The 288,358-nt window shown below is 43.3% G+C and overlaps 7 protein-coding genes and 1 long non-coding RNA gene across 24 annotated transcripts; 4 read left to right on the forward strand and 4 right to left on the reverse strand.

Moving 5' to 3' along the window:
- The first annotated feature begins 28,834 nt into the window (after positions 1-28,834).
- CREB1 (cAMP responsive element binding protein 1) lies at positions 28,835-68,624 on the forward strand. Its single transcript, XM_063162355.1, has 8 exons — positions 28,835-29,020; positions 47,601-47,722; positions 51,065-51,211; positions 53,038-53,138; positions 55,917-56,059; positions 57,465-57,647; positions 59,067-59,217; positions 62,056-68,624. The coding sequence occupies exons 2-8, from the start codon at positions 47,609-47,611 to the stop codon at positions 62,198-62,200; spliced, it is 984 nt and encodes a 327-aa protein (XP_063018425.1). The 5' UTR covers positions 28,835-29,020; positions 47,601-47,608; the 3' UTR covers positions 62,201-68,624.
- A 3,950-nt stretch (positions 68,625-72,574) lies between these two features.
- Positions 72,575-75,572, reverse strand: METTL21A (methyltransferase 21A, HSPA lysine). Its single transcript, XM_063162354.1, has 3 exons — positions 75,381-75,572; positions 74,080-74,191; positions 72,575-73,054 (listed from the first exon to the last, which is right to left on the reverse strand). The coding sequence occupies exons 1-3, from the start codon at positions 75,525-75,527 to the stop codon at positions 72,657-72,659; spliced, it is 657 nt and encodes a 218-aa protein (XP_063018424.1). The 5' UTR covers positions 75,528-75,572; the 3' UTR covers positions 72,575-72,656.
- Positions 75,573-79,706: 4,134 nt separating this feature from the next.
- LOC134421422 (uncharacterized) lies at positions 79,707-84,638 on the forward strand. The gene is made up of 3 exons (XR_010028593.1): positions 79,707-80,443; positions 82,725-82,809; positions 84,043-84,638. It is a non-coding gene; the product is annotated as an uncharacterized LOC134421422 (long non-coding RNA).
- Positions 84,639-85,639: 1,001 nt separating this feature from the next.
- On the forward strand, positions 85,640-119,757 carry CCNYL1 (cyclin Y like 1). Its single transcript, XM_063162362.1, has 10 exons — positions 85,640-85,883; positions 98,233-98,307; positions 100,568-100,602; positions 102,229-102,329; positions 104,410-104,445; positions 105,175-105,226; positions 108,601-108,720; positions 110,510-110,676; positions 115,068-115,230; positions 118,021-119,757. The coding sequence occupies exons 1-10, from the start codon at positions 85,640-85,642 to the stop codon at positions 118,135-118,137; spliced, it is 1,110 nt and encodes a 369-aa protein (XP_063018432.1). The 3' UTR covers positions 118,138-119,757.
- On the reverse strand, positions 106,254-221,576 carry PLEKHM3 (pleckstrin homology domain containing M3). 4 transcript variants are annotated; one of them, XM_063162357.1, is made up of 15 exons: positions 221,508-221,576; positions 215,283-215,508; positions 212,385-213,234; positions 204,539-205,474; positions 192,372-192,517; positions 187,506-187,699; positions 176,051-176,114; positions 159,096-159,253; positions 151,006-151,095; positions 149,189-149,251; positions 147,513-147,667; positions 141,890-142,018; positions 129,791-129,971; positions 118,876-119,099; positions 106,254-108,825 (listed from the first exon to the last, which is right to left on the reverse strand). In XM_063162357.1, the coding sequence occupies exons 3-12, from the start codon at positions 213,046-213,048 to the stop codon at positions 141,972-141,974; spliced, it is 2,517 nt and encodes an 838-aa protein (XP_063018427.1). In that variant the 5' UTR covers positions 213,049-213,234; positions 215,283-215,508; positions 221,508-221,576; the 3' UTR covers positions 106,254-108,825; positions 118,876-119,099; positions 129,791-129,971; positions 141,890-141,971. The 4 variants fall into 4 exon arrangements, with proteins under 4 accessions (XP_063018427.1, XP_063018429.1, XP_063018431.1 ...); XM_063162359.1 differs by lacking the exons at positions 106,254-108,825; positions 151,006-151,095 and having other exon boundaries at positions 118,961-119,099; XM_063162361.1 differs by lacking the exons at positions 106,254-108,825; positions 147,513-147,667; positions 149,189-149,251; positions 151,006-151,095 and having other exon boundaries at positions 118,961-119,099.
- FZD5 (frizzled class receptor 5) lies at positions 122,794-127,253 on the reverse strand. Its single transcript, XM_063162356.1, has one exon. It carries the CDS (start codon positions 127,251-127,253, stop codon positions 125,520-125,522), a length of 1,734 nt encoding a protein of 577 aa, XP_063018426.1. The 3' UTR covers positions 122,794-125,519.
- A 12,344-nt stretch (positions 221,577-233,920) lies between the features above and the next one.
- Positions 233,921-267,022, reverse strand: CARF (calcium responsive transcription factor). 14 transcript variants are annotated; one of them, XM_063162367.1, is made up of 21 exons: positions 266,983-267,022; positions 262,961-263,082; positions 261,221-261,460; positions 260,092-260,212; positions 257,904-258,033; positions 257,434-257,518; positions 253,635-253,824; positions 251,323-251,443; positions 250,282-250,425; positions 249,619-249,852; positions 249,063-249,225; positions 248,057-248,132; positions 246,331-246,461; positions 244,974-245,337; positions 243,796-244,500; positions 240,064-240,163; positions 239,404-239,446; positions 237,934-238,097; positions 237,502-237,555; positions 237,047-237,210; positions 233,921-236,930 (listed from the first exon to the last, which is right to left on the reverse strand). In XM_063162367.1, exons 3-15 carry the CDS (start codon positions 261,401-261,403, stop codon positions 244,382-244,384), a joined length of 2,061 nt encoding a protein of 686 aa, XP_063018437.1. In that variant the 5' UTR covers positions 261,404-261,460; positions 262,961-263,082; positions 266,983-267,022; the 3' UTR covers positions 233,921-236,930; positions 237,047-237,210; positions 237,502-237,555; positions 237,934-238,097; positions 239,404-239,446; positions 240,064-240,163; positions 243,796-244,381. The 14 variants fall into 14 exon arrangements, with proteins under 14 accessions (XP_063018437.1, XP_063018445.1, XP_063018433.1 ...); XM_063162375.1 differs by lacking the exon at positions 266,983-267,022 and adding an exon at positions 266,315-266,564 and having other exon boundaries at positions 244,974-245,091; XM_063162363.1 differs by lacking the exon at positions 266,983-267,022 and adding an exon at positions 266,315-266,562.
- Positions 267,023-267,147: 125 nt separating this feature from the next.
- On the forward strand, positions 267,148-275,070 carry WDR12 (WD repeat domain 12). The gene is made up of 13 exons (XM_063162378.1): positions 267,148-267,247; positions 267,329-267,423; positions 268,452-268,546; positions 269,199-269,305; positions 270,123-270,238; positions 270,633-270,787; positions 271,458-271,503; positions 271,693-271,778; positions 271,945-272,085; positions 272,196-272,301; positions 273,199-273,331; positions 273,847-273,919; positions 274,636-275,070. Exons 1-13 carry the CDS (start codon positions 267,207-267,209, stop codon positions 274,711-274,713), a joined length of 1,272 nt encoding a protein of 423 aa, XP_063018448.1. The 5' UTR covers positions 267,148-267,206; the 3' UTR covers positions 274,714-275,070.
- Positions 275,071-288,358: the final 13,288 nt, after the last annotated feature.

Here is a 288,358-nt window from a genome sequence, read left to right on the forward strand (position 1 = left end):
CCTTGGCAGAGGATGCAGTCAATTATCTAATAGGCCCTTCCCGCAGCGGAGCGTCAGGTTGCCTCCGTGCTGCCAGGGCTGGGGGGATGAAAACAGGGCTCTGCTGTAGCCTCCCCAGGTGTGATGGAAAGGGGGGCTGTGTCAGGGGTCCTGCAGGGTGCTGCTCCCCCCAGCACTGCTGTTTCCAAGATCGAGTTTTGAAGCGAGCACTGGGAACCAGCTGCAGGCGGGAGCACCTGACACTGGGGTTTCCTGAAAAACAAGTGGCGAATGCCCAGCTCCCAGCAAGGGGTTTGGCTTTGACTGGTTTTAGAGTCCTCACACAGCTTTTGGTTAGAGAAAAGACCTTTATTCTTCATCTGTTGTTCTGTGTTTCCTCTCCTCATCATGCCAGACACCTGCTTACCATTTTTTGCAGACTTGTTCCTAACACGCATTTGCTGCTTCAGTCTAGGTCGGGTGTCTCCCACAGATGCAGAGCAGAAACCTCCACTCCTGGCCTTGATTTTCCCTCTGCATAGGTTCTCATCTCCCTGGGAAAGAGATGGTGTCTTTCACATCTCTACAGATCAGGACCAGCATATGATTAATAATGGAAAACAACACCATGACCATTCCTTGGATGTCACTTACCCTGACATGGGAAGCACATGAGGGCTGCGAATCAGCAGCACTTGCTGTGGAGAGTGCTCCTTCAATACATTGATTTCATGTTGCACAGCTCCCTAAAGAGTGTGTGGGGTTTGCTCACAAAGCTTTGATTTGGCTAATCAGCAGGATTATCTGCTGTGGCGTGTCTCGGGGGTCTTGGAAATGAAAGGAATTATAAAAGTATATTAATATATATTACAACCTCTACTTGCCAGTGGCTCCTGCCCAGCACAGGCCCTGGCACCCGCCACAGGGGAAGCTGGCAGAGCTCCCAGCACTTCCAGCATCTCCCTCCTTCCCTGAAGAGTCCCTGTCCACACTCTGCCCTGGGGTGAGACTGCTGCTGTAATTCCATTTATTGTCATTCTAAGTGCTACCTGCACTGTTTCTCTTCCCAGCTATAGGAGGAAGGAATGTCCCTTCCTTGAAGGGCCTGGTGTCAATGCCAGCAAACAATAGGATAATCCAGGTATTGAGAAGGAATATCCAGAATTCTGGTTCTGTTGTTTTGGTTTTGTTTTTTTTTATGTGACTTGAACTTCTGCAGCACCCCCATAGGGCACATCAGAATGCCACCATCCCAGTTTGCATGACACTGACATCATTGAGTTTTCCCTGTCCAGCTGATAATCACTATCAGCCAGTGTTCTTTTTAAAGGAAGCTCCAGTCTGGGCTCCAGCACATGGTTTAATGCATTTTAAATTGTCTGGTACTTGCAGCTGGTGTCTGTGTCCTCCAGCAAGAAGGTTTCCAGAGCACATGTCACCCACTGAAGCAACGTGTCTTTTCTACCCCAATGTGTGGCTCTGGTGTTGTGGAGTAACTAATCCCTTCCCCAAGGAGTCAAATGGCTCTTGAGGCAAAGCACACATGACATGGTTTCTGTATGATTTTTAAAACCTGCTTGTGGAAACCTTGAATTTCTACTAGACCGAGATGCTCTGGAGGGGAGCTGCATGGCAATTAAAATGCTACCGTTGTTCTGTTTCAATTAGAGGTCCTATTAATTGCCAAGTCTTCAAGGTTTTTCAAGTAGCCTCTGGTGAAAGGCTGCAGCAGCGTGTGGAGATAGATTGTGTTCACATGTCATCTCACGCCAGCAGCCATCGCAACAGCTACTCCACTGCAACCACACTGGGCTATCACGGCTTGCTTCTTTATTTCTTTTGTCACTGCTGTTCATTACCAAAGAGCTCGGCTGCTGTTCAACAAAGCACTTAAGGCCTTGCTTCATTTGCAGTGAAGTCAATTCCCTTTTGCGGTGCTGCAGCATGTCCACATTGAGGGTTAGTGTGGAAAGAACACCAGATTGCTGCTCTGTCACTGCTCCCAGTCTGGGAGTGATGCCTCACCTCACAGACAGTGGGACTGCCTGAGAAAAAGTGTGTGTATTCCACACATATTCTCCAAAATACACCTGTTTATTTGAATTTGTTCCTATTCAGAATTAAGATGAAGGTTTCCATACAGATTCTCCTGTTAAATTGACTGGGTAAGGAACAGTATTGTAGTCTCTTCCCAAAACTGTTGTCCTTCCTTTTTGGGCCACTGCCCTCAGCACACCATTTCTAAAGGGACATGCATCTTCAAGGGATGCACTGTGGGATGAAAAGGAGCTGGACTGCCATGTCTGGTTAGAGGAAAATTGTTTCCATGTGCACAGAGGGAATGTGCATATCCTGGGAAGGGGATATGGAAAGGAATCAGCACAGAGATCCTTAAAGCTTACGGCACGCAGAGGGAAACAGTGTGGGAGGAAGAGGAAGGAAGTTTGCAGAGATGAATTTGGGGAGGCTGATTTAAATAAATCCCACAGAAGGGTTTTCTCACAGGAAATACATTTATTGGATCAAGAAGGCAATAAACCAAGCAGATGATCCTTATTGAGGCTTCTGTGCTGGGGGAGCGGGGCCAAAGGCAGCCACGACGATAACAGGGATGACCTCAGTGACGATTTGCTGTGAGTGACACGCTGAAGTTTTACACGCTTCTCAGAAGCCCTGTCATTCAGCCACTCTCCTTGCTATAAAAAAGGTTAATTGATGCAAACCACATTTTTTCCACCAGCATGTGCCAAAGCAGCCAGTGTATTGTACACACACAAAACAACAACCAGGCTTTCACATGGCTTGAATTAGGTGGATGACAAGAGCTACCAGGGGGAGTCAATTAAGCCGCAACCTTGGAGTCAAACTTGCAGATTTTATAACAGTGCCTAGTAAATAATGGGTACTTGCACATCTCCTTTCACTAAGAGGCACTAGCATATGTCTTTGAATATGTTCTCCTGGTAATTGCACAGGGAGCATACACATTTGGTCCTGTTGTCTACCATGAATAATGCATAGCGAAGAGGGGGGAGCCGAAAGTGCCGAGCTGCTCGGTTTTAGATGGACTTTTTTATCATTGTTATTTAGATGTCACAGCCGTTCTCCTAAAAAATTGCTTGCCTCCTTTGTCACTGCAAAAGTGGGCTTATTTAGGGGAGAAACAAAAACATGAACCACGGACTAAAGCTAATCTGAGATTATCCATGCAAATTGGCAGCTGAGATTCAGATGTGAAAATCTACCCCTGATAAAAATGACTAAGAGGATTTCTGCTGAATTTTGTTTTTCTCCTGACTCACTAATCCATGCTGGGGGGAAATCCTCCTGTCCAGTCTTGTTTAGGTGAAATCACATTAATAATGTTGAGCTGAGGACGGCAGGTATCGGGATCCATTTTAAGTGCGTGCTGCACTGCTGTTGTGCTGCTCACAAAGCACAGGCTTTGCTTCTCCCCTCAGTATTCCCCACATTTGCCTTAAATCAAAAAGGTTAGTCAGCACAGCCAGCTCCTTTGCTTTCAACCTGCTGGGGTTTTTTTTTCTTAAAACTCCCACTCAAAAGGCAGAGTCAATTCAAAACCCAGGAAGCCTAAGGGCTAAGCAAGCTGCCCGGGGAAAATAGAAAGAGTGTGTGTTTGCAGGCTGAGGTTTGAATATCTTGTAGGAGCCAGAGCTCCAGCTGTGTCTGGGTTGTACCTTCGCAGTGTTAGCACGCATCGGGAGCATCTTTTGGAGACGTCGCCATGCTGGCTCTGCCTGGCGCCGGTAGCCACGGCAGCGAGGAAGCAGCAATGCTCCCAGCCATGCAGGCAGCTTGGGTTGCCATTTCCGAGGAAAATTTGTTTAAAATCCAGCTTGCCAGTGAGGTATTTACTGCACAGCAGTTTTCATCGTTCACAATGCAGTGTGAGAGCTGCCTCCTGCAGCGGTGGCCAAACCTGTGCGAGCGCATTTCCAGCAGCCAAGGCGGCGGCTGCACGTGCTGACACTGCTGCCTGCAGCCTGGGATTGCTCGTCCTTTGTAAGCACCTTTAGCTGCTTTGTTACAGCACATGCCGTACAAATTGCTTGCTTCACTTCAGTTAAGCCAGACTGTTACTTATTAATATCAAGAGCTGTGTTTTTTCCCTGTGACAAACATGCCTGAAGCCCTCTGGGGATCCTGAGCAGCGTGCGCTGAGGTGCAGCTCCCGCTGGGGTTTCACTCAGGGCTTAGGATAAATACACACCAGCAGCTGCAACTCCTGAAATGTTGCTTAAGCCAGCTCAGCACACAGGGGTGCTGGACATTCTCTTGGAACACGATTGAGGATGCCATGCAGTTCTTGGTGTGGGCAGGACTGTCACATAAATATAGTACAGTCCTTATCCCAGGACCTGGTGGCAGAGCACGGAGGGAGGGGAAGATGCTCTCACCAAACACCACAATATCACCCAGGTAGGGTGGCCATGCAATGCCATGGCTCCAGGATAGCTTGGGGCTGGGAACAAGGGCCAGGGCAGCTTCCCTAGATCACCACCAAACCTCCCTGGATATCCATCCCAGCCTTATGGTATGGGGGCTGGAGAGGAAGGAAACAGAAATTTGTGTACAGTTTGTTGCATTTTTGAAGGGATTTTGGGTCCGCTTGCTTTTAATTTCATTAAAATCCCAGATATTTGGACGCGTTCCATGGCTGACTGAAAAATGAGGGGGCTGGAAAGGATTATGTGAAAAAGTTGTCAACATATTCCTCTTCCCACACTCTACGCTTCCCCAAAGTGCCCCAAAAACTCCAGAAATGTCAATCAATAATAATTAGCCCATCAGACACAAGTGAGAAATGCAGGCCCGTGCGCCGGCACGTCCCCTCCCCGCGAGCGGGTACCGTGCCAGCCTCGCAGCCTCGCCGGGGGCGTGGGAGGATTTGGACGCGGCTGCAGCCTCCGTGCCAGCTCTGGGCACCAGCAGCTCTGGCAGTGACAGCCATTGCTTCAGATTCAGGGATGCGGAGGCTGCAGGGCACGCAGAGCCGGCCCCAGGGACCCTCTCCGGGGACAGACAGGAGTGGCCTTGAGGCTGGAGCGGGTGACAGCTCCCCAGCCCGCAGCTCGTCCCCGGCGTGCCTGGGGGATGCGGGGATGCGGCCGGGCAGGCACCGTTAGCATCCCGGCAAAGCTCCAGTCAGGAACTGTCCTGCCTGGATAACCTGGAAATGTCACTGCTGTGTCTCACCTGCTCCCGTGAGCAGAGCTAGTGATGCAGCAGCATTGTTTGATCCCACAAGTGAGCTACATTTCAGGAAAAGCTTAGAAAGAGCTGCTGAGGCTTGTGCCAAAGACACTTGGGAAGAGATTTCTATCCCCCCATGCTCGCCTGCTCAGCTGACGAGCACAGACCCCACCCCTTGCTATTAATCACACGTTGGTAGCACCTGGCTCCAGTACAGGGCTTTTTAGTCTAAAGAAATTCCTCTGAACTAATGAATGCCATTTAGCTAGAGCGTGTCAGAGGCCTGAATTCGCCCAGGAAAGCTCCCTGGGCAGAGGGGCTTTCTTTCAGGGTTCAAAGTGTGCTTGATGTGTTTTAACCCTTAGATGCCTGGAAAAGGTCTGTGTCTTCTGTAGGAAAACTGCCATCACTAGCTTTATGAACACATAAAAATAGACCCATGTTACAAGTTCAGCTCTTAGAATGGTCACTTTTAACCTGGCAGTAAGATGCCTTCAGCCTTCCTCTGTCATGGGGGGATTTCACTTTGTGCTCCCACAGTGACTCTGTTCAGGTCGAGTGGGGGCTCTACTTGGCTGCGCTTGCTTTACTTGGGGACCCAGAGCTTGCAGTTTCTGGTGGATGTTAGCAGCTAAAACCGCCCTGTTTGCCATCCAAAAGCTGGCATGCCACACACATGAGCACATCCCCACACTGCACGCAGCCACGCTGCAAATGATGCAACCACGGCTGGAAATGCATCAGGGCCCAGGAGGGAGCCACTGGTGCTCCTGGAGGCTGTCAGCTCCTGCTCTCCACAACAGCGAGAAACTGTGGTCAGATCACCATGTGTGGGGGATGTCACAAAATCAGGACAAGCAACGTAGCTAGTGGAAAACCGATATATTTCACTTTGAAGACTCAGAGAAGGTTTTTATGAGATTTTAATTACCCCGTGTTTTAATTATTGATTGATTGGTCCCCCAGTGAAGTGAGATTGCCAAAAAGGAGGCTTCAGGACAGAGCAAAGCCCATCTGTGTCTCTCTGGGTGTTAGTTGCTCGAGGCACATTAGCAGGGCTGTTCTCTGTGCGCTAAAATACAGGCAGTATGGAAGGAGCCTGGCTCTCCACTAAATACACTGCAGGCATCAGTCCCTCAGGAGTGGTGCCTTTAGCGTTCAGCCCGTTTTCCATCACGACAGAGGCTGCTGCTGCTGCTGACCCACGGCCGGCAGTGCCCTCCCCTTGGAGAGCTCGCACTGAGCCCCAGCGCACACGGACGCACAGGAACAGCATCCCAAAATGTGTGTCCTGCAGCCGTGGGTGCAGCGGGAGGGCTCGTGCTCTGGCAAGGGAAAGAGTGTCCTATAACAGCCCGTTTTGGCCATCTTGTGGAAAGGTGGGAGGCGCTGGTTAATTTATTCCCAATGCCCTCCCACAGCCCCTGCCCTCCCTGCCCTGGGGGCAGCCGTGCCCAGCAGAGTCTGTGCCAGGCTGTGCCCGTGCCCTGAGGGTGCTGGGCCACCCCCTGCCCTGCAGCTCTCCCCTGCACACAGGGAGGCATGTGCTTCATTTTAGTGGCATCAGGAGTCCCACAGGGGCTAATTATAACTCCTAGGATTTTATCAACAATTAGCTCAGCACGGATGGTCACATATCTGCACAGTGCCAGCTGTTATTATCGGCTGGGCTGGTAGTAATGCTGGCTCCTCATTTTCCCAAGTATTCCCCATCTTGAAGCCTTGCTTTTGGTTACTCACAAGGCTGCTGAACTCTTAACCATTTAGACAGACATTCTCCATCCCAAGAATCTGCCTACAAGGAGGTTTTATTTATGTCTGGAAAGATTCAGGCTAAGACAAAGAAATAGCTTTGCTCGTGGAAAGCACTTTCTAGTTTTAGGTAGCTCTGGGCTTTCCCTGCTTTGGCAATTGGATACTTTGCAAATGTGATTTTTGGAGTACATAGCCCATGTAACTCACTGCTGAGCAATCTCAGGAGTCAGAGGAGCTTTGTGACAGGGCAGGAGGTAGTCACAGCATCGTGGCTTGCTGCTTCTCTGTGAAGCCACCAGCACTGGAGGTTTGCTGCCATTAATCTCTAATGTCTGGCTGCTTTTTTACCCAGCCCAGTCTATACTGAGAGAAACCCAGCCCGGCAGTTCAGTGTTCATCTCTGGGGGGTCTCGTGCAGGAGGAAATGCTGGCAAGGAAGCAGTGGCATGGGCACCACAGGAGATGTGCTGCAAAGCCCAGTGCTGCTGGGGCAGAGTGACTCCAACTGAGGGGTCTGCAGTGATCCCTGGGTGATGGGACTGGACAGACCGTGAGGATGAGGGGAGCTTGAGCAGGGATGGCAGATTGAGTATCCCTAGGGAAACTGCCTCCCCTGAAAGGTGTCAGGAGTATTTGGACTGAGCAGAGATGAAGGGCAGCACATTTCTTGGCACTACATCACTGCAAGCACCTCCAGGGAGCAAAGGGGTGAAGATGCAGAGAAAATTGGGAAAGAAAGGGGAAGAACTGGTGGGGAGGGCTAGCAAGGAATGAAAGGACAGGGTGGAGACATAGGGCTGGCAGGATGATTAGCACCAGATGGCAGGTATCAATTATTTACCATTTATGTACAATAAAAAAATACAATTTGACGATGGGAAGAGCATGAAACAAGCTCAATAGCAATTCAAAAGCATATGGAAATAAAATGCAGCAAATTAAGGGGTTGTAATAAATGTGCATCGCTGTTTGTAATGCCCCTGCAAGAATTATAAATGTGAAGCCTTTGTGAATAACACTTAAAAATAAATGTAACATAAAAAAGAAATTAGGTACACAAATAACTTTACATTCAGGCATTTATAAAATAAAATCTGTTTGCAGCAGCTAATTAAGAAAAGGGCTCTAATGAGCCTCACTGTTCTTTACCTTAGAGACAAGGCTGAAATGTTAAAAGTGGATATAGGTATGGTGGGTGCCATTAAAAACTCAACTTCCCTAACTTTCCAGCCATTTCAGAGATGAGATATTTCCTTTCCAAAGACAGGAGCTGGGATTGCGGTGCCGTTAAGCCTCCGCCGTGCCTGGAGATGCCATCTGCACCTCCCTGCGGATGCCCCGATGCTGGCACCGCCCTCCTTCCTATTGCCACTATGACTCAGTTGCTGGATCAATAAATTAACATTGACTAGTGGGAAAAGACATGACTACGCTGAGCTTGAAATGTGCAACTCCCAGAGAAGATCCTGTGTTGCTGTGATTGGTATTTTCTGGTTTAGCACAGGACGGTACTGCTGGAGCTGGCAGAATAATCTTAGCACAGTGAGCAGGGCCAGTGCCACCTGAGCCACACACCTTGTGTAAAACACTATGTCACACACAAAACAAGGTCAAAGCAGATTACTTCTTTCTAGTAGATTAGAAATCTTCCATCAAAATATCATTAAGCTGATCACTTCCCACAGAGCATTTGCTTTGTACCAGTAAGTGCTTTCCAACAGCTGTACAATGAAGGAAAATCAGCAGTGTTCTTTGCTTTGCTCCCCTCCCACCCCAAATTATTGGCAACCACTTTGAAGTTCTCCAAATAATGTTTCACTGGGCAGAAGCCTGGAGGAGGTTTGTTCAGCACTTAAATTGCATTTTTCACCTTTCTTTTCTAAAGAGCACTGGTAGCAAAGGAAGCAGCTGCCAAAAGGGGCCGGCTGCATGTCCTGAAGTTTTTGGTGTGGAAAATCATTTGGAGAGAGTGGTTGTCCCACAGAGGCTGTGGGCAGCGATGCTGATGGGCAGGATGAGGGGCAGAGTGGCTGCTCCCAGCCTGGAGAAGCCTTGCCAGGTGAGATGGCAGCAGCTGGGCTGCAGGACAATGGCACGGGCCGCGACCCATCCACGTGGATGGAACAGAGAGATACCACTTGCCCTGAAGTTCTTGCATTCGCCTCACACAACAGCATCACTTCCATATTTTTAAATATTTAATCTATGCAGCCTGGTTGCCATGGGAACCCTCATGTAGAAATCTGGACTTTGGGTTAATCAGAAGGATCCTTCCCATGGCTGGGCAGGAGCTGGGCTTCCCCGCCGTGCAGTGCCAGCACCGTTCCCTTCAAAGGGGTTTGCTCTGTCCTGCCAGAGGGTGTTTGAGTGTCTGACTCTAATACACTGCCACCTAAGCTTTGGGAAATCCTCTCCCCAGCACTCAGGTGATTCCTACTGGAAGTCCTGGGCTGCCCCAGAGTACGCCTTGTGGAGAAAGCTCTTTTCCACAAGCAATCTAGGAAATGTCTGTGCCACCTGGTCAGACACCACAGGGCGCCTCTGGTTCCCACTGCACACAGTGCCAAGCAAGAGAACAGAGACCATGAGCAGCCTGCTGGGAGAAAAGGGCTCTGAATTCTCATGATGGGTTGAAGACAATCATTCCCTTGCTCATTTCAACACCTCTGTAAGAAGCAGGGACTTGGGCTGAGGACACAGAGTAAAGCACACAGGTTATCAGCAGAGCTCAGCCTCTCCAATTTGGCCAATATACACCAGTGTGTGTAAAGGACAAGCCCACTTAGGAATTTCATAATCCTTTCACAGACCACCTTTTTGTCTTTATGTTCTGGTTTGTGAAGTGCTCAGTGTGCTGCACAGCACAAGCAGCACAATGGCAATGAGATGCTTCCCTCAGCTTGGCCCCCTCCAAGCAGCAGACTCCTGCTCCCACATGACTCCCACAGTTCATCCTCCAGCCGAGCTACTGGGAACCACAGTCTGACCAAAGTACAGACTTCTCATCCCATGCCGTTGTCCCAGCTACCCCCCAAAAGGTCCATCAGCCACAGGAGGTGTCCAAGAGTAGGAGATGCTAGTGGAAGCCCAGCACTGACCATGGCCACAGTGCCTGGGCACAGAGTTTCACAGAACAGAAACCAGTGGTACACAGTGCTTTACTGCTCATGATGACCGGGATGTGTTAGCCAGCTCATCCTTACGACCTCATCCAAAGCTTTTCATCTGGCATGGAGGATTTTACATTACTAACCTTTAAGTGGGAGCAAACTGGTGGCTCTTGGTCTGCTTTCCTGGCCACTTTTCCCTTGTGTCACCCAGGGAAGACAAGGTGTGACTGGTCACCCCTGTGCCCAACCCCTGACAGAGGTGAGGAGGAGAGGGGTCCCTCTGCACAACCAGCACTTCTCTTCCTTCCTTTTCATTTTTAGATGTCTCCTCCCACTCTTGTTTAAATATATCACCTAGATCCCTAATATTTGCCAGCTGGGGGTAGTAACACTGGCTCCCAAGGTGCCTGCGGCATTTGCATGAAATTAGGCAATGGAAGAAAACCATCTCAGCAATTACGTGAGAGATGATGGTGAGCCAAAAAGAAAAATGTATGCAAAAGGTGTGTTCTCCTGCCAACAAATTAGGGTTAAATTACAGAGCTCAAGAGCCTTCAAATAACTTAAACATTGTATTACAAATTTAGTTTCAATTAACGAATTAAATAGGAAAACGAGATTATTGCCTAGCAGCTACCATAGGAGGTAAACAGCAATGACCTTCTCTGCTGTCACCAAATGACTCAGTTAATAAAAAACCCAAATTAAGACAATTTCCTCCGTGCTTGCCCTCTGCAGCCCTCCTCCGCCCCGAATCCGCCCGGGGGCTGGGGCCGGCCGGGTGGGTGGGTGCCCACAAGCCTCTCCCGGCTCCTCTGCAGCCCTGCCCGAGCTTGGCACAGGCTGTGGTTATTCTGTAACCTCTGTGCCCCCCGAGCAGGGCCCAGGCCCGGCCGTGCTCAGCTCTGCTGCGGCCGCTTGCCAGCCCGGTGGGTGCAGGGGCCCAGCGCATCCCCCAGGTGGGTGCTGTGAGCAGCGGGAGCAGGTCTGCCCCACCACATCCCCTACGACAGCGTCTCAGCAAACAACTCGCTGCCGACTGCCCTTTTTTATTACTTTACAGCACAGTTTTTCCTCAAATTTTATGGCATTTCATTAGAGCCGCCAGAAGGTGATACTGCCCCCTTTCCAGAAGTGAAATAAATTCAAGTTTTATCGCTTCTGGAAATGCTGGAACAGCTGTCAGGACGTTTGATGGATTTTCTCAATTACAGGACTTGTGGAGCATTTTATACTTACATCCGCACCCAAGTCTAATATACTGTACTAGATGTTTGTTCCCCCCGTTATCTCTTTGCATCTCCCTCCCTAATAATGGTCAACTTGTTATTTTCCCTTAATTCCTTTTTTACTGTAACCTTTTTTTTCTCCACAGTGATCATTGAGGTTGTCCTTCTCTACTTCCCATAACGTGTAAGTGCTCCATGCAAGCAGGCAGTGACCCCGCAGCTGGCGAGTGTCCCTGTGGCAGCTGAATCCAAGAGCACTTCCCCCGTCCCGGCAGCTTTTGGGCTGGATGTCATGGGTCAGACTGAGCAAGGAGGACTGACTCCTCTGTGCTGCCCTGTGCCTTCTGGGCACAATTTCCTTGGAAATCAAGCCCCTCTACCTCCTCACTGATTTTGGAGCTTCCCAGTGCAGGCAACGCCCCACACGCAGGGACCCATCACCATTCCCGTGCCTGGGCCAGGGAGCACAGGAGGAGGCCCAGAGCCATCTCCACCTCCTGAAGACATCCCTGACAGATGAACACTCATTTCCCAGTGCTCCCAAGGGAGCCCTTCTCATCTGGGCTGCTCCAGGGACTGTTTTCCAAGTGATCTATGAGAAATAATTTCTCAGGCTCTTCTCCACCCTGTCATGTACCTGACAGGCTGTATCAGCTCACACGCCACCGTGATCAGATCCCGTACTGATGGAGGCATTATCTCCTTGTTGCATCTTTCAGTGAGGATACCTCCCCTAGGTCTAGGGATTGATGGAGATATGTTTTTTTGTCAGGGTAAAATTAGCTCACCAATGAAATGCACAAGCATGCCAGGTTACACCTTTCCCTTTTTTCTATCTGTGATCCAAAGGGGAGCAACAGCTCAAGGTCTGCAGGTTCCCAAGGCAATGAGCAGCACAGGGTTCAGACAGGAACATCCCCTAGGAGCATCCTTACTCCAAAATGAGGAGAGCGTTGGGGGCAACAGAGCTAAGCACTGTTGAAAAGGCCACTACTGCTTTGTGTCACTTAATAAGCACTTTATATCCATGCCTTCCTCTGAGGCACAGAGAGAGGAAATCCTGCAGAAACGAGTGCCCCAGCACTGCACATACTGCTGGAAGAAACTGCAACAGTAAAAAAGCCCGTGTATTTTGACGTTTGCCTAATTTAACCCAAAACTTCATCTCTTTGAGAAGATAGGGGCGGCCAGGGAGCAGGATGAGGTCTCCACTCGCTGTAGGAGCAGGAGCGAAATAGGGTTGAGATGAAGATGTAGCCCAGCCTAGAGGAGCACTTGTACCCTCTCATTGCCAAGATCAGGCATCACCTGAGTTCTCCACCTTCCCCCCATCCTCAAGAGAACTGACAGAGAAATATGAAGGAGTGGCTCCATGCAGAACACCGTAGATCTGCAGGAAATTTCCACAAGCCAAGGTGTGATCCCAGATTTATTCAAATTAGAACAATTAAGGCAATTAAAGGCAAAGAAGTGCTTGGGGAAGGGGGGAATCTACTACCAAACAGACTTGCTATTACAGTCTATCAAATTGACACAAAAAGATTAAAAAGCTGATTTACATTAAAAAAAAAAAAAGGAATAACAAAAAGACTAACATTCCCTAAAATAGATAACACATCCTGCTGAGAAAATCACTCCACACATAAAAGAGAAGCAAAGGTGATTACATATAACAAAACTAATCTTCTCTATTGCTTTAATCACCTCAGACCATTTCACCTGCTTATTTGGAAACTGTTAACCCAAGGAAAAAATTATTGTGAGGACGTCCTCATTTCCAGAGCTATGCTCGAATGGGCTTGTTTTCCTAGACATCCATCCCCAGTGTCTTTAACAACAGCCTTTGCTCCGCAAGATAAACGTTTGCCTAAGACTATTCTGTAGTTAATACATATATTCATGACTCAAGCATAATGCAGCAAGGAGAGAGGGTACCAGGAAGCTGTGAATGACCCAGCAGGGTCATGGCAGGAGTCTGTCTGTCCTACTACTGCACAGCCAGCAGTAAATTTTGCCCAAATTTGATGGATGTGTAGTGTGGGGGCCTGAAAAGTGGCCTGGGCACAGGGTGCACAACAGTAGCTTTGTGTGTTTTCTTCCTAAAATCCTGAGTGGCAAGGTCAGGACAGAGCTTACCTGAGGCTGTTCACAGAGCTAGTGACATGAGTGTCTGTGGGATGAGCAAGGTGAGGGATAATCACCTCTCCTTCCATGGGGTGCCTTCCACCCCAGCAGCTCCAGGGTCAACTTGCGTGCCAAAATCATCATTGCTGGGACCCACAGCTGTCAGCAGCTCATCCTCACACCTGTCACAGCACAAGAGAGGGAGAGCACTGCATGTGGTGAGCAGGAAGAGAGGTTTTCCATTGGCAGTGTGCATTTACTGTGCCAGTGCTGCCAGCTGTGGTCAGTTTGGAGCAGCAGTGCTTGCGTGCACCCGTGGGCACACGTGTAGGGGTGTGGGGCACACAGCAGTGCCCAGGTGAGTGCAGAGCCCATGGCTGGTCCCTGCCCTGCACACCACACCAGCCCACAGCCTGCAAGCAGCTGTGGCACAGCTGGTGCTGACCTGGTGGCTGGGAGCCAGGGGCTCGCTGCTGCTCTCCAGGGGCAGGAAATTGCAGTGGCCAGCGGGGGCACAGGGCAAGAAGTGATGTCAAAGCAAATGGATTTCATACAGTGACGCTCTGGACTCTAGTTGGGGTGAGCTGCAAAGAGCCCCAGCTTTCAGATGCATGTGGTGTTTCACAGCTTTGATCCCACTGAAGCCCATGGAAACTCACCAGTGTGGCAGGATTTGTGTCAGAGCTCAGAGAGTAAATAAACACGCAGAGGAGGCTCCCAGCAGCAGTGGCCTGGCGTGGCTCTGGGTGCTGCTGCTGTCACTGGCAGCTCCGTGCTGTGGCAGTAAATTCTTGCAGGTCTCCATAACTCACCCCAAACACCTCATTCATTTTTCTTACAAATGCAGTTTCGCCATAATCTCCAAATTCAGGACTGGCATGAGTGATACGTGTTATCCTGGGATGTCAGCGAGGACAGGTAAAAAAATTCTCTCTCCCAGTTTCTGCTTTAACAATCAGTTCAGGCTGGACGCACATGCACTGCCCTTTCAGACACTCATTACCTCCAAAAGCCAGGATATTCAGAAGAGGAGAAGGCATCAAGCCTGGGTGCATGGAGGGAATAGGGGAACAGCAAAATCCTCCTCCCAGCCATAAATCACAGAAATCGAATTAAATCATGTCAAATTGAGGGACAAAAAGCCAGTTATAGATCCATTTTGCTATGCCAGCCGACATGGCTTCCATTTGTGACTCGTTGAGTGACATTACTTATCCTGAGTGCTCCTCTGACAATATAAGCTCTTAATGTGAAGACATCTGTAAAATTACAGTAAAATGAATGAAACCCAGAAAATTATGTAAAGTTTACAGGGTTGCTATTTTTTTCTTTTTTTCTTTTCTTTATTTTCCCTTCCTTTTCTGAGGCCTCCTCTCAATTTCTGCCTTCTAAATGAGGATTTGGGCAATGCTTCAGCTGACAGTGCCTGCCTGGAGCAATGGACTCTTCTGCTTTTGATGCATCTGAGCAACCTGAAACTAATACCAGCATGCACTGTACAGTGAATAGACCTTCATGTTGATGAGGCAAATCCTGCAGCACTTAAAAGCAATCTGTGCTGAAGTGTCCCATGTATCTTCGTCTTCAAAGTGCAACACACTTATGAAAATTGCAGATGCTGCGGTGCTATTTGTCTGGAAGGAGACATTACAGGTGACATATGAACCTGATTTCTCAAACAGATGAGGTCTGTGAGAGGATTAAGGAAACATCAATAAATTAAGATGTAGAATAAAGCTCCTGCTGTTTTCCTTGGCCTCTCTCTTGCTGGCTTGACAGTCAAGTGCTCACAACTGCAAACTTGGCAGAGCACCAGGCATCCCTCCTCTGCCTACTGCTGGAATATAAGCAGATCTTATGCTGTGATTGCCCCTTGGCAGAGAAGGCAAAGCCCCAGTCCCCAGTTCCCCTGGCAGTGCCCCCTCCCCAGGCACCTGCCTCCAGCCCCTCGGCCAGCAGCCCTGTGGGCATGCAGGGCACCCAGCAGGCACATGCAGATTTGTCTGGATTTTTTTTTTCTTCTTTTTCTAGCTGTGCACTGCAAACCCACGTGGTGCTCTCAGTGACCCCAGGAACAATGTCATTACACCCATATCACAGCCCCATTTGCAGCAGCTCTGCGCTGCGCTTCCCAAGGAGACAAAATACAGGAAGAGAAACCAAATTCCTGCTGCCATCTTCAGCTCTGCCCTGATAATGCACTGCAGCAGGCCTGTGCAGGGGCAGCACACTGGGCAACCCACAGCCCCCCAGGCTCCCACAGGCAGACAGATCCCTGTCCTGGCTGCTCATGGGAAGAGCACTTGGTGCTGCCAGGAGTGGGTGCTGGCTGCACTGGATGGACACCACCCCAAAATCAACGCTCCATAGATAAATCATCTGAAATCCCAAGAAGTGTGTCCTTCATAAAGCATTCACTGTGACAGAGCAAGGCATCAAAATATTTTGCTTTTTCTTTAAAACAGATTTTTTTTGCTGTTGCATTGGATAGAAATGGATTTTTTTAGAAAGGGTGAAATAACTCCATGAGAGTCTGTACCAGCTAAACAATCTAGACTGATCTGAACTACATCTTTTTCCTGATTTGGTTAGAAATTGTGTGACTCCCCAGACTGCATGGAAAAAAAAACACACAGTGAGAAATTACTGTTTTCTTTATGAGCACAAATCCAGGTGGAGAAGGTCAAAGATAGGAAGGCAGATAAAGGGAACAGATATGACCTGGTCTGACCAAGGTTACAGCAGATGCCTTCACCAGCACCCACATTCGGTTGAAGCAGCTGGCCAGTGTTATCCCCTTGGGACAGGATTGTTCACACAAGGAATTAGGAAGGACCAAGGGGTGAAGGAGCTTGGCTCTGTCTTTCCCACCTGCAATGGGAGCAGGGCAGCAGAATGCAGGCCCCAGAGAGCAGTCGGGGAACGTGCAGGCTGCACTAGCAGCAGGACTCCCACACTGAAGACGGCTGCCAGCCATTCTCCTTTTTGTCAGCACAGTCTGCTTCACGGGAACAAGGGAAATCTCCAAACCTGGGACATAAAAAAGGCATCAAGCAAAGACACAGAAGTCTTTCCATTGTTTCATTGCAGATAATGGGTGGCAGCTACCACTCTGAGATCAAGTCTTCCACTGCTGAAGACCTCCAGCTGAAACATCACCAGTCATTTACAACCTGCCATTAAACATATATGGTTATTATATCTCCTTTCTCTGCTATTTGCAGCCTCAGGACTTTTTGCTCAGGCTGCGCATAAGTTCTTGTGCAGAAAGATTTAAAAGGAGAAAAAAAAAAAATAACAATCTTGATCTCCCAGAAGCTGTCTCAGGCTGGGGAAAGAAATCATGCTGTTGTCCCAGCAGGGTGGCACACTCAAAGAGAATTATCAGAGTAACTCAAGGTACACATATAGCTTCTCATGGTGGTGTTCCAAACCCCAGATACTTATATTAACCTACATACCTCTGGGCATGGCACTCCAATATTTCTTGCATTAAGCCCATCTTAAACAGGACTCCAAGAGTTTGATTTTACTTGCAGGTAGTCACAGGAAAATCTAATGATTAACCAAACCTTTTTCTTCCCTGTAGCAGTAACACCTGTGTCTCTGTAGCTATTAAATGTGTAATCCCAGAGGCACTACCAGCCTTTGCTGATGGGTTCAGCTTTGGGCAGAGGCACAGGCATCATAGAACCAGCTGGTATTGTTTCCATCAGACCCAAGGGAAGCTTCTGGCAGCTTCCCAGAGAAGTCACCCTTGTATCCCCTCGCTACCAAGACTTTGCCACACAAACCCTGTCTTCCATCCCCAAAGCAAGACCAGATCTGCAGGGAAAGGTGATATCCTCTGTTAGACCCTCTGCTGTGGCAAAAGCTGATGGAGGAGTTTTGGAACCGCTGGTATCCCACAGACCACTTGGCAGCCACCCCTGCACAGCAGCATGGAGGAAGGCCTCACCAAAATCTGCCCAAGAATTCTTTGTTCAGATCAGAAAGACCACCTCTTCCTACAAACCTTCCATCACCTGAGATACCTCCCCACAGAGATGACATGAGAGAAATGATGGGAAAAGGAATGATCAAAGAACACTCTTATCAGGATTTTTGGCAGCTTGCTATCATTCCAAATGTAGGCATGGCAGGTACTGCTCTGGAGCACTGATGGACCCATGGCTGCACAGCTGTTCATGCTAAGGGAGATGTCCTTAACAAGCAGGAATGCTGCACAAAGAAATCAGCGCTGGGAAAAACCAGACTTCCTCCCCAGTGGTGTCTGACCTGGGGTAGTTCACGTGAGCATGCCTAACAGAGCAGACACCATCACCCAAATTTAACTTGTTCAAGTAACTGGCACCCAGCCCACTGCTCTCTGCAATGAAGCCAACCCCAGGTTATCTGGCCTGTGCAGCTGTTCAACCTGAGGTTATTCCTCATGGACTGTGGTTGGCACTCCCTAATGCAGCTTTGGCATTGTGCTTACAGAAACAGCTTGTTTCTGTTCACTAGGAGTCAGTGCTGTAGTTTGATGCTTTCTCTTGCATTTTCAGGTTCCCATGGCTCCCACATTCTGCCTTGCTGTGATGTTTGTGTCAGCCAGCTCATGGAAATTTGGCACTGAAATGGTGCAGAGTTGCATTGTTTTCTCACTCTGCAGTTCATGATCCCTCCCGTTCCTCTCAAATCACAGTTACAATGAGGGTGGCCAAGCCTCAAAGACAAAAGCATCTCTGGGATGCTTGGACACATAGTTCATGTAGCCACGACCAAAGTGACAGTGACGGCAAGCCCAGAGAATGAGAGGAGGGTGAAATTCAGAGCTTAGAAACACAAAAACTGCTGTAACTCAGGGCAGGTCTCATGTCCACCACGGGAATCAGTGGATCAGTGGTGGGAGACATCAGGAGCAAGATCAGACCTGACTACAGCTTTGCAAACTACAAAGCTCTTACTGTATTTCCCTTTTGCAGAAATCAAGACTCATCCAGATGAGGTTCAGCAGAAACTCCAAACTGAAACCTGGACAGGTAGCATCCAGTTTGTTCCTCCTCTGCTAAAGCATCCATAAATTAAAACAAACTGGATCTCTCAATTGGTTTTGCTTGTGTACTTATGTTCCAAAAAGAGCTAAATGTGTTTGGCAGATTGAGACAGGTATGATGGGCATAGGGCTAGAGATCACCCATGCCCCAGAGCTAAATAAAAGTGAGGAAATATTCTCTGCTAAGGAACATCAGCTCTCCATGTGCTGCATCCAGATACAGCAGCATCCTTCCCACTTTTCTTTTTACTCTCTTCCTACTGGTAGAAATGGTCAGGAGAGCTCCTCTCCCAGAATGACTTACTCTTCATTCAGAGCAGAATCTTTCCAAGGTGAAGCTATTCAAATTAAACCACAAATCTTCTCATCTAGAGATAACACTGCTGCCTTCCCAAACCTGTTCTCATTTTCTTTTGCCATTTTGACACCATTAGCCCTCCACAAGCACTAGCACACACAGAGATAATTCTGTTAATTTTATCGTGCTTGGAAAGGCACAGAACAGCTTAAACTCAGCCAAATGCTTGGCTCTGCCTTTTCCCCACCGTATAATATCCTTTTGTATATAGCTCTGCATGGCAACTCATTTATATCAAACCTTACCAGTTAAGGGAGGAGGAAAGGGGGGCAATCAATAGTTATCTTGCCAAGGGGATCTGCAGTCAGTAGCCTCCACTTTTCCTGCAGGCAGAGCCAGCTCCCACTCGCTGCTCCCCAGCCAGGCTGGTGCTGTGAATCCCATGGCTCCACACCCACAGCTGGGCAGCAGGTACCACCCATGGCTGGACACCCATGGAGCTCATCACAGCCAGCCATTGGCTGTGGCTGGGGGCTTGGGAACACAAAACCTTTGTACCCTTGGGCTTTGGGGGAACTGCAGGACGTGAGGGAAACAAGCATTAACAAGAATTTCCACAGCTGTATGATATCAGCAGGGCCAGTCAAAAAAAAAAAAAAAAAAAAAAAAAAAAAAAAAAAAAAAAAACCTAAAAAAAAAAAAAGGATGCTTTGTGTATAAATTGAGGTGAGGAGCTGCTTTTGGGGTGCTGATTTCTGGTGCAGATTTTCAGGCAGACAGCCCAGGGCCGTCTCCCTGGCTCTCTCTGGGGCTGCCAGGGAGCAGCAGACAAGGCAGGTGCAGCATCAGGAGCCCTGGGCAGAGCTGGAAATGCTGCTGAGTGTGCTCCCAGCAGTGGCATGTGAGGGTCACTTCAGTGGCACTGAGGGTCATCGTCTCAAAGAGGGGACACCAGGGCAGACAGGGCCTGGGGGAGGGCTAGAGCCCTCCACTTCCCAGCACAGCCCTCACCTACACCCAGGGAGATCACCCCCAGAGGGACAGACAGAGGTAGAAAGCAAACATTTGTACCCCAATTAACTGACTAAGATTTTCTAAATTAGTATATTCCTCTCTACACAGTTTTTGCTTCAAGCACAGAGTAGAAAAAAATCGATTTGCTTCTCTCAGCCCAATTCCCTTTTGTCTAATGGGGCTGTTGTAAATGCCAATTTTACTGTCATTTACACTGTGCCCATCTGAGCTATTTTATCAATACTTAAATAAGAATACTTTAAAGTAATGTGTATTTTTATTTGAATTGCAATTTATGTTCAGATGCTTTGACACAAATCTAGTAAGAAAGGCTCACTATTTTCATAGAACAAATTAAATTGTATGTTATATAGCCACACAAGTAAATATGTTATATCATTGGATAAATAAATACTTGTGATTAGATACAGTATCTCATTCTTACCTACATATAATAGGGAGGCTAATGGAAGTATTGTACAAATCACTGTGCTTTAATAGTTAGCAGTCCATAAAAATCAACCTGAAAGACAATAGGCAAGAATAAGCACACACACAAAAAAAAGGCTAAACTCAGTTTTCTGGACCAAGACTTCCTGCTTGCCTGTTTCTGACTCAAAGCAGCTTAGACTCATTTTCACTTAAGCCAGTGCCTCTGGGCAGAGAGGCCGAAGCGTAATTAGTTCTGCAGAAGATGTGGGAGGTGGATGAAAGGTGATGATGGACCCTGCTGGTGGGATGGATGATGGGGACGCACAATGGTGATGGGCTGCCAGAAACGGGGCAGAGTTAAAGCTGCAGAGCCAGAATCAGTATTGGATAAACCAATAGCCCAAACTGCCCATTTGCAGGGAGTTTGGGGAGAGCATTGGTCTTGGTTCATGTTGTCAGACAACGCTTTCCTTCTGACTGTGGAAGAGAAAATCAGTTCTTTTTAAGCTGATAAACACATCCCAGCTGGGACCCAATTTGTTGTTTGGATATTACAGGCTGAGAGACAGACTGGAGTCCTGGCATGTTTTAAAGAAATTGTGGCTCTCTCGTCAGCTAAATTAGTAATAGATAGCACACGCCTGTTATGGAAACCAAAGAGGGCTAATGGTAATCATTATTTTCTTCCACCCACCCTCTTTATTGCCTGCATTTCATTTCAGATCAACCTGCACTACTTTTTAAATGTTTCCACTATATTTTTCCTTTTTAAACAACCTCTCCCTCCTTTCTCTAAATCCTGCAACCTGAGTTTAAACTAATTGGACATGCTAAGAAATGGAGCTGCTGAATGTACATGGAATTTTGTGTAACCAAGACTGTGAGATAGTGATACTGAAACCAAACACTACACACCAGCTCTTTTCTTTCTTCCAGAACCACAATTATTCACCAAACTAGTGTTTGCTGGCTTCTTGAGGGGCACGATTTATTTTTTTCAAATTGTGCAGTCAGTCTAAGCAATATTTTCTATATGGTAGGAACAGGCTCAAAACCAGCAGGCTGTGCAGATGGAAATGGGGTATTTAACATCAGAGTGATGTAGAATATACCAGTTTCAACATCCGTCTCTGAGTTAAAATGTAGGCCAAAGCTGGGGGCAGCATTTCCAGGAATTATTCCCTAATTTCCCCTTCTCTTCCCTTTTCACCTGACAGAATTTACTGTGTTTGGTTTGGTTCTCATTTTGGCTCTCACTTCCACTGTGTCTCATCCAGCAGCTTTTTCTCCATGTGCTGTACATGAAATCCCATTCTTCTTTGAAAGGAAAAGCTTCCCATCTCCAACTGGTGTGTTACTGAGAAGCCCCAACTCCTTCTCCCTCGTGTGTAGGGCCAATGTGGCCTCATGACAGCAATTGCTTCATGGCATGCAGGATCCCAGGCATACTGCAGTGCCAGGTCAGTAACCTATTCATGTTATATTTGCCATGCCTGGTACCTTATTGAGTGCTAATTATACCAACCATAGCTTTTTCCAGCTCTTGAAGCAATATAAAGTTTTTGAGCACACTCAGGCTCACCAGCCATGAAGTATGTGATAAAAGGGCTAAATAGACAAGAAAACAGTCACCATTGTTTGGAGAGGTACCAGGTATTTCCAGCATGTCTAAGCCCCTCCCTGGTCACCAATTCATTGCAGTTCTCCCTTCTGTGTGACAGTCTGTCACAGGAAAACACAAGATGCTCTTTAAAGCTTATGTGACCTTTAGAGGTTGAGCCCAAAGCAGTTTTGCTGACATCTGGCACACGAGGGACTTGCCATAAGATGGGATAACAACAACAACAACCACGGCTCTGCAGGGCCAGCATCTGTCGGTCCCAAGGCACAGGGAAAGCAGCACAGAAGAGGGAGGCCAACAGTACCTGAGCTGGCCCTGCAGTGCTGAGCCTAAGTCACATCTTCCCTAAGTCAGAGGGGACAGAGATACCAGCAAAGGAGGCAGCCTGGTGACAAGGGGGTTTAGTGAGAACACACATCATCATTTATCTTTGGATAAGGAGAGGGGGTCCTCAGAAGCCTGGGTCATATAAGCTAGCATGTCTCTGCAATGAGAAGACTGTGTGAAGAATCTGGTCTAAATTCTCAGAACAAAGTAACCAAAATGAGAAATCGTTAAACAGGCCTCAAGCAAAGTGAGAAGAAATTCAGCTTAATGAGGAAGACAGAGAGAAGTGAATCTATAAGGGGAATAAAATATTCAGGTGGCATTTTTCATGGATTGAAGGGAGAGTCTAGACTTTTTCCTAATCTGCATGGAGTTCTGACAGTGGGTTGGGCTGGGCTTTCTGCAGTGTGCTCAAAAAGCCAGATTTATTTTTCTGGCTACCCTTAGAAACCACAGCACACTGTCAAAGTGTCAAAAAGCTGCTTGTGCTTATCTGTTCCCACACTCCTGCCCTTGAAACATCGCCTCTGCTTCTGGGAGAGGTGATATTTGATAATTCAGAAATGGGCTGTTATTTAGCACAGAATGTAACCAAAGCACTCAGAGCTCCTTAAGTAATGGCTGTGCTGGCCCTGCTGCAGCAGCCTGAGAGCTGGGCAGGTCCTCTGCTCCACACAAGGAGATGTGGTGGGGAACAGCTGAATCGCCCACTCAGAGCAGAGGATTTCCCCTCCCCAGCTGCTCCATCAGTGGAAGAGACGTGATGCTGCTCCCGCAGGATGGTGAAGCACGGGGACTCCATATTTCAAACAGCAGAGGTTAAGCAAAGTGACCAATTTCCTTGGGCTAATTGAGCAAGCAATCTGCCTGCTTGTAAAGCCTGTATTTGGCCAGGAAGATTTATTACTATTAGTAATGATGAATGTCCTGGAGCAGTAAGGGCAGGCCTGAGCTGCAGATCGTTAACTTTAAGTGGTATGATGTTGACGAACCATTTCTATTATCGGTTACTTTGTTCTGAGTTAACTGTGAATTCAGACCTAGTTCTGTAATAAAGTGCTCAGGGAGTCCAGTGAATCTTGTTCTCTGTGGCAGATACTAAACCTGTAGGGTTTTGTCCATATCCTGATGAGTAAGCAGTTCTAGCTCATCCTGAGAGGCTGTGAAATGATGTATGAGAGTTTGGAGTCAAGCCTCCATCTATCTCAGAAGCAGAGGCTGAAATGGAGGACTGGCATGCCTTTGTCATTGGATTTCAGAATAACACCTCTTTATTATCTTCATTGTCCTCAGAAAGTCAGCACCAGTTCAGAAGTTTTGTCTGTGCTACAGAATGGTCATGTCCATCACAGGGGTGTGGATGTAGCCCTACCTTCTCTTACATCTGCTTTAAAATCAGTTGGTCAGTTTGTATAGGCTGGAAATTGCAATGTAATAGTCTGTACAGTGAAAAGTGCTGGATGTTTTACTGCCTAATGTAATATCTGTCACCCTCCACATTCATTTTTTGCAAATACTCTCCATTTCCTTGGGTGAATATCCATTAGTGTATACAGCTGCAAAGCCCCAGAGCACATCTCACCTTCTCAGCCTTCTTTCCTCCCCAGCACTACTTGTGCTTAATGTCATATTTGTACAAAACACTCTCTGTTTCTGCACTGGCAGAGCACAGTGGTCCTCTAGAAATTGTCAGTGAGTGCTTGATACCAAGAGATTATTTTGTTATAAATCAGTCTCAAAGATCCCTGTGACCTGCAAAAAATACTTTTGTGTTGCTGTCTTTACAGCTGTATGTAGACTAAAACCAGATGTGCTTCTGTGTTTCCACAGTAATTATTGTCTTTCATGCTGCCAGTGCAGCAGCACTGACTGCTCCAGACGACATTGTGTGCATTGTGACTGGCACACCACAGAGCCAAGCACAAACCTTTCTGGATCTCCATGTCACTCGTTGGCCTCTGTGGACCCTGGGCCATGGGCCATCAATTGCAATGCTGCAAGGAGTGCAAGGAGTCTGCTGCCCAGGGTAACTAACCTGGAAGCTGAAAACTAATGAATTTGCCTCTGAGGCCTAATTGTAAGGAAAGTAATTAATCTTGCTGGGTTTCACTCATCGTCGAGCAAACTTTTGCTGATGAAGAAGAAAACTGCTGAGCATTCCAATTCACTCTCCAAGTCAGCCTCTCCCTGTTGGACTCTGTAGGTAATTGGCACATCGTTCCTGTCCTATTTTCTGCACATTCCCCAGGAGGCATCCCTGAAAGGAAGGTGTCAATGTCAGTGAGAGAGGGGCTTTTGCAACTCAGACTTTTGTTCCCTCTCCCAAAGAAGTTCCAAGTTTGCTTAGTGCCCCGATTTTGCTCAGAAGGGAAGGAGGAATGTGCAAAACAGCTGTGAGAAGGCTCCACAGCAGCTGTGTGTGAGATCACACAGCCCTGCCACTGAGCCAGTATGAAGCAAGCGTGAATCCAGCTCACATCCATCCATGGTTTAAGCCTCTGTGACGGTGCAAGAGATGGAGATACAAAACACTGGGTGTAATCTTAACACCCTTCAGGCATCCGGCCTATCGGAGGCATTTGTTTTAGTTGGACTCAACTGCTCTGTCGAGCTGTTCTATGGGGAGCCTACACTGGCTGGCAGAGACGTAGCCACTGCTCAAGATGCCCTGTGCAAACTCCTCCGTGAGCTGGCAGACTCGCAGGAAAGTGCAGAGGAGCTGCCAGGGGGCTGTGAGAGCAGGACTGGCAGAGTCAGCAGGGTGTCAAAGGGGCAGCAGGATCAGGGGCACTCAAGGAGCTGTGCAGCTGCACAAAGGCAGCCCTGCCTGGTCTGGAGGAACACCAGCAGCACTCCCATCGCTCAGGCTGGGAGTGTTGCCCAGGTTTTATGGGAGCCTTACGCTGAGATCTGGTTATTTCACTTTATTCGCCTTTATACACTTTATTCTGGCCTTTCAAGGACCAGAATTTATTCACTTAAATTCCGATTGCTGTGATTCTTTAGGCTTGCTGCACAGGGGCAAGCAATTCAGTTTCTGGGGAACATGTATGGGTGGTACATGCATATGATTTTTGTCACTCGTGTGAGAAAAAAACCCTGATAAAATACAAACATTAACATAAAGGGCAAAGAGAAGGATGAGAAAACCGTTAGAGAAATCCATGAGTCAAACAAGAGACACTCAGATGGCTACATTTGTTCTGCTCATAATAAATATTTTCTCACACAAAGTACTTTATTACTAAAAAGAACACAAAGGCTGAATCCTTATGCTTTGATCTTGGAACCACTTCTGGAAATGCAGAAGTTCTAGCAACATGTAAAAATGTTCATGTTTTAGACAAATTAAAACAGATTTTTAATTACCTAGTTTAATTTACATCTGTACATGATAACAAAATGCAGAGAAGGTACTTTATTAAACACATTAAAATACTAAAACTGAACAATGGGGCTAGAGTTCAAATGTCAAAACACTCAAAAAGAACCCTCTGCCTCAGTATCCTGTGAAATGAGAAGGATGTGATGGTAAGACAAGCCTTTTTCACCTCTACTGGTGATTCGGAGTGAGAAGCATTTCCATTCACTGCCAATGAATGGACCAAATCAAGACCATTGAGATTAGATTTCTTGCTTGTCTCAAAAGCTTTAAGTGGAAGAAACATTCTGCTCCCAAAAGGAGTTGTAAAAGACCTATTTAGTGCATGGAGATTTTCATATCTTAGCAGACTCTAAAAAGGAAAAATAATTTTCAAAAGTTATGTCAGCCATACACTGCAGACAGGAACGGGTATGAGCCAAAGGCACGGCAGAGATTCACAACAGCTGGAGCAAAAACTGGTGACAGCCAAGGCTACACTGTCCTGCAGCCTTGGAGCTCCTGTCCGCAGGCAGGGCAGAGGGGAAAAGTGCAGCAGAAACAGAAAATGACCTGTGGCCCAAGCCATGGTACGTGTTTGCAATGAAACAATGTTTTAGCTGTTTAACCTGAGATGCCTTTTTTTTGTTTTTAAACATCAACGGTTTATTTTAGAATAACTGTAATCAACAAAATCTAAGGCAAAGTACAGCTGTTTTCGCTACTTGCACCATCTCTTGCAATTTTAGGGGGAATGAGATGGAACTCAGCATAAGTAAAATCAGTTCAACCTTTTAGAGAAAACAAGACTGGAGATGAGCTGAACTAAATGCACAGCAATGCCATGTCACACAGTGCACCTGGCAGCGGTGTCGTGCTGGGCCAGCTGCAAAAATGAACCGGCTTTGGAGCTTCAAATCTTGTTATGTAGTGCCATCTTGAGGTCTCGGGAAAGGAAAAGCAGCTTTTCTGAGTACAGACAGTTTTTATCTGGTTGTAGTTGGAGCAGTCCATTCTTCAGGGTGTATGATTGAGCACATTCAGATGGATTTGTGAACAGAAGACAGGAGCTCACCTGGCTGGAGCACCACTGGCTCTTTCCCTGCTCCCTGGTGGCAGCAGCTCTTTGAAACACCTTTCCCAGAAACATTTCACCTATCCAGCATTTAAAACCCCCAGTGACAGACATCACACTGTGACTGCAGGTGTGATTGAGGACCACAGCACATGGCTGCTCCTCTTTGGCAAGGCACAAACACACAGCTGCTCCTCTGCCCTGTGCTGCCAACTTCTGTCCCTCCTGGGGGAGAGCTGGCAATGCAGAGAGCTGGAGCCATGTGTGTAAACCCCACCTTGCCCCCAGTTACTGTAAACATAGTGGTTTGATAGCTTGGGTCCTGGTGGCCACACCTCAGCCACTTCCAGCACCAGTGGCTCAGGGCTGGGGTTTTCCATGGGGATATTGTGTCATGGTGGAGCAGCAGTCACCCTGTGCCTGGCTTTGGGCTGCAAGGGCTGGCCACAGGGCCAGAGGGCAGCAGGATGGGAGTCACAGGCTGGAGTAAGAACAAGGCAGCAGAGGAAAGTTTAGAGGAATAACCTGAAGGGCCACACGGGGAGGGCACAGTAGGGACATCAGAAAGCCAAGGTGCATTGAAGGGCAGCATGGCTTGGCTATGGCACCTCACCTGCCAGATGGTGCCTGAAAAGGGAGGGGGTGGTTGGGTCTTGGGGTGGCACTGGGGGCTGAAGAAGGGGGTCTGGGCAGTGGCCCCAGCAGTGGAGCACAAAGGGAGGGGGTGCCCATGGAGGGATACAGTCCTACAGAGCTGAGGGTAGCATTCCCCCCATGGCACCAATGTGTGTGTGGGGACATGCCTGGTCCTTTGACACCATCTCCCATGGCATACTCCTGGAAGAGGTGGCAGCCCATGATGGGGACAGGTGCATCCTCTCTGGGCTAACAAATGGCTGGATGGGTGGGCCCAGAGTGGTGGTGAACGGTGCTGCATCCCCCTGGGATCCAGTCACCAGTGGTGTCCCCCAAGGATAGAATAGGCCCCAGTTCAATTCAATATCCCTACTTATGATCTGAGTGAGGGCTTGAGTCTACCATTAGCAAATTAGCAGACAACACCAAGCTGGGTGAGAGTGCTGATCTGCTGAAGTGCTGGAAGGCTTTGCAGAGTGATCTGGGCAGGGTGAAACAGTGGTGACAAGTGGCATGAGGTTCAACAAGACCAAGTGCCAGGTCCTGCACTTGGGTCACAACAAAGCCATGCAGCTCTACACGCTGGGGCAGAGTGGCTGGAAAGCAGCTCAGCACAAAAGTACCCAGGACACTGGTTGACAGCAGCTGAGCATGAGCCAGAGTGTCCCCAGGTGGCCAGAGAGGCCAGTGGCATCCTGACCTGTATCTGGAATTGTGTGCCCAGCAGGACCAGACCCTGTACTTGGCACAGATAAGGCCACTCCTTGAAAGCTGTGTGCGGTTCTGGGCCCTTCTGCTCGGGAAAGGCTTTGAGGTGCTGGAGTGTCCAGAGAAGGGCAATGGAGCTGGTGGAGAGGCTGGAGCACCATTCCTGTGAGGAGGGGCTGAGGGAGGGGGGTCTAGCCTGGAGAGAAGGAGGCTCGGGGGGACCTTCCCGCTCTCAGCACAGCCTGAACGGAGCGTGTAGCCACAGGAGGGTCAGTTTCTTTCCCAGGAAAGCAGCCAGCAACAGGACAAAGGGACACAGTCTTAAGCTGAGCCCGGGGAGGTTTAGGCTGGACATCAGGGAGTAGTTTCCCAGAGAGAGATTAGATACTGAAATGGGCTGCCCAGGGGGGTGGTGGAGCCGCCGTTCCGGGAGGTGTTCAAGAACTTAAACATTCAGTGCCATGATCTAGTTGGCACGGTGCTGTTCAGTCACAGGCGAGACCCGACGATCTCGCAGGTCCGTTCCAGCCCGATGGATTCGGTGACTCCGCGCTGAGGCCTCCGCGGCCCTCGGCCGCTTCCGTGAGCGCTCGCGAGTTTCCGGCCGCCTCGGCCGCGCGCACGGCGGGGCGGGGGTAGCGGGGGGGTGAGCGCGCGCTCCCCCTCCCCCCCCGGCAGCCCCTCTCGGTGCTTCCCGCGCGGGCCGCCCCGGGGCGGAAACGCCGCTCGCGCCTTCCCGCCGCCCGCTCGGCTCTTTCCGCCTCCCCCTCCGGGGCGCTTCGTTCGTTTCCGCGGTCGCTCGGCTCTTTCCGCGGGGGCCGGCGGCGCGCTCGGCCGTTCCCGCCGCCTGGCGGGCGCTCGGCGCTTTCCGTGAGTGCTCGGCGGTTTCCGTGCGGGGCCGGGCGCGCTCGGCGCTTGCTCCCTGGCTGGCGCTCCTCAGTCGGCCGCTGCCTGCCTGTCGCCGGGCTGGGAGCGCCTGTGTGTGTGAGTGACGCGGCGGAGGTGTAGTTTGACGCGGTGTGTTACGTGGGGGAGAGAATAAAACTGCGGCGAGATCCCAGGCGCGAACGAAAGCAGTGACGGAGCAGCCTGGTAACCGGTAAGAGGAGGACGGCGCCCAGCAAACAGGGGCGGGGGGGAGGGAAGGAAATGGAGCCCGGCGGGGACCAGGGGAGCCGCCGGGCGGCAGGACGCGGGGGCCCGGCCGCGCACCGCCCGCGGGAGGGGCGCCCGCCTTAAAGATGGAGCCGAGCCCTGCAACATCCCCGCCGCCGCCGCGCCGCGAACAAAGGATAATGGCGGATGGGAGCCGGCCCGGCGGCGGCCGCCACGGCCGGGCGGCGGCGGCTCTGTCGGCAGCCAGCGGCGGCGCTCAGCGCGGCGGGGAAGGGGCGCCGCGCCCCCTGGCCCCCGGAGGAGGCGGCGGAGGACGACGACGAGGGGGAGCGGCGGCGGCGGGGGGCGGCCGCGCTCCCGCCCGCGCCCCCTCCCCGCCGTGTGCGCTCCGGCTCTCGCTCCCCCGCTGCCGCCCCCGGCGCCGCCGGGCTCCCGGGTCCCTCCCGCGGGGCCGCCGCGGCCCCCGCGCCCGCCGGAGTTCCGCTTCCCCGGCGCCCCGAGCGCGCCGCACGGATAAACAAACAGACTCCCGCCGTGATGGACACGAGTGCGTGGGGCGCTCCCCGGCTCTATAACGAGAAGCTTTTAATAAAATCTGTGCTCGGAAGCCGGGGCAGCGCTCGGTCCGGCGGCTCGCTGTTACTCCGTCTCCGGGAGGCCGCGCCGGGCAGAGGTGCCGGTCACCCAACACCGCGCTCCGGGCGGCACCGCGGGCGCAGCCCGAGCCGGCGCGCAGGTCACGTAACAGGGATACGGTTCCCTCCTGCCGCGCTGCTGCTCCCCGGTAGTATTTTTAACCCAAAGTGAATTTGAGCCAGGCTGCGGCTGGTAAATCTCGGTTTGGGATTTGCTTTTGCCAGTTTTCCACAGACCTGGGTGCTGCACAGCGAACAGGATTTGACCTCTCTCCCAGCTTTAGTAGCAAATGTCAGCTCAAATGCCTTTTTCCACTTTACACCAGCCTTGCCTTGCTGCAGCTGGGGGACTTTTTTCTCTCTTTTTTTTGCTAGAATAGAAGACAGTGTTTTGACTTTTTTCTACTTTCAAATCCTGGATATCTGCAGTTTTTTTGTTTTACAGTATTAAGCAAAAACAACCTGGCAGACTTTTTAAGCAAAGGTCGTTACACCTTTTAAATGCATACAGGGATAAAAAGTTTTAAATGGTCATATGTTTTTTTTTTCATGAAACATTTTTAAAATTTTTGTTTCTTTCTCTTGAATATTGGAATGCTGGCTCACAGTCTGCTTCTGGAATAACACCTGTCTTTTTCTTTTCTTTTTTTTTTTTTTTTTTTTCTTTTTTCCCCCCTGGGGTTAGAAACATGTTTCCTATTTCTTAAATAAAAGACCAGAGACTTCTTAGAAATATCATGTATCCCTGTTTAGTCCCATGCTGACCACCACTAAACACGATTTTAGAATACAGGAATTTTGAGACTCTGCTTGCATCCTTTCTTCCTTGTATCAACAAATGTGGATTTATACAGTAAAATATGAAGTCACTGAAATAGGTTTTGTTCAAAATGAATATTTGTAATTCTCACGTATACTTCCTTGTATGTGAATTTCTGTTTTCTCTCACTTCCACCACCTCTTTTGAAATGAAGGCCAAAGATGCTCTACATCACTTCAGTGTGTAATACCAACATGAGAAGAGAGTTTCTAAACTTTAAAGTGGTTAATAGACGTCTGAGGACTTCAGTAAGCAATGTAGCTGTCGATAGTGATTAAAGAGAGTGTAATTGTTGGTGTATTTCATTCATTCTTGGTTTGATGGAATACGCACTACATTGTAAATACAGAAATGGGACAGAAAATCCTTGCTTGTTGTTTTTTGTAGTTTTAGAAAAAATTTAATTTTATTCTATTTCATAATAGAGTGGAGGACTCTCAGATCCATGTTTTCAAACACAGATCTCTGCATTTCCTCACCAGCTTTGTCCCCTCACAGGTCAGGGAGAAAAGGGAACAGGGAGGTGGTTGTGTATTTGCTAAGCATCACTTACATGTGACCTAAAATGAAATTGTTGCATGTAGTAAAGAAGAGTGTAATCATTTTTAATGCTTTAATTGAGAGAACACCAGTATTCAGATTGGTGCTCTCAATATGGTCTTTGGATCTGCACTGAACAGTCTGCATCTAATTTATTTTTTTCTCATATGTTTGGTGATATGTGTGTCTACTACTCTGGGTAAAAAAAGTAAAAAACCAGTCAAACAAAAAATCCAACACAAAAAACACCCCAAAGGTCTGAAAAGGGTAGAGGGGTTTGCTGATACAGAACATTTAGAAACATCTCATTTAGACTGTCACATCATTTCCCTGTCTGTTTCTTGGAAACCTGCACCAGCACAGCGCTTGCTGTACAAACTGTCCTGTAGATGTTACTCTGCAGAGTAGCTGTTCTGCTGCAGTGAGAAGCAGCCTCTTCTTGCCTAAGTGCAGCTACAGCTCTGTAGGTGCACATTTTGATAGGAGACAAGGCCCCAACTGGGAATTTCTGTTGGCACCGTTTTGTAACAAATGGGATATTCACACTTCACCTCTATTTTTGGATCTCTGGAAGCAAGGGGAGATCAGTTACTCATGCCACACCTCTCAAGGCTTTTGTGCAGTGAGAAGGCCGTGTTAGCTTTCTGCCACTAATCTGACTAAAGTTAGTTTTATGGGACATGACAGCAATCCTCATCTACAGAAACAACCCTACCCAATTTCCTTTGAGCTCTCTCTGCTTCCTACCTGCATACAGCTGAAGTTCGTGAAAAAGCAGTGATTTTTTTTTTTTTTTACTGAACCAAAAATTGTGTTGCCTCATCTGCAGTCTGAGGTCATATTTCATAGTGATTGTGAAAACCTGAGCAGCCTGCCATTAATCATCTATGTACATCTCCCAGATTGAAGGCATTGATACCTATTTTGTTCTTCAAAGCTTTTAGATCACTGCAATTAAAAGAGGTGAGTGAGAACAAATACAACACCTTCCAGCTTTCCGTATTTTTGAAACAGCCTTGTCAGCTGCACAGGAGGTGAAAATGTGCCAAGCTCTAGTTGGCTTTCAGGTAAAAGGAGCCCTCAAAAACAGCCAAGAATTCTCTGCTGCTGTTTTTGTCTGGCAGTGCTGGATTTATAGTATTAGGTGTCAAGTGGAAAGAATAGAAAACTCGGTGTTGGAAGAGCCACTTTAAGGTGACAGGATAAAGAATTTAGAGGATGCATCCAAACATCCTGTTCCTGTTTGGATGCATGTATGTGTTTACCTACCATGTACATACACACAAGTTTAAAGCAGCACTGATACTTGTTAGTTACTTGCAGTAATTCTTGATTAGAGTGCATGCAGAGAGGTACAGGATATTATCCTAAGATAATAAGCAATCCTATTTTTGTCCTAAGAATATTGTGAGAGTTGATATTTTGTTAAAAAAAAAAGACCATTAGGTGAAACATGGAAAAATAGTTCTGAAGATAGGAGTGTCCTGCCAATTGCTTTTCTAGATTTTGTTACATTTCAGTTGTTCTCTGACAGACTACACTGGCTACTTGGAACACAGTTGCAGGAAGCCTTACAGTGAACTATTTTGAATCCACCTTGGTTCAGGAAACTAGAATAAAAATCTCTGGTTTTGATGCTTTCACACTTTTTGGAGGGCAGAGTTAAAGTGATTTGTAAAAATCTCTGATCTTCTAAGTGTTCAGTGATAGCCTGTTAGTCAGTGAGGTTATCATGAAAACTCCTTTTCCCCGCACATGGCAGAACTAAAGCTGGGTTGTATTTTCCTCTTTAGGCAGAAACTTTTTCAGATAGATTTCGAAACTTACAAAAGAGCAGATAGCCTAAGAAATGTGGGAATTCTTGGAGCTTATCTCCTGGCTGATGAACTGAAACCATAGTTCCTCATAGCATTTTTTGGTAATAATTCTGGCCAAAGCATCTTCCATGTCTTTTCCATTGCACTCTCACAAATCCTTGGGCTACTGCGTGGGGAAATGGTTCAGCTGTTTGAGAGGTGTGGATCCATTTTCACCTGGATCCTCCCTTCCCCTGGCTGCTGCATGGCTGCACAGGAGCTGTACCAGCATAATCAGGGGAAGGGATGGGGCTGGAATGAGCAGGGAGATAAGGGCAGCTCAGTCAGCTCTGCTGCTAAAGGAGAAAATGCAGCCTTTGTAAAAATTTTTAAATTATCGCTGTGTTTATAACTAAGCTGATGACACAGATCCTGCTGGGGTTCTTGCCACAGAGCTAGATCATTCAGCTAAGTTATTACATGTGCTAACCATGAGCAAATGAACGTGGGCAACAGCTGTTCCCAAACTTCAATATCACGTATTAAACTAATTTGTTCTGCTGCTTATTTACTTGTCTGAAACACCTTTTGTGTGTGTGTTTTTTAGCAAGTTCTCTGTGCACTTCCTTTACTTCCTTTTTTTTTATTCTTCACATTTTAAGTTCACCTGTTGCTGTTCACTGCAGCTCTTTGCTGCAATATTTTAATCATCTCTTCAGAAACTTCACAACCTCCTGTGACATTTTGGGCCCAGTATTACATGCACTTTTCTTATAGGTGCTACCCTAAATTTCTCATTCTCTATGCCATTCCAGTGTCAATTGGATTTTACTTCCCCTTGCACCTTTTCTTGGGCTTGAATGTTAAAATCTCTTCTCATCTGTAAAATCTCTCTCATCATCTTTTACACCCCATTAAATAATGGATGGGAAGCATTATTTTCTTGCCTTTTTTTCCCTGATGACACAGCATCTGGCTGTGTGTAGCTGGCCTGGTCGCAAAATCCACTGCTGCCTGTCCATTTCTGCAAGTAGCATACAGTATGAGCAGGCTTTGTAAATTTACACCTTTCTGAATTGTAGAGAGCTTTCCTTCTCTTGAAAAAAAAAAGCCCAGGGCGTTACTGTAGGTGTAGGACGCCTGCCCTCTTTGTGAAACTCGTCCAGTTTTTCCCTTTGCACGGATAGGAAAATTCTGGGAGATAAAAGACAGGGAAGGTGTGAGAAAGGGTACTGGGTACTAATGCCACAGTATAACCAACAAAAGTAATGTGTTGCTGTGGTGTTGTCTGAGCTGATACAACTTTATGTGGCTCTCAGGAGACCAAGTCTTGCTCTCTTCCTCCTGCTCCTGGCTGTGTGGTGTTGGACCATCCCTTTACATTGTCCGTAGCGTTGATTGTATACAAAACCTAATAACCCAGTTCAGATCACTAACCCAGGAGAGAACTGTGCTTTCTTAGTAGATAATTTTCTCCTGCATGAGTGAGCTGAATTGGTTTGTGATTGAGATCTGTTTGTGCTGGTAGCACAAACGCCAGTGCAGGTTTGCAGTGACGGTAGGGGAAGGAAGGAGGGAAGGGTACACAGCAGCTAAGAGCTGTGCCAGCAGACCCATCTTGGGGAATGACAGCATATCCATGACTTGGAGAAAAGAAGGAAGAGTTGCACTCTGTCCATAGTGATCAGAGCCGCATGAGTTTGTCTTTGCAGCTAGGAAAACTAAGAACACAGTAAGCCGAAAAATAAACAGCAACAACAAAAAGAACCAAAGGAGGAAAGTTTCCTTGTTTTAAAAGCTTGGTGATACCTGTGTGATTGAATTAACTGCTCCTTATCAGAGGCAGATTTCAGTCTTCTCAAGAGGTTAGATCAGTGTACCTCTTAGGTACTTCTCATTATGAGAAGCCCATTCAGCAGGGGAGAATTATGTGTAACACCTCTGTAGTGAAGCCTAAGTTGAGATGCAAAGCTCCAGAAGGGTCCAGGTCCAGCCCTTGGGTGCACATCCTGTCAGTGAGCCCAAGGCACTTGGCAGAGAGCTCTCTGTAGTGCCACTGCTGCTACAAACTGATAACTGCCTTGGCCTGTCTTCCAGATTGTAAAACAATTCATGGTGGCTGAAACTACTGGCCTGGAAGTTGTAGTGTAAAGTTAATGTGGATGTGTAACCAGTGCACATTACCCTGGACTGGGGAGAGGAAGAAGTGTGTTACCTGCTGCAAATAGCTGCTTTGTCAGCAGCATGGCTGTTTGAAAAAATGCATCTCTGCCCAATCCTCACAAAGCTAATGTTGATTATAAATAAAAAATACTCATCCTGTTTCCAGCCTCCCACTCCTAACCAGAGTCATCACAACAGTAATCAAGTTACAGAATAGAGGTATTTTTTTCAGCATCTTTCTTGGCTTCCCACAATCTTGTGACACCTATACCCATGACTTGATTTCCTTTGCTTTCATGGACAGGCCTGGCTGCAGCAGGGTAGAGTTGGCTCCACCTTCCCTGTTCCTGCTTCTGTTCCCAGTATGACTGCCTGTGAACTGGATCAGAGAACTGGTCCAGACTAGGAATTAGTTGTGTTTCCTTGTCTGTAGTGCAAATTGGTTGCCTTGTCCCATTTACTAGGCAGCTTCACAGACAAGTGTAAAGGTGTAAATAAGAAAGAATTTAGAGGAAACCAGAGCCCAAGCTGGCCGTACTGCCAGCAGAAGTGCTTGCAAAACTGGAGTTGCAGAAAGCAAAATGGAGATTTTCTTTTGTGTGCAACACATTGATGTGAAACATGGATTTTCTTTCTTTCTCTTGTCTTTTCTGGTTCATCATTGGCTCCCATTGCTTATCAGGGTCATTGCAGACCTTCAGCATTACCAGCAAATCACACCCCTGTTCTATGGGGACAGTCATGTTGCTCACAGGTAATGGAGGTCTTAAACTCCAGTAAAGTATTTCAAAAACATTATTCTTTCTTTGGAGATGGTGCTTTTGCAGAGTAGATCTGCCTGGCAGGCATGTGAGTGATCTTTCTCCTTTAAAAGGCTCTCCTGCACTGCCTAGGCAAATTTTAGAGATACATGAAAAATAAACTAGAATCCACTTGCTTGATAATGTTAGTCAGAATTATTTTACTACAGAGTTTGATCACTGTTGCATTTCAGTTGGATTTTAGGGAGAGGCTGGGTCATAGATTTAATTTTGGTGCATTAAGCAACATAGTCTGATGATCCTTCAAGCAACAATGTTTTCAATAAAACTAATAAAGCCAGAGCAATTTTAGGATTTAAAAGCATTTCCAAGTCTAAGCTGTGGTTTAAGATGTAGATATTTTGGTTTTAATGTTGCAGTTAATTTTGTGACTAGGATGCATTCAGAAATTTGACAAGGGCAAGGTTTGTAAGGAAGTGCTGTTTTTCTTGTACATACTGGGGCATACTCTAATCTAGCACTCCAACCTCAGAAAGAATGCAAGGGTTTTCACTTCCTGGAGGGCATTAAAGCAAAAAACATTCTATACTGCCTGTTAAAAATTAAACAAAGGTATTTAATAATAATAATAACGATAATAAAAAACAAATAATATTGCTTTGCAGGGTTTTTTGGGTTTTTTTTTCAGAGACTTGATATTTGGTAATTATCAGTGTTGTGTGAATAACTCAGTCTTACTTTCAGGTGACCGATTCTAAAGATACTTATTAATAAAACTGTTAAAGCATTGGTCTGAAACATCCATTTTGTTGTGTTTTCTTTCTGAACTCATAAGAGGTGTTCTTTTTTTTTTTAAACAAGACTTTCCAATATTTACCAAGTTAAAAAATTTCATGGTTTTATACTATAGGTTGAACTCTAGAAATATCACATACGTTCCAAGCATCAATCAGAATGAGTACTGTTTGTTTATATAGTTCATGTCTGTCAAGCTTGCAGCGTAAATATCTCAGGTGATACTTTTTATGAATTGATGCTTTAGCCACTGACATTCAGGAGTGGGTTAGAAACATTAGCCATGGAGCTGTCCCTTCTCACCAGCAGACAAAATATCAACGCACACAACAAATTCTACCTGAAATCCTCATGTCGAGTTTAAGTGTGCAGCTTATAAATACCTGAAACTCCATGCCTGCCCTAAGTTCCCCAACTGATTTGATAGTCCTCTGCAACAGAAGAATGATGTGAAAGGAAGTGTGATATGTGTCACTTTGGGATTCTGGTGTCTGACCCTTTTCTGTGTACAGTATTTTGCTGAAGTGACCTATGCTATTTGTACCTCAGGCTTATTGTTATTATCATTATTATATTATTGCAAATGGATGATAAAATTCAGGTTACTAATTTAACATTTGAGACCATAAAAAGATCTTTAAATACTGAGAGTTGCTCTCCTTCATTATAGGGTGGAAAAGGAAACATTTACTTTATTCATGGGAAAGTCCCCTGAATGTCTGGGACTTCCCAGAAGATTTGGTTTCAGAATCAAACAGAATCACATTTACATTCATATTACTTTAGCATGTCATATTTATTCAGTGTAATCTTTTAAGAGATTTTTAATCAGTGTAATCTCTTAAGAACCTTCGGACCAGTCTTATAGTACTCTATTCTGATAAATTACATGTGTCTATTAATATTTTCACACTGTAAAAGTAACAGAGATTCTGAAAACATGTATTTGGAATAGAAAGATTTCAGGTAATAATAAACATGTTTATTGGTTCTCTGGCTCTATCACATTATTCCATTAAATCATACCTGATATGTAATTTAAATTAATAGAATTAAGGAAACACTTATATAGATGTGATTCCTTTTTCTGTTACAGGTCTGAGATTACTACATGTTGTGTTTTTGTCCCTTGGGCTTGGAGCACTCAGGTTAACCATGGGTGTATGCCTTTGTAATGCTCTGGGTTTTATTTGTATCTTTCTATAAGTTGTTCCTGATCTGCTCTGAGCACCAGAAGAGAGCTGGGTCATCTGTATGGATTCAAAGTAGCTTTAGCTTTGCTCACATAAGCATTTGTCACAGACCCAGTGACGGAGCCTGTGGATTTCCCTAGCACATCTACGGAGTGCAGCCTGTGCAGGAGGCTGTCATATATTAAATATCCTTGTCCTAACAACATTTAGTTCTTCACTTCAGGAGGGTGACTCTGCTGAGCAGTCACTCCTCACTCCTGTAGTTGTTGGCTAAGAAGTTTCAGTAGCTCCCTCACCTCAGAGATAACCCTTTATTTGATAAAAATTTTTAGAGGCTCTCCCTACAGAGTTCCAGGCTGCCCCAGGCTTGGAATTGCAACAGTTCTTCCAGCCAGTGCCTCAGACCTGGAATGTGTAAAGGTTGCTTGGCAAGTGGACAAAGATCCTTACAACATGTCACAAGGTTGTCAAAATATGTCATGCAGCATTTAGGTGGTTCTTACTCTGCCAGAATGAATGGCGAGGCAGTAAAAGACCATAAAACATAGAAGTGCATATGGAGGAGAGCAAATGTAATATTCATCTGAATTACTCTGGCAGGTCAGGTGGAAATCTCAAGTTCTGACAGCTCTACTCAGTGGAAGAAAGGAACACATGCACCTTCTTTTAGATGCATCTTAGCCTTGCTAACTTGGCATCATTTTCTGCTCTGAATACTCCTTTAATTATTGTAGTGACAGTCCTCTTTTCTCCCTGTCAGTGGGAAAGGAGACGGTCTCTGACCCTTGCAGAATTGTCTCTCCTTTCTGTCACTGGGCTGCCTTGGGTCTTCTGCTGGAACACCTCCACGTGTCAGTGTTTGAGGGGAAAGGAAGTGGCTCAAAATGTTCTGCTGGTTGACCAGTACAGCAGGGTGAATGATTTATTTGGCATATCTAGATATCTGGCTGGTAGGAGAGAACTGTTTCTGAACTCTCACTCCAGGAAGAGCCTGCCTCCTCACGAGGGCTGGTGGAGCTGCTCCGGTGGGCGCTGAGCCCAGGCCAGCTGAGAGCAGGGTGTTCCACCCGGGCACAGGGCCTCCTTAGCAGAAAGGGGTTACTTTATTGCACCCATCTCTACTCCCCTTGCCTGGGGTCAGGCTGCATTGACAGCTCTTAGATGGCTGCTGTTTGCATCCCCCAAGCTTTCCCCCTGGCTGGGCAGAACTCCCTCACTTGTCATGGTACAGATGTAATCATGTTATCCTTTTAACATTGCCTGATGTGCTGTCACAGTTCAACTCTGCAGTGAGAAGAGCAAATAAGAGAAGTGGCTGTCTTCAGGTAGCTGCCCCCATCTGGGCTGAGGTCAGCTTCAATCCCATGGAATCATGGATCCCTCACTTCCCTACCCACAGCTGTTTCAGTCAAAGGTAAAGTGAGAATTTGATTAGGCCAGAAATTAAAGCTCATCACAAGTGGCTGTGCTGGTTATTGACTTGCTGGGCCTGTACCAATTGCAGAGCCTGTTCCTGGAGTTGTGGTGTATTCAGCAGGAGCCTTAGCTCTCCAACAGCATGATAAAAAATCATTTGGTGCCTATATTTTATATTGCAGTAAAGATACCTGCCTACAAAGGATACCATTCAGATACAATGTTGTGATGGATTTTATTAAGTAGCCAGCAGCTACATGTGGTGAGGTGAGCCACAGTACTTTCAGCAGTCCCAGGGAGAAAAGAGGCATGTATTTTGGCAATTTTATATGGTTTCACTTTTGAGAAAAGAAAGTTTCTACACTTGGTAACAATTGCAAGAAATCTGCCTAGATTGAAAATTAGGTGAGTTTTATGCCCTAAAAATAATGTCAGAGAACAGATGGTAAACTGTAGTAAAGTGCAGTCAGTAACTGAAATGCATAAATATGATATTGGCAATGAATGTGTTAAGAACGACAAAATGGGCAGAGTTCTTAGAAGTGTCTCTGAATAGATTGGATATGTTGGCCAGAACATTCTTGAAAATGTCTTGGTTCTCTAAAATTAAGTTTGCAGATCTCTTCTGGTGGGTTTTGGTTATTTTTACTGTGCTAATAAAGGTGTTTAGAAATAGTTACCACAGTTCTGTTCTGCATGTTGAGGACCACAGACTTAAAGCATGTGAATTAGTATTTTAATACCCTAAGTGTCTTCAATAGGAGCACAGAGCATTTATAAATAGAACATATTTATGGATTATGTTTTCAATAATAATGTTACCTAATGCCTTTGTAACCTTCCTGGAATTTGTTTTGACATTTTGTTTCGTCTGAGTGAACTCTGGCAGTATTTTGGGGGCATTTTGGAAAGGGGAGGGAATAAGACAGTGGAGAGTCATTTGTTTGCTTTTCACTGTTAATGCCTTGGGAAATGCTTGCTCTGGTGTCTCCCCTTGGCTGCTTTACTGGGCTCTGCTCGTGTATTCACATAAGGCCTAGCCCAGCTATTAGATAAGATTGGTAAAAAGAGGTGGCTGGTTTGTTTGTTTGTTATTTATTTATATTGAACAAAAAAGGCAGTATAGGTTAAACTTGAATTAAATCTTGTGTACCAAATACTTGCTGTATGCTTTTGTATTTATTAGTGTAATTTGTGGTATAAGGAACTAATTGCAGTTAATAGCTGTCAGAGCCTTTTTTCCTTTGAAAAAACTTGAAGGCAGAAATACTAGATACTAGTACAATGCCAGGAGTATGGAGTCAGATCAGGAGGATAGAGCAGTGGAGAGGGTTCAAGCAACTTTCACTCATACACCTTAACTGTGCCTACTGATTCACCATCTGCCTGGTAAATATCAGCTTGCTTGAGCTATGCCAACAGAGAACAAAATCTAGAGGAGATTGCTGGTGTGGGTGCTCACCACTGTAGCTCTGAGATTACATTTTTGGTCTTCTGCCCTTGTTTTAAAATCTGCCATGGCATTTTCTTTAGTAAAACAGAAGTTGAGTGTTCAACACAAATAATTTCCAGTGCTTTCATCGCTCATATATTTAAATCTGGTGTGAGAAATTTTCACTGACTGTAGTAGTGTAAGTTTTGTTGAAAAAGTCATGATCCAGAAAAGTTGGTTAATTTTAATTAAGGGTCCTGGTTGCATTTCTTCTGTGTCCTGTATGAATATATTACCTTGTTCCCATCTCTTGCAGTGGCTGTTACAGGCTGCATTCAGTCAGCAGAGAGTTTTTAGACACTGCTCTCAGTGTCACATTGATGGAGACAGAGGGTGGAACTACAGATATCACATTCTGTTGATGGAATGATTCTGCTTTGTGTGAGATATTTTTACAGTGAGATTAAATTTTTCTTGTATGTTCAAGATGAAATATTTTAACTTCAGTGACAAGAAGAATTTTTCCAGCTTTTTATTCTTCATTTTGCCTGGCAGATTGCTTTATTGCAGATTATTTGCAGAACACAATCTGAAGACTGTTCTTCATTTTTGGCATTTTTAGTGGCATTGGTTGTTGCACCCATTCTTTTATTTGCACTTCCACTTGGTTTTCCTGACCTCTGGGCTTCCCTCACCCAGAAGCTGATGTGATCGTTGAATGGCTTTGTGGAGAACCCATTCTGTGGAGTGCTAAAAGGTGGATTTCAGATGAAGCAGCAAACATGGTTGTGTTCACAGTGTGACACACAGACTGCTCACCCAAGGCAGAGGACACAAGGAGCAAATACCCAGGAGCAATGGCAGTGCCAGCTTGGGATGACAAAGAAGCTGTGGTATAAATTGCAATTCTTGTGCCAAGCCACTTTGTCATTAGTGACAAAGAGAGATAATTATGGGCCCATCTTGTCCTGTTAAGCATTTATTACTGGTTATTTGAAGTCCCATGTGTTAGCTGTAAATAAAATTATTTTTCTCTGAACACTTTCAGTCTGGCAGCCACTGAATGGAGTTCATAAAGTGGCTGTTGAGCTGTGGCTAAAAGAGCTGCTGCTCTGCAAGGTGACAGTGGAAATGTTTGCAGATTGCAGGTCAGGGTTCTCAGTGCTTTGTGCTGGAACCATGAAAACAGTTGTGTACCAGAGTGGTGTTTGATGGTCTTCTCAGTGCTTTCATGGTGGATCTGTGGCTTTATAAAGCCACATGCATTAAATACAGAGTGAGTCAAATTCCTGAGCTTTGGGTACCGGAGCTGTGCTTGCTTCTTGAACAACTGTACTGGCACACCTGCTGTGAATACAGGGCTTGAGAAACAGGCATTGCCTCAATTCCCTTCCCTCAGCTGCTCTGGTCCTTCACTGCCAGGAGCAGCTGGGCGAGTGGATATTGCCCTGGATCAGGAGCCTCATGTGGCGGTAGAGTGACCTGAAGGTGATGGGTGAGCAGATGAGAGGGTGTGGTACAAGTCAGGCTCAGAATGGGCATGAGTCTCTTGGGTCTCTGCTCTGCACTGTTTCTGGAGACTTGTTTTTCTTCCTAATCTGTGTGTATACTTGAATAAAATAAATGTAGAAGTCAGAGCAGGACTCTTCCCAGCGTGTCCCTTGGTGAAGCTGTGCTTGCTGGGCAGCAGGTGGGACAGTGCCTCCCAGTGTTTCCTGGAGGTGCAGTAATGTCAGCTGGGCACTAACTTCAGTGTAAGCTTGAGCTTCTGGCAGTGAATTGCCACCACAGTGCTAATAAAGAGAGAAAATAAAGGCTTGCAGGGAAAAATGCTCTGTTTTACTGTGCCAGCTGTCCACTGAAAAACATAGAAGGCTTTGGGGTATTAAGGACTTTTGCTTATGAAAGTGCATGGGAAGTTTTATCTGCACTAACAGCCCCAATGTGGTTTGATTCTTGGATTTGATAGTGTTTGGGAAAGGATCTCCACCTTTCTTTTCTCCAGTCTGCCTTGGGAGATGAAAAGCAGCCTGTCTGCAGAGCAGGAACGCTCCACGGCTTGTGTGAGCAAGGGGAAACCAAAGAGCAGAGCCTGATCTTTAGGACACATGCTAAAATTCATGGGGGTAAATCAGACAGGAGATACAAGAAGATGTAGGGAAGCAAAATAGGGCAGACAGACCAGACATCCCAAGAGAAGGATACTGAAGAGTGAAGAAGATGAGATGAGAGCTGTTGGAAGACAATTGTATTTTATCCTGACTCTAGGCAGGTAGGAGAGGAGGTAACTAACAGCTCATGCTCTGGATGCACAGCATTGATGATCACTTTAATTAACTGGGATTACAGGAGTTAGCATTACCTGTAGCACCCTGGTCAGCATCCTGTCTCCAAGATAGTGAAGATCAGTAGGTACCTCAAAAGACTACTACAACCTGCAAAAATTACTTGGGATGTAATCTTCCCCACTCGTAAAAGCATTTATTTGAATTTTTAAAGATTAGAAATCAATTTAAATCCTGACTCATTAGGTTTTTATCTTCCTTTTGGTTCAGCACTTTTTTTGGCATGAAAAAAAGTACTAATTCAACATATTCTTGATTATTCTTTTTACCCAAGTGCCTAACTCATGTTTAAGCCTTAATAAATTTCTTATCAGTAGCATCATTGCTCCATTTATGCAGTACATGAAGTATCCATTTTCATAATTTTAATATATTTTTTTATTTCTCATTTTTATACATTAAAATTTGGCATCTTTAAGCTTTGCTGGTTTTATAATCAGGCAATGCATGTTTCTAATTTACTTACTCTGTTAATAGTTTAAATATATATATTTTCTGGATGATTCTGAAACATTTTTCTCCTTTCTGGGATAAATAATAAAAATCCATCTAGTCTCTTCACAAAACAGGTTTTCATTGCCTTGTTTTCTCTGAATACCCAAATTTCACAGAACCCATTTTTGATACAGGCTCCCAGTCTCTGCATTGTAATCCAGGTGATGTGTAGGGTCCAGCTACACAAATATAGTAGTTCAAGATTACCCTGTTTTTTATTATTGGTGCAGTCTGACTGTATCTTTTCTCATAAATGCACATCAAGGGGAAATCTGAAGTGATCTCTATGCAGCAGTCCTTAGCTAAGTGCCCCTTCCAGCCTTGTGCAACTAAGGAGACAGGTTTATTTGGATTTTTCTGCAGTGTGTGTAGTTCAGTTGCATTCTGCAACTGTTTGTTTTAGTAGAATCTGTCTTCTTTGGTCATGGTGTAAATTCAGCTGGGACAGTTCTGCTCTGCTGAACTCCTTTCTCCCAGTCTTGGTTTAGCTAAAATAAATCCCCATCTTCAGCTGAATGTTTCACTGTTTGGCTCTTTGCTTCCAGAGTTTGAGATCATTAGTAAGTAAGTTATTAGGAAAAAGCATTAGTAAATATAATACTGCTGCCACTTTTGAACTGAAGAAGAAAGCTGTGCACTGCAAAAGTCATGAGTTAACCATCTCTAACCAGGTAGTCTCCTCAGCTTTCTGGTGTTCAGAATTCATACCCAAGATGTTTTAGGCAGGCAGTCTCTGTTTTTCCAACTGTGGTTGTTAATAGCTATTATTTTCAGTTAGTTTCATTTAGAATACTTGGTGCAATACTGCAGTTACTAATGTTTCCTCAAAGTATGTGCATGTGGGTGTCTTCTCCTGACAAGCTGGAAAGTAGCCTGGAAGCAAGGAAAAATGAGAAGTGTACTCCCTTGGCTCCCATATCTGTCCCTGCCTGGAGATTTGTCCCCACTAGGACACTTTTCAGATCCCTCTCTTCATTTGAGAAGTGCTGGTGTGCCTGCCAGGGAAATCAGTGCCAGGGAGCAGGGTGGGCCTCTGTGAACAGAGGAATAAAAGGAGGAGGTGGCACCCATAAGAACAGAAAGATGCTGGGATACATGTCAGCAAAGCTTGTCTAGACTAGGGGTTTGAAAGCTCAGAAAGATGTACAGATTGGCATTCATTTATATGTGTTGGGAGGTTAAGTTTTCAAACCAAGAGTATTTTCACTGTAAATTGCAAGAATAGGAATTGGCAACCTTAATTTCAGCTGTCCTGGCCTTACCCATACATGCAACTTAGTAAGTGTTTGTGTTCTGTGTGCATGGTCCTGGTCATCTGGGCAATCTGGATCATACCCAAACATGGAGCAATGCAGTGGCCAGTGTCTCTGGAATATGATGCCTTAATGCTCAAAAATCTGATTCCTCTTTTTTTCCCACAAATTAATGTAAAAGATAGTAGTAAAGCTGTTAGAATTCAAATACTGTGATGTATAAGTACAAGTTAAATTGAACCAGAGTCCTTAGAATCTGTAAACAACATGAGACTGAGCTTGTCAAAAAGCTGCAGGTTGTTGGAAACTCACTTCAACTGCATGTGTCAATATGTAAATCTTGCAGCTAGCTTTCTGCACTGCTTGGTTCTTACATTGCAAAATGAGGAAGTTCCTCTTAGGTGTTTGCAATTCGTGTTAAGAATTTGATTTCTGAAATGTTGGTGTTGCAGAAGAGGGAGTATCTCAAACAGTTAATCCTTTTGCTGATTACATATGCAAAAGATGATGCAAGTGGAAGACAAGCCTGTAAAGACAGAGGACCTTTGCTGAATGGTGTATGAGAGGATTGGAAATTCTTCCTAGGAAAACATTGCATTTATCAGCAGGAATTTGGCAACACATTTACCTCTGTGATCATTGCTAAATACCTGATACTTGCACATTTCATCCATTTCTAATCCAAATTCACTCCATGCTGGAGTCACAATTTCTGTCAGCAAACAAAAGCATTATTAGTTTTGCAATATACTTGGATTTGTAGCTGGCAAGTTGTGTTCAAAAGTTCTTTGGAGAGACTTGGCTGGGAGATGTTGCTGATGTGAAAGATCTGCTTCTGAAATGGTTCCAGTGAGGTAGTCCTTTGACTGGAGTCACCATGATACATGCATGGAATTGGGGGAAAGTTGTTGATTTGCTTACTTGGAGAAATATTTAAAATAATGGTAAAAATCAAAGGGAAACCTATGGTAATCTGTTTTGTAGTTTTCAAAATACAGAATACTCAAAAGAAAAATGGGCATATAGCATGGAGGACTAAGTGTTAAAATGTGACTTGTGTATTAAAGTTGGGATAGAAAACCATGTAAACTGTTGTAATTAAGTCTTTAAAAGCTGTTTGGATAAATGTGTTGCAGATACTAATAGTGCATGGGTTTTCTTGTGTGCTTTTTGAAATATGAAATGCAACATGGGAAAGACTCGGTTTGTCGTACAGAAATCTTGGCTAGAGAAAGAGGCATAACAAAATTCCACTGCTTAGAATAGTTTAATTTGCTTTTTAAAAAAATTCTATATTTTCTTTTATTGTTAATTTTCAAGGAAAATCAGGTTTAATTATTTTTCTCCTTTACTGATGTTAGAACAAAATATTGGATACTTTACATTTCAGTGTTGACACACACACAAGCTCATTTGAATGGTCACTTTCAATAGTAAATATACAGATTTTGATTTATATACACTGTCTTGGTTTCTTTCGATGTAGGATGCAGTTACTACTGTGAAAAGCTGGTTTATCTTTCTTGATGATCAATTGCTTACTGTAAGACATTGCATATTCAGGGTTGAAGTGTGACTCTGCTATTTTAGGCAGCATAAAAGGTATTCCCTTTCCTGTAACACTGAGGTATAGTTTGCTTCCCTGCCTTTGTGTTTAAAATGGAATGTCTGGAGTGTGGATGTGGTACCACCACCTGTCTTAATGCTTCTAAATCTTTTCCTCAGGGGGCCAGGGAAGGAGAGGGGCTGTTTTGCATCTTTCCACCTTTCTTCTGCTCTGAGCATCCTCTGCCTCCAGGCCCCTTCCCAAAGCAGAAATGCTCTAATGGTTGTTTTGGACCAGCTCTGAAGAGAGGTGTGCTGCCCTGGGGTAGCCAGAGGCCAGAATAGATTGGGCAGCACGAGGTGGTACACAGAATAAGTGTTGTGGCTATGGAGGTAATACCCATTCTTAATATTAATTCTTAATATTTGGTATTTGGAGTTCTGTATAATACAGTAGCATTGCTATATAATTTCCTTGTATTTTGAAGTTCTTTTTAATATCAAGTATTTTCATATCAGTACTTAGAGAAGAGCTGAAAAGTGATTTTCTCAGATCGGTGCAGAATTTAACAGGCATTGCACTCTGCCTACGTGCATGGGTTTGGAAGTTATGCAACCTCTTTTTATAGAGTTGTATGTTCTGGTGATCTAGGTTTGCTCAGTTAGTGTTTAGAAATATTAGTGTATTAGAAGCTGTATACCATAAAAAACTTAAGTTATGGCAAACTAATGTGTACCTCTAAATATAAAAACATTTGTGGTAAGGTTCAAGTAGAAACAGCTTCCATCATTTTGTATACTGGCTTTAAACTCACTGGGTGGAAGAGGCCAAGTTGCTGTGATGTAGAGCCACACCCAGCATGGGGATGGAAAGAACTTGCATGGAGATGTTGCATATTTAGTTGAGGCAGAGACAACTGAGAACTGAGTGCCCAGCACAGGAACAATTGCTGTTGGATATCTGCAGCTGGGGGGAGAGGGAGGGCTGTAGCAGGGCATGTTGTCACCTTGGCACTGAGGGAGTGCCCTTCCTGACATACTGACAGGTCTTTATTCCAAATTGCAGAGGTACTAGGTAATCAGAGTGCAATTGCTCAGGTTTTTTAGAATGAGCAAAATGCATTTTTTCCTGTTCTCATTGTTGGAGGAGACTGGACTTGTTTTTCAGAAACATTACACGCAGAAAAATCAACCTGAGGCAAACACCTGGCATGAAAAGAATTTGCCTGAATACTAATAATTTGGCAACATTTAATAAGCAAATTAAAACAGTATGTAGTAATGGGAATGCAGCTGCAGTGATTACTGCCAGATTCGCCAAGAGTAATGGACTTGCATACCAACCCAGACTTACAACAAATATTGTGATTGTAGGTAACTAAATGACCATGGAATCTGGAGCAGAGAACCAGCAGAGTGGAGATGCAGCCGGTACAGAGGCAGAAACCCAACAGATGACAGTACAGGCACAACCACAGATTGCAACGTTAGCCCAGGTATAAAAATCATATGGTGTAATAGTTTTACTTATGGTTAATGTTTTTAAGAGGGATAATGTCTGCTCACGGGGCTGAGAGAAGATTTTGTTGATAACATTCTGAAACACATGTGATGTATAGTTCTTATCATACTTGTCTTCACATTTTTAAAGCAGTACAGTAGAGTAGTAGGCTGTGTTAGTTCTGGAGAACTGTGTGTGTGTAAATTGTGTAATGTTAACACAGTAATGAATAAAAATATTTCTAGCATTCTTTACCACAACCATACCACTGAAAGGTATTCATTTCAATACGTGTAATCTGCTGTCTTGCTGTTGTGTTTTCTGTTAAAAACTTGTCTGTAGTAGTCAGTTTAATTCTGAAGAAAGCAAACCTAATATGTAGATAAATAATGCTGCAAATAAAATATTTTATCAGATGGGATTAATATTATGAGCATTACAATCAAGTGGAACAATCTGGCACTTGACAGCTCGTGTTACCCTGTTGTCTCCAGAGTTTCACAGAATTTTTGGCAAGTTAGAGAGACAGAAGTAGATAATTTGTTTTCCCCAAATTATTTTGGAGAGACAAGAAACACAATCCCAGCTCTATCTCTGATTTTGGGATTGGGTTTAATTTTTGTAATACACTGATGGTTGGCAGAAGCAATCCCATTGTATGAATGGCTACAGAATATGTTTAGCTCTCTTCTATAACCATTTAATTTGAAAACTAATTGTAGTCTGCAAAGACCAAACAGGTGATTTTGATCTCATAGTTTATGGAATTGAGTGTCTTTTAAGTGGCACAGTTAAATCACTTAGTTTCTATAAATGATTAGTGTCTTTTTAAAGTCATTGCACCTTTTGGTACTCCAGAGACTACCAAACAAGGACAAACATGTCCTGCCTTCTGTAGTTGGTACATTTCCATTCAGTGATAGTGTAGGGATTGGAGCTGTTTAAATGCACGGGATGATTTTGTTGGGTGAAGCTCTAGTGTGAATTTACAAGCCACCAGCTGCCCTGCACCAGCTTGCCTCTTTGGGCAGTTTTCTCACTGTCTAACTTAGGCACAGGATGTAGGTGGTGTGAATAACACTTCAATGTGAACTGAGTGGAAGTAGTTTATTTCTCCTGCAAAACCAGCTAACTGCTGCTCACTTGATGTGCTTTGAGGTTTAGTCCAGAGAATCAAGAGTGTTTTACATTTATGTGTTAACATACTAACCTCCAGGGAGCTGAACTTAAAAGTATGTAGTGGGTAGCATGCACTTTACTTGGACATAATTACCCCAGTGCTTGAATGAGACTTTTTTTTCCAAGTAAGAAAACACTATACAAGTATGGTTAAAATCCACATGAACCACCATGTTGTCATTCACTATATTATCTGCACCTTGGCTTTTCCCCAGCCTGTGCAGAGTTTGTGGAGGTGATAAAACAGTCTAAACATAATTCCTTGTGTTGTTCACATCAGTGTGATGTTACTATGATATTTTTAATAAGTGAAGTGGCAGTAATTGGCATTAGGGAGTGCCCTCAGAGGCCTAGCCAAATCTAAATAACTAATTATACCAATTTAATTCTTCCATTATCTCTTGTAAGGTCACCCCTCTTGCAAGCTTAGTTTAATTGCTGATTTTTTAGTGAGTTCAGGGTAGCTTTCAGAGGCAAAAGGAAACTCGTCCCAGTTCCACAAGGTATGAGTCAGAGACATGTGCGGAAGTTACACTCTGCTGTGGGCTTAATCCAACCACAGTGGCCTCCAGTTGATCAGCTTTGCTGTCATTGCCAAGGACTGTTTAGTCAGACATGCATTATTGAGAAAGGTCACTTGGCAAAGGAATATAATTTGTCAGAGGAAAGGGCTCTTATGTTAATCTCAGCCCAGTTTCTCTCAGATGCAAGTTAAGTAGCACCATGTAATGCTGCATCTGCTTTCCTGAAAAAGGAAGGTAAAAGCAAATGCAAATTGTTGGATTAGGGAGAGACAGCTGTGGAGGAGAGAGGTCTGCATGTAATTCCCTTTAATTTTGTTGTTAAACAAGATTTCATTGTAAGTGATGGATGTTTATGAAAATTCAGAGATGAGCTATTGCAGCTTTTTGAGAATCACATGTTCACAGGGACAACAGAGGATTTCCTTCTGCATCCTGTGCATAGCAGCGCTTTGAGATGAGGTGGGACAGCAGTGCAGCCCTTTCTTGCACTGCAGCTATGTGGATTGAGTATTTTTTAAATGCTCTTGAACCCTGGAGCATTGTTAGGTTTTCCAGACTTGGGTGACCAGAAGAGAGCTGGCTGAGGTCTGCCAGAGCAGCTCAGGCTTGCCTGCAGTCCTTCCCTGAGGCCAGGGGGTGTGGGAGGGACACTCACTGGGGCAGGGTGTGCTGCACCCTGCAGCCCCTCAGGAGCCCCCAGCCCCTAAGCCCGGCATCCTGTCAGCAGACAGCTGGAAGTTCTGGGTGTGCTGGGCGTGTGCCCAGCCATGGAGCAGCCTTGGTGCATGGCATTCAGCTACCCAGAGTAGTTCCTGTGGCCTGCCAGGGTGAGACTGTGGCATGAGCAGCTGTGTGTGGTTACTGCTGTCCCCAGAGCCCGAGCCACAGTGTGCCATGCTGAGCTTATCAGCGTATCCCTGCTGGCATGGCTGCCGTGCCTGCAGGTCTGCCTGGGGAAACAGTTGGGTTTAAAACATGGGCAGTTGTTCCTCATAGAAATAACTCTTGAAAGCAGAGTTTGTGTTGACCTGTTACACAGTAATCACAGTGACTGCCTGCAAAATACTTACTTCCGCTGCAAACTCATGGGGTTTTTCTGTCTGAACACATGGTCAGTTTTCATCATTTACATGCACTTTGCCAGCTACTCATATGGCTTTATCTGTAGAAAGTGAAAGGTATGATTGCCTAAAAATGTTAAGTTCTTACATCTGGCAAATTCTTTGCATTCTCCTGAGTGAGAACAAAAATAGCTCCGCTCTCATATGTTTCTGCCTCTGACTCAGCAGTGTCTGTAGGAGTACACCCGAGTCTGGGCAGTATCCAAGTGAAGTAAGTGAAAGGTAATGATGTATTTGTATCAGGTTACCTCAAAATAGAGGTAGTTGTGTTTTTCTTCTTCTTGTCAGTGATTTTACAAATTATGTTTGAGCCTGCAGAAATTCTGCATTAGATTATTTTGTGAAGTAGGTCAGGTGTTGGGCTCAGGCAGTTCAGGGGGTTTTATATTACGCTGAAACATTTGGGTCATCTGACTGGGGTCTAGAAAAGGCATAGTTCTTTCACAAAAACAAACACTGAACTAAGGAGATTTTGCAATAACCTAATTTATGCTCACTGTCTCTTCTTTGCAGGTATCTATGCCAGCAGCTCATGCAACATCTTCTGCCCCCACGGTGACCTTAGTTCAGCTGCCCAATGGGCAGACGGTTCAAGTGCATGGAGTGATTCAGGCTGCCCAGCCATCAGTTATTCAGTCTCCACAGGTCCAGACAGTTCAGGTACTGACTGAAGAAATTCCTAAAATGTAAATTGGGCCTTTGAAATAGGCCTGTTGTTGCCCTGTATTTGTGTCCTGGGTTGTGTTTTTGCAAATTTGTACAGTATTTGCTACTCTGACTTTTTTCTCTTCTGGCTTAACCACTTTTCATTTTCAAACATTGCTGAGTTTCATTTCCCTCTAGAATTTGTTTGGTGAGTTTAGCAGCTTTATGGTTTTCCTACAGTATTACTCTGCTTTTTCTCTATACTGTATTTCCATATATTTTTATTGAGTAAGAGTTCATACTATTCTCAAGTGAACAAAAAGATGATTTTTTTTTTAATACTGTAATTTTCATAATTAACAAGACCAGTATCCTAGAATGAGAGCCTTTGCTCAGTAAGAAATATTTGCATTGGTTTACAGTAAAGGTCTCTGTATGTTACTGGTTCTTTTAAATAAAACTAATGGTCCTTACATAGAAGTAGTTTTAAAATGTGCAGGTTGAGTGTTGTGTGCTTTGTGAAGCCTTAGCATTTTCTCTTCTCTGAAGCAAGACAGGTAATGCAATATGGTGAGGTAGCCTGAAGATAGGAGACAAGTAGTCTGAAATCTGTGCAGCTTCTAACTTGCTTTTTATCCACTTGAAGTTCGGTGTTACTGAATGCAGAAATTCTTTGGTGTACAGCAGCTACACCACAGGACAAGGACTGCACATTATTCATTTGCTGTTAGAACAATTAGCTCAAAAATGTTTCATTTCAAAAAGGTAATGTGACTTTTTGATAGAGATATTCAACTGGGCATTATTTTTAAAAATAAGGCATGTGTAAATTAAAACTAGACCATTGTGATAATAATCATTATTTTTTCCTTCTCAGCTTCAGTGCTGAGTTTGTGGCTGGCTCTACCATCCTCAGCCATTGCAGTCAAAAGTTCAGAGTTTTAATCTATCAGAGGTGAGCAGTTTTGAGATGAGTGCACAAGTTGCTACCCTGGAGGTAGAAGATAAGGGACTGACAATGAAGCCATTCTTGGAATTCACCTGGTTCAATGCAGATCCATCATGTTTTGATATTCAGAGCCCAGTAGTTCACAGTCAGCCTTGGACTTGTTCAGGCCCTCTATCTGACAGTTATGAGATGTGGGTGCCAGAAAGATTTTTGAGCCTTTAAGAATCTTCTCTACGGTGCATAAATTATCAGGATATGAGCTCTGTTTCTCACATAAACATAATTAGCTTTTATATATTTTGTCATGCACATTTTGAATTTAAAATAATATTAAAATAATTTCAATAATTTTATTTTATCTTTCCTGCATAAGCATTCTGCTTTTTTAGCACTGATACTCAGAATTACAGCACTGCATTATTTTTTAATATCTTCATGTATGACATTTTCCTGGCAATTTCCCCCATAAAAGACAATGGCTCTTTAACAAATCTACCTCGTTATTTATAAATTGATGTTTTTTCACTGTTATATTGTTTGTTTCCAAATGTTTCTGCTACCTTAATTTCGTTTACTTATTCTCTCCCTAAATTTTACTAAAAAATCTTTATTTCCTTGCAATGGATGAGAACAAAACATCACAGAAGGCAAAAACTGTATGATATTAATGTTTAGGGTTTCTTACTGGAGTATTGAAATTGTAAAGATCATTCTGATGGGTAGATCACTGACTGTGGTCATTCTTTGTGGATCTATTACTAGGCAGTAACTTTCTGTTCATTATCTAGATAGAGCACTTGCATTGTAGTGTTTTTCACAGGATATCAACATTTCCTTAAAATGAAGGCATTGGAAGTGTCTTGTTAAATTTGACTGCTGTTCTTATTTACAGATCTCCACTATAGCAGAAAGTGAAGATTCACAGGAATCAGTAGACAGTGTCACAGACTCACAGAAACGAAGAGAAATCCTGTCCAGACGACCCTCCTACAGGTATGGAGCTTAAAGCAGAAGCATTTCTTGATGGATGGGTGTGTTGACATGGAGATACAAACAGTGGGATTGTATTTTTATTATTTTTAGATTTACCATTTAACTGAAATCTCTCTTCTATCGTGTCTTGCAATTTTAGTATGGAAAATATCTGTGGAATAGGATGCAAAGAGATAAGCAGGAGAAGGAAGAAAATTCAGCAGTTACACTCAATTGAAGTGTAACTGAGAAGTGAGCTGAGAATATGCTAATTTCCACATTTCAGAAAATTGAGATATCATTGTGATTGATGCCTTAGAAATAGCTTTAATGAATACTTAATATACAAAATACACTGAATCTTTGCAAAAAGGGACTTCTGTGTAATCTGTAGTCTACAAAAAATCAATTCTACTGGTTTTCATTATTGCTGAAATGCTAGCAGCAATCAAACTTAATTCCTTTCTCCCATGAGACTTAAGGAAGCTGTGATGTTCCATAGCTCAGAGAAAATTTCTGCTTGAGCAAAATAGTTTGTGTTTAAAGTTAAGTCAGTATATGAGTAGAATATAGTGAAAGGTATCTAGTGTCTCTTTCTCATGGCAAAACCAGCTGAGGTTCTCCTTCACGTGGTGTGTCATGTTACTTTATTCATTAAGCTTTTGTACAGCTTTTTGTGTCTGTACTAAATCCCACTTTCTTTCTTAAAATACGCTAAATAGCATTAAGGAACAGCTCTAGAGTTCAGTAGGTTTTAAATGACCTGTGAGTTGCTGGTGCTTTAGAAAATTCAGATGCTCCTTTTTTCTTTATGAGCATAGCCTTGGAAATAGAAGTTGGGCTGTGGGCCTGAGCATATCTCAACCATGATACTTTTTTAGCACTTGGGAGATTGTCTGCCTTGTCCAGCAGCCTTCAAGGCTGTTCTGCCAAAGATAGTGAAAATCATTGCTGAAGATTTCTAGCCATAATAGATCTGGAAAAATATTTTTATTTGTGAGTAGCAGTGTTAACTCCAAGGCTGCCACAGATTCCCTTCAGTCTGCTTCTGCAGCAAGACACTTGATTTTACTATATATGGAAGAGTGGCTGTGTATGGTGAGAAAACAGAGCTAAGTAAACAAGCAGCAGAACTGAGAAGAGGGTGCTTGTGCATGCTGACTTCTCATTGAGATGGACTCTCTTGCATGCACTGGTGCCACAGCACAGCCTCTGTCTTCAAACCAGATCCTGGTGACACAGCAACATTTGTTAGCTGCAAAACTTGTATATGCAGCTCAGACTCCAGGCTGGTGGTGGTTAGGTCAGAAAGGCTGAGCCAGACCACTGCTGTCTTTAGAGACTTCCCATCTGGCATTACTCAACCTGCTGTAACTGGCCCAAAACAAGATAGGGGCAGAAATGTCCACAGCATTGAAAGCCATACCTCTTCCACAAAAACTCCTCTGTGATTCTGCCACTCAAGTACATCATGTATTCCATCAGTTCATAGCTCCTGTATTTGTAAAGCTGCCACCTTATCCTTTACCTTAAATCCATTTTTATGATGACAAAGGTAGGTTTTAACCACGATTTAATAATGACATGAGGTTAAAAGTGACTTTTTTTAATCTCCTTGGATTTTGTTGTTCATCATCCCGGCTCTCTCCATATTTTTTCATCTGTTTCATTCACTAGTTTCTGATCTAACACCTAGACTGCAAACTCTTTGGATGGGAATTTTTTATTTGTGCAAGTGGTTATTCATACAGTGTTGCCCAGTGCTGGGGTTTCTTGCATGCACACAAAGTCAAAACAGCAACAGCAAAGCTCTGTTTGTCAGGTGCTGAGCAGAATGAGTGCTCTTCCCCCCAGATAGCTTCATACAGCTGTTCTGGCCCACACAGCATTAGGAGGCTTGTCTGAGTTATGTTGTCTTGGAACTTGGGGTCTACAGCTGTGTTTGCTTTGCCACCGAGTTCCTTTGCCAGTCCACTGGAAAACATAGGAGGAGAGTTACAAAAAATATTGCCTTTTACCTAAGGGCATTTACTGCATTTTGCTATGACATAATAGAATATGCCAGCAGTGAAAGGAGCCTGACAGTCCTCTGAGGAAGGACATGTTTGATCTCAGTGATGCAAATTGCAGTGACTGCTGTGGTCAGTCTACAGTCATGTTCAGTGGGACCTGTAGCAGTGATGTTTTAAAAGTTTTGACTTTGTATAATTAGTTCATGGAAATAATGAAACAATCTGTTCTTTCCTTTACCCATGAACTTTCTCAGGCAGAGCACCTGTGAACATAACTGTGAGACTGTTCTCAAACACTGGATATTGTCTCCCAGCCAGGTGTTAAATTATGAACTGCTGGCTGTCTGCAAGTATTCCTGCTAACTCCCTTGGTACTCAGCTCTCTGGCTGAGGTGTTTGTAGTCTTTGAAATGGAGCAGTTCACCCAGTGTAAGTGAGGAGACAGGTTCTGACTTATTTTTCCAAATATTTATATATCTGAAAGCAGGAAACAAATAAAAATGGATGAGAGAAACATGCTCTGAAGAGAAAGGAAGGGTTGTAATAGCTGTATCATGGGTTTTGACAATCACAGCTGTTCTGTGCTGGCTCCCTTGCTCATCAGTGCTTGGCATTTTGAACAATCCTCTCCAATAAGAGTTTGGAGATAGTCTGTGGTTTTCATTCTCCACTCATATTTTCCTTGCTGGCTTGCTGCACTTCAGTTTTCCCCAGCCTTGTGTATCAGATAGACTATTTTTCTCTCCCAATTTTTATTAAAATCTCTACAACACACTGTCTTTGCCAGAAAAATTTTGAATGACTTGTCCTCAGACGCCCCAGGAGTGCCAAGGATCGAAGAAGAAAAGTCAGAAGAGGAAACAGCAGCACCTGCCATCGCCACTGTCACGGTGCCAACTCCCATTTACCAAACCAGCAGTGGGCAGTACAGTATGTAGTCTGAATTTCTCAGTGGTGCTAGTAAGTGGGGATGAGAAGATGAAGAGCTATTATTTCTGTAACTGTTGTTTGGACTAGGACAAAGCAGGAGGTGAAAAAAAGATCACTTTATTTTGACTGTTAACCAGGCCTTTTGAACACATTTCTATTGTAAGTGTTTGAAAGGCTCCATTAACATTCTGGGACTGCTTGCCCCTTGGTGCAGCTCATGCATCCTGAGGGAAAACAGGAACTAACTATAACGCTATTATAAACTTCTTCACTTCAGGAACTAGATGGGGGAATTCAGAAGTTTCTTTTTTTTTTTCTTGGCAGATCATTAACACTTGTTCACAAAGCTGTAACCTCATCCTTAGAAAAAAACATTATGGTCTGCAGTTACATTTTTAGAAAAAAACAATATATGTCATAAGTATATATTTCTGTGTTTTCTGTGTTAGATTTTATAGATACAGTGTTTTGACTTGAAGAATGATTGAGGATATGGCCTTAGAGATAAGACACATGCTGTCTCACACTAACCGTAGAGCAGGAGACATACAACACAGACAAAAGGGAAAAAGAACTACTTGTTTATATCTGTCTCTTAAAATCTCCTTAAAATTTTGTATCTCTGTTTACTCCTTAACCCCTTTGCTTTGTACCCTGCTTAATTTTATTGAAATGGATGTGGTTAATTCTGATTCCTGTTATAACTGTACAGTAACTGTGTGTGCAGACACTTGAGGTTTTGGTGTGTCTGTATATAGGAACACAGTGGAACTCTGTGACTCAAAAGGGGTGATGTCCCAGTATACCTGCATGACAGGTCTTGGGGAAAGAAACGAAAAAAAACAGCAAAGTTAAGACTGCCTGCACCAAACTGTACCTTTATGAATGATAAAAAGGCTAGTAAGGGTCTGAGGAAGTTGTGGAGAAGGGGGGACACAATCAGAAGGGAAAAAAATGCCAAATTAAAAAAGAAAGTGAAGGACAAGATGGATAGCACGAGCAGCAGAGGAGACTGAAGGGCATAAAGCGCAGAAGATGAGAGGAATTTCAGATGACAAGAAAAACTAAGGACTGAGAAAAATACCTAAACCAACCAAGAAGAAAATCTTTACAAATTAAAAAGTATTCCCTGGGGGTGGGTTGTAGCTCTTCCATGTAATTCTGTTTTGTTAGAGAAACTAATCTGTATTTTAGCTGTGGGTTTTGGCCCTCACAAACATTTGAAAACTTACCTTTCAAAGGATGATTTCTTTCACGTACATTGAAGCCATGTGTCTAATTTGGGGGTGTGTAAGGGTTCAAAGGATTTAGCTTAGATCAGTATTCTTCCATACCTAGGTTTAATACTGTAAGTTAATGAGTGAATTAGTGTCTTAAATGCTGGGTTGATTTTTTTGGTCTGCAGTTGCCATCACCCAAGGAGGAGCAATCCAGTTGTCTAACAATGGCACAGATGGAGTACAAGGTCTCCAGACATTGACAATGACCAATGCAGCTGCAACCCAGCCTGGCACCACCATTTTACAATATGCACAGACCACAGACGGACAGCAGATACTTGTACCCAGCAACCAAGTTGTTGTACAAGGTGAGAAACCTCACAGCCACTCATTCTGTGTAACATTTGCTCTGTGCAGGTATAAGTTGCCAGCCTGACTCCTTCAAATGTGTCTGGAAACAGAATTAACAGCTTTGGCACAGATAAGTCCATAAAATTACTGAAATTCTGGACAAAGCTGTTTGTCATATATTTTTGAGCCTTTCCCTTTAGATTGGTAAAACTGTGGATATTTGAGGTTTAATATATTTATTTTTGCTTTTCCATGCCTGCATTTTGTCCATGCAATTTTTTTATATGTTCTGCAAAAACTAATACCACTTTAGAGTTCTGAGTTCTCCCATATGTGTAACAATAGGAAATCTCAAGCAAACATTAAAGACAGGAGGGAAGGATGTTTGATTGTTTCTAAAGGGACACTTTAATTTATTAGTAATTTTCCCCTTTTTTCATAATTTCTTCTTACTGTGACTTTTGTAAGTAGTCACTGAGTGAGTGACTCAATCAGTGAGTCTTGGAATCGCAGAACAATTTAGGAGAGTGCCTTAAGTGATCATTTGGTCTAGCCCTCAACTTGGCAGAGCTACTTTCACTTAGAGTAAGTTATGGGGACCTGTTGTATCAAAATACATACTTTGGTTTATTAAAAATTGAGGATTATTACAAAATTTTCATTGAAAATAGCAGAAGTGAACCCCTGCTTCTGTGACTGTGAAGTAGTTGATTTGAAAGCTATCCAGTGAAGAGTTTACCAGGCATCAGTAAAAATGCATAGCAGAGAAGGGTACTGTTGTTGAATTGATCTTTGAGTTTTTGTGTTCTTAAGGACATATGATTTTTTTAGGTGGTATTGTGGGTTTTTGTGAGCTCAGGCAAAATTAACATATTCCTAAGATTAAAATTATTAAAGTAAAAAAAAGCCAAGGCCTTGCTCATTCTAGAGAAGCAACAGAGTGCACTGTTCATCTCTTGTGGGACTAAATGCTGCATTTTTACACCTTTTTTATGTTAGATACTTACACCTGCCTTCCTCCTTTTCCAGGCAGATGTTTGGAGCATAGCTAGAAATAATGACCCCCATCCTCCTCTAGAAAAATGCTAGAATTGCCCAAAAACCAGAGCAGTACAAAAAATGTAATAAGGGAGAAAGAAGCACAGCTAAACTGCAACACTAATCAAGTTACCAAGCACAAGTGAAGACTTCTCCAGCAGGAATGCCCAAAACCTTGCATATATGAATAAAGGGAGCCTGAGGTGGCAGTGGTGACCCAGATGATGGCTGTCCCTGCTGAGCTGTGGCCTAGGCTGCATGCTTAGCGAGATGGCTGGGTCGCAGAGGGATGGCTGTGTCAGGGAGAGGACAGGCTAGAGAGGTGAGTAGGCGCTCTCCACAGCACGTGTGACAGCGCTGTCACCACACTGATGTCCCATTCCTGTGTGTCCCTGCAGCTGCCTCAGGAGACGTGCAGACCTACCAGATCCGCACGGCCCCGACCAGCACCATTGCTCCAGGAGTGGTCATGGCGTCCTCACCCGCGCTGCCCACCCAGCCGGCAGAGGAGGCCGCGCGCAAGAGGGAAGTGCGTCTGATGAAGAACAGGCACGTACCTTCACAGCTCTGCACTGGCCTACAGTGTCGAGTGCTGGTCTTTCTTAGCCATGCTATGAGATGCTTTATGAAGAATTTGCCTTTTTTAAAAAATGCAAAGCAGAAATGCACATCTACTAATGCTGTGTGTTGCGACTGTGAAACCTTGAGTGAAGTGTCAGACTCGTTCTGTGAGGTGTGTGAATTTGGTTGTTGCGGTAAGGAGAAAAGCACTCAGTGAGATACTTGTATGACTGCAGATATATTCTTACAAACACTAAGATGAGTTGCTTTTTTTGAGTTACTACATTCATGTGGTTACTTCGCTGGATTCTCTCCCTTAGCCTTGCTGCTAGCCCACGTGTGCTCCTTGTGAGTACTTTCTTGATTGTCTCACTTGTTCTTTTAGCCGCTTTGAGTTTTCTCCTCCAGGGGCTGAAAGACTCAAGCAAAGGCTAAATGAGCAGCTATTCCCTTTGATTGAAGTCCTGTGGAGCCAGTAGTGGCAGCAGAGGGGCTAAAAGAAAGGTAAAGACTTGGTCCTGTAGGATCCAGTGTAAGCTTAGAGGTGGGAGTGGGTGAAGGCAGCAAAGGAAGGGAGCTGTAGGGAGAAGTTGAGCTCCTGAAGTCTGTTGCTGTGGGAATGGGAAGGGGTGTGCCTGAACTGGCCCATCACAACAAGCTTGAACTCTTACATGGGCCACAGATTGCAGCCTGTGTGTTCCATTGTGACACTGAGAACCCAGTGCTTCCCGCCCTTCTGAGCAGGGGAAGCCCCCTGAAAACCTTATTAACTTCATCTGTCAGTCTGAAAAAAATGATGTTGTGCAGGTTCATTCCTCTTCTGTAGGTTGCTGTGCTGTGAACATAATGAAAACCTATTTGAGCAGACGCAGTGCTTATACAAGGGGTTTTAATGAAATAAATAACGCTGAACAGCAGAGGTCACTTTTTTAAAAGGTTTTTGTACAGAATGTCACCCATCTCCCTTTTTATATCGTTTTCTCATACCAGTGAATAGTGGATATCACTCTTTCAGGCTCTGCATTTGAAAAAAAAATTAATTAGAATCACAGAATACCCTCATTTAGTCATCAGTCTTATTTCAGTAAAAGAAAGCTTTTGTGTTTGTGAAAGCCAAGAAAAACAATGGGGAATTACCCCACTTGAGTTAAATTGACAGCTTTTGCAACAGTATCATGTTGCATGTGGTGCTTTTAGCCTGTCTGCTTAATAGATATTTGCAAATCTAAGCTCCATAGCAAAGTGGGGAAAAAAGGATAGCGAGGCAGATGGTAAGGTGGTACTTACTGGAGGATTATAGTGTAAATATTCATAGATATTATTGTGCAAATTTTCTGTATAAATTTTACATTTTTAAAGCTGTGTTGTAATTCAGTAAAATTCTGGCTGTTCATAATAAACAACTAGCACACACAGACTTGAGGTGGCTTAATATGCACAGGCTAAAGGGGAAAAAAATCACAGAAAGAAAATGTTGTCACTCATAGAGACTTGTTAGTAGTTTGCACTGGGAGGCACTTCCTGATCCCCTAGTACTTAATCTTTTGCTAACAGCCCAAAATTACTTAAATTCTAAATGTTACACATGGTTTACTGAAGCACTGCAGGCATGTGAAATTGTATTTGTGGGAGTGACAAATGGATACCTGAGTCCTTCCAGGGCTTACAGGCTATGTTTTCTTCATCCTGTCTCATTTGTGGAGCTGAATTTCAGAAGTTACTTTTAGAGGCTTCTTATCAGTTAGGTCCTGGAATGCATTCTGTTTTTACAGCTCCTATTTATCTAATAAGGGGGGGAACTGGGTTCTGATTTGTCCTCTCATTTCCCAGAACACTGACTGTCTCACCAGTCTGTGCAGTATTTGCAATGAAGGGGCACACACTCTTCTTTTTGGAGCTGTTGTGCTTTGCACCTAAAGGTTCAGGGCAAATAAGTGTTTATTTCCCTGTGTCTGCAGGGTGCTGCTTGGACAAGGGGCACTGCAGGAGCAGAGCCCTCTGCCTGGGCTCCCATCTGCCCATGGCATTTAGCCTTGTGCTTGCTTTGCACATTGGTGCCACTATATTGCTGTGCAGGGTAGTTCCTGCCTTGCTGTTCCTGCTTCAGGATGCTCAGCAGCACATTAATACCTTCTGGTATTTTTCACTGGTGGTCTTGGTATGTTACCAAGTTACCTACAGGCAGCTCACTCTTTACAAGCAAGACTTAAAAGTTTGACTGTCTTGAGGTCTGTTTTTGGCATAGCTGACAGGGACTAAAGAATGATTTTTTTTTTGGTTTTTATTTGAGTCATTAATAGTATCATTGCAGTGATGCAGACATAATTATTAAAATGAAAGCATTGCTCAAGAGCAAATACATGAATGCTCTAAATACAGAACTTTTTTACACTAGTTGATCCATCTTGTTGGACTGCTCACAGGGAAAAGTTAAAGACTGTAAAAGAATAATAGATTATAATAAAGTCAAATTATTGCAGCAGCATTTTACTCAGCCTAAAGGTTCCAAAATTTTATCCCTGATTAGGATCCTATGCTAATAACAATAATAATAATAATAATAATAATGGTTATTAATATTATTATTATCTTACTGGTGCTGTCTTACTGGGATCTGTGTGTTGAAATGATGCGTGGATCTTGTGTGTGTGTGATTTGTGAGGAGCAGTTGCTATGAACTCAGTGTTTTTTCCTCACTTGCATTTCTTAGCAATACCACCATATTCTGAAAATGGCAGTACTAGTAAAGGTTTGCCTGAAAGCAGTTAGGTAGCCCATGTGTGCAATTGATTGTTCTGGATTTGAATGGCCTTTTTTGCTTTGCAGAGAGGCAGCACGTGAATGTCGCAGGAAGAAAAAGGAGTATGTGAAATGTCTAGAAAATCGAGTGGCTGTGCTTGAAAACCAAAACAAGACACTGATTGAGGAGTTGAAAGCACTTAAGGACCTTTACTGCCACAAATCAGATTAATTTTGGATTCTCATTTTCACTTGTCCAGGTGGGATAGAGACTGGTTCTGGTTATACCCAGGACAAAGTAAACTTTTTATTTTCTAAACATTTCTTTTTTTCTATGCGCAAAACTGCCTGAAGCAACTACAGGATATACTTCATCTGTGCTTTGCATCAAACTGTGAATGTTCAAGTACTTGCCTCCACTTCTCCCCTTACAAGATGAATTTCATCATCAGTCTCAGCATGAAGAAGAACAGGCTTCTCTCTCGTCTCCCAATCCTCTTCAAGGAATAACAGTGGTCACTTGGGAAGTTACTGTGGGGAGGGTCCTTTTGTAAAATGTCAAGGATTTGTGCTGAGCTCTTTCCATTGCCTTAGAGACAGAGCCACCCCAGCCTCTTGGTCCAGAGAGCAGTGGCCACACAGGTGGAGCATGCCTGGTGCAATGAAGAAGCAGTGGTTGCCACACTGGTTTGACACGTTCCTGCTGAGCTGTGCCAATACACGGCTGAGCAGCACGCCAGACCAAGGGCACCTCACTGCCACGTTCTTGGTGTGCAGAGAACACACCTTCTTCAGACTAGCCCAGGAGGGGCTTTGATCTGCAATTATTATCTGTATTAAGCCCTCCTGGACTAGTAAAACATTCTCCATACTTGAGAAACAAATGCATTGAAATGAGCTTCACTGGTCAGTTGTTGATTCTCATAGCTTATGTGTGCAAGTGCGTTCAGCATTCTGAATGCACGGAAAACAGACACCAACTTCATAGGATATGGGTTGGGGAATTATATTTGGATGGGAAAGAAAATTTTAAAAAAGGTGCAGTTGTGATGTTCTGTAAACAGGGGTAGCACATTACAGCACTACCTATTTGTATGCACAACAACTAAGCAGTTGAAGCATAGCCAACTCCACTTAAGTACTCCCTGAAGACAGTATGGTCTGTGTCCCAAGTCCTCTCAAGCAATGAGGTTGTTTTTATTTCCCTACCACTGTCTTATGCAATGGAAATTATTGTGCTCAATAGAAATATCAGCCTGGTTTGCAAAATTCTTTTTTGAACTTTGAGGCTGCCTTCTATACATAAATTAAATTTCAGTATAACTACTAGGACAACCTCAAATATTCAATAGGACTTCAAACACGAATATTCCAACTCCTGCTTTGAAAGGGAAAATACTTTATTTGAACCTGGCCAGATTAGCTAAACTTTTAATTTGTTTGGGATATTTTTTCATGGAAAGGGTCAGATTTACTGAGTAATCTATTCCTGCCACTGAAATTACTTACGTGCCTCAGATGTTTGCAAGATCAGGTTTTTTTTTCTGTGCACTGAGGAACTGTGGTCTTTCCCACATTTATGGTGTTAAAAAAGGTAGTTCATATTTAAATAAACCTCTGTACTAAGCATTAGGACTTCAAAAGAATCATGCTCAAAAAGAACCAAAAAAGATCATCAAGAAGTTGTCAAAAAGAATGTGTCCAAAAGAATCATGTGCTGTTTGTGTACTGGCCCTCTGAAGCCAGTCTCTCACTGTGTTAACTCGGGTCATTTGATGGAGTAAGTTTACTTTGTGCTTCTGGTCAAACTTCTATGTATAGAAACGTATGGATGAGGCTCTGGTCTATACCAATGCCTTGCCTAGCAGAGTATTAGCTAATATTTTTTCCCATTCACTCTATATCTATTTAAGATAAATTTCATACACAGGCTTCTAAAAGGTTGTACAATCAGTGTGACGTTACAAGGAAAATACTTGGAAGACTCTGGGCAGTTGAGTCTCAAACACCTAAGCAGTATTAAAAGTTCTAGATTTCTCATTTGAGGGGCATTCAGTTTCCAAGAGACTTAATTTAAAAGGGGCAGGGTTAAACTTACAGCATTATTGTTACATCTAGAGTTATCAAGAATTTCAAATTACACTTGCATTTCAAGAAAAAAATGTAAGCATCAGAAATATGAAATATTCACTTTCACAAGTTTTGTGGGTGTTTATAAATGGTCTATTTTTATCTGGCATAGAGAGTTGATTTTTTTTGTTTTTATTTAATGGGAGATGAATCTGTTAGTTTAGCAGTGCAAATTTAAAGAAGACCCTAAGTTCTCAGCAGTGCTTTTATAAAAAACTGTTTCTTAAAATCAGTGAATACAAATACATAAAACAGTTACATTTTCCACAACGAGTACTGAAGTAGAAATGTTGTAATACAGGAGTCATTCTTGTAAAGCATGAAGCTCATGGTGGCCTCATTTGCAGTTACATGGAATGGTTCCTGCAGCTTTGAGGAACACAGAAAAAGCTGTATATGCCCACATTAAGGCTGTTCTGTTTGCAAAAACTGTGAGGTTTTGCTCTGAGAGCTGTGTCTAGTGGGTAATGAACGCTGTTCAGAGCTTGCAGGTAATCACTGGGCACAAAGCCTGGGGGCTGGACAGGCATGGGAGCCTAAAACAGTGCCCAGGTGGGGTTCTCCTAACACACAGTTTGTGCAAACATGTGTGTCAGCGAGAGGAGAACTGTGTTACCCGTTTGTCTGTGTGTGGTCTGCAAGTGGCCTGTCGTGGTTTTAGCCTAGACTTCATTAGCAAGTAAAGTTCCACTCAGAAAAGGAATGTAATTCAAAGTAAATAGGGGTCTGCAAGAATCTTTATTTTTATTTATGCTGCACTGAGGATTATGGGACACAAATTTATTTAATGAAAATTATAGATTACAATAATAAAAAATGTATTAGACCAAGTGCAGGGCTGGCTAGGCTACCCATACATGCTTTACTATTCATATTGACCCAAAAAGGGAAAGAATATGACACAGGAATCAGTTCCTATGTTATTTACCAAGTAGTGAGGTTGGGGTGATAAGCTTCTATAGACTAAGGCTGATTGGAAGTAGGATGGAAATGATGCTGACAAGGGGGAGGGAGGATTAGTTTTATATCTCACGGTTGTGAGTTTTCAAGAACTGATAGACTCTTTTACCTGAAGAGAGGGTTAGAAAGGGCTAGATCCGTTATGTTCATAATAAACTAGAATTGGTTTGAAATATAATTTTTGTAATGTCATTATTTTGCAAAACAACAGCACCAATCAGGCAGTTAAGATATTGTCAAAGGTGCTCTTTTAATTTAGATATTCTTGGAAAATACATATGTATAATATATGTACATATATATATATACACACAGTATATAATCTACAGCTCTGAGAGCTTTTAAGTCAGGAATGCTGAGTATTATAGTATATGGAGGTCAGAAAAAGAATTTTTACTTTTCTGTGTGTCTGTGTGTGTGTGGATGTGCGTGTGTGTGAAAGCTTCCCCTCACCCCAGTAGCTCTGGGCTGCGTTATTCTAGCTCTTAATTACTGATTTGTTTTGTGCTGTCTCTCAGTTACCCATTTTCAATAATTTTATTTCATCTTTTGTGGCTTTTGTGAAGTTTGTTTTTTATTGATGAAGATTTTTGAAATTATGTAAACAGTTTGTTTTACAACCACCACCACCCAGAGTAATTCACTTCTGTGCTTTTTTTCTCTTTGGCAGCTATATATCAAAGGCAAAACATTTGGAAAGGTTGTTAAGGTGTTATTTTCTAAAGGAACCACTGGTAAGACTTCTGTTTTCCTCCTGAGGTAGTGGTGATGCATTCTTCCTTAGACAGCAATTTCACCAGCACTGGGTAATTGCCGGCACCGTTGCTTGTATTTGAAAGCACAATTTTTGCCTGTTGTGCTCATCAGGACTGCTCAGACACCTGTAGTTCTGGCTAGCCTGGAGCTGGCATTTGCATTGAGATCACTGTCTTCTCTGGTACTTGTACATTGGTCAGAAAATTGGTGGGGTGTTTGGAATCATTAAGAGGCTCAGGAAAAAAAAAAGATTTAATAAGGAAAAACAGCCCTGATAGTTTCTGACCTAAATTTGTACCACAGGTTGCTTTTTTTAAATCTGGGCTTCCAGTAAACTGCAGCAGCAACTAGTCATCTGTTAGTGAAAACTGGCACCTGCTTTTTTATTTTGTTTTTTCATTTATGGCAGACAGTGCTTTTTGTGGTTTAAAGACAAATCCACCCATCAAAGCAAGTTCGATATCAGTGGTTGCAAATCTATGATAGTTCATAGAGGATTTAATTGATTTTCTAAGACCTTGTTTTTATTGTAATTTTTTTACCCTGAAGCCTAGTTAGTGATGTAACATTTGCCAATGATCCAACCAAAAGGTCATGTATTTATTTTTGTTACACTGTGTTCTTTGTAAATGTTTAATTAAAATGTGCACTTTTAAAGAAAAAAAAAAAAAAAAAAAACAACAAACAAAACACAGAGAAAGAAAAATTAGGGTAAATTTGGTTTGCCTGAGAAGATTTCTGGCAAAATTGTTGTGACCCTGCTGCCTGCACACAATTCACTCCTCCACAGCAGTTGGCTCCTTGGCTAATTGAAGTTGCAGATCAGCACCTGGTGCCCAGCAGGCATTGCTGCTGAAGGGCAGGAGAGCAGAGGGGCAGGAATCAGGCGTGTGGTGTCTGGAGCAGTATGTAGAGGATGGATGTGAAATTATTTTTAGAGTAGAACTAGTTCAGTGATCCCATATGGGAAAGGGAGGTTAATTTGGAAGGAGAGCTGAATTATTTTTCAGCCACTTTATTCCCCTTTTCTTAATTTGAGATTTGTCTGCAGATTTTACAAGCTGCATTCCAAGAAAATAAATCGAAAGGCTTTCCAGTAATTTAACACCAGGAAGTAAAGGTACATTGACAATGTGTCACCTTGCTTGAAAAGAAAAGCACAGCACAACCAGCTTTCTTTAGCAGGAATGATCATAATTTAACCCTGAAGTCTGTCATTGTGAGCAGGTTTTAAAAAGCATACAGTACATCGATGGTTCTCTGTTGTCTGCTGGGAACTCTTTTGTCTGAGCTAATTTGCAAGCTGATTTTACAAAAGCCTGAATGTATCCTGAAGCTCAGTTGGTTTGGAAGGAGCCAGACTGGTGAAGAGAGGGTGCTGAAATCCACCTTCTGTGTGCTTGTGGCAGGTTCAGGTCTGTGGATAGATAGACTTAAGTGTGTGAATCTTTGGGGAAAAGGGACCAGATCCAGGTGGTGTAAAGAGGGTTTGCATTTCAAGTGTTTTGCCTTGGAATGTGTTTTTAAAATGTATTTAAGCTGTGGCCTGCAGAGAGATGTGCTTGGGCTAGCTGGCATAGCACAAATTGAAGGGAGTGACCTGTTTGCTTTCTGGCCCTGCAGTGCAGGTTTGTGGCTTGCTCTGTGCTGAGTTCAGCAGGAGGAGCAGGAGCAGGCAGCTGTCCTCGGGAGCTGTGTGCTGGCAGGAAAAGGGCCAGGGGCAGGCTGGAATGACCCATGGCTGGCACAGTCCATAAGCTGAGCATTCACTGCACTCAGGACTCGAGCAGTTCACTCAGCCTCAGCTGCATATTCCTCTAAATTAGGGGATAGCTGAGAGAGAGCATGGGGATGGCAGGCCTTGAGCCAGTTGCTTATCTGGAAATGGCCACTCTTAACAACTAAGGATGTTTGGGTGCTCTCCACAAGTTGTGTTTTATCCAGGTGCCACTCCATTTTTTGTGTGTTGAATTACATTTATTTATATTAAAACTTTAATTTTAAAATGTTCTACAACTTCAAGTTTAAATGAGATTTGAAACTGTGCTGCTTATAATGGACTTCTTGGGATGGGAACAGGACAAGAAGAGGTGCTAGTTGGCAGCCAGCCCCTCCACAGACTTTTTTCCACAGATTGGTTGTTCACTTCAGAAATTAGTTGTTTCTACTCTGGATTTATAATTTGAAATTGTTTTGAAACAATGTTTTTCAGGGAAGCTTCCAGAGCGAGGGTATTATTCTCCCTTTGTAGTGTAAGCTGGAAAGAGTATGTTCACCTCATCTGCATTTCTGATTCTTTACCCAAACCATGTCAGCACAGAACAGGGTATTTGAGCTTGACTCCCACATACTTGTGGAAGTTAAAAAGACTAAATGAAAATCCATCACTGGGGGAAAATACAGGCTTTTTTACATGTCCCCAAAAATCTAGAAACATCCCTGTTGTGTTTTTTTTCTTTTTTTTTTTTTTTCTTTTTTTTTTTTTGTTTTTTTTTTTTTTTTGTTGTTGTTTTTTTTTTTTTTTGTTTTCTTTTTTTCTTTTTTTTTTTTTTTTGCTTTATCTGTGTTTAAAAGGAATTGTACTGGGTTATAATGCATTTTATTAACACTATGTACATATTAGCTGCTTTGTGTTTCAGAATGGTAGTAATTGCTTTGTATATTAAAGTGATTCTTGTGAATTTGTGAATTATTGTCATAAAGAAGTGCTTTTTCTTACTGTAACCTTTGTGGTATAAACTGTCATAACTCCCTTTTTACACAAACATTTATGTGCAGTCACATAAACATGCTTTAAAAAACTCTACAAAGTCTCTTTTTTGAGCAGGGTATTCCATTTACACTAATTTAATTTAGTGTAATGCAGCTAGAAGAATATGGGAAAAGGGATATTTTGAGCAGTCTATGGTATCATCTCAATCTGTGCTCTGCCCTAAGTATTCATAAAGTATTCTCCCCAAAGAGAAGGCTGTTTTTAATCTTAATTGAATTAGATTAGTTAGAGGTTAAGTCCTGAAAAACGAAGTTTCTCTTCCTCCTGATATTTTTAAACCTGTTTTCCAGTACCCATTCTGGTGGCAGTTCTGTTGTTTAACAATGTTTGAAAAGCTTATGCCTTTCACAGTTTAAATATGCTGCATGTCTCACTTTTAGGCATTCCTGTAAACCATGTACTACTGGTCTTCAGAACAGAACAGAAACAGAAGGCAGCAAACACTGCAAGGATCACAGCCCTATTATGTAATTGCTAGGCTGGATCCAAACACTGGGATGGAAGCCAGGAGAACAAATTCAGCACTGAGGTAAACGCACCTCCAGTGCAGTCAAGGGGAAGCAGTAAGGTCAGCTCATTACAGCTGGGATTTCTAGTTTTTATAATGCCATTCACATTCTTGCTCAGAAAAACCTACAGTAATGAGAGAATCCCAAACAGGGTTAGTCCCTGAGATAAAAATGCACTTTGGCTTGAATTTTGCACTGAAAAGAACTGGGTAACACAGATCCCTGTGTAGTCAGCTATGTATCTTAATATCAGTCGAACATTACCTTGGCTGCAATGGCATTTCAGAAAAGCTTGTTCTCTTGCACATGTTTCAGGGATGGTTTCTCAGTGTCACAGCATGGTTGTGTCTTACTTGGTCGCTCCCCTGTGGCTTGGACCCACTCCCTAGAGCGAGTGAATTTCTCAGGAGACTATTAGTGCATTGCCCCACTCCTCAGGGATGCATGCCAAACACATCCTTCTACAGATGAGCTCAGATCACCTGTTACAGAACAGGATCAGTGCAATGGAGCCACCCAAAGGAGTGGGATTCTCTAGTGCTGGGATGAACAGGGTGACCGAAAGTGCTTGGGCAGGGTGTTGGTATCATTGCCAAACAGCTGCTGGCAACAGCTGTGGTCACACATCATCTCATAGTAGAGCAGGAGCTCCCTGGGACCCGTGGGCTGGGAGTTTGCAGGTGTCACCGCCGAGGGCTGCTCCCTCACCAGCACTCACACTCTGCTGCTCGTCCTGCACGCCTGGCGACATTCACTTGCAGCCTGACTCACTGCTGACCTCTCCCTGAAGGTAAGTGGGGAACACGCAGCACTTGTGAAGCCAGCCTGGGACAACAGAAGGCAGCATTCCCTGCCTGGTGCACGTGGGTGTCAGCACTGCCCGGGAGGATGGACTGGGCTTTCAGCTGAGCTACATTCTCACTGCTGATGCCTGCCCCTAAACACTGTAGCTTTAAATGCAGCCACAACTGACATGTACGTGGCTGTGGCCTAACTGCAGTATTCCTGGCTCTGGTCTCCTAAGTCTAATAGGACGTGTGCCCCAGTGGCAGTCAGAGGAGAAGGTGTCCCCTTGAGGGATGTCACTTGCTGGGCTGGGGAGGGGCCACCAAGAGCTCTGCAGGTCAGGGGCAAGGCACTCACCTCAGCTGCCAGTGCCATCTCGTGCTTTTCCCCAGTTATTTATGGGCAGTAGCATCACTGCAGCCTTCAGACACCCCGCTGTGTAACAGCAGCACAGAGAAAGGAGCCAAGCCCAGTCTCCACTGGCACGTCCCTTCTCTGGCAGGATGGCTGTGGGCTGTAACACCACCAATGGGGTATCTGACACTGAAAACTTAACAATTAGATTGAATTAATCTGCACTGGTTTAAAAGTACAAAACTGTTTCCATCGCCAAAGCAAGGCCTGGGGCAAAACCCCCTTCTTAGAAGTGTGCAGGTTGCTGCACCAGCCTTTATTCTGTGCTTTATTCTGTGCTATTTAAGCAGAATTTTTAGCATGTTCCTGCTATGGCAACAGTGCAAGCTGCTATGGCTGTCAGTGCTGCAAGCTCCAGCCTCTTGCAAGGGCCCAGCACTGCCAGGCTCTTCCCACAGGAAAGTTCCCCCGGGCACTCACGAGCCCAGGCACCAGCACGCTGCTTTCTGCCAGCTCCAGCCCAAGGGGAGCCTGAGCCACACATGAGCCTAATGGCTACTCCCAGGTGAGTCTGGAGACAAGGATACACCAGTGGGGAGGAAAAGGAAAAGGAGAGGTGAGAACTTGCAGCCACACTTCCAAAACTAGAGCCGGAGAGAGGGAGGAGAGCTCATAATTCTTTTCAATCACTGCTCACCCAGCTGAGAGGACAGAAGGAGCTACACCTGAGACGTGAGAGCTCATCTCATGATCTCTTTTCAATTAAAGGTGCTGTCTTCCTTCCCCCAAACTGACTCCAACTCCAGTTTCAGGCTGTGAATTCCCAGCCAGCTGCCTAAGCACTGTTTTAGTGACACCATGTGGCTTCTGAGGATACTGTTACAGCAAGTGTTCCAGAACAGCAACTCCAGACGGGTCTGAAGCCAAGCAAGGAACTTCGCTGAAAACATGCAAGAGATGTGCCAGAGATAAAACTCAAACCTTAACGACAAATGTGTCATTTCCACATTACAGTCAGCACAGCACTTCTGGACCACCGACCAGGAAGTATGATGGAAGCAAAAGTGACAAAAACTTCCAAAATGCCCATGGCCCAAAGCTGCTTTGCTCTGCTGAGCCGTTTGCTGTTGCCAGTGTCAAATACCTACACATGCTCAAAGTCTGAGCCTGAACTGAAGCTTTTTGAGCTTAAGTTTAAAGCAAAAAAAGTTCCACATCCACACCCACAAAAAAGGGTACTAAAGCAATTCCTGCATTTAGAGCTGTAGCTGTTTTCTGTTAGCCATTGTTTTCATCAATTTCATTCTTCCACCACTAGAAAGAGAAGGAAGTCTGCTGCTGGTGCGAGATGCATTCCCAGATCTTGTGGGATAAACACACAGATGTGTTTTACAAGCTCAAGGTATGAAATCTGTTACTTGGAGCGGTGTCTTAACTACCACTGTGCACTGAAAGCACTCTGAAACCTAGACACTGCCCCAAGGTCCCAAGTAATTCAAGAGTAAGTACTTCCCCTGCTGCAAAGACTTTACAGAGCACCCTCCTGCCCTAAGTAACAGCCCTCAGAGACAGAGGGAGCACAAACAAAGGCACAAAGTAGAACATTACCTAGTGGTACTTTGAGAGTCAAGGGCTGATTTGATATTTTAAGAACAGCTTGAGTTTCCTTGTTGCACTTTCCCAGCAGCACATGTGCACGTGTATATCCTCCAAGGAGCCTTGATCTGTATGAGGCAGACTTGTTATGGACAACTCAGAAACCACAACTGCTTCAGTACTGCAGGTGTAGCCCACTCACTTGCAAATCAGGTAAAAATAACACTGATTTTTAAGCTGGCTTACTTGGCAACCCCTGTTCCCAGTGCCCCTCCGGATTTTGTTCTTTGTTTCACTGTGCCTCCTCAACACAGTAGTGACAGCAATAAAACAACTTTATAGCATCTGCCTTTGGTTCTTTTCTGCCTTTTAAGTGGTTTCTTTTACCACAACTTCTAAGATGCAGAAGTCCTGAAGAGTTAAAGCATTTAGAGCTGGAGCATTAGCTTTTATTTCATACTACTTTTTTTTTATCCTACTCTCCTACTTTTCTAGAGTTAAGGCAGCGATCAAGGGAAAAAACCCCATTGTAATCTCTTTAAGTTTCCCCCAGAAGTTAAATGTGATTTGATTTCAGACAACATACCTTTAGATATAACAATTTTGATGTTGGATATGACTCTATTCAGATATGAAGCAGAGGTTCAATATGCAGAACAGAAGTACAATCCTTGCTGTATCAGACCCAGTGATCAGACAAGACCATCAGAACAAGAAGCCAGTGAAATAACACAACTGCAACTTCATGCTCAGGAACAAGTGTATTGAGTAGAAACAAAGGGGAGAATTGAACAGCATCAGCGGCTTATTAACAAAGCAGAGAGTCACAAGTCATCCTTGCGACTACCCCTCTGTGCTTTGTAGATATGAACATCCTTGCTGGAGTCATAGTGGACCTCAGACACAGAGAAACGCTCTCTCAGCATCCTCAAGAATTTGAGGTCGCGCTCGTAGCGGATGCGGCAGGAGAGGAGAATCACCGTCCGCTCTGAGCACAGGTGCTCCAGCGTCTGCAGCAGTTCTGCAAATGTTTCTTCCAGATAAACGATGTCTGCACCCAGGATTAAGTCAAATGCTCCTGGAGAGAAGTTATCCAGGTCTTTTCCCCACGTCAGCTCCTTCACCACTGCTCTGGGATGGAGTTCAGGGGGTAAGTTGGCCTGCACGTTTGACTCCAGGAACTCCAGAGCAGCTGCTCTGTCTGTGATGGTAACTCGGGCACCTAAGGGGACAGGAGGGCATGGCTCACACTCACAATCCACATGCCTCAATGCAGCATGTGGAATACAATGCTTAACTCCAGCAGGCTCCTTAGGTCCTGTTAAACATTAACAGCTCCTTTGAGCTGCCTGATTGAAAACAAACAAATAAAAGAACAAAATAAGCAAAACCCCCCTGTCTAGAGACATCCTACCCTCCATCAGTCACTTAAGAATATTAAGTGTATGAAGATTAAGCTGGGTAGGGAAAAAACCAAATTTTCTGGTGCTTTTTCTTAATGCATGAAAGTCAAGGAGTTACTTTTGGCCTTTCTATATGTGACAAAAGAATAAATTACAGGGGATGTTACAATTAACCTGCTCCAATTCCATATTTTTCTATAGGAGAGAGGCAGCTAGAGAGCGTCTTTCACAGGTCAGACAAAAGTTATGCTTGTATGATTTTTCATGGCTTGACTGTATTTTGTCAAACTGTTTTGTTCCTATGATTTCAATAGGCACCTTTCACAGCCACTAGAGCTTTGAATTACAAAGTTAACCTGGGAAAGATTGCACAAATTTAACATAGTACCCAGTTCCTGCTTCATCCACAGACAGATCAGCAGCAAATTACTTCATTTCTCCATGCCCTGTGTGCAAGCCAGGCTAATGAAAGGCTTTTGCAAGCTCAGAGAGTGGTTTCTGTCTGTAGCTTTATCTGCATGGGAGGACAAGGGGAAGAGGGGAAGCACAGCTCTTGTCCCTGGGGGGAATAGCTGCAGAGCTGAATGCTGCTGAGCTGCCTGCCATGGCAACAGGCAGCAGCCTCAACAGGGTCCCGCCACAGAGCAAACTGCAGGGGCACCATGGCTGCAACAAATACCCTGCGGGCTCTGAGTCTACCCAGGAAGGAAGATGACCCACAGAACCATCACAGCTCACACGCGCAGCTTAGGTGCTCACTTCTACACCAGGCACGTACACGTTAAAGAGCTAGTTTTACTACAGTTGTGATTTGCTTTAAACCAGACAACAAAAAAGCCCTTACCTAGTAACGTGACCACTATTCCCAGCAATCCAGTTCCAGCTCCCAGCTCAATCACAGACCGATCCCTGAGATCAATGCCCTCCATCTCCAGATAAGCACACAGAACAACAGCCTAAGCCAAGAGAGAAGGATGATTAGGCACAGGGTTTCAGTCATACTGAACACAGGCTTTCTGGTTTAACCTGACGGAGAAGGTTATAGGAAGGGTCAGGTGCTTCAGGTCTGCAGCAAACTTTGTTCAGCACTTCTCCACCTCCTGTGTGCACCTGTAGTCTTTTTATGCTTTATGGAAATTTTTATAGAGTTTTATGGAAGACTCCTACTGGCAAAAGGAAAAAAGAACCACAGAGGTTACAACTTAGATGTGGTAACTGCTCCATGAATCCCCAAACATTAACAGGAGGTAGAAAGAATTGTATTTGGAAAGGAAAAGTTGTATTGGAAAGGAAATACAATAATTGTACCTGGAAAAAATTTCCTCAAAGGAAGTTTGAGGGGTTGTCAAATACTAGCAAATGAACCCAGTACTGCAAAAGTCCAGAATAAGGTTTCATAGTATCTTGTATGATATTTCAAAAGGTTTCTGCACAACACTGGTATGCCCTCAGGAAGGACACAGGGAAAGTAAAGTAATGACACTTCTAGCTGGTTGTATATAGCATGTTATATGTTATATAGATCTTGAGAAGGACCTCTCCCGCAGCAAGTTCTGTCAAAGCTGATGTCCAGAAAGATCGGCAACCCTGTACACCAATTCATTTGGGAAGTTTGCTGAAAATGCTATACTTCTTCTTTTAAAAAGGTAAAAGTGCAATCTGTGTGGACTAAAATCCACCCCGATGGGAAGCCCTTGGATTCCTGCAGTGATGCTGTGAGCAACTGCGCTGTGGCCTTGGACCCATCGCAAACCTCTCTGTTTTGGACGGTTCCTATCCCTAAGATAAAGGCTATCGGCAGTCCTGCTTGGATCTGTGCTGTGCTCTGAAAGGTGCCAAGCTAACATCACCAGCCACTGTAAAGAAAGAGGTGAGAGTTATCCGGGATATTTTCTGCATTGGGCACTGGCTATGCAGGGTTTGGATGGTGCATCTCTCTTGCATTCCTGCAGGATCTCTTATGGGGGAAGAGGGAAAAGTAAAGCATAGTTTAACATATTCTTTCCTAACATGAAAAAAAAAAAATTAAAAGCTTTCCCTTTACAATTCTACGGTAATTAATTTCCTACGGTGAATCTGAAAGCTCGGCAAGAGCCACGGGAAGCCACCGAGTGCGGAAAGGCTGCGCTTGCCATGAACACCTACCGCGTCCCAGACCACGGCCGCCACCCCCAGGCGCCGCCAGTCCTGCTGGAGGCGGATGGTGCGGCTGGCGAAGTGGAAGGTGGCCCAAGGGCTGTGCAGCTGCCGCGCTGTCCAGCCGCCTCCCTCCTCGTAGGGCACCAAGGCCATCCTGCCGCCGGCTCAGCACGGCCCCGGCCGCCGGGCAGGCCCTGCCCGAGCCCCGCGCAGGAGATCCCCGGGGCCGCCGCGGGGACAGGCCCGGCCCCCGGCCCGCCCGCTCCGCCCGCGCCGCGGCCCCGCTACCGCCTCTGCGCAGCGCCCGAGCGGGAGCGGCAGCGCTCAGCCGCCGAGGCAGGGCGGTCACTGCTCGGGTACGCGGGGCTGGGCTGGGCTGGGCTGGAAGCGCCCCGGAGCGGTGCTGCCCCCGGCCGCGGCGGGAGCGGGGGCCAAGGCGGCGGGGAGGCTGTGCCGGGGCCCGCGGCGCGGGGAGGCCCCGGGGCGGCCCGAGGGGAGCAGCGCCGCGCTGCCTGCAGAGGGAGGCCGGGCCCGCAGGGGCTCCTCGCCTGCTCACGGCCGCTGCCACGCGGAAAGGTCCGGGGGAAAGGCCCCATGGCCGTGGGACATTATCAGCTGTCCCCGCTGCCTCCCTGCCGTTCCAGCCTTGGGCTTTTGCTTCGGGGATTGGAAGGCAGTGCCCGGGAAAGGCTTTTGTGCATCGCAGCAAGCCCCGTCCTCCATTGCCGGCACGGTATCTCGGCAGGGACTCGTCCCAGCCTGGGAGCGCTCCCTCAGGCGCTGGGTACCCAGCCCAGGCACAGCAGTGCTGATCTCAGTCGAGCTCCGACCAGGGCAGCACAGCCAGGGCTGCTCTCGGCTGGCCGTGTGGCTTAAGCGCTCCCCGGCGCTGTTTGTGCAGCGGCGTTTCTTCACCTTTGGCTCCATTTAATCTCTTGTTTGGCAAAACAACACAGTGCTCCTCTCCTGTGTTACTTGAACTAGCTCCAAAGACTGCTAAAGGCCCTGGGAGAGCCGGGGAAGTGTCCTGGCAGCTCTCATGCTCCGGCTGCCTGGAGGCACAGCCCCACAGAAAGGCGCAGTGCCTGCAGCCGCCTCCTGAGCCCCGAGAGGAGCACGGGGCGGCAGAGGCAGGGGACGCCGCTTCTCTGCCCCATCTCCAGTGGCTCTGTGCCCTGACAGCTCCCGGTAACAGCACCCATGAGGCAAGGCCGGCCCCTCGAAGGTGGGGACTGTAACCAGCTCCAGAAAACATCTCCTCTCTTTCCCACAGGGACCAGCAAATCTGTCTGGCAGTCAAAGGCAAGTGTGGTTACATCTAAAAACTGTCGAGTGGCTCAGGATTCATGAAAACCTCTGTGGAGGATCATTGCAGGTAGCACAGGGGTAACAGTGAGTAAAGCCTGTTTTTAGGGTTCTGCTCCTGTAGGAGAATGGAACCCAAAATTTCACTTGCCCCAAACCAGTCCATACTTGTCTTACGGCAACTCAGACTTCTCCCTATAAACATGCCAGAACAGGTGTGATGATTCAGTTTTCTGTGGTTTTATGTCCTAAAGTGCTGGTCCCTTGCCACTATTCCTGCTTTTGAGAGTTTGAAATTGCTTGTGCTATTATCTTGATTTTTTTTTTTATTATTTATATAGGCAGTGTGGGAAAAAAAGCAACGAGAGTCATTACATTTGAAACAAGAACTCTGAATGACTTTTTGTGTCACCTACATTCTGCCTAAACTACATCAGCAGGCAAATAGAAGGAAACTCCCAAATGGCACAAAGCTTCCACCTCCCGCACCATATGCCAGCCCTGGGATCTCCAACCAGAATACGAGGAGTGAGGCAGGGCTCCAGTGCTCCCACTGCCTCCTTTCTGTCCCCAGATGAGTTTTCTTCACCTGCAGTATTTCATAAGAGCAAGTGTCTAGCTGAATAGCAACTAGAGTAAAAAAAGGCTGCATGTGAAAATGTATTGTTCCCAAAGATGACAATGCAGTGAGTGCTTTTATCCCAATAATGTGATTTTATTAGTCAGATATCCCTGACTATCTCAGGAGCGCAGCAGGTTCTCTACCAATCCTGCCCTGCTTCCCAGAAATATTTCCCCTTCTTCCCTACAATGTTGCTCTGCCACTGACTTCCATGAGCTTTAGACAGAAGATCAGAAATTACTTTCCAGATCATAACTGGGTAGTGAAGCTATTAAGAGTCCACTAGAAGTTCGGTAAGGGCCCTGGTTTCCCATATTCATTCTGAGCCTATGTTTACCTTCTCTTCATTTTACCACATCCATTTTCTAATAAAATGGAGTACTGGGTGTTACGGTGACAGAGAGACACACTTGGTTTCTTCTACCTTTCCTGACAGTAAAAGGATAAGAAGAACACAACAACACAGAATTGTGGCTAAAACAGATATCCAGAGCTGGAATGGCTTTCTCCCAGCAGGGCTAAAGCTCAGCACAGCAGTGCAGTGGTGAGAACGTAGCCTGGTTTGGCTTTTGAGCACTGCAGAGGGCTGTAAGGACACCTAAGCTGCAGGTAATCTTGTGAAGTAGGAAACAGCTGATTTTAAGGTAAGCAAGACTGATTTAAAGTATGAAGAAACACCGATTCAAGTCCATTCTCACCTCATTCAACCACTTGATAAAGCAGGCATAATGTAGCCAATTATGAGTAAATCCCACAACCTCGGATTTGGGTAAGCTGCTCGGGGTGATTAAGAAAAAGTGTTTAAGCGCAGTGGTCCTTGAAATACTTAAAAGATCAAAGAACATAGTAAGTAAGATAGAAATGAGTACAAATTATTTAGAATGTATACTAATATAACTCTTACTGCAATCTTCTCTTTGCTGCTTAGTATGTAAAATCCTCTCTTAGAAAAGAATGTGCCAGTTCTTGTGGTAGCTCTGCAGACACTGGGTGCACTGCATGTCTGCGCATGGATTTTGGAGACATCCATGATGGGAAAATACTGCATCCCTCACACAGTCTCTGGTTACCAAGGCAAAGGCAGATATAAATAGAAACAATCTGATTTTTTTTAAACTCTATGTAGAAACCTGTGTTGTTGATAACCCTGTGACAGCAACGCTTTATTCCAAATGGTTCTGTTCTGCATTTGTGTGGAAACTTCTGGCTTAATCCTTTCCTCCCGAAATAAACAGCAGCTACTTCTGGTTGTCATTCCACTGAAATATGAAAATTGTCTTGGAAGTAAAGTTTGGGAAAATATCTGTTTTGCTAAGAGCTTTCAACAACCAAGTGAACAAGAGCTAGCACAAAGCATGAAGGAGAACCCAGAAAAGAAAGCAGTCTTTCTCTTTCTTCTATGTATCACTGTAAGGAGCCATTCAAATGACTAGCACTGAAATGGTTTAACAAGTTTTACATTTTCATCTTCACCAGTAGAAGAATCTTCCAGATTCTCCACATCAGTAAAATAGATGGGGTGGTGAATCACTTGCTGTTAAATACAAAGGGAATAAAGCAGAGATTAATTTGGTTGATGACAGCTTGCGGTTGCAGAATCGAGACAGCTTCAGCTTGAAGTGATTTGGACCATCTTTGAAACTGATGGGGTGAATTAAAAATGAAAACTTTTTTTTTCTGCAGAAACTGGTGGGTTATCAGTAGACCTTAGAACCTGATGCTTCTGCAAGTTCCTTGCAAAAAAAGTGAAATCTTGAAATAAATGTACAATCCAATCTAGCATTTCATTTCCTTTACACACAGAATTACATTAAACAGTGGAAGTAATGATCAAAAATATGAAGATGTGTCATTTCATAAGTGCTTGAGCTGAAACACAGGAAGTTTCTGGAACCTCTGAAGAGGGAATTGTTCCTATCAGTAATAGTACATTTATGCCTTCAACCTTGCCTCTTGATAAACTGCCATATATAATCACCACGTTTATTTAAATGTCTTGTTGCAGAAGGATCACTTAGCTTTTATTAGAATTATGTGAGTGAGCTCTCGAAGGCCTTGCAGGTCTGAAAGCAGACATTGTTCTGAAGTTTCAGTTAAGGAACAAAAAGCAAACTGAGAAAGCTCTTCTTCACAACTAACCACTGGATTTCCAATTGCACTTCATTTGCTGGAAACCTCCCCCCACTTTCAGATGTTCACAGACCTACAGCCTTACCCACATCTCCAGCTGCTGAACCTCCAGGCCACAAGATGCCAGTGCTGGGTCTTGGGAGGGGAGAGGGGAGAGTCCATAACCATGGAGCAAGACTGACACGTGAGCAGACATGGGAAAGGCTGCTCCAGCAGCACTCCAGGGGCACAGGGCTGTGGTGGGGAAATGGAACAGACATGGAGCAGGGAAAATGCTTCCTTTTGTGGAGTCTGAGAATGGATCTAGAAGCTTAACATTAGGTGGAGAAATTTATAATATATTCTATAGGTGCAGTGTTTTGCAATTTGAGATGAAATTATAGTGCAAGCAATGCACTGTATTAATTTAAAACTAGTTAACAATTAATTTTAAACAATTTTAAAACAATTATACGAACACACAGACAACAGCTATAGCATTCATATAGATGCAAAAGCATTTCCCTCAGTGCAGCTGTTACCCTTTTAAAAGAAGGAAGAATCCAAGCATATGAAAGATGTGGGGGATTTAGTGTCATTTCTAATGGTATTGTCAGTGTTTCTCTTCTTGAGTCCTTAGAAAGAAAATCCATCAAACGATAAAGAAGATGGAAGAGTTGAGTCTAAACAATTTCAGGTACCTTAAAACTAACAAGGAGGGTCCCTTAGCACCGCTGTCCAGGCTTTGGTGGCCCAGAGTTGGAATTAGAACTGCAGAATGTTACCCTAAATAAGCTTGCTGCAGGACTTACACAAGCACAGTTAGACTTTTCTGAGAAAAGCTATTCATGTTAAAGTTTGTGTTAAAATACTGAAAAGCATTTTCCTTTTCCACAGAAGAAATCTGTCTCCCTGACCTGCAGCAACAGCTATTTCTAATACTTGATAAATCAGAGTGGTGGTTCTGCCAGCCCAAAGTACAGCTTTGCAGGCCTCCGTCTTGCCTCCAGCTCATCTCAAATTTTCTTCTCAGGTACTAAGCCTCCATTACCATGAACTTAGTCTTTGGTAACTGTCAAGCTGGTTTTATTTTACCTGAAGACAAAACAAAGGCAGGAGCAGAAGAGAGAAGCTAAGATAAAGACAGGTTTACTCCCACATGCCTGTGCTGTTGGTATCCCTGCAGCGATCCAGATGCTCGCATGCCAGCCAAGCAGCTTCTGCATTGCCTGTAATGACATCTTAGATTGCAGCAAAGGCAAAAGGAGGGATTTAATCAATGACAGCAGCACTGCAGTCTGTCCTTATGCTATCAAACACAGCTCCCCATCCCTGGTTTGCTTGTATTCACTGCAAGCCAAGGTAGTACAGGAGATTTAATAGTGCATGAAACATTAGGGCTACTAAAAATCCACCTTGGGTGTTCTGAATAACCTCCCTGGTTACTTTTTTCCCCCAAACATTGGAATATTCTATTTCCCTAACTACTGTTTTGCTCAGGGATTTTTCCCTTAAATGGCTGTAGTCTTAGGTTACTTGTCAGCTTCAAAAGACATCACATGTGCAACATTTTTGTCCTGTCAGCTGGTAGTGGTTTTCAAAACAGGATGCCTATTTTTCCCCTGATTATTTCCAAGTGAGACACAGAAGTCTGAGCTTTTGTTTTCAGTTGGTTATACAGGTTCAACCTGGTGATTCATTCTTCCTGCAGTTACATTTCCAGGAAAAGACAAAGCCCTGGCTCTTCTCCAAGTTATCCAAGTAAGATCAGAAAGCTCTCCTTCCCCAGCTGTGACACTTTCTAAGAAGGGAGAAATTGAACAAAACCCATCCCAGAGTTGGTGTCATCACCCTGCAGACAGGCAAGGAGGTGCGTGACCTTGGAAAGGCATGTGCAGTACCAAGTCAGGGTGAAGATAACAACAGAGTTTACTGGATTTAAGATTCTCGGCCCTGTGAAGCACAACCAAGTGTGTGCAACGAGCCATTCTCCATTTCTGGGACTGATGGTGACTGTGAAGCTGGATAGTTTACAGGAAATTCTGCAATTTCATTTCAAGCCTTTTAGAAGACTTTCATCTTCTTGTAGCAGTTGGTGTGGACAAGAACATATGCTTGGAGTTGGGAATTTTTCAATAGTTATTACTCATAAAGAAGCTGGTAACTTTGGCTTCAGACATCTCCTCTTAGGGATACTGCTGCTTGCAGATGAAGGGTAGCCTGGTTTTGCATAATGAGGCAAAGGACAACTGCTTGTGTGGTTGTGAATGCAAGTGCTGAGATTTCAGAGAGGGACTTAAAAACCTGCACCAATCTGCCTACAAGGAACCATTGCAAGAAATGTAAAGACTTGTCTGAGAAGTGCAAGCAGACAGCAGCTCCCATGTACTCAGCAAATGGGCCAAGTAAAGAGACAGAATTACCTCCCCCTGCAAGTCTACAAGCCAAAACACAGCTGGTAGCACTAATATTAATCGTGTCAAGCCTGGTAGTGTTCATTTATTATGCATCCTGCAAATAATTATACATATAGTTAAGTTTATAGCTCAGAAGCTGCATTTAGTGGTTGGCAGGGTGTGCTCCTCACTTGGAGTAGTTGGCAGGGTATTGCTCCTCTAACCTCATTAGACTAACATGAGGAGCAAGTCTGGTCCTTTGTATATTCAGAATAAACCACAGGTCTTTCTAATCTCTGCATATTAGTAGCAGAGGTCACTACTGCTTTGGCTGCCATCACAATCTGATTTAGGGTTTGTTTCAAGGTGCTGTCTGGCCTTCCTTAAAGGCTGTGTGGAGCTCTCCTGAAGTTTGCAGCAACTTCCTGAGAGGGCTTAAATTAGGATTCATTTCTCACATTTTTGAAAGTTACTTTCCTTTCCTTTTTGTGAAAATTGAAGCACAGGAGGGTTGCTGCCCAGTGGGTGCCCTGCTCAGAGACAAGGGGTGGTAATTGAGAGTCCCATGGCACACACATCTCTTTCTGGGGCAGGAGGAAAAGAGGTTGAATCCAAACAGTCCATAGTAAGCTATTTTCAGCTCAGGCATTCAGTATTGACACGATCCGCCATCCAAAATGCCTGCTTATGCAAAATGTGGATCTGCCCATTGAACATCAAAGTAACTGATTTTTTTTAATAATGGAAACTGTCTGATGATTCACTGGGGTAAATCAAGCAAAACAGTAGAAAGATGAGACAGAAAATAGGAAGAGAACCAGGACCAGTATCAAGTCATGATAAAGGGTATTCAGTGTATTGCTATAGCAGTAAGTCAATAGAATGTTAAGTAAAAGATAATGTGTTTCATTTCTGCAGGGCATTGTTCAGACTACACCTATTACCAGGATCACCTGGTTCTGCAGAAAATACATACAGCAACAGGTTTTGTCATATTATCCTGGTAAGTCAGATCTGAATTAAGACTTTAAGAGTTACTTTGCCAAAATGGAGCAGGAAATGAATATTCCTCATCACTGCAGCTAAATGAAAACATGCACAGATATGGAAAATTACTCTTTACTGGTGTACTGAGGTATGTGGAAGCGGAAGCTTAACTTCTGGAATGACAAGGAGGTGGAACAGTTTGCTGTTTCTGTGACATCCAGGGATTAAATTCAGCTTCCTCTTCTTAAGACCTACATGAATAAGTCCTCACAGGGAAACAGACTACTGATTTCTTTCCTCCCTCTGCAGGTTTGTATAAATCCTGATACTCCACAACAGCAGTAGCGCAGGGGAAGAGCAGCCTTCGTCTCTCCCCCTTTGCAGAATTACACACTGAGAACAAGTATGAAACCCACAGGAAACTTCAGCCTCTGTGAGGCAGAGGAACCAAAACCTTCACACCCAAGTAGCAGTGAGGCACATCACACACTCTGGCCACTCTTGAGTTCCCAGCATTTTTCACCTATAGGCACAAGTACGTGGGGTTTTGGCTCCTGGCCCCAAAGGCTGGGTCCTGGTGCTCAGCTGCCCAGTGAGCCACTCCTGCTCACTTCCTCACCCTTGAACAAGGATTTTCCACTGCCCAAACCGCAGCTTTGGCAAAGGATTTCCTCGAGGCTGCTCCAAAGCTGAGGGTCAGCAGAGGTCCCAGCTTGCTGCTGGGATGCCCTGAGGCACTTGCTCAGCTGCAGCGCCCTTTGCTGAAGCCAGGCAGCCCCAGAGCCCACGGCTGCAGCAGCAGACAGACTGGCTTTAGGCACGGACCCTGGGCATGGCTGCTGTCCTGCTGAGGTGAGCAGGTTTGCCTGTGCCTCTTAGCACTGCTCTGCATGGAGCAGCTCACCTCCAGCGGCATGGAGCCCCTGGAAGGGGCCCAGCAGTGCAGCAGGAGTGCAGCTTGCTCAGCCTCTCCAGAAAATAGTGAGCCAGGTGCAAAGAGTGAGGGAAGGTATTGCTCTTCTCGTGCAAGAGGAAATTGTGCCAGTTTTCATATTAAAGAGTGCAGATGCAAGCCAACTCTTATTCTTGCTTGAGAATTAATTACTTCAATAAGTTACAGCAACCCTCTAGCTTCTTCTTTTTCCCACCATGCTCACAAAAAATCAGTGAGTGCAATGCCAGAGGGAAGAAAATACCAATCTCTCAATGGCTATTTTGCATTAAAACCCTTTTTCTCTCCCTGGCCCAGGTCGGTCTCCTGTTCCACCCTGGCCCTTCCTAGAACTGGGAGCAGGACTGGCTGGCCTGCAGCTTTCCAAGCAGAGTGCAGAGGCTGCAGAAGGACTTCAGTTGGCCTGAAGTGGTTCAGGAAGAGCTGAAAGCAAATCTTCCCCAAGGCCCTGGTGTAATCCACAGCAAGGTCAGATTCCTCTGGAGTAACAAGGCTTTGCAAACTGTCAGTAGCATGCAGACAGGCTTAGCTAACACAGTTTAGAGAAATTGCTGGTAAGTGAAAAGGTATCATTCATCAGTCTGAGGGAATAATCCTCATATAAGACTATAAATCATTTGGTCTGTCATTTTATTGTGCCTGGGATTAAGTTGTACAAATTCTGGAAACACAGCATCTCTGACTTCCTCTCTTCAACGAAACTACACATGGTTTGCCCAAAAACTCCCGTGTTTGTCATCATATGGGAGAGCCAACATGGGGATTTTTCCTACAAAATGGAGTAAAACCCTGAGCCTGCTTATCTTTGGAATAACTGCCAGCATGATAGCAGAGTTTTGTAATACTTTTGTGTGTTCCTAAGTCTTCTGCAGAGCCATTCTTCTTATCGGGGGCCAGAGTTAAATTTTTGTAGCGATAGTGGGTTGTTTCATTGCAGAACAACGCATGTTTGCCTTTATCAGGGCCTCTGACTGCTGTGGGTATCTCGCCCTCTAATCCATCTTCCCTGGAGTGTATTTGAACATTCCAGTCCTCTGAGGAGCTCTCAGGTAGCTGAAACTCAGCAAGCGAATCCGCAGCTGCTGGGGACTTTGAGTGCTCCCTGGGGATGCGGGCGGCCCCGTGCAGTGTGGCATTCCCGGACGGATACGGCGCACGGCAGGAGCGGCTGCCCCGGCCCGGGAGCCCTTCAGCCCCTTAGAGGGAGGGGAGAGGCCGGCCACGGGCTGCTGCAGCTCGCGGGCCTGCGCCGGGGCTGCTGCCGGGGCAGCGCGGGCGCTGTGGCTCGTGCTCCTGCGAGTGGCTGTCCCCGGGCTGTCCCCCTCGCTGTCCCCGGGCTGTCCCCCTCGCTGTCCCCTCGCTGTCCCCCATTCCCGCACGGCCGTTCCCGGCGCGCCCGCGGCACGTGCACGCCGGGCCAACGCGAGCCCCCCGGGGGCGGGACCGAGCGCGCGGCGCCGAGCGGGCGTGGCCACGGGGGCGCGTCTGAGGCCTCGCGGCCGGCGGTGCGTGCGCGCGTGCGCGTGGGGAAGGCGCGGGGAGGGGAGGGCGGAGACGCGGGCCGGGGGAGGGCGCGGCGGCGGCCGCGTGACGAGCCCCGCGCCCATTGGCGGAGCGGCCGTCACGCGGCGCCGCGGCGGGAGGCGATTGGGTGGCGGCGGGGCGGGGCCCGGGCTCCCTCCGGCGGGCGCTCGCGCGAGGCCTGTGCTCGCCGCGTGCAGGAGGCGGCGGGGCGGTCGCGCGGCCGTGGGGGCGGGCGGGGCCGCGCGCGGCCGGGGCGGGGGCGGAGGCGCTGAGCCCGCCCCGCGCTCCGACCCGCCCTGCGCCCGCCTCCCCTCCCCCGGCCCAGCCCGGAGCCGCGCAGCCGGGGCCCGGCGGGGGAGCTCCGAGCTCCATGGGCAACACCGTCACCTGCTGCGTATCCCCGGACGCCAGCCCCAAGCTCAGCCGGGCTCGCGGCGGCGGCGGCGGGGCAGCGCCGGGGCCCGATCGCTGGGCGGACGCGTACCAGGCGGCGGCAGCGGGCGGCGGCGGCGGCGGCGGCTCGGGGTCGGCGGAGGCCGAGTCGGGGGACTCGGATCCCGGCGGCGGCGGCGGCCCCCACCTCCAGCACATCAGCGACCGGGAGTTCCCGGATGGTGAGCGGCGGGCGGGCGAGGAGCGCCGGGCACCGCATCCCTGTGCCCTCGGTGCCCCCGCTCCGCCCGGGCGGGCACCCGGGGGGCACCGGCGGCCCGAGGCGCGGCCCCTTTGTCCGGCGGCGGGGGCAGCGCGGTCCCGCCGGCCCCGCGGGGCTCGGCCCGCTCCGCGCCCCAGCCAAAGTTCCCCGCGGCTGTCACGGCGCCGGCACTGCCCCGGCGGGTCCGGCTGCGGGCCGGGACCTCCGCCCGCGGGACGAGCCTGGGGCCGCTCGGCGAGTCCCCGCCCGGGCCGGGAGCGCCTCCCCTGCCGGGTAGCGCCCGGCCCTGCCCGGATCCCGCAGAGGGGGTCGGGGAGCAAGAGGAGAACGTGGCAGAGCCCCCGGGTGCTCCTGGCTGAGGCGGAGAAGTCTTGCTGCTCCTTTCTCCCTAACTATGGATTCGTGACTCGGCCGTAGTGTTCGGGCAGATGGCAAAAGCTGCTGCATTTCCAGTCTCTGTTGAACAGGAGGAAGGAAGAGGGTGTGTGGGGAGTAAGGGAATTAAGAATTACAAAGATTGTGTGCATATGACATCACCGTGCTGGACGTGAGTAATTTATACTCTGGCTGTGCGGGGTTGTAACTGTGGACTCATGACACCGGCGCTCCTTGTCGCGTAGCTCTCGGTGTTCCCAGTTTGCTTTCCTTGGACTCATGGGAAGGTACGTGTGTGCTGCTCGGATGGCTCGCAGTGACACCCGGAGCGCTGGTGCCTCGCAGAGCCGCTCTGTGGGCATCTCCAGCGGGGCCGCGCTGCCCGAGGGGCTCCCCACGCGTGTAACAGGTTCGGGGTGCTCCTGCTGCCGCCGCAGCCGCGCGGTGCAGTCTAGCACCTCATGATATTCAAAACTTAGTTTAATTAACAAACATCTTGCTCGTCCTCTTTGCAATTATAACCACACCTATGCGAAAAAGATTCGCTTGGACAAAGATAGTCTGCCTGACATCTTTAATGTACAGTGCGTACAATAACAATAATCACTGTAATCCGTGCTCTTCTTGAACTTAAAAAACATTTTGCTATCAAGACTCGTTGCAGAAGAGTGTGAGGAGACCTTCAGAAATGGAGTTATTCAACTTGCAGGGTTCTGCACAGCACCATATGGTGCAGCTGTTCCAGAAATGAGATGGAACAGTCAGCCCCTTGGAGCTCCTCTGAGACAGCTGTGCAGTAGTAGAAATTATGTTTGCTGCCTAGGAGAAATAAACCTTCATTTTTGCAGGAAGATTATTACAGAACTCTCTCAACTCATTAGGGGAGGAGGAGCTAAACTCTCTCAAGATTCTAATAAGCCAAGCAAAAATGGCTAAGCTGAACAAATCTCCTCAGGAATAAGGGTTGTATTTGTTTGAATCTTTAGTACGTGATCATGTCAGCTGTGCTAAGTAACAGATTTAATTGTGAATTCATCCATGTTTCAGGACTGGCCTTGAAGTAGAGATGTATTAATTTTTTTTTAATTTGCAAGCCTGAATAAGAGTGTATTGTCCAAGAATAAAATACTAGCTGTCTATCACAAATTTTACTTTTGTGGCTATAGAAACTTGAGTCTTCAGGCAGGAGATAATCCTAGAATTAGAACTGCATAAACAGTATATGTTTAAGATGATTTTAAAGACTACTTTTACAGTGGTATGTGGTTCACTGTTGCCGTCCAAAGTTGATCTGCTGCAAGTGATAGATGATATTTGAGGTTTTCTGATTGATACAACTCTTTAGGGGTGCAGAAAATATCAAAGTTTGATACCTTTATTAAAATAAAATTCAGGATGGTCAATTTTAAAGTAAAACTTCTTGTATTGATTTTTGAATGTTACAAAGCACTCCCTGGATAGAGTTGAAGAAGTTAAGTTCAAAATGTAAAGCACTACTTATGAAGTCTGAAATCAAGTGCTATGATCCAGACTTTATGATGAAGTTAGAAGTGAGACAGCTATTTGTTTAATTTAATACCTCCTATGAAAGAATAAATCTGTAATAGACCAGATAGCAATGCTTATTCCTTTTAAACTGTAGGATGTAAAAGCTGTTGGCATACCCAGACCATGCAGACAGCCTGCATGTTTCTGTGCTCTTGACTACTAGAAAGCATTGTTTTCATTTGGGGGATAAAATGTATTTCTGTAGTTGATTATTGCATAAGATCATAGGCCAAGATGCAAACCTAGTCTATAATGGGAGGATGAGAACCTACTGACTGCCCTTGTCTTGAATCCTTTGGCAGGGAGAAAAGAGAAAGCTGCAAGGAAAAAAAGTCAAGATCATTTTGGCTATTTTTGTTCCATGCTGCTCAGTTCTAGTAGTTTCTAAGAAAACAGCTAAATATATCTGAAAGCTAGCATCCCAATGGGATGGAGATGCTTCATTCCTTAAGTTTCTACCTCTGTGTTGTTTGTTGTTCTAAAGTCTGTCTTAAGTACTTTTGCACTTGCTTTGCTAAAATTGAATGTTTTGGTTGTATCAGGAATGCAGAAGTTACCATCTGAGCTTTGGCCTTTTTGTTTTGTGTTGTTTTATAGCTTTGTGTTGCTCTTCCATAGCGAGTGGAATGTCTTCCTCGCAGGTCTGTGCTCTTAGTGAGGATTAATCTGTAGCTTCTCCAGCACTCTGTCCTTAACAGGCACTGCTTTCCAGTCAGCACTGCTTGGATTGTCTGTATCAGATCAGAAGGAAACAAGAAAATTCTCACTTTCTTAAAATGGACAAACTGCAATGTGGTATTTATGTATGACAAAAAAGCACTGGTAGGTGGAATGGAGGTAAAACACACAGTAAAACTGAAAGCCTCATGTTTCAGCAAAGGCTAATTCAAACAGGAAAGGTTTGTCAGATCCTCTACTAAGAGAATTTAAAGCATGACCTTGTATTTTATGGCTCTCAAGATCCTGAGCCATAACCTATTTGGTGCATGCTTTCTCCAAACAAAAAATAAGCCTGTATTTGTGGCTTGATATGCTAAGGCAAGTTGGATTAAGTAAACAGGGAATAAACACAACTTTGAAAACAGAAATTTCTTCCAAATAGTTTCATGCCTACTGCTAATATTAAATATCAAAGTCTACCATGAATCTAAAGCAGCTAGCTGACTTTTCAGCTGAGCATTAAGTGTTCCTTAAATGAACAGTTCAACACAGTTTGCATTGACCAGAAAGGCTTTCCTATCTAGTTTTAGTAATGGTAGCTCTTTCATCTTAGTGTGCCCTTTAGTGGGCTGTGGTGATTGGTATGGTGTTTAGTTTGATTGTTTGGGTTTGTTTGGTTGTTTGGGTTTTCCCCTCCAAATGAGTGTCTGCTGATCTTTATTTCGGGCTTCTTTTTTTTTGTTTTCTTTGAGATTTTTTTCTTGTTATGTAGGGGAAGAGCTTCTTACGGCTGACACTTTCTTGCTAGATTCCTATGTTTAAACATATATCTACTACTTCAAAAATTCTTTGATCCTTGGATAAAACTAGAACGAGACCTTGCTTGGCAGATGTTTCTCACTTGTACTTGAAATCATCTCCCTGCCATGCTGCTGTTCACTGAGTTTGAGCAGAGGTTTGAGTGCCTTGAACCAAGGGGAAGAGTGCTGCCCTGCTGAAGTGGTGGGACAAAGTGACCTGGTACCCTCACCTGAATAGCTGGAGATGGAAAATGACAAGACAGTCATTCTCCATTCCCATTTTCTGGGAAAGGACAGTCAAGGATGAGAGGGAACAGCAGATGGGATCAGGAGAGGAGCTGAGTGGGTTGTGATCATCTCACACAGGTTAGATGGGAAAGCAAATGGAAGAGGACTTTGAAGAGGGGTGTAGTAAGTGAGGTTTACCTGGCTAGTGCCTTGAGTAACTCTTGAAAGCTTCAGGTTGTCTGCATGCTGAAGTTATTAAACAGTGTTGAAGGTGAACAGATATTTGGATATATTGGTTGTCTGTGATCTGGTTGTCTATACCAGGTTGTCTGTAAATCTCCTTGCAGAAGGTCTAAATACTGTTCATTTGTTTCTCTTATATAATTTCATCTTATTTCAGGCATGTGGGTGGAGGTTTTTTCCTGGTTTTTTGTTTTTTTGTTTTTTTTTTTTTTTTAGTTTGGGGTTGGTTTGTTGTTGGGGTTTTTTTTAAATCCTAGTTAAAATGTTAGTTAAGTTAAAACATTTTGGTGCAAAGTATCAGCTTTTTAATGCCAGCAGTTTTGTCGCAGGGAAGACCTAACCATTTTATGTTGGATTTTGTACCTCTCTATTTGAAGATTTGTAGCTGCATAGGTTGACAAATACTGTTGTCTATTTGGACAGACATGAAGCCAGATCTAAAAACCAAATGATGCTCTGGTGCCTTTTCTTGGTATTCCCTCTCCTTTTTTCCTTGTAGTCACCAAGTTTTTCACCTAACTTAGACTCCCTCTTGGTTCCCCATAACTGTCAGTATCCCTTTCCAAAAACTGACTAGGCATTCATTACAGAGGTGTTTGTAGCAGTTGCAGATAGTCCAATACTTCATAATTGCCAAGATCACAGACTTTCTGTAAGCCTGAAACACCTTCCATGTTGTTACCTTACAAAGCTTGATGCCATGGCCTCTAGAAACAATCTGTGAAGTACCTGTAGTGGAAATCACTGAATCACAAAGTCATCAAGGAGCAGCAATGAAATTTATCTATAGAATTGGGAATTTGAAATAAAATAATTCCTTGCTGCAGCATAATATTTGTATTTCTGTTTTTATGCTTGCATGCTGCTGGCAACTAAGGAATCCTCTATCCTTTTTTTCTCTTCAGTAAGTCTTGGAGACTTTTGCAGCAAGCAAGTAAACCTTAGGTTTTTAAGAATAGTTGGTATAGAACACGTGTACATGAAGCTCATGTGGAGGGAGACTGATTTGTGTTTCTGGTGTGTTTTTCAGGCTTTCAGCATAACAGGTATTGAAAGGAAATATATAATCAGAGGGGTTTGATGAGACTTGCAGAGCTAAGGAAACTGAATTCATTTTAATCTGAACTTTTTTCTTTTTCTTTTTTTTTAACTGATTCTGTGTGACTTACCTCTAGCATCCTTATTCTCTGCTGGTTTTCTTTAGGAGATTTGCTGCTTTCCCTCCTACCTGCAGGGTAGATGTTGCAGAACTACAGAAGTTCAGTGGCTAGAAGTATGTGTTCTCTCAAGTGTCATCATTGTGGTGAGGTCATACCAAAAAGCTGACTAACAGGGAATGAACTCTTGCACAGCCAACAAAACACAAAACCCTACTCCTCCCAGATTCATATTGCACATTAAATTACATTTCTAGCCATGCTTCTTCCACATACAGGGAGAAGGAAGAAGTTACTGTGGGAGGCAGGAGGGAAATTCTACCAAACATGAAGAACCCAGACTTTGCATCTGTCTATCCTTGCCAGCAAGCTTATGTTGAGATTTTTAAACCTATCTGGGTTTTTTTTTCATTACATCTGGAGTTTGAATGTGCACTTTTATTTCACTCACTAGAAAAATAATGTTTTCAGAAGAAAACTCTGAATGTTTTGATTACAAGAGATAAGTGAGGATGGTACTGACTTAAAGAAACTTGGTGCTATGTATTTAAATCTGTAGTAAAGCCAGGTGAATAAAATTGAAGATCTTCCTTGGAGGTGATGTGAATATCAGGATTACCTGGACAGCTTACACAAAAATCCCCCTAACAGCCAAGCAGCATTCTACACTGTTTGACGAGCTGTGTCTGCATAGCACAGCTTTGCTTCTGTTTGTGGTTCTGAAAAGATCTCAAATCATTGCAGTAATCAAACATTGTTGATTTTTTTTCCAGTTTAGTGAAAACTAACACTGGCTTGTTATGAAATGTGTCAGTCAGGCTCAGATAATAAACTCCTGAATGCCAGTATATTTCAAAGACTAAAACAAGTTTTTCTGTAAAGCTCTTGGACATGTTTTGTTATGTGGGTAGTTATTTACAGAACAAACTGCAGGTAAGGTCCAGGCTTCATTTGAAGTTTGCAAATGCGAGCAATTGGAAGAGGTGAAAAATGTACCACGTGCCAGTCCTTCAGGTGGCATGTGACACCAGCAAACACTGCAGTGTCCCTTGCTTTGGTCACCTGCAGACACAACCTGAGACTGGAATTTCTGGTACTCACCTGTTCTGCTTTCTGAACCATGGCTTGGAAGCGAGGCAGAGAACATGTGAGAGTGTTATGGGAAGGCTTTCCTTATGCTTGCTGCTGTCAGCATGGATCTAAGAGTCTAAAATTTGGTTGCTCTATAACGTATACCAAAATTTGGTTTGGTATGGTATGGTTTGGTGGTTTGGGGTTGTTGTTGTTTTTGGTTTTTTGTTTGGTTTGGTTTTTTTGGGGGGTTGGTTTTTTGTTTTGGTTTGGTTTTGGGTTTTTTTTTTTGTTGTTTTGGCTTATCAGTTAGAAAATTAGAGCTGTGGACTTTGACTTTAACCTCTGGTGACAGAGAGTTGTGTTATGTGTGAAGGTCGGTGTGGGGAATAAAAAGTGACAGCATAGAACTAATTCTTTCTCTTTGTCCTTTAAATGGTCCTAAATTAAATGCAGTACAGGAACACATCCCTAACAAAACATTAGTTACTTCCACAATCTAGCTTATGAGCTACTATTTTCCTTCTAGTTCAGAGATAAAATCTTAGGGGCATCTTGTTTACCACTGTTTTAACTTGTCCTGCTTTTGCTGTGGAATTTGGGGCACTCCTGATACCCTGCCTTGGCTAAAATCTGTAGAAGTGCCTGTAACCCTGGCAGGTACATCAGGAAATATGTGGAAGCCTCCTGGCTCTGTTTGGTCCCAGAAAGGGAGGGTGGGTGTTGTGTTGTGTTGTGTTGTGTGGAACAGATCTCAGCCGTGTTTCCCCAGCTGGGTCTGTGAACAGGGTGCAATAGGAACATTTTGGGATGCCCTGGGGAGGCTGTACAGACTGGTGTGCATACTCCTGCACTTGGAGAAATGAAAGAACACGTATTAATATGGTATTGATTTTTTTTTTTAGTCCACAGAAATTAACAGATTACTTAAACTCTAGGTAGTCTCCATCCAGTGTTTAATATTTATCTGCACTTTTGCTTTCTAAAGTCTTCTGATTTTAATAGCAAATTTGAAATGTTTACTCTGTCAGTTTCTCCATTTCAGCTCTTGAGTGTGGTGTAAAAGAGCAAATAATTCCTTCCTAATTAAGAGTTTGTTTGTATTGTATATTGAAGTGATTTCTGCATCCTTCCAAAACAGCAGTGTGTACTTAGATATGTGCTGGGTATTGGTGATGATATTACTGCTTCTGTAGTAGTGCCATAAAAATTAACTGACATCTATTAAATAGCTATAAAATGTCCTTCTGTGTCTATTGTGTAAATTCACAATATTTAGAAATAATCTTCTAACAATCTTTCAACAGGGAGAGTTGCAAATAGAAAGTAGGCTATGCGTGCTGGCCTCTCTGGTGCATTTGGAGTGGCTGGGACAAATAAACAAAGCAGGTTAAATGTAGAAACCAGAGTTGTAACTTTTTCCTAAAAGGTTCTGGGAAAAAAATTAGAGTAACATAATTTGAAGGGGAAATAATTTTGTATAAAATTATTGTTAGGGATAACAGACTTTCTGAAATGGATTGGCAGATTTGCTAATCTAATTTGTTTTATTTTTTATATCTTTATTGGCAGTGTTAAGTGGCTTGCATCTTTATAGTATAAGGTAATGAAATATAGGGGGAACTCAAGCATTAGTCACAGCTAGTAAGTCATTGAGCAAGTGACAAAACACAATTTACAGCAAAGAATTTATTGTATTATTTAATGCTTTAAAGTTGTGCTGTATCAAAATGTTACTGCTGTCTAGCGAAGCAAAGGATGAGGCTAAAACTGTTAAAGGAAATGCAATAATTTGTTGTTCTGGAGTAGTGAAATTGTCAAAGGGCTGCTACTTAGTGTCGTCTTTGACTGTCAGCTTTATTCACGGGATAATACATGTAGCAGGATGCAATGTGTAAAATGTGTTTGTAATAATTAGAAGTCACCCGTGGATGTGTGTAAACCATAGATAAGTAGCTAGCATAATAAATTCCTAAAAGCTACACACATTCTTACATGGCATGGATAAAGTGTTGATGTGGATTTTGTGTTATGGAAAGGATGCAAGATGCTGAGCTAGGGCAGAGGATTGCCTTTCAGGTCGCTGTGATGTGCCCTGTGGGGACTGTGTGTGCACACAGCAGCAGCAGAGGTGGTGGGATTGTGTGGAGTGCAGGCCAGCTGCAAGGATTCCTCACAGCGGGAACGGTGGCAGGGGCAGCACGCTCAGGGTGATCTGACCAGCCTGGTAGTACACACGAGTAAATGGCTCTGAGGCATGCAGGGAAATAAGGGGGAAGGTTGTTTTTAACACACTGTTCTCGGACAGGTGCAGGGCCCTTGTGTAGCAGCATTATTATCCTGCTCTCATAGACCTAATTTCTGGTGGGAATCTTCCCTTCTCACCTCTTTATCAGTAAGCGTGAGGGTCTGATAGAAAGTGTTTTGATTTATATTGAGTTAATAGCCTCTAAAACAAAAATGTTCTGGGGCTGTTTTCTTGCTTTTTATATCATCCTTTCATTTCTCTTTCTTGTTTCTACATGTTTTAATTCCCATTATTCCTGTTTACCCTGTGTCATACATGCTTTCTTTTTCTGTTAGCTTACTGTGAAGCTTGAGGTTTCTGTCATACAACTTCTGATGCAGCTCCTACTCAGGACTTACCCTTCCCTTCAGGGCTAGTATCTTGGCTTTGGACTCATAAGTGCTGCCAGGATGAAGTATTAGGAGTTGTGCTTGGTTGTGAGTCAAATTGTTTGCAGACAGATTTATCTCTTCCTCTGCCTTTTCTTTTGCTGTTTCCCATTAAATTTTACCTCTGCTCATGCCCTTATCTGCCTCTTGCCTTATGTTTCCTTCAGCTGTATTGCTGTTGCTTTTTGGTACTTCATGAGCAACATTGGCAGTTCAGGACGAGCAAATCACATGCCTGCTTTTTTCCATTGCTTAGGAAAAAGCATTGTCCAGGGAAAATGGCACAGGCAGGATGGTTAAAGTTCTCTGGCAGCTTCTAAAGGGAAAGCTGCAGGAAGGTGGTCTGTTAAATGCATCTTTCTTTGCAGTCTCTTGCCAGACCAAAGCAGGTACACTGTGTCTGCTCGGGCCGTGTTATCCTGGAATAACAAACCCAGCTACAGTTGGTCTTGATCATTTCTGGTGGGATTTCATACTGGGAGCTGTGTGATGTGTCTTGGACTATTAGTACCTTAACTCTGGTTGTATAATCTGTGTTGTGGGTTTAATGTGCTGTGGCTGCTGACACACCTGCCTTCATCCAGCAGAAAGTGTCTGGCAGAGCCAGTATGGAACTGGAGCCAGTGAGGTCTGTGATCCTTTCAGTTCTGTTCCTCTCCTTAAATGTGTGGGTCTGCTTGGCTCAGGGGGTTGACTCATGTGGCCTTGTCAATCTTGTGTCACTTGGTGCATGTTGCAGTGCTGTGGATCTTGCCTCGAATGACAAGAGGACATTGCAGAGACCTCTTGTCTGGGATGAAAGTTGGTTATGTTCATTCCTGTGCTTTTAGTCCTAGACCTGATTTCTGGCATGTGAGGGGCATGGATATAGGGACTGGCAGAGCACAGAGAGAGGCAGAAGCAGTGTAAGAATTGAGCATTAACAAGTCACGTGGTTTCAAAGTAAATCAAAACCATAGGGAAGTCAAGATAGTAGTGTATTTCTTTGATGAGGCGAGGGAGGATGGGTGTTATCCTGTATTGTCTCTTCCCTGGGAAAAAAAGCATCTGTCCTGCTTAATGTTTATCAGTGACCTGGAGGAGGTGATGGAGGATGCCCCGATTGCAGATGGCAGCCAACAGGCAGTGTGCTGGAGGCTGCTTATTCAGAGGGACCTGGACACTGGGCCAACACCAACCCTTGAAATTCACCAAGGAGAAACACAGGGTCCTGTGTTAGGAGTTACTGACTTCAGTGCCCTTTTCCTTCAGTTTTCCTGTGCGTTTTCCTCCCCAGTTTCCCTTGCTGCCTTTCCCTAAATATGGCCCAAGACTTGTACAGTCCTACAAGCTCTTCCCTCCCATTCCATAGTGAGTCTCATAGCCCTGTAGACATTAGTCCCCAAATGGGAAAGGTGATCTAGGCTCTGTAGACCCTCATTGGAAGTTTTCAAGGCTCAGCTCAGTAAAACCTTGAGCAGCCTCATGTTCTACCAAAAGCTGATTCTGTTTTCAGCAAGAGGTTGAACTGGAGACCTCTGAGAACCATCCTAACTTGACTTACCCAGTTATTCTAAAAGTTGCTGCTGAACTGTAAATAAGTACGTTCTCAGTCATTTGCTCTGTTTGCATCATAACTTGCTGATAATAATCTGTATTTTAAGTCTGCATATTGCAGTCTTGATTGGCCTGTTGATGATACTTCAGTTACTTACAGGCTGACAAAATACTTCCACTTCTGAATCACTGTTTGTGTTGAGGTTGTTAATGCAGTGCTAGCATTAGAAGATGTATACTGTCTCTTAAATGTGATTTTGTTAAATCAATGTTAGAAACTTATCAGACTTGTGGACAAGTTTTAAACAAGTTATACTATTTTGTTAAGATGCTACAAGTGGTACTTAAAATGTGGCAATATGGCATGCTATTGCATGCTGGGTTTTTTATTTTTTCAGAGAATCAACTGTGTATCAGAAGTACTCGAGGTATGAGCTGTGAGGCAAATTCCACTCTAGGGCGTCTAAGCCAGGACATTTTACATTTTACTGCATGAATAAATTCAGGTATCTCTTCACTGTGTGCTGTGAATGAGCACACTATGGTGACAATTGAAATACTGGTTTTGTAAATTAACTTTTTAAAACTTCACAAGATGGTCTCCTTTCATGGCTGACTCTGGTCTTTTTGAGAGGAGAGGGGATTCCCTTTTGAACAGTCTTGGTTTGGTGTTCCTGAACAGATGTTGGCTACTTAAACAGTAGAGATCCAAAATTACAGTGGTCCACATCCTGGAGCAGTGCCAGAGCAACAGGGCTGGACTAAGATCAGCAGTGTGGTAAAGCCCAGTGCCTGGAAAACATGGATGTGTGGACAGCATTGTTTATTCCCAGTGGGAATCTGGAAGGAGGAGTTTTGGGGACCCGTGCACTTGTGCAGTTACATTCCCTCGCTGGTGCACGGGGTGTGTGGCACAAACATTCACACAGTTAGAAGCAGCACCCAGGCACTTTGTGGTTTGGCAGAGTTCTGTTGGTTGGGTGCAGGAAAGATTATGGGGTTTTTTAATTAAAAGTTGATGGTGATTCTTAGCTGGCTTTTCTTTTTGGGGGTGTGGCAGCTGTGTTGGTGTCCCAGCTTGAACACTTCAGAGTGCAATGCTCATGCAGGAGTGTGTGTGCTTGTATGGCTGGCGTGGCCTAAGAGTGACAACTGTACATGGATGCCAAATTGCTCTTCCCAGGACTTAGAGCATCACAGTCCTGGATGATTCTGTTCATGTGTTCCATAAGTTACTGTGCCTGTAGCATGACTTCCTCAGAGCAGCTGTTTCTGCTGTCAAAGCTAAGGCAGCTCAGAATTTCATCATGATGCTCACAATTTCATCAACAAACTTTTGTGATCACTTCCATCTTAATCTAAGGGAGTATATATCCTCTTCTAAAGCCATCACTGCTCTGTTGTGGCAAAGGATTAAAGCACTCATTTGGTTCTTCAGTAACTCCCTTTTAGCTTTACATGGTTTTATTTGAAATTCCAAAAGAACTGAATAGTGTAAGCTCCATGTTTTGATATTTATCAGCACTGTAAATATTAGGGTCTTTTGTAAGACCACAGAGATTGTTTCCTGCTGTATTTTGTACATAAAGCATAGAGGGAAGGACCACAGAGGGAAAGATCAGCAGTGATAATTTTTGTTGCTTTGGTATGATTTTTTTTAAAATTATTCTCTTGATAAAGTTCTAGCTTTCTGCTCACTACTGAGCACATGTCCCACAGCCAGCTACCCTAACATGCAGGGGCACAGATTGACTTTTGAAAATAAATGGATTTTTGAGATCTCCCTGTCCAGTTTTTTTTTTTTTTTTTTTTTTTTTTTTTTTTCTCAGAGGGAAAAATGTAAATTTTTTATTCATCTGGGCAAAAGTACAGTTCTGTTTCAGGGAGACAGCCCAGTCTACATGGGTTTGATCATGTTTCCATCCCTGTGCTTGAGAACTTTGAGGATGGGTGGGAATTGTTGCAGTTATCTTTTATTAAAAATATCTCCCTTTTTTTGTCCTTCCTATTTCAGATTTAGCCTTGGAATCTAATCCATCTGATCATCCCAGAGCAAGCACAATTTTCCTGAGCAAGTCACAAACAGATGGTAAGCTAAGTTTTTTTTTCCAATTTAACGAAAAAAAGGAAAAAATTGGAAAAGTAACTAAAAGTAACAGCTTAAGAGCAGTGCTTCAATTCTTTCAAAGCATAGGGATTAGTAATTTATGTATTTACACAGAAACTTGTTTGTAGACCATTTTACTTAACACTTCAAATCACTTGATCTTTAAAATGCTGAAGTATCAGATTTCAGAGTGCAGTTCTTACTCATCTGAAGGAGCAAGGCTGTCTTCATTAGTGTAATTCAAGTTTCAAGCAATGGTGGGTTTTTTAATGACCAAGGACTGTTTCAAAAATTGTTTTAAAGTAAAAAAGTTGTAATTGAAAAAAATTAATTTTTCTGTAATAAGTAATAAGCCTAAGCCAGTAGTCTAGTTGCTTTTGAATATGTTGTTTTAAACTGTTTTAATAGTTTCAGAGGATAAATATTCTCCGATCCCAGTTTTAATTATATAGATGTATTGGGATTCTCAATTTCTTTGCAGATCATGTATTTAAGTAATAACTCAATTTTCAATTTCTTTGCAGATCCTGTGTTTATCTCATAACTCAGTTTTGAAACAATTGCTATAGCTTGTGCATTCCAAAGGCTGTTAAAAAGTGGAGGCATTTCTATACTGCACATATAAAAATTCTTTTGTCAAATTCTGACAATAGGACATTTTGAAGTTGCAACTAAAACAAAGTTTAAGATAATATTTTTTAAATGCATCTGTTTCTTTCTATGGTTGGTTCTTGTTTGAAGCACTGTTTTGCTAAGAAAGTGATGCACTTGAGGTTGCATGTGTTGATGGAAAGCTGCAGTGTGTCTTTTAACTTGGCACAGCTTTGCCACAGAAAAGAATTATTTTGACAGGTCTGTCAGTTGCTGTCCTGCTTCATTCTTGTGGCAATGGTAGAGTTGTCAGTTATATCACCTTTGCAGTGCTCAGACAATCTGTGAGCAGTGGGAACAAGCACTGGCCCAGTTCTGCAGAGGAGATGGTACCAAAGAGATGTACAGACCTCTGTTTGTGGGGCTCTGAGGTGGGTGTTCAGACAGCCAGGGGGCCTGCCCTGCTCATTTCAGACACCTCTGAGGTGAGCAGTGCTGGAGGTGCAGCTCACACTGCCAGAGCTCATGAGCAGTCACTGTGCAGCCTTCCTGCCCTGCTCTGAAATGCTCCAGCCACGAGAACAGCCTTCTTGGGCTAGTACTGCTTCTAAATCTCATCTGGATTTCTTCCAATGAAATGTATTGAACTGTGTAGATTTGTGTTCATGCAGAAAATGGGTCCTCTAGGTGAGGTGGTAACTATTAAACTATTCTCTGGAGTTTGTATTGAATTAATTAATTCTTATGGAGAAGTCAGGCAAAATAATTTATTTTCTAATGTCCCCTCGTTCTACTTTAGTTGACCTTCCATAGAATAAGCAGAATTAATATCTGTAAGTTCTCTTTCAGTGAGATGTTATGAGGATTATGAGTTTTTATTTATGAAAAAATACTAAAAAAAATGTGGATACTCTTTTCCAATTGTCAGTTTTTCTAAAAGTGTAAGGGAATGTGTCCTGCTAAAAAGGAGTGATGATCTGAGGTTAGAACTGTGGAGAGGTGCCTGTCCATGCAGGTCACATTTGTATACTTTGTGCATGTGTGCAGCTCTCCCTGACACTGTTGTATTGCTGCTGTCACAGCTGCAAGTTTAACCTTGCAGTCTCTTTTGAAAGACTAACCCAGTTTAAAATGATCAAATGACAAGGTTGCAGTTGTATGATAAATAGGTGCACAGCTTCTGCCAGCATCTTCTGTACAGTGAAATACCCTTTTACCTTCTGTAATGGAGGGAGAGAGCTCCTAAATAGTGCTGGGCACCTCACTTCCTCCTTGTGTGCCTTTGGCAGGCTCAGGGTGGGCTGGTTTTGCTTCTGTTTGCTGTTGGATGTTGGACCTTGGCTGTTTGAACTGTCTGAAATCCTCCTGGTTTTCATGATCCACAGCATCTGTTCAAAGCAGAGATGTTTTTCCCCTTAGTGTGATGGGGAGTACTTGTTCCTAAATGTACATATGGGTAGACAGAAGGAGTATGTAGCTTACTAGCTTGATAAAACATGGTATCTTTTCCTCAAACTACTTTTCAAGACACCTAAAATAAAATTTGAAGCTTTTAATACTCCCATACTTTAGAAAACTAGATTAATAGAATTGCTTTATTGAATGTAAATTGGGAAACCTTTCAGTTCACATTATTTTTCCTTCTTTCTAGTGCGAGAGAAAAGGAAGAGTAACCATATAAATCATGTAAGTAAACTGGATTCTGTGGAAATAATATTAAGATATTGGGCCAAAGACAAATTCAAGGAAACAACTCTAGTAGTTCTAGGTATATAATCTTACACATGTTCTAAATCTTCCTTAGAAGGGTAAAACTGAATTATCTTTGCCTGTCTCTAAGCAATAAGCAAGCCCAATATCACAGAGCATAGAATGGCTGATTTCAAAAGAATAAAAATGAAATTTTTTTGGTCAGTTTTAAGGATTTCAGAAGAGTAACAAAGAAAATATAAGCCAACCTGCCTGTATTTTTTTAAACAAAAAATAAAACTGCATTAATTTCTTAGCCAAGATGGCAAATCTTGAATGACTTGCTGCTTAGTATTGCTACAGGACTTATTTTAAAAAGTGTATCCAGTGTGAAAAGAGAATAATGAGCAAATATCATCAGTATGATAAACAAGTGATTCTCCATTAGTTTTAAAATCTGAAATTATGCTCTGAGCTTCTTCCACAAATATTAGTTGGTTTGGAACTTCACTTACTAAAAAAAAACAGCCAAAACAAAAAAGATGTAATGTCATTAATAGGTGGATAAAAAAATAATTGACTAGTAAAGGTAAGAATGGAAGTTAGTAACAAAGCTTAAAAATATCAAAAGTGTCTACTGATAAAGTACTGGTAAGATAATGGTATTTCAAGTCTCTTATTTTGCATGATAATGCAAGGAGTGGGGGTTGATTCTTTTCCCTTTTCTTTCTCTGTCTTTAATATAATTCCAGCTTTGGTCTGCCAGTACCAAGGTGAAGTGTGATTGGAGTGTTTTTGCTGGCAAACTTCAGCTGGAATGGGAGATATTCCCAGGCAGCTGTTGAATTTTGAAGGGTGTCAGCATTTTCATATTGAAGACTTTCAAGTTTTAGACAAGGCATTTAAAAAAACTGTGGTGAAAACTAATGAATCTCGAATTGTCTGATTGAAATTCCTCCCTCAATTATGATGTCCTACCTGTAGTGCAAGGCATTCTCTGCAAATGCTCAGGGAAGCTTGGGTAGGGCTATATTGGAGGATTTCTTACAGTACAGAATGGTCAGGATTAGGATGGATGATGGAGCATATTACTAGCTTTAAATAATAATGGTAAAAGTAAGGGTAATAGCAGTACTCTGCTTCCAGATTGCAGATGTTAAACAAGACATGTGTGAAGGGAGCCATGTCAGGAAAAGGTTTTTTTTCTTTGAAATGGTAACATGACAAACCCTCAAATGTTAAACTGGATAACCAGAAACTGGAAAGGTGTAGGGTGTAAAAGAAGGGAGAAGGTGGAGTCACAGGGAAATCTAATAGAGTACATCACAGAGGGAAGACTGGGACACTAACTGAGAAGAATGGAATGGGAGAGAACTGGAAATCAGGACTTGCTGCTTTAGCTCAGCTGTTTTTGCTGTAAATTATCTAAAATCATGTTGTGTATTACAAGGGATGGTTTATAAATTTATCTTAGACAAAGGAACTAGATGGCTGCAGGGTAGCTTACATTGCAGTAGCAACCACTTGAGGTGTAAAGCCAGAATGTAGTGTGCTAAACAAAAGCTTACAGAATCCCTCTTCTTGAATGTATTTCAGTTCTTGTTTTCATTTTTTCCCCCCAAGGTTTCTCCTGGGCAGCTTACAAAAAAATACAGCTCATGCTCAACAATATTTATAGATGACAGCACCGTCAGCCAACCTAACCTTAGAAGCACAATAAAGTGGTAAGGACCCTTCTCATCACCAAGGGCTTGTAAGAGTGGCATTGTAAGGGTTATTAGGGATTTTCTGGGGGTCTTGTCTGTTCCAAAGCCAACTGCACCCTTGAAATGAGAGAAGCACAGCACTGCTGCTGCAGGTTGGTCATGGAAAGGGTGTAGAGCTCTGGGTAATTGACTGCTGGAGGGAGCTCTTGCTTCAGTCACAGAGCTGTCCTGTTTCAAAGCTGTTCTCATTGTGCACTTGAGGCAGTGCAGAAGTGTGTCAGCACTGTGGCTGTGGGGGTCCCAGCTATGGGTTTCTCTGGGCCTGCATTGAAGGCACTTGAGACAGTAATTCATGTTGGGACTCAGGTGTTTATTATTTCTTATCAGTAAAGCTCTCACTACTGTGATCTGGCAGCTTTTCATTAGAAGGCACAAAATGGCCAACAATCTCTTCTTACAAGGTCTTTTAAGGCTAAATTATCCAATTAAGAACTGACACCTAGATTATTTTCCCTTTTAACCCAATAACTGATCCCAGAGAGCCCCCAGTGCAGACTTCTCTGCCCAATTACAAAATGCCACCCAAAGCCATGAAGAAGAAGGAAGAAGCATGAAAGAGAAACCCAGGATGGAATAACATTGATCTGCATAGTGTTCCCTTTTTTCTGCATCTTGGGCAAAGGCCTGGCACTTTGGCACTTTTCACTGGTTCTGGACACTTCCTTCTCATGTATCTCTATCTTCTGCATCTGAAGCATGGTCCTCAGGCAAATGCTGCTGCTGTCACTTCTGTGGAGCCAGCCTGTTGAAGAGCTGGGCGCAGCCCCGCGAGAGTTTTCGAGAATCCCTCGCGCTTCTCTCAAAGAATTTTTCCAACTGGTTCCATCCAAACGCCCTGGGCTTCCACATGTGGGTTTGAAAGTGTTTTGAGATGGGGAGTTTAGTTTAGGTCACACTGAAAGCCACATCAAGAAATTCTTGACCTGGGAAAACTTGAAATGGATTTTTTGTGGAGTTGCAGGAAAAGTTGTAGGGCTGTGTTTGGTACTTTGCAGTGATATTAGTCTGCCCTCTAGTTGTGGAAAACCAGCATGCTGCTGACTTAGGGTTTAGTTCTGGCCTTTCTGCCTTTTCTTCATGTTCTTGTTGTTTTAGGTAGGTGATAATTATGTTCTGCAATGTGAATGGCTGCTGGAGCTATTTTTCTGGGTACCAGAAAGTCAGTTATTTGCACTTAGATGATACCAGCTGAGAATTGAGAAGAGAGTTTTATCAAGTAGATTGAGGCCCAGAAGGCTTTACAGATTTAATTGTGTAGTAGAGTTTGGAAATGTCTTAAGTTGATTTGTTACTTTAAAATTTGGGTTCAGACAAAGGTATGCAGCATGTCACTTCTCTTTTCCTAGAGAAAAACAAAACAAAAGCCTAAAAGCTTATGCTTGTACCATTTTGAAGTGACAGTGTACATTTTGTACAGCTGACAGCAGATCAGAACTTTTCACGATAGGTTCCTGTGATGGCAATGTTCCTGTTACCACCACGAGTAAAGAAGCTGAAATTTTCCATAGTAGAGGAATGTTAATGTATGAAACCTATTGCTTCACTTAGCAGAGACTGAAATCTGTTCTTAGCCACTTCTTGGATTCTGCTGGTATAATACCATCTTTATAATTCTCTTATTTTTAGACAGTTTCTAAATTAGACAACTAGACAGGGTTAAAACATCTGCAGAATCTCTGCAATGGTATATGAAACTCCAAGGAGAACTTACTCACATTTTAGTTGGGAATAGTCTGCATTTGCACTAATTATCACCTAATCAGGAAATGAAGGTACATGTTGAAAATGTCACTTAACACTTACTTTGTTGCACAGATATCTGTACAATGACTGTAAAAGTAGTTTGGCAGGCAGATTTGATTTGGCCAATTTCTGTCCAAACAGTTAAACATCAGAAATGAGATGTGTAGTGCATGAGGATGGGAGAGGAGGTCACTGCAAAATGGATTTGTAACATTCCACTAAATGACAGCTTTTGCAGTGGAATAGTGTGCATGGAAAATGCTTTGTTAAGTCTTCTTTTCTTTTTTTTTTTTAGTGTAACATTAGCAATATTCTACCATATAAAGAACAGGTGAGTGAACTCTTCCTTTCCTGAAATAGAATGACTTTCTTTTGGAACCAGGCATAAAATCATAGAATCACTAAGACTAGGAAAAAACTCTCAAAATCATAGAGTCAAATATGGTCTTGGTCACTTCAGTGACAGCTGGTGAAACTTGAAGGAGGTGAAAACTCTGGCACTGTGTGCTGAATGTGTTTTCTCTTTCTACCCCTTCTTGAGCAGCTGTGGAAAGGGTCAGTAATGCACCCATCCAATGGCACATAAAACTCCAAAACAGGGAGGGAGGAAAACACAGTTAGCTCACCACAAATCAGCCTTTGGACTTTGTTCAGCTTTTCCTGAGTACAGAGGTATGGATTAGTTTTGATGGGTGAAGGAACACTCTGTCCATGTGCAAATCACTCTTGCCATTACAGCTAGTTCCAGCATAGGCTTCTGAATTAGAGCTGACCTTTTGAAGTAATGCTATTAATGAGTTTCACCTAGTTCCACATTTTGGGGGGAACTTTAGTAAGCATAATACAAGAGCATGGAAAGCTATTCATTGTTTAGCATCTTAAATATTTAATTGTAAGGACTCATCATTAAATGCTTTGCAAAAATACAAGGTAGCTCCATTCCATATTATAGGAAAAGCTGAACTATGAAATATGTCCCTTGATCCTTTTTAATGAACAATGTAGAACATAGTATTACCAATTAAGTCTTATTGCTAAACCAGATACTTTTGTTTTGTAGAGATTCTGACAGATCATTGGATATTTTTGATGAAAAATCTCACCCTCTCACAGTAAGTAATTTTTTTGTCCTCTGAGTATATGTCAGTAACATCTTGATTTATATGGTATAAGTCATAAAAATGTATTAGCACCAGGCCACAATCAAATTGATCTTAAATTATGTCTTTATACATAATACAAAGTGCAAACAGTGACTTTTGAGATCAGCTGGATCATGAATAGAGCCCAGTCTAAATGTTACAAAGTATGTTGATTTTTATGCTTTGACTATAAACAGAAACAATCATGTGCCCAGTTCTTTTGTATTCCATGTCTGAAGTTTCTTGTCTGTCTCTCTTCTCCCCCTCTTTAATAACTGCTTTATTAGAAGTGTTTTCTGTTTCTTTAGGAAGACCTGGTTAGTAGGTATGTGCCTAACCTTTTACATGACTGCAGACAGGAGAATATAGTACATGGAGCATCACACAAAGTAGGCAACAGTGAGCATGGCCCTTAAACTGGAAAGGCAACATTTTAAGGCAAATGTGCTTGCAGTAACAGCAAGGAGCATTCAGGATGTGATTTTAATGTGACTGGTCCTGGTTCACCTTTTTAGACACTCCTAAAGATGCAAAACCTCATAGTACAGGGAAGCTCAAGAGTGGAGCGTGTGCTTTTCACATCCAGTTTGAGCACCCCTAGCTTAATGCCTGTCCTACAGAACCACTTACTTTGTTTTTCATGTGAAATCAATTTAGCAAAGATCCAGCAGCTTTAAAAATTGAATTTGCTCTGGGACTTACCTGAGTGAATGCAGGAGAACCTATTTTGTGGATCTCAATTGTTAATAAACAGATTTTAATAAACAAGTTAATATTTTAAGTTTGTTAAAGTTTCATCCTAAAATAGGACTGGCTGTGCAAGGAATTGTACAGTGCAATATAAATAAACTCTTTATTCAATTTTTAAAAATAAGAACTTCAGGACAAGAGCTATATTCAAGATTTCTTGTATGGATTGTAGCACTTCAGAGCAAAAAGTGTGGACCAAAACTATTTTAATGTTGTGGTTGATATGGTCACAATACAAAACACTCAATTTTCAGGAGCTTCAAATCCTTTTTTATTCTAGCATGCATGCTTTTTATACATTCTTAAAAAACCCCTAAGTTTACACTTTACTCATTGGTCAGAAGAGACAGAGAGCTTATTGGAATAGAGTTGCAGGTTGCTCTTACTTATCCTCCTCTCTTTCTTGGTTTCTGTGTCAATGACCTTGGTAGGAAATTCTTTCAGGGATAAACATGGATCCTCTTATCAAACTTCTCTCTGGCTCAGAGAAGTCACTGTAAAACCTCTAAAACCTCTCCCACAATTTGAAATGCCTGAATCTGTTGTTTCGCATTCAAAATTATTTATGTAAGATGAGCTCCATCAGACAATTTCTTTATTTAACAACCTGACATCCTTTGATCCTTTCTTATAGCCTCCCTCCTATTAAATGAGAAGACAATCATTGTGTCCTCTGGGGAACACTTAAAGGTCTCTTCTATCTTCCTGCAGCATACAGACAGAAATAGAGTTAGGGCTGATTGTCACACTTGTGAGGGAAAGGCACACATGGCTTGTTAGTTTCTATAGCAATGATGTTTTGCCTGGGTACCTGCTGTTCCTTCAGGAAGGTTAATTAGCAGAAGCAATCTCTGAACACCTTGTGTTCTAAAGATGCAGTCACAAGGAGTCCAAACCCAGCTCTGCTGACCCTAATGGGACCCAGGTACCAGTATCATGGATTTAGTCACAAATACCAGTCTTAGTGCTTCCTTTCTCACTTCCAGTGCCTTGGTTTGAGACAATTTAAAAGGAAAACACTCTGGAATAAGTTGCCTCTGTGTATAGGTTCAACCAATCCCTTTCCACCAATAAGGAATGAACACAAGTAGATGTTAGTGAAAAAATAACAGTTTACTAACAAACAAAACAGTAACAGACAAAGATTAACAGTAAATAACTGCTAAAAACCAAACTGCTGAATCTCACATCCTGGGGGACCAAGGAGAGACCCAAAATGCCAGAAATATCCTTCCCAAGATGAGAAAGCCACTAACAGCAGTCTCTCTGAGACCAGGGAAAAAAAAACACCAAAAAGAGAACCCAAAATGGGCAAATCCTGTGCTCAAGGCAAGACCAGGCAGCTGCAAAGCCAAGCCCACACAGCAGCAGGGCCCAGCTGCCTTCCAGAGCCAAGTCTAAAAGCACCTGGGACAGCATCCACCATCCCCAGCTTCCCACAGCAGGTCCTTAAGACACAGTGAGATTTTGGGCACAGATGGATGAGGAATACAATACCATTTTGGGGTACCTCAGGACATCCAGTCAGCAAAAATGTACTTCAGATGTGCTTTTGTACCACGTGTAGCACAGGAATGAGCAGTGTTCCTGCTCATGCTGTTCCTCATGCTGCATGTTCCCCCTGCAGAGGTAACCTCTGTTGCTCAGTGGTGTATTAGAAGGCTGTGTGGGCAGCACTAAGTTAACTTACATCTGCACTTTACTTGACAATGCTCCCCAGCTATTTCAAACTACAAAACCACAGGGAAACACTGCTTTGCTTACCTTTCAACTGCTAGCTTGGTGTCAAGCAGCTGTGCTGTTCTCAGCTGCTGTCCTGACCATACTGCAGGTCTAACTTGGACTGTAGACAGAAATCCATTCAGTATCAGTCTTGCAGAACCAGTGTGCAGAGCTGGAGCTCTTGAAGTTTCATCCCTCCAGAAAAAGTGCTAAGTATCAGAACATATCTCAAACACTTACTTTAGGATTGCTTTTATGGACTGTTTATTTCTGAGCTTCTCCCCTGTGTTTAGAAACAGTTTAGCACTGTGTCAGAGTTAAATCCAGTTGTTCATTAGTTTTATTGTCTTTCTGGAGTCTCTCAAAAATGAGTTCTATGAAGGCAGTGTAAATTACCTTCTAGTGCTACCTGTGACAGAATTACTGCCATGTGTTCTTCAGTGCTTCCTCAGCTGGAAGAGGAATCTCTTGAAGTCTCTTAATTTTGCCTTTTGAAGAGCCATTGTTTCCCTGGTGTGCATATACCTGTGATTTTCTTGCAGGGAGGATTTTTTTTTTTTTTTTTTACATCTCTTTCAGTCTGAAGAATGTTCCATGGACAATAGTTAGCACCTAGCAGTGATGATGGTAGTTCATGCTCTTTCCTGTTGGCCCTACAGATGAAACAAGTGGTCAGAAAAGAGAGACCAGCTAACCAGCTAAAGCTCCTGTGTTTTGTTTGGAATGTTTGCTATATTGCAAGGCTGCTTCTTTCAGGGTATAACTGTGTGACAGGAAATGGGTGTATACACCTCGGTGAGAAGAAATAAGCTGTTCTTTGCAGTCAGTGTTAAGTAGGCAGCTTTTCAGTAACTCCAAGAACTTTCTTTCAGCGGGAGGAGGTCCCAGATGACTACTACAAGCACGACCCTGACCACAAGCACATCTACCGCTTTGTCCGGACGCTCTTCAGCGCGGCGCAGCTGACAGCAGAATGTGCAATAGTCACACTGGTAAGGGCACTGCCTCAGCTCCTGCTTCGGCAGGGCTTTCCCTCTCCTCCTGCAGAGACCTGGGCTGAACTGGCAGTGAAATAGGTCAGAGTATCTCGTGAAACCCTGTTAAAGACAGCACAGTACAAGTGAGTTCATTATAGATTTCTAAGTAGTCACAGAAGTGATTAAATAAAAGGGCAATTCTCTTTTCTGTATATAAATATGTAATGCTTAATTACTTGCCCAATAAAACCCTGTTGGTTTCATAATACATAACTCACTGAAGAAGCTTGAGAAGAGCAGAACAGTGGGATGCTGTAAACTGGGGTATGATTAGATCATACACAAAGACATTTTTTATTTCAGCTGTGTGCAGGGGAAGGTGTAAGTTTTGAGTTCATATTAACCACAAGAGTCTAAAGGGACCAAGAGTCAATCCTATAGGAACTGTAGGAGAGGATCTTTCTCATTATTATGTCCTTCAATCATTGCCATCTTTCTACCAAACTTTTTTTTTAATTAAGCCAAAGAGGCGGTAACTTTTTCCCCAGGTGAGATGGAGGTGCTTAGAATTTAAGAACAATATTACATTACAGTTTGTTGTTTGATTTCAGAAAGCATGATGGATTTAAAAATTCATCAATTACAATTATTTTTTTAAATTTTTATATATATATATATATATTTGTGTATGTGTGCATATATGTATATGAAAGGAAGTTTAATTGCTACTTTAGACTCTCTCTCAAACTGCACTTTGTTGCACACTAAACTTCAGTCTTCATTGTGGATTCTTTCTGAAAAACAGTGGGAAAGGAGAACAGAATTGTCACCAAAAGACAGTATAGCAATTAAGCAAACTCAGCTTGAAAGACTCTAATAAGGAAATGAGTAATTAAAAAAGCCAAATATTTATGAGCTGTTGAAATTCTGACAGTAGTTGGAGGTTTTTGCTTTTTCAAAGACAGGCAAGCAATTTTGACAGAACAAGATGACAGCTAACCCTGGGAAAACTATGTGAAGTGTTTACAAAAAATGGAGTTAGCTTTTAAAGTGAATTTTACCACTAGATGGCCCTGTTATTATAGGAACACCTTTAGGCTATTTGAAGGCTACAAGCCAAGGATGGGAAGAAAGCATGGAGAGAACTCAGTGACAAAGATCAATTCTTCCCTTAGACCTTAATAGGTGAAACTTCCCTTACCCACCAATTTAGCTGAAGCTACATTAGAAATTTGGATTTAGATGAGGGAATATAAAATTAAAAACAATTTCTATTCAAATTTGAAAGTGCATATTTCTTAGTACATAGATTCAGTTTTCAAGGAAGAGAGAGATTCAACATCCTGGAGCTGGTTTGAGATCTCATGGGAGGAAAAGACCAAGGCACATCTTTGGGCTTGTCTCACTGCCTAAGCTACAAGAGCTGAACCTTAGTGAGGATGAAAGGTTAATGTGGTGTGGAGTGATCTGCTCCCTGCCAGTGATGTGTGACTGGTGACAGAGCTGGAGCAGTGTCTCCCCAAAGCAGCAGTGCTCATTGCTCAGAACTCTCACCTCACTAGCTATTGTGTGCCCTGGTGGTCCAGCTCTTGGGGGAAAATAAAAAATGGAACCTGTAGCTCCTGAAAATTTGGATTCTTAAGTGTAAGTAGTAATGACTGATACTTACATTGACACACTTAACAGTAATAAATAGTCCTAATGGGCTGGCATGTTTGCTGTTCAGCTCTGCTCCAGGTCTTAATTACACACATATAATTGTGGGGTTTTGTTGTTTGGTTATTTTCCCTTTTTCGTTGTATAGGTTTATTTGGAAAGGCTTTTAACCTATGCAGAGATTGACATATGCCCTAGTAACTGGAAGAGGATAGTCCTAGGAGCTATTCTGCTGGCTTCTAAAGTCTGGGATGATCAAGCTGTGTGGAATGTGGATTATTGCCAAATATTGAAGGACATTACTGTTGAAGACATGTAAGTTGCAAGGTTTGGGTGGTCTGCAGTGGTGGGGTTTTGGGGGTTTTTTTTGTATGTGATTTTTTTGTTGTTGTTTATTTATGGTTTTTTAAATAGCATGTGATCATGCTGAAAAAAATCTCTCTCTGTTGCTATGATGTATATATATATATATATATAAGGTGTATATTTAGTGTCTGGCCTCATTCTCTTTTTTACCTCAAGAAACTTTGGATAATTACCCTACTTTGAGACAAATCTCTATTAATAATTTTAATGACTTATGTGACTGCCAAGTTAGTTTTCTTTACCTTCTTAATCTCAGTGATGAGCCATGGAACTAAACTGCCCAATTTATAGTCTTATCAAAAGGGTTTTTACAAGGAGAAAAAAAAAAGTGAAATAAATTTGTCCCCTGCATTTTCTGTTTTAGAATTCGAAGAATTGCAAGGTAAACCATAACTTGGGACTTTAATGTGTGCTTGTGTGTCCAGTTACGGCCTGAACATCTCAAGGTCTGAGCTCCAGTGCTGCTGGTGGCCAAGCAGGTGTTGTGCAGGCCACAGCTGCTGCTGCAGCTTATCCTCTCTGGGTCAGTTCTTAGTTGTCCTTACAGTGCTGAAAACAAAGTCCTCAGTCTTATTACTGCTTGTTTTTGTAAGGCTGTTCCTTAGATGTATTTTTGTCTCAGACATCCATTTCAGTTTTTCAGAAATTTTGCATCTGCTGTCTTTTCTTGCTGCACTCAGCTATAAGCCAGATTCTGCAGTATGGGAAGATACTCATCCTCATGGCTCCAGGCTCATACTTTGGGCTGGAGCTGTGTTTATGTGAACTGTAGTTAGAACATTAGGTTTTCTGTTAAATTCCTTCTCAAAAAGTTCTATCTCAGAGCTTTGAAAGGTCAGTATTTTTGTTTTAAATCTGTTTGCTAGCTTGTTCTCCTATTTCTCTTATTATCACAGGTAGAAATGATACAAGTCCAGCCTAAACGACCAGGCATTCTGGCCTTGCTTTCATGAGATGCTTTGTGTGTGTTTGAGTTGAATCACAGGGCTGTGCCCTGAGCACGTGTGCAGGCCTGTGCAGTGACAGCCAGTTGTAGCACAGGAGCAGACTGAGCTGGCAGAGCTCTGCACACAGCACTGGGAGGCTGCCTCTGTCATGGGGCAGTGCTCTTGCCCCAGGCTCTCTTCCCTGGATTCAGCCCAAACTAGTGTTTCAAATACAGTAAGTAATTATTCATTTGGGACTCTTCAGGAGGAGGAATATCTACTTTCCTCCCTTTTAGGTAGGGGGCTGTGTTTCTAAAAATGAGGGAATTTTCTGCACCAAAACAATTTTTATTATTCAAATTATTTCACATCTCAAACAGCAGCCACTGTTACTTGTTTTATACATACCCCTTGCCTGGGAGTCCTTTGTCTCAAAATGCAGGACACTGACAGCTCTGCTTTCAGGAAAGCATAATTAGTGATTTTATACAATGTACATCTCCACTTAGCCTGGCCCTGAGTACTCATCTCTCTGAGGAACATACTTTAAGCATTGCTGCAAATAACTCTGAGATGGCTGAAGTGGGGTCAGCAAAGCCAGAAGTGCTGGAGTGTACATCTTGCTCTTTTTGATGTCTCTTCTTCTAGCCCTATTTGGGACAAATCAAATGGATAGCACAGAAAATATCTTTAACAAGCAGGATATTTATCCTCTATTGCCAATGCTGGGTCTCTTGCAATTGTGAGTACTTGCATTTTCAAAGCAGTGATGGTGGTAAGGAAAATAGATGGAATTTAGGCTTTTTTTCCCCCTCCAATTTGAGGATGGGATTTTTGTAATCCCATCTCATTTGAGATAATTTAGACCTTTGAATTTAGGTATGGGCAGACACTGTACTACCCCCTTCCTGACAGCGGCACAGGGTGTTCATCCCAGGCTCTGCAGCTGGGCAGACTTCAGCACTCCTTGGCTGGATAACATCACCATTTTATGGACCTTGGAAAACTGCTTCAAATACTTGGCAGTATTTGTTTTAAGTTTACAAGCCTACCTTCAGTTCATGGTTGGTATATAGTTACTGTGACTTTTAGTAGTTGCAGTATTTTTAAACCAGTCATTTGATAATGAGTATTCCAAATACAGATGTTAGTGAGAGAAAATAATAGGCAAAGGATTTCGGTCACAGTTGCTTTCTAATGTTGGAGATGGCTGGTGATGCTGCCAAAAAATCCCCCCAAAATCCCAGCAGCTCTGCAGCTAAGGACAGCTTGGCAGGACTCTGCCAGGTATCACTCCCTGGGTGAGCATCCCTGTGCAGGGACAGCCCATCTGCAGGAGCTGGTGGCAGGTTCTGTTTGTGAGCTCCTCTGAGCTCTCCTTTTGGCTCTCTCTGTGTAGAAGGATCTCACTAACCTGGCAGATGCTCTTGTTGAACCACTGCAAGCCAAGCACAGGGGCTGCACCACTCTGGAACTGGCTGAAGGTTTTATATCTGATTTAGTTCACCCAGTTTGCAAATCTCTGTGTGTGTGTGTGCTTACAAGCCAGGCAGCCCTTTTGAAGGCAGCACGGCTGCACCTCCTCCCCACCAAACTCTGCCTCCACTGCTCAGAGTTGTGCTGGCAGTGCCCCCAACAGCTTTGGGGTTTTCAGGAGCTGGTTTTTAGGGCCTCCTAGGTTCTGAAGGGATACAAGATCCAGGCCTGGCAACTGCCACATCTGGTCATTTGCCTTTGCCTCATCCTACTCAACACAGCTGAAATGTTTATCTTAATTTTTCTATCACAAGCCCTTTTCTATTTGCCCAAGGCAAAGGTGGGTTTTTTTAATGAAAGACATTGTTCTTTTGGGTTTTGGGAGATAGTTTTTTGTATTGTTTTACTTATTTCTAATGGGGGAAAAAAATCAAAGGAAATTCAGTTGACATTTGGAAGTCATCCTTTTGCTCGCTTTGATGAGACCAAATCCATAATTGCTGAAAAATTAACAGTACAGCTGCTAATCTTGCCATGATTGTTTGTAAGGGGACACATGCTGTTCATTCTTTAGGCTACATATATTTGTAAATAAGGCACAGAAAAAACATGGGCATTATCCTTTCCCAGGTTTTAAACCACTGTTAATAGACTTGTTAATCCAATGAAGAATTGTATTTTTACAGAATTAAAATGTATTAGCCTAGTGAGTACAAAAGGGGCAGTGAAGAGCATTTACTCACAGGGTAAATCAACCTCTGATCAGCTGATCATCAAAACATTATCTGATTTACATTTCTATAGGCTTATGACCATATGAACAGGAAATTAATTTTGGCACTAGGTTCAATGATACTCAAGTCTGCTATGCTAGAAAGAAACACAAAGCTGCTATTCATACTGAGACCCACCACCCAATACAGGACAACACAGATGATTCCTTGATTTATTTGCCCCCGCACTGATAGATAAAGCATCCATTTTAGAAGCTCCCAAAAAAGCAGTAACAACCTTGGCACTGACATGGTGCAGCTCATCCTCTGGTGTATTCACTGTTGGCCTGTACAGCCGCTAAATTCTGTTGGAACAGATTTGCTACCTGTAGGGGCTGTTGTTGAGTTGTTGTTGAACTGAATTGCTGGGTTTGAGTACCACCAGTTTCTTTTTAGGTTAATTTGTAAAACATTGTTTCTCCTCTGTAGAACATCTCTGCTTTAGCTGACCACATTACAGTAGCTGAAGCAGTTTTTTTCATGTCATGGCACTCTCCACGCTTTCCTCCAAGTATTTTGCCCAGTGAAAACAGACAAGAGTAAAAACTGGACAATGCCCTTTGACATGGTACTTTGTTATCCTGCCTAATGCTATTGAGGAGAAAATTCCTTCTCCCACCTAATGCTGCTTATTTATTTATTTATTGGAGATGAATCCATGTTGCTTCAAGAGGCTTTTTTCTGTGAGATAATAGCAGCAGCTCTTCATAGATCCATTTGTTGCCGTGGTGATCTGCCTACTCCTTTTGTTAGTCCGCCTCTGCTTCAATAAACCCCCTTCCTGTTATCAGCCTGGTGAAAATGTCTGCAAGTTCTTCAGAGCTAATAAACAGCATACATCATTCCTTTCATCTGATCACTATAGCGTGGGGCCGTATGAGAGTGAGAATGGCGCATGAATTGTACAGCTGCACTAATGGAACTCGCAGGGCGGGTGCACGCAGGGCGCTGCCTTCCGAGCCCAGCCCGAGGTGCCAGCACTCAGAAGCTGCACCTTGTTTGGAGCACCAGGCAATGACCTGTCTCTCGAAACTAATAATGTACAGCTCTCCGTGACCTGTTTCAAAGTTGCTGGGTTTAAAACAAGCTTGAGGTCTCTTCAGTGTTTTCAGCCAGCTAAAACAATCTTTTTTTTTCCTTTGTCTCCTGTCCTTATGCCTCCTAGGAACGAGATGGAAAGACACTTCTTGGAGCTACTGCAGTTTAATATCAATGTTCCTGCCAGTGTTTACGCCAAATACTACTTTGATCTTCGCTCCCTAGCAGATGACAATAACCTGAGCTTTCTGCTGGAGCCTCTCAGTAAAGAGAGAGCACAGAAGCTGGAGGTAAATGGTCTGAGAGTGGCTGAGCTGGGGACTCCTCTCTCTTGTATGAGTAGTAAGAGCATCTGTTGCTAATCATGTTAAGTGGCAGTTAGAAAAACTAAAAAGCTTTTAGATTAGTGTATTACAGGGTAATTTAACCCTTTTATAAATACAGTTAGCACTTCTAAAACCATGCATAGGCTAAGCTAGAATTCTGAGGAAAGGAAGGGTTTTGGGAGCTATTAGAAAAGTCTAGCAGATAGCAGAATAAAATGGATGTTATTTTGGGAACCGTAGTTCAGCTAGACTACTTAAGATTGAAAGGATTAGTGTCATACGTAATGGATTGTCTGTCCTTCCCTGGTCACAGTCTGTATTCCAAGCACCTAGAGACAGTCACACTCAGACCTTTCTAAATACTACCAGCTGAAGGTTTCCCACTGCATCGCACTGCACAGCTGCTTTTAGATTTAGAGGGAGCACTCTTACTGCTCTCATGCTTTAATAAACAATTTGTCTGGGGGCAGCTGTAGAAATAAGTTGTGGCTTCCCACCTTTACAAAGAAACGCTGCTTTAAGATAAACTTTTGGAATAGCCCCTTGTTGGGAACCCTTCAGAATGCCCCGAGGGGTGTAAATGCAGATTACTGTCCCTTTCTGCTCCATGGAAAGGCTGCCCTTGTGGGGAGGCCCCGCAGCCTTCCTGGCATGAAGGCTCGTTTTAAAAAGCTTTAACTTCTGCAGAGTCAGTATTCCTAGTTGCTGGAGATATGTAAGACTTTTTGAAAATATACAAATTACCTGGGTTCCCAGGGAAATTTCTTGTTGGATCAATGCAACCTTACATCTGTCCAGGTTTAATTGATGACTCTGCATGTTGTTTTGTTGACCTTTCAACAAAAGCATTACCACAGGCCCTGTACACACTGGTACCACAGTCCCTTTCAGAGAGGGGTGTGCTGCAGATTCTTGGCTTATATTGTTCCATTGTCCACCCCCAATAATTCTGCCAAGGGCTAGGGATTTTATTTTGTCCCATAAGTGCCTGAACTTCAGGAGTAAGTGGGATCCCTCCTGCTCCTTTGGAATGAGAAGTATGATATGCCTATGAATTCCTTTATTTAAAGTTAAGCAATGCAGCTCTTCTGCTTTGTCTCACCCTTGTTACTTGCACTTTAAGCTAACACTGTCACTAATTGTAAATGTGGTTGTAGGGCAGTTCATAGTCCACAGGAAATTGTTTACTGAACTGCTCAGTGCCAGGGCATAAGTGGATGATTTACAGATTGTGAGCCTGTTTTGTTTCTTCTTTCTTAGTATTTGGGGGCTTGGTATTTAAAACCAGAGTAATTTTAGACCACTTTGTAATTTGCTATCATGCACTTACTAATGCATGTATATTGGACATTTTGGGGTTTAATTCTAAAATATGATAAATATTTAGACTATTTGCTAAAATTTTTAATTCTGCTTTTCAGTTAAAGGCATATAAGCAGCTGATGGGAGCCTGTATAAAGCAGTGAATTAGTGAATTCCAGAAACTGAAAACTGATTTACACCATATGGGCTACTGGGGCTAAATATGTCAACACAGGTTGCTGTGTGATTGATGTGCTAGCATTAGAGCAGGATGGAGAGTCTGTCTGGTCTTGCACCAGGAGCTCATGCCGCCAGTGTCTCAAAGAATGCCACTCTTGAGCCAAATGCATGCCTCCAGAAGGTCAGCAGAAATAAATGTAAATAATTATTTTAAAATACACTTAGAACTTTATTCATGCTCAGAGTGCTTTTCACCTTTTGAACTTGCAGAACACTGGGCTGTGCTGAATGGGTGCTGGTTTAAAGGGAAGGTGCAGGCTTGTAGCTGATCACAGGACTCTGAAAGTTCATCTGGTGATAGGTGGTAAATTATTAATGGAAGTAAATGTTCAGGGTTGAAATTTAGGTGGTTTTTTTTTTTTATTACAAGTATCCTTATTAATTTGCATTGATAATGCCTGAAGTCTCCAATCAGAAACAGGCCTTGCAGGGGAGGAGATGCAGTATTTTTTGACAATTGTCTTACTAGGATTTAAGTAACTAGTCTTGTTACTAGAACAGCTAGATAAGCAGGGCAAAGGCAAGCCAATAAATTCATGAAAAAGCAATTCAACACTGAATTGTCTACATGTGCTAATATTTAATTGCTATAGTAAAGTACCATGGCTGCCCTCCCATCTCACATCATGGGGGTGATCCTGGTAAGAGAGAAAATGTTGGGAGTGAGGGTGTAGAGAAGGTAAAGGCAAAACAGACACACTAGTAGAAATTAATTGCCTTGGCTTGCTTGCCCTGAGTGGCCAAGTGTAAGATGCCCAAGGGAGCACAGAATGCTTTTCAGTTTGAACCTTTTTTCTCAGAGAAATGCCTGTGTGCATTTCTGCAGTGTTGAAATAAAATTTTTGTGCTGCTGCATGCACCAGACCCAGCTACTGGGGTAATTTTCAACATAGCTTCCACAAACTTAAGTCTGAACTGGATCCAAGTTTTTCATTAGATAGTGAGACTAGTGAAATAAAGAAGATACTTGTATGTGGAAACCACTCACCTTCTTTAGGTCTACTGTTCTGATGGCCCATGTTTACCTGGGGACAGACCCCATTACTGCTTTCCCTCCAGAGCAGTCCCTATCTATTGTCATTCTGGAGAAAAGCCAGAAGTGTCACCGCTGCAGAGCACCTGTGCTGGTGGAACTGCAGGTGTAAAACCTCCCTTGGAACGTTCAGACCTTCCTAATGCGGGTTTTGCATTTTGTGTGTGTGTGGTGTGCAGGCAATCTCCCGGCTGTGTGAAGACAAATACAAAGACTTGTCCAAAGCTGCTATGAGACGATCTTTCAGTGCTGATAACTTGGTTGGTATCCGCCGTTCTAATGCCATCCTCTCGTGAGGAGAGAGGAGGAGCAGCACAGGAGCAGCACGCCAGGAGCAGCAGGAATCACCACTCCACGCACGCCAGCCAGCCCGGACGGTGGCTTCAGCAACGGGAGGCGAGAGGGAGCCAGCCAAGGGAGCCCAGCGCTTGAGGAACACACTTGGTGCAAAAGACAAGACCTTTGTCAAATCAACTCTCTCCTCCTTTTGATGTATCCAGAGGTGCAAAAACAAACTTATCTCCTTCTCTCCCCCACAGACGTTTGCTTACTATGTAGGCCTATAGCTGTGAACTCTTGAGATTTTTAATAATAAGTAGTTTTAAATTTTAGAATTTAAACACTAACCACATGACTATAGTTACAATGTTCTTCCCTCCTCTCCCCTGTCATCCAGAGTCTTCGCTGCATTTGTATTTCAGGTCAATGCAGTGTTAACAAAAACAACACACGGGACTCTTAAAGTATAATGCCACTCTGGAGCTGAAAACAGTAGCATAGACACGTGTTGATGGCTTTTCCCTGGTTTGGCTACTAAAAGCTGCTATTATTGGTGATGTGTTCATACCAAGAAGCTGCCCAGCAGGAAGGAACTCCATCTCTGCACCCACAACTTCACTCCAGTAAAGATTGTCAAAAGACTTTGAATGTTTTGACTGGGGGCAGAGATACGGTTTTATGTATTGTTAAAATGTATAGGGTCCATGCTGCATTTCTTGTGAATTATGGTGCTTCTCTCATTTTCTAATACTTACATTGCTCTGGAAGAGATGTAATCTGTGTATTTTTCTGAGGCATTGAATGAAAAAGTTGGTCTGGAAACATCATCACCATCCCAAACAGTGTAGCAATCCAGTGGTGAATGGCGTGTGTGCAGCACTGCTTCTCTGAGTTCTACTGCAGATCTCTTGTGCTATATACAGTGAGTTCCTAAAGCTGATATTGTGCATCCATCTGGCTCTCCTTGGGTTTCAGTTTCCTGGGAGGAAGTTACATTCATAATGAGACAATAATGAGTTTGAGAATCCTGGACTACCTATCAAGGTAGATGGAAAGATATTGTGTTCAACTGAGAATTATCAAAAAGCTTTCTATAAACCTTTTTTTTTTCCCAAAGTGAATTTTATCTTGTGCAACTGCTCTAGAGGCTTGGGGTTTGCTCTTTCTGAGACTTTAGAACAGAGCTTACTTTCAAGCTCTGTAACTGAACTCTAAACAGGATAAGTATTATTGTAGACTCTTCCTGTTACAAGTCTTTGTAGTATCTTCCCTTCTTGGATCCAAATAGGTTCTAGGCAGTGTCCTAGGAGCAGATCTCCCTCCGAATGACACGGGTTTTGTGCACTTCCTCTTACGGCCAAGGCCCAGAAACTTACACTGAACAACAAGTCCATCTGCCTTTGGGAGTGGGGCTGTGTGAGTGCCATCATCAGTGTGGCTGCACTCAGCTGTTCAAGTGATGCATACAGCCTTTTGCAGTATGCAAATGTGCCAGCCCCTGGCTCCCAAACCCACGGGACTTGGCACTTCAGGTATTGATCTCAATTCAATACTGAAAATAACACTACATCTTCAGGTGGTTTTCCTTTCTCATGTTTGTATTAAAAGAAAAGCTAATAAACTCTATTTTAATTAAAGTTAAAGGTGAAAGGTGTGTTCTGTACAGCTGTTGGGTTCCACTGCCCCACAAAAAAGGAGGGAAAAAAAAAAAAGAGAAACCCCAGTGGTGTGTGTGAAAGCCTCTCCATTGCCCCACCAGCCTATCACCTTCATTTGGTCCCCAGGGGCTGGCACTGTCTGGCAGCAGACTCCTGGGAAGGGTGCAGCCCTGCATGGCTGCCCAGGTCTTCCCACATGCTCTTTGGATTTAGAACTTGACTGGGCTGCTCAAACAAAACCACTCACTGACAGTTTCTTTGCACTTCAGTGGGCTTTAAGTAGGGCCAGTCCCTCTGGAGGCGATTTGATGGTGTTTAAGTCCTCCCTTGAGGAGCACTAAATTGGAAGCTACAAGTGACCAGCTCCCGGATTGACTTGTGACCTAATTGCTAACGAGCTTTGCTTCCCTCAGCACGGCCAGGTGCCTTCAGCTGTGTGGGATCAGCCTGGTGCACTCTGCTGTGGGGCTGCTCCAAAAGCAGCCACTCACTGGGAGCTGCTCAGCAGAGACTGGGGCCACTCATTTCCCTTTTTTCCCTTTCTCCCTCCAGGAGATGGAGACTCTTCCTGCTGATCTGGATGGCAGGTGAATGACATCTCGAGCTGATGGCTGCTTCTGCAGTACATCCTGCAGGAGACAGCTGCTATGAACCTAATTTTGCTTTGACTATTACGTGGCTTTAGTTTTACTGTAGCCCAAAGCACATTATCAATGGGATTTTGATCTGTTCAGCAGATACTAAGCAGGTCTGAACTCCGGCTCAGCTTAAGAGGGAAAAATACCAATTCTGTGAAGGGGAAATACCCTCCAATTTGCACTACTCTGTATGCTGGCAACAGTTTTCTCAAAGAGGCAAAAGAAAAATTACAGTCATGGTCCAAATACTGAAATTACAGAGACTGTTACCAATCTCTGCTCCCAGGGAAGAGAAACTGGCTATGGGATCAATATACTTTGTTTTTCTTAATCCAATAGCTGAATAATAATCTGTGTTGAGGTGACCTCTGCCTGCTTTGAGTTCCAGGGCAGCACTCCCCATCTGGCAGTAAATGCTGTTTGCAGAGACAATAGCTGTGTTATGGCCCAGCAAGAGTGATGTGAGCACCAGCCAGACTAGCAGGGGCAGGAGGCCATGGAGGTGTTAGTGGGTACAACCCTAACCCTTCCCTTTGTGTACAGGGACTGTGTATTTGGTTTCCTAGGGAATTTTATGAGAACTACTTCAGTTTGGGTTTGGCAGTTAAGAGGACAGGCACTTGAGGATGGAATAAATGTCAAGACCACTGCTCCTGGATAAGAGTAGAGGTGTCAAGCATACCCTGAGCAAGCAGAATTGGACAGAAGAGCCATTGAGGCAAGAGCTTGCACAGGAGGTTGGCAGGAGTGCTCAGGGCGGGGTGAGCTGCTCGTTCACAGCTCAGCACTGGGCAGGCTGCAGCCCCCAGCCTGTCCTGGGATTTCCCACAGCACCACAGTGCAGGACTATGACATAGAACTGTTATTCCACATCATTACCTGGGAAAATATCCTTGCACCAAATAAGCTGTTTGCCAGCAGAGTGTGAGTTACAGGGTGCTGCCAAAGTGACTGTAGTGCCCTTACTAACACCCTCCCCCAGTGGACTGACAAAAGAGCACTTAAATGGCAGAGCATGGGCCTGTTTGTCTTAGCATGAGGAAAGTCTCAGGCTGCCTTCACAGACAAGGCATTTTCTAGGTCAAATAACCACTTTGGCTTCTGATCAATATTAAAACCTATCTGAAGAGCCACATGGTCCCCATGCCATCAGACCCTGCCATTCCCCACACCACCCAGCCTGAACTTGTGCTGCATCTCCACCTTTCAGCCCCAGGGAAGCCGGTGACTGCCTCGAGGGTGGCTTAAGTTGACCAAGTGGAACCTGGAGAGTCCAGGAGCACAAGCACAGGCCAGCTGTGAGGGATGACGTGTGTGCTCAGTGTGTGCTCACGGGGACACAGTCCTGCAGGTGATTCACACACTGCCTGCAGGAGAGGCCCTTCCCTTGCTCGGAAACAGTGGCTGGAGGTAGGCGGTGGATGGCAGTGCTGCCAAACTCCTGTTTACTGAGGAGCTGAGGGCACAGCAGCTTCCTGCAGGCAAGAATGGCAACAAGGCTGCCAGCAAGGTGCTGGAGTTACTTCCAGGAGCAGGCAGCGAGTGTCCACAGCTCCTTGAGAAGAACCTGATGCTGAAATGGTTCATGTTCCCTCCACACCCCAAAACTGCTGCCCTTTAAGCAATAGGATCAGTCTCAACGGTGTGTTTTGCCTGTACTTGAACATGGGGGGCAGATCCCTGCAGAATCAGGTGAGTCAGGCTGTGGGACTGTCAGGTTTATCACTGGGTGCTGGAATGCTGCTTCCAGGTAAGAGATCCTATCTGGTGGGACCTGGTGTGTGCCTACACACCTAACTAGATAGCAGAGTCCTGCACCATTAGTCACCACGGTGCCAGCCTTAACCCCTTGCTGTCCCTCCCCAAGTGCTCCTCGCAGATGGAAGCACGGCCACCCAAAGGGGCCAGCGTGCAGCATCGTGCTTGGCTAGGAGCTGTCATCTGCTTGGCCTTAGCAGTACCAAAGGGCACCTCTTCAGGGCCTGATCTCAGCACAAGGCAAGGGACAGTGCTGTGCACACTGCAGAACGCCAATAAAAGTTGATAGTTAACCCTCTTTTAGCAGCGAGGCGTGACCTTGGCCCTTCAGGGAAGGCGCTGTCAGCGCGGCCACGGGCACAGCCCCGAGCACAGAACCCGGCTCAGGGCAGAGCCTGGCACTGAGGGCACGGATGTGTGCCATCCTCCGTGCCAGAGGCAGCACTGCGTGGGGTTCCTGCACATGGAACGTGCCATTCCTGTGCCACGCAGTGCAGCTGCCTCACCAGTTCCCCGCGATCCCCAGCGATAAGAGCCCGGCTCGGCCCTCCAGCACACGCCTCCCCCTCCCCCAGCAGGTAAGCTTTTAAGGTAATAAACACTCTAACAGAAGCAGAAGTAAAGAAGACAACACACACTATTTTTTTATCCTCATAAATAACTAATCTTGATACTTCTCTTTGAATAAAATTTCTTCAGCTTTTCACATAATATAGTACAGTTATTTAAGCAACATTGAACAGCATGGGTAATGGAAGAGGCAAAACCCAACATGTAAATTTGCTACAGCAGACAGGGCACACGGAAACGGCTCCTTGCCCCCTCCTGCCACTTGTTGCTGAGAAGCCAGGCTCAAACACGAGTTGATTGTATTACCCTACCATTACATCAAAGCTGAAAATGCTCTCGCATTTTTCAATAGGCAACGGTTTGTAGCTAATCTTAGATTGCTTTACACAGTCAGTTGCACTTTGGAAAAAAACAAAAACAGCAAAATACCACCTTTGACATGGTTTTGTTCATTGTATTGCATGATGTGTGTTTAGCTGTATCTACAAAAGGCACTATAGAGAGAGAGAGAGGAGTCCAGCAAGGTGTGGACTGGAGGAAATTGGAATCATTTAATGCCCTGGATTACAGCACGAGACTACCCACAGTGTCTCTGTGCCTGACCTGCCCCACTGCTGAGAACACACCTGTCCCTAGCCTGTATCAAAGGTCACTACATAAGGCTTCTTTATGTACAAATTAGGCTATAATACAACTATTTACAGTGTGTAACACAACATGGTGCAATTCTGTCCACAATAAAGCACTCCAACATGCTGGAGGGGGTGAGCCCTATTGCAAGAGTGCAGATGGGTGCAGCTGAACAGTCCCTGGTGAGCCCTCACACCTCTGTCTCCTCTAACCAGGACTCCCCAGAGACACTCATGCAGTACCTTTATCCAGTGATAGGCCTCTTGAGCGTTCCCTCACTTCCCAGGTTTTGGTTTTAAAACGAGGTGGAAACCTTTTTGACTGAAGTGGTCCAAAGGTGTTAAGAACAACCTCAGATCCTTGCAGTCCTGCAGGAGCAAAGCCAGCAGTTGTTCTCCAGTGCTTGAACAGCTGGGTCACAGTGCCACGCTTGAAGGAGGGCAAAAAGGACTCCTGCAATGGCTGGGTAATTTCATACATCACCACTGCTTAGGGCAGGCAGAAAAAAAAAATTAAAACCCAGGTGCTTTCACAAGTGGCCAGAGGCAGCCAGCCTCATCCTGCACCACAGCTGGAGCCCCTTGCCCTGGCTGCATTTAGTGACTTTGACAACAGGCCCCCCCCCCCCACTATTATTCTACTTACTGAAACCCAGCTGTCACCACTGCTTAATGCCAGGCAGTGCTGCTCTGTCAGTGCTCAGCTGCTGTCTGATCCAAGGAAGTGAAAACAGCTTGGGAAGTTGGAGGAAAAGAGGTATGAGTGCTCAGCTAAGTTTTCCTAAATTAACTGCTGCCTCTCAAACCTGGTACTCTCTCTAGCAGAGGCGGAGCTTTGAGAAAAGCAGCAACAAGTATTGAAGCTGACTGACTGGAAAACCCAGCTGCTGCTCCGGAGAGACAGCCTGCCACCTGGCTGGGACACCCCCATGCAGTCACTGCTCACTGCAGGGGTGCAACCACCCTTTTAGGGTTGGTTGTGCCACGCTCAGCTGCTGTGCCACATGCCACAGCTGGTGGGCAGGACACAGGGCCTGCCTCCCTCGCCTCAGGTAACCCACGGGGGACAAGGGGGACCGAGGAACTCACCCCGCTGCAGAGGCGAGGGGCACGAGCGGCACCGACCCTTCCAGGGCACAGGGCCCCCGGGAGAGCCCGGCTGTCGGGGACAGAGCCCCTTGCCAACCCCGTGCTGGGCCGGCAGCCTCACACCCACAGGGCCCCTTGTGCAGCCCCCGGGCTCAGCGGCTCCGTGGGCAGTGCAGCTGGCTGCCCATGGCAGAGCAGGAGCCGCTGCCGCCCAGCTGAGCCAGCTCCTGCCCGGTCTGAGCCCCGACTGAAGGGAGCCAGCTGTGCTTGCCCAGGGCAGGAGGGACCGCAGGGGATCACCTGGTCCCTGCCTGCCCTGCAGACAGCTGGGACCCCGTCCCTGTGGCAGATCCTCTCCACGGCCCCTTCCTCCTGCACTGCCACCACCCATGAAGCCCCCGGCCCGCACAGCTCCTCCCCTCCTGCTCAGTGTGCTGCTGCCTGAGCAGGGCCAGCGACTGCCTCACACCAGGGCCCCCAGGCTTCCCCTCCTCAATGTGTGGTGTGCCTGGGGGCTCTGGGGGCACTGAGGACAGGCTCCTGCTCTGCCATGGGCACCCAGGGAAGCAGCACCCCCTGCCAGCTCTCCCTGACCCACTCTCTGGGCTTTAGTGAGGAGCCCAGTGGCAGTGCCACCTGGGGTTGGGGGCCACCATCTGCCCTGCCTGCTACAGCTCTGCCTTTCACCCTGGCACCAGCAAGACCTGCCCAGAGGCTCGTTGTGGGACACAAACCAGTGCTTGAGGGCCTACTGCCACCTGATTGGCCCACAGGCAGCAGCATCCCAGGACCCCAGCCAGGATGTGGGACCCCAAATGGGGCATACATGGCAGTGCCAGGCTCCAGACCACCCCGTCCTTCTGCCCCCACATAATTGGCAGCACCTCCTCCTGCCCTGCCTGGGGCTGCAGCTGCTCTGTGCCCGTGGTCCCAGGCAGCACCACCACGGTGGGGCTGAAGATGCCAGGAGTGGCCCAGCTGTCACCCCCTCTTCTGTGGCCCAGGGTCTTCGCAACCCTCTCCTCCCTGTGGCTGGGGTCACCGAGGCTCCCTCTGGTCACACATGGGACAGCGGGACCTGCTTGTGGTAGGAGGCCATGCTGGGCAGCACCGTCCTGCCCACCAGCGCCGGGCTGGCCTCACCGTACACCGAGGCGCCCGCAGGCTTCCTGGCCCGGCAGCAGCGGGTGCTGAAGCGCCTCCAGGACTCCAGCGTCTTGCCAGACCAGATCCAAACGCCGGAGGTGATCCCCACCACAAGGCACATGAAGTACTTGAGCATGAAGACAGCATAGTCAGGCTTGGGGCGGTGAGAGTCCCCCGGGCAGGAGCAGTTCTGTGCCTGCTCCCAGGCCTCCCGGTTGTGCTGCTCGTAGATGTAGCAGGCGATGACGATGGTGGCAGGCACGGTGTAGAGCACGGTGAAGATGCCGATGCGGATCATCAGCTTCTCCAGCTTGTCGGTTTTGGTGCCGCCCTGCTTGATCACGCTGCGGATGCGAAAGAGCGAGATGAAGCCAGCCAGCAGGAAGAGGCTGCCGGTGAAGAGATAAACCACTAGTGGTGCCAGCACAAAGCCACGCAGATTCTCCAGGCTCTGGTTGCCTACATAGCAAACCCCAGCCACCGGGTCACCGTCAACAGAGCTGAGTGCCAGTACAGCAATGGATTTGGCACTGGGGATGAGCCAGGCAGCCAGGTGGAAGTACTGCGAGTAGCTGGCAATGGCCTCGTTGCCCCACTTCATGCCAGCAGCCAGGAACCAGGTGAGGGACAGGATGACCCACCAGATGGAGCTGGCCATGCCAAAGAAGTAAAGGAGAAGGAAAACCACGGTGCAGAGAGCAGGGCCCGTGGTCTCGTAATGGATGTGGTGGTGCTCTGGGTTGCAAGCCACATTGGCGTGCCCTGCCACCAGGCGCACGATGTAGCCCAGGGAGACGAAGAGGTAGCAGGCAGAGAGGAAGATGATGGGGCGCTCAGGGTACTTGAAGCGCTCCATATCAATGAGGAAGGTGGCCACGGTGGTCGAGGTGGAGAGGAAGCAGAGGATGGACCAGAGGCCAATCCAGAAGGTAGCGAAGGTCTTCTCATCCTGGGTAAAGTAGGGCTGGTAGCAGGGGATGGCACAGTTGAGTACCTTCCCGGTCCTGATGCGGTTGTACAGCGGATGGGACTCCTTGGAGATGGGGATCAGGGGCGCTTTGCACTTGCAAGTCTGACCACAGTCCAGCCCTGAGAGGCGCTGCCCATCGAGCGGTGTCAGGTTTTTGGCCAGGTCCTTGGCAGGGCGCGTGGGCTTCCCAAAGAAAGGCGGCAGGGTGGTGGCTTCCGTGTGGTTGTATCCCATGCAAAGTACCTCGGAGTCCCCCAGCACCGGCAGGTTGTCACAGCTCATCCTCTCGGGCCAGGCGAAGCCGTACTGCTGCATGATGGGCGAGCAGCCGGCCTTGGCCCGCTCGCAGACGGAGCGGCAGGGGGGCAGCGGCTTGGTGTAGTCGGACAGGCAGATGGGGGTGTACATGCTGCAGAGGAAGAAGCGCAGGTCCGGGGAGCACTGGATCTCCACCAGCGGCCAGAACTGGTGCACCTCCAGCCCAGCCTCGTCCTGCGTGTCGTGGTTGAACTGGTTGGGCATGTAGGTGAGGTTGTAGCCGATGCCCTTGCACATCGGCACCGTGATCTCCTGGCACACCAGCGCCTTGGAGGCGGCGCGCCCCGCCGCCGGCAGCCCCAGCAGCAGCGGCAGCCCCAGCAGCAGCAGCGGCACCGGCAGCCCCCGGCCGCCCATCGCCGCCGCGCGTCCTACCGCCGCCGCATGTCCCGGGCACCTGCCGCCTCCGCGCCGGGAGCGGGGCCCCGCCGGGAGCGAGAGCGGGATCCCGACCGCCGCCACCGCCGCCACCTGCGCTCTGGGGCGGGCGGGCGCCCCTGCTCCGCGCCGCGCCCGCGCCCCGCCCCGGGACCGCCCCCGCCGCTGGCCCCGCCCCGCCGGGGCTCCCCGCGGCCGCCCCCGCGCCGGGCACCGAGCCCCGCTGGGCGGAACGCCGCGCTGCCCCGCCCCCGCTGCTGACGCGTCCCGCTGGCTCCGTGCGCCGGCCCGGGGGCAGGCGGCCGAGTGAGAAGATGACGGTGCTGCCAAACCACGACTGCTCCGCATCTGTGCATCGCCTTCCCCTCTTGCCCGCCGGGCCCCTCCCGAGACCCGGCACCCTCCGCCCCCCCAGGGCCCCGATGGCCCGGCCCGGCTTCCCCGGCTCGGCGCGAAGAGCCAAGCGGCTGGAGGCGGAGGGCAGGCGGTGCCCGCGGCGCTGCTGCCGCTTCTCCCCTTCCTCCTCGGGCCCTTCAGCCCCTCTTCGCGGGGAGGGGCCGGGGCCTCGCCCGCCGTAACGGGACTGGGACGAACGGGGGAAACCCTGGGTAGGGGAAGGGAAGACGTGAAGGGGTCCTGACCGGCTTTGCCTTGCTCCGGCCATGGCACATCAGCCCGGGTAGAAGGGACACTGTGGCATCTACCGGCGCTGCCCGCGCCCAGGGCAGCGCTCCTGACTGCCGGAACGCTGAGCCTCGGCGGGAAGGAAAGCCGCCCCTGCCCGAGTGCAGGCGGCTGCGCTACCACATTCCTGCCCTGGATTCCGGTCGCCATCCGCTCCGCCAGCCCTTTTCTTCCCGCCCAGGCGGGTGGCAGGCGCTGCAGCGCAGCGCGAACCAACGACGAGACCGTGCCGGGGCAGGGGGCTCTGCCCAGTGCCCTGGGACCGCGGGCTCCTGCCAGAGCCACCGAGGTGGTCACGCTCAGTTGCCAGGAATTCCAATCCTCCAGTCCATGTATTCGTAAACACCGAAATTGCCAGCCCGATTTTCAAGCGCTTCCCTGAAAGCCCTGAAGCCCACGGCGTGTTCAGGGCGCAGAGGGGAACAGACCTGCTTCAGAAGCCAGATTCGGGGCTCCAGACTGCAGCTGCTATGGCAGAGCCTTATTCTGCCCCGGGCAGAAGGCCTTGCACAGGAGCTACTCACTCCACCTCAGTGGATGTGGATGGAAGGGCATTTTAGATCAGAGTACCTGAATCCAGCCCTGGATCTACTAGTCAAGACATTCCCACAGCACATCACAGATACAGACACCTTGCATTCAAGGTCTGGTGCTGGGGAACACCAGCACCCAAAACACCCCTAACTGCATTCAGAGCCACAAAGCAAATACTCAAAGCATAACTTAGCCCCTGCCTTCCTCCCAGAAGCAAAACCTGGCTTGCTTATTGCTCTGAGGAGAGTCGCTGATGTACTTTCAGGCAGAGCACTGACTGCTGATGAGCAAAGCCATCAGTCATTTAAAGGCGAGAGACCTCACGACCACCTCTGAAATCCACATCCACCCAGACTAGGCATGCATATTACTTGGCACTGTCAACTTTGACTCTTAACTTTTTTTTTTTTTTAAAGAAAAAAATAAATCTCACATTCCTATACCTCTTTACACTGTAAGTTTTCCCTGTAATAGAGCTATACAGAAGAAAATTATAAGTCACATGTTCCTTTGGAAGACAGTGGCATATCCTTGTAGCAGGAGTCATAACTTTTAATTCTTTTCAACAATGAGTTTCTGTGAACTAGCAGCCCAGCAGAAAGCAATCACAGACAGTTTCATTATGGCTGTCAGTTGATTATCCAAATTATAGCTGAGAGAAGAGGGCAGCCTTTTTATTATCATCATTGCTGTACAATTAGAAAATGCTGATGAAGCTCCATAAGAGCAGAAATTGTCTTTTTTTTGTTGGCATTTTTCATTTTTATAAGCATTCTCTTGGGCAACATCTAAGTTTGATTTGACACACAATGGGGAATGGGTACATAAGTGGGAAGGGAGAAGATAAGAAGGGGAAAATGGGGCAGCTCTTCATTTCAGTTAATCTATCAACTCTTGTAGCCTGGTTCAGGTTTTGCCACTCCTCCAGATGTATCTAATTCTTAGAGCCTGGCTGTAAATAATGCTGTATTTGCTACACTGGGGACACATAAAATCCAATTAAGAGCCAGGTAGACATCTGTTGGCTTGCTCTGTGCTTCTGTTTCCTTTTTGTTTTTTATGAATATGTAGCAGAACAACCAGAGCAGGATTAAATACGGGGTAAGTGCAAGTGCAGTTGATAGGTTTGTTACTCATCTCTTCAGTAAAGGATGAGAGTGCAGTGCATCCAGCACATAAAATGTGTCTGCACAAAATTTACTATGTTAAACCCTGCAGACAAAAACCAAAGTGTTTCCTGGCCCTATGAAAATGCTTTTGTAGTTAAAAAACTTTTAAATTATTAAAAATCACTTTACCTTTTATCCATGTGCAGAAGTGTCCATGAAGCTCCACTGTGCTAGGCAGGTCTGCTTGGCAGTACATCTAACCCCTGCTCCTGGCTCCAGCCCAGAGGATTCAGGCATGGACTGGCAATACATGTCCTCACAGACATACCTTCCACTCACTGACGAGTTTTCAGCTGGGATGCAGTGGTTCCTGGTAGAAGCAGAAAGTACAAAGGTGATAAATATTTCTGTATTTGGTTCTTTCACTGCTGATTGTCAGCATACACTGTTTACCTGGACAAATTGCTTTTGTGAAGGATACCATGACTTTTAAAAGACTTTAGAAAAGGACTAAGTGAGTTTCCTTTGTAAAAACTGGCTATTGCCCTTGCCCTTGTTAGAGGACTCGGCAGACTTTTGCAAAGAGCTTTTCAGCCCGGGCTTTGAGCAGGGACAAAGCCGGAGAGCACTGATCTCGCTCTTGGCTTTGCCGGCACCAAAGCAGGGCAGGAACCTCCTGCCCCTCTTGTCACAGGATCAGCACATCACCCGTTGGCCCTCGACCCTTCTTGCTTGAGGCAGCAAATGCTGGTTTTGTCTGCACTGCTGACAAGTCTCCAGCTCCCAGGAAGGGAGCGGTGGGGGCCCAGCGCAGGTGACTCCCGGTGCTGGTGGCAGCCTGCCAGTCACCCCAGCTGGAGGCTGTGCTGGCTCAGGCACTGCTCAAATTAGCAGTGACCCCTGATAACAAACTGCTTGAGTGAGGAGGTGCTGGGGACCATAAGGTGGCTTGCAGCAGCACAAGACTGTGCCTTACTGCCTGTCAGGAGTGCAGGAACAGACATCACTTCTGGCATCAGGGTGCAGCCCCCAGGCAGCACCAGCACAGCAGACCACTGTGCACTGGTACAAAAGGATATCAGTGTTTGCCCCACACTGAGGACACAGCTGCATGCTGCACCAAGGCAGGTGTGCTTCTGCTTCCACCCCTGGCAAGTGTTTGCCTTCCCACCTGAGAGCTGCAGCTCCAGGCTGCCTGTGCTGCAAACCCCAGCACCAAGGCTGACCTCGTGCAACAGTACCTGGAGCAGGGGGCTCCTAAATTAGACCAAGGTTCTTGCTGCAGTGCAGGCAGGAGGGACCTGACAGGCAGGGAGACAGAGGGACTCTTGGCCCTTTGCAAGCAGGCACAGCAGAGTGAGAATCACTGCCAGCATTTGCAGAGGGACCCTGGCACCCAAATCCTACTCAAGTGCAACAGCAGCAGGGTGAACATTTCTCATGTGCCCAGAGGCTGTGGCTTGGGGACAGGAATTCAGATTTAAATCATTTGAATGCATTTCACCATTCCCTTAAAAATCCTAACTTACATCAATACAATTTGGTTTTATATACACCTGTGCAATTACACACCTTAGCATATTCCAGGAAAACAAAACCATGCCAAACTGTAGCCATATCCAAAAAGTTACATGGAACTTGAAAACTTCTGAGTGAATTAATCCAAAACTTAATTTATAACAGTGACACAAGCTTCAGCAACACCTAACTAACACAAGTCCTGCAGTTTGAAAAATGCCACCAGAAGTTCAGGTAAGTAAGACCAAAGTAAAATCAGGGAGATTGCTGCACATAAAACTAATCTTACCAAACTCATCACCTATTAATTAACTATACTTCTACATATAAATGCACATAAAATATATGCAATAAGCTTTCTTTGGTCTCCCCAGGCACTGGGAACCTTCCCATAAGCCACAGTTGGAATATTGAAGGGATGCTCCTGTCCTGAGGTGCCGCTACCACAGCATGCAGAGGCAGGATCAGGGCCCTGGCCCAGAGCTGCAGGAGGGTTGGTGGTGATGAGGATGGGCCTCTGCCATGCCACAGCCATGGCTGGTTTCAAATCCCCTGCTGTGACTCACAACACTGAGATAAAGAGGAAGCAGTGAAGTTCCTTACATCGAGTTTTCTTGGGGGGTATAGTGCAGCCTGAAACGTCTGAAACTTTTCAGATATGTAGTTTTTGAAACACAGCACATAATGCCCTTTTTTTTTCTTTTTCTCTCAAAAGAAAACAGTCCCCATAGTGAAGTTGACATGATAAATTAGTATAGCCCTGGCAAAGCCCTCACTCTTCATTTGGCAAATACTTATTTATGGACTTTCAATTTGTGGCTTATGTAACAACAGGGTGAGTGACTTTCAAAAAAAGCTCCGCCATGTATTGACCTGATACAGCCTAATGGGTCCTTCAGAGCAATTAGGATTTATTGTGTTAGCGTCTATTGTGTATAGAGACCATTTTAAAAACATGTGTTATTTACCCAGAAAGCAGTAATGACTGTTTAAATACAGTGAGATTGTTTCTTAAACTCTTGCTGCTCTATACATTGCAAAGAAGTTACTCCAAATAATATTTCTCAGTTAAATACTTTGCTCCAGTGGGATTTCCAAGCTGGATTGTTGTATGGCAGATATATTTGTATGCCTATAGCTGTAAGTGAACTGAGCTCCCAGGAAAGCTGCAAAATGAGCAGCGTTGAAGCATGGAATCTGAGATTTTTTTCTCAACCAAGGGGCCAGAGCTTGCCACTCTAGTGGTCTGAGCAGCCCAGGCCTTTTCCTAACTTAGAGAGCAGAGCGTTTCCCATGAACCAAACAAGTTTTGCCCTGTCTGTCTGAAAGTGACCATATGAGCCATGAAGCTGTGGTTTGCATCACAGCACATCTAACCCTACATGCACATGAGGTGGGGCCATCACCACTTCCCTGTAACCTTGTGGGGGCCAGCATGCAAGAACACAAGCACCAGTTTTTGAAGACCAATGCAGCTGTGAGAAGCCAAACCCCTGGCTAGGCCCCCCAGCAGGCCTGAAGGAGCCCAGCTTTGCAGCCCAGCAAAGATCAGCTCTGGCTTAACCAGCTCTGACTGACCACAGAGTAAAACAAACCCCAGCTCATCCATGGGAGCCATCAAGTGCCTCTATGAAACAAAAAAATATAGATTAATTACTGCTTGACTCTTCTTCAGACCAACGGTGTTTTAATCAGCACTATCTCAGCAATAGTTCTTTCCTTTTCTGCCTTTCTCCTGCCCCCTCCTTTGCTGTGTGAAGCCTTCAGGGTGAAACTGCTCAAAGCAGTTCTTTGACAAAATGCTTTGCCTGCCCTGCTTCAGATCACAGCCTTTGGAGACTTATTTCTATCTGCTTGTTTTACACCAAAATTGACATATTATCTGTAACAGCTGCAGAGACAGAAGTACGAAGTTGTTTTTTTTATTCCAGCAAAAAGAGGGACAGGTTTTTGTCTGAAAAATTTGTGGCAAGTATTTCAGAGTTAGGATGCAAGTTTGTAATGGCCAGTCCTCTGGAGAACAGTCAGGCAGCCTAGACTGAAGCTGGCTATAACTTATGATTTCTGTTTTGTGGAAAATTCCAACATTAAAAAACAATGTAAAACGCACCAGTCTGTTCCAAACAGGGCAAGGTGCCCATAGTTCTGAGCAATCCTGCAGCATCAGGAAAAGCTAGAAGGTTTCCTCTCAAAACATGGAGATTTCCTAGAAGCCCCCTGCCCAGGAAAGCCTTAGGAGCAAAGGATGGGGGAGGACCTGGAGTGGGGGACATGGAAATCCTGGAGAGATGGATCTTGCTGGCCAACTGGGCAGACTTCAGGCAGGAATGTGCCTGGTGAGCATTTGTCTCTTAGGTCCTGCCTGATTTTCAGAGAAAGTTGGTCAGTGAAAACAGAAACATTTCCAAGATATTTTCTGTCTCTGCCAAACTGACACTTTACAAAGAAACCGCTCTCAGCACAAGCATCTGCAGTTATGGGTGGTCTCTCCTGGCCTTAAAATTCTATTAATTTGTGCAAAACATATGATAACAACTGTTGCTGTTAAAAGCAACTTCAGTCTGTGTTCAGAATAGTTCGAGTTCAGTCTGTCTTCTCCTGAAAATACAGAGTTATTTAAAATAGATTTCAAGCATGTAAGCCAGTTTGACTGCATTTCTTCACTAACAACTCAAGATGCTGTGATCAAGACCTTCCAGATGCAGTGATCCTGGACTCTCTTGAGGCAACCTTAAGGGATTAGGATTTCCAGAAACTGGACTCCTTTACAACATGCCATATTGCTCGCTTAAGATCAGAAGCAATCAAAAATTATGCATTTGAAAGATTTATCCTGTATGTGTACTCATGTACATTATACATTACCCTAGAAGGAGAACATTCACATACATTTTGTGTTTCTATGAACCAGAAAGTATCAAAGCCAGAGACCTCCTGAAACAATGTCTTCTATCTGACCTTTTAGGCATTCTTGCTAAGATCAAGCACTTCAGATTTTCCCTATGAGCTTTTGACATCCTTGAAGTGCTTGACACAGAGCTAGAGGAATATTAGAACTAAGATTCAACGAGTCATGTCATTCACATCACGTGAATGAAACTATGTTGAAATACAGATTTAAATCCCTGCATAATCAACATTTATTGGACACAATAAAAAGAGCCAGAAACAGATGAGAAGGCAATTAGCACTAGCTAGAACTATAGACATTTTGATTACTTCCTTCTGCAAGTCATTCATGGCATGCTATAATACACAGGTCAAGGTGATTTTGGAAAGGATGTTGCTAGCAAGTTTCCCATTCAGGTATTAGTCAGATGTGAAGGATTAGCACATGCAAGTGACCTTTATGAGCTGTAGTGGAATGGAAACGAAGCAGAGTCTGCAGCAGAAGCCAGAATGGTCTTTTTCCGTCTCAAGGCTGAGTGGTTGATTTCCCAGCTCTCTGTGGACATAAGGGCAGGGACTAATGTTAACAGAATTGAAGCAATCCAGGAAATTTGCTGGGCAAAAGAAGGAATCCATTCTCTAAATCCTGCACCTCACTGCCACATACAGCAACACTGAGCATACAATTATGTTATCTAGCTTGGGATATGACCTGGTGATGCAAGAAAGTGCTCCAAAATATTCCACAAGTGCTAGCATAGAGTTGCCAAAAATATTGATGACAAGGTTGTATAGTCCTCTTACGAGGCTTTTTTTTTTTACCAAACTGATAGAATCAAACTGATTTTGTAAAAACAAGCTGATACAAAAGGCAGCACAATTGCTGCAAAGATGGGACTCATGTAGGTCAGCATCCTCCTTATGAAGGAAAGGCATGAAAACACTGAAGTAGCTTGGTTCAGCTTTTAGCTCAGAAAAGTCTGTCTGACTGCAGGAGAATTCATGTTGGATATGTTGGTGAATTAACTCTCCCACTATTTGTGACAAAGGAGAAGCTGAGCCCTTCTCCATGTTTCCTTCAGGCTAGCAGTGCAACCATTACACCATCACAAGGCAGACAGGATTCTACTGGTGCACTCACAGAAATCCCTGTGCAAGCTTCCACCTGTGCCAGGTGCTGACCGTACCTGCAGTTCAAACTGCTCTTGGGCTGAGCAGATAGGGAACACAAAAAACAGGAGAAAAGAAAGGTAATTCTCCTTGTTTTTGCAGACACAAAAGGTTTATGGCTTGTCTCTATGGCCAGAGAGAGCTGTGAAATCAACCCCACGGTGCTAAGCTGGAAAAATACCATTGTGGCTCCTGCTGCAGATGCTGTTCCCCTCTCTGTTCCACTAGAGCACACGAGACTGAGAACCTCTGCTCTCTGCTGCAGGGAGGGCAAGGCTGCACCTCCCTCAGTCAGGGCCAGGCTTACAGTCCTGAAGACAAAATCCATCTTCTGGTAGATGAGCAGTCTGGAGGGAAACAAGGCAGATTCCTTACCTGGGCCAGCCAGCTGCATCCTGACAGGAGCAAACATCCCTCTTTCAGGGAGGAAGGGATAGAGCAAGGTGAGAAGACAGTTTAATCCTTTCAGCTGAGACTTTGCCAAGGATGTTGCTAATTAGCAGAGAGAGGATGTACTGTGGCTGGTGAGAGACAGACACGTTCTGTGTTGTGAGACAGTGCCTGCAACCAGCTCTATCTGTGAGACAGGGGGCTCCCTGATTGTGTTTGTACTGCAGGAGCCATCCCAGCAACACCAGCTGGGCCCTTGATGCCCGCTGTGCTACCCACAGCCTCATATGAAATCCTTGATGGGATTCCAGACAGACAAAAAGTCTTAGTCATAAATCTTATTTTCACTGTTCTAATACAACCAAACCTATTTTGTATAGACAGAGTGGCTGTGGCTTCCAGGCCATGGAAAAAGACTGGTACTGGAGCAGCATCTGTATTTCCTAGGCTTTCTTGGCTTTCTAGGAGATAGGAGAGTGTTGTAACTACCAGAGGAAACAGGGAGGCATTTTCAATCTCTACCAGCACTGAGATGGTGGTCCAGAACTGTGTGTGTGTATCTCACACACTGCAGTTTGGAAACATTTCCAGCTGAGACTACTAAATTTGGTCAGCTGGTGTCTGGTCTAACCAGACTGAGCTTAATCTGCAAGAGCCCAGTTTAAATTTGTGGGACTGTAAGTGGTTGTGCTTGAGATTAGCACCTGTTCCAGCAGCCCTGTATGCAAGGATAGCTGAAATACACATCGTAAGAAAAGCCAACAAACTAACCATCAGACCCCACAGCTTCTTCCATAGATTACAAGTAGATTCCCCGACAATATAAAAGGAATGATTCTTAATTTTATGCCTCTGTGTACTTTCCATGGGGCCTAAGATGCCCTGAATTTCTCCTCAATACTTAACCACATTTATTTATGTAGGGTCAAAGCTGCCTTGTGGCTCTTTTAATCTGGCATATTACCAAGACACAGCTAACTGTGTTAAACACAGGCTCCTGACTAAACCTAGCATAGTAAATTCAGGAGATGAGCTGAGACTGATAACAACAGCAACCTGATCTCTACAGAAGCAGGGACTAAACACATTCAGCTGCACCCTAATGCAGCTGCCTAAAACAATCCCAAGGTGTGCTGGGCCAAAATGTTCTGTAAGAACTTCTGTATGTACTGATGAAGGCCTTGGTGGGACTGAGAGCTGGCATAGATATGAGAGATCTGAGGGGAGAGAGGTGGAGGCAGGTGCTGTGTGCACTGTGCAGACTTCTGAAAGGATGGACAAGGTTTGATCTTCAGCCTGAGTAGATTCCTCACCTTTACTAAGCTGACTGAGGTGTTATCACGTCTTTCCCTAAACAGATCATAAAAACTCGCGCAGGTGATTATATTATGAACAAAGGGGAGCAACAACAGAAACAAAACAACAGCGGTGGCCTGCAAGTCTCTGCTGGGGAAAAAGAGACAGGCCACAGGCAAGAGCCGAGCCTCAAGGTGTGTCGCTGTAGGCTGCAGGAAGGGACGGGGCTTTTTAAAGGTCCTTGACACGGGCACAGTGCTGACTCTGAAACCATCCCCCTGCCCTGGCTGCAAAGTACCTCCTGGAACTGGCTCTGAGCTTTAGAGAATGAAATCCAATTTACCTGCCACAAAGAAGAGCTTGGTGAGGCCTCCCCAAGCCGGTGGGTAAAGGAGGGCTGCCAGTTCCCACCCCCCGCTGCCCCCTCCCAGGCAGAGCGGGGGGGAAGGGGCAGCCATGGCAGTAAGTGCAGGAACAATTCACTGGAGAGCCACGGTGCGCTTTGCAGTTTGCCCACTAATTACTATTAAGCCCCGGTTCCTTTTTGTGTTCCAAGGGGCGTCTTCAATGTGGCACTGCTTCTTGGGCCTTTCATGCGGCTGGGCTAACCCCTGAATAGCGGGCTCCCCCCGCCCCTCCTCGCTACCTCTTCCCTTTTTCTTTCTCCCTTTTGCTTTTCTGATAGTATTTTCTGTCCATGTTGTGTAAGGCCCTAAATGAATCTTGACTGCCCCTACAGCCGACTGGAGACGCACAAAAGCGGCCCATTCCAGTGGCCACAGCGCCATTGTGTGCCCTAACAATGCACTAATTGGCGGCGACAATTGTGCGGCCGGGGAAGGAGAGGGGCCGCGGGGGGGTGGGTGGAACACGGGACATGGGTCCTTTCCAATCACCGAGGCGGGTCACGGAAAAAAGAGAAGTGTGAGGAGGAGAAACGCGCTCTGCCCCGCGTCTCTCCCGCGGGCACGTCCGTGCCCGTCCCGGGCAGCCTGCTCCAAGGGCCCCCCCGCATTCCTACGCGGACGTGTAAGGCGAAAAATTGTAACGCGTGGCTGTGCAGAGCAAGAGATGTGCAATCTAAAAGGGTCGTCACAATCACAAACCAGGCTGTCTCACCATGCCAGAGGCTGGAGAACTCATGTGATGAGGACACCACTGAGATATTCATGAGAAAAAGTCACATACAGAGCCAAGATGCTGATGCTGGGGCACTCTGCCCTGGCTACATGTGGGAGACTGCTCACCTCTTTCTAAACTGAGCTTAACATATCTGTGTTTTGCACCAGGACAGTGGGATGCAAGGACAGGGTGCCCTACAGCACTCTGCTGGGCTAGGTGCTGGTCCTGTGGAGTAGGAGCCTGTGGTGCTGTTGAGAATAGAGAATGAATCTGGTCCACATCTCCAGCACCAGCAAAGCTGAGGGCTGGAGGGATGAAAGGGACAATAGGTGCCATGGGACTGAAGCTGCTTATTGCCACTGTGACACCACGCAGGACTCAGGAGGGACTAACTCAGTCTCACACTGAAATATGGCAGGAATGAGATTTTGAAAGCTGTCCCAGTATGAAGTTAGGCCTGGAGTTTTAAGGCTGCTGTGGCTGACAAGTGAGGGACAGATTTTAGCTCTGTTCATTAGCTTTTAAGATAGAATATGAGACAGGAAACGGCATGGCCAATGCTTTTGAGAAAGAAGTACGTAAGGCTCACCCAGTTGCATCAGCTCAAAATTAATTCAGACAGTTGAGAGACATGGGGTCAGATGCTGAAGTGCTCAACACCTGCCCATCTGTTTTCCAAACAGCTCCTATCAGCTCCCTCAGAGAACAGTGAAGACCAGCAGGTGTGGAACACTGTGGTTCCTGACAGAGAAAGCAAGGCTGGCAGCAATACTTAAGTTTATGAAGGGCTCTGAAATATCTTCTGGCAAAGGTGTTTCTCTTATTTGAAGCTGACCGACCTTTGAGAAGCATTGTCCACAGCAGGGTCAGGAAGCAGGTAATTCTCCTATCTCAGGACAGGTATAGGACTGCTGTGGTGGGAGACACTTCTACTAGATGTTTTGATAAAGAAGAATTACTTCCTGCATCTGGAAAGAAGCAAGAAAACACTTGTCCCATACAGTGGCATCTAAACAGGGAACAACTCCATAGGAGACATCTCTAGTGGAAGAGCAATACTCTTCTATAGTAAGTCCCATGTATCAGTATGGCTTGGAGAAGCAATCTTGCCATAACCTCATGAAGGGCAGACACAACAAGCAGGGAGGACAAACTGGAGCTACAGACCCATGGACAGGCAGCACTGTGCCTGGATCTAAACTCCCTGGTGCTCTGACTGATTGGGGCTGGCGTTTCAGTTTGGTCCACTACATATAAACACTAACTAAGATGAGAAGTCTGGTCCCGCAGCCAAAACGCTGAGGGGAAGCCTACTGTGAGCCCAGTGTGAGGAGCAGAGTTGCAACAGCCTAGAGCTGGAAGTGTGCAGAGTCCAGGGTACGCTGTGTAGAAACTCTGGGACACTGGACTCTTGCCCTTTTCACCCCATGGCAACACGGAGCACAGTAGTTCTCTTATTGTAATCTCTCCGATTTTATGGTACGGCATTTCTATGAAACACCAAAGGACATCCCTACTGCCAGGAGGAACCCTAATCTCTTCACTTGTTGCAAGGTGGATTCATAAACTATTTTAGCTCCTAGCATTTGGTCGTAGCAACATCCTCCCCAAGACAAAATCATTAGTTACATGCTCTAAACATAGTAAATGTGCTTCTGCTTGCCCTCCCCTAGCAGGCCTCCACACAACTCCTGCTGACAACTATGGAAACATTCCCATGGATTACCACAGATGCAGGAGGAGGGCCTTATATAGTGAGACTTCTCTGCCTCCCCTTTGCCCTAAGCCCTTCACAGAAGTACTTTATTGTTTTATGACAGTGCAGTTAACACTTGACATAAATCTCTAAGCACAGTTAACAATGTTGATGCTGTGTAAATACCTACAGTAGAGACCTGTATTTTATTATGCTTTTGCCCTCTTTTACCTGTTATCACCCAGGGTTAACTCTGTGCTAGCTGCACTTGTATTTCACAAGGAACCTGCCGATTTTATACACTGCTACACCTCTCCTGTTTTAAATACTGAGAGTCCAGCTCTGCTTCTTTGACTAACTGCAGTTTTCATTGGAGCCAGCAGGTCTTGAATCCTGTAAAGGATCCAAGGTAAAGGATCGAACATGCTGTCTGTCAAATCCAAAACAAGTGTCCTTCAGAAGTGCAGAGTCCAAGGTAGAACAGGACATTTTGCAATATGTACACAAGCAAGTATCCACCAATGTCACAAGCTGCTGCATGACAAGGTCTGATGACAGGATGGTGCTGGCATTTGTTTTCCACCCTAGCCTTGCTTTCACAAGCATTTGTACCCCTGCTCTCAGAAATCATTGCAGGGGAAGGTACAAACTGAGGGAGAGACACAGAATCACAGAATAAGCTGAGATGGAAGGGACCCACAAGAACTAGGGAGTTGAACTCCTGGCCCTGCACAGTGTCATCCCCAGGAGTCGCACCCTGTGCCTGAGAGCATTGTCCAAAGACTTCCTGAACTCTGCCAGGCTTGGTGCTGGGACCACTTCCTTGGGGAGCCCATTCCAGCCCAACAACTGGAATCTTTCCCTAATACCCAACCTAAATCTCCCTGACACAATTTCAGGCCATTTCCCCAGGTCCTGTTGCTGGCACCACAGAGATCAATGCTTTCCCCTGCTCTTCCCCTCACAAGGAAGATGTAACTGCAGTGAGCTCTCCCCTCAGTGTCCTCTTCTTCAGACAGAACAGACCAAACGACCTCAGCTGCTCCTCATATGGCTTCCCGTCAAGGCCCCTCACCATCTTTGCTGCCCTCCTCTTAGATGCTCTCTAATAGCCTAACCTCTTACTTGTATTGTGGTGCCCAAAACTGCACACTCCTTGTGTTTCATTACTTTGTTGCTGCACTTCAGATATTTGCCTGCAGTGTCAGTCAGAAATGAGATTAATTTATAATCCTAAATGCTAGGAAATCACTTTGGACTGAACTGCTCCATGCATGCTGATTATATCTACTACTTTCTTACACTGATTCAGTAATTTGTACTTTCTTATTTTTAAACAGTACCTAACTTAAATAATAATTCCTTATTATTTACTTCTAAATGCATCATATTGTACCTAGATGATAAACACCTGAGAATTTTCAAGTAAAAAGTTCAATGCTTTAACACAAGCTCTTATCTGACTTGTCTTGCTTTCCGGATGAGCCTCACACCTTCGTTTTTAATATCTAAATGAATGCTAATGCCTTGAAACTAAATTATAGAAAATTGGAAGTCACTTACTATAAACAATGGACCAATGGACTGACTTTTTAAAAGCATGTTTGTAGCTTCAATGCCAAGTTTTATATTTGTCTATGCTTAAAATGGATGGAATTTACTCCTGCTTGCCTTGGAGACTTTGTCTGGTTTTAATTGTGACACTTGATTATCTGAGATGCTTTTCACCACCTTCTCATAGTGGTAATACCCAGGCCTTTAAATGGGACCACTATTTTGGAGAGTATTTAGTTAAACAAGAACTCTTTTAACAAGACAGTCCAGAGCTATGTACACACACTCCCAGAATATTTTCACTTGCCCTCAGCATGCTTTCACTGAAAAGGTATGGTAAGACTCACAGCCAGTCCCTAAGGAAAGGAGGAGGTTGCTAGCTCCATTCTTTCAGAAAACCAGTCAACTTCACATATTAACCCAAATATTCTTAATTTTGGTCTGAGAGCTGGAAGGGTAGCTTTTTTAAAATGAATTATCCTGAGTTTGAAAGAAGAGCTAGAGCTTGGATTGGCATGCTGTTTGCAGGGCTCCACAGAGCCCATGGTCTCTGCTCTGCCTGGATGCTTTTTCACACCACCTCTTACAGGGTGAAGTGAGGAGGGGAGGTGGCAGTGAAAGGGGAAGGAGATGTCATAACAGAATTTGCTCACCTTGTAAAGCAAATAAGGAGGAAGAGAAGGTCTTGCACACGGTTTCCTTGTGCAGCTTGTGTGGTCCCGGTCAAACATTAACTCATCGCTTGTAGCTGATTTCATCACAGGGATGAAGTCCAAAGGTTCCTGCAGGAGAGAGGATTGACATTCCTGATGGACTTCTGGTCTTTCTGAGGAGGGGCAGGAAGACAGTGAAGGAGGGGATATATCCTTCTCTTTGAAAGCTGCCAGAGCATAGGGCTGGCTGTGGAATGCTCTGGGGAGTCTCAGGCAGGGGTTTTGGGCCGATGAGCTCCACCATAGCTCTGTGCTGCAATCTTTAGTCATTGAATCCAGATTCAAGGAGCTGCAGAAACTCCTTAGCTGATGCACTGAAAGAAACAACCAAGAACAACAAGAATCTTGCCTGCTCCTACATCCATAGGTGTGAGAACCCTCATAACATGGGCAAAGTCCTGCCCTTCCAGCCCCTCAGGGGTCTCCTCAGTCCACCTGGGAGACGCCTCCCTTACTCAGAGTTCAAGGCCCTGGCCTTGCACCCTTCTGGCAGAGGACATGTGGCAGCCACACTAAGCAGCTGCTACTGCAAGCCTCCCAGGAGCTCTGTTTCCAAGGGTGCCTCAAAGCCACAGTAAGCTCCCCTGGGATCTTGTGGCAGGGGTCAGCACCATCAAAAATCTAGGAACTTGTGGTGTTCCAAAACCACAAGATTTAACTGGGAATCCAAACCCCCAGAGCCTGATGCAGACATCAACAGTACTTCCAGAGGCCCTCCTGGCTGAGATCTGAGAACAGTAAGTATCACATTTTCTTAGTTTCAGAAGACTTTAACCAGCAGAGAAGTATTTTTAAGAAAACTATCACTCTTTCAGAGCTTGCCCTACCCATGGTACAGTACCCACCAGAAGGGAAATTAAAAAGGACAAGTAACATTTTTTAGTGTTTATTGAGAGTTGCCTTTATACAGGAGGGACTGGTGCTCTGATGCAGTCACAAGTGAACCCAAATAAACCCTGCTCAAGTGTCAACAAGCAATTCAATTCAGTGGATTTAAATTATAACATCATTACACATCAATAATAAATTAAGACTACTGCCCAGTAGTTGCAGATAATTTAAAAAAATATCCTTGTCAAAAGTAAAAAAACCAAACCAACAATGAAAACAATGAAACACACATAACAATGTTGCAAATAAATTAACACAGTAGCACACACATAAGGGTATTCCAAAAACTCAGGGTGCACTGCCAGCAATGCTAAAATTCACTGTAAGCTGGTGCTCTGGCAGGAAGGAAAGGCCAGGCTGCCAGGGACCACATCAGCCACTGTGCTCTGCTGCTCACACCTGGCTTTTCCTGGCTTTCAACTGCCTTGACTGAACTCAAGTTGATTTGGAAGCTGCCTTTGTCACTTAATACCTATGAAACACATATTTTGCTCATGAATCTACTTTAGCTTGCCTCAAGTATAGCAGGGACTCATGTAAGGTAACGTGGTATCACAGGTATTAATTAAAAATCAAAACTGAAAGCACAGTTTAGTTTAAGCAAAATTAACTTGGTAGACAAGTGCATAAGCAAAATTGAAACAAATCCTTTTTCCACCAAAACAATGCTGTCTATTCAAGAATCCATAATGGTTTAACATGTGGATTAGAGAGGAATAAATAATTGAGCCGCTGACACCTGTGCACAAAGACAGAGTCTAATACACTTTGATCCTAGACAGCTGATAGCTCTCCAGACCTAGATATCTCTGATGCTGACCACAAGTGGCATGTTTGCAATTTGGATTAATGGTCACCCTAAGGAATTGGGTTAAATTGGCATTTTAACACATGACTCAAACCATCATGGCCACACCAGGGTTTTCAAGTAAAGAAGGATTTTGCACATTATTATCCAGGCTGTCTCCTCACTGTACTGCTAAAATGCAGTAGCAGCACTGCTGCTGCTAAGGGGATTCCTGCTACTGGTGTCAAATGTGGACTTGTGCCCCAGGCTGACACCTGCCAGATACTTTAGCAAATAATGCTAAAATTTCAATGGGTTAAGCCTCTCTCTAAGGTGAGGCTGACTGAACCCCCACTGGGTCAGCCTTCAGGGAGCCAGGCTGCATTAAAATTGAGCTGAGGAAACACCTTCACTGCCACAGCACTGGACCCAGCTGTGCAAGCAAGCAGGGGGCTTGGTATGGGAGTCTCTGGCCAAGGGTTCCAGGAGGAGCAAAACTGCATGTGACCTGATCCTGTTTTAATTCTCTGTACCTGACATTATTATATATGCACACCTTCTGAAGGTCTTGCACAACTGCATTTCAGGCTAAGCAGCCAGCAAGTCTCAAAAACACACATAATAAGAACCAATACCATCTCCACACTGTCCTCTCTCATAATGCCCTCACAAAGCATTGACAGTAAACAAATTTGATTGTTACCATTCCTAGTACGATGGAAACTGCAAGGGTACTACACAAGCAAGGGTTTTAAGCTCTGATGCCATAAACATTGCATGATGGCAGAGCATTTCTAAAAAAAAATTATTCACCTCTCAAAATTTAAGGCACCAAAAGGAGCAAAAGTGAGGAGTTCCCACACAGCTTGGTGTCTTCAGAGCTGGTATATGAAGCCTGTACAGCTAACTTCATGAGGGCAGAACAAGCAAACTGATTTACTCAGCTGCTCCTGCAAAAGATCAGGCCCAGCCATAGGAGCATTTCAGTTTAAGTCTACAAGTCAATAAAACAGCAGATGCAATCAGGAAATCCAAAACAGGAAGAGAGATACTAATATACTGTACTGTAAGGCACTCCTACTGGGATGGGAAAATTGGAAGGCAAATTACAAAGGAGAGAATGACTGGACTCAACTGGTTCAAAAGTGGCACGATGACCTATGAAGCTCCAAGCCTGGCTATAGGCTCAGTACTTTGAGTAAGGAGAGGGACAAGAGACAGTGGAGAGAGAGGGGAGACTGGCTTGCAACTCAGTGGCAGGAAAAAAAATAGAAGATTATGATATTATTCAATTAATTTTTTTATACAGATCAACAGTCAGCTGCAATCCAGGCAGTGACCTTTGGGAAGCTTAGGAAACTCAGTAGCTTTTGTTGCTACAGGGAAAAAGCAAAATTCAACTGGGCAGCTTCCCCATTTCATTGTAAACAGACATCCTCTGCTCTTTTTAAAAATCTTTCAAGACATTATCATCAATCTATTGTAATACACACACTATCCTAATAATAAGAGAAGCCTTGACAAGAGGAGCTCTAAAAATACCCTGATGATTCACTCCTAACAGGGCCATCAGAGCCTGTGCAGTACTGCAAAAAACTTAAGTTCCTCTCAAAAGAGTACCTTCCCTCAAACCCACCAATTCCTATGAATCCCAGCAGTGAGCTCATATTGGTATGTGCCAGCCAGGATATTTTGTCACATCACGAACCCATCATTTTCCACCACATAAGACAGACAAAAAAACAAGAAAAGTAATAGAAGGATTCCTACACAAGAAACACAAATTTATCTTTTTATAGATTGATAATACAAAAAGAGCTGAAGTTTGCATTGCCTAAATAGGCCCATCTTCCCATTAAAGGAAAGGTAGATGGTTAGGGTAAAGAGGAAAAGAGATTTGAATGAGGATCTCAGTAGTGTCCTAGATTGAAATAATATCAGACTAACAACTCTAAGTACCTGTAGAGAGTGAAGCTATGGTCCACTGCAGTTAAGCATCCTATTTTTACACAGATGATAATTCTGTACAAAGCAAAAGCAGTAACTGGATTACAGATCAATTCCTTCTCAGTCAGTGATGAAAGCATCTTCTCTTTGAAGAAGACAAACAGCATATTTCATTCTTGATTCCCAATGAAATAGCATCATTCAAATTTACTTCATGTGTGAGTAGGACAAGTCTGAAGTACCAATGCATAATTTCACCTGGGGTGGGGGGAGGATGTTGGAGAGTGGTGCAATCTGCAAAGCCCCCAGGAACTTTACCAGCTGATGCTCATCCAGAAGTCTGCAGAGCAGAGCCCCGTGCAGGCTGTGGGCTGCAGAATGGGCACACAGAGCAGTGGGGACCAGCACAGAGCACTGGTGAAACAGCAGAGACAACCATGCAAGGGTACAGCACTGTCTGAAACCCAAACCACCTGCAGAACCCCAGGCTGATGCTCCTGCTTGCAGATGGCTCCTGCAAGAAAAGTGACTGAGGGCAGGATTAAGCCTTTCATTATGCTTACAAAAATTGGTGACAGAATATTTTATTGTACCCATTCATAAGGAATAACTGGTTTTGGATAGGAGCTAGGCATCCCTGAGAGGACATCATCTTTCACCTTACAGCCAGCTCCTAGAGCTACTGTGAAGTTTTATCACTTTTCCAAAGTAGAAATTAACATCTATTCATTTTAGGAACTAGCTGGTTTACAACAATACTGGATTTTAAAGCAAATAGCCTGATCTGTACTGTACAGTATCCTTTAACATAAAGCTCTGGGTACTGACAGAATATCATAACATGCTCTTGCTCTGTGTCACTTGTAATGGCAGTGGTTTCAAACCCATGATTAATTTCAGCAGTTTTGCCAACATCATACTTTTTTTATCCTTTAAATCTCTGTTAGCAAAGAAACTGTTATGTAGTACATGCACAAACCCAGAGCAACTCCAATGCTGTTTATGTTGTTATTCCCGCATTCAATTCCAATATCTAACCACCCACATGACTGGTACTTTGGAGATAGGACATCTGTCAAAGTAACTAATATTTTGCAATGTCTGAACCTTGATTCCTTGACTCCATACAGTTTTTGACAGTGCACTCAAGCAGCCTTCTCCAAACTGAGCTGGACATGAACAAGCACTGTGAGGTATTATAAATACCAGAGCATGATGATATGTAAAATACCACCATTTTTTCTTTAATGACCTAACATTATGTCTACAGATAATTCAAAATAGTACCTGACAGATGCTGACAGTTTCAGACCTACTTGCTTTGCCACAGCAGTAATTGTAGTGACACAAGCTGAAAAACCTGGGAGCGTTCTGTTTATTCAGCCAGTACCAGTGCAGTTCCTGTTTGCCTGACTAATTCCACAATACTTCCCCAGTGTTTGCATTTCTGAACACACAGGGAATTCTTTGCATGGGAATGGATTTGCAAGGAACATTATACCTTTAAGGGTGATAGCCAAAAGCAACTCATTTCACATGAGGAACAGTGAGCTGAGACAGAGACACCATTGTGTATGGGAAGTATTAATTTTAGTGACAAAGGTGCATGATTCACCAGGTTTATTAAGTATGGGAATCCCTACAGCACTTTGCCAAGAACATGAAAAAATCCTCACTTCCTTCTAAAGAATCCCAATGAAAGAAGGATTTCTGCAAAAGAAAGGCACTGGTTGTCTAATGTATAGAGATATAAACATGCTTATATATATATATATATATATATGTATATATATATATATATATATATATATATATGTATATGTATATATATATAGTAGTTGCACTCAAATTTGAGAAAGCGACTTTTTTCTTTGACTGGAGGCTGGAAAAGGTAACCACTTCTATTCCAGTACAAGGCAACTCATTGCAGCATTTTACCTTTTAATGTAAGCATGATGTACCCTGTTCTTTCTTTTAAAAATACTTCTGCAATTAGCGAGATGCTTCCACAATCAAAGCTGCTTTCTGCCTTGAATACAACAGTCTGTAGATTATATATGAAGCAAAAATCAGTATTCCATATTTTCACAAACCTATGTGAGAGGAGAGGAAAAAAACACATGCAACTGGCATTATTCTCCTGAAACCATATTTACTTTCTATATATAGATTGTGTGTGTGTGTGTGTATATATATATGAATGCTTTCATAGGTATGTAATACACATATCACTGCAGGGTGTGGAAAAGAGTCAGGAATGTGAAATAGGGAGAAGAAATCTAACTGCTCATTGGAAGTGAACTTGCCATGAATTAAACATACTGCCAGTAAGGACACACAGCTCTTCAGTTAAATCCATCAGGTACTTCCCTTTACAAAATAATTCACTGTGTTTTATACTTCCCTGTGTTGCAGGTGTGTGAAGCAGAATCATACTTCAAGGAACTTCACTGTCCACCATGGAAGTCATTATGGAACACTAAATGCCTCAGAGCTCAGAGAGAATGCAGGACACAAGTTGCATGTGAAAACAGCAAAGTAGTGTTTCACAATTTTGGAGGTATTTGCTAACTAAAATGGGCAAGATCACTTTCCTGACTATCAGTTTAACAGGTTCAGATTAGAAAAACATTTGAAGTAAACTTCAGGAAATGAACAGAAAACCAATGTGAACACTTAAAATGCCCTGAAGTTTCAGACTGGAAGTAGGAGAACCAACATCATGCTATTACAGACAAGGACACAGCCTCCCATGAATCGAGAGTAACCAGCACAAATCTCAAAATACTTCAGACAGAGCTTAACTGGTATTTCCAGCCTGAACAAAAAGAGCATCAAGTCCCATGGTTATCTGAATATGGAGTAGTTCACTGGGGTGATTACAAATATATAAACATAACTGAAGGAATTATTCTGTGTCTTATGTTTGCAAGCACCCCGAATAAGGTTTAAGGAGGGAGATCCTTTAAGACAGTTCTCTGAAAACATGAGGAAATGAAATCACATGTCCATATCAGAAGGAGACAGTGGATTTAAAATAATTCCTGCTCTATTGGGTTCTGTGAAACACCTCACCAGAACCCCTGCCAAGGCTACTAATAAATAAATAATACACATAAATAAGTAGATGATTCATCAACTCTAAATGAACAACATAAAAAATAATGCAGCCATGGCAATAAATATTTTCTGCCTTGAGATAAAGTGTTCTCCAGAGGTGGAAAAGAAAGTTGGGTACTTAATTAGCTAGACCTAAAGCATTTCTCATAAACCACATTTTGTATTTTGAAGTCCGCAGAGGCTGGACTTCAATGCAGTTTAGCCATTGGTATTTCAAAGCCAACAAGGCTTTATGGCCACTTTGGCAGCTCTTATTTCACAGATGAAGGAGGTCAGGTAACATTTTTCAAAATAATTTCTGCCTGTCTAAGCAGAGAATTTGCTTGAGCTGGCAGCTGGGAGAGGGATTCTCTTCAGGCTGGCCACTGCCTTAAGGACCTCATGTGTTCTGATATGACAATTCAAACATGTTGCAAGACTCTTCGAAGTTCTCGTCCATATTCAGTTGCCTCCAGAAGGATTTCTGCTTCTTCTGCAATTCTTTACGCACACACCTGGGGCACGGTACAGCCTTCACTTTGCACTCAGAGTGGAAGACAGCACCACAACTTTCACACCTGCAAACACAAATTAGCGTCAAAATGGAATCACAACATAGGACCAGAGCATGCAATGGGCTGCACGTGGGCTGTGGGCAGTAGGTATTCCTTGACACTGTTCTGGGGGCTCAAAGAGCGTTATGCTTCATTAGAGTGGTGTTGTAAAAGACACTGGTATGGCCACACCTCTGCTGGTGTTAAGCTACTCAGGAGCACTAAGATAAATTGACTTGCATTCATTTTGCAGTTGCTGAGAATCTGTCCCAGCATTTCTGCTTCACAGACAAGTTTTTAGAAGGATCAATACTTATCTTCTTTGTAATTTGTACTCAGGTACATCACTGAAAAGACATCAACTTTGTTTTATGAAAGACAAGTCTTGCTTTGTTTGTAAATGAGGTGTGACTATATTACTTTCCAATAAGTTATAGTTCAGCAATTGCAGAAGCAGATTCTGTGATTTGCAACAGCCATGATGTGACATATTTCTCATTGAAGCTCCAGTGGTCAGCTGTTCTGGAAAGAGTAAAGAACAGTCCACTTCAACAGCAGAAGTTGTCATTTCAAGCGTAAAAATGAAACAGAGGTAAGTGATGTTGTCTGCCTGTGTCCTATTGAAGACAACTGGTCTATGTTGATCAATTGATCAATACATTGAGCTATGCTTCTGGCATGCAAAGCTGTGTTATTCTGTTCTCAAATGTGACATTAGGACTTCAAACAAATCAACTGCTCAAGCAAGATGACTGGTTTACTTTTGGGGCATTGTGAGGCAATGAACTTAGTGTCACAGCAGATCAAGTCCCAGATGCAGATGGATGTGGTGCAATGAAACATCTGGCAATCTTGAGTGGGCTACAACTCAACAGTTGGACATTCTCAGCCTTTCAATGGAAACATCTATCTGTAGTGATGAGTTGTCACTACAGCTTTGTAACCAAAGGAAAAAGTAAAAGGAGGACTGTCAGAGATAAAAAGTCTTAGATTTCAGTTGGATAATCAAATAATAAAGCAACAAATCATGAAACTTTAGAGTAATCCTGAAATACAAACAGTGGGTGTTGGTCACCCTTGGTGATTCATCCCATAGGACATCTTGAAATGCCTTGCACTTTTTTTCCTTTCTTGTAGACATTGTAGTCAAATGACTACATAAGAATCCAAGTGCCCATTAGTATAACTTGAGTGGGGTTTTTTGTTGGTTTGCTTTGAACCTGATTTTCATAGAAATAAGGTTCTTGTCTTCAAGACTGTGAAGAGAAATTAAAAATGTGAAGAAAGAAAACCCCCAAAAAGTGAGCCATAAGGCACGTGGTCTGACAATATTGAGAGAAGTCCATAAACTAACACAACCTGTTATCTACATTGGCTGCATCTCACCCGTAACTTTTAAAAAAACTGTTCCTGGTCTGACTGAACTTGAAGTTTTATGCATGGCTCCAAACATGGTTTGAATTTTAGTAACTCCAGAGCTTTAAGAAGGCTGTGCAGAGATTTAATGAGGTGCATTTCTGACTAGCATAAACTGATAAAACCTAAATATGAGTATGAAAAGGCAGGCAAACATGGCTAAGTATAAAGCAGTATATCTACTGGCTTCCATGCTCTCTTGCAGTAAAACCTGACTGTTGGATTTCTCAGTCCAGCTACACTCTAAATCTGGTTTTGAATCAAGAAACCGGCTCATGCAGAGATATTTACAATTTCTGTGCTCAGAGAGTGCGTTATTGCCCTTATCCAGGGAAGCACATGCACACATGCTTAGGACTCACATCCCACTGATTTCTTTGGGATTACTGGTCTGCCTTCCATTAAGTGTGCTTACATGATTTGCTGGGTCGGGATCTCCACAAACAGACCCACTAATGGGCAAAGAAGAGACAGAAGACAGCAGTGTCTTTAAAACTTTACACCACTCTGAACTGACACTAATGGTGATTTTATCAAGCTAATTCTCCCTTGTTAGTCAGCAGTTTACAGTGCCCTGGAAGTTCCTAGAGGGTAATGATTGATGAGGAGTGTAATTTTGTGCTCTCACATCACCACTCCCTATGCTAGTCCAATACTTCTCTACAGCATGCATGGAAACAACAAAACCTACCAGAAATTACTGCTGAAGTGGATTGAGCAGGATTGAGAGAAGAGCCAGCACACCTGGTCTCCCAAGTCAAAGGCCATCAGCAGAGCAAACAAAGACTGATGGTGTTCAAATTAATACTAATTCATTTTTCAGAAATAAGGTCAGTGGAAAATGTCAACAGACATTTTTCCCATCGCTTAGAATCAAAACAGAGAGAAAAACGGTCTGAACTGTTATTCCTTAGAGCTGGTGCAGTAGTTGAAGCTGTGCCCAGGACCCCACACTATCAGGCACTAAGCAGAGGCAAACAGCCAGCCCTGATCTCACAGTCCCTGCAGTGGCACCCACTGCTGCCATCGTGGGTCCATTCTGGTGCCCCCTGACTGCTGCTCTGAAGACCCCTTTTCTGCCTTCTCTTGTGAAGGTTGAGCCCAACCAAGGGGTCCAGATGACAACAAGGCAGCAGCCTAGAGGAAGGGTGCTTTGAGATGGAGAACAAAGCTGCCTCTAGCTCTGCTCAGGAACAAGTAGAGAGGACACACATTTCAGCCTTCACTGCATGCTTGTGTCCCCCTCACTGACAAAGTCACCAGGGCAGAGGGGCAATGCTGATCTTGCTCTGCCTTGGTACAACTAGCAAGTCACTCCTTTAAAAGTGGTGGAGCTATACTACCCCAAGCTACCTATGCAGCTCTGCTTTTCCTCATATCAAATACAGTCAATCTTAACTGGCCCTGGAATGCCAACTGGTTGACCATTTCTAACTTCACTGTGAGGGATTCTCCAGTGATACCAAAAACTCCACCATTATATTCCTTTTTAGAATATAACAAACAGATTGCTTCCTAGTTAATTCTGAGATCTAATTTTATCTCCACATGTGAATTTCACAGGGTCTTTTGTTGTTTTCAAGCCTCAGTATATTAAAATGATTTTATTTCTCTGGAGAAATAAAATATATTTTGTAGCCTACAAAAGGCTCACTTAATAGTTCACTACACCTACTTATCTCTCCCTTAACCCTTGTTGTTGTCATAGGTAATTCACAGTTCAGGTGCTATTTCTGAATCCTGACTTACTCTTTGTCTCGAGGCCAAGAAGTCCCTACATCCTTTGTGAGAATGCTATTCACCACTGATAATAAGCTGATGAGCCCATAGCCATTCAGGCCTTTCATGTTTCCTTCTTTAATGAATGATATTGTGACACTGCACATTAATAGCATCTTGCTATTTTTCAAACAGCATTTGAAGACTTAGTGAACACTGCATGTTGTTTTCACACAGACTTGCAGTCTTCTAAGAAGGCAGCTGAAATAGCTTCCTCTCTATTTTGGTGTTTTCTTTTTTTTTTTTTTTTTCCTCTTTCCTGACCTAACTCAATTTCTGTTGAGACTTTAGAGGGTGTTTTATGTTTTAAGGATGTTTTACTTGTATGGAATAAAAAAATGCAGAGAATAATTCAGTCCTCTAAATAATTTCTATTGCACTTGAAAGTGTAAGAGAAAGGGCAAAGCTCTCCACAGCCAGAGAGGCACTATAATGCTCTTATTATTATCATCACTAGTTACAAAAGAAAAGGCTTTCTACATTAAAAGCATATAATCATTCCTTGTATGCTGCCAAAGTTAGTATCTCCCATTAGGTCTGGGCATTTGAAACATAGCAATATTTAGTAAATTGCAAGTTCTGGCATGTTCTTTCCATGCTTCCCATCTATTTTTCCCAGGATTATAGCTCAAGTAATTCTAGATGCTGCACAACCAATTGATTATGCTTATGTTTATTCTTTGTACTGCACCACCATTAAGGTCCCCTGAGCAGAATCAGGTGCCTGAAGTGGGGGGTACAGCACAAGGAGGTCTCAAAGACCTTTCACCTCAAACAGACAAAATGAAGCAGGGATGATCAACAGGTGGTCCAGGATGTCATCTGAAAGCCAGGTTTTTGGCTTGTAGGAACCTAACTGGTTGACAGACTTACCAATGTGACAGGTACAAAGGTGGGATGAAGCTGCTAGAACCAACAAGGTTTGTTAGGGTACCTTCAGTCCCTGCACAGGGGCTGGCTGTACAGATACAGCACCATTCCCACCTCACAACAGGAAGTGCGAGGTGAACTAGCTTGCTCAAGGTCAGCCAGGGGCTCCTAGCAGAGCTGAGAAGGGCAAAGAGCTCCCCTGTCCCACTGCACTGCCATATTCACCCACCACCCTTTCTTTGCAATTTTATATATTAGCTTTCATTTTGTCATTTAAAAAACTCACTCCCTTTGTGCCAGACCTTGCACACCTTTGGTCAAGTGAGTAATCCCTTGGAAGAAATTTCAGCAAGGATTTGATTTAGGGCTAAACTGTTCACAACTAAACTCTTATTTCCTACCACACAGAGTAAAAGCAGGATTAAATGGGAACATTCAGTATGTTTTTCCTTAGATGATGCTAAACATTAACCAAGCACCCAAAACACTAAACCACCTGTAACTTGGCTATTAAAAACCCCAAAGAGCAAACATACTGGCTGAAGTAAGCCTTGCCTGGGGATTCCAGCATGATCACCATCCCACACTATGCACATGTGCCTGTCTGCAAGCATTTCTGAATTGCTCAGCTGTGAATATCATAGACAGGCCCTTCAAACTCTGAGCCTTTAGCAGAACACAAAGAAAAGGAAAAAGGACTAGCCTGTGTTCACTTACAATACAAAAAAAGCCCCAAAAGCAATCAATGCCTGACACACACGTGCAGCAATATTATTCCAGTTGCCTAGGAACCAATGCAAGTAGCCTGCCTAGGGAGGGATGCCCACATGGTAAATGAATGGAAGAAAGTTGGCACTAATATGACATTGATTGAACATTCTAGTTAAAAGCCACAGTGACACGAGGCAAGTAAAAGCAACCTCTAAAGCTATTTCAGTTGTAAAAGACAATACTTGATGAAAAAGCTGGTATACTTTATTGTTTTCTGTTTACATCTTCCAGATAATATTACTGTGCTACCCTGCACAAACAAAAAAAAGACAATCTGGGCCAGAAGATTTTGATCAATTTTGACGGATTCAGGAGAAATCAAATTACCAAGAGAGCTTAACATCTACTTAGGTGCCCACATTTCCTCAAAGAAGTGCTAAGCAGATCACTTCAGACTGCTTCGAACCAGCTATCAGCATCTGATAAGCTAAGCTCTTTCAAAATTAGGTACTAAACTACTGTCACAACTCAGGTGAGCCCAGCCTGGGGAAAGGCTTTCTAGCAAAAGACAAGCCAATCAAAGCAAGAGGGAAAATTATGTACTTTGTGTGATGCCTTTGACCTGTGCCAAGGTATTTCCTTCAAATACTGTGTACTGAATATTTCCATTTCTCCACCTAACATCTATCTTGAGCATTGCCTTTGTCCAGTGACACAGCATCCATAACACAAAGCTGTAACTTTGCAAAGACTTCAGCATGCACACCCCCAGAGCCTTTAGTAGGCCTTGTCACTATGTGCAAAGTACATTCACAGGTCTTATCAGGATGGTGGCCAAAGATTATGGAGGCATCCAAGCTGGTTGATATAGTCAAGTCTGCTCTGTGGCACGTCTATTTTAAACTTGGGCCTTCTGGTTTGTCTCTTAAAAGGTCTACATGTCTTAACTGATCTGCAGAACAAATTAACTTAAAGTGAAAACAGTTTAGCCTTGATAAATGAATATGAACACAAAAGAGCAACTCTCCGTGGTTCACATACATCTACAGTCAGCACATAAAAGGAAAGGAATGGATTAAATTGTTCTTAACAGCAAGTAACTTTACCAGCAAAACACAACAAATTTAATTGCCCGTGAAAGTAATCATTAGGATGATGACAGGCAAGACCAAAACTTTATTAAATGACTAACATAATCTTAATCATAACCGCGATTGCTTAATTATCTGATGGGACAGAAAACATATTTTAATAAATTCTACTCTCATTCCAAAGGTAATTTTCTCAGTATTCCTTAAGATTTAAAAATTGTTAAAAGTTGTTCTAAGTTATAAAACAAATAGAGCAACTACAACAGACAACAGTGCCACTACCCAGACTTCACTTCTGTTGTTTGGTTGTTGGGTCTTTTTTTAATTTTAGTAGGAAGAAACAAAACCTTTTCCTCACACTAGTGAAGAACAAGCAAAATCAGAGCAACCTGAGGAGAAGTGCCTGCTTGCTAATGGGCAAGGATAGCTCTAACAAGCCAATTTACAGTCAAGGATATTTAAAGTCATTGCACAACACCTGTAAATATAAAATAAGTGATATAATATGATAATTTTATATATTTACTCACTAAATTTTAGCCCGGGGCAAATTTAGCCCAAGAAATAAAATAGGAGGTAGATGCTCCCTTTATTTAAGTTGCCAGAACTCCAGCAAAAGCAGAGCTCAGAGAGTTTACATTAGCTGAAAATTTGGTCCATGAACTGTACAATTAATTCAAGAGGCTTTAAATAGTTCTCATGATTTAAAGCCTTCAAAAACAAGGTGAAATTGTGAAATTTTGAAAGAACTCTGATGAAGTATTATATAAATATGGGTAAGATAGAAGAGAGGGGAATAAGGAACAGAAGAATCAAAGTGATTGGAAGAGGCATCAAAAGGATGGGACAATTTTAAAGAAATGGTTTAACTACTGAATTACAGCTTTCATTAAGATCTGTGCAGAATGGCCACCTCCCAAGAACAGCCAGAGAAAGGATGTATCATTGAAAGCTTATGACTTTGTGAGCCCACCCTTGCATTCAAGGCAGCAAACTGTTGCTCTGCATTGTTGAGCAGGATGTAAAGAGCCCGCCAAGCACAGCCCACAGACCCGCTAATTAAGTGAACTGATTGTGTTTGTTTTGGAACCGTTTGCCAACAAAGGAATGTGTCACACTGATTAGTGAGAGAAGGGTATGTAATATATGTGTATTCAAACCCTGAGGAGTGCAGAACCCAGGTATTCACTCTGTTTGCCCAAGGACTGACAAAAATGACTCTCAAGCAAATAACCAGACCAAAGAGAAACTCCAGCCCTCAAGAGGGGCCCTCTTTTTCTCTCAGCTGTATCTATCTAAAGAATACCCATCCTTCATAAATTCCCACTGAACACTATGCCAGAAACTGCTGAGAATGTTTTGGAGAGAAACAATCTCTTCACCTCAAAGCTGACCTAAGAGACCATGAGGATGGAAAGTTAAACAGTCAACTGAGAACCACCTTGGAATTGTAATGGCCAGCTGACAGCTGTCACTCTTCTCTCCAAAGAGCAAGAAAGGTTAGAGAGGTAGCCAAAAATCCAAATGCCAGCTCAACACAGACATACATATATACACACACAAAGGCAGGCTTCACTTTTCAAACATGCAGCAAAGAGCTGAAGTTTGCAAAAGATGTCATGCACCCACTTTCAAATATTTCTAACCTAACAGCCCAGTTTGCTGGTAGAGTTGATAGCTCAAAAGTGAACAAACATTCAAATGCAAAAAGAAAAAATGTGGTCCTCAGAGTTCAGCAGCTCCTCTTTCCTCCTCAACTCACCAGCTTCAGCCAGGGTACCTGGCAGTCCACTATTGTGTACAAAATACGAGTACAGTGCTGCAGATAGCAATTCCAGAAAACCAGGATGCAGAAAGGAGTTGTAGGCAATTATCTCTGTACACTGTGGATTCAGAATAGTATAACTAAATCACAAATCTGAGCTGTTTTACTCAGAGCTCTGTATGACAACTGACAAGGAAATTTTGAATACATCAGAATTTTCAGGTATAACTGCAAGTCTTCACATGGACCTTTCTAGGACTTGCCATCCATTTGCCAGGTTACTTTGTACATCCCTCTATTTCTAACTAGCCTCCTCACCTTACCTTGTCTTGTAGTGTTCAGTACACATACTTCAGAAACCTCTCTCAAGAGATGGAAACAAACAGAAAATCCCTCCACCTGGGCTCCCTCAGTGCTTTGGAGCTGATAGAGCTGCACAGTAGCTTTACTGTACAAGCTCCTCTGTTGGCATAACTTGCCTCCAGAGCAAAAATATTGAACTGAAATAATAATCTGGTTAGCTCCACATAGGTGCATGTGTAGTAATGAGATGAGGAAACTAACTAGGAAGGGAATCAGAAAATGCTGGGGATAAACAAGGTTTAGTATAAGGAATACAAAAGGAGTAAGAATGATGAGATAAGAAAGAGAATTCTTGGAGAACCTTTCATGCTGATTGTGTTTTAATTAAAACCATTAACAAAGACTGCTGTCTTTGGCATGACATCAACCATAACTTCACATTTGTGAAACATGAACACAAGTCCTTTCTGGCTTCTAACTCACACAAACACAGGAGCTAGAGCAGCTTCTGTTGGCTTGAATTGCTGACAAATTCTATTTGATTCCAGAGGGTTTTGAACTCTGTAATTGCAAGGTATGTCTGATCTCAGCTGAAGGGCAGGAAAACAATATACACCCAATAATGGGTTTGTGACCAAAAATCTCCCAGACAAATGAAATTTTAATGTGAACTTGTATTCTCAAATGTTCCTTCACAGTCTCATTAATCTTTTGGTAATATCTTCAATCAGCTATTATGCAGTCTCCACAGACATCTTGTGTTTTATGCCATCTTAGTCTGTCTTTTAACTCAGCCTATCTCACCATGCACCCCACTTGCATTCTTTCTTAAAAACTGTTTATAAACCACATATCATACACCTTGCTTAGCTTTTATCCACTGCTTTGTCAATACATTTTTTAGAATAAGACTCTGGAAAAACAATATGCAAACAACCTTTGAAACTCAGATCAGACTGAAAATCCCTTAAGAGTAGTCCTTGGTTATTTTTAATTTAACATCTTTGTGCATGCAAGGGAACCAGATTCTTAACAAACCTTTTAAATTGTCTGGTCCTGATTGTTTCCAAAGGTGGGTCCTTGATTCTTTCCACTTTCAAATGAATGCTTTGGAGAACTAATTACAATGACTGTATTTGAAACAGCCATAAAAATACTTGACTGTGGATGTCACATTTACTGTCTTTCTGTTAAGGGTGGAAGAAAGTATATCTCCTTTACTGAAAATCCAAGACACTACTGAAGAAGAGCAGTAACACTGCTATGTTGCCAAGTCTGCCTTGGCTTCCTGCATTTTGCTTCTAGGTTTCCCATGTGACTCCTGTCCCTAACCTGGCACCCAGTACTCTACATGATCTGAAATAAAGGTTTTTTTGCTTAGTTTAGGACTCACATACACTTACTTTGCTGCCATCTGAGAATAGCAATATATTTAAAAAAAAAAAAAATCTTTCATACACAGGCACAGAGGAATACGCAGGCAGAGCAGAGAACTAGCCAAAACATTTCATGGGGAAGACCCTTCAGAATGGATGGCTATTGTTTTATAATGGATGATCCCTGTACATTATGGGCCCAGTGATACCAGAGAACAGAAAGATGTCTGTGATTGCTCCAGAAAAGTAATTTGGCTTTTCAGGACACTTTGCAAACTCAGAAGAGCTTTAATCACACTGTGTGATGATCTGGGGGCTTTTCCCTTTCTGAACAGCTCTTCTGAGACTTACAGGACCTTGGGAAGTAGCACTTCTCATTTGCTTCCACATTGGTTCATGGTGGCCTCCCTGGAGCAGCGATCTACTGTAGCTCCCCAGAAACGTGTATTAGTGGAATCTAGTCCCTAATTATTTAAATAAAGGGTCACGAGGCTGAGAATCCTCAAGGCTACAACACGCAAATCAAATGTATGACTGACATTACCACATTGGAGTACCTGCTTGTAGAAATGTCCTCAAAGGGGTAAAGGATTTCTCCATTGTTGCAAATCTCACAGATGAAACCCTTTTGGCTACAAAGACTGCAGCTATACACATGAGAGGTGGCAAACTTGATCACCTTCCCCAAGAAAGGAGCCAGCTTTCCTTCAATAACCTGGAATGAGAAGACAATATTGAATGAACCCCACAGAAATAACCAGAACGACCTGAAAGACTGAGACAATACTTATTACAACAGAAATGTAGGTACATGCTGTTGATTAAAACAATAGGAAAGTTACTTCCCAACAATTAGAGCTTCATGAAAACACAAGTGATAATAGTAGTCATTGAAGCACCAATGATCTGAACATGAAAACTAATTTACTATCTCTTTGTAAATCTGTACATGGCAACAACAAAATATTAGTAGTCGTTTTAAGTACAACAATGCATTCATACAATAAGGCACAAAGAAGTAAATAGGAAACAAGTTTAAGGCTTCCACATTATCTCTGACAGCTATGAATACTGCCTTACAATTTTCACTTCTTCTTACTTTTCATGCGCATATCACAGTTTTGGTTATTTCTTTTCCTTCAAAGTACAAGGGTTTTTTGCATGTATTTTGTGAACAGAGTCCTGGCTTTAGTCCTTTGGTAGTTGTTTCCCACTGAAAACCATTCAAATATAATGTTCTGCTCCTTGCTAAAACAAATAACTTCTTAGGTACAGTCTTGAAGAGGAACTAGTTTTTTTTTTTCCTTTAGTGTCTAGCTCTCAAATCAAGAAGTCCCAGAGAATCCTGCTAGACCATGAGAAGTGATTAGCACTCCTCGTGTTCGTGTGGAAAAAATGACCAAACCTTAAACTGCTAACCACAACACTCATCTAAATTTGTGACTTGGAGACAATGCCTCAATAAGGGGTGCTATTCAGGCAAAACACTTTCCATTCAGATCAAACTTCTAGAGACTTTAAGGAATTCTGCTGCTGTAGGGAAGAAGGAAGATGGAATAAGGCCCTAAGTGTATATTCTTCTCTTCTGGGCTTCCTGTGGTCTGAATGGCAGCTTGCCAGATTAGCAATAGAAATGTATCATGGGATTTGATAGCAACCTCCTGTAAAAAGGAAAAGAATGCAGTAATTGCTGACTGAAGAGTTGCAGGGGGCTGTGCCCTGGAACACAAGAGTGGGGAGTTTTACACTTAAATGAATGTCAGTTCAACCACCCCTTCCCTAAATATGGTAACGCCACTTGTAATTTGAGTTAGGTGTAACCAAATCTAGAGAAAGCAGAGATACCAATGCAAAGAAGAAGAACAGAGAAGCAAAGGCCAGGTAATAAGGAAATAAATTTGTGTTCCAGGGCAACTTTCTGCCCACTAGCCAAGAAAGCCAGTACTAAAAAGTACAAGTGGAAAAGGAGGTGCATGGGGAGTGCTGGTGTTGATGGCAGTGAATGGCACGGGCAGAAATGTGCCCCTTCCTTGCCTTCAGCTCCAGCCTGCTGACAACACCTGCAACAACAGGAAGCAGCAATGTTATTGCTACTGCTGCAGATAGGACATCTGCTCATGTCAGAGGAAAAATGACGTTCCTATTGCATCCTGATATAGGAAGATCCCCTTCAACCACATATAAACAATGCAGAGAAGCTGCTGCATGAAATACGAAAATGAAGCCATAGTTCAAGGCAGTGATACTGCTAACCTTCCAACAGATGGTCAGAAGGTAATTTAGATCCCCTAGGCTAGGGTTTGTTTTCCATGTTGAAGGAAGAAATATTTTGCTTGCGGACTCCACAGTTACAGAGGGGAGACACAGAAGTTGACAATATTCAATAAACAGAAAGAAAGAAACCGTGAAGCCACCCAGCTAGAGACAAGGCTACAGTCACCCTCCAAAAACCCACTTAGGCACTAATAGATGAAATGGACATACAAAGATAATAAATAAACCACAATGCATACAAATTTTCCAGAGAATTTTCATGCTATAGGAGTCACCTCAGGCCACAACTGCTCAGCTTAAAATGCAGGCTAAAGGTTCAGTGTAAACAAACTCTCTAAATCTGAACCAATGTCATTGTCAGCAATGATTTAAAAGTTAAATATCTGAATTGAAGTAATATTTTATATAATGTAATAAACACAATTATCATAATCTATTACCTTCCTAGCTCTGGGAGAGAATTTAAAACTACAAGGAACAAACACTTTCCTGTGCTGAAGTGTTCACAACCTAAGCAAGACATCGAGTGGGCAGCTGCCCTGAGGAGATGGTGTTATTTGTCCCTCTTTATTTATTTATTTGTATGGCTTGTTGTAGCACTGTAGTGGGTGGGCTTGTTACTCTGGCCACTGCAGACACATGAGGAAGATAATATCTTCAAAGAGCCATGCCTGCCAATTTTGCAATGTGAATTACAGGCTATTTTACTGTATTATAGGAGGAAGACAAAATGCAGCATCAAATCGATGTTATCACTGGTTTTAGCATCTGTAAATTTTGTGTTATTTTGTTTCATCAGAGACCTCAAGGCTATGCACAGGATGATTTTTCCTTGCAGCCTTCTCTCATTCCTGTTTGCAGCTAATAAGAATAAAATCCTCATCTCCATTTATGCTAGGCAAGCAGAAAGGAAGAATCCTATTTGCTGTCCCAAGTCTACTTGGCTGTCTACTCACTGCTTTGTGGTAACAGTTTCACAGTGAGTGCTTTATGGCATGGGAAAAGGAGCACAGAACTTGTCATTAAAGGTTTTAAAACTTCTCCTGTGATTGCCAGAGGTCCAGAGCTGGTCATTTTAGACATCCCAGAACCATGATGGAAGAGTCCCAGGATCTTCTCCCAATTGTTGCTAGAATCTGATTTTGAGTTTCAAGGAAACATAAGTGATAAAGAATAGAAGTGTGATAGTCAAATGCAATGCATTATCCAGATATCATGGAAATTATGGGAGGAAAAGAAAGACCTCAAGAGGCTGCCTTGGCAGAGCCACTAATATTTACATCACTCTTTACAGCTGTATCTGTTCCTAAAGCCTTCAGTGACGAAGACTTCACAGCCCCCATGCAGTCTAATCCAGCACACGTCTGTTCTCACTGCTGGAGTCACTCCTAAGCTTTGACCTGAACCTTTCCTAAGAACATTTCAGTTTACAAAATAAGTTTACAAAACAGAGAAACTGTGAAATCACACACTACAAGCTGTAGAAAAGTACATCACACTTCAGAAGTGTGGCAGCTTAGCATAAAACTAAGTTAAGAGTATGCCAAAGCAACAGAAACTGAAGTTTTTACCCTTGACTTATCTCTTCAACATAGGGGATGTCTCAGCATATACCTGGCAAAGGATTAAAAATATATGCCTGTCTCTTAAAAAGAAAAAAAGCGTCAAGCTTAAATTAAAATTTTGCTGAGTTCAGATTCTCTTCTACTTACAGCACACATAAAGAGCAAGGTCTGTTTCAAATCCAAACTCTTTGTAGAGCAAGCAATTGTTTAATTGGGCAAAACTATGGGTGAGAGGTGGTTAATGATGGCATCCCAGTCAGCAAATGACAGAGGGTACAATGCAGCTTCTTCTTCCTTAACTGGCCAAGGAATCCATTCCAACATCATTGTGGACACGGGGCCATGCTGATCACTGCTGTACCTAGAATACATTGGGCTACACTACTTGGTGACAGCAGAAGGAAAACAGTTGTGTCCAGAAGTCCAAAGCAAGCTGTGTCTCTGAACAGCCCCAGTGTTCAGATCAGAATCACTGTTCATCTCTCTGGATCAGGAAAAACATTTCTCTAAGCTTCCACAAGACAGAAAGTCATGGCTCTGCACACAGCTCCTGAGTGTGTCACATCAGGAATTGTATAAAAATACACACCCACATGTACATACATAAAAGCCAGGCCCTGCCCTCAAAGCACTTACAATTTAAACCAGCAAAGCAAACACTGCTTTTTACAGTAACTGCCACATATCTTCCACCTGAAATGGGACAAGCTGTGTTTTGGAGGAGTCTCCCATACAGGTTCCCTGCCCAAACTGCACACCGTCCCTCTGGCCAGAGTTTGGCTGCAGGTGCCAGGGCTGCCAGGAGGAGAGGACAAACCAGGAAATCCAGCAGGAGCAGCTACCTGCCCCACTGCCCAGGCTCCTGAACCCAGCTTGGGAAAGCTCAAGCTGTACCGAAGAGCAAGAGGGGAAGGCAAAGACTTGTCTGCAGCAATGGGAGAAACAAAGGGGGTAAAGTATCTGAACATGTGCTGAAAGGGTGGTGGCACAATTATTTTAGATGACTTCTGCAACAGAGGCCTCTCATACAAGTCAATATTATGAATAAAGGCAAATCAAACTTTCTTCTTGGTATATCTTTGTGTTCAGTTGGGGAGCAGTATAATTCTGAAGAAACAAATGCACAGAATAAGTGAGGTGAGGGGGGAAATGCAGGGACTGCCAAACACTGGCAGACAAGCCAATGCTGGCAAAGGCTGCCAGAGTCTGTACGGTGGGAAGGCAGGACACATGCACTGGGTTGTGATTCCTGATCCACCAGGAAGACAGGAGATAAAAGGCAGCAGTGGCTGTGCTACAAGTTGAAGTCCCTTTGGATACATCACATTAATATGATTATGAGGGCAATGTGTGATCATTCAAAGCTTAACTATTTGTCAGGAGAGCTGCTTGCCCCCAGAGATTTCCTGATCCTTCATTCAAAGACTGGAAGTTACTCATAGTTCCCTTGCTCTATCAAGGTGGTGTTTTCACAAACAAATGGATAGTCAGCTGTCCCCAGAGAACAACAGCTGCAAAGCCACAGACCAGAGCATCCACCAAGCCAGAGTGGCCCAAAATGCATATGCAGAAAAGGGCTATTGCTCACGGACAACTTTCAGAAGCAGCAGGTGTTTCGCAGGGGCCTGTGATCAGAGTCCCTGTGTCCAACCTTCACAAAGCATTTCTGAGCCCACAGCACAGCAGTCCCCTCATCTCTGGCACAGGCTGAGTTGCAGCTCTGTCCTGACTCCGTCCCTCAGCCTGGCTCCCTGGGCTGAGCACAGGGCAGGCAGAAGTCCAGCTCTGAAGGCCCCACTGCCCAGACCCAGCTGTGCCTCCATGAAGCATAAACCCCAGCCCCCATTACACACAGCAGAGAAGTCAAGCCACTTTGTCTTCCCTGTTCAGTCAACAAAATCTCCCTGTATGAGAATCTACTTCCCAGCATGAAGGAGAGTTGCACAAACCAGTCCCATGGGAGAGCAATGTAGTGAACATGGTGTTGCAATATATGCTTTCATATTAAAAACCAAACTAGAAAAGTGGCCAAGGGAACAGAGGTAGAACTTCTCAAGTCTGTTGAGAGTTTTAACCCAGAGATGGTAACCTGAACTCATGACTTGTAATAACTTTCTGTTTGGGCAACAGAGCAAGAGCAAAAACTAGGCATTAAAAAGCCCTATTACAGAACTAGAGTTTGTTCCTGAGAGTTGTTCAAATTCCAAAATACATTAATAGAAGCCTCTAGCTGGAACTAACTGAAAAGCAATCACATATTGATTAGACAAGGAAAGCATGGAAGACCCCTCCTAACTCAGACTGTGTAATTTCCACAGATGTAATAACCCAACCACTTTAGCAGGAACTAGAAGGGAGATGTGTAGAAACAGAAGGACAAATGAGTTAGCTGTAATCCACCAGTGCTTCAAGTAACACCTGCAATAGCCTTCCACCCACCCAGGAGATCAGGGCCACAGAAATACCCAAACTTTGCATCATGGCCACATAAATCAGCACTGAAGTCTATCAGATATGATGAACTTTCTGGACAGGAAAGAAAAAACAGCACAGTTTTCAGACATTTCTGAGGTCAGTGAGTGTTTGTTTTGAGGGCAGGGCTCCTGTCAGCATTGCTAGATAAGAAGCAAAAGGTACTGAGTAAGATCTCCATCCCTGCAGGAGTCTATGTAGCGAATTCGAGTGAAAGTCATCAAAACTCCTACCCTGTCTGTGCATTTTTACCAACTTCTAAAAGTGCAGTAGATGTTTACCTAGAATGGAGATCATAAATATCTTTGATCACCTACATTAGGACTGTCAGAACAGACAGTAAAAGAAATACAGCTTGCTGAGCTTTCAGATACACTGTTTTGCTCAATGTGAGAAATTGCAAAGGTTAAGAAGTCTAGATTCTCAACAGTGTCATGGTATATTACAACCACATAAAGTGTTTCTGGATTAAAATACTTCATAAATTAAATTTGGCACCCAGAGTAATTCCTACGATATGATAATAAAAGAAAAATCTGACACAGTCTAAACAAAAAAATCCCTTCTTAAGATCCAAGATAATGGAGAATCAACAGATGAAGGATATTTTAACAGAAGCTATCCAGAATCTAAGAGTAGGAAGATAAATCTATACGCATCTTCGGGTAGATATTCTGCCAGCTCTTGCACAAGGGGCAGTCAACCAGAGGCATCATGTAACAGTGTGCCTGTAAACACTGTCAGTTCACTGTGGCTAAGTGACCAGGGAATAAACACTGAGATGGGAACCTGTGAAACGTCCCCAGCACTCCTGAATCCTCAAATTGAGACCTAAAACTTCCTCAGGTATCAGAAGCACTGAAGGAAACTCTGGTTATTATCCTCATAAAGGAGAACCTGCTGCTACTGCTCTGCCTAAGAGCTTGGCCACCAGGGTTAAGTATTCCAGGTAAAGTGGTAAAAAGACTGTAAAACTCAGGTTCTGTATTCCTGCCACTGAGAGACAAGCTAAATTTGCCAAATGGCTTTGTGACCCCACCCTTGTAAATCAGCTTGTTAATCATTATCGTCATGGAGGCGATAAAGTTGTTTTATGAGCCAACACTGAAGCAGTAACATTAACTACTTATGCAGGGACTGGTGTATTTCTCTGCAGATAACATTTATTAGAAGGTACTCTCTTTAAAGACACAGGTTTGCTTCATTACCTTCTTTTGAAGCACTGAGCAATCTGTTGCTCTTATTCCTCCAGTCTGATCCACATGTCAGACACAAGTGATGCCTGGAGGGTATGGGTTAAGTGATATGAAATCCCTAAAACACCTTGAACTACAGGTTCACATCTAGACTGGATTGTCCTGGCCTCTCCTCCTGACAGAACAAAATTTATGATTATTTCTCAAGGCCAGACACACGCTTGGCTCTATCTGAGAGACAGACATAGACAGAATTTGCCAGGAGGCACTGACGCAATGCAGAAGAGACATGAAAGGCCAAGAGGCACTGAGAAAATAGAAGGGGTGGTGGACATGAAACTCATTCATGATCCCCAATTACATAAATTGAAGAGATATAAAGGACTTTAATTCACAGAAATAATGTCACAGGCATGTCTGGCAGAAGGAAGCTACCTGAATGAGCAGTTAACAATTGTGCACAGCTTTCCACCATCCTCTGCAGAAAAGGTTTCTGCCCCCATTGGTTGTTTTCTTTCTACCTCTCCAGAAAAAGCTAGTCTGAATCATGCCTTTTCCTAAGAAACTCAGAGGTAAGTTCCAGCTTTGCCTGGACTTTAAAGCACTACAGAGAACATGCTTCCTGGACTGAATGAAAGGCAGATAAAATATCCTGAAGAGACGGTCTTCAATTTATCACTTGGATGCTCACTACCCTCCAAATTTCACCAGTAGAAGCTTTGTGGAGGAGGACTAAACATTCAATAATCTTACTTCACCTCCAGGACACATGAGAAATATGCTTTTAAATGAACTACCAATGAGACAAGAAAACAGGTCTAGAAACAACACTTTTAGAATGACTGTCTGACTTTGTTAAAAACTTCTTACCAGAGAGATACCACAACAGTCCAGTGCTCAGAATAACTGTTAAGTTGTTCCTAATGCCTACCTCAGAACTTCTGCTATAGTCAGGATCTTTACACTCTACCTCCTATCCTTACATTGCAACATTTAGTTCAGAAACCATTTTCTGACAAATTCTCCTGTTTGTCACAGGTAATCTTTGTCACAAGTCAGGACAAGCAAAAGTGGACCGGGGGTACAGGAAAAATACGATTGCCTTTCCCTGTTTGTTTACTGGATAACAAGCAGGTATTTTCTGCATTGATTAAACATGCAAATTAGGCATTAAAGCCAAAATGGTAAATGCAAGCTCTGCCCCACAAAGATTTCAGTGTGGTCAGGACTTCTGTGATAAAAACACAGACTTGGAAACAAGCATGCTACAATATGCTTAGCTAAGGATAGTACAAGTTGCAGAGAAAATAAAGGGAAAACATTCCCCGGCTGGGAAGTTGCCAGTCATTTATATCTAGGGAACAGACAATGCTTGTGGATTGCTAATTTCCTTGAGGGTTTTTTCTCTTCCGTTGGCCAGATTCTTAACACCACAAAAAAAAATTCTTGTTATAATTTCAATGCACAATTAATCTTTAGTTCAGAGGAAAAGGAAATGGAAAGAGGAAGGATGATCATGAGGTAAAAGTTGCAGAGAGGCAGATATCAGATCTTTTGTGCAATATACTAATCAGCTGGCTTTCCTTGCTCCATTTTGACTCCCAGTCACCTCTTTTAGACTGCCCATCTTGTTTATTTAAATTACAGGTGATTTAAGGAAAGAATGATCTCTTACTGTTTGTGTGCATGCACACTACAATCAGTCACTGTGCACTGCTATACAACAAATTAAAAAAAGAATACAGCAGTAACTTCAGTAGTGACAAGCATGCTCTGGGTCCCAATCCCAGTTGCTCCCAACAGCAAGAGTGCTATCATCCCACCCCACCCTCTCCCTCCTCTTCCCTTTACACCCTCCACAGTCCCTCTCTGTCCCAAAAGCCTGTTCAGCCTGTGGTACAGGTGACAGCAGGGTGGGCAGGAGCAGGCGAGCCAGGGACTCTGCTCACCCACTGCTGACACCAGCGCACATTGTCCTGCACTAACTCGTCACACAGGGCAGAGAGCAACTCAAAAGGAAACCCTGCAATAAACACTGCAAAGAACAAAAAGAACCCCACAAAACCAACTGCCAAATAAATCAAACTAAAGCAGAGGAAACTAAAGGAGTGAGATTTGAATAAACAGAAATCAGAAGCCCCCTTTGACTTGTTTGCATCAGGCAGTCTGCGCTGATGTCAGAGCCATTTGCTGTTCACAGTCCTTCTGGAGCAAAACCCTAAATATGTTTCATTTTAATTTGCTATTAGAGAGATATTCCACAAATTAGCCCCTAACTAAAAGAGGCACTGGGAAGAGGAAGAATTACAAGGTCAAGAGCAAACACTGCTAATCTGACAAGTACACGTAGGCAGGGGGTGAGGGGAAGATGGAGTTTTACATTGGCTGGGGGAGAGGAAAAACAAACTGGTGACAGTTTAAGTCAATTTATAGCAGGAGACAGAGAGGATGACAAGGTTTCTCCAAGCCCTCCCCCACTCTTCTCATTGAAAGGAAGAAATGCCAGAAATTTCAGGAGGTCTCTGGATGCAAGCTGACACAAGTGAAGAGGAGATGGAATTGTCTCAGTATAAACAACATGCCAGGAAATCACCTGTGCCAGCTCCCCCACCAGCTCTGCAACAAGACTCACACTCACTGTGCTTCAATCATCTTCCCTCCTTTCTCCTTCCCTCAAGGTTTCCAGGCAGCTACATGCCAATTTTGTCACACCCCAAGTTCTCCTCATCTTGTTGCAGGGATGAATTATAGGTTGTTTTAAGAAAAAGGTATTCAAGCAAAGGTTAAAGGCTGTTCTAATCAAACAAGGTTGAAAGAGTACCAGGAATTTGGTTGGTAGAAAAAAGAAAGCACATTACTTAGCTTAAAAACATACGTGACTCTAAATACAGAAGCAAATATGCATTCAGGCAGAGAGTATATATAGACTTTTTAAGATTAAGCAAGCAATTGCATGCAGAGATATTAACTGACTCCACATGCCCACTGAGCAAGATGTTATTTCATGAGTGACAGCACAGAATTAGAAACTTTCCTGCCTTGCATAGGACTGGATCTGGGCATTTTAAGGATCCATCTCTGAAGGATTTTAGAACAAGAAAGCAACATACCAAGAAAATGGCTAGGGCTACTCTGAGAAAAAAACTCTGTGAGTATGAAGTATATTTAAAAGAAAAATCTAAAAAAAAATAAAATTTTTCTTTTCTCATCCAAGCAGGTAGCCCTGAGACACTATTTTATTTCTTAGGAAATCTGTTTTTTTAGGATGCTAGTCCTGAAGGAACACCCAGCTGGCTCTCCCAAATCATCATTTTAAGTGAAGTAGAGCAATGAGTTCAGAGCCCAATCTTTCACACTGCTAATCCACATCTCCAGTAGTGGCCTTTTCATTCTGCACAGCAGAAAATAACAGAAGAAACCTGTTTAGCACAAGGCAGCAGGAAAAGGGTAACTTATATTACTGCTGCTGCTTCTACAGGCTGAAAAAAATTAAAGTATCTCTGGAGATCTCAACTCAAAAGCTCCTGTGAATCCCTGGCACCATTACTAGGTCATTTTAAACAGAATTTCATTCTAAATAGCCACACTTAGCCCAAGAGGCCTAGATTACATGTTCACAAGGAAAAGGACTACATGTACTTAAAAAGGACTACAAGTATTTAATAAATCCTGTTAAAAATTCTGGTTTCATGCAGTGCTGGAACCAGTCCTACCATTACAAATACCTACTAAAGATCTTGCTAGATCTCTAGACTTGCCTGCAATACCTAATTCAGATGAACTTGTCTTCCTGACAGCCACCTGCCAAAATGCTCCTAACCAGCTCTTCATGCCCTAACCTGGCTGGCTCTGCCCTGCTCTCTGCCTGAGAGCCACTCTGAATGACAGCCACTCCCTTCCCCAGCAGAGCTGAGGTAAAAAGGAAACGCCAGTACCATCACTGCCATTACCACTGATTATAACCAGAGCTGTCAGCACTTTGAGAATTACACACACTCAGGGAATATCAGCTAACCTGAAGCTTCCTGTTCTGCTGAAAGGCAGTTCAGTGCTGGCAACCCCCAGGGAGTGACAAGAATAAATGATGTGCCAGGTGCTTTAGGATGACCCTGCCTGAGCAGGGAGGCTGGACCAGATGACACACTCTGGTGTTTCCAACCTCACCCATTCTGTGATTCAGTGATAAAGGAGCCACAGCCACAGGAAAGTAGACAAGCTGTTTAACTGCTGCTTTGCTATCAGATCTTTTAATATTTATGAAGATAGATACTGTATGTTTTTCCCATCCTAGGACTATTGTCATATTCCTCTGCTAATCTACTTAGTTTAGAACACTGTCAATCAGGCACAGCTCATAAAGACAGCTACTGACATTATGCCACTGTGGTCTAAGATGCATCCTTACATAATTCATGTAGGCAAGTATCTGGTTTTATTACACTGGTAGTAACACACTGCAGGACTCACACCTCTGTCACAGACGCTGTGTCAACCCTTGCTTGGGAGGCTGGAGCTGTGAATCAATGTTTTCCCAACAGTGCTGAACTCTGAACTGTGGCTGCTATGGCACAGATGATGTGCCTGGCATTTTGCTGCCCTTGTTGAACACAGTCAGTTCACACAGAGAACTGTGACAGACAAATCTTCAGTCATCTCAGCATAGCCAGGCCTGCCCAAAGCCTAATTCTCTTTCTCATTTTCCACCTCCTGCCCCTTAAGCACAAAAAGGGCTTGCCTAAAATTGAAAGAATTCGCTGGTACAGCTACATAGGGAAACCTCTTTGGTAAATAGAAGCTTAAGATGATACAGCTTATATTGAATCACTGAATGACACAAATGACAGCAACAGACACTCTCACTGATATAACTCAGTTTGCACTCATGATTTCACAGGCTCAGCTACATGCACCAAGAGCAGGAGGGTGTTTGTCGTGTACCAAATTCAGTAATACCTCTGAAACTACAGCAAGCCCAAAGCATATTAGCCACCCCCCATTTTTTTTCAATCAATACAGCCACAGGCACAGCCTCTGTGTGGGTTAGATGCTACATCCCATCCTTTTACTGTATCAATAAAAAGGAACTGCTGGGCTGGGACACCACCGCTGATGGGCTTGGAATTCATCAGGCTGTATGTTACCTATCTATATTAAGCATCTATCAGCAATGGTATGAGGACTGAGTAACCAGAAAAGAAGTTTTACTTCTGAAAAAAAACAGCAAGTAAAAGGCAAAAGAAGTCCACATCTTGCATTCTTTGCTATTGTTGGGACTGATGAAACAACTTGTCTAAATCAACCCAAAGCTTTGCATGTATAAAAATAGTAGAAAGAGCATCTCTGATCTACTCCTTCACTTCTGTCTAGAAGGTGCAATGAAAGTACAGCGTGGGTAAAAAGCCTGGAGGAGTGAAGGAGATCTAATGATTTCCTTAGAAATTAGATTTCTTCTTCTAAGACTTTCTAATCCTAATCTAACAGTATATTAGGCTCAAATCAGGTAGAACTTTCATTTAAGCTCATTTTTATTCCCCACACTCTGGTTAGGAAGCCTTATATGCAGAAAAGCTTGACCAGAAACATTAAGATTTCCCAGTGAGGAATGTTCTGTGAGACCAACAGTGCAGCAAGCCCAAAATGCTCCCAGAGCTGTAGTCAGTGCTGGGTGTAATCAATGTTCCAAACGTCAGAGGAAGCTGAAATCATTGATCTGTCAGTAGGGGAGACATCTTCCTAATCCCTTCAGTATAGTATGTCTAGTCTGAAATCCTATAATCCCTTTATTTTATGTACTGTAACTGTGGATATTCTCATTATGGATACTTAATCCTCTCAAGGATGATACATTTCTGGCCCCAGTGACACTATTGTGGCATTAAACTCCTCATACTCATTGTGTTTTGCAGAGAAGCATTTCCATTAAGGATTCCATTGGATTTTTATGCATTCCTCATACTCACTGTGTGATCTGTGCCATATTATTGTAAGAACAGGGCTCTCCTGTTCATCCTTTCTCTGCACTGTTCTTCACATTATTTGTAGGTTCATCTACGGGTAGTCAGGAAAGTTGATCTGAAGTCAATAATGTTTTAACTAAATTTCAACAGATTAGTTTATCTACAATGTTAAAATGGACAAATTATACTACATTAAATCTGTGTATGGACATACACATTCAGAATGAAAATGGCCTTAATGCAATTTATGTCACTTTGTTTCCAAAGTAAATGGAGATAAACGAAATGAAAGCCACTTATATTTTGAATAACAGTATTTACATAGTGATTTAATGTAATTCAACTCATCTTTTTAAATTCCCATATTTTATCACCTCATTATTTTTCCCTGAGTGTTCCTGTATAAACAAGTCTTCAAATTACCATCTTTTTAAATCTCCCATCTTGCTCACTATTTCCATCCTTGGCATCCAGTAATTTTTGCCCTTATGTGCATCCTTTTCATTTTACTCTATCTTTTAGAGTTGGTATAACCAGGATGAAATAATTAGCATGATTAAGAGAGTTTCTACAGTAAAGACCATCAGAGAATGACAGAATGTGTAAGGCTAAAAGGGCCCACAGTGGGTCATCTGGACCAACCTCCCTGCTCAAGCAGGGTTACCCCAGAGCATGTGGCACAGAACTGCTGAATACCTCCAGCAGAGAGGAAAAACTCCACAACCCGTGGCAACAGGTTCCCATGCATGGTCACTGCAGAGTAAAGTTCTTCCTCATGTTCAGGTGGAAATTCTTGTGCATCACTGCAATAAGTTTTGTGCACTTGTGTATCTTGCTATTTAACATTAAAAAAGGCAAGACATTTGTTAACTCTCTATGGATAAACTATCTGAATCAGGAAATCACCACAATAGTGCCTTCTAGTCTTTTACTTCAAAAGCTCCCATCAACATGTTATGTAGTGTAAGGAGCCAGAATTACTCTTTATAAGAAATACAAGACTTGTCTGAGTCAACTTTGGTGCAAACCAATATTTAACAGTGTAAAAACTGTCAGTTTCAATACAAGCAGCCCCATAATCACATCTGTAAAATCTAAATGGACAGTTTTTAATTCCTGTTGCATGAACTCTGTCCATATATGCACAGAAGTATCAGTAATGTCAGCAGAGAAGAGTTCACACCTCCAGCAGGTTTAGGATGAAAATATCCTGGACTGTAACAGCACATCATGGTCCATAAAACAAATCCATTTTTCCAGTATATTATGTCTGCTAACACCAGCAAATTCAGGAGTGAATACTTGCTTCCTAGCAAGAGGAGATCTCCCTCTGGAAAGCTTTAATTGACTGGAATAACCCTGGATAAACTGCCTAACAGAGATGCAGAGGGTTATGGGCAATGCAGGGCAGATGACACGAGGCTGCAAAGACAAACAAGTGCAGCCAATGAGGCAGAACAGCAAGCTGTGGGTTTTGTGCCTGTTAAATCACACTTGGTGTTTCTGCCTATTCAGTCTGAACACACCTCATCAGTTATCTTGTCTGCTGACACCAGGATTCTAAAAACATCTACCCACAGGAATGCCACAGATAGACTTCTGTAAACTTTAATGTAGTCCATGAGGCCTTGGGCTGCAGCAAAACCTTCTGGAGTCCATGTATGCATTTGTGTGTACATACAAATAAAGTCTGTCACTTGCTGCCTCTTTGGTTACTGACACCTGCACTACAAGCATTTGTTAACAATACAAGTGCTAGCAAAAAGCACTGCCTCACCAGGATCTGGGAAATTTCCAAAAGTAAGGCCACTTTTTTCCAATCTTTTTTCACTCTGCTTTTAACCTCACAGTGAAGTCTTCCCCACTAGAGCCCTATCCAAATGGATCCAAGTGACAACCATCCCCAAACCACCAGACAGCCCAAGTATTTACTCTGCCAGACTCATATCATCTAGGCCCTGTTAAGCTTGGAAAGAGATTGATATTGAATTTTATTTTAGAGTACTATTATAAACTGCTTCATCTACTGGCAAACAGGCACTTCAACCTTTTTGAACTAAGAACAGACCCTCAAATCCCATTTTTGAAACTCAGCTGCTGGGTAGGAAACAACCATGTTTTCTAGGATCTTTAAAGGGAACTTGGCTAGGAAGCAAATCAGAATTGAGCTGGGACTAACCAGGGTAAAGGTTGCTTATATCTACAGATTACCCCTCTCTGCTTTTCTAATTCACTCACCATGCCTTATCTTTCCATTAATCTTTAATAAACCTTTTGGTTAATTCCCCAAACACATGCAATCTACATGACAGCAGGAAACAGTGCAAAAGCAGTTCATGGATATGAGGAAATAGGCAGCAGAGGAATCAAAAGGAGGAAAAACTTTCAGGATTAAAACTACCCAAACTGCAGGTCAGTGGAAAATGATGAGCAACTGGCAGAAAGCAGCAGTAAGGGGCAAAGCAGACAGGAGTGAGGGGCTGTTAAGGGTATTAGTATTTATCTAACCATTGGAGTCATTCTCTTATTCGGCCCTCCTCTCTTTTCCACTCTGGATCCACTTCGACAAAAAGCAGGCAACCAGATTTCAAACTTGGAGCCTCTGAAATGTGGAAAACCCTCTCCATGCTCACAACAAGGATATAGCTGGATTAAAAGGCAAATGTAATTTAACCCACCCCAGCAGAAATGATAATCAAATTATGTTGCCTCTAAATATGATAAGTTTGGGACTGGGCACCTCTGGGGAAGAGAAGGTGTCTTGCAAACACAAAGAAACATGTTATAGGAAAGCGCTATATCAATGCATGAACTACGACTTCTACCCTCCTTCTCTCCCCCAGGGTGCTTGATAAGCTGCTGCTTGCTTCTAAAATATCTACTACCAATGTTAGGAACTGATTAAGCAGCTTACAAAGCACTGGGGGCTAATAGACAGGCCCACCAGGGAGACTGCAGCTCTGGAGTTAAGTAGCTCGCTTTTTCATGGCTTGATTATTAAAGATGAGATAGCAGAACATGCTGAAAAGATGTGGAAGCAGCTTCAGACCTCAGGCAACTGGCCTTTTTATTTTATATATGGAATAATTTCTAGCCTGTGATTTTACCAGCCAACAAAAGCCACGTTTCCTGTTGTTCTGTAGTCCCCAGCTCTGAGGGGCATCTGAACTACCTCAACCTAATGTGTCAGCTGAACATCCAGAGCTGACTATGCTACTCTTATCCTGCAGAAAAGGCACCACTAGAGAAGGGAAACAGGTGAAAAGTTTAAAATACTGTTTTACACACCACTGGCAGGAGCATTAGTGTGAACACAGAGGTGCCCAGGTCAGCCAGCACACCTCACCTCATTGCTTCCTCCACTTGCATCTCAGCATTGCAGCACACTCACCTTAGATTCCCTAGTCTCCCTTTTTCAGCTCTTTTTTCCAAATTCTTCTTGTGTAATCTGTTACATAATAAAATTCTGCTTCTCAGGTAAATGTACTTCAAGGTTCTTGCTTAGTTGAATCAATAACAATGCAAAGACAAATTCTGCTGGCACATTACCTCTTCCATGGTCACATCTGTCATGGTAACACTGCATGGCTCAGCTCTGTGTAGTAGGCTGGCTGAGGTTTGGGTCCACCCTGCCCCCTCCTCGTGGCAATACTCAGCAGATTTGTAAATAATCACGTTGCATTAGGGTCTTTACCAACTTCAAAATTCCCAAACAACTACTCTTTCAAGCAAAGAAATAAATACTATTCATCACCTATGGGCTAAGACTGATGAGAATTTATTGAGCAGATGAAAAATTTCTCATAGCAAAGTTCTCTTTACAGACTACAGCTTTCTTTCACAGTGTCTTTCCATCCCTATTTGAACACTGATGCTCTAGACTTTCATCCCTAATCAATGACACCATTAACTCATTTTTATACTAAACTACAAACCACAGAAACAGCTTGGAAGTACAGGTATTCCCTTAGAAGGGAAATGTACATTTAGCTCTGAAGGTGAGAACAGGCTCCATGTGTAACAGGTAGAATAAACCAAAGACACTCACCTGCTGAAGGTCTGCCAGAGAATAAAGATGGATTTGTTGAAGAAGGTACTCTCTGGGAAAGATCCTGAAAAGAGACAAATGGGTATGTGTCACACCTTTTTGACTGGGAAACTCCTAAGCTTCCTCTCCCCACCAAATAACAGCAGGACAGTGATGTTAGAGAGAAAGAAACTAGAATCATATCACCCTCTAAGCACCACCTGTTTTTACAGTTTTCTGCATGGGCACAATAGTCCCACAATAAGAGGAATTTCTGTGCCAGTGTCATTCTCATATTGTCAGGTCATATACTGAGACATTAACAGTCACTGAAAGCTCTTTCTGACCACAAACGATGAGTCTTTAAACAATTAATGCAGCAACAAAAATAAATAATGCAAACAACATATTAGAAGTATTTCTTATGGCCTCAGACAAGATTCTGGTCTGCAACAAAGTTGTAACACTTAGCTTCACATGTGATTTATGGTTTTGTAACTGAAATAACTATACTGGGGGAAAAGGCCATGCAGATACTGTTCTTCCAAAATCAAGCTGACTGATATCAATTCCCCTTTCCATACAGAAATATATGTATTGGTATAGAGTCTGTAAATGACTTACTTAAGAAAGCAACATTTACTTTACATTAGCCAAGGTTTCAGGAAAGACCATTGCTTATGTACTGATAGACCTGATAAGTAAAGCTAAATTACAGAAAACTGAACAGAGAAGAGATGCCCTAATTAGACTGATAGGCAGTAAAATGAAAAACTGGGTTAATATAACATCACAGAGGGGGAAAAAAAGGACATTGGAACTTAAGTGGATATTAATTAAAAACATTTATGAAAACGTATGCATCTGCTATAAAGATGTCAGGAACAGAAAAAGAACATCTTTATGTGCATGCACAGAGAAGCTGCAATGACATAACCAGCTAAACCACAGAACAAGAGAATAAAACTACCAAATGCAATCTTTCCACAGAACATGGATTCTAAGAAATAATGAAAATGCATCTGTTTCTGATATTCCATTAGTTGTCTTAAACAACAGCCTTATACTGATACTTTTGAAAGCTGTACTGAAAGGGCTAGGACCTCTCACTGCAGCTAAGGTGGGCAGTACAAATAATTCATAATTCCTTTTGTACTTTTGAAAAAAATTTAAGAGTTATCGGGGTAGGAGGAGAAGAGTTTTGCAAGCAAAGCACTGCGAACTGCAGACCACCCATCTTATGGCACTCTGCTGGAGCAGGACTGTGCCATTGCTCCTTCTCACTCACCAAGCATATCCACTCTACACACCCAATTCTCAGCTGCAATCTCACTAGGGCATTGCCATTTTTCCCTTTCAGCTCTGTAGGTTTTCCTATTGCTCCTTTTTCAGGGGACTGTGTTGCAGTGGCTCTGCTGCATCACACCTTCAGAATACATTTGGCACAATGTCAAAGACCACTGCAAAACAGTCAAATCCAGACATCAGACTGGAATTGCTCATTTGCACATAGGAGAGTTATTAAAAGATACGGAGTCAACTCTGAACAACATTTTGAAGCATTAGTATTTTTTCAGCTCAGATAGAATTTCTTTCATTAAAATTTACCGTCATTCCTCCCTATCATACAGGCAGGCCCTAAACAGCTTTGCCAGAACCTGTATTATCTGCTGATGCCCTTACAGCCCTGCTAAGGAAAACAATTAGCTAATGAAATATTTCTTGTTCAGCAAACAGCATGAATAGCCCATAAGGCAAAAACTGTAAATGACTAGTATTGATGACTAACATCACACTCCCCCTGCCTTCAAGGATGGCATTTTATTTCTTTATTTCCTGCAAGTTCTAACTCCTAGCAAAAAGTGTGCAGGTGAAAAGCAAACTCATGATCAACCAAATTCCTTCATCAGACAAGTCTCAGCCAGCATAGGCCCTGGTGACAAATCCCTATACCTGTCCCCTTCCTTAAAACATGCTGATTTGCAGCAATAGCTCTGCAGAGCTGATATCCAACACACACCTCCTCCCTTCCAAATCTCCTTCCAGGAAAAAAAAAGTAGGCATTACCCTCCCAGTTTTATGCAAAACATTTATATACATACATATATATTTATATACACACACACACATATACTCAGCACTTAAGGGAGGGGTGTGATTTTATTTCCATTGCTACAGGAACTGAGGCATAAAAAACCCCTCAGTAAGTAAGGCTGGTGCAGCTCCAGATGTGCAGTCCTTCTACTGACTTGAACAATTAACATTGGTTCTCTGTGGTAGGCCACAGAGGAACAGCCAGGCAGCCAAAGCTCACGAATGCAACAGCATTTACAGAAGTCATGAAGTAACCAGGCCAGTCCCTGCATGATTCCCAGTAAATGCAGAGGTGCAAAACACTCCCTCAACATTTGCTCACACCACCAAAGGTGGAAGCCAGAGCCCCGTGACTGTGAAACCCTGAAGTTGCCTAGAAGGAGGCAGCTCAGCCCCCACTCATATAAATGAAGCGCTTTCACCACACCTGTGGCAAGCTGAGCAACTCCATAAAAACAGGTCTTGCTGTGCTGCATGTTTGCAATTAAGTTGTTCTCCAGAAAATTCCTATTAGTCCTGTTTGGAAAGAAAAACCCAAAGCTCAACAGCTACCTGAATGTAACTGGGGAAGCCACCTCCCAAAAATGCATCTGTTCATTGCCAGTTTTTGTCAGCCTCCAGTGGGTGGGGAACAAGAGTATAACAGGCACCAAAATACCAAACCCAAACACATTTTCAAAAAACCCTCATAAAATGCAAGCAAATCAGTTGGGGCAGGAAATCCATACAGATCAAGTCCTCCAGTGAGCAAGAAAATGACTGATGGCCAGTTTCCAACCATTTGCTTGCCTGCACAGGTTCTCTGAGCCTAATGAGGTCATGGCTGATATAAATCCTGTTCAGTAGGAGGCACACAGGACTAATTCAGAGCCTCTTGCTTCCCAACACAGAGGCCTCCTCCCATGCAGTTAGTAGGAAAGTAGTGTCTATGCTACCTCTGTCCTTCTGTCACCTACAACTGAAATTGTTCAAAGGAAACCAAAGTCAGTAGAGAACAGCAGGTGAGATGGGGCTCACACAAACACCACACCACAGCATTAGCATCCAGACAAAGTACTACAAGGCCTCCAGATCAGCCCAAAATCACACTCATGTCCAAAAATCTCACAGAGACCCAGAGCAGGCTAAGATAATGTCACCTAGGAACACTTCACTAGAAAATACGTGTTTAGTGTCTGCACAAGGTTGCGTCAGGAGCTTTGAGCATGCTTAGATTAATACAAGGCCTGGATACAAAAAGACCAAAATGTGCCTGAATATTACTTTTCCCTTAATATAAAGGTCTTTTATAAACACCAAATGGGAACTCTCCAATTAGTCATTTGAAAGCAAAATAAAATATGTCAATTTTGTAAATATTTTGATTGATGTGATACAACTAACTAGATTTTTTTTAAACTGGTCAATTAAGAGCATTCAATAAACAGCGGCCTTTCAGTCAAATCTTAACACAGAAAAGAAACCGGAGTGAACCAGACAGAGGTCAAACGCAAGACGTTAAGACTCATCACAATAAAAACTCAAACCTCTGCAGCTTCAGAAGGTGACCTGTGACCCCCGAGAGGCAAATGGCATCAAGCGCATGTCCCACTAAAAGCACCTCCTAAGCTTTCCCAGCTTGGAAACTCCCGGACCAGTTTCACCACTGGTGAGTCACAGGACTGCTGTGCTGTAAATCCTGGCTACCAGTCAGGGTTTAACCTGCAATGAACAAACCAAGTTCAATGCTAACCAGCCTCTAGCTTTGCCAGCTACTGTGAACAATGAAAACCAAAGTCCTATTGGTTAAAGGTCTTTAAACTGCTTTATTGTTATGTCCTAGATATAAACACAATCAATGCAAGCAGAAAAGAAACACATCATCCAGGACTTTGGATCCAACTAAAAGAAAGAAAGGAGCATTCTCAGTTTCTGATTATTATTCTTTTTTGCTCGATACTCTGTAATCTGAAGTACAACCTTCAGGCAAGACAGAAATTTCATCTGTTCCTTCTAGGATGATCTTATCAGGTAAGTATTTGCACAAACAAAGGTTATCTTTTAGTGTCCTCCTGCAAACAGAACCACTGATAAGAATTTGCTTTTTGCATTTGGATCAAGTGTGTAGTCATGGTGCTTTGTTAGCACTAAGTAATTGCTCTGCATTTAAAGCCTGTTTATCACCAGCCTAGGTAATTTTTCTTCAATGGGTTAAATACCCTGACAGCTCTGCTAAAGCTACAACAAATTAATCTGCCTATGCCTGACACTATAACCAAAGTACAAATGTGATAAGCAGGGGGAACTCTTCTTTTTATAGTGCAATCAAAAGAAATCAAGTTAGGTGACAGGTGGGCACAACCAAGTCTCCTTTTTACCAAAAAGCCTCTTAAAACCTAGGATGTGAGGGGGGAAGGGAGGGAAGGAGGCACCAGGTTTCAATGGGTCTGGTTTGGCCAGGCTGAGAAGTGTATGATGACTGAGCTGTGACTCACAGGGGACGAAGATGACCCGGCCCAGCACAGCACTGCGTTCAGCCTCCCCTCCAGCCCTGTGCAGGAAGCTGCTACACCCACAGCTGGCACAGCACCGGGGTACCAAGTCCGCTTCCTCCTGCAGCACAGCTCATACCCTGGCACTGCAGCTTACACCTTTGGAGCTCAGCAAAGCAGCTGAAGGCCAGCACATGCTGATGAGCACTGTTCCTGTGGGTTTTGGCCCTGAACAAGGGGCAAGAGCCCTCTTTGGTCCCGAGCCTGCAGCCACGTGTGGGGCAAGGACCCGTGTGCACTCTGATCGCACTGAGAGCAGCTCCAAATTTTCAGACTTACTGTTTGGTTCTAGAAGTACAGAGGGGTATCAGTGAGTTGCTAGTTATCCCAAATACATATGGCAAGGTAAATAACATTTCTTGCTGGGTTTTCTCTTGCAATTCATTTGATATGGACGTTGTCAATTCAAGGTAGAGAACAGCATCAACAGTGAGGGGGAAAGGCAGGATTTTTCCAGTGTTGTTAGTTCTTATAGCTTTCTTCAGGCTTTTTATTTTTTATTTCCTTGGTAATCTTAGCTCCTGTAAGTTTATTGGGAGAGAAGAACCCAAACTTTCCAGCCAACTAAAGTTACTCAAAAAAGTAGGGCTTTGGGAACTTAGTGATTTTAAAGTCAAAAGGTAAAAATAAATGAATGAATTATAACCAAACCAAAACACTACTTATTCATTCAGTTCTTGTGGCACTATATCGGATTTTTTTTTTTTCTAATTCTATGAGCTTATGCAAAAAAGCTTTTGTGAATCACTTCACATTCATGAGGTATGAACACTTCTGGTTATGTTCTGGGAACAGTCACTCCCACATATCTTCAGCCCACACTAAGTGCTAGATTTATTAGCAAGCATGTCCAGGTAAGGTATTATTTTACATTGTTATGAAATTCCCCATGAGCACTCCTATGTTAAAACAGTTACTCTTATCATCCATCAGCAATCCTGAACCAGTTTACAAACTTCCTACTAAAATGCAGTACAACAACTCCCTCTCCTTTGTGGTTCCTTGAGCAAGGTTACAACAACATTGTGAAATACAAAAATTACTACAGATCTAACTCATTAATCAAGTAGCACTGTTACTAAAAGCAGAACAGATCATTAGAGACATAGTTTCATTTTAAATCAAAATAATTTAGAGCTCCCAATTAACTTGAAATTAAGAATAAGAAAATGGTCTCTGCTTTTGTCAGACACCCTTGAACCTTTGCACTTTGCTGCTGGAAGTTCTGATATAAAAATACGGGGATAAAAATGGCACAAGCCATATTTAACACAGTGTCCACATATAATAGGAACTTGTTTTTAAATAATTGTTTTCTTGAAAGCAACCTGGTCTCAAAAGGTGAAAGGAAATTACCAATGTAAAAATGATGTAATATCACTCATCTCTTTGACAAGGAGATACAAGGTGTGTGTTGTCATCTTACTGCAAAAGTCCCATACCTTCTTGGTGATCTCTCATAGGACAGCTCCTCACAGCACTGACTCCTCCTTCCTTCTTCTTCACAGCACAGCCAAAAAAACTCCAGCTCCCTTCTCAACCACCTAACCCACTCTTTTATAGCACTCATCATTATTGGACACACCTGTAGCCTATTAAGGGCAGGCCTGTTCCTAATCTTTAGTAATTAGTACAGCTGCAACTCCTCAGGGGTGAGATTGCCTTCTGCACTATTCTCTTACATTCTATCCCTCCACAGGTGTGCCCTCTAGACCATAAAATGCTAACATGAACTTGTAAGACCCACCTGTCTTCTGGTGGACTTACCACGGAAAGTTCTGGCAGGTTCCTCAGCTGATGCTTACCATGGTAGAGCATTAGCTTGTGCTTTTGACCTTCCCTTGACATGAACAGACAGCAGCACTGCCTCCATCATGGCTGCTCTGGCACACATCTCAATGCTTCAGCTGTTTGTTACCTCTAGCTGAAATGAAAGCTCAGATTCCACCTAACACCATCCCCTCAGTTTTAGCCAAACACTTTTTAAGATGCTAATTTGCAAGATCCTGTGTGCACAGTTACATCTTCCAAAAGAAAGAAGAGTCGAAGCAAAGAGGTGAAGATAGTCTGTTTGTATCAGCTCCATCCACAGGCAATTTTATTTCAGCTACTGCAATGACTACAGGCATGCAGGATCTAAATAAACAACAAATGCGTTGTGCATACTTCTCTGCATTTATTTTCTCACCTTTCCTCACTTTGGGTTGTTTGGTCTTAACACTTGTTCTTCCTCTAAGGATATGTAGATATCCTCTTTGAATGATTTTCTCTCTCACCCTCTTTCCAACCACCCACGCGACAAATTTCTTCTTCTGTTGGTCTTGCCATTATCTCAGAGCCCCAAAACCACATCCTTCTGTTTCATCCCTGCTCACACTTTCTTTTTGCAGTTTACTGCTTTCAGAATCTCTACCTTTGTTCCCCTGCTTTGGAATTTTCCACTCCCCAAATGCCCTAAACATTGCAAAGAAAATGGAGAGTCTCCTTTGACAGTCTGGAGATGACTTAATGACCTTCTGTTGTCTTTGGTCTGAAAGATGACATAGCCCCAGCTTCACATCCATGAGGTATTTGGAGGTATAGTGATTGCATTAGACCAATCAGTATTCCTGTGATGTGTTTAGACAGGTTCCCCAGTTGCCACACAAATATTTTGAAAGTAATCTATTCCTGTGTCAGAAGTGCTCTGTCTAAGGCCTCAGTGTAGAAGTGACAGGACTCTATTGTTCAGCATAACTGAATCTGGGCTTGTTCCACCCTGTGCTGACAGACCAGCAGGCTCAGCCAAGAGCACACATCTGCAGCACTGGAGCTGTACCTTTAACCTCCTGCTGCTGTACAGGAGAACTGTATACTAGAGCCTGCTAAGTGATGCATCTAGCACTGCAGTTTGGCTGGGCAGAACTGATGTATTGCTGTTCTGGAGCTGACAGACAAATGGTATCAGACTGAGATGAGTAACAAGAGGGAAGTTTGTCTATAAAGCTTCTCACCACCATTCAGATTTACTTACAGTACCAGGGCACTGCACCAAGCACTAATGCATAGGGGAAAGTGCTGCAAAACATTTACCTTGTGTCACTGCCATCTGTCTAAAGTATCTGGGCTAGCAGCACCTGAACTGCAAGTTTAGATGTACAGCTGAGAGAGCAGAGGGCTCCCCAGATGGAGCTCCAAGGTTGGCCTAGGTTACCCTACCCTACAGTAGATATGCAAGCATCTGAACACTACCCCAAAAATCATTCTGCCAGTTCCTTGACTTGAAGAATCTTCAATCATGACAAGAACAAAGCAAACCCAGAACAGAACTTGCATCATTCATTACAGTTTCACAGAATACCCTAATTATTTAATGGACTCAGAGATCCTGTTTCCTTCCCAGCCATCCATTTTAATGACTCCATCTTGGTTTGTCTGGGCCATTCATTCCCCATCTGCAGGTGGTGGTGGGATCTGCACAACTCCACCTGCACTAATTCTGTTTTGGCTCTAGGTTTCAGACCCGTATGCCTCTGCCTGAACAGCATCCACACAAGCAAGACAACAAAAACAAGCAAGAACTTGTTCAGTAAATACATTTTAGTCAAATGACGTGTTGCAATACTGACAGTTACAGCTAACTAGGCATAACAACATCCCTTGTAAAACAGGGAGCTCAGCAACAGGTTGGGAATCTCCTCTGGCTAATATCAGAGGAACACTGCTCATATATGCTGGTGGAGGGCCTTATTTCACCTCCCAGACAAGTCCATATTCCTTATTTTTTCCCCCCGCACATATGAAAGTGTAGAATCCAGTGGAGCAATAGGTGAGAATAAATCACTATAACTGACAAAGACCATTTTTACTGTGAGCCTTCTAGTTACTATAATTAAGGATTTCTTCTGTCGTTTCCTTCCTTTTTTTCTTCCTTTATTTCTACTTTGTCACTTGCGTCTTCAAGGTTCATAACGTGGTTTCAGTCCTGAGTTCCCTGCTAGATGCCAAGTTTCAAAGTTCTCAAAGCACCTATCTAGGCACACCAAACATTATAAATAACATTTCCACATTTAAGCTAACTGGATCCTGAGCTAACCTGGTTTATAGCCATCTGGAATTCTTCAGAAAAAAGTGACTGTTAGCATTGTAAACAGTTTTGTCTTCACAGAGGACACCAAGAGTTTCCAACTTCATTGCCATCTTCATTTTGTGATCTGCGCTGAAGAGCAAGGTATAGATTTAAAGTAGATGATAATGCAAATAGTATTAATAAAAGAAACCTCAGGGTGATCTGCCTTTCCCTAATAAGGCAGGCTCTATCAGTGTCCCAGAGGCAGCAAGGTGCCAATACAATTAATCAGTCTGTTTTTAGTTCTCTGTAGACAGCAATATTAACAGTTTGTTTCAGTCTGTTTATATGGGCCTGACAGGTCTTCAAGATGCTGTGTTCACTCTCTTGTGATTAATAGTCATTCACATACTAAGGTGAAGACCAAGTAGAAAAAGAATGTTTTTAGAGGAGGACAGATAACTGGATTCTCTCTCTCCATCTTTCACTTTTAATTAGGAAACAGTACTAAATTTAGGAATGCTGTCTCACCATATTGTTTAAACTCCTCCTTTTTTTGCAACTTGCCCCTGGGATGAGCCAAAGGAAAATTTAAAACCACATATTTTCTTTGTTTACTTTTTCAGCTGTGCTCTATAAAGTCATCACACTGGTAGTGAACATCTGCACACTGGGATACTGGATGAAGGCAGCAAAGCCATTGGGAGCATTTTGTGCAAGGAATAAATCCTTATGGGAAAAGAACTTCCTTCTTCTCATCTCTGCATACCTCTTAGGTGACATCTGAGGGAACAACTGAGCACCAAATTCACCTCAATGGAGACTTCACAAACCAAGGAGGAGGCAGACTCTAAGGTGTGTACTGTACATTCCTTCAGGGGCTTTTACACTTGTAGCAAGTCCTATCCAACTGGAGATGCTTCCCCAGTACAAAACCAAACCTTTCTTGGGCTGGGGCCCTTCTCTTCACCACACAGCTTTAACTGCAGATGGTGTGAAGAATAAGAAAAAGGAGCATCAGGAGCATTGTTTCCCAGTCCTCCTTCTAGTTGTTTCATTTTGACACAGGGATGTCTTCTCTCTCCTCTCTGCTCCAAAAGAGCACACTCACATTTCTGTGATACATTTTGTCCACTCCCTCTTCTATTTCCTTAGCAATTGTCATCTCTCCATTTTGGAGGCAGATTTTGGGTTATTCCTCTTTTGTCCTGATTTCTTCATTAACACAATTTCCTGAGATTTTCTTCCTTGTTTGAAACTCCTTCTTCTGGCTTTCCAGGATCCCTTTTTTACCTCTAGTCAATTGATTGCTATGCTAGGCCTCCTTTGAACTCTCTTCTTTTACTGTCTTACCCAAGTCCATTGAATTCCTTGCCTCCTTCTGCCTATTTTAATCAGAGAATTACTTTTTTCAATACTAATCAGAAAGCATAATTTTCTTTCTTCTACTTTTTCTAAACAACCTTCAAAAATCTTCTTTTCTCTTCAGTTTTATTGAAGAGAATGGCATCGAAAAGCAGCTCTGCAAGAAAATACCATCATCCTCTGGAGTAAAAGAAAACCATGCTAATTTTTAAAATGCTGTAAGCTGCCCTAGCAAATAATAGGAATTGAGTAGTAACACACAAACACATATTAACCCACAGTGCAATGCTCTCCATAAACCTGTTGCTGTATCCTTCTCCTACTTGTTCTAGGTAGTTCATCAAAGCAATGACACAGGTTATGTATCCAACAGCAGCCCAGCTCCCCTTACCTGGGATAAAAACACCAGTTCAGTCTCCTCTCCCTTCCAAAGAATTCAGGTCCCTAGAACACCGTGTTCAAAATACAGTTACTGATGTCACCTGCTTCCTTGCCCTTTGGCAGCTCACCATTTCAAAGCAGTGACTTTCCTACTTGAAGTTTTGTCTTAAAAACTGGGGTACACTAATGCTTACAGATCCATCAGGTCAGCTGCATGTGCCCAGAGCCACTCACTTCACAGTATGGCATGGGCAGACACATCTTTCCATTTCTTTTGGAGATCCACACCAAGAACCACTTGGCCTTTTTAAGATCACAACAGTGGCTTGACAGTTTTAAGAAAATTGTTCATTTTTACCTTGTTAGAAAAATGCAGTAGCAGCTGAATGACTAAGATGAAGTCTAAAATGAAGTTCAACTTTTATAAAACTCCTGTTTTCACCACAGCAAACTCAATATGAAACACCTTTTGCTGTGCTGTGACCATGTATTTGCCAATAAACAAAATATTCAGTGCAGCCATCTCATGGATACTGGCTGAGCAAGAGACCAGCATAAATCATGTGCTGGGTCAGGTGTCAGGGGACTGCATCTGACCTCTGCCTCTGGCAAGGTCATACCACAGAGGAGAGCAGAGGTGCTGGAAAGGTGGTTGACTCAGGCCCCCCTCATGCTTTGTCACAATGTGAGGTGTTTCAAAGATCCCAGCAGTGATTACCTCACTGTGATGCCATGGCAGGGGGCATGAGTTAGCAGATCTGACTGAAAATACTCACAGCCAGAAAGCCTGAGGAGGAGTGAAAGATGCTCACCACAATGTGTAATGCCCCAGGGCTAATAGCTGACAAGAACAACTTCAGATATTCAAACCCTAAAACATCATTTTCTTTGGCAGAGGATAACCCAGCTTCCCAGGGAAGTCAGATACAGCACAACACCTTTCTAAATGGGTAATGCCTTCAGAATCAGAGTGAGAGAGAAAACAAAACAGGCAGCAGGAGAGACAACAGGCCAAGGAAGCTCCATCCTTGTGCTGCAGGCTGGCTGTGGCTCTTACCTTCTACGCAGATCCTCAGCCACCGCTGCCCTGCAGCTGAACAAGTAGGCTCGCAGGGATTTCAGCTGCTGTCTCAGGCGGACAACAGTTGCCAGAGGTTCAGCATGACTGTACAACATGGGATTTTCCTGCTGGATATCAATTAATGGCTCCTCATAAACATATTCCAGGAACTCTTTGGCTTGCTTTGAAACCTAAAAAATAAAGCAGTTTAGTTAGGCTTTTCTCCAAACTCTTTCTAAGCAGATCTCCCCCTCTGTGATCTGTCAGCTATTCTATGCATCTGAAAACTTAGTCTGTTACCCATTAAAAATGGAGACAGAGTTGAGAGAGATCCAACTGTCTCTGCTTATAGCCAAGTCAAACTTCATCAAGCCCTTCAAAACTGAATGTATGAGATAGCTACTTACCCAAAGTACAGTGATATCTGCAGTCACATATGCTTTTGCTGCACAGTAACATAGCTTGCTAGATTTTTTTCAAGTCTAAAATCTGAATAACCAGTTTCTTCCCTGCTAATATTTTTCTGTTTGTTCACTGCTTTCTTTTTGGCAAAAGTCAAGTTGTTGTGCTTTTTAAAATACAATTAAATAAAACTGAATCTTATTGGTATTACTCCCTAAGTTCCATCTGCAAGTTTTTAATGCATTTTTCATGATAGTGCCCTGTTTTATCTCCACCTGCAAAAAGCTACTGTAATCTCAATAAATGAACGGGACTTTTGTTCCTTAAGTGAAAAGGCCAAATTCCCTCTCATTCCCGATTTCTGCATTTTATCACAGCTGGAAAAGAGAAGATAGGATTACAAGAAATGAGCTGCAAATCACCTGAAACTCTGCTACAGAAATATTACTGGTTCCACTATTCAATTAGTCCTCCTGGACCTCTAAGTCAATGTTTACACTGAGACAAGGGAGGGATGAGTTAGGCCAACAAAAGTAGAAAGGGCACACATGCTACAGCCTCTTGAGATTTAGGAAGTTATTTCCCTTCTGGTGCTGTAGGTAAGAACAATATACATCCTTATAAATAGCACCACTTCCAAAACCAGCACCAGTAACTACTGACAGGGGAAGCAAGCCCCAGATGTAACCTTTTTACAACATTTAATACAAGTCTAAGAAATATGCCAAGGCCAGCCTTCCACCAATAACTACACAGATAACAAGATGTGGCATTTTAAATATAGCAGACCATAACTCCACACGTTTCCCAGGTCCTGAAGCTGTATTAAATATCCCACCTATTTACATTAAGCGCCCCACTAATTTTTTTTTTTTAATATCCTGCATGTACAAAGAACTGTGCCATCTGAGTGGAATCAGAGCTAATGTTGCAACAAAAGCACCTCAGATTTTGTAGAACAAAATTCTATAAACTCAAACTTATCAAGTTTTTTAACACTAGCAACATTGATATTTTATTATGCTTATTGCAGTGCATTAAAAAAAAAAAAAAAAAAAAAACAAACCTGCAGTTAAACAATCTGCTTTTACAATCATTAATTATCTGACTGCAATATCTCAGCAATCCTTTGGCAACTTCCGTATCTATAGTAATTATTAGTCCTCTTCCACTAAGGAGCAAATTAAAGGACGTATTCCATGGTTCCTGAGGAGGTGTGTGAATGCCCGGCACAGTGACCAGCTCCTCCCACCAGGAGGATCAGGTGCTGAGTTCTGTCTTTGTCTATCTCCTTGCTTTAAGCCTCTGTCAAGGTGATGGGCTCCTGACCCACCTGCCCTGCTGTCTTGGGAGCTGGGGGGTGGTTCCTGTCCAACACTGCACTCACACCTGTGCACACCTGAACCCCACACTGGGCATCTCTCCTGAAGCATCAGGAGCACAGAAACAAAAAGCTGCCACAACTGAGGTCCCCTGAGTCACTCTGCCACATGCCTGCACTATGGTGACCAAGCACTACTGTGCAGCTGCATGGTCTGAATGCAGCCTTTAACAAGACAAGGGCAAAGCAAACCCTTCCCTCTCCTTGCCAATAAAATGCACCCATGGAGTGCTGATTGCAGGAAAAGCAGCTTTGCCCAGCATCATTGGCTGACAGGTGTCAGTCCACTCTACATGGCTGACACAGGCACACACATCTTGTAAAACATTAACTCACATTGCCAAACACAGCAATGTTACAAGAGGCTGAAACACAGTCTAGAAACAGGAAGGGTTGGGCAGTCACAGTAATTCAATATTTTAGTATACATCCTAGCATACTCACAGTCCCCCAGTTTTACTGGGCAGTAAAACAGTCCTATTATATCAGCCAGGATTGAGAAGATGCAAAGTGCAAGAGGGTTTCAACTTTAAATGTCATAAAAGGATGGATGCCAACATTCCAGACCTTTCCTTTCTAAAGCCTGCAAACTTAGAGTTCAAAATTCAATTTACTGTAAGTCAGCTTCTCCTGAAACCTTCTGGCACAGGGAGTTCATTTCCTACTGTGTTTGTCTGGCATTTTGTGCAGGCTGAAAGCCACCTGAAACAAGCTGCAATATTTAGTGGGCTTTGCATGCAAACAGGGAAAACACTTGGCCTAATCAAAAGGAAGGAGGAGTGTTCACAGAACTGCCTCTTTTCTTTTGCCTTCACACAAACACATGAAAAATACAAATATGAAAACAGTAGGAGACATGGGGAAAAAAGCAAACCTGGGCACTGAGCTGCAGCTTTGGTTTGACAGAAGAAACATGTCTAACTGGCAAGTCCTTTCAAAGAGCTTCTACTGCTGCCAAGAAGATTTCTCTTTTCCTACCCATATGCTACCAGATGTTAAGTGCATTGCTGTTTTTCAAGATCCTGGGTATGGGAAGAGACAGCTCAACAGAGGTTCATTGTTTCTGATTTTCATGACCTGTCTTACCAAAAGCAGACAAGAACCTCTCAATTTCCAAACTAAATTGATGCCACAGCTTATTTTACAGCTGCTGAGCTCATATAACATAAAAAGAAAACCATGTACAGTTACACTGTAAAAGCTCATGTCCTACAGTACTTTTTGGTGCTTGCTTTACCAGAAACAGGACAGACCCCAGAAACACCTGAGGAGGTGGGGAATAGGTGGCAGTGGAAAGGAATGCAGGTTTGCAAACTCTTCATTGAATTTTGCTTCCCATTTGGTGGACTGACAGGCACATTTCAGACTGTGTAAAAACAAAGCAGTTTGTGAATCCTGGAGCCCTGTCTCAGTCCTGACCATCCAATGTGGCATGTGCTTATTTCCTGCAGGACCTCTTTGGGGTGTGCAGCCAGGAGCACATCCTCCTCTGCAGAAGCTCCACTTCCAGGCAGTGCTGTGCTACCTACAAGGGGCAGGGCAGTGTGCTTATCTTCACCTTCCCTCCCTGCCTTAGTTCCTGCCCTAATAGTTGGGGATGATGTTGGTTTTCCTTACCTGAGGGGTTGTGTTCCTTTCTTAAATTCACCTCTCTGAGCACTTTCACACAAAGACAGGTAAAGCAGTTGCTCAGAATTTGCTTGTGTTCCCAAGGCACCTCATATCTGTTCTGTCTACAAAAAGTGCAAAACGAAATTTCTCACTATTACAGTGAGATGACAATAGATTAAGTTTTCAATGAATGCTTAAGCTTTAAAGTCCTGCTTCTTTTGGTGCCTCAGCTTCCTCTACCACAGGAAACAGATTAGAGCATAGTTTTTATGCTGCAGGTTTAGAAAAAAACCCAGCTAATTTTCTTGGCAGTATTACTGACAACTTGATACGAGGCCTTTGCCTTACCATCCACTAGCCCCATATCAGGTCTGCTTATACTACCACGTGGTAGCAAGTTTAGTCCTTGGTAAAAGCATCCAAAAAAAGAACTTTATAATATTCCTAACTTCTAGGCATAGGAGGGCTTTTTGTCTCCACACCTTGGAGCTTTGCAACTTTGAAGAATCTTGCATTTCACAGAGCAAGACTATAATTTTCCTGATAGCAGGCTCTGGCCACCTTTTAATAATCTCCCCATCTGACAAATTTTCTTCAAGAGACCTGCTTTTCCCCTAATAGGGCATTTACTGGTTATTTTTTTCCTTTTCAAATAGCACATAATAATAATAATATTTGCAGACACAAAACATCAAACAGCCTCTCCTAACAGTGGCTGCTAGGTCTGAAGCTCTAGCATGGTCTGGATTCCTTATGAGTCTGTTATTCTTTCAGCATATACTGCCTGAGATGGCAAAACAACACTGTTACTGTGTTTGCTGGTATAATGCTTTGAGGCATGTAATCAATGCCCCTATCTCGCAACCAGCCACCGAGGCAGCAACAAATAGCAGATTATAAAAGTTTTAGAAAAGCTCTTGTGTGGCAAGTGAACAACTGTAGAATTTTCTTGTTGTGTTACTTTCATCTGTTTGGTTCAATCAAGTGCTGCAGCAATGTCCTTCTAGTGTCCTCAAAATGCTCACGCCAAGAGACAGGACATACTGGGCCTCACAAACATTGCATTTGGTAAGCCAGTTTCCTATAGGTATTTCCACAATTTAGTGGATTCAGTAAGCAGTGCCAATCTTTAGTCCCTGGTGGTCATGAAACAGGTACTCCTCAAGGCTCCAATAACTGCAAGAATTAGAGCTGTTGTTGTGTGCTACCTGTCCCTTGAACAGCCAGATAAGCAATGATGAGAAAGATGCCACCAGGAAGGAGGAGCATGGCTGCTCTGGTGGAGGAACACCTTAGATCTGGCCAAGGAAACTGTGATGAAAACATGTCTTGTTGAGAGAGTGAGGCTCATTTTGTCAACAGGGAGAAAGGAAACAGTATTAGCAGTCAGTGCCTGCAGCCTTCAGGCTGTTGTGTTTCCATCAGCAATTCAGTTCACTTGCTAGCACTGCAGCCTGCAGGGAGATTACCTTGTATTTGGAAGTGTCCCAGTTATGAACCAGCCGTGCAGGGATAAGGAAGTTGTCATCCACATGGCAGGTGCTGCAGTAATACCATCCACTGTAGCTGCACACCTTGGCTTTCCCATTGGACAAGCCTATGGAGCGCTGACAGCCTAGAGAAAAAAGAGGAGCAAAAGTCTGGGTTTGTACACCAAGCCAGAGATACACCTTCAGGATGGAGTCAGAAAAGTATTCCTCCATTTGAGATCCTTTTAATATTTTATTTATTGCACCCTAGAGACATTTCTCATTCCATAAAAAAAAAAATCAAGAAATAAATATCAGTATTCCTGGACTAGCACTGAAAAAGCACACACTAACTTGGGCATGTGTGACAAAGAGTTCAAACAGCAGTCAAAAGACACTTAGCACTTCTCAAGAAACAAAGGCAGAAGAGTTGCTTGTGAGACACTGGACATTTAAAAGCCATGGCCATCTGAAAACCATGGCCTGAAGCTTACACAGGCCACATTCTACTGTATGCTTCCTCCAGAGAGCTCCCATTTTCCCCACAAGAGAATGGGCCAGCACTGCCTGCCTGCAGGGGTGCAAGCCAGCTCCTGCTGACAGCCAGAAGGGATGCTGACTTGGCAGGTAAGACAGCCACAGAATTAGCACAGCCAAGGCAAACCAGTCAGATCATGAATAATAACTGAGCAGCAGTCACACTGAGAATGAGTAGTTCTTGACGAGCAGTAGTGACATAGCTCAGTTCCCAGCAGGGTTTATTTCCTTACAATTGCATTACTCCATGTCTTACAAGGTCTGAGATCTGCCTGACACTTTTTTCACAGCTAGATCCCTTGCCTCTTCCCATGCCCTCTTGCGTGGAGCCCCTGGGGAGAAACAATGTATTCAAAAGCTGCTGCTTTGGTTGGAAAGAACTAATGCAGACATCTCCTTCATCTGACCACCTGTTTTCACAAAACACATAAAAACTCAACATACTCGACACTTCTGTCTTTCAATGGTGACTAAAATGAGCCAAAAGGTTCATATGATATTAGAGTGCATGGCTGAAGTCAGACAGCATAGTCACAATTAACAATCTGCTCAGGAAGTGAGGCTAAAAATGTGTGGGTAAGGTACATCAAGATGTCTGTGGTTGTTAACAACACCTCTAGACACAGCTCATGTGACAGAATTTCTTCTTGTCCTTGAAATGCCAGTGTCCCCACGTGACATTTACAGTTTCAGCCAGAGCACCAGAGCTCCACTCTGGCACATGCTGTATGCTCAGATGGGTTCTGCCACAGCTGGTGAGACATACTGAGTAGCAGAATCTTTGTACATCACTTTTACTGCAAAAGCATTGGTTAAACAAGAGTTTTTCAAATAGAAGTCAACTGACCGATTGCTTTTGTCAATATAATTAATTTCATTTAGTGTAATTATGTGACTTCTCCAGCTGAAAGCATCTTTTCTCCTCAGCAGAAGTTACATTGATTTGAGAAAAGATTGCAGGTCAGCTATTCTAGGCAAAACCCTAGCTCCTCCTTTCCCACATCACCATGTCCCACTCTGCTCTAGAAAAAATCATTAGAATAACCTAACCAACACAATTGGCTCATTTCTGCCTCTTTCACACTCCAGAGCCACTTGGCCACTGAATCTCTGCAATACACACTACCAAGTGAATCAGTAGGAGACACATCCTGTTTCAATCTCCTTCTTCCCCTGCCCTCTTGGAAGAAGTAAACATATGAACTGGTCAGTTATGATAATTATGTTCATATCAGATAATTATGTTCATATCTTCTCCTTTACTCTTCATAAGATAAGACCAGAACACAAGAATTAATGATTTCTAGTGATAAAACTGTGTCTGAATGCAAATAGTCTCCCAAGTCAATGCCATTGAAACCTTCTAAACATTCCCCACTACCCAAGACTTACAAGGCTGGGGATGAGGATGGGACAGGACATACTGATTTCACCTAACTAGCACCATGGATTCCACTGGCTGCTACCTTGTCTTAATGCCCTAACTCCTGTCTGTTAGACTGAAGGTAAGAATAAGCAAAAGTCCAATTTGAACTGCCAAAATTCTAGATTAAAACATTTGCAGTTGAGAAAACCACTTTAAGGCCTAATTTCTTGCAGCCTCCTAGAGCCAGAAACTCATTCCAGTCCATGGAGACAGTTTTCTCAGGAGAGGAGTGACAAAGCACAGAAATGCTGGGGGTCTTCTCTCCTCTTCCCTGTATCCAACCCCTAAGAACTGAAGTCTCCTCTCAGGGTGAGGAGAGTCTCAGCAAGCAATCTTGGATGCCCTTCATCTTCAGAAAAGGTGGTTTTATGAAGACGAGGAAGTGGAAGAAATTTCTACCCAAGCAGTATGTATTGCTTTCTCCCTTGTTACAACCCTTTCCTGTGCCCATATTTCCTCTTTACACCTAGTATTTTTCATTCCTCTTCCTATCCTCAAGAAAATATGTTCTGCAAAGCTACATAACAGTTGTGTAGCTGGGGTTTGTTAGATGATGTGGCACTGGCACCCCTTTACATCTTCCCCTACTTTCCAAGCTCTGCTGTTTGAAAATCACCATCTTTTCCATTCCTCTCTGTTGTGATTCATAATGATGGCTATTTCTACAACCCTTTCAAATCAAGTTATCAAAGCACTGATTTTCTTTGATGTTATGCAGTTCAAAGTGGTGTAGTGTGACAAACATATTTCTGTGGCATAGACCACTTATGCTACTTTGTTTTTTTAAGATGGAAAAAAATAGATCAAGAATGAGAGAGAAAGAAGAGGAAGAAGGAATAGCCATTGGCTTAATCTTGCACCTGGGCATCCAGGTACATCAGCTTGCCACGATGTCTACCAGAAGCAAAGCTAGCACCGATTCCTGGCTTGGAACCCCTGAGCAGCTCTCCCAGCAGGACAATCAGATGTAGCTGACCACCACTGAGATCCATAACACAATTTAAACAGACAGTTTAGGGTTTGGGAAGGGACCATGTTTGCAGAGAAAACATTTAATTGCCTACATATCTAGAGAAAGCACCCTGCAGAGGATGGGAGAAAAAAAGCAGCAGAACTTTCACCAAATCTCTCTCACCTATTCCTAATGCTCACACAGAATATTATCTATATAGCATTTGTACAAAGGTCTGGCAAACCCCAAGCCTAATGCAAAGAGATCATCTCTCCCTAAAGAATGTTATAGAGCAAGCTACAGAGGGAAGTGTAGCTGTAAGGTACACTGCTAGCAAAGAGAGGGAAGGAATCATCCCAAACCTTTCATCATGGAAAATACAACAAAACAGCCTTGGAATCAAGGAAAGAAAATAGGGGTTAGAAAAAATAGCAGCAAGAAAGTGCTCTTGGGCACTGATGAATCTCTCTCAACACGTCTGTGAGCAGAACAGGAGTATCAACATCAAGAGGCTCATGTCCAAGTGCGAAGCCTTCAGGAAGAAAACAGTACAGAAGGTGAGGTTAAAAAGTTGTAACAAAACTCTCTCCTTGACTTAAGGTGGTAGACTAGCATGGAGGAGGAATCCAAGACCTCTGAACACAATTCCTCTTCTCTGAAGCATGGAAAACACCACTTTCAGGTTGCTGCATACTCTTGTGGTCAAGGAAGACACACACAACTATCCTTTTTATCCAGACACCTTTCTCTTTAATCTTTTAGCAAGAAAAGACTGGAGCAGCTCCACAGTGAAACAGAGAAAGTGAAAGACCAAATTAGAATCAAGTACACAACTGTTTTCCTTATTGAATAAAGTTCCTTGCTTGGTAACAGGAAAAAGCAAGTCCCTTGTGATTGTGTGCTATAATTAAATCTGTGACAGATTAGCTTAGAAGCTAATTCATTTAGAAACAACATACAATACAAAGAAAAGAAAATTATCCACAGACTTCAAAAGGCTTTCAGCTTGATAAAGGCATAAAGCAGACTAAGCAGAAGGAGCACAGCAACAAATTTTCAGTGTTAGATCAGACATACAACATTGCTCTATCAGGTCAGCATCAACAGAAATAAGGTGAGAATTACTTCAGTTGCTTACCTTTATTCCTGTGCATCTATTCCAATTCAGTCCACCATGGGAAAACTCAAATTCACAAGGAAGATACACTAATGATCCAATTCAGTTCTCTCTTATGCCTATCCAGGTTTGCATTACATTTTGTCCTTTCCCCATTATTACTTTCCAGAGCAATTTTATTTCAACTAAATAATTAGAAACTTATAAACCTCCAAGCAAAGTCTGACACTACTCACCTTGCTTACATTTTCTGTGAGCTTCTTATGAACTTTAAAAAAAGACAATAAAACTGTAACAGATTAAAGTTAAAAAAAAAAAAATCTGTGTTGAAACCATGTGGGTTTGACCCTATCAAGTTATAAATACCTAAACAACACAGAAAACTCCTATCATGTCAGCAATGTACACATCCCACTTGAATTATAAACTAGATCAGCTTCTCCAGAAATAAGGAAAGGTACACACAACCAAAGGATGGTCCAACTGTTCCAAGTCAATGGAAACCTTGGCTGTCAGCTATAGCTCAGGAATAAATGCTAAAATAACAGACCTTCCATCTTCCTTAGCACCATTTGAAGGTACAAGGTCTGTCTTCTTTTCTTACACATTCCAGCTCAGCTGACAGCCTACCAGTGCAGGCTTGGTGGCTCCGGGCTGTGACTCCAGACAGTGACCCATCCCACCCTACTGGAGATGTCTCACAGGCACCCAGCTCCAGAGCAGCTCTCCAAACCACATGAGAGGAATTATTTCCTAGACACCCAGACTTTCTACAATCAGCAAAGACTGGATTGGCGTAGACATCCAATATTTAGATGCCTGGGGGAAGGTGAAGTGACCAAAACCCTTTACATCACTCATGCTGAATGCACAGAGCTGTGACTTTCTCTGTGAAGACGAACAACCAAGGAAAAACCCCCATGTTGGAAACAAGTCAGGTGATAGCACATATGGGTGCACACACAACATTCTGCATGCCTGTATTGTACATGTCCTTTGTAGAAGACAGCATACAGGCATGCTGCAGATAACACAACTAAATTCTGCCTTCCCAGGAAAACCAATAGCAAAGCCTGCAAATATAACTCCAAAACTTAGAAGTCAAAGTAAGCTTGCATTTCACATATATAAGTCAAGAGTAACATTTCATCACTAAATGAGAACTAAAATCCTAGCTGTGTCCAATGACAAGCAACAAAACTATACATTTGGAAACTAGTTTTTTATGTGCTTGGATTTCCCCACTTGAGTTTCATCAGAAGATAGGTTCTTTTACCTTTTGTGTCAAATTCTAAGAGGTTGCAAAGTTATATTCTTCCCAGAGAATATGCTCTAAGGAAATTACAAACAGCTTTGAAGACATACTTTACACATAAGCTGTTGTTTGTGACCCTTTTAGCACATGCCCAGTTTACATTCTCCTATTTCACATTTTCAAATCTTTCTCTGTGTTCGCAGGACAACAGTGCTGAGGAGTAACACCACACACTTCAAACTAATCTGGTATTCTTTTCCCCATACCCTTACAGGATTATTCCCTCCAGTATCTGGTGCTTTGCTGAGACTCTGAAGTGCTCCCTGACAGAAGGAAATGGGATCTACCATGAAATGGCTTATTGGTAGGATTCAGTAATTCACCAGCTCTTGGGTCAGGAACGGGAACTGAACACACTCTCTGAAGCCTTGAAGCCTTCCTGCCAGCTAGAAGTGAGGAGATAATGTAAGCATAATTAATAATGGCATTCCCACTTATAGAGTCAATTACATTCATACTTGGTTCTGCATACTGAGAAGGCAGACCAGAGAACAGAGCAAAGAGCAGGCCAGCCATTTGTGTGATCAGAACAAACACTGCTGCCAACACCCTCAGCCAGGTCAGCAAGAGGTTAGCAACATGAGTCTCTACTTAACCTACTTTTCATTTTTGAAGACCACTTACCCTGCACTGCTTACTCCTTGACTTACACTGAAGGCTACCTGGTTTGCCAAGTTTCATTTATTTGATACAAAATTAGCATACCTAGGAATAACCAGCTCCATTTCTGTTTGAATACACAACTGGTTTTGTATCTCCTTTTAACAGAAGGAACAACTGTGCAATAAGTGTGGATACATACTTTTACCAATGCTATTTGGCTGAATTTCTTCTTGGTCACTCACCACTACCACAGCACTGCCTTGGGCATGAACTATCCAGTTTTACACAGCACAGGTACATGTCAGAGAGTATAGATGTTGCAGAAGGTCAGACTAAGAATCTAAACCCTTCCTAGCAGGTGGCCTTTGGTTTGTTCTGTAATTTTTTTTTATGTTGCCCCTGATTTGATCCACATGCAATAGTTTTGCAATAATACACTGCTTTGGCATGTGACAGAAGAGGGAGAGCCTTGCCAACACACACACAAATGCCTTAGTTTTGCAGCAGTGGACCGACCCTAAAGCAGCCATCTTCCTTCAGTGTTTGTCCCTCAGGGCTGCACATCTGCAATGACATTCTGATGCCAAACAATGCAGAGTGCACTTCACAGGATTTTTTTACCACAGCAGCATTAGGAGGGGCTCCCTGTGATGCTGGCTTCTGTGACACGTCCAAGATGCACACATCTCTGCTACCTCTTCTCCTCTGTTAAATTTTTCTTAGAACAGCCAGGTAGATCCACATTTTATGGAGCAAGAGTAAAACTGTGCAAACAGCATTGGAACATAATCTTTGCTTTCTTAGGAAACTAAATTAGCAGTCATGGCCCAAACCAATTCAGGAACCTGGTATAAACTGCAACTGCAGAGAAGGTGTTGTGGAGATGCCTGTCCCTTTTCTGGGAAGGTAAGGTCTTTAGTAGCAAAAGATGGCTTAACTGATTTAAAAAATGCTAGTCCAACAAATAAAGCTCTCTCTTGTACACAATTCACAAAGAAACTCTGAGTTCTCCAAAAAAGAACTGTGGGGAGTATAGGGGTGGTGTATAAGTGTTGGGAGTTTTCAGGTCTGAAAAATACTTCCTTTTGTCCAGATGTAGTTTTTTTCCATCTCAACAAAGGTGAGACTTGGACATTTAGATTGCCTGGTTTGGGCATTCTTTTCTTTGAACTCTATGCCAAAAGATCCCTCAAGTCTAGTTTCATTCAACAAATGGACCAAAAAGGTCCCCAGACAACCAAGAGTTCTTTGGGGGTAGTGGAACTCATACCTGGCACCCACAAGCCAGGAAGAAACAAGGCACAGCCAAGAAGAGCCTGTGCTTACAGTAGAGACACGTTCATACCCAGCAGAAGTGAGCTCACAATAGCACAATAACTTAGCACATACTGAAAACCTGCAGAGTTGTTGACAGGGACAGATTAGAGCAATGGGGCCACCTATTCCCACAGAGGCAGAAAAGGCACCCTTCAAGGCTGCCAGGGGAATATGCAGATTCACCAGCCAGGACAGTTGTATCAGCAGTTCCTCTTGCAGGGCTGAGACAAAGAAGCCAGTTAAACCCCAGTTGATTGCAAAGTGCACATCAGGGCACAGAACGGGCACTGAACTGATCAAGTACTTATCTAAGCTGCACTCCAGGCAGCAGCAGGCCAACTCCAAACCAAATCCCACGAAGGAGAAAATCTCACTCTGTGGAGGTGCCAGCCATATCTCAGGAGGGTGAAGGACCCAACTTCTACCAGACAAAGCTGACAGTTTTCACTGTCACTTCCTCTAGTCATGCCATCCTAGAACGGCACTGAGGAACTCATCTTATCAATGAAGATTAAATGGCCTCTGTGATCATAACTGATCACTGATAAACAGGTTTAATCAACCCAAGTATGTGATATCTTCCAATATTTGTCCAAAATGAGCTGTCATATGGCAAAGCACTGTGGCCCAGCAAACTCGTGTTTTGAAACATGTTGGTCCACTGCAAATAAAGTGCTCCCTGCTACACACATTCCAGTCACCCTTGTTTGGAAACACTCCCCCCACTCCTCCCCCTACAAGTCAGTGACCTTGTTTAAACATGGTGCATTTTCCAAATACTAACTTAGACCGTGTATTTTTCTGCTCAGCTGGTTTAGAAATCCCACTGCTAGCAGTGAAAGTTTTACTTTTAAATTAATAGAAATAGGGCCTGAAAGACACATACAAGACTAGAAGACTAAAGCCTGAAGAGAAGATACCTAAACGATAAAACCTTTACAGTGCAAAACATTCCTAGGGGATTTTACAGAGTCTCAAATACAGGGAAGGTAAAAAGCTGCTGAAGCCTTGGAAGAAAGGGATCAATTGAAATGAAACCAAGCACAAAACAAATACAGCACTTAGAAAAAGCACAATCCTAAAAGCCTAAAAACCCTGGACAGGTGAGAACAATGGTTATTCAGAACTAAAATGTGACAGGAGTGCTAAAAACCTTCCAAAGGACCTTATGGTATTTTATTTTTGTGCTGCATTTTCTAGGTTTATCCTCTAGCATTTTTATTTCAGAGACATGCTACAAAATAAGTGTTGGGTGTAATGACGGCTCACTAAGTATTTGCTAAATTCAAGGATGCTTCTCAACTATCTGTATTTGAGAATACTGTAAGGCTTTTTGAGAAGTTGAACAAAGTTGACATTGCACATGACTATTTTGTTTTGTTTTTAAATTACACTTGCTGGCTTGCAATCTATTAGGAAATACTTTCTTTTCACTAAGGGGGGAAAAAAAAGGAATTTTATTTTTACTGCAACAGGGACTGTGATAGAGCAGAGGTTGCATGACCCATGCATGCTGCACTGAGCTGTCCCCCAGCTACACACAGGATCACAGCACTCGGTGCAGAATGACTCCCTGAAAGACAACAGCTCTCCACCTGCTGCTTCATTTGACAGGGCTGCAAGCTCAGGAAATAGCACATTTACTAACCCTGGCTTCTCTGCACCTAGTGTTGAGCTCAGCCAGCTAAGTCATTCAAGCTCTAATAGCAGTATTTATGGTTTTGGCAAGTGAGGAGACATGGAGAAGCAGGGAGGAAAAGACAGAAGGCACTCTAGAAGAGGAGCAAGGAAAGCCACACAGACAAATGAAAGCGTGCAGAGTACATTTTCCAAAAGGCAGAAATTCCCACATCCATTAGGACTTGCTGTCTAAGTAACAGAGCTCCTGGCAGACAGAATTGACTTCTCTGGAAAAAAAGGTCTGTTTTAATAAAGGACAGGGGGAAAGAAAACAAAAGGTGAAACAGAAGAGAGCCATCAAAATAACAGGAGCTATGCAAAAACAGGAGGCAAGGGCAAAGGCCATTTGTCTTCCCCATCTATAGAAAGGTGACAAAGAAACGACGATAGTGAAGGGCACCTGGGGATATTTGCTCCTTACAGACGTCCAGGAGAACTTCTCCAGGAGAAATGCCTACCTTTCCCTAGAAGCTTTTCTCTAAGGCAAAAATATAAATAATGGTCACAAAATTAAAAGAGTTTATAAACTCCCTGCCTCTCCACTGCTAATCAGTGGTCTGTTCATTCATTTTTTTCAAATTACAAGTAATGCCCTGCCCTCTGCTGTCAAACAAAGTTAGAAATGTGGAGAAAAGCTTTTGTGTCTGCTGATCAAGCAAAAGACAACTTTTTTCCAACTGCCCTTCTGACTCCAGGGTATCAACACTTTGTCCTCTCTGCCCCATGACTACATCTGACACCACTGCCCTGGCTTATATCACGAGTTGAAAAGTGCTAGCCAGACTCCAAGATAAACCTGTCAATAGCGAGGCACAGACATTCACATTCCTCCCTACTTGGTTGTGAATATCAGCTGTTTGTCTGGGACCAATTCCTTAAAAAGCTTTTACTGAGGGAGAAAAGGAAAGGGGGATGCGGAGAGCATTTCCAACAGGAAAAAAACCAAACCAAAACCAGGGAGGGAAATCCCACAAAGACTGCAAAGAGAAAATAAATTTAAAAAGCCTGTCCCCATCAGGTCCTCCCAGCAACCTTCTTTATCAGAGGTTCATTGTCAATCAATTAGCCAAGGCAGCAGGGGTCTGTAGGAAGGGGGGTAGCTCGAGAGACAATGGTCTGCCCTGTTGTATTACTATTTAATCGCTTTTCCTAAATAAATAAAGCAGCCCTGAGGTGCTGTCATGTCAAGGGAATTTATAACAAAAAACCCCTTCATTTTTCATTGGTCATTACTTTTCCTTCCCTCCCACCCCTGCAGGACTAGAGAGGGTTATTACTGTAGCCGTAAGTTCCATCTTTGTGTTGCTTGCCTTTGATTCCCACTCGGACCTTGCCACTTTCTGGCACTAATTTGTCAGGCTGAACAAAGGAGGGATTTGTACCTCCTGTAAGGTCTCAATTAGGAAAGGCTTCTGCTGTATTATGTGCCATTGGGACAGGACACAAAGACGGTAATTACAGGAATTTGCACTAAATGGCTGAAGAATTCACAGCAAAACTTTTCTTCCTCCCCCCTCCTCATCTTTCTGCAAGCTTACCCCTCCCAGCAGCCCTGGGGAAAGCCGCTCTCAATGCCTGCAAGCCGTAATTACCAACAGCAGGCCCCTCAGGTTAAACAGCAGCCCATGCTGAACGGCACAACTGCCTGCAGGGAGCAAGAACAGCGAGACGCGCTCAGCTTGCCCTGTGCCTCCTCTCTGCACTAACTTTTCTGAGCCAAACGAGTTTCCCCCAGTTATAACTAAAATTATTTCTTTCTCTGCACCATGGTAACAGCTCCAAGCTCCAGCCAGCCCTAAGGGTCCCAGGAATGGCAAAGGAGTCGCTCCTGCAGAAAGTGCTGTGAATCCCCATCCTTGGGGACACAGAATCCCACTGACCGGCTTCCCACGGACCCACCACAACTCAAAAAGAGTTTCTGTGCACAACAACATTTGTTCAGTTTGGCAGACTAAAAGGAGACCAGAGGAGTATTGGGAATGGCTCAGGTGCATCAGGAAAAGACACCATGAAACCCTGGTCAGAGCACCTAATTTTTGTGGGGAATAAATGAGTGAGAGGATATTAATCACCCCATGTTTGGGAGAGGGAATCCACCCTTTCACAGAGAAACATTTACTGCCATACTACATAAAGCAAGACTAAAACCTGTTTCACACTGGAGACATGCATTTTGTTGCCATCTCAGGGCCTGGTTTTAGAGGAGGTAATTGAAAATATTCACTTGAAACTCTCCTGAACATCAGTCAGAAGATTAAGCAAAATAGAAAACAAATTACATCAAGTCATACAAACGTGGCCAAGAACAGAGCCGAATTCAGGCAGAAGCCCAAATACTGTGACCAAATCATTAACTGCAATGATGCCAACCTCCATGATGCTCCAGCTGCCAGGTGGGTGCCACGCACTGTGGAGGGATGAGCAAGAACATGACCTGCAGGTGGCTATGAGAGAAGGACAAACCCAACTACACCCACAGACAATTTTGAGTGCAATCCAGTACTTCTAGGGCCCAGGTCTCCCCTGAAAGGGATTCAGGGCAGCCAGCAGGTCCTGGGCCCAAACAGAAACTCCTAGAGTCATCATGTTCTAGAGCAACCTAAGAACCAGACCCCACAGAAGCATGGAGAGGAGGCAGGACCATCACAGCTCACATAATACAGGAGAAAAAGTCTCCAAAAGAGCTGCTTCTGCTTGAGCTGACAATTTCTAAGTGAGTGTAACTAAAGCAAGTCAGAGACCATAGTTTAGGCATAAGGTGCCCAAATTTGCTCCAAACAGGTGCCCTTGCTAAAGTAAAATGACAATGTACTGCATTCAGACATGTTCTCTCTATTTTCACTTCCTTCCCAAACTGGATAAAAACACGATCTTCCCTATAGGACTAGAGTCAGATAACGAATTCAAGCCCCTTTGATTCTGCACTACCTTTACAGTGTCCTGAATCAAGAAAACAGCTCAGCCACCCTGCAAGGCAGCCCTGGCCCATATAGCGGTGTATGTGCAAGATCTAATGTTTCAGGACTGCTCATCAAAAGCAGATGAACCTCTGAATATCCCCATAGGCTTTTCTCCACAGCTGACAGAGAGAAAGGCTAACTATAGCCACAGTGAGAGGCAGGGAACAGCCGTGCTGCTAAAACACACGCATGCTCTTTCAAGTGATTTTCTTTTCCTATAGAGGGGATGTAGGTGCAGATGCTGCAACCTGGCTGCTCACCTGCACACTTGAAGCTCTGAACCGTGAGCCCTCTCTCCAGAGACAGTGTGGTCAGGATGCTCAGGAAGCTGGTGGTCACAGACTGCCGCTTGCTCTTTCGGAGGTCACTCCCAAAGGGCCGAGCTCCAGGCTTGTTCCTGAGCGTCACCTGTGGGTTCTGAGTCAAACTTCGGGTAGCATTGGCCGCTGCTTTCAGCGCCTCCATCCACTCCTGGGCCCGCTGCCGCGTCTCTGCGCGCAGGCGCAGCACATCCTGGGGAAAAATGACCTGAAAGCAAGAGTCACAGCCATCCTGAGTATCTGTCTGCACCGACAGGCACACATCCACGTTGTAGCTCAGCAGGGGATCTTCATCAAGCCTACCAGGCTGGAATGCCATGAGATAAGACCTGTTCAAGACAAAAGTAAATGCCTTCCAGTTATTCTGGACAGTTAGTCTGTAAAGAGTCCCTGATTTCAGAATATTTTGGTACTCTTTAGTGTTTTCAGTCAAATTCATGGATAGGAAGAGTTCCATAGGCTTCTCTAACACCCCATTAGTTTGAGAAAGGTCACTGTTATTTTCAGGCTTTGGCACATTCTCCAGTTTCTCCTGCTGTCTTGTAAAAGCCGGCCCAGAAGCATGCACCGCTTCCCAAAGTTTCTGTCCCCAGTCCAAAGTCTCCCAGGAGGACTCTGCCTTGAGCTGTAGCTGTGAGCTGTCTGACAGGACAGTGTCCACCACCTTGGTTTCCATGCCACCAGTGACAGCGACCCTTTGAAAACGCATGAGTGGATAGACGGTGGGAAGGGTCTGGTTGCCGCTGCTGTCCAGGCAATACAGGTACAGTTTGTACTGAGAGAGTTCAGCGTAACAGGTTTGCCAGTAGCTGTCATTGTCTCTTCTGACTTCCAAGTATCCCTTCTTCAGAAGATTTGAGAACACTGTCTTGTGTTCTGGAGGAAAAAAAATTAGAATATTACAATTATTTTTTTAATTGTCTCAAATTACTGCATCATTCTGGCTTCTCCATCTCTCCTACCCATACATGGCATATCTGAAGACAGGATGACAGAAAGAATCTTAATGTAATAATTATTAAACACAAGCCCTAACTCTACTTTTGAGCCACCGAGAATACAGCACGTTTTTACCCAGAGGTATCAAAACACCTTACAAAAAGGAACAAAGAAACAGAGGGACAGAAAGACAGAGCAATTTTCCTGAGAAAGCAATTATCCAGGATGACAATGGCAGAGCAACAAAACACTGCAGGTCTCCCAGAACTTAGTCTAGAAGTGGACAATGCTATCAAGTAATCTATTGCCAGCTAAAATAAGATTTTGACAGTGAAAAACACATAAAAATTAAAAACACCTTACCCTCTCTTTCCTGCTCCTTCCCAGACTCAACTTCATGTTTTCACACACACCACCTCTGCCTCCCTCATCTTAAGCAGCTCAGAGGCAAAGGGCATAGTGGCATCTGCTCAGCTCCTCTCTGCTGCTCCTTCCTTCTCACACCTTTCCCCTGCTCCAGCATGGTCCTCTCCAGGGGCTGCAGTCCTTCAGGTTAAATGTAGCCCTGCACGAGCTCTCAGTGGCTGCAGTTCCTTCAGGAAATCTCCACATTCTCCAGCGTGCAGGGAGATCCTGCTCCACCACGTTGTCCCAGGGGCTGGAGCACATTCTCATCCTCTGACCCTCAGCTGCTCTTGACACAGCTGCCAGTGCTGTCCCTTCCTGGGATGTGTTCTGCCAAAGAGGCCCCACCTTGGCTGATGGGCACAGCTGTGTCCTGAGGAGGGGCTGCTGAAACAGCCCTGCTTACAGCACCTGGCACCTGCACTGATCCAGTGAATGCAGACCTGTGCCCAACACAGCACTTTCCTACCACATTCCAGCATGACCTGGGACTAGAACATTCTGTGCAGCTCTGCTTACTCCAGAGTTTTGCCAATTTATGAGAATCAGGTTCAGGAGTAACAGATATGACCAAAAATGAAAAGTAAGAGGCTGCCCAGAAGGATTCAAACACACACATCTGAGCATCTCAGCACTTCAGGTGCTTTGGAGCAGATCACAAAACCCAGCCCAAGGCAAAGTCAAGAGGAATCTTCTTCATCCACAGAACATCAGCCATGCACAAGTCACTCCAAGCACTAAAGTGATACAAATTTAAAAGGAATTATCTAAAGCATTTCTGAGTTTTAAAACAAAGTTTCCATATAAAATTTGTTCCAAAATTTTGCACCACTTCAGCCACCACAGGCAAGATTCATATTTTCACCTTGGGCTAGGCATGTGGCTCTAGGCAATTTTTGTTGTTCCCTGTATCAATTCAGAGGCATTCACTGCTACACTGTAATACCAACTGTACCACTTGGCACCCCAAAACAACGCAGGCCTGAGGAATAAATTCCCATTTGAGTTCTACTTCACCCTTCCATTAAGGGTACCTGTGCTGAGTGATGACTGACTAACAGTGACAGAATTAGCAGACACAAGTAAAGGTTTCTGCCTCGAATTGTCTATCTCCCTTAGAGCCTGCTATTCCTGGCACAGGAGCAAGGTAGCCACCTGGAAACAGCTCCTCATCCACTGCCCAGCAAATTGGGTCACAACAAAATCAGCATCAATTGACTTTAACACAGCATCACAGACCACAGCAATACAAGAGCTGGTCTACTCAACATTTCCACCCTAGGGTTGACAGCCTTTACAGCCTTTGAAACAGGGAGGCATGGAACTGGAGGCATAAAACATTTTCAGCATCTCAGCTTAACCAGTTACACTTATGTTAACAGGCCACACTCTAACAAGCTTTAGACATCATCTCTGAGTATACTGAGGATGCCTGCAACACAGAGCTAAAAGAACAGAAACATCTGAACTGGATGAAGCTTCGAAACAAAACCAGGCCTGTATAGAAACTACATCCCCATCTGTACTGGGCTTCCCAGCTAATATGGCCAAGATTGCTGGCTAGACTGCTCTAACCACTGCTGGATAAGGGGTGAGTCTGTCTGTCCTCCTAGAGCATAAGGAGAGTCAGGGACTCATGAGTATTTGAGGAACTTACTATCCAGGGGCTTCTGATAGCAACTGGGGCAGCCTTGGGCTGTACCCTTCATTCTAAGAAGATGCTCCTGCCTTTGGCTGCAAGTACTCCTGTAGCTAATGCTCAGTTTCTTCTATGGGCAAGAGAAAGAATCAGAATAGCAGCAGTGTAAAAGCTTTTGCCAGCTCTTCAGCAAAGACCAGCTTTTAAGGATTTATAAGGATTAAGCAGACAAGCTCCAGTTAAACTTAATGAACATACATGAAAATTAATTGTTTGACATCCTTAATGTTGGTATGGAAATCTCATGGGGGTTAAAAATGGGGGAAGGACGCTACCTTGCAGCCACCCTAATAAAAAGGAGGCACTTAGGTTTCACCTTGACAGCCCAGCCTCAGCTTCCCCATTTACCCACATCCTCAGAACAGAGCCTGCATTTAACTCCATGCTCAAAGGACTCCATCTAGAGAGATTTCCTGCAGATAGGGCAAAAACCATAACTATTTCAAAAACTGCTATTTTGGCACTAGGTCTAAAAAGGTCAGTATAACTATACCTTGCATATCAATAAACTACTGGAGGATATTTCAGCTAAATATGAAAACTGAAAGCCTAATCTATAACCCAAAATGGTAGAGAAAAAGCACACTTTGATAGCCCAAATGGATAGATGTGCACACACATGGACACACTGAAAGAGAACCAATTTTGTTCATCATACATCTCTGGCCCTGACATTCATTAGTATTTCTGCACTAACTCAAAAGCCATTAATTTCTCTGAAACCCACACTAATCCCTTTGTAGTGCAGATAATGGACAGCCATTCTAGAGTCATCTTCCCTTTCTATTAATCCAATCAGGGAGGCAGCGCTTCTGCAGCTCCAACTGCAATCTCTCTCACTTCCATCAAGAACAGATGACTGTTCGAGCTTCTGCATAATAAGACAACTCATAACCTTCCCCCAGCCACCCCTCCTTCATCCACACACAGGTCTGCTTATCTTTTGTTGAGTTAGAGAAAGGCTATCTCTCCCTGTCTTTCACAGAGGCACCCCCCTCTCCCTCCTTCACTCCACTCCTTCCCTTCAAGCTCTGTGAAATCGGCTCCAATGGCTCTGCTCAAACTGGGACAGAACCAGCAGCCACCTTGATTAACATTCAAATGCCTCGTATTGTTTAGGTCAGGGCAATAGATGCTGGCAGAGACAGGTTGAATTCGTATGCTGAACATACACACACATCTCACAGCTCTGCTCCTTTATCTCTTCCACATGCACTGTGCCAGATAATACCTTTTTACTCAGAGAGCAAATGGTACCATCTCTCTATCCACCTTCCAAACAGAAACTGCATCTCTTTTCCTCCTTATGGAGACAGGCAGAGTAAATTGAAGAAGAGTAAAAAAAAAAAAAAAAAGGAAATAATCACAGTAAATGGCTCACATCTGAGCCATCTGGAGTTATAATTTCAAGGAAAGAGGTGGAAGAAGGCAGAGAAAAAACAAGAGAGTCTCAGCAGCTGGGACAGAGCAATATCTTCCTCAGCATCTCTCCTCTCCATTGGGAAATGCCCCCTTGTCCCAGATAGGAAACCTGCACATTGCACTGAAACCAGGCCAGCCTAGCACCCCACCACCACTGGCCACACTTGGGGCAGCTGGTGCAACCAGCACCCCAGAGATAGAGACCAAAAGTTGTGCCAGCATGTCCAGAAGATACACACTCCAGAACAACTGGCTGTACTTGCATCTCAGCTGGCATGGCAGGAAAGCTCACTCTGTTTTTCCACCACTGAGGCATTTCTAACAACAGTCATTCCAAGTAACTTGGAAAAGAGCAGAAGCAGAGATGCCCAGTTTGTGAGGAGTTTGAGGGGGCACTCCTCTCTGAATTCTCTAGTGCTTAGTAAGCGATGAGTGTAAGTTACAGAGTTTTTGCCAGTAGTTTTCCTCTCAGATTTTTAAAAACTCAACATTTTTACAAAACATGTTTGGGACCTAAAATGCTCTCAAATTAGGTTGGGCTAGTCACCTTCTTGGTGGGATTTGCTGGATCACGGACAAACTGTGCCTCAGATCCACAATGTTCACTATCTTCCTATTTAAAAATACAGTCTTTTCCTCCCACCCATTTTCCCTCCTGGGTCTGCAGATACGTATCCTTCAGTTTGTCAGTGTGCAGGTGCTCAACACAGTGACAGCTCTAGAGTTCTCCAAGCTCACAGGCAAAGCAGGCAAACAAAACAGCTAGCTGGAAAAAGTACTGAAGCACCCACACTGTCAGGAGTGGCAGTGTTTGAATAACACCCACATGGCCATCAAGCCGTGCTGTGTTTAAAACACTGTGTTTTAAAAATCCAAGCCAAGCTTCACTGTATATTACAGAAGCAGTATTCTCTCTTTGTCTGCCAGGCCACATGCCCAGAAATACAAGAGCCTGCCTTGAATTTGCTAACAACTTCTGTCTTTGCTAGCTCTGCTTCCTGCTTGTGTCCCATAGCACAACAGGGTTTATTTCTAGCACGAGTTCTTTCACTAGCAGGCCAAAGATATTGCCCCAAAAGGCACAGCTTCTTTTCAGGTCCTTTTCTTTCTCAGCACATGGAAAGGATTCAGTGTCATTTTATTTGTATTATGGTTTAGTGGTAGAATCAGCAGTGCTGGGTTAACAGCTGGAGGAGATAATCTTAAAGGTTTTTCCTAACCTAAATGATTCTATGATTCTATAAAAGAGCAAGCAGTAGGAAGAGAGAAGCCCACAGTAATGGGTACACTACGACAGTAAGGAAATAAAACAGTGAAGAGTTCACATATGCAGTAACTGGGACAGCTCTGGAGGACTGGGAGACCTCTGCAGGCTCCAGAAGGAAGTCCTTTACAGCACTGAGGACTGACAGGAGTTGCTGAAGGTCCTCTCAGTATCTCACAGCATTCATTTATTTGGATTAAAACTCTGAAAAGGGATGTCTTCTAAGGATGCAACCACTATGACCCCTTCAACAACTGCAGTAGGTTTTATCCAATCTCTAAATACATTCTTCAGTCTTTTCTGGAGAATAATTAGTAGCCACAGACACACGTCTGTAAAACCTACTTTCTTGCTTTTGCACCTCTCTTTTCAGGTCAGCTCACAGTAGCAGCAAACTCTTTGTGAGGCTCTCTTGTAAACACAGAGGGAAGAAATAGCACAGCTACCTTGTAAAACCTGCACAGCTGCTGAACAGAACAGGTAAAGGAAACAGGTTTAAAAGGGATATTTTCAGAGCACAGGAGCTCTCCTTTCTAAAGAAGGTACCCCTGCCTTCCAACATTCCATAGAGAAAGCTCTTGGAGGGCACACAGCAAGCACTGACTACCTCCAGAAGTGGGTCCTTGGAATTTCATATTACAGAATCACAGATTAAGCTTAAAACACTATCAGGGACATGTACAGACCTTCAATGGCTCCATTTAAAGGGAGTTTCTGTGAGCATATGAAGTTGTTACACATCAAACCCAGGAGATGCCCAGGATACAGCTGACAAAAACGAGGAGCTCTGTCTCCACACTTGAGAGTGCATTTCTATTCTGCATCCTTTCCACAGAAAGATACAGAACAGAAACTCCACTCTACAAGAAGCAATATATCTCCCTAGACAAAAGTAACAGCAAGTGCACTTGCCTTTGTCACCCTTCTTTTTCTACAGCAACTATGTCACAATATAACACAACGTGTTTTTACCTATATATACACTTATATATACACTTAAACATACTTACATGTTATATATATTTATACACACACATCTCCCCCCACACTAACACTTAGGCACCTGCTTTCCATGTTCTAATATAGCTGACTTAGCTGGAAAACCCAACACAAAAAGTTTCTTTTAACCCTAAACAGACCACCTATTCCTAACTGGAGTCAAGCCACCATGTGCATACAAGCACCCTTTCACAATCCCTTGATTTTTAGTTAAACCCTACCTTTATTTAGATTACAAAAATCTTTGTGGCACTAGCTGCTGTTTCTCTCTGTAAGTGCCTGGCCCATTGCTGGCATCTACAAAATAAATCATGGAGATGTAGACACTGGGTCAGTGTTTCCAAAGCCCTGAGCACCTCTTCAGTGCAGTGCTTGGGAAAAGGAAGAATACCACTTGCTGAAACACCGCTTCGTATGGCTCACTGGAGATGCCTGCCTCAATCTGATAACAACACCTCCTGTGCCCCACACAATGCTGGCAGGAATGCCTTCATATTGACAATTTGACTGCTTTAGCTTCTCTTACTTGCTTATGGAGTGAAAATTCAGCATCATTTAAAGAAAGAGAGCAGAGATCTTTGGGCCTTACAGTAAAGCTCTGTACGTCTGCCCTCTTTTTAATGGCTGCTCTTTCACTTTATGAAAACTGCTTTTGTTTGGATTTGCCATTCTTCCAAAAGCTTTAACATTCAAAGCTTTTTTTTAAGTTTGGGAAATCATTCAAGGAAATGATCAGAAATACATAGCAAATAAATAATTTTGTCCTGAGTCAAACTGAATAGGACAGAAGCAAAAAGTAAAACAACTTTAGATATTTAAACTATAAAAAAGAACAGGAATCAAGGTAAGTTCAAAATATTATCCTTAGGCAGGCAAACACAGAGTTAAATCAGTATGGCTCTTTTGTCTTTGATGTATCTTCGTTTAAGAGTTACCTCACAGCTAGATTGTGAGTAGGTTTTTTGTGTTTTTTTAACATTCAGCTCCTCTTTCAAGACAAATATTAAAATCAGATAGGAAACTCCTCATATAAACACAAACAAAGCAGCACCACAAACCTGTGTTTCCTTGGATATCCCCTCCGTTGGTTAGGGCCAGGTAGGAAAGCAGAGCACAGTTATTGTCCTGCCCAGGTGCAGGTGGCTGCTGCAGGGAGGTGCCTGTGAAGACCACTCTCCAGTTCACGTGGCTGATGTCAGAGCGCGACCTGTTGTGACCTGGTTTGAACATGGAGGCTTCCTCATTCTGCACCAGGATGTCATTCACTGAGCGAGGCCTGTCCCTCCGCCGCTGGCAGATCTTGAAGATATTAAAAGCTGTGGTGTCCCCTTCCCCTGCCCAAGCAAGGTTGTCAGCAGCTGTTCCCCTCTGCACCATGCACTGGTCTTTGGCAGGGAACACTGTCTGAGCTTTGGTTTCCAAGAGGCCATTTTTGCAGTGATCCCAGATGAGGCTACTTTTGGCTAAGGAAGTGACGTTCCTCAGGTTCCTGCTCTCTGTTATCTGATCGAATACCTCATGCCCAACCAGTTCTGGGACCTCCTGTACACCATACACCTCAGAAGGCTGCACAATCTTTTCAAGCTTAGTATCAAAACTATTGAAAAAGTCTTCAGTCACTTCCAAGGCAGGGCTAATGTCATCCACTTCAAGAGCCTCCATGTCCTGTGCTGCTGTGGGCTCAAGGCGGCGCGATGAGTTAAGAAGATACCACATCAACATGGACCCAAAGACCTGCTTCACATCTATCCTTGGCACACCATTAACTTGGATGTGGTGGGCAAACACAGTCACCAACTCCAATCCATAGTGGTAGGAAGTAACCAACTCAATTTGTCTTCAGAGGGAAGATCTAACACCCACTGACCAAGTAGGCTATGGTCCCGGTCTCATGGGGATGAAGAGTACCTGTAAAGAAAAGCAAAACATCACATCAGGAAGAGTCTATTCCCAGGTAAATATGTGTAATCACATCACTCCTTTCACAGTCATAATCCCCTTCGTTTAACTTTCTCCTTCAATTGGCACCAAAATCACTGTGCATGAAGAAACCCTTTGTGTTTCTGTTGTTCACTCTGTGTGAACTCTGTGTATAATCACTTTTTGAACTGAAAGCTGCAGAGAGGAGGATGGGACACCAGATGATGGAAACCAAAGCAATACCATTTGTTAACCAAGCTTTAGAAAGCTGCATTGAGAGGTTGCCTCCTAAGGAATGCTTCATAGAGTTTCCCTTAGGCCTTTCCCTCCTTTTCTTTTTTCTAATAAAAAGTTAATAAACTACAGGGTCATAACATAGGCCAACCAGCCCCAAATAGTTTGCTTTTTTGTCCAAGATTGCTTGAACTTGCAATTTTATGGAGACCAACATGAGTTTTACAGCAGCTACCTTGCCTATCTGTCTGCATGAACAGAACTGTGACATTTGCCAAATAAATCAAGTCTGCTGCTGTCTTGAAGCTCCATCCACAGTGCTGCCATGCTGAAGGGAAAAGCACAGTAGGTATGTTTAAATTGGAGTAACCTGGCAAATGTCTGCGAGTTCTTGGGACCTGGAGACTGAGCATTTGTCCTGGCAGGAGAACACCCTCAAGTCTCCTAAGACAAAGCACAGTTCCCAGAGCCTGGACATGCAGAACAGCTGAAAGTCTGAGTTTTGAACACATCAGCTCAAGTCCTAGAAGCAGCAAATCTGCATTAGCTCAGAGTTCTATCTAGATTATTACACTCAACAAAACTAACTAGCTGGGCTGGGCCGATAATTAGCAGCTCATTAGCTTGTAAATGCTGCTGAAGTGCTACCAGGACCCATGAAGATTTATGCTTAGCAGGAAAAAACATATATTAAACAGCATCAAAAACAGATAATACTTCTATTTAAGGTGGGTTTTTTTTTAAATCCAGAACAGTCTTTTAGCCTAATTTCTGTTAGGAAAGCTGACCATAGCAAGCCAGAGGAAGAGAGGAAGGTGGCCAGCAACCCCAAAAGGAGGGGGCACAGAATTCTGTAGCACGAGCCAATCTCCTTCACAATCCCCCAGTTGCTTCTGCCCAGCCCTGCTTCAGTTGTAGCCAGCCATGACACAGCTGGACTCAAAAGCAGCAGTTCACCCTCCCTCCCAGTGGATCTGCACTTCAGACTATGACATCCACAAAGACACTCCAACTAAGTAACTTGCAAAAGCAATAACTAATCACATACACAACTCTGGAACATCAAGCCTTTACACTGAGATCTTACTCCCCTTAACTCTTTGCAAGGATTCACTTTGCTAGTCTCATAGTGAATCAGGGTAGGATAAGCTTCAATTATGTGAACACAGAGTAAGACACTGAAGATAGAGACAAAACCACAAGCAGAGGGCTGAACAATACAGACTTGGAGTTATTTCAAATCAGAACAGTCTGGGAGCTGACTCTTTGCAAAGATGTGTAACTGTGGTAGTTGACAGCAGTGGGAAATTAAGTCATCCTGGGCACATCTGCATTGTCAGCTTAATGCAGCACTGAGTTTACTCTTGAAGCTCAGTCCTGCCAGCAGCCCCAGAGCAGTGTTCTGTTCCCTGGTACCACAGAGCTTGAGAGCTCAAGGAACAGCCTAAGGGACATAGGTGGTGCAACCTGTCTACTTATTCTACACCTTTCTGTAGCATATTTTTACAGCAACAATGGTATTTCGAAGTTGCAAACTGCAAGAAGCATTCACTTGAACAAAACTAGCACCAACATAACCACAGGCCTGCAGTGAAGGCTACAGCCTGGTCCATTCAAAGATGCTGCCTCATGGGGGTTGGCAGAGGATGCAGCCTTGCACTCCCTCACACAACTGGAGCGGCAATCACTCCAGAAGGGCTTGTGACATGCCACTGCAGCATTCTAGTGACAGCAGAACAATGTTGTCTGTTCTTTAAGTCCCTAGGAAAGGTGGAAAGCAAGGGATAAAAACTGACACTTACGTTAACAAGTTGATGTTTCAATGCCAGAGGCTTCAAGTGGCAGAACGTTTCTCTGGATCCTGTGAGACTGGAGCTGCCAGCCAGCCAAGTGTGCTGATGCCAAGCTACAAACTGACCTCACAGCCAGGAGGATGCTGAATCACATGGTCATGAGAAGATGACAGGCCCCTGTACCACACAGTCCATAAACTGCAGCCTTCATACCTTCCCAACCAGTCTGTTTGCCCTGCTCAATAAAGATGTGAAAGGTGACATCAGTGGTGGCAGGCTCATTCCCCCCTACACCAGCAAAAGAGTTGTGCCAGTAATTCCCACTAGCACTGGGATCCTGCAATTACATATCCTCCATAAATGCAATTAGGCACTTTCTGACAGCAGCACTCAACAAAAATTTAATTGAGATGTCTGCATGGATTTGGTGCCAAATGAAAGGAAACTCTGACACGGCAGTAAACAGCTTCATCACAATCTCCTCCAGGAGGGAAGCAGTGAAAATCACTTCCTTCATGGGAAGGGTAAAAAAAAAGGCTAACAATAGAATAAGTTAAGCTCCTTTTAAGTTACTATAAAATGTATTGCTTTATGTATTGTTTCTTGAAATGCCTTAAATTTTCCAAAGACATCCAGTCTAAGGCAGTGAATATGAGAGAAAGAATGAACCATCAGCCCAAACTATTATAGATTGATGAAGCTATGGACAACCATAAGCTTGGATTTGTGCTCATCCAGGTCCCTGGGAACTGGTCTTAGTGAAAAAAGGATGAAGGAACATGCTGCATTGTACTCAGCAAAAACTGCTGGACACAGCAGCTGAAAAACAGTTTTCTGTATCTCTGCCCAGCATGAACATGCAGCAGTCAGATAATTAATGTGCACTTACAACACAAGAAGTCTTTACTATCACAAGTTTGTAGTGGCCCCATCACTCACATGGCTGAGGTAAACAGCAAGGATTACTGGTCAGAGCATATGAGACACTGAAGTTCAATTTACTAAAGATTACCTCCCTTGGAGAAGCCACATGGACTTAACTTGAGTGACAGCACAGTCTGACACAGAGAAAAGTCACGAATGACAAATGCCAAGGAACATACACTGGAAGAGACCATTTCACTTCCTGATGCATTTTCTGGATCCTCGTGGGTTATGGAAAATACCCAAGCATTGCATGGCAAAATTTAAAAAGCACAGAAAATGCTGTGAAGCAGAGGGGAAAAGCAGAAAGGAACAATAGGAGACTTCACACAACTTGATAAGCAATCTTGTTGGTTTTGGTGCTCAGAGAACTTCCTACTTCTCTTCCAGATAATAGAGATGCTTAACACAACAAGTGATACACAATAGATAAATAGACTTCCCCTTTTCTCTGGTATTTGGAGAGAGAATCAGAAAGGAACTATCAATGATGTTCATAAGGAAATGCATAAACTACAGGAGCTCCCAGTCAGTAAAAGGTAGCCAAAGACAGGTAATATAAAAGTCCCTCAAGTCTCATTGATTCTTAATGACTCTTGAGCTCAGATTCCTAGCAAAGATCAGGGTTTCTGAGAATTTTATCTCAAGAGCATAAGAGGAGTTCTACAAGCTACCTGTATGCAAATAGACAGCAGGCACTGGGAGCTTGCCCTATCCCCTTCCCAACACACTGGAACCTTCTGTAGGAACCAGCTCTGCTCTTCTCACACTACATTACAACTGTGGGCTGAAACTCCAAGGCCAAGAAGGAAAACAAAGAGAGGTTCTTTCAGCTGGGTAACAGCTGGGTAGCAGAGGAAATTCAAGCAGCCTAGGGACTTTTATTTCTGTTATGATGTAGGCCTGGACCACTACAATCCAGTTCATGGCCTATGTGTTGTTCACACAAATCTGGTCTGAACACATCTGAAGAAGAGGCTGATGCAGTGTCTCTGAATGCAATCCACTGGGGTGGCACAGCTAAATACCTACTGAGCTTTTCCACCTGTCAGTCTGAGCAACCTCAATGTCTTCCAGTGGTACTTCAAACAATCACAACCTACAGGTTTTGCGGCTTCAAGGATTTCTGACCTGCTCTGTAGCTCACATCAGGCAAGTATTGCCCTGAATCTAAACAGGGCACACTTAGGTCAATGCTAGTCCTTGAAAAGCAGGCTCTGCTGGGCAGAATCCCTGAAAGAAGCTATGAAGCTGATGACTTAGGAGCTACCTAATAGTTAAGAAGCTGAGCTGCATTTGTGAGGTGGGCAGACCTGAGTGGACAGAAGAGAGAGCAAGGATGCACAGGTGACTATCACACATACACACTGCCTATGCAGTTCTGCACATCACTGGCACAAAGTGCTTGCACAGGGAGCTGAAGAGTCCTGGTTCCAGACACTTCCCCTCTGGTGGTTGTGAGCCCCAGGCAGGGCAGTGACCAGCTCTCTGAGCAGCAGCTGAAGGCTGCACTCCTGCTTGTCTGTCACACCCATCCTGGAGAGGCAACTGATAAGGAGGAACAATTTCACAAGGGACAACTACAGAGAGTGAGCATCAGCTGGGACACTGTCCCTGTGCAAACCATCACATTCCCTTGGATCCTGGATGTATTTTGCTCCTGTAGCACAAGGCAAGCCTTTTCCCATGTGATTCCTAAACCCAACCCCAGATGATGTACTGCCATGTACATCAAGTGAGACAGCGCAAGTGAGACAAGCTTGTTAGATTCACCATTTCAATGACTGGAGGAAACTTACAGTGCTTCACAAAGAGAGAAAACAAGAAACTTTTCATATACAGGGAACCACAATTTCAAAAGGTTGCCATATAACAGCCAAAGTTTGGTTCAACATCACCTGGGCAATTGCCTTTAGATCACATTTTTAAAGCCTCTCCCTAGAGGCCTCTTTCCCCAACAGACAAACTGAGAAATGCATTACTTGAATTTTTTAGAATATCCCAACTTTAAAATGTCTCACAGAAATATCTTTTGACTGATATTCCTGCGCAATGTAACTGGCAGTACTCAGGAAAAGCTCACAAAAACTGCAGAAAGAGACACCCTGGCCAGGAATGCTTGGCTATTGAGTCAACAGAGGGTAGCTGAATGTAAACTTAACCATTTGCATGTTGCAAACCCACCTGTTTGCCAGTCTCATTATCCTTAAGGATGAAATTAACTGCCAACATTTATCAATGAAGAAGAGCTCCCACATCCTGTCTGCTAGACCCAGTGAGCAGCAAACAGCAGGAACAGCTGCAATTAACCTGGGGCCTAATTACAGTCAAGCTAAAAGAAGCCGTGATCTCTTCTACTCTACAGAAAACAAAACAAAAAAAACTGCAAACATTTGAACTGAAGAAAGAAGTGAAATCAGGTCGGAAGAAGAGTGCCACGTTCTGTGAAGGGAAACAGACCCTTAGCAAGGACACGTGAGTCTGGCTCTGTGCAGCACAGATTTTCCCCAGATGCTGATCTCACCCTTTAACAAGGAAGCTCCCCAGGCATCCTCCCTGTGTGGAGAACCAACACAGCACAGCTCCAGAACAGCTCACCCAGCAATGAGCACACAGCAATGCACAATAAACAGTGCTTACAGCATACGTTATCTTTAATTTTAACTGTCATTTGGGAACACTCATCAAAACCCAAGAAATACTAAGCTGCAAAGAGCACAACAGTCTGCACCAGAACTAACTGGGGCCAGGGCTGAGGAGCACCCAGGAGTGGAGGAAGACAGACCAGCAGAAGGATTTCTTTTCCTGAAACTGACTGCTGGACAGCTCTCCCAAGATCTTTATCACTCACTCGTTTGCCTTGCAGCAAATGACACACATCCATCCTGGCTGGGGAGCACCACCAAGTAATGAAGGGCTGTGTCACTTCCTGGGGATGAATAACCACTAAAATCCTCAGCAGCTGGGCTGGGATGAAGGATAAAGGACTCTAACAAGGGAGGGAACAAAAAGCCAAGCAGACTGGCCACAGGGGAGCAGCTGGTGGTGACACACAGCCCAGGCTGCAGCCAGCCAAACCCATCAGCACGTGGGCACTTTCTTGGGTCACATCCGACTGAAGCCCAGACCACCCCCTCCGCAAGCTGCCTGCCTGACCCTGCAAAATCCACAGGGACAAAAAGAACACAGCAGTGCAGTGATTTGGCCCTAGATGTGGATCTGTGGTCCCAAACAGATTTACATGCTGTCCCTGTGTACAAGAACACTGCCTGTTCTGCCAGGCACACAGACACCACAAAACACCCTGTCACCTCCTGAATTCAGCACAGATACAGAAATTGTCAGGAAACGGGGTATCCAAGAGGGGTGATACAACTAGGAAACGTGATTGAACTAGACAAGCAGGAAACAACAAACGTGACTCAGTCTAACACTTCTAATTGTATCTGCCTCTATGGTGCAGCTTGGCTCCTGATAGGATGTGGAGCAACTTTGTATATGTCAGGTGAAATAACACTTTTCTTTAAAAAAAAATAAACATTTCTACTTAATGCAAACTGAAATTTTGCAGGTATCTCCTCACTCCACATTTTCTAGGACTAGGCTGAAGAGGAAAGACAGTCAGTCCTTAAATGCTTGACTGTTTTTTTTAAGTTCAGAAATTAAGACATTTTCAATTTGCCCTTGTTGAGCTGTGAACAGAAGTAAAAAACATAGCTGGGAATAACATCTTGCATTGCCCCAGAGGCCCAAAAGAAGATCATAAACACACCATCTCCCACAAGGACACAGAAGACCATTTCTTCCCTGAGATCCCGGCACAGCTGTAAGGAAACACGCTTGACATCCAAATCTGTACTGCACAGCTTTCTGAGGTGCCCTGACCTGCAGCTGGAGCTAACTCCTCTCTCCAGCTGTAGCACCCAAAGAATCAGCTGGGACAGGACAAACCATTCTACAGTGAGACCTGGATTTCCTGTAACTGTTGGCAGTTGCATGCTGACATTGAGGGAAATACAGCACTTAATCAGAGCCTCTTTTCTCACCTCAAACTAAGCTCTTCTCTTGTTTTTCAAACAGCCAGGACCACAGTGCTTTGTCACCTAAATTGGCAGGAGAAGAAGCACTGATCCAAATGATGCTGAAGTTCAGCAACCTACCACAGCAACCCAAATGCTCAGGCCACAGCAGCCAGCCCTGAGGGATGGCTGTAACCACTGGCACCACTACAGAGCTGTGCGACTACCCAGCATAAGTGCTTGCTCTTCTCCAAACTGAACTACATCTTCATTACTGAAAATCTTAGCAGAAGCCCTGTAGAAACCTCAAGGCATCTGAAGATACTGAAATGGTAACAATAACTTGCTTCAGTCTGATCAGGTCCTGCAGGAACTATGTATCTAGCTACTACAGACTTATAAGAACTTTCATTCCACCGTACTCTGCTTCACATCAGATTTCTGATTTAAGTCGCTAAATGAATTCAATAATTTTGAATAAATAAGACATAAAAGTGGCAAGGTGAAAATTACTGTTGCTTAAAGTGCATGGGCACTAGACCAACTAAGATTCCAACGCTTTCTTACTCTTACTGAGACTTTTTGTAGCCAGTTAGCAGGGTATGCAGCGCTGAAAGTGAGAATTGTCTGTACAGCTTTGCAGGATGAGGATCATTTGTGCATATTTGCACAACAGATCAGGAGCAAGCCATGATGCCCTACACAAACGTACACCCGAGTCTCTTCCCTCACCTCAGGCTGGCAGTGACCCCAGCATTCCTGCTGCCACTCTAGCTAGCACACCTTCATTCCCACATAACACAGACTCCTGTCAGGCCTGTTTGATCCCACAAGGTGTAACTCCGCTGGCTGTGTCTGGGTGCCTGCTCCTTTAAAGAAGCAATTTTAGTGCAAGGAAAGACCGCGGCATTATGTCACACTCGGGGCCACTGAAATAGAGAGGGATGTCAGCACCCTGTGCCCACACATACTGGAGTCTGACCCGAGGAGCACCCAAATTCCTGATGAGACCGTGAGCCGGGTGGGGAAAACGAAAGCAGGGGGCCTTTTAATGCAGAAGGGAACATGTCCTTCCAGACGAGCACATGACCACGGCCGTGTTTGTGCTAGAAATGCGAACGCGGCCGCGCCCGGGCCCTCGCACACAGCCCCGCACGCTCGGGCGGGCAGGCAGCGCGGCCAAGGCTGCGGGAAGCCCGGCGCGGCCGCCCGCCCGGAGGGGCCGGGGAGCCTCGCAGCCCCCGGGGGCCCCGCCCCGCCCGCGGCCCGAAGGGAGGGTTTGTTTATTTACCTGCGGCCGGGCCGCGCCGTGCCCGCGCTCCGGGAGGGGCCCGCACTGGCCCTGCCCGGCCGCCCCTCCCGCCGCCGCGTCCTGCCGCAAAGCCGTCCCGGCCGCCGCGGGAAACGGCTCCGCGCACCAAGGTTCCTGCCGCCGCCAGCGCCGCGCCCGCGGAGCGCCCATCGGCCGCCGCCCGTCCCGGCAACCCGCCAGTCTCACTTCCCTTAAAACACGGCACTAGGAAAACCACAGATTTCCTGTATAAACACCCAGGGTAAAGCCGCACCTTTCCGAGTTTAAAGGAGCCGAGGTTCTCAGGGAGCTGGCACTTGGCTTCAGGAGAGATGGGAAACGCAAAATCCTAACGGGATTTTAACAGTCCCAGTGCGGGCTCGCTCACCTAGGCGCGAAGGCTGCAGGAGCAGCGTGGTGCATGAATCCGTATCGCCACAGGGCAGCAAAGGATCACCAGCAGAACCTGTTGCCCAAGGAAAACAAAGACTTACAAGACAATTACAAATGGTTTGTTTCACGTAGTGTGGCAACCACCTGGCAGTACTGGTCTGTAATAATAACCTCACGGCAAGAAGTAGCCACTCTGGATGAGGGATGCACCTGAATTTTGACGTCCCATGCACACAGACCACCTCTCACCAGCACCATGCACAGGTCTGGGCTCAGGGGTGGCTGGTGTCTCACTGGCTGTGCCACTGGAGAGTCAGCAAGGCTGTGCTGAGCAGCAGAGACCAGGTTAGTGTGAAGTGGAGCCACAAGATGTGGTGCTGAACTGAATCCATCAAACAGATTCACAATCCACAGCAAAAGGCAGGAGTTAGGTCAGCTTCCACCAGTAGTTTTTCATCTCCTCACACATAAACCATTTAGTGTATACTGCAAAATGCAACTGGCATAATTAACTAAGTAGTATTTGAATCGGTTAATCTCACTTCAGTGACAGCAAGGATAAATGAGAGCCTTTGGCCTACAAAATACCAGTTAATCTGGCTGAAAACTAATTAATCTTGGCCTCCAAAATTAACATATTACTAGACCATACATTCCAAGTCCTGCTCCCAAAGATGAATGGCTTCTTCACTGTGTAACAGTCAAGGATTGATTTTTTTTAATTCCAATTCAGCTGTATCCACCTAGATCCCACAAGGGACAAGGCAGTATCATTACCTGCCATGTTATTTACCACTGTCCAGCCTTTTGTCAAATGGTACTTAAACATTTATCTCTTGGGCTCCTCAGAAGGAAAGAGACTCTCTAGAACTCCTGTGTCTGACAACCTATCAGAACTTTGCCTCTCTTCCAGATACAAACTAAACATTTCCTTTCAGACCCAACCAGAGCGTGCACAGGGCATGGTGGTCCATTACCTGGGGGAACACAGCTGTCAGGGGAAAAAAGGTTTTTTACAGTGCATATTGCCTGCTATCTCTTTGTTGCTTCTGATTCCTCTAGCTGACTTCTCTGGCAGATATTTTTCTTCCTGCAGTTTGTGTGCCAATGGAGAGAGGAAAAAAAAACCCAAATATCAACACTACCTTTAAAAGCTGCAGAAAAACACTCTCGGTTCTGAAGAAATAGGAATCTTTGAAAATTTTTTTTGTTATAACTATGTATATCTTTCAGAATGCAAGCTTCAGATTTTGCAATTTTCGTTTTTAAGCATATAATTGTCCCTCAACATGAAATCACAAGCTATTTCCAGTAAGATATACTGGTTAAAGACAGTGGTGGCTATCTATCAGAACCTTCCTCACAGCTTGACTTCCATCTCTGTTCTCATTGCTCACCAACCATCAGCACAAGGCCCAATACTGAACTATGCATGGACCCATATGCTGGTTACCTGTATGAGTAAAAAAAATGTACATTGTTTTTCCATATGACAAAGTCATAAAGGAACTCATCTTCCTGCTACTTGGAATGTGTCAAATGTATTTTTTCCTTAGTTTCAACACTGTGTTGAAAGAGGAAAAAAATTTCTCTCTTTACCAATACTGGAAACAGCTGCTCTCATTGTGGGACAGTTTGCAGGACCAAGTGCTCCTTCAATCTGAACATCTTCCATGAGTACTCCAGAATCATCTTACAAAGACCAGATCATTGCACCATGTATTCCTAAATTTGGCTCCTGCTCACAAGAGTCCAAACCTCCTTCTCGAACTGGGAAAGTCTCAACAACCCTCTGGGAACATCCTTTGCTGGCATAATGAGGAAGGAGCGATGCCCATTTATTGTGGCCATTGACCGACTTGACAGCTCATACCAGCTGAGCATTAGACCCACCAGTCTTCCACTGCCTCTGAAAAAGTGGCCTTTTTTCACACGTTTTAATTACTGACTCCCTACATAGAAGCTATTTCCTCACAGAAAGGCCATTAACTGGAGCGTTCAGCACAAGATGAAGCCTTTCTGATAATTGTTGCTTGAGTTCGTGTTTGTGAAAATAAATATCATCAGATGATTAAATTAAACACCACAGCCAGCCCGGCTATACACTATTTTCACTTATCATGCAGAAGGGGAGATCAAAGAGAAAGGCTCAGGTAGAATTATCCCAACTCTTCCAAGTTTGGCTGATAGCTACCCATTGAACACACTAATTAGCTTCCTGCTCAGGGTGTGCAGCACAAAATTAACCCTCCCAAAATTGGGTGGTACAGCCATTTTCATGCTCTGTAATCAACTGCATGCAGAAGGATGACTGTCTCATCTCTGTATAGTAAAGCAGCAGCTCTGCCTGATTCTGATTTTGGGGGCTCTTGGGCCTCCATCCCCTTAGGAATTTTGTGTGGGTGCGAGGAGAGCTGTGCCTAGGGAACACGAGGAAAGGCTGGAGGCACCCCAGTCGTGCGGGGTTTCTGCCTCCCAGCCCTTCTCTTCCCTCCTGGTGGGCAGCCATGCCCGGCTCTGAGCTCCTGCAGAGCAGCAGCACGGCTCTCACAAGCCCCTGGCAAGGGGAGATTGAACAGGGGGATGGCTTCGGAGAGGGACTCTGGCCCAGCACTTGCCTGCTTTGCCTCCTTGGGCCCTGGAGGGCAGGGGAGAAGAGCGAGGCAGTGGGCAGCGTAGTCTGTTCCCACTGCGAGCCCGCTGTCCTCCCGTGAGCACACACACCCACACAACCAGAAAGCTCTGCTATTCTTCTGCTAATGGGATTGGCACCGCTTAAAGCAGTCTGCGAGGGTATTGTCTGCAACCACAGCAAGAGAAACATTATTCAAAGGCTATTCAGGCCCCAAAAGAAGCGGCAGAGCAGAGTAATTATCGAAGACTCTCCATTAACGAGGGCATCTTTGCTCTTTGTCTGTGTTGGTTTAATAAGGGCCACTAATGGGGCCGGGGGAGGGGTGCACTAATGCTTCTAAACAAACCTCCTTCCCTTCCCCACCCCCGCCCTGTGAGGAGAGCTGCCTTTATGGGCACTGACAGCCGGGCTGGGAGTTACCATATTGCAGAGTGACCTTCGGGAAAACTTAGTGTGAACCCGGCCGCATTCAGCCCCATCCCCACCGAGCCGCTTGGAGCATCGTTTGGGTAGCTGTTCTCTTTTTAGCCTTTCCATATTTCCCGATGCTCGCCAGACCCTTTAGTACACCCCCTGCCCGACCTCTCCCATGTCATCTTGTGACCCTTCATGGCTGGACACTGACTGGCAGTAATGAGGGACGACAGTGCAGATTAAGTTCTCGCAGCAAAACCTGGGGCTGCTGTCCATTATCCAGCAGCTGCGACTGGGAGATGCTGCTGGGAAGGCACGACTGGAGCAGCCTCCCCTTCCCACCCTGCCAGAGAAGGCAGGCTGGGATTTAGCATGGGCCCATGTCTCCTACCTTCTGGTGATGACGAGATGGACTGCAGCAAAAGCAGGCATAACCTGTATCCTGACATTCTTCAGAGCCACGTTCAGGAGCATGCAGCTGAAATTCTTTGGAGGGCTCCTAAACTGCCCCCATCTTCAACCACCAGCTGTAAGGGGCCAGCCAGTTTTTGAGGCAATTTGCAATATTACAGGGTCAGATGCATGCTGGTCACTAAAACAGTGAAATGGGGCCAAGAGGTCTCAGGAGGTGTCTGCAAAAGACAGCACTGAAAGAGAGAACTGTAATGGTACACACAAATATGAGTATTGAACGATACAGCCTCTTCCAGAGTGGTGTAGATAGAAGGTTGAGAATTTCTAGAATAATTTTTAGCCAATGAGGAATCTCAAGAACAATAAAAGGAAATTGTTCCCCCAGCACTTGGAAAGGTCTTTTACTGAAGCTAAGTTATGGACACTGTGCTGTTCTATCTCACCTTCAAGTAGATGGTTGTACTGCAAAACCAGTCCATGGACTGCAGAGACAAAGCAATGCCTTTGTGTCTGTACATGTGCAGGGCAGCAGTCTTGGGAACCTCACTGCTGAGCCTCTTTTGTTATGATAAATTATTTCATTCAGCTGAGGTGTGGAGTAACAAAATTCTCTGCACAGACACCCACCCAGTCCTCTCCATTTAGGCAAATATCCTGGTGCTAAAGGTTTATCACAAACAGAGGAAGAAAGATATATGGAGACAGACTCCTCACTTAAACCACCTGACTGGTTTGAAGAAACAGCCTCCACAAAGGAGTTTACCCCTGTTTCCTCAGGGTTTGGTAGTTTTGAAATTTTCATGATTTTTGCCTTTACAACATTTCACCAGCAACTGCATCTCTTCTAACAAGAGAAGCTTCTCTGAGGTGCTCCTCTGAACACCATCTCTGTAGGATAAAAACATCTCAGAACAATCTTGCAAGTCAAAGAAAGAACAATATCCCTTTACACACAGAAAGCTAAGCCTCAGTGAAATTAAATCATACCTGAGGTCGTTCTTGCCATGTCAGAGCTAGGAAGTCAATACAGCACTTTCTCCAGAGTCCTACTACAGTGTATCAAGATCACTGGTATTGCTTCACCCTCTTGAATCACACTTCAGGATCATCCTCCTCATACAGAAAATCTATCCTGTTTTCAGAATTTCCTTTTCACTTTAATCACTTTCTGTTTATATTTTTTCCTTCTTAATAATCATTAAACATGCATAAAGAAATGGTTACTAGTAGCACAGGACCTGGCCTCTGGCATGGGTTTTGCTTTATTAATGTCTTTAAAAGTCCTCCTTCTTTGCCACTAGCAGATAATACTGCCAGCTTTGTTGCAAATGAAGACAATATTTGAACAAAAAGCAGTGACTCAGAAGGAAGAACTGAAATGTCATTGACATCCAAAGCAAGGAGAAATTAACAGAAAGGTGAAAAAAAAGTAGGTTTATGGCTTAGAAGATATGGATACCATAAAACAAGTAATTGCAGCATGTAAAGGAGAGGCGGTCAAAGCAGAGATTTGTCATGAGAAGGGGGAGTCTTGAGACCCCTCATGACAGAAAGCTCAGTGAGCAGTTTGTGCATGGCAGGCTGAAAGGAGGAGAGCTCACAGTATCCTATCTCCCAGTGACAGAGATAGGATGGGCAATGAGAGACTGGTGGATCTATTTCTTGGAACTTCAGACACACCAGGACAGCTGAAGATGGGGCATCAGGTACAAAAAATATAGAAACTTAGCAAGTAAGGTCTTGGAAGCAAAGCTTTGGTCTAAGAGCCACCATCTTGTCTGCAAGTCTTTGTCCAATTTATTCTCCTCAAGGTCTAGTTCCTGCAGCAATCAGGGAATGACTACATCAGATATCATCAACCTAGTTCTGTTTAGACTCGCTCATTAGCACCCATAGTACGGTACAGAGATATTCTCTCACCACCCTCCCCCTTTATTTATTTATTTTTATTATTATTAATAATTTTACTAGCACTTGAAGCTAACAGACAATGAGTGCAAGTGGATTCCTCCAGGTTGTTCTACTTTACTGCTGTTGTTTAAAGAAACTATCTAACTAGGATCTGATCTGAATCCTACTAAAACGACGAAAGGACCTTCATTGGCTATGCAGTTTTGGATTGTGCCTTCATCTTCTTTAAGGTATCTTGAGCCATTTATTCAATTGCACCTTTGTCTTGAAACCCAGGGGAAACTGGACTAGAGTAAGGAGGAGTAAAGTATGCATTTCCAGAAAATCCTTTGTATATGTTTGCAAGGAGAAGACATATTATATGGGACAGGAAGCAGCTATTAATCTCTGCAAGGGCCATCCTGGTTTTGTTCAATGTAATTTCCCTGCTTTGTCTTTGTATCCTTGGAGCTCTCCTTTCTCTACTAAATAGGTCTTGTTCTGCCAGTTTAGCAAAAACCTGTCCCTCTAATGCCCTCAGCTGGTGCTTCCTGCACCTCCTTTTCATTCCTGCAGGCCATTCTCCTGGTAACAGGAGTGGCACAGAGATGCACCCGCTCACTCAGCAGCCTGGTAGATCACTAGAATAGGGGGGACACTAGTGACTGTGCGACATTTTTGCCTGTCCATGCAGCCCCATTTAGAAAGATTCACAGGCAGGAATGCCACATTAGGGTGATGACTTTCTTCCTTTACTCCTCTGGTATGCCATGGGCTTCCTGTGTGAGTTTAAGCAAGCTGTTTTAGTCTCCACATCTCCATCTCCCTGTCCAGAAAGGGAAATGCTGCTGCAAGGGTACATTTGAGAACACTTAAACTCTACTCTAATAGGGACTGAGAAATCAAGTTTTCATTCACTCCTGTCCTTACCAGGAGTGGCTTCTGTATCCTTGCACCATGTTTGGCCTCCCCATCTTATGGAGTTATAGGCAGCATTAAGGGATGCAACTGAATGTTCAGTACTCTCGTTTCCTGACATGTCTTCTGCTCTTCTCTACCGGCCTACCTTTGCTCCAAGTCCAAATCTCTCCTTGTCTCGGCCTTTTGTGGCCTGTTTTGGTGCAGTCCATAGTTTCCTCAGCTTCCACATCATAGGCACTGACCTTATTCTGGTGTCAGGACATTGCTCACTCATCCTGTGAGATCTTTAACATGGCAGGAGGGAGGAATATCTGTACCATGGGAGGCAGCTCATTGCAGAGATTCCCCTATCCAGCACCAATCCTGTCAGTTTTGGGACTGTCAGTGCTGTCTGTGCAACACTTCACTCACCTATCTGTGGGGCCCTGTGAGTGACCATCCTGCACCCAGAGCCTGGGCCAGTCCCTCTGCATGGTAGCACAATCCTGTGAAGCCTCCAGCCAGTTCAGGGATATCTCACAAGATACTGCTTGCATTCAATGTGGATACAGCCTATGTGAGCTCCTTGCTGGGATGCAAATGCTGTAGGAAGGAAATATTGAAGCTGGAGTGAGAGGAGTGAACAGATGTTTTACAGCAATAACTTCCACCCCAATCCCCCTGGAAAGGTTTGGATAGAGAGCCCTGGTCCAGATTTCATCTAGAAGAAGACTGAGATGCCAAAGCTTTCACAAACATAATCTATTGACTCTACCTTAAAAAAAAAGTCTACAACAACTGACCACTTGTAATTGCTGCTGCTAACAAGTTGCTTTTATTTTCTCCTATGAAGTTACAGCCAGACCTTCAGTGTCTGCTTCTGTACTTCTCTACAGTGACTCTTCATGTTAATGCTAATTTAATTCGCAAGTAGCAGAGCAGGGAACTCTGGATGATGTTTTTGCCTTCCAGGTGAGCTGCAGTTCCATCGAAGTTAGAGCAGCCTCAGGGCTCTTTTTCTTTCTGGTGTAAGGGCCAGAGCTCTCAAGACCATAAATGTGGCCCACAGGTATAATTTTCCTATAGCTACAACTGCTATACAAATATTATCCTGGGACCTAAAATCCTCTTTACTCCATCTATGCATCATGGTATTCGTTCAAAGTACATCCAAGAATATTATCAGCCTCAACAGTATATGTTATAATAGTCTCAGCCTTTTTAATTTTAACTTTTAAAGTTAGGGTACAAATAAAAAGAAGGGGAAAAGGCTGATAGAATTAACAGGGAATCCAAGTAAATAAAACCAATGTATTGGTGTTCATGCAGATAAACCTCATATGTGACAACGGAACATAAGTTTGCCTTGGGCAGAGGAGTCTCTACAGTGTCACCTACAAGAGAGTAACAGCTTTTAGTACTTACTACATCCTGTAAGAGTAAAGCCCAAGCAGTCAAGCTTTAGACAACTGTGTCACAAGATACCAAGGAGAAAAGCTTTCCCACCCTGTATCTGAGTATACCCTGTAGAGGCCAAAGTATCTTCTACTCCACAAATCAGACTGAGCTGCAAATCAAAACTGTAGTACTTATTCATAGGTATCTATGAAGTCAAAGCCACTGTAATGCCTTCCCATCTTCAGCCCTTTGCAAGAGCCCCCTTTTTCTGGCTTCTTTATAACAGGATCTATAGCGAGCAGGACAGCACGTTTCTGGCAGTGATATGCCACTGAAATACTGTGACTTGCATTTGAGTGATTATTTTGTGTCATATCTGACATCACCTGTCTATACGGACCTTCCTATCCGACCTATGACATTTTGCCCACCATGGCTACTCTGCCGGAGCCCGTGGCCAGGCACCAGTGCCCTCTCCCGGGCAGAGCTGGCCCGGCACGAACGCCAAGCCCGGCTCGCAAAGCTCTGCATTGCAAGCAAGCCTGCTTTGCCTCAGGCACTGGAGCAGTATGATTGTCCTTTTGCTGTTGCCCTGACACTTCAAGTAACCTCACCAAGCATTACAGTGACAGCTGAGCTTCTCCTGAAGGAGTAAGGATTAGCTGAAATATAACTAAACAGATGAGAAGTGGTGCTCACTAGGATTGGAGGTCCACATGTCAAGAATTCTGAATGATGAAATGGATGCAATGTAAATTAAAATTTGTTCTGATTAGGCTAATCAGCTAATATATTTAAGCTAGGCTAGTTCAAGTGTGGTTGCATTTCAGCCTCCAAAGACCCCAAATTCTGGTTGCTAATGTGCTGTCAACTGCAGTGTTACAGTGACAGATCCCTAATGAAAAACAAGGAGGAGAAGGCAAAAGAGTCAGTCAACATGTTTCACGATGTTACCTTGAGGTTTCAAGTCTCCTCCTTGGGTGCTTTGGAGAACTTTGCTTGGACTACTACTTTGTGTATACACACACAGTAACACAAGTGCTCCTGGTGTTACAGCTCCTGTGTATTCGTAGGGATATGAGAGACAACTTATTTCCTCAGAGGAAGTTGGGAAGATAAATCCAGTCACAACAGGGAGGTGCTCAGATATTGAAGAAATTGCAGCTACAGCATTTCAACATCTGAGTGTCTCTGAAAGTCATGTGTAATTTCCTAAGCAGATACATTCAGCCCTTCTAATTTTGCCAGTGATGGAAAAAGGTGCATTATAGTCATCAACAGCACTTTACTTTCCATCTGTGTTTCCTCAAGAATTGTGCAAGGTATCATGATTCATTCTGACTGCTCAAGCCATGAGCTCCCTCTAGCATCAAAAAGGATTAATGCAGTTGGTACCTTTGTCATCCTAAAGGAACAGAGAGCAAATATAAGGAAATATCAGTAAGATGAAAGACGTCTGACTCTTTTCTTCTTTTTTGGACAAAAAAAAAAAAAAAAAAAAAAAAAAAAAAAAAAAAAACCCACAAACCAAAAACAAACCCCAAACCAACCAACAAAACAAAAACCAGCCAAACTAAAATTCTTTAAGCTAGTTACATGCACATAGGTAAACACTGTCACTCTAAGAATGATGAGGCAAACACACTCCCAGGACAGGAAAAGGCAGGATCTTAGTTTACATCCTAATCCCTGAAATACAGGTAGAAATTGTGCAAGCCCACTCTGGTTATTAGCTTTCACAGGAGACCAATATAAACCGGCAAGATGACGATTCTGGCCTTGGAGCTGTGCTCATTGTTTAGATGAGCATTGTCACCAGAAAAGAAATAAAAAGAGAAAACAGAATGAACCTGGATAATAAGCAGGTGAAATTGTCCTTTAGAGTACCTCAGACCACAATATTCCAGTTGGCTATTTAGAGCTTCTCTAGTCTTTCCTTCCAATTTATAGCATTTGGGAGCAAAACAGGATTGTTTCAGTGGTGTTAGAGCTCCCCTTCCCCAGGACTACCTAAATAGTGTCACTTGAGTAAATCATGTCAGTGAGAAAAGCATCTTTGGGCTATGATTTAAATCTTCTGGAGTGTGTTGGCAAGTTTCCTTTCCCAGGGCCAGGGAAAGAAGAAGCCAAGTAGCCAACATCTTTTTTGGTTGCATTTGGGAGTGGTTGTGGCGGTGACAAGAACAAACATGCTAAAGCCTGTATCTCTGCTCCACTGACTACAGTATTTCTGTATTTCTGTTGTGCCTGGGGCATGGGAAGCCACTCTCTATGGCACAGCAATTCTCTCAAAACACAGAGAGAGCAAAGAATGACAGAGTGAGGCAAAACTCCTAACAAGATAGGAAAGCTACACACAGTTGCTAGTGAAAACTGCAAGCCAAACTAGAACATAGAAGTAACACCAACCTTTATACCAGTGCTCAGTAGTTTAGAGAGCTCCTTCTCTCGTGCTCCGAAGCCACAACTCTAGTCCAGGCAGGCACTGCAGATCTCAGTTGTTTGTGACATCCCCTGTGATTCTGCACCAGTGTCTGCTGTCCTGTGTGGTCATCTTATTGCAGGGGTTCCATACTGTTGTCTCCTTATCTCAAAAGTTTCATACCTATTGGTGTTTTCTCATGGGTAGCTCTCAGAGCACTGACTCTTTCCTCTTCACAAAGCAGCCAACTGACTCCAGCTCCCTTCTCACCCAGCCACCCCACTCTTTTATAGCATCTGCTTCTCATTGCTTACAGCTGTGGCCTGTTAAAGTCAGGCCTGTTCCTCATTTTTGATAACTGGCCCAGCTGCAACCCCTTAGGGGTAAGATTACTTTCTACACTGTCTTTATTTCCTTATATTCTATCCCCCTACAGTCCTGTCTTTGACATCCAAGTCTCATCTTTCATATACATCACATGTCCATCACTGCTACCAATATTCCAGAAAGATCAAGCACCTCATTAAACCCCCTATGAGGCCTCAGTTTTGAAGAAGCTTATGCAAGAAGAATCTTTCTCTGTGTTAAATCCAAACCAGTCCAGTCTTGCTGGGATGATCACAGACTTCATTCAAGGTTGCAAGTTGCAGAATAAGTAGCACTGGAAATCCAGGAGCCTCTCCTCTCTTCATACAGTCTGAGATGCTTTAACTTCATGCACTCATGTTGTGGCCAGAGAGTCCCAGTGACCCACACACAAGACATGTGTTGTGCCTTTTCTTAGGAAAAGAAGAGCATTGTGCCAAGCAGGGACACTGCAGCCTCTGCCATACCCCCTACTGCCAGGGCAGGGGGAAGGACTCACAGGGTGAAGTGCAGGGCAATCAGCTGATGTGGAAAATCAGGTCAGGCCAGGCTGAGATAACCACATATCTGCCAGTGCTGAGACTCCAGAAGTGGTGCCTAATGATGCTGGTAATTGCTTAGAGCTCATCTACATTTAGAACTTTGGCACTGCCTCTCCCTTCAGTGCTACTTTTTCTGATGTCTTACATGCACCACCTCATAGACCTCCTGTCTGATTGCATGGGCCACCAGACTGCAACCCCTCCCTCTCCACCTGTTGGCAGAACAAAGCAATGCTGCACACTGGCTGACAGAAGATAGTACAATTTTTCACTCCTCAAATATCTCACGACACTCCCCTGTGTAAAAATTTTAAATATGCCAGCTGTTGTCTCTGTTTCTGAGTTTAAACAAAACATTTATCATGGACTCTTACCTTTTTATCATCTCACTGCTATGTCAGCAGCAAGACACTGAATAATAAACACAAAGTACTCCAGGCATCTCAGAGCAGTCAGCATCACTGCCTCACACATGCTATCCTTGGCTATGATGCCAGTCAAAACTTCTCTGGAAACCTGTTGAGCTTTGTAACATTATACCCAAAAAGCAGTGTTTCTCTGAGTGCAGAGGTGGCTCCAGTGTCTCTTCTTTTTGGAAAGAAAATGGAAATTCTGGGCATTCAAAATTAAATACAAACCTGCTTTCCCTACTTGAAACCCTTTAACCTGCAGTCAGGAATCTACAGTTCATTTCAAAATAGTAATTTCATTGCTAAAAACTCCTGACAACTCTCAAAGAAATGGGAGCTCATCAATTCTGAAACACAGACAAAAAGCAAATACAGCATGTGAAGTGTCTCTCAAATGTCTTCTGATAATTATCAAGAATATGTAACTTCTACTATTTGTTAGAAAATATATGAAATATCATATCTTGCCATGAAGTACTTGTGTCTTATGCTCTAAGTATTAACTATTAACTTATTTTAACTTATTCTACATAAGAGATCAGATAAAACAGACCCTACAATGGATACACAAAAGAAGGACACCAAATAAAAGCCTGACAAAGCCAACAGAAACCAAAAGCACCACAGACTGGCATTTTAGAAAGTGCTTTATTTCCCAGTTCTTTCAAGGGGTCACAAACATTATTTTTGTTTGCAAGATCAGAATAAACATCAGTGTACCACCAAAAGTATTAGGCTGCAGTTAATCTCTGAAACTTCTTACCTTACTAATGTTAATTATGCTGACTGACTTTATGGTACATCTTGTTAGCACCTGTCCCCAGTGAAATTTTTTCCATTTTTGTAGTTATTAGCTAATCTCACTAGCAATCTCTCATTTTGCAAAGGAGTTCAGAAGTCTGAAATAAGAGGAATGGAGAAACTTTTGTTCATAGATTAAACTAGATGAATAAAAACATTTCACTATGAAAACATCAATCTTTTTCAATCTTTTTACAATTGCAACTGATGAACCCTAGGTCACAGCTCCTGAAGATGCTAGATTTGGTTCCAGTGTAGTCTGCCTTTTTTTTTTTTTTTTTTTAAGATGTTAAATTCACTTTGCCTGATCCAAGGAAAAATCTCAAGTTTATGGAATACTTGAGCACAAAATATTTTTGGTAGCTATGGAACATGGATAATCATGGACTTTTCCAGAGCAGATGGTGGCTAAAAAAACCCGAATAATTCCTTTCCCTTCTATAAAACTTAAAAAGAAAAGAGAATTGCCATATGCATTACTTCTATGGCCCTGACATGGCCAGAAAAGCTTAACAAATAAATTATCCATAAATAAACAGTAAGACAATAATCAATAATGAGTGATACAATTGGAAGAAAATACTTGAAGTTACAGTCAAAGTACAATTCTTTCTGAAGCTCATCTAATTCATTATCAAAGAAGTCTTTTTCATCCATCTGTTCATAAACAGTTTTATGGACAACTAACAATTCACCATGTTCCTTGTAACAGAGACTCTTCTCTTTATAGTGAAATGTGAAGAGAGAAGATGAAAAGATTAATTTAGCTAATGTTAGGAAGCTATCCATCAATTTTATATTCCATTGCCCCCATTATAAAGCAGTAAGTGCATCATAGTACCCTGACTAGGAACCCTTGGTGTCCAGTGCCAGGTATTTTCCAAAGGTGGTGTAAGAACTTACATATAAAACTTACCCTCTAAAGGAAGTTCCCTTCTTAATCAGGAAAATAATCTCACAAGAATATAAATCTCATTGCCAAACTCTGCTTATTTCTTTTCCCAAAGTTAACAGCACTTCCACCAAAGATGCCACTCACCACAAACTTTGCCCCATTCTGAAGCACTGCTAGACACAATACTGGGGAGATGCCACACCCTTAGCACCTGTAAGAACAGCTTTACCAAAGTATATAAAGTAGAATCTACTGCTGCAGCATCCTCTCCTCAGAATGACTCTCCCATGCTCAAACCTGTAAAAATATATCTGGTATTGTTTTCCAGCTGAAATGTAAGGGATTAGACATGTTCCTGAGTTAATTCTCCACCTGAGATCTACTCTAGTGAACTGAGTATGCTGGATTTGAAAGGCCTAACCAGAATACGTCCAGAAATGGAATTCCTGATTCAGACAAGATACCCTACTTCCTTCATACAAAATCAATTCTTAAAAATAAAAAATTAAAGGCAATAGTAACTTGCAGTGATCAAACAGACATCAGCATTTTCCACCATGACTTGTGCCCAGGTGTAAATTTCAATATTTGAATCAATATGAGGAAAGCTAATTTAATTTATTGCCAATTAAAATGGATTAAAGCACTGAGAAACAAAAGCAAATTCAAACAGCACATTCCCTTCCCATTGCCCTCTTTCCTTAGACTCAACTTTGAGCCCCCAGCTTCTCTGTCTCCCCTCATCCAAGGCAGCACAAGGCAAAGAGGAATATGGGCATTGCAGTCTGTAACAGCTCCTTTCTGTTGCTCCATCATGGTCCTCTCCACAGGAAAAATCTGCACCTGCTCTGGCATGTGATCCTCTGTGGTCTGCAGGGAACACACCTGCTCTGGCACCTGAAGCAATTCCTCCCTCTCCTTGTTCTCTGACCTTAGTGCTGAGAGGGCAGTTTCACCTTCTTCCTCACTCCTCTGTGCCATGCAGCATTTTCCCTTTCTTGCAGACCCCTCCCCAGAGGTGCCCCAGCTTCACTGATATGCTCAGCTGTGTGCTGTGTCCATTGCAGAGCTGCCAGGAACCAGCTGTGTCCTGCACAGGGCACACCACCCACACCAGGGCACCCGAACTCAACACAGAAGCACAAACTCAAAGTTGAACGTTAAGAACTTCCTGGCCATCTCCTGTGCTCTCTTTCAAGCTGTGCCCAAAGAGTCATTTGTGGGACACAGTGGGGCAGACCCACAGACTGAGCTGGACTCACAGCAATAACTTTGTACTGATAAGGTGCTGGTGCACCAAGTGCTATCACCAGCACAGCTCTGTATTTGTGCTGGCCTATGTGGAGATACAGGTGCAGGAGCAGAACCTGTGGCAGGTGCCTCCTCTGAGGACTTCTGGAGTGAAGGGGGCAGTGGAGCTCACCCCAGTATTTCCCACTCCTTAAGCAAAATGCAATGATAGCTTACATTTCAAACAAAACCCCCAAACAAAACTGAGGACAGAGAAATTTTCTAAAATGAAAAATTTGTTTCTGTGCTGCTCTGAGTATGAGAAAGAGGCAACAGGAGAAAGACAGAAAAGTCAAAAATCAGAACATGTTAAAACTATTTCCCCACTCCCAAAAAGCAATGAGTACAGTGGTAGGAGACAACAAAAAATATGGCTAGGCCAGTGAGAGGTATTATGTGCGAAGTTAGAGATGCACTAGCACCTGACATGAAAAACCTGTGCAGCCAAGAAATTAATGTGAGGATATTGATTTTCAACTAGTAAAGGCCTCTTTCCACAGATCATCTGTTCTCAGCAGAAGTCAGGTGAAGAAGGTTCCCATTTCCTCCATCTCCTTCCACGTACAGAACAGCTCAGATGTGATAACAGCTTTGTCAACAGCCAAAACCACAGAGTTATCAGACCAGTTTGCATTCAGAAGATAACCAGCACACTGAAGATAAAAGCAAAATACACAATTAACATTCTAGCTTTTATTAGATGTGAGCTCAGAGCATAAATAGTAACAAAATCAACAATTAAAAAGCAGTATATTAAAAAAACATTTACCATATAAAGTGAGCCATTTCAGCAATAAGAAATTGCCATCTTCAGCTGTAACTTTGAGAGCTTTCTATCTCCTGCAAGCAGTTTTTTGCAAACTTGTCTTCCTCTTCTGTTCTCTGCTCTGGTCTCTTGACAGTTATCTGGAGTACTCTCAGAGGTAAGTGATCCTGAAAAAACAGCAAATGAACTAAGAGATAAAAGTGGAAGACAAGGGGGAAACACCTGCACACTTCTGACAACTGAAGTGTCCTCTGTTGGATGTGACAGATGTTAATCAACAAAAGGTGGTTTGCAGAAATTGTTACTGGCATGCTGTCAAGTGACCAGGTAGGTCATGCAAATGAAAAAGTGCCCTCATGTGATGGGACAGGTGTTAACTATGGACTCTGGTGTTAGAGGCAAGACACTGAACACAGCACAGATGGAAGATCACCTACAGAGGAAGAAAAGTGCCAAACCTTTCAGGCTCTAAGCATGGTGGTTTTGAGGGGTAGTTTGGAATGCTTCATGTTCTGGATAAAAAGAAAAAGAAAGTGAAAAGGCTTTGGTTATTTTAGGTTATTAAAGGGTTAGAAATAATACAACATTATTAAGTTAAAGCTTACTCTGTAAAAAGTGTGTATCTGAAAGACTCTGGATAAAAGTTCTCTGCTGTTTCTTTATAAACAAGCTTTTATTTACTTTAATAAAATGCACAGAGACAGTAAAGAGATCAAGGAGATGCCACTGGCCTACAGTTTCAGTATGACATGCAAAGTATGAATGAGTATTCATTAACATCTTAGGACACACTCATAAAAACATTGAGATCTGTCAAAACACTAGGCATTTTGTTGAGTAGACCAGAGAGAGTCAACAATAATACTAATATTCTGAAAAGGAAGATTTACTTTTATTCTCTATTGGAAAATCCTCTTCCTCCCACCAAAGAAAGTGCATTACATAGAAGTCATGTCATCAAATTTTATTCTCCTCTGTTTCATTCCTGCAGGTCCTCTCACAAGATCTTACACACTTTCATGCTCTCCACGTTCCTTGAAGGCTTGTAGAACTTCTTGAGTGGGCAAGCAGAAAGAACAGCTATGTCAGCACAGAGACAATCACTGCTTGTCAAGGCTGCTTTCAGGACTAGCACAGACAATGTCAGTCTAGCACAAGGACACTGGCACTGAACTCCCTCTCTCACTGATCTGCCAACACACACCTCTGTTTCTGGCTCTCCTACTGCCATTTGATTGCCACACCCCATTATGTTCTAAATAGTATCTACAGAACAGAAACTGTTCTCCAAAGAGCAGAAATATTCCTATGATCTTTCCTGGAGCCACTGAACTGTCAACACTTGACCAAGGGAGAGAGCTGAATGTTTACAGTATTTTAGTGGCAGTTTATGCTGTATTGGCACTGTCCTGCTATAGAAATCCAGACAAATTAGACAAACGTCCAAATGGCAGATCCAATAGTATGTAAGCTTTTGCCCTCTAGTTCCTTCCTAGTGAGGACCCAGAAATCAACTCTTGTGAAAGCACTATACTACAAACAGATTTTCATGATGAGCCATATCAATCCCTGTTAGAAAAAAGATCAGGAGGAGTGAGAAATTTAATTTGCTCAGAACAGCATGCTCTTGTTTAAACAGGCAGAATGTCATTAACAGAAGCCAGTACATGCCAAATGACCAACTGAGCCACACTGCAGAGAGTGAAGGATGGTTGTAGTAAAAACATGAATTCCAATTACCCACATAAAAGATCTGACTACATGTGCCCTAAAATATCTGCATCATTTAACCACAGATAAGTGTAATTAAAATAGTATTAAAGAACTATGTGCAAACAACTATAGTCATATCTCCATTTTATTTTGAGGTACATACATCTATATATGTATGCATATGTACTTTAAAACTACAAAGTATCCAAAGGTGACTTGTGTGAGGGACTATCATATACATGCTTTTTGCAAGGTGTCTTCTATCTATCAGAGGCTAAAGACTACTGATGAGAATTACTCCCACAGCTCCTATTTTCCTGTCCAGGGAAGGCTCCTTAGGACAAGGACACTACATGTAAAGCTTTCCATGCTTTTAAAACCCCTTCTGTACAAGAACAGGATGGGGTCCTAGTTGACAAACATGTACCAGTAGTTTGCATGATACAGCAATACTATTTATGATCACTCCTTTGAAGACTCTCCAGAAAACACTTCAAATCCCTTCAGAAAATAAACATTTCATTTGTCATGTGCATCAGAAATGGAATGGGATACTAAGATGTAAGAGCTTACATTGGAAAAAAAAAAACCATATGCACACACATTCCTGTTATTTGCTCTCCCCTCCTTTTCCCCCCAGATCATACCTTAGCTGCTGTTTTTGGATAGGCCAGCTGGATAGCTTCTGACCTAAAAAATTAACATCACCAGTTTTATACATGGCTGGTTTCATTCATTAATGAGGTGCATTGTTTTGGGGAGAAGATAATTGCTACTGATGGGATAGGCTCTGAAGTCTATTCCTACGAGAGCTTTGTTCAGAAAGGCAAGGCAGATCAAAGATGATTTTCTCATCAGAGACCAATAAAGAGCAGTAACTTTTCCTACCATTCTTAGCTATATCACACTTTCTATCCCTAATGGAACAGAATCTTCCTACCTAAACATCTGAGAACCTATCTGCTTGAATAGGCTTAAGGGAGAAAATTGCACTTTTGCCAACAGACAGACAACTTAACAGGCATCTACTACCCACAGCCAGAATCAGGAATTCAAGTGGTATGAAAGAGGTCAGCCCTAACAGCTGGCAGAAACCATCCTTTCCTCCTTGTTTTATCAAATCTTTTCAGTTGCTGTGAATGTAAATGGTCTGTAAAATAGGGCTCCTTCATACTCATCCCAGTAACAACGATAAACCCCTAAGCAGGCAAATAAAAAACCTTAATGCAATTTAAAGGAATATATGTACTTATGATTGTGGGGAAAGAGGGAGAAAAACTGATGGGGCAAAGCTCACCAGTGTTTACCTGTGCAGTGAACTCAGCAGCTCCTTCAACAGTCCAACAGTGAAACACTGAGAATTGGAGGGCCTGAGAGCATGGGATTTCTGTGGAAGCCTTAATAAGTCTGAAGAAAGAGACATTTGGGCAGATACTGAGCTGCAGTCAGTGGGATGAGAAAAGCAGTAGGTTAATTCAGTTGGAAAGAAAAGGTTTGTTTTCCTTGGAAACAGGTAAAGAAAAAGAGTCTACAGCCCTGGGCTGAAGCTTCAAGAGGAGTTTCTTCTTTATATCAGAAGCTAAGAATGGGCACCTCAGACTATGAGGAGTCACTTATCTGCCTCTGGTGCTCACCAAAACTGAAGCAGCTTTTCTGCTTTTAAGGGCAGGGCAGGCTTCCCTTCTCTTCATACCTTTAAATTCCTACCATGAACTCACACTACCCACTACTGGCATAGAGAGGACTATGGATAGACTCAGGAACTGCATTGAGCCCTTGGGCTCTCAACCCCAAAACCCCCCAGGCACAGCCCCCATCTGCCCTCCCAGCAGGATCCTTGCTTTTCAGCAATTTCTTCCATCTGAAGTAGTTCTTCCACCTGAAGCTTCTCCCTGAAGCTGTCTTACTTGTTCTCCATCATCCTTAAAATCCACTGCCCTGAAAGAGCTCTTGCATTTCTCCCCATGAGCCCCCATAGCCACAAAATAGACCAGTACTTGAAAAGAACAAGTAGTTTACATTTGAAAAGGAATATTTTACATTAAGTTACTATAGAAAAAAAATATACATACACATACATACACAGACATTTGTGCCTCTAAATTTTGTGGAAACTGCAATAATTTTGTACCACAAAAAGCACTCATTACCAGTATTAGCTTCTGTCCAAGAGGCCTCCAGCCTCGAATGAGAGCTATAGATATGTACCTTTTTACACCTTCTCTACATTTTACCAAAAGATTATCTTTGCATGCACATACAGAAGCACATCTCTTCTTGTAACACAACCAATCACTCTTACAGACAACCAACAACAATAACTGGATAGGATAAGTGCATAGGATAACCAAGGATAACTGGAGAATCAGTTGTTCATTTACAGTACTGTTGAAGGACAGGAATTCTAGATTTTCAAAATAAGCGCTTGCACACAACAACCACAAGAAAAAGTAAACATCTGCAATGCCAACACAAAGTAATAACCAAGTACTCTGCATCAAGCTACATAGATTACTCTGAAAAATCAGCCTTGAGTATTCTATTTAAACAACTTTAACAATTACACGTGGCACCATTTACTTCTGATCTTTTTCAGATACATAACAGTCTTCTCTGTAAAATATAGGTGGATATTAGTGAAAAAATACATTAAATCAAACATAGAGACTGGACATGGGGGTGAGTTCATATTCCTCCTTCAGCAACACGCACAAAACAAATGTAAAACACACTTTGAAAAAGAATTATTACATTAAATTAAAATAAATGACAGAGTAATAAACTGAAATATGTATCTGGAAGACAAAGAACTGAAATTCTGCAAAAATTAAGAAAACTGAAGACAAAAATGTGAGTATTGACTCAAGAATAATTTAAAATAAATTTCCCAATAAATAGAATAACAGAATTGCAAGTCTGATCCCCAGCTTTTAAAAACAACTAATTCTTTATTGCTTCTTTAAAATTCTTGCAACTTTTTCTTCTATTGTTTTCAGAGTACCATGCAAATCAGGATAGAATACAAAATTAATTTCAGAACCTGCAATTCAAGATAGTTTTCTCCAGCTGTGAGCAGTAGTTCAAAACCAGAAATACCACCAGAAATACTGTGCAGCACAGGAGGAAACTGTAGCTCATGGTGGAAAGAACTGTGCACGAACCAGAACTGTTAATGAGGGAACTAAGCAAGAACTGATGGAAATATAGCTTGACTTTCCTTAAGCTTTTACTCCAATCACAAAGGTATTGTCTGCTTTGAAGAGAACTAAAACGGAAACAACCTCTTGCTGGTAATCTTTAGCTGTAATTTATTCTTTTGAAAAGAAGGATTCTCAGCAATGAGGAAAAATTCTTAAAAAAAGAGCAATATAGGGAAAAAGAATATAGGTTGGAACGCAATAGTTTAAACTTTAAGAAAAGCTGGCCATGACGGAATTATTGAACACAGCAGCATAGAAGGAGGTAACCATTCTGGTATGCAGTTTTTGAGCTGGAAAAGAGAAGGGGACTGCTGAGTGAGCGCTCCAGAACTAACACTGCAGCAGACAACTTCCATCTGGGAGATATTTTGGCAATTAGCAAAATGACCTACCAAAAAAAAAACCACCAACAAACAAATAAGGCAAGATTAAAAACCCCAACCAAATAAATAAGTGCCACAGGTGAATCTTGTGGGATTTTTCCTACCTAGGAATGAGTAAAGCATACCATAAAACAAGTCAGTGTAGATACTAAATATTAGAGGCTCCGAAAAAACGGAGATTTTTTTAATGCACTTGCCTGATAAAATACTGGCTCTTGTTTAATAAGAGCATAATCCTGTTGGAAAATTCTAATGGGACCTAACCCAGAAACATTAGCTTTAAACAAATAATATTTATAATGTTAGTTAGCCTCAGAGAAGTTGATATATGTTAAGACTAAGATATAGCACCTAACAGATTTTGCATATAAAGGCATTCAGAACTCAAGTTCAATGTAAGGCTTTTGAAAGTTTTAGCTTTAAATAAAATGAAAAAATAATTTTAAATCGCCACTGTTTAGAAGATGTTTGTGAATGCTTGAGTGCAAGGTAAAGTAACAATTTTAAAATGTAAATATTTTGGGTCATATAATATTCACAACACTTTCTTCTCTACATAAATGAACTAATAAATTTCCCTGGGGTTATTTGTTTGCTTGTTTTCAAGTCTGAAAAAGAGAGAATCCTCACACTGGATTCTTCCACAGCATGCAGAAAAAACCCCCTATTTTATGATCAAGCTCTCAACTAGTTAGCAGGAACTAATAACAAAAAGGCTCCTATTGCTGTATAGAAACTACTCTGAATGTTGCTCTAGGAATTCAACATCTGAAGCAAACAATGCAATTGCTTAACTTGATGTCTATGTTGTTATCAGTTTTACTTCATTTACAGCTTTAAATTGATTCCAAGTTATTTGTAGGTGTGATTTTTTTTTCTAAATGTCTGTCACACATTACACAGCTCAGTGCTTGTCACTTACTATGGCTTTACCTCAAATATTACTAAACTTTAATTTTTATCACATTTTATTTTCTAAAGATTCCTGGTAATTATTTGAATTGTATGGACCACATAAGTCTTAGAATTTGTCACCTTTGAAAAAGATTCGTTTATTTTCTGAATGTTGTGGTGACAGCATATTGGATATAGTGCTTTGATTGCTTCCTTTGTTTTCTTGGGCTTCTCTTTGTTAGGAATGTATCCACAAGCCCTACATACCAAACAACAGCAGCTTAAATCACATTTGTCTGAGCTGATAGCTTCAAGTGCTCAAAGTAAGAGGTAGATAAGCTGAAATGGCAGCATCAATCATTTTCCATGAGAAAGACTCCTACATTTAGTTGTTATGACCAACTGCAATCACAGTACCGCTGCAAAGGAAGGCTGCATGCATCAATGAACCTCATTATAAAGCCAGAACTTAAGTTCAAAGGTGTCAAGTCAAAAACATTCACTGTTACAATTCACCCACTTTTCTTTATCATACAACCTTATGTTCACCTGGAAACCTCACCTTTCTCCTCTCCTTGATCTTCACACCATTAACATTATGATCAGGTCAAAGTTGCATTTTCTTAAGCATCCATGTCCTTTATCACTTTGAAGTTTAGCATCCTGGACCTTCCTTTTGTCACAAAACCATTGCCATACTGATCCACTTTGCTGTTGGATTCTGTGATCTTGGAGCTGACAGATTCTATGGTCTCTGTAGTACAATAAAAGTCAAGGGTTTCAAGCAGAAAATGTGAACCCAGCATTGTGATCCACATTCTAAAGCTAAGGAATTAAATTGTGGAAGACCTTCAGAAACAATGAACAAAATGACCATTTGGATAGAATCCAAATTACTCAAAACTTGAAACAGAAGAGTGAGGTGGTGTTCCACGGGGCAACGGAATGACCTGGAGCTGGCAGTGAGCCCCATCAGTCCAAGCAAAACAGCTTTCTATCAGAAGTACTCTAAAATATGCTTATTCTGAAAGTCATATAGAAATTAAAAAAGAATGGCAGTACTTTGAGAGCACCTGCCTTTCCTTCCAAGACATTTAGAGTTCTCCAATTTGAAAATCCTTCCAGGCTTCACAGGTGAAGGTGAAGAACTATGGTGAGGAACTGTGGCAGTCTCTGATTTTATCTGTTTCCATAGACAATGCTTTCTCTCTTGGTTCTTGTTTAACTTGGCTCACACAAGTAACAACACCCTCTGTACTTTCTTCAGCTTAAAAACAAAACAAAAATCAAACACTGAAGTTCAAACTCCATTGACAATGCTTCAGCCCCAGTAATTGTGCATTTAAAAGAAAAATATTTCAGGAACTCAAGCTAATAGTTAAGGCATATATGAAGTTTACTGCTTTTTAGCTTGATAGCCAGTTATGTCACCTACTGTGCTCTAAAGCATTGCAAGATGACATGAACTTGCTCCAGTAAGGCTCCCCTCAAGTAACAATATTAAACCAATTTATAAAAAAAAATAAAATGTTTGGAGATATAAAATCCCTTCCACAAAAAACATCTTTCCCCTTTCCCACAGAAAAATAAAAAAACTAGTTAGAATTGTCTGAAAGAAGTCTGTCTTGGAGTTCCCCACTATCAACACATTTGTCTCCTTTCTTCAAGACACGCAGAACAAAATCCACTGTATTTTCTCTATTCTATTATTGACATATTATTGAGAAAACTACAACTTACTAAGTGCTGGCTGGCTGTCCACAATCCGTACTGGGATAGTCTGCACATCTCCCAAGAGAATCTGCTGCACTCCTCCTTCCAGGCTTCTGGAGTCATCCACCCCTTCGCCTGGCACCAGCTGGCCCATGGCAAGCAGACTCTGATCAGAGGCAGGCAGAGCCCCAAAAGCAGGCACAGCAGCACTGTCCTGTGTCAGGCCAGCACCTTGCAGACTGTGCCCCATACCCAGTGCTAGAGAATGGCTGCCTATTGCACCCCCCAGGGAATCCAGGAGACCTGCAGGGCTGGGAGGGGAATGGTTATTTACAGCTAGCAGGGCTGTTGATCCGTTTGTCGAGGTAAATGCTGACTGCAGCTGTAATCCCTGTGGAAGAGAAGGCAGAAGTACCAACCTAGCAGCAGTTACAGCAGAAAGAGTTTGCATTTAACAGCATGTATTGTCTAGGTGGCTTCTGACTTCCTACTCATTAACTCTTCTGAACACTCAATCCCAGCAACTCTAGGCTCAAAATGTACTTGAAAACAATTAGGACAATGGAATCCAGCAGCATTTAGAAGATTGCTTCTGACCATAAAGTTCTAATTTTGGATTGATGTTCAGTTTCAGATCATTCCCCAGTACTGTCCATTCCCACAAGAGGTGGGTACTACAAGCTAAGCACACTGCTTTAAATAAAATGATGTGAGATGGAGTCAGGCTGTCCTCAGAAAGAGAAGAAACAGCAAGTAGAACAGAATCTTACTACAGATCATTTTTCTAGGGAAAAAGTGCATTTTGTTGGGGTTCAAGAAATACGAAGGCAGATTTTCAAAGTAGTTAAGGAAGAGGGATAAGAGAGCCAGCTTTGAAGGGAGATGAGCTTTAAAAGAAGCTCTTTTAGCATGACATTCTTATCCCTCCCTCTCCAGCCTTTCAACCTGCATGTTTACAGCTCTGAGCTAGAAGCAGTTTCAGGATTTTAAGATATTTTCTTAAGAGGCTGGAGAAGGATTTAAAATGAATAAACAAGATTGTCTTATCTCCCCTCAGTTTTGCAGCATTTTCATTATGAAATGACTGGACCGTGGAAAATGGACTTGGTTTGAGGTGGAAACCCACTGCTGTTATCCTCTTGGTTTTGCCTTCACAGGAGACCCTAACTTCAAAGTATCAAAAGATGGAAGTGGGATCCCCTGCACCACAGCTATCTGGTCAATGTGACATGCAGGAGCAACCAGAGTAAGAGCTGACGGCTACTTCCTTGTGCGTGTTACCCCGCTACGTTTGGGATCTGCTGAGAGGGAACATGCTGTTCTAGCTTGCCTCCAGCACCTCCAGCACAGCATGTTTGATGTTCTGTACATGACCTGACTGTACCTGAAGCTGTGCAAATATCTTGGGCTGAAGTGAGGAGAGTGAAGACAGCAGCTGAGCTGTTTCTGGCACCAAGGACTCCCCGCTCTGGTTGGATTCTGCTTTGGTGATGACTGACTCGACTCCTGAGCTCCCTGTGGTGCCAAAGTGAGGAAGCAGACAGTTATGACAAATCTCTTCTTCCTGTTTAATAAAAGCCTCCCCTGTGAACCAAACTCCCTTCAATCTCAATACAGATATACAGAAGACATACATATCCATACATATATGCTGTTCTCTTTGCAGAGCTTGGTTGCTAAAGAAAGAAGACTGGGTATGACAGAAAGACGATACTGCAGGAAATTTGTATGTACCTGTACAAAGCAAAAACCAGAGGCACCAATAAATCTGTTCTTGAGAGCAAAGTAATTGCACCCTACACTGTGCTTTGAATTTGTAGTCATAACATAAAAGCTGAAACATTTCTAGCAAAGCAGCAAATAATTTGACAATAACTATACCTGAGTAAGGGCTTAGAAACACACAGGTATCAAAAGAAAGGGTTGTCTTTCAAAATAAAGATCTACACAGGAAATTTTCGGTGTCTCACCACTCCCCATCTTTGTGAAATCAGCATTAACTTCTATGCAATATCATCTAAAGTCCATTTATCTGGAGGTCTTTCAGCCTACAGATTATATAATATCCTCAAAATACTTATTCAATGCAAGAATGATGCACCTAATTTCCTGAAGTTTTGCAAAAACTGAGATTTGCTTATAACAATTTCTGCAAGAAAACTTCTCATGAGATCATTCCTATTTGAGCTACCCAGAACATTTTGGTTAAGCTTTATGCAGACACAGGCAGACAGTGCTCAGCTTCTTATTTCTTAGTTCCACTGTTATGGAGGTAACAGAGGAACTTGCCCTGTGAATGCAGATTAGTCTGGTGAATGCAAAAATTTGAAAATTATCAATTGCAAAAGATTTTCTATCAGAAAATCACAGGAAAAAATTCCAGCAATCTGAGTGGAGGTAGGTTTTTCAACATATATAATGATCTGCACTCTCTTAACTATGACAACTGACCAGAAGACACATACAAACCTATAAATCTTCTTGAACACAAGTACTTCAAATATTTAGACTATTCTGAATATTATACAGAGATCCCATATGCATACATGAATGTTCACATGCAGGAAGAGATAGTTCTCTCCCTGAGCTGTATTCTATAGTGACACCCCCGGGAAAAAAGGTAATAGTTCAAATCTCTACTTGCTACAAAGAAAATTGGATCACATGGAGATAGGGAGTTCTGCACAAACAAGTTCTGTTACTGCCTGATTTCTTAAATGTACAGTTGTCTCCATTTGGCACAAGTTGAAATTAAAACAAATATGTATATTAAAACATATATGTGTATATACATATATGTTGAAGTGAAAACAAATATGTATACAGTTCATATAAAAGTTCACTAAATTTTTTGTTTGCTTGAAGATGCTAAATAAAAGCCAAATTTATAATTTTAATACTTCTGCCAACACCATCATGACTACGCCTATTTTTCCACACATGTGGTCAAATAAAAAAAAAAGTAAACCAAAAAAGTTATGACAAAATAATCCTTCTTAAGTTCACCTGAGTGACAGGACATGACAGCAACCTCCTGGGAAGGAAAATGAACTTGGGTGACACAGCTAATAAAAGACATTTGGAGACACAGGTTACACGTGCAGTCCTACCATCAGAAGGTGCTGAGGCAAACGCAATCGTCACTGTTTCTGTGAGGACATTCCCACTGTCTGTGGTCCATTGCAGCTGAAAGGAAAAAGAACTCAGTTCTCAGAAAGGGTGCAAGCTTGTCTACAGGAACACAGGCTCAATACAGGACTGATAAGAAAACAGTGTCTAAAACTACATTTGCTTACTTCTTTATAATTAGGCATTTTAGGACCTCTAGATCCACAAAAAAATAGTACTGTAAAAGAGTTTTAAACACGCAGTGTGTATGAGGAAGATTATCTGCTTTACCTGCTCTTAAGAGTTTAATAGAGTTTAATTTTAAAATATAAAATAGTGAAACCATTTGGCTAACTAACAAGCACACTCATTCACCTGGGCTACACCAGTGCAGGGAGAGGGAAAAGACTGATGACACAGCATGATTTAACAGTGCTGTTTGTCAAAGCTGATTTTAAATCAGCCATTTCTTAGCAGTTAGTCTCATAACTGGGAAAGTTAGGATCACTGTGTACACTTCAATACTCAATACATGGAAGAAAATTAAGGAACAAGGTTTAACAGAAGATTCAACTCCAACCTCACTGCAATTACTATAAAGTGCATTTATTACTATCAACACATTCAAAATGTTTATTAAGTCCTAATTTAGACAGCATCTGAGACACACTTTACCCCCATTTTTTCAGCTACTGAAAAGTAGTAGTAGCTTTTTCAAAACATAGACAGTGACAAAGCCATGAATAAAATTTTATGCCATGTGTCAATTTTTTACACCAATGGCTTCCAGTTCACGCAGTCTACTGCTGACAAGATAAATACTGAATAAGGTCAGAAGATTTTATTCACATTTAATCCAGTCTTACTCAGCCACAGATTCCACTAAAATATTTCTGCTGGAAATATAAAGTCACAGAAAATTTTGGATGAAATACAGCTAAGTGGTAAAAATTAAGATTTCCAGTATTTAACTCCAAAAATCAAAAAGATACACAAAGGCCAACATACCGTTGCTGGGATACTTTCTGAATCATACACCATCTCTCCATTCCTTAGGGACTTCTGCACTTCATGAATGTGGTTCTTGATGTCATTCACAGTGGGGAAGAAGGACAGGTTATGTCTTTCTGGCACTTCATCAGGTGTGAACAATTCTCTTTCCACATACTTTCTGTCATATGTTAAAGGACATTTATTACTATACTTAAATATATTCCACTATTTCCTGCTGTTAAGAGACCCTGTTACCTTCTCCCTCCCATTGTTGCAATGACAGGACAAAAGCAAGCTAGATGATCTACTGAGACAGTTCTTTGTGCATTGGCTACAGAATTTGGAATTTAAAACCCCCATTTAATCAAGTAACTTTAAAGAGTACAGCAGCTCTTACAGGAGGCTATCTACAATGATATGAAAAGATATCAAAAGTTGGGAAAAACAGACTTATGACATCTGGGAATTAGATTCAGTAATGCACCAGCATTGCTCTTTAGCTGCAAAGCAAATGAATCAATTACAGAAGTAGATACAGCACTATGGGCTGAGCACTGCAGACAGTTCTTACCTTAGCTGCTTCCTCACTGCATAGACCTGCTCCACTCCCTGAGACACCAGCTCTCGGATCTTGTCTGCCACTTGAGGATGAAGTCGAGAAGGCAGAGTACTGTTCTCATCCCTAATGACCTCCTCCTCCTCCTCAGGAGAAGACACAGAAAGATGGGATGGTGAAGGAGGGAGGCAGGAAGTTTCCATCTCATGATATTGGTGGGCTTGCTGAGTAGGTAACTGTACATACCACCTAGCAAGAAGGAGAGAGGTTATACACACAATTCTCAATCAAAGGCAATAAATTAGTGTCTTGGGGGAACAGTTGAGGACTACCAACAACCTAGTCAGTGTGACAAGTTTTTACAGCCCCTGAGCAAGAAAATGTCTTTCAGAACTTGGGGCCTTCTCATACCTTTCAATGCAAAACAAACTAGATCAACCCTAAAACAATACGACTATTTCTATCAATATCCTGCATGGAAACACCTGCTGAAGTTCCTTAGCTTAGTGCTTAACACATTTACCAAATTAATACTTCACTGCCACAGAAGTCTTAAAGACATTGTGGATTTTTTTACTATTAACAAGTGACTAAGTAAAAAAAAAAAAAAAAAATCAAGTAAAATACTGCTCTTTTCGGCTTCATTTGTGAAAATAAAGAAAAAAGTGGAAGTTTCACCTGAGCACACCACCAGCATCTATCAAGTTCTTCTTCAGCATGTTGAATGCTTTCTCCTGCTCCATTCTTATGATTTTCTTGTCAATTTTAGGGTCAGTAGGAACCCTGTATTCTGGAAACTTTTGGACCTTTTTAATATAGATCCTTCCAAGGAGGAATAAAAAAAATTCTCCATCAGTATACTTTGTCCTTGGGAAGGGAAAGGCAAAAATCCCACTTACTTCATATCAGGCATTAATATAGAAAAAGTTCAAGCAGAGTGATGTCAGGTGTGAGGAGTCTCTAAAAGAACTTCAAATTCTTAAGGATACATTAATAGGTATGGATGCTGACAGACACATTTCTGGTCTGGAAGCCACTCAGCCAGAGTGATTTTACTCCTCAGCAAAAGCCCTCGTCCCTGACTATAGTAAAAGCACAACACCAATTGTGAACAGGCTGCAGTTCACCCAGCTATGCAGAATTGAGCACATACAGACCTAGCTGCAACTATCATCAAGCACACTCTGAGCTCAGTGAACACTGAACAAGCACCCAGGAGAATGCTCAAGGGTGAGGAAAAAAAACCATTAGTGTTGAAGAAGGAGAAAATCCCCAGTGAACAGGAAGAACTGTAACTCTTTCAGCACACAGGACATGTGCTAAATTAGGATAATTGACTGATATCAGTGCAATTAAAAGCCTGAAGAAACAACAAATAAGATGACAGAGTTTTAGAAGCAGAAATAGTCACCAAAGGAAACCACAATAACTTGTGAATGCTCAGGTAGATAATGAATCCCACTTGTATTTCATAGAGTGATGTATTGCTACTTTGCAGAGAACCTATCAAATTTCAGCCTTATTCAGTCAGACAGGACAGCATTTCCTCCTTACCTCTACAAAAGTATCAACCTCAAATTATCAAGGAGATAAAGCAAAAGAGCTACAAGAGCTGTGAGTATCAGCTACCATCCCAAACCAGTGCTCTGTCATGGCTCACAGAAAGAATGCTTTCCTAGGATGCTCAGTCACTCTTACAGCTTTATATATAATTCTTACCTTGCTGGACAAGTGGCTTTGTACAGCTGGCTAGAGGTGCTTTCCTGCTCACCAGCTTTTTTGGGCTGAAATCCTTTCCTCCTTGGCCCATATTGGCACTCCATTACAATGGCTCTGCTTCCTGGAAACAGAAAGTAATGCTCTCTGTTCAAGGAACCACTTAATTCATTACAGTAAAATACTAACTACAGAAGAGATGAGAGTTCTGAAGCAGTCATTTCTGTTTGCCATCAGACTCTTCAGAAGGCAGAACCCTCAGGTACAGCAAGCAAATACAATGCAAATGCTTCTCTCCCAGCATATAAGAACACAAAGCACTTTAAACCATTTCTCAAACTTATTACACCTCACAGCACTCCTCAAATATGAGGGCAAAATATTGGACTTTGCCCTGGTGAGCACCAGTACTTTATAAGATCAGAAGTCTTGCAAGCTACCAAAGGAGCACAGCACTGGTAATAAACATAAAAAGCAGAACCCCCAAAACAACAGAAAAAATCCCCAGCTGAAATCAAAGATGTGACGGTTTTGGCTGGGATAGAGTTAACTTTCTTCACAGCAGCCAGAGTGAAGCTGTGTTTTGGATTTGTGCTGGAAGCAGTGCTGATAACACAGGGGTGTTTAGTTACTGCAGAGCAGGGCTCACACAGAGTCAAGGTCTTTTCTGCCTCTCACCCCACCCCACCAATGAGGGGGCTGAGGGACACAAGAAACTGGGACAGGACACAGCTGGGACAGCTGACCCAAAATGACCAAAGTCATATTCCATGTCATGTGGCATCATGTGCAGCATATAGAACTGAGGGAAGCAGGACGAAGGGGGGGACATTCAAAGTTAGAGTGTTTGTCTTCCCAAGTAACTGTTACAAATACTGTCCTGGGGATGAAAAGCTGTGAATGAATTCCTTACTTTGCTTTGACTGTGTGTGTGTGGATTTTCCTTTACCTTTTTAAACAGTTCCTATCTCAGCTCATGAGTTTTCTCAATTTTACCTTTTCAATTCTCTTCCCATCCCACTGGGGGAATGCGTGAGCAGCTCTGTGGTGATTTCCAGCTGGGGTCAAACCATGAGACAAGGTCAGCAGACATTTCCAGCCTCTTGGCTTAAATCAACACTTCAGACCATGCTGTCCCATAAAAGCTCAGCCTTGCAGTTAAGAAATCTTAACTGCTAAATAACAGTTTCAGCACAGTACACCCATACAAAACCAGACAGGCTCAAACAAATACTGCTTTGCTCTAAACTAAAATTAAGTGACTTCTTCCAGTCAGAACTCTAACAAAAGGGATTGACAAGCAAAGCATTAAAGTGGTCAAGAAAGGAACATCTTCCAAATTTCTTCCACATCATGTTTAGTTATATTTTATTTATAGTTTGTGTACTCAAGTAAGCAGGCAAGGAGCTGCCTATGCCACAAGTGATATACCCAGAAACTTCTGAAGTATTATATAAAAGCAACATAATGTGTTTCCATAAGATACCAAATGATTTAGATGAAACTAAAGATGTCTCATACGCATGTTGGGGAAAAAAAAGAGTAAGTTGCTTTGATTTTTATTTCTTAGTTTTCTTTTACCTCACAGTTTATGGCTGACACTTTAAAACTGGTGCTAACATTTCCCTTTTTCACTAACTTTCAGGGAAAAAAAAAGGAAAAACCCCAAACATAACTTACATTCCTGTCACTCATTTTCTCTATGTAGCAAGTAAAGCCCGTTCATTTTATATCCAAATTAAACTCTTGGCAATTTCACGTATGTACTGCATGAGCTAAATATGTAACTACCAAGCTGTGAAGTCTGCATGAACATTTCAAAAAGAACCCCAAATGCTAAAAGTCTCTCTGCTGAGGTCTGTTGATGATTATCTTGCTTGTTTGTTTGGCATTTTGAATTTATTTATTTATTACTTTAATGTTTGCAATTTAAATAGTTTATTGACTCTTGTGCAACAAACTCTTCTAAAGATCTTCAAGTTAGGCAAGAATAATCGAACAAGCTCTTACCCTTACAAGACCTTTCAGATCCCAATAGAGCAAATGAGACCTCTCCCTAAAGATCTCATCACAAGAACTCCCATCAAATGGTACTTAGCTAATCTCTAAAGAACAAAAGGAAACAATCACAGCAAAACACAAAAAAGGAAACAATCTCCTTCAGACTCTCACAGCAGTGTGCAAGCTGCTCCTTTTTTTATGTTTGTGTCTCAACCTTATCAGAACTAAGGAACAACATAAAGATTCTTCTTTGCGGCCAGCTGGGAGGTGATGTTGAAATTTTGCAAGTAGTTATTAAAACAAAAGTTAGTTACCTGCATTGACAAAGGGGATCCCATCATATGGGACATACTGGGATTTCCACATCAAGCGTGTGGCGGGTTTGGCGGGGCTCGGAGACTGGCGCGTGCCCCACACGCTCTGTGTCTGCTGCTTGTGCAGCGCCAGGACGCTCTCTAACTCTGCCTCGCTCACGCAATAGCCGCGGTACGAGTCCCCAATTCTCTGCGTGGAAAGGACGGGAAACAACAGCGTTACTCACCCAGCTGACTGCTAACGCTACGCATGAAAGCACTCAGGGACTCCGGCAGCTGAGAACACAGGCACAGATTTTTGGCACTCCATGTTTTTTGTCCCCACAGTAGTATCCTCATGAAGAGATTTATCATAGGATCTAACAGAAGAGCAATCCCCACTGAGGTCAGGAGTTTGTCAGTCATTCAAGACCCTGAGAACACCAAGAGCCCTAAAAAGGTTACAGTCACTGTCAACTCTGATTTCCAGAGGACAACTTCACTCCCGTAGTTTACTACCAACACATACTTCTGTTGCAGTCACTGACTAGACAAATTAGTGTTAGATTAAGGTTTTCACTTGACCGCCATAGAGGAGCTCTGAATCACTAATAATTGTCTCTGCATCTACTGCAACACACACTGCACCTGCCCATACCACCAGTAACTGTCTCACCTACTTAGTGCACTAACTCTGAAATGAATGTCTTACACAACATCCCTCCCAGCCTTTGAGGCACTCTTGATTCTCAGCATTACACAGAAACTTACTATACCAGATTTGCCATGTGCAAACTGAGGATGGTTTCATTAACTCTGCTAATATCAGGGCAACTCCACAAAAATTGCATCTAACTTGACTCAAAGAAGTTATCCAGCTACTCAGTAGTTCCTACTCCAGCTACTCAGTTCCATCGCAGTTGTTTCGGTGCTGGTCTGCCAAGGCCAGCCAACAAGCAATAAAATTACTGGAAGAGAGAAGAACTTTTCATCCAAACTCAGAATGCAACACTTGCTTCTGTTCATATGCAGCTGAGGGTCAGGCTGGCCAAGCAGCTGTAACAGCCAGAGTAGTTTGCCAGCTCAGTCTTACAGTGTTAACAGCAGGAAAAACACATGGTGAATGAGTACTAAGGTCTGATTGATTTGCCACCTTCACTGACAGAACAGCTAGATGTTTAAATAACACTGACAACAAAAGAGCAACAGTGTCTGCCCAAGGTTATCAACAGATACCTTAGCAACAACTGCTTAAAACCTGCCTCACACTTATCTAAGAAAAACAGAATGTCTGTGGTTAGCAAGACCTGAAGTCAACAATGAACCAGTGACGATCTTGTGACTGAACTGGGCCAGCACAGTGCTGCTGCTGCTGCTGGTGCAAGGGCAGACACGGAGGGTTGTGTGTGCAGCGGGTGAGAGTCACTGGGACACGAGCTGCTCACACCTCAGAGCTCACTGCTCTGCAGGCACTGCTGCAGCAGCTGACCATGTCTGCACAGGCTGCACTCACACGGCTGTGGGAGCAAGAGACATTGGCAATTGTTTAGCTAGAAGTTATAAATAATACTTCTGAACAAAACTTGATCTGAAAAATTCAGGAGAAGGAAAGCAGCCTGAGAAGTACCAGAACTTCTTTCTTTCCAGAAGTCTGGGATGTTGCCTTTCAGAAGAGGGATTACAGCACCACTGCACATAATAAATGTTGCAAAACCTGCTGGTTTTTTTTACCCATACCTTATATCTGTCACTAAAAATAGGTCACTGACTTTATTCTAGAAAGATGAGAAGACTGACAAAACTGTTGTGCCAGAAAAGTAGCAAAAACAGTTAAAGAACTCTCTCCTATTCTGGCTTTTGCCCAAGTTAGATAATTTTCCCTAAACTGGTGGAAGGGGAGGAGGAGGACAAGAAGAAAACCATACAGCACGTAGGAAAAAAATGGACAAACAAGAGTACCTTCCTCAGACAAATAGTGGTTAATTAATGTCGTTTTAAATTTAATTGTATGGTTAGTTAATGCAGTTTTAATTACATTTTATTTCAGTAGGCTGATACATGCAGGAAATGCATTCTGATCAGACCACTGAAAACTAAATACAAGTTATTAGAAGAAACTGTTTAAATTAACTCTGCAACAATGTAATTACTTTGAAGCAATCACATGCTCTTCAGCCCTTTAACTCCAAGGTTCAAGCCAAAAAATTGAGTGATTCCTTCTTCCTCCCCTGGCCTTGCCTCAGCAAAGTACATAAAAGCTAACCCTAGAGTACACACATCAAGACTGCAGATTTCCTTGAGGAAAGGGTACAGAGGCACTTTGCAGTCCAGACACAGCAAGTGTAAGCTGAACATTTCGAGGCAGCCAGCTTTTACTGCTCTGTGTTTGCCCACAGTCCCAACTGCCCAAGGAGTCATTGGCCTTAGGAGAGCAGTGGCTTCCCCTGCTGACACCTTGTGTGTCACAGAGACTGCAAAACTGCTTTAAGCTTGTTTCAATTCTGGCAGACAACTCAAAGAGGGGAATTGTGAGCTGACATATCCAAACTGGATCTCCAAATTTCAGTAGGACCCTTCAATTCTGCTACTAGTAACAAAACGTTTTGACACCTGAAAGATAATTGACACCTCAAAATCCCAGTGTCTCTAGCTTATGCCCAAAAAAAGGCACAATACATCCCAGCACTCTCTGGTGGATCAGGGAGGATTAATGCTTACAGGCAACAGTTCTGCTGAACAGCAGAGGGAGATGTTTGTGTCCTCAGAACATATTGAAATAGACACTATTTGTATTTCCTTTTCTTTAAAAAGAAGAACCTTTCTATAAATGTCACTGTGAATTTTAATCACGGTAGGTGAAATTTCTTGTAATAGAGAGACAAAGCAGATCCTAAGTCCTCTGATACTATGATACCAATTATAAATGATTCAGATAAGCCACATGGATGTTAAGACAGGAAAGAATCTACCACATAGTGCTAAAAACACAGTGAATTTTATGAACTAACTGTCGAACTGATTTAAGCAACTGTTTCTATAAAAATGGTATCTCCACCATGGAAGAATTCAAGCTAAGAATTTTCTGACTTCTTAACATTTATGTGGACATAAGAGTGGATGGTACCACCTGTATTAAATAAATGGCATAATACAAAAGGAATAGATTAATATATTTAATTTTAAAATTGTTTCTAAGCAGATACAGAAAGAAATTCAATGTCTAGGTCCCTCAAACTTCTAGTTGCCAGTGGCCAAGCCAATAGAAAAAATAATGGGAGAAATATCTAAAGAGATTACGCATCTATGGAGTATTTAAAAGCTTTCCTTTTAAAAAGTATTAAGAGAAAGTAAAATAAACATCTGTCAGGAAGAGTCTGGCAGCAGGAGGAAGGGGTAGCTGGTCTCAAGAAACTTCCCACCTCAGACTTGACACTGGCCAATCACATGGATTTTGATTTCCATGTGATAACACAAACCACATGGACAGTTGCAGAAGTCAGCAAATTTTGCTCTGTCATTCAACAGCAAACCCTGTTGAACAACATGTGGCACATAATGGCTCTTCCCAGCACTACAAGGTATCAGGTTTTCAGCACCACTTCTTTTAATTCAGGAGCAGTTGATGGTCAGTTATTCTAAAATTCTCAAAATAGAGAGGGATTTCACAGCATTTTATGTGTTTAACTGTGCTAGCAGTACCAGTGTTATATACCAAGAAGCTTGAACACTTCTACAGCAATAAATTATTCCTTTCAAGGAACAGGAACAGTGTCTCAGAGGTAGATGATAAAACATTCTGTCAGAATTCTTTGTGACCCACCTCACAGTTCCTGAGACGGCGTGCCCATGCAGGCGTATTTAGTGGCAATGGCTGAAGAGGGATGGGAAAAGAATCTTCCACTGCCCTGAAAAAAAAAATAATAGAAGTCTATACAGATATTCAGAAAAGCAACAACTTAATCTAAACTACAGGCAAGATCAAATCAGTGTATTATGTATAATCCTAGAGCATATGATCAAACTATGGATATTGTATTAACATGCCTTAAAAAACCTGTGGTTTTCATTTTCATATTCTATTTCATTGTTAAAATAACTTACAGTGAATAAAAGTATTAAAAAACCCCACTGGTTTCTACATTCAAGTCCTCCAAACATTCAGTACACTGTGTGTTCATAACCTTTTCCATGGTAATTTTGTGATAACCATTGCAAAAACAAACTGCAAGAAAAAAAGGCAGTGCTAACACTGCATCAAAGTGATTGTTCATCCTTTAACCCCTGACCTACCTGGTGGTTGTTTTTTTGGATACAGTGAGAGACGCCTGTGGATGTAGAATGTAACTGCTTGCACTGTCTGCTATGGAAGCCACCACCACAGTCTGCAGATTGCCATCACCACACTTCTCTTCTGAAATATCTTTACCAAAAAAAAAAAAAATCAGCTTTCTGATTAATAACTGAATATAGAATGAGGAAAAACAAGCTATGATCAAACTTTGTATTTGAAGTAAGCATTTTGATGTAGGAAAGAAATTTAATAGATGATAAAGTAGTCTAACAGTTGTGAATCAGTGCTCAAACTCCATGTGCTCCAGTGCTCACACTGGCACACATATGAAGATACACTTGGTAAGGCTGCTTATATTTAATGACTATGGTAATTGTGAAGGTAAATAATCAGAGCAATTTGCAAATTACTCTCCTTTCAGGAATCCATATAGGATTGCACAAGTATTTAGTTCAGCTGCAAGTCACACACTGGTTGCTTTTAAAACAAGAAAAAATGAGGTAATGATATTGCTTTGTACTTAGAAAAGAACACTTAAACAAGAAAAACAGGCCTCTTGTAATTGAATCTGACATGCTGTTAGAACAAATGTTTTAGCCTTTCTTGGTAATGGGGAGCAATCCACAAGCCAAAAATTGCTCTTAGATTGAAGCCTGTGTGTACAGTAAAACAAAAACATAATGGAAAACTGTGAAAACAGACATTCAATATTTTGGTCTCAACAAAAACACATAAGGTCTCTTTAGATGAGGGATTTTTGCCCTTCAGTTATGAAAGCTTCTTTCCCTCATCCAGAGAGAGTGGTAAGCTATTGACACAGTACAGAAATGGATGCACACAAAGCTCCATAAGAAGATTCCTAAGTGTGCACTTGGATTAACACCACTCTGGCTCAAAGCACTGGTTCCTCCTGCAGGGACGTGCCCTTAAGACACTACAGGCTACTCTGAAGTCTGCACCATTCTGGCATTACCACCATGTGCAGACAAGTGAAACTCAGGAGCTGACAGGCCACTCTCCTTTCTCTTCTACCTCCACAGTAAACTGTTGGCAAGTTTTCCCAACTGTCTAAAATGGAAATGCAAAACTACTATTTAGTATTTCAACTTAGTGCTTACAAAGAGTAGCAGCAATTATTTTGTAACTAAAGGCTCCCAGTCAGCTTTAAAGTAGAGTAAGACTCTGCTGTAATCAAACCTGGTTTTACCCCTGAAAGAGCTGGAGAGGGAGGGAAGGCTGAGCATTAGGGTAGGAACAAGTCTTTCAATGCAAGGTCAGGAAAACATATTGCAACCCTAAGTGAAAAGAGCTAGATCACTGCTTGAATGCCAAATCTTTCTTCTATTCACCCAGCACCAGGACTCTACTCTTTTTCTGAGCTATCATTCCACATGAGCACTTAGCCAGTGCTCCAATCTTGACAACTTTATAGAGAGAAGGAAAAAACAGTTTAAAAAACATTTGAGAGTTTAACAAAATGCGACCACCTTGTTCTCAGTCTCACTCTGTGAATGCAACCTAGTACACAGCATTCTGCCATCCACCAAGGATTGCGGATCAATAATCAATGCTTTCAGATTTCAGTATGTCCATTTTCTAGAGAAAACCTGAAAATTTGGCTTCCAGTGTATCTCAGCACATGCTTAAAATGTGACAACTAACACATCCCAATGAATGGAAAGTTACATCTTATTTTCCTTGACTGGAAACTGAATTTGTACCTAAATGATTCATTCTTGGCTTCATAGAAGACGCATCATCACCAGTGATGTCTGGAACAGAAGATTTAATGTTCTTCTGGCCTGTCTGCATTACAGAAATTAACTACTTCACTCACAATGAAGTAAACAAATACTGAACATTTGAAGCCAATAGTACAGCTGGTGGCACAAATATCCTTATTAAAGGTAAATAAAGCAAGAAACAACTCTGTGCTTTATATGTTAATCTAATCTACCCATCACATGCCCTTCAGAAAGGGGGCATAATAGCTCTCATAAGCTTTCATTATGCTTTTGCCCAGCAGAAAATGTGGTGTGGGAGGCACCAGATTCACAATCAGAAAGCAGGTTCAGGGTGCATTCTGTCTTATAACTAAGGAAAGGAAAAGAGGTGCTTAAAAAAGACCATGGAGGATGAGCTTAGTCACAGGAGCACAAACCCTCAAGTCCCACAGGTTAAACTCACCCTGTGTGCTGGTCACATCCAGAAGCTGACCTGGAGGAATAATCACTTGGGTCACTCCTGGCTGGGCAGAAGGAATGACATGCAGCACCTGCCCATTTTCTGACTGGCTGGTAACAATCATCTGGAAGGCAGTCACACAGAAGGATTAATGGTTCCAGTTTGTATGGTGATCTTGCAGCATGACTGGGTCTGATTATTACCAGAACAGGAAATATTTTGCTTAGAGTTAGGGACTGTATATTTACTTGAATTTACATAATAAGCAAACTGTCTCTTTATTGTCAATTTCTTAAAATTACTTTCCCCTTTTAAAATAGGTCTTTAAAGAAAGAAAGAAAAAAAAAAAAACAAACAAAACAAAACAGTACTTTACCTGATTCTACAATGAATTACACATTTTTTTGAAACTGAAAATTCTGCTATTACACACAAATACCTGAAAGCCATTCATAGTTGGATTCACTGTAACTCCATTCATGGACTAGCAGAACTAATAATAACATAAAAATTGTGAGCTTTACTTCTAAGAAACTGACCTCTATGGGCAGCATTTCATGCAAAAGCAGAGAGAAGAAAAGTCCCAGGGCTTAAAAAAACAATACAAATTCAATCATCTGGGATTCTGAAAAACTTGAAAAACTTATCATGGTATATTTACACAGGACATAATTACACAGGACTCTGGGTGAGAGAGTTACCTTTTTTACAAAGTAGGTGTTACAAATTACAAAGTAACATTTTAAGAAAATTAATTGAGGGAGAAAGGTGAAACATAATGACTTAGCTTACTGCTAATGTTCTGATTCCCCCCAAAAAACAGAGATTTATCCAGGGAATATAGAGAAAGCAGCAGCAGTAGAAATACAAGATCTTGTCACACTGCAGCATCTGGGCTCAATAGTGACAAAAGACATCAGTTTAAAATTAGTAATGGTTGCAGACAGGATGTGCCTACCTGAAGAAGGGCAACTGGAGCATGAACTGTACCACTGAAAAGTTCCACCTTGTTGCTAGATATAAGGTCTGAATCAGCTGTCGCTACACCAAACCACCAGTAAGAGAGCTCTTCAGCGAGCTCCCTGGTGTGTGAACACAGCCCCAGGGCTGCCTGCCCTGGGTGAACACTCACCATGGGTGCACCGGGCCCTCCCAGGGGCTGCAGCTCACACAGCGGCTGCCTGGGCTGCTCTGCCCCGGGCAGCTCCTCGGCAGAGCAGGACCGCGCCTGGGGAGGGCTGCCCGACAGGGGGACTGCGATGGGCAGGGCTGGGGGAGAGTCGCTCTGGCCGAACAATAGATCCCTGGAATCCATGCACCTCAGTTGCTTTCACAGAGGAAAAACAGTAAAATGTACTTTGAGCAGCAACTTCTATGAAGGGAAAAAAAAAAAAAAAACAAAAACAAGAAAGAGAAAAGAACATTTAAAACCAGAGCGCTATAGTGTATTCTCAGAGGAGCTCTTGTCCTTCTGGACCAAGAAGCTAACACTAGCAGTTCCACTTTTGTTTTCTACTCCCATTCTTATTCCTGCTTCCTAGAATGAAGTCTCTCTACTAAGACAAAAGAAAATCCCTGTCGCTCAAAATCTACTCCCCAAAAACCATGTATCACTTTAAAACACCTCAAGTCTGCCCAGAAACTGAGACTTATACCAAAAACAAAACTGTAAAATATTCACCAACTTGATTTGAAATCCTAGATACTCTTCCACTTGGCCTTTCCATACATGCATTTAGCTATGAAGAAAAAAAATCTCTACACATTTTAAAAATTCTTTACAACAGAAGAAATACAAGCAACACAACCTCCGATTCAAGGGCAGGAATCGTACAGCATAAGGTCAAGAATCAGAGTTTCAAAATCTTAAAAAAATAGAGTGTATCTTCATCAAGTTTGTAGAACCAAAGTCTTAGAGTACATGCCATTTTCATTAAACTAAAGAGCATAGGCACAAATACTTGTCTTGTGGAAACTCTGACAACAAAAACATTAAGCATGTAAAATAATGGAAAAATAGGCAGTCCTTGTGACAATAACATGTCAAGGTGTCATTTGGCCAATGCAAGAAGGGCTGCAATTTGTTCTATTTCTTGCAGCAACTGCACAAACAACTCTGATGTTTTTGCAATAAAAATTAATACACTACAAATCAAAGAATGAGGAAAAGTGTTTCTAAATTTTATCTAAAGTCAGATTCGATCTAAATAGCCCCATCAAAAATTCTGCAGGTATAAATTCTCTGTGCTGAAACTGTCTACAGTGAACTACACCAGAAAAGCAGCACCAAACAAGTGGCACCTGTTGTGTTAAAGCCATTGTGCACAGACCATGAGCACACAAGTAAATCACTACCTGAATGACATTTCATGTCAGAAAAACATTCTGCAGAAGAGGATTCATGCACAGAAATCTCCCCACATAAGATGATCTGGCAATATCTAATTAAAAATACATGAAAGACTCCTCTCCCTCAATGCATACACAGGTGTCCTGCATCCCTGGACTCCTTATTTGTCACATTTGGTCACTAAGCAATGCCACCTCATTTTCACCTGTTCTAAACCTCTCCTACTCCAACACATGTCACAAAGAATTCTTTTTTAAAGAGTTAACAAAATAAAACATTCATTTCCTCAGCACCATAGCAGGAAATAATCACTGATGGTTGTCATTACATGTAACATCTGGATATTCATCAGTTCAAAACTGAATGGCACAGGAACCCAAGGGAAGGATGCACATTCTTAAAAGACATGATGCATTACTCTAAGGGCAAGAAAAAACCCTGCATTGATGAAATAGCATATTTGAAACTCATCAGAGTGGATGTAAAGGAAGCATCTACAAGGACAAAGCATTCATAGCTCACCTGAAAAATCTGATCATTTGTTTCTGACTCTCCTGTAGCATTACAGCTGCCTATGAACAAATCATTAGATCCTTCCATAGCAATATCATGGTCAGCTCCACTCTCTTCCATTACAAGGTGACCTGAAAAGGTTATAGAAGCTCATTTTAACCTTCTGCCAGGAGATTGCTGCAGGTGTTGTCTTCATGTTTTACAAACTCAGTGTTACAAGTTCTAAAGCTGTTGCAAGGTAACAGCAAAGCTCTCCAGAAATCCTTGCCTCCTTATCACATTATTACTCACTGCAGAAAAATTCCAGTGTGCTGCTCCAGGAGTAGAGCTTAGCCTTTTACATGAGATAATTTGCTTGATTTGTCATTGCATACACAGATACAAAACACACATACACCCTCCCACGATTTTCATCTGAATATGTCCAAAAGCACTGAACTAACAACCACACACATCCAGAGAACACTTGATATTTAGGCACATGCCAGCAGTGCTTTATAAATACATTAGTCACCTTCTTCCATAATCACCAGACAGAATTTGCATTATGCAACTTTGTCATGCAGACATCTTGAAGCAAATCAATTTGTTTTAAAGGCTTATAAGACAGCATGTAAAAGAAATAAAATTACTATTGTTAGTCTACAGTGGTATGCTTCGGGCAGAAAAAAACCACCAGATATGGAAAACAAAATTTGGCATTAATCACGTGGTGGAAGACAAAAAGAGTTCCCAGCACTCCAGAGATCTACCTCCTATCCCAAAGGAAGCTTCAAGATACTCAGCTGCCCACTGCAAACCTTCAAACAGACAGATAATACTGGACAGTGAATTGCCACATGCACAGGACAATGCTCTCATGCACACAGCACACCCTTTAAAGCAGCAACCAATCCCAAACATTCACAAGCAGCAGGACAAAATGACAATTAACTTGGCCCCTGCCTAACAAGAGTTTACATCTATAAGACTACACACACAACATACCCAACTGAACAGCAGAAAACTCCTGTAGTTTGGGGTGAAGGAGGGGGAAGGGTGGTCACGATTTTTCCCTTCAGTATTTTATTTTAAAGACAGGCTGCATTATATTAGCACATGACTCCTACCAGCTGTATCTTCTTCACCACACCACGCAAGCAAATTCCTCAAGATGGACCTTCTTGGCTCTGGAATTTCAACTGTTTACAGCTTTTGCAAGGAGACTGTAACAGGCTAGAGAGTAACTTCAAAAGAACCCTACAACTCTTAAAGCACAGATTTATTCTGCTTTGCAAAGGTATAAAGGACACAAAGGCAAAGCAAATCCACATCTCCTTGGCTTTTGAAGCTGAATAAAGCATCCTGCTGATACAAACAACATTGAGAAGTTAAGCAGCTCATATGCTCAATATATTAATACTTTAATCTAAAGCAGATTTATTTTTCCATTCAATTTTCAAGTGATGACACTCCAGACCAAGTTCCAAATGAAGTTACCTCATGTTTACCAAATATTTTTGAGCTTTGGATCTGAGAACAATTATAAGACGTTTCAGTTAAAATGTCTGAAGCATCTTAGCAGCAAATGGAAAAAAAACCCAGAAAACCAGATTTCATCATCACTCAACCATTTCCTCTCAGCTCAAAGATGTAAAGAAGAGACAGCAGTTTTGCAAAAGCAGCACATTTAGTTCTTTGAGATAAACTGAGTTTGTTCCAGATACCGATAACACGGACTCTGAGCATGCTGGAACCCAACAACAGAACACAAGGACAGCTCTATGGGGACACACCATGACCCCAGCAGCCCAACATCCTGTAGCTAACAATAGTTAATAACAAAGCTCAGGGGGAAAAATCCAGCAGTGAGGTAAATACACAGTGATATTTATCCAGCTTCCTTTCATAGGCAGCCCATATATTTTATATTTGTGCTTAAAATAATCCCTGTGGTACAATTTTGCCCCATGATTTTGTCGGATCAGTGTTGTAACCTAGGCAAACCACTGGCACACACACCACTTGGAAAATCAACTTCATGGTTTAACCATCCAGGTTTCATTAACCCAAGTGCTTGTGTGCAACCACAAACAAAAATTATTATTTTTTGTCTAAAAGAAATATGCTTCTACAGAGGTGTACAAGTACATGCACAGTTAATGGATCTTACAGTTGTATAAATATTGCTGAAGAATTCTCCAAACAGGAGAGTTAAATCCTGTATATTTATGTATACGTAAGTATAGGAATATTTGTTAGGAACGTGTAAATAACAAGTAAGTATCACCTCATAAACATTAAGTGAGCACCACAAAAATTCCCACTGTAACACCAGGGCATCACACGTTTAACAGGTGGCTGAAGGAGAAATGTGGAAGTTTAACGTTAGTGTACAGTGGGAACAAGAGCTGCATCCTCAAAGCACACAGGCAGATCACTGTGCCTCAGCTTTAGCCTTAACACAGCTCCACTCCCACCACTTTATAGGCTGCTTCCGATTCCAGTATTCCAGGGCCATTTCCAACACATGAGTTAGGGTATTTTAATGCCACAGGTCTATTTCCTTCACCCTGCTTCCATTTGGGAAGCCCTTTTCTCAAGAAAAGGGAAATCTATGGCCATTGTTGTCCCAGGTTCACCTCTACAAAGACAGCAAGCAGCCACAGAAACTGCTACCACGGGCAAACATGATAACCACATGAGCACTGTATGCAGGGTGCTGGTTATACTTAACAGAAAATACATACAATTGAATGCTTCACCGTCAGTTTCTTTTGAGTTTTCTACAAGATTATAAGAAGACTTTGGATAACTGCATAGCTTACAGCAATCAAAAATCACTGTCTGAAAAAGCTCCCTTTGAGGACATTTCTCTACAACAAATTCACAAGGGCGTGAATTACAGCAAAACATATCAGGGAGGAAATCAGGACATAGTGATACTTCCCAGTAAAGGAGTTACAATTAGCTTTGTCAGCTTGTACTAAGTTTGAGATTTAGCATTATCTCTATCACGGAAGAGGAGGCAGATGCTGTTAAGAATACAGAGATGATCTGGGGACTCACACATAAAAGGATTCTCAAGTCAGTTTTTGGAAGACAACGCCAATAGCTGGAAAATTACCCTGTGTCAATTTCGCTGACAAACAACGCTAGGTCTGTGAAGTATGCTTCAGAAAGAGATGAGATTTCAGAGCCTCACGAAACAGCAAACACCCAGCACCCGCCCGCTCCAACACCGAGTCACCACTCAGGGAAACCCCGGCTGCTCCCAGAGGCCACGAACAACTGTCAAAAAGGTGGGGGAAAAAATTTTATAAACAGCGCAAGCACACAGCATGTCCTCACACAAGCAGCCTTCGCCCAGAACACCAAACTCACTTGCAGCTTCTTTTTAAGTCCACCGCGCGTTGGGTTTATTACTTCCAGTAGGCAGTTTATTGTGGGTGTGCCGCTTGACGTGCAGAGAAACACAACCCGAGTGACTCCGAGCAGAGACCACCGCTCCAGCGACCCCGGGCGGCACACGGGGCACTGCCCGGCCCGAGCACAGCCCGGACACAGCAGGGGCACAGCCCGGCACAGCTCTGACACATCCCGGACACAGCCCTGACACAGCCCGGCACAGCACGGGCACAGCCCTGACACATCCCGGACACAGCCCTGACACAGCCCGGCACAGCACGGGCACAGCCCTGACACAGCCCGGCACAGCTCTGACACATCCCGGACACAGCCCTGACACAGCCCGGCACAGCACGGGCACAGCCCTGACACAGCCCGGCAAAGCCCGGGCACTGCCCAGACACAGCCCGGCACAGCACAGGCACAGCCCGGGGCGGCCGCCCTCAGGAGCGTCCCCAGGAACCGCTCCCGCACCTGCGAGGGACCCCGGAACGCGCCCCAGCCCCGAGGAGCGCGGAGGGCACCTCAGCCCGCACCCGTCGCACCCCTCGGCACCACAGCCCCGCGGCGGGGGCGGCGGGAAGCACCGGCCGGGGCCCCGTCGCGGCGACCCGGGGGGAGATGCCGGAGCCGCGTTACTCCACCTGGGCTCGGCTCCCGCAGCCCCGCCGCCATGCGCGCCTCCGCTCCGCGCACGCGCGCCCGCCCTCAGCGCGGAGCGGGGCGGGGGCGCGCGGGGGGCGCCGGGAAGGCGGCGGCGCGCGGCCTCTCGGGAGCGCGGCGGGCGCGCGGCACGCGGGCGGCGCGCGGTCCCGCGGGGGGCTCGGCCGGGGCGCGCCGCGACACGTGCTCGGTGCCGGCGACAGCCATGGCGCAGCTCACGGCGCGGTTCCGCACCGAGAACCGCAGGTGAGCGGCCTCCCCTGCCGGGCCGGGGGTGGGTTCGGGAGCGGGTGACGCGGAGGCGGTAACGGAGCGCTGTGCCCGCAGGTTCGCCGTGGAGGATGTGCCCTTCTCGGTGCCCGCGACCTCCGAGACCACCGACCTCAGCCACCTCATCAACAAGCTGCTGGCCGCAGCGCACGGTAGGTGCCGCGGCCGGGGCGGCCCCTCGGAGCCCGGCGTGCCCCGTGTCCCCAGGCCGGGCCCGGCCCCGCGCGGGCTGTCACAGCCGGCGGCACCCGCGGGGCCCCGAGCCGGTCCTGCCCCGCCGCTTTGGCCCGGCTGCCTGCCGTGAGGCAATCCTGGAATTGATCTGAAACGCTGCGGTACCGGCGCTGCCGGGCATTCCCAGAGAGATCGACCACATGCTGGAATGCTCTGTGTGCCCGGCACCACAGGCCAGGCTGCCGCAGCAGATGGGAATGGAAGTGTTGCTCCAAACCTGGCACAAGATCTAATGAAACGAGAGGTTTCGTTTGTTATAACAGCCTTTAAGAAAACTCAGCTATTCTGTCGGTGCTGAAATGGGCCGACTGACTTGAAAGCTGATCTGGGAAAGCCACTTGTGCGATGTTGTTGGAAAATCCCATTTTCTATAAGAAACTGGGTCAGTGGTATTATACCCTGCTTCTTGAACCTTTTGCAAGTTGCTTTCAACCCGTGACATTGCAAACAATTCTGAACAGAAAACTGGTCCACAGTGCAGTGCTTCTGCCAAAATGCAGAGCCTTTGTCATTTATGCCGTTATGAAGGGAGAAATACGAACCAAAAGTTCTTAGGATTTTCCTACTGTTGCCACAAATACAGGGCTCTAGCTGGTGGTAATGAGAATGGCACCTACGGAACAGTCAGGAAGCACCACTGGGGTTTGACTACACAGAGCTACAGAGAAAATACAATAAGAGGCAAACAACTCTTTGAACCCCAACAGCAAATTTTCCTTCCTCTTAAATAATCCTATGGAAGTAAAGGCCACTTAAAACTGGGAGAAGAAACTAATTGGTTGGGGTTTTTGTTCTTGTTGTCATTTGTTTTGGGGGTTGTTTATGTTTGGGTCTTTTTTAAACTCTTCCTGGCTCCATTTCCTGAACCATTCACAAAATTATACCATTCTTGACAGTGACAAATAAATAGTGACACCTGAACATTGATTTTCCCCGTTTGTTTCAGAGGATCACAAGTATGTGGAATTTGACTTCCTTATCAATGGCCAGTTCTTGCGGTTGCCGCTGGTCACGCACATGGAAATGGAAAACATTTCCACAGTAAGTCATACTCAGTGTCTCTCCTTCTTGGGCAGTAGAACATACTTAGCCAGTTTGCTTCAATCTGATTTGGATATTACACTGTTGGCTGGGTAGATTTCCTTGCTCAGTTTCATTTCTTTTCTTTCCCAGGAGAATTCCCTATATTTTTAAATCTGTTACAAACTGCAGTGATTAGAGACTGCAGACAGAGCAGTGCAAGGATATTATCCAATCTGTTGTCTGTGTACAGTTCGGAGGGAAATTCTTCTCTTATTCAGTTCATCATTGGACTGAATACATTCCTGTCTCTTATGGTGGGGGATAATGGGAATGTTTAATATTACCTCTAGAAAATGTTGCAGTGTTTTAGACACCAGTTTTGTATTAGTAAATGTAGAAGAAGAGAAATGTAAGAAGACTGAAATCACTTGCTTTTGCTTCCAGCTTGCTATTAATAGTAATTTGATAAAAAGATGGAAAGCAATGTAATTCACACTTTTTTTCCTAAATATTTTTGTTCTACTGATGTGGCAAAGAACTTGGATACCAAGACCTTTGCTCAATAAACTTGTATATTTGTGCCACACTACAGTTAAATTTTACTGTTAAGTGATTAAAAAACCCAAAACCATGCTACATCACTAAATAAGTATTTTGTCTGTGAGCTCAGGAAGAAGTGGTGGAAATAGAGTATGTGGAGAAATACATGGCCCCTCAGCCAGAAGAATGCATCTTCCACGATGACTGGATCAGTTCTGTTCAAGCCACTGAAGAATGGTACCACACTAAGCCAGTTCTAAGTTTTGTCTTGCTTATTCATGTTCCTCCCTGGTATCAAATAGAGTGGTATTTTCTCTTTAATAATCCCTTGGGTGGGTTTTTTTTTCCTCTTTGCTTTTTTTTTTTAACCTGTCAAGTCAGGTACTTGCTTTTGTAAGCAGTTTGCTTGTTATACTGTCACAACAGTGACTTTAACACAGGTAGAAAACAGCTAGAGACACTGAACTTGAGATATTGCTTGTACAAATGAACAAAATAAATGCTGTTTAGTATCCTTTTTCTTAAAGGAAAACAAGTTTTCCTCATTACTCTTTTTTGCTTAAACCCTTGACTTCCAACATGACACCCATCAGCAACAAATAGAATAGCTTACCTTTCTCCAGAGATTTTCCTGAAAAAAAGCCAAAGAGGCATAATTGCCTTTTTCTACTGAATTTTCACATTTATTTCCCAATGAGCTTGGTAACGTTCATATATTAAGTAGAGATTTGAAAATGCTTTGAGAACCTCTGGCAACATAGTAAAACTAACAAATTGAGTTTTGAATTATGTAAATTGTGTAAGGAATCTTAAGTCACATCAACCAGAACATGCAGTACTCTCACTGCTTGTCTTTCTAGCCTGTACTCTTGGCCTCCCAGTTGCAAGGCTTTAACAAAGCTTTGCTATGTAGCAAAAAGATATGTTTTCCTCTTTCATGCTATTTCTTTTAAACCGGTTACTCTGCTAATAGTTTTGCCACGTTTCTGGTTGAGGCTTTATTTCATAAAAACATTTGTTGGTCTTAAAGATGTTTCCAATGCTGTACCTGTAGGATATTAACTGGCTGCTACGACCAGACTGCTCGGATCTGGTCTGTGGAAGGAAAATCCATCACCACAATAGCTGGGCACACAGAAGTAGTGAAGGATGTGGCGTGGGTGAAGCAAGGTTAGTATATATAGCAGGGGGATAGTAGTAGTTTGATTTACTGGGGGAGGGAATGTTAGCATTCCTTAACTATGAATATTTAATTGTCTAAATGTAATTATTTAAATCTCTGTCAGTGGTGTAAGAAATTAAGTCACGGTGTGCAGAAAGTAGTCCTTTGACAATAATGAATATAGTCACTTTAAGATGGTTGTTTTCTATGCACCCTGCAGTCTCCATTAGCAAATGCTGGTGTATATGTAGTTATAGTAACTGTACGTGCAGGGCAACATGATGTAAACTGAAGCACATATAAGTTTCTGTCTATCTGCTATTTCCTCTAGGATTAGAATAATTATTTATAAAAACCTTGGAAAGCTGAGTTGGGCATGAGTGTAACTTTTTTCTTCCTCAGATAGTTTATCATGCCTGTTACTCAGTGCTTCCATGGACCAAACTGTCCTGCTCTGGGAGTGGAACGTGGAGAAAAACAAAGTGAAAGCCCTTCACTGCTGCAGGGGACACGCTGGCAGTGTCGAGTCTGTGGCTGTTGATTGCACAAGAACCAAAGTGAGTGACTTCTGGAAAGAAACCTTAGTGGTTTGGGATTTAGCAGCCTGTACCTCAAAGATCCTGGTTTTGTCCTTGCATGGGTATTCATCATCATGATTTTATGACAAAGTGATAATTTCCCAGTTTTGTTATGAGTGGTGGTTTTTGAGGATTAAGAGTGTCACATCAATGCTAAGCCATAGAATCACAAAATCATTTAGTTCAGAAAACAAGTTAAAATTTAAATGCATGAGAATTTTATGCTATAATGAAGTATTTTCAAATTTGACCTAAATTTTCATGGCAGTTTTGGTGGGAAAAAAATTTCCAGAGTTCTTGGAAGAAGCAGGTGATAAAGAGGTTCTTTCCCTTCACCCAGGAATTCAACAGTTATGAGCACTCCTACCAAAGGTGGAGTCACTGCTCCCAGCTTGACTCAATATCAGACAATAATCAGACTCAACATCAGTTTAAAGTCAAACTTTTTGGTGCTGAAGGAAATAGGTATTCTGTAGATATTTTTCCTACAAAGGAAGTAGAAAGAATAATTTGATGTATGCCAAACATTTTGGGGGGGATTTTAGGAGCCCAGCACTGTTACTTGTGTGTCAGAACCCATTTTTCAAGCAGGTCTCTCTTCCAAGGTCCATCTGAATCAACATTTAACAAAATGTTTCTGTTTATACAGTTCTGCAGTGGATCCTGGGATAAGATGTTAAAGATCTGGTCTGCAGGTAAGATGTAAGTTTGTAAGGTTATACATCACTATGCTGAGTTACTGGTTTAGTTAATTACACAGTTTCAGATCTTGTTATCAGCTGCATGATGGCTGTAGGCACCATAAATATGGGGATTTGCTTAATTACTTACATGGAGATGGAATTCAACAATCTGTAGCTCAAGTCTCCTGTCTTCTGTCCCAGTACCTACAGATGAAGAGGATGAAATGGAAGAAGCAGCTAACAGACCACGGAAAAAGCAGAAAACTGAACAGCTTGGACTAACAAGGGTAAGATGAGCTCTGGGTTTGTCCAGGATTTTTCTTTAGAAGTGTAGCCACAGCAAATAATTTCTCTTTACTAAAGGTAACTTTAAAACTGCTGGTATGTCTCAGGACAATCAGACTCTTTTATTTGTTTGATAACTGACTCAAATCTGTCCCCATTGTATTTTAGACTCCCCTGGCAACCCTCTCTGGCCACACAGAAGCCATCTCCTCTGTGCTGTGGACAGATGCTGAAGAAATTTGCAGCGCATCATGGGACCACACCATTAAACTCTGGGATGCTGAGACTGGAGATCTCAAATCCACTTTGGTGAGATCATTATACTCGGGCTGTAGGTTAGCTAAGTCCAGCTCAGAGAAAAAGAAAAAGCTGTGTAAAATAGTAGCTCCTGTCTTAGTTACTATTTTCTTTGCTGACAGACAGGAAACAAAGTGTTTAACTCTGTCTCCTACTCACCCCTGTGTCGCCGCCTTGCATCAGGGAGCACCGACAGACATATCAGGCTGTGGGATCCTCGCAGCAAAGGTGAGCTAAACATGGTGGTCTCAAAGGTGTTCTTCAGAGTCAGAACTTTGTCCTGTCAAGAGACATCTCACAAACTTTTCTGGTCCCTCTGCTTGGAACCAGCCATTTGGGGGCTTTTATTAAATACAAAACTTACATCTATTTCCTGTATTCTGGTGCAAGACTTGTTTTAATGCTTACCTAAGAATTTAGAAACTATTCTTTTTTTTTTAACTTACTAATGAATGTCAGCTGTGCAGTTGCAGAATGGATTTTTTTTGTAAGGTTCAGGCTGAGGCTGGTCTGATAACCATTAAAGTGAAACAGTAGTCACTTGGACATGGTACCATATTTCATAAACAGATGGAATTACAGATATTATGGCTGAGCCTATCAGATTTATTGTCACAGACACATTTCATAGAATGGTCTGAGTTGGAAAGGACCTTAAAGATCATCTACTTCCAACCCTCCTGCCCTGGGCAGGGACTCCTTCTACCAGAGCAGATTGCTCAGAGCCCACCCAGCCTAGCCTTGAACATATCTCTTTTTGTAGGTACTGGAAGGCCACAAATAGTAATTAACATTTACTTGTTTAGCTTCTGTAAATATAATCCAAAGTTCACCAGCCTATTACATATTGCTAATAAAAATAATTTTTTTGGTTGGTTAAAAAAAATCTTTGAAAAGGAAGTTTAGTGACAAGAAGATACATTCTGAGCAGTTTCAGGTTGGTTTCTTTTTTCTTTGGTTTGGTTTCTTTCTTTGGGTTTATTTCTTCCCCAAAACTTGTGTGGCTTACATTTTTGTTCACTTTATTTAGATACTTGAACTGCAATTGCACTGGATTTTGTATACATCTTCAAATGCTGGTTTCAGCATCTGCTGATGTCTGTGTTTTTTCCTCTTTCTATTCAGATGGCTCCTTGGTTCTCCTGTCTCTGACTTCTCACACAGGCTGGGTGACATCTGTGAAGTGGTCACCTACCCACGAGCACCAGCTGATCTCTGGTTCTTTGGACAACATTGTGAAGCTTTGGGACACAAGGAGGTAAAATAAACCTGTGCTTGTTGTTGTGCAAAGGCACATAAGCTTACAGGGTGAGCTACCCCTCATGAAACAGAAAAAGCAGTCAGTCAGTAGAAACACCTGTGGCATTTGTGAAAACCCTCTAGGTTTTGGAAGTCAACCATAAAAGGGAGAAAAATACTTGTAGGCTACCACAGGGCTGGAAAGCTTATGCTGTTGAGCAGCATCTACACATGGAAGAAGGAAGCTGTAATAAATTCTTCCCAACAAGTGACTGAATTTCAGTCTCCAAGTTGTTTGCAAGTAGATGAAAAATGTTGTTGCTTTCCTCTTTGGGGATGTAGGAGAGGAAAATACTGATGTGATTGGCTCTGGGGAAAGCAGAGGAAACATCACAGATGGTCAATGTCTGTACTCTCTCAAAGTGTTTATAACTGCTTGATCACATCTGTTTGATAGCATTGGGATAGCATTTCTCCCTGGGAGCAGTTGTTGTCGGTGATTGCTCACATAACTTCAAACCTGTTTGTCACCAGCTGCAAAGCTCCTCTGTATGACTTGGCTGCTCATGAAGACAAGGTTTTGTGCGTGGACTGGGCAGAAGCAGGGGTAAGAATCTGAAGAGCAAGTTACTTGATTTATATGCATGATGTTTAAGAAGAGAGCTAAGAGCAGTCATGGGCTGCTACCTCCTTATGCTTAAAGCTAGAAAAGAACAGGCAGCTGTAGTTGTGCTGTGTTTGATGTCTGGTGATGTCCCAGGCACTGCAGCGTGTCCCCACACTCTGCAAAGGGGAAAGGTGGGAGCAGGAGCTCTGTGGCTTTAACTGAGCATTTTTGTCTCTCTAAACAAGAAGAGACAAGAACAGCACTGCACCTTACTCAGAGAACACGTGTTCCAAGGTAGCCTCTCCCACCATGTGGACTTAAAGCATGAAGCAAAGCTGGGGCCTGGCCATCAGTACATGTAGAAGGGGAAACTGTAGAATCCTCTAGAGCAAGCTGTTCTGCTACTGCAGTGGTACACACATATTTAAAATTACCAAAACCCCCATTCTGTGAATGTTCAAAATTCTCAGTGTGGCTCCTGTTCACTGTAAAAGTCAGGAAAAGCTTTAGCAGCTTTCCTACACAAGTTTCAATTCTAATTTAAGAGGAGAGTAAGAGACAAAGTTGCTTCTGTACTCTGATTCTGGGATTTAGTCATGCATTAACAGTTCATAATTCACTGCTGCTTTTTATAAAGGAAAGAAAAACTGAGTCCTTAACTTGTGTACTTATTTTGCTTAGTTCTGATATTAATCACTGTTTCCTTCTCTCATCAGTTGTTACTGAGTGGAGGAGCAGACAACAAACTGTATTGCTACAGATACCCAGCTACAGCCTCTGATGTTGGGGCATGAAGGTCAACAGCCAGAAGACTTTTTTTTAAAAAGAATGATCTCTACACAATCAACTTCTGAAGAAGGGAGGAGTTTGTTGCTCAGAGAGCTGTTCCTGGTTTTGTATCGGTAACCTATATCCATATTTGTCACAGAAAAATAGGAAAGCCCAAATGGGATTCATGTGAAACAAAGCAAAGGTAATTTCCTCCCTTCTGGATGGCTTTGAATTAACATCTTTTAAATTACTATTTGTATGGCCCTTTTAATAAGTAGTAAACTGTTTGCTGATATTTACAGAAAAACTACTCAATGACTAAATTATTTTTTGAGTTCACCTGCTTTATGTTGGGGAAAAAAATAAACCTTTTATCAACAGTTCATTGGTTTAGTGTGTCATTTCAGATAAAAATGAGATTTCAGCTCTCCTCTCAGTCTGGCTGTTGGCAGTTCTTACAATTTAGTCCTTAATTAAGAACCCAGGCTTCTTTCTAGGATGAAGACTTGGTATGTATGCAGTATAAATAGCATACATTTATATGATGATATACAGGAACTTGACAGATTTATTGGCAGATGAAATATTCCATATTTTAGTGGCTCATAAATTAGGGTTGTAGATTATAAGAATGCCAGCCTTGCACTACAGTACTTGTGCTGCAGTACCACTCATGTGGTGTCTTGGACCTAAGGATGTGTAGAAACAATGGTGGATCACACAGAGAAGGCAGAAGTAGAAGGAATTTGTTCTTACAAAGAGCAGATGCAAAGAGGTGCAATAGCTTTTAGGTTGATAGAGAATAATGCACTATTCAAACATGCTCAATTTCTCTGCTGGTGGTTTTGCTTTGAGTTCAGCATTCAAATGCAAAAGCTTTGCTGCAGCTTGTTAGATTACATACATGTGCTGTTCAAGCAGCACCCTGTTAAACTGTGTGCAGACCTCACTTGAATATCCTCACCAGTGCCTTGGCTTCCAATCAGTGTGACACCTGTACAGTGCTAACAAGTCAAATGCTTAAATTAATAACTGTTCTTTGAAGAGTGGGAACTCTAACCTCCATGTTTATAATATAGTCATATATATATATAATATATAAACTATATATATACTTCATATATAGTTCTGAGTAAGGAGTTTTAAGAAATATCAAAGAGCAAAACTGGTGAAAATGACAAAGGACAGGGTAAGGATCTCTGATCCCTTTGCTCTGCAAGTGAAGTACTGCAACTAACAACTTATATGTCTAAAGACTCATTAAAGCAAGGTAAATAAGCTTAATATGGTTTTCTTGCCTTCCCAGAAAGATTTACAAAACACTTCTTAAAAAAGATTATGTTACCTGAAGTGTCAGCTTCTCTTAGACTAATATTATTTAGACTCAAGCAAACTCAGTGGCATTAGTTGTTTTAATTTCAGTGAATCCATCAGATCTATTTGTTACCTGTAAAAAAATACACAGAATGTATCTAAGAAGGTAGGTTTTGATGGACTAGAGTGACAAGCAGGAGCATTTTTATACCCTCCTCTTGTCTGGAAAAGTACTGTGGCAAAGGAACAGCCAGAGAAGGAACTAAGTAAACCATATTAACATGAAGTGATGCCAGTGTGAGTACAATGTATTTTTGGAATATATCCATTACCACTGTCCATAAATTATCCTGAAACCAATACATTTTACATTTGGCTGACAATTCTTTCAATAACCTGTAATCTTAAGTAAAATTTTTTAATAAGACTTTTGAACATGCAGTCCTTCCATTTAAAATAATCATGTGAAATTACAGTGATCAACATGAGTTGATTTTAAAACTGCAGAAGAACTGAGTCAAAAGCATGGTAATCCAGAGTCAAGGTGCTGATGGTGACTCTACTTACAAAAAATAATTCCTTCCTCCTCTGAAAACCATTTCTGCATATTCTTAGTGCCCTAGCAGCATAATACAAAACCATAAAGAATTTTTATGTACTAACTGCCAATTTTGCTTAAATATAAAAGTGATTCTACAAGGGAGGTTAACAAAGACAATCAGCTACTGCAAGATTGACCTACATTTGTTTTTTTATTGATGGGAGGTGGGGGTAGGTTTGTTTTTGAGAGGCTGTGCAATGCACATTGTTCTATTTCTTTCTTTTCACTCCGCACTAACACCTGGCATGAACTGTCCACCAGCACACATGTGCTGCCTCTAAACACAGCTCAAACACCACCATGCACTGACACACATCAAAAGCATTAGCACAAGACAAGGTTTCACCTGCTTGGTCCCTGGCTTAGTGTCACATTTGCATTTTCACTTCATGTGTTTCCTTTTACCCAGCTGGTTCTTTCAGCTTTCTTCTTGCTTTGAGAATTCCATCTTTGCTTCTGGATGGCTGCCATCCCTTCCCTACAGCCAGCCCTGGCAGAGCACTGGTTTTTCTTTCTTGTTGGCATTTGGTTTTTTTAATCTGTCTTCTCTCAACTGCAAGACTGAATTAAAAACAAGGGAAGGGGGAAGGAAACATTAAGTAAAGTAAATATTCCAGTGACACACAGCCTGAATGTGTGTGTGTGGACAATGTAGACACAGGAGTTTGGGCCAGCAGTGCAGATCTCCAGCCAGCACTGCTCTGCCTGTCCCATTCAACTACAGTCCAGAGCCCAAGGTGAGGTTTGTCCTTAGTGAAGATAAACTTACTGAAGTTTTGATGGGTTTTGTACAGGCTGATAAATTTCCAGGATAAACACAACATACTCCTCTAGATTTTAGCATGCATACCTTAGGAAACAGATCTAACCACCTATGCTTAAAGTGACTTCTGCAATTTAAACAAAAGTGTTTCACTGAGTTCAGAAGGAAGCACAAAGATAAAGGAATGCACTTCTAATGAAAACTCCTAAAATGTGAGGTTTTCTCCTGAATTTTCTGACACTTCTGCAACAGAAAGCACTAGATAGGCACATGCACAAACTCCCTAAAGGAAAAACACACTTTTGGTACACTCCTATGTTAGTTTAAGTCTTATTAAATGTGGATAGAACTTGAAGAATTGCAGAATTTTTAAAGGCTTTCTCATTACTGAATTAACTGAGAGTACAAATTATCTCCAAATTTGTGTGATGATAAACATGATTGTCAAAAAAGCAAACAACCCCTCCAAACAACAACAACAAGCAAAAGTCCCAAACAAGCAGCAGATTTAGGCTGATCTGTTCCATGACCTCTGAAATTTCAGCATGTGCTCTTTTCCCTTACTGTGGAGAAGGCAAAAGGTTTTATCATAATAAAACTTAATGGGAACTAGGTAAACACACTTCAGATTTCTACTCTCCATCAGAATGGGGCTGCCAAGCTGGCCCTGACACACCCCAGTCCAGGGGTAAATACAGTTTATGGATTAACACCCTGCTTCAATTTGAGATACTTCATTGGCTAACAACAAATTGTATTGGCTTACATTGCAATTTATAAGCCAAAAAAAGTCCCATCAAGTTTGAATCACCAATTTTGTTTGATGTAAGCTCACTGGCAGAGATCTCAAATTACAGGCAGAATTTGGGATGAAATTAGTTGCCATGAAAACCAATTTAAATTGCCCTGTAAATTGCATGAAAAAAGTGGCTTTTCAGCTGCCAGTGAGAAGCTGGCTAAGTCTGGTCTAGGAAAGACAGCTGCTCAGTCTGGATGAGTCTATCAAGCCATCCAAATCAAGACGTGTACTGTAGGGAATGCTTAAAACATAACTCAAACCACAAAAATGTAAATTTCTGTAGCAATTTCAGCAATCATACTTGAAACCTTCAAAATGTTGATTTTGCATGTCTTTGCAATCTATTCCATTGGACAACTAGCAGCCTGTGTCCAACAGGGGATCTTGGTAGAAAAACATAGTGGAACTAAATAAACATTGAAAGAAATGCTCTGTGATTACTACTTACACTTTCAGTCTATAATGTATAATTTAAGCAAAGAAATTTCTTTAAATGCTTGAAATTACCTCTGAATGCAAACCAGAACTCACAAGAAGCTGTATAGAGAAACATGATAAGCCAGTTATAGCAAAACATCTCAATAATCTATATTGCTTATCCAAAAGTCCCTCCCATCATACTTCCTACTGTCTATGGTCTATAAATTTAGAATAGGGAAGTACAGATCTTCAGTCAGTCTACAGCTGTTCTAAACTGCATGTGAAAGACAGCTGAAATCCCTTGGAAGAGCCTTCGGGAAATGCTCAGTGAATTCATTCCTCTCCTTTAACTCTCTATCCCAGTTCTTGAAAACTATTAAAGTCTGTTATACACACATGCACAAACCAGAAATCTCTCATAGATTTCTGCTCCCAAGATAGGCAAAAAAAAAAAAAAAAAAAAAAAAGCTGACAAATCACAGAAGAAATACTGGAAATTGATTCATTCACCAAAGAATGAAGATGATTATGTGGTAACATCTGATGCAGAGCTGGATGCCAAATTAGTGATAAACCTATGGACCATGAGGAGAGTCAGTATGAAGTAATAGTTGGAATATGAATACATGAAAATGGCTCATTCTCCCAGCCAACAACAAGTACTAGTTGCTTTCAACAGGGCACCCTCAGTTGCCTGTATCATTTGAAAAACCCAAAAAACCCTATCAATTAGATTGATATGTTAGAAAAGACATTGTTGTTTTCTGAAGTTGTTCAGCACCAGAGAGGAAGGCCATCTTAAGCTATTTTCCCCTCTCATGTTGTCACCGCCATACCTGTGCACACATCCCTGCACACACATTTGGTGGAACAGCTTAGCAGGTTTGAGTTTGCTTCAGGAACCAAAGTGGTACTGCAGAGTCTGGCAGCCAGGCTGAGAAATCTTTGTCACATGGACTTGTTTGGGGATCAGCAGGTTGACAACACCAAATAAGCTACACTCTCCTTTTTAAAAATACTTGCAGCATTGAAGGCTAGAGGGTGACATAAATTCCTTGTTTGTGTCATTGCAAGCCTTAGGCACACTGCTGATTGAGCAGTGGATGTGGACACCCAGAGCCATCTGCTCAAAACACAGACTGAACCAAAGTCTGCAAGGTGTGGCATGGCTGTGCATTAGTGGGAAGTGTTCATGCTATGATGCTTGGGATTCACAACAAACTTGTTTTCTAATGTCTCCTGTTAAAAGCCACTAATTCATTTTCTACTTTAAGGAGCACAAATTCCCATCTCTCTCCCAATCTTTTCCTCTCAGGTGTTGTATAAACTTCAGCCCAAGTGTGAAAATATTTGTGCAAATCTGCAAAAACTTTTTGATCTTAAAAAAACAAAAAGGTCAAAATTTGACAGAATTTCCCTGAGTTCCACTGGAGAGATCTCTCAGGTCTCAGATTGGTAGTTTGTTATTTTGGTGGATTCTGAGCATAGGATGAGCTGTTAGAATTTGCTGACAGTAGGTTTTTAATACTTAGAGTAGAAATCAAGAATACTTTTGATGTTACACAAAAGATCTTGTTTCCATCTTACATCAACATGCAAATGGTCCTCTTGATATAAGCATAGGATATGAAAGAATAGTGGATTTAACAATCATAATGTTTTGCCTTTAGATTTAAGAGTATACAGAGACCTTCAATGGACATTCTCTGCTGTTTCTCAGAACACAGTACTTATCTCCTGCAGCTATAATGCTAAACAAAGTGTTTCCTAGATCTAAACAGCACAAATTTGAACAGATCCTGGTTTCAGCTAACCTGCTCTAATTCAGAGCATGTCAGTTAATACAGTGAAGTCTATCCAAATCAATGGTATTAATACAGATTTTCAGAGAAGCTTACATGCAGCCTACCTGTGTGCAATTTACAATAATTAGATCTTGTATCTTAATGTAGCTGAAAACTGAGTCAAACCAATCTCCAAAAAATCAACTACTCCATGTCAGTGAAGGCTTTTCTGACAGGAAATAAATAAGATTTGTCTTCATAGTAACTAAGCTTTGGAAGAATGGTGAGGGGGAGGAGATGATGGTTTTTCTCCTCTTCTAATCCAATCTATTTGAACAGAGGAATCAAAACAACAGCTGTTTAGTACAGTGCTGGCGCCACAGAACCCAGCATGAACTCACCAAAGATGAGGAGATGAGGAGGCTACAGCTTCCCTATTTCAGCTTTGCAGTCTCTAGGCTGCTGTGACTTAAAGGTGCAAGTCCAAACAGTCCTGTTAAAAAGCAGCCATGACTTTTGCCAGGAGAGCAGTTTCCAAGCTGTGCACCATCCCACCACACACCACTCTGAACCTCTGCAGTATCCATAGGGTTTGCTTGCTACATGTAAACACAGGATTTTGAGACAAATCTGACCAGATCATTGTTGAGAAAAATATTATACTACAGACCAGAAGAAGTCTTAATGAAAGGATTCTCTATTTCTAATACTTTCTCAGCCTGCTGCAGTATAGTGCAGCAACTGAAAAATATTTTCACTTTTGGGATGTCTGAATTGTAATCTCTTATATCTTGGCCAACACATTTGAAGGCAATAAGTTTGCTTACCTAGCTCAAGTATAGCTTTTGCCATTTCCTACCTTCCTTTTGTATTTATTTTTTATCATTTGTGATACAACAGTTTGTAGGGCTCCTATTCAAAGAAAGTTGGAGAGAAGCAAACTCTGTAGCAGTATCTTGCCATTGACTCTCCTTTTGCTATCCACTCCCTGGTTTATAAGCCAGGTATCTAGTTTCTTATTCCTCACAGGGTCAAGAAGGTAAAATCTTCCTCTTTTTAAATAGACCTTTAGGCTAGCACTCCAATATAGCAGACACTCTGGGCTCCCAATGCCATGTCACCATATTTCTCTTCCTACACACATTTGAGTCCCTTGTGACAGCAGGGCCAGGGCAGCAGGCTGTATTTACCTTTGTCCCACCTTTTTGTCAGTGACATTTACTCTGAGTGCCTGTGCTGTTAGTTCCCCCCACCCTGAGAGGGGCTCCTGAGCACAGAAGAGCAGGGCTGAGTTCCAAGGAAGCACAGCCTTGGCTCAGATGCAGCCCTGGCTGCTGACACCAGCCCTGCACCACCAGTCAGACCTCTGCACACCTGTGGCTGAATCCACCACCCCCTCTCCAGGAGCTAATCCTCCCTCCTGGGTGTGCTCAGAATTACTCTTGGTGAAAGGCACAAGGAGCTTGGATCATCACCCTTCTCTGACTTTTGTCTTGGTTGCATTTCATAAACTGCCTACAAGTAGCACTCAGCACTCGTCAGTAACTAACTTCCACTCTTGTTTCTGTTCTTCATGTTGCTAAGAAGCTTAATTGCTGTGAGATAAAAGAATGCTTCTATATTTTAAATTTTCTACCTGAACTGATTATGTCCACAAAATAATAAATCAACAATTTCCTGCTAAAAAGTGTTATTTTTTAAATGTTCTTCCATTCAAATGGCCTGCATAGAGATCTACTACTGATCAGTAGAATACTGATGGGGACTTTATGGTACAATACACATCAAAAAAGCTTCTCATAGTTTCAGGTTATTCTTTCTTTTCTCCTTCTTTTTAGTATTCTTGTTATTTAAATAAGTACTGAATGTGTAACATTAGGGATATACAATCTCTATCTCTCCCTAGATATATATTTATACAATATATAACACCAAGGCACATTAAAACATTTATGGTCTCCTGAGGAAGTCACTGCTTGGGATTGACCACAGAGATTAGATTTGGGATTTCATTAAAAAATACATTAATGCTGCATTTTCACAAGTAAAAGAATAAAAAGTCCTCTGTTAAATATTCAATCTAATTATACTTTGCAGGGACTATTACCAAAGCTAATTGTAATGAAGAAGAGCCTTGTAATTGTAATGAAGAAATAATTTTTATAATGCTTGAAAACTTCAATAGCACATTATACTGAAAAACAGTAATTATGGATTAAAAAAGACTTGGTGTCTTTCCAATTAAAATATTAAATTCCAGCATAATAATATGCAATTGCTCATATGCTATTCTTTATAAATCTTATAGTGTAAAATGACAACTAACGTGGAAAGATAGTGGAAAAGAAATTCCCCCTCCATTGCACCTTTACCTCTTAAGCCTTAAATAAAATCACCACCAAAACCATCTTGGGATAGTAAAATCAATATTTGACAGATATTATAAAAACATTTATGGGAAATGGGTTGGAAATGAATATTTAAAACTACATTACAACTGCATAGCCTTTTAAACTGCTGTTTTCAATGAGCATTTCAAAAATGTTAATCAAACCTATCTAAAATGCTTATCAATATACACAAAATCATATACACAAGTGGTTTCTCATTTATTTTTAACTTTTTGCATTTCTGTTATTTGGGGAATCATTTAGATATACACTATAACTTACATATAAATCTATTTAGATATTATAATTTTTTTATAAGTTTCCGTAAGTTGCAAGAAAAAGAACAGAAAATTTACCTTATAAAGTTCCTGGAAACATTACTGGAAACATCTTATTTCCTGCATTCAGTTAGAGACATTTTAGTAGAAACCCAGCAAACCTCACCATGTCTAATAACATGGTAAAATATTTACATTTATCTTCCTTTGTAGCACACCTGTATATCCCTTAAACATTTTTTTCTTCACAATGTCTACCATGTCACCATTGTTCCATATGAAGTCTGACATGTACAATAATGACTTTTTTTTAATTTCACTATTCCCCCACCCCCAGGTCCCCTACATCTAACTGCAAATGTTGTTAAAATCTGAAGGTTGTTTTATGCACCTTAGCAGTTTGGAACAACGTGCTGGTTCTGCCACCCTCAGAGCTCTCATGATAAAAATTGTTAATAAATTGGAATTGCCACATTTTATTTTTATATTACTTATTTTATAGCCATATCTGAGGAGGAAAATAAGGTAGAGCTCTTATCAATGTCTCAGGTAGATTACAATGTAAGCCAATCTGGATGCAAAGACATGTCATCATTAGCTGAAATACATACTGAGGTATTTATTGTATCTCTAAAGTGAGCTCAGCAAACAAAATAAAACTAAACAAATCCCCTCCACAGCTGGAGAACAACCCCCTGTTGTTCTCTATATTTGTTATTAAAACTGAAGAATGTGCTTACCACCATGAACAAGTCACCATAAAAGAAACCTTGCAATGACTTTGTACTCATTTAGACAATTCCTTCCCAAAGTCTTTCCTCCATTTTCTGTCCCTCCAGTTACTCTTTAAGTGCTTTTTCTGAGCAAACAAAAGGGAGAAGGGGAACTTCTTTCTTTTCTGCCTGAAACACTCTCCTCCAGGATGACAGTGTAATTATATGCAAAGTGCACAGTAAAGTGTAGAAGATGTAGCAGGGACTTGGTAACCAAAAAGATTGTGTTGCTAGGGGAACAGGGGCAAAGGGGTCTGAGTGGAAAATTTGTACAGACCTTTAAGAACTATAAATGCTGTGATTAGTGCAACAAACTGGCCTTGCTTGCACTGCATAGCCCGGGTCTCCCAATCCCCACAGTCAAGATGCTGCAAAATAAAATGAATCTAAGCCAAAACTGCACATCTACTGCAAATAGGTTACTGTAAAAGAATACCTTCACTCCTCAGTTTTCACTTTTAGGAATTGAAAAGGTTATAATTACTATCCAGTGTTTAATACATTTTTCTCCAATAGTTGGTCAATGTCTGCACAATAGACATGATTACATCACATAAGCACAAAAACCTGATAACAATAGAAATCTGTAGGACTGGGACTTATTCTCAGTTGTTTTAAATTCACAGATTCTCTAATCAGAAACAGTTGCAGGTAGTATACTGTAGAGTAAGAGTCAAAGACTGAACTTCTTTTGCCTTTGCATGTTCCACCTTCCACAGGTTTAGATGCAGATGGAAGGAAGGGCTACCAAATCTGAGTTTGAGAAGCTGCAGGAGCACAGGCTGGAAGGTGAACCTGCTTTAAGGCAGTCACTGTACCTGTTGTCACATTTCCTGTCAGTCTATCAGGTATCTGCTCTATCCAGACCCCTCCTGCTCACCTGCCCTTGCCAGTTCCCCATGATTTGAGTGTGCATCTTCCCATGCTAAGTATGGATCTGATGCCTTTGTCTGCCTGCCTGCAGGAACAACCTCTCCTGAGCTGCAGTCTTGTACAGTTCACTCATCTTTTACAATGGAAAACTTCAGAATTTAATTTCTTTTTTCAACTAAAGAAATAAAATAGGAAGAATTCTGCAGAGCCTTCTGGGAAGCAACACAGAGAAAGGCTAAGCCCTAATTCCTTGTCTTCTTCCAAGCAAATAGTTTCTGTGCTCATTCACCCCTGAATATTCCAATTAGACTTCTAATCCAAAAACTACCTGCACAAGCACCTGGACATGAGTGCTGCATTCTCAGTAGTGAGTTTTTCAATTTTAGAATATTTGAAGCTTTATGAAGAAGTGGCTATAAGATTGGATTGCATTTTTCAAGCTTGGGATGAGGCTTTTTTAAACAGTTAATCAAATAGGAAGCCAAGTGTTTGAGATGTACATATTGTAGAACCAGACATTTAAACAAAATGCAAACAGCAGCCAGCTTGAAATTAGTTCAATGAATTCTTCACCTGTAATTCTGTAAACTGATTGAGCTCATGTCCAAAGGCCTTGAACAGCCTGTGGCTTCTCATTTGTATCATTCTGTTGCAAGCAGGCAAATTTCTTTTATACTAAGAGAGGCTTTCTTACAGATAGGAAGTTTCAGAAAAGGAGATTGATGAATTCAGCACACTCAAGGTCATTCCCCATGGTCATTTGCCAATGTATACAGAAAAGTAGAACATTTATTCTCCTTCACCCTCACTTTTTCCTCTTTTAAATCTTGCTGGCCTTATTGTTTATTAAAATTCCAGCTATAAAAATATTTTTATGGAATTAAGAAATCAGATGAAATTAGTACATGGCTGTAGAGCATTGTAACTTAGAAAATGGAATCTTCTTAAGTGCGACCAAAATTTTGGCATACCATCATCTTCCTGAGGAAATACCAACAGTCCCAGTGTTATGAAGTACAACCAGAATTTCTGTAACAGTTTCTAAACACATTATTGAAACTATTTTTACAAGCAGAAACTTGAGAGAACATCATCATTACACATTGAGCACTGGAAGAATCAATAAATTGGAGAGATGGAACAAGAGGTCATTGTGTTCTCTCTTTCCCAAGAAAGATTTTTTCCTAGCCATTAGTCTCCCTTAAGCAACTCCAGTGAAGAATGTGGAGAGGAGAAAGATGACATTTCCAGAAATATCAGTAAGCAACAAGCACAAAAAATAAAATACACTCTAGAAGAATCGTAAACATTCTGTACATGTTTCATTAGAAAGGAAATAGCTGCTTCCCAGAATTCTCAAAAAAAGCCCTCAACTAAAAAAAGACTAATTTCTAATCTTCTACTTGCAGCTTTCATGTTATTTCTTTTTCATGTTCTGAACACACATTTTACAGTGTGTCTAATATTTTACCCAGCTAGCTGAACTACCAGGAAGAGGAAAGTTAACCCTTAGATTATTAAACCCTTGAAACACCTAAGATAGTTTCCCTGCAGATTGCATGGTAGAGTTTAAAGGTCCCGGACCATGGTAATGAGGTCACAAATGATTGCTCTTTATCCTGGGCCACTCACCCACAGTGCCAAGCAGTCCCTCTGTACACAGGGCTCACATCTGCAGCCCTTAGAACTCCTTGTTTGTCCTCTCTAAGTGCAACCCCAGCTCTCAGTCTGTCCTTGAAGCATATCAGAGCTGACCACCCCACACTGGTGATGCAGCACTGGAGTAGAGCTGGCACACACAAAAAATTGGCTCAATTTTCACCTGATCCCCCTTTGGGAGGAAGGCAAAGCAAACAGTTTTGTTTTGATTCAGATTTCAATAGCAGCTGTCGGAAAGCTGCTCAGCGCTTTGGAATGTCAGAAGCAGTCCCTTTGGAGCTGGATTAGAGGGAGATGGAGACAGCCAAGAGCACTGAGAAGATAGCTGAGTAACCATGGAGTAAAACTTACTGCATATTCACAGACAGCAAGAACCCATTCTCTGTCACATGCAGCTCACCCTCAAATCTTGCAAGCAAGGCCCAAACTAAACCTATTCCTTAGGTTTGTCTAATCCATTTTCATTAAATAACTGTGTAACATGTACTGGGACAAGAACTCTAAAAATAAATCTGCCAGTCTTATTGGAGGGGAAGCTGCAATGCCTGCAAGCCAACAAAAATAACAATTTTTCATTCTACTCACAGTTCAGGAAAAATATTCATGTTTGCCAAATTAAAAAAAAAAGACAAAACTGATGGGAACGGAAAATATTTTCATGCTGAAAGAGGATATTACAAACAATTGAGACTCAAAGTCAAATGTCTCTTTATCCTTTTCAAAGGAACTTTCTGAAATACAACACCCAATTTTTGCAAGAATGATGTAATCTTTAAACAATACTACTCCAAACACTTTGTCATCTAACTTTCATATAATTATTTAACAAATTACGATGGAGCTGACCCACCCATGCCTACATATCTGAGAATTTCTTCTGGCCTCCTGGCTTTAATTTTCAGTCCTTCTGGCAGTATTGAAAAAACTGAAAAAGAGCTGAAAATTTCAGGCCTACTTTTATTTTAGAAGTTATTCCAGAAGTTCAATGAAGAAACAACATGCAGATAAGCAAGACTGATGATTCTCAGATTTGAGCCTAGAAAATGGTTAAAAAAAAAACCCAAGAAAAGTGCCTATAAACACCTTTACTCAAAACTATTTTTTGACATTTCCTCAGAAGAGAGGGTAGGTGGAACAGCTTTTCCATGGGATCAGCCTATATATATGTATACCCTAGGGCTGATCTAGACAGCCCCTGGAAGTACAAGCAGAAGCATCAGTGGTTTGGGGTCACTTGGCCTGTTCAGCTGGACAAGAGGAGGCTGAGGAGAGACCTCACTGCAGTCACAGCTTCCTGTGAGGGGAAGAGGAGGGGCAGGCACTGATCTCTGCTCCATAGTGACCAGTGACAGGACCAGAGGGAATGGCCTGAAGCTGGGTAAGGGGAGGTTTTAGATTGGATATTAGAAAAAGGCTCTTCACCCAGAAGGTGGTTGGGCACTGGAATGGGCTCCCCAGGCAAGTGGTCCCAGGACCAAGCCTGCCAGAGCTCAGGAAGCATTTGGACAATGCTCTCAGGCACAGGGTGTGACTCCTGGGGATGGCGCTGTGCAGGGCCAGGAGCAGGACTCAGTGATCCTTGTGGTCCCTTCCAACTCAGCTTATTCTGTGATTCTATCTCAACCATCATTCCCCTCCTCTAGCTGAGATGGTTTGAAAAACCCAGCCACTCTGTACTGAAACATGATAACAGCAACATGAATATTTTCCACACAAAGCTCTGCAAGAGGAAAAGCAGAAAGGAGTGTTTCATCCTGAAAGACCAGGAGTCACGCAGCCTAAGACAGCAGTACACATTTTCAAATGCTTCCCAGTCAGAGGCACGTGCATGATAATCTGAAAAAGAGAGGAACAGCTGGCTCATTAATACATTAGCCACATGCAGGGTTAGGATGAATCAATTCAGCTACAGCTTCAGAAGTCCCAACACCTCTACAGAGAGGAAAAGCTTTGCTCTGCCCTCTTATAGTGGCCAACAAACTTCTATGCCACCTGCAGAATCAGTTACTCCAAA

Source organism: Melospiza melodia, chromosome 8, assembly GCF_035770615.1.
Source record: "Melospiza melodia melodia isolate bMelMel2 chromosome 8, bMelMel2.pri, whole genome shotgun sequence".
NCBI classification, from domain to species: Eukaryota; Metazoa; Chordata; class Aves; order Passeriformes; family Passerellidae; genus Melospiza; species Melospiza melodia.

What these genes read in the sequence shown, in the direction of transcription:
- CREB1 (XM_063162355.1), top strand. Translation starts at nt 47,609, where the DNA reads ATGACCATGGAATCTGGAGCAGAGAACCAGCAGAGTGGAGATGCAGCC. An exon ending in AGATTGCAACGTTAGCCCAG is followed by an intron (nt 47,723 to 51,064) that starts GTATAAAAATCA and finishes TCTTCTTTGCAG; the next exon opens with GTATCTATGCCAGCAGCTCA. An exon ending in TCCAGACGACCCTCCTACAG is followed by an intron (nt 53,139 to 55,916) that starts GTATGGAGCTTA and finishes TGTCTTTGCCAG; the next exon opens with AAAAATTTTGAATGACTTGT.
- METTL21A (XM_063162354.1), bottom strand. Translation starts at nt 75,527, where the DNA reads ATGGCCTTGGTGCCCTACGAGGAGGGAGGCGGCTGGACAGCGCGGCAG. An exon ending in CGGCCGTGGTCTGGGACGCG is followed by an intron (nt 74,192 to 75,380) that starts GTAGGTGTTCAT and finishes CTCTTGGCTTAG; the next exon opens with GCTGTTGTTCTGTGTGCTTA. An exon ending in AATAGTGGTCACGTTACTAG is followed by an intron (nt 73,055 to 74,079) that starts GTAAGGGCTTTT and finishes CTGTCCCCTTAG; the next exon opens with GTGCCCGAGTTACCATCACA.
- CCNYL1 (XM_063162362.1), top strand. Translation starts at nt 85,640, where the DNA reads ATGGGCAACACCGTCACCTGCTGCGTATCCCCGGACGCCAGCCCCAAG. An exon ending in AATGTGCAATAGTCACACTG is followed by an intron (nt 108,721 to 110,509) that starts GTAAGGGCACTG and finishes TTCGTTGTATAG; the next exon opens with GTTTATTTGGAAAGGCTTTT. An exon ending in GACATTACTGTTGAAGACAT is followed by an intron (nt 110,677 to 115,067) that starts GTAAGTTGCAAG and finishes TATGCCTCCTAG; the next exon opens with GAACGAGATGGAAAGACACT.
- FZD5 (XM_063162356.1), bottom strand. Translation starts at nt 127,253, where the DNA reads ATGGGCGGCCGGGGGCTGCCGGTGCCGCTGCTGCTGCTGGGGCTGCCG.
- PLEKHM3 (XM_063162357.1), bottom strand. Translation starts at nt 213,048, where the DNA reads ATGTTGATGTGGTATCTTCTTAACTCATCGCGCCGCCTTGAGCCCACA. An exon ending in TCAGAGCTTCAAGTGTGCAG is followed by an intron (nt 192,518 to 204,538) that starts GTGAGCAGCCAG and finishes TTTTTTCTCTAG; the next exon opens with GCTGTCAGCGCTCCATAGGC. An exon ending in CCCAAAGAAATCAGTGGGAT is followed by an intron (nt 149,252 to 151,005) that starts GTGAGTCCTAAG and finishes TTGTGTTTGCAG; the next exon opens with GTGTGAAAGTTGTGGTGCTG.
- CARF (XM_063162367.1), bottom strand. Translation starts at nt 261,403, where the DNA reads ATGGATTCCAGGGATCTATTGTTCGGCCAGAGCGACTCTCCCCCAGCC. An exon ending in GGATGTGACCAGCACACAGG is followed by an intron (nt 258,034 to 260,091) that starts GTGAGTTTAACC and finishes TTTTTGGTAAAG; the next exon opens with ATATTTCAGAAGAGAAGTGT. An exon ending in TCCAAAAAAACAACCACCAG is followed by an intron (nt 257,519 to 257,903) that starts GTAGGTCAGGGG and finishes TTTTTTTTTCAG; the next exon opens with GGCAGTGGAAGATTCTTTTC.
- WDR12 (XM_063162378.1), top strand. Translation starts at nt 267,207, where the DNA reads ATGGCGCAGCTCACGGCGCGGTTCCGCACCGAGAACCGCAG. An exon ending in GAGATCTCAAATCCACTTTG is followed by an intron (nt 272,086 to 272,195) that starts GTGAGATCATTA and finishes CTTTGCTGACAG; the next exon opens with ACAGGAAACAAAGTGTTTAA. An exon ending in AAGCTTTGGGACACAAGGAG is followed by an intron (nt 273,332 to 273,846) that starts GTAAAATAAACC and finishes GTTTGTCACCAG; the next exon opens with CTGCAAAGCTCCTCTGTATG.